Here is a 238,357-nt window from a genome sequence, read left to right as displayed (position 1 = left end):
CAGTGGTCTTGAAGGAAACCTGACATAGCTGACATCCTGCATTTCTTTGGTTTATGTCATTCTTTCCCCAACAGCTATTAAAATCTCTTACCAATACAGGTTGTCACAGGATAATCCTGTTTCATTACATGTTCTCTTGTTGGTACATGGGTCCAGATTTTCTAGTCCTTCTGTTGTGTGAGGTTATTGCTGCAGCTGAAAGCAGTGACAGTAGGCCAGTCCTGCAGCAGCCTCTGTTACTCTCATAAGGTGACATTGTCACTCATTGAGAAACCTTCAGCATGTGGCTGGTTCTCCTCATTCCCTCAGTTATTCTGCTTCTCTTTTGGATGCATCACCTTCAGCTTCCCTAGGTAAATTTCAGATCTTCTGATAGAAAAAGCTATACAAATACCAAATAATTACAGAATCAATCAGTTTGAAAAAGACCTCTGAGATCATTGAGTCCAACCTATGATCAAACACCACCATGTGAACTGGACTATGGCACTGAGTGCCACATCCAGTCTTTCCTTAAACGCTCTCAGGGGCAGTGACTACACCAGTCATGGTCTCAGAAGTGAACAGTAGCCTCTGTTACACACAGCAATTCACCCCTTCTTTGCTTGAATGGCTCCTTAACAACTCCCTTGGCCTGCCTGGTGTTAAAAGAGGCCCCAGCATGCACAAACTGCCCTTCAAAGTGGGTGGCATTGTTAAAAGAACAATACTGTAGTGTCTTCTAGAGGCAGCAGCAGGGTTCCTGAGTTTGCCATGCACTTTGAAGGAATGCACTGTGGTTTAATTACTGCCCAGATCAGGCCTGTGACATGCTCTAATTGGGTCTGTCACCTTTCTTTTTGAGGAATTAGGAAAGTGCCAAAGCCAGGAGCCCCTCTGTTGCCAAACTCAGATTCAGCCCACACGAGGGTAACGATCAATGTGAGCTAATAGGTCATGACAACTCCTTCAGAGCCTTTAGCATTCCAGGACTTCTCTTAGTCAGGAATTTACTTGACTATGTCAGTTGCCACTGACTAGCTGAATATTTGTCATCACTGTGAGCTCTGTCTCTTGGCTCCAAATTCAGCTGTTCAGCTGTGAGAGTCTTTTCTCAAGGAATGTTAGTGGTCACTATGATAGTTTTAACACTGGCTAGTTTTTTCACTGAATAGCATCCCAACATGAAAGTATCTGTACATATCAAATATCTTTCTAGCTGAAATACACATAACTCCAGTTCCATAGTAACTTCATGCTCATTAGCACAGCAGCATTAAAAGGGAACTAGCAGAATTCAGTTCTACCATGTCAGCAATTTTATTTTTTGTAGCAAGGAAATGTCTGCCTGAAAAAGGACTGATTTTTTTAAAGGATCCATATGGATATATAAAGTACTGGTGCCATTTGGTATAAATTGTAATCAGTTCCAGATTCTGCTGTACTCAGAAACTTGAATCATGGAACTGTACGTGGTGGTTTCTGTATTTTGAAGGCTCTCACCTAAACCGCAGCTCTTGTAACAACTAAAATGGCTACACCCATGGTGTCCAATCCCTTGTCTTAATCATGTTAAGAAAATGTTTGTTTAACTATGAATCAAAATTATATTCCTAAGCCCTGCAGCTTTTCAGGTGAAATGACAGAACCAGCCTCACTGTACTGGGGCAAAGTAGGTGGGCTCCAGAGGCTGAATTTCACTTAATTCCTCCAATTGTGGTTCCTTTGTCAAAGCATTTCTGAAGGCCTGGAGCCAGGCAACGTGGAATGCTAAGCACTGGGATGTAAGTGGGATTTAGGCTGCTTGGTCTGCCTTTGGCTCCCTGTGTGTTTTAAGGCATATTAGAGGTACAAAGAGGTGGAAGGGAAAGGCATGAGCACGCACAAAGTCTGCTGCCTGCTTCCACAGTGTCTGCGATTGATAGAAGTGTGTGGCTGTAATGAGCACATGGCTATTGAACCAGCAGAATGTTTCAAGCTTCATTCAGGGCTTGGGTCAACTGCTGCCCTCTTGAAGTAGGTAGGGGAAATGGAAGATGGCTGGACAAACCAAAATGTTTTTTGAGAACTGCTGCCAATAGAAACTGATAGGTAAAGAGATAGTTTAGGTTTGCTGGGGAATTTGTTTTCCATGGAACCAGAGCTAGCACAAGCCATCACTCTGAACCTACTGGTAGCTTTGAATGTTGTGATCAACTTCAACCATGTCTATAAGGCAAACTAGAGCAAAAGGCCAGCACAACCTGACGTCTGTGAACTTTGATGAACAGCTAGAGACAAATAAGCCAACTAATCCTCCCTGCTGAGAGCATGGACAACATTTCGTTTGGCATCTGCATCTGTCAGCCTGTCCTGGCACTCACACCTGCAAACGGGTGCTACCTGTGTATGGACTGATGGAGTACTCGGATGCTGAAAATCTGAGCCTGGAGTGAGAGCTGCAGTGGTGGCTTGGGGCCCCAGGCTGTCTTACAGAGATGAAAACAGCTGGGTACGGAAGCAGGAGGAGGTGGGAGTCAGGAGAGCACTGTCTTGTCTATGAATTTTCATGGTGGCTGAAAGCAGCCCAGAGCTCATCCTGAACCCAGTGGAAGGCTGTAACTGTGACCTTGCTCTTTATTGAGGATTAACCTCAAGCAGGACAACTAAGAGCTCTTTAGTTACAGCATTCACTAAAAAGACTAGACCTTCCTTCCTTCTTCCTTAACCACAGCAGGTAAGCAAGAATTATTTTTGTGAGTCTAATTATAGACCAGCTCTAGTGTTTGTGATCCACCTCTTTGACTAGAAGAGTAACTGACCCTCCACCCTCCCCTGCCTAATTCTAGAAAAGTAAAGAGAGTCTGGCACTTCAAAAGTGTCTCTTCCCTAAAGATCCCTCTTTCCAGAGTTTATTGAGAATGTTTTACTGCATTTTGACAGTATCTCCTCTAGTCCTAGTGTCAGGTTCCAGCAGACAGAGAGAAGCATCCTGGGAAGGACAGATGATACTGCACATGTACAGTCACATGGACTTTAGTAAGATCTACTGTAGTGTGCAGAACTGAAAGGGATGGAGCTTATGATATTTTTGGTTCTGTGGCTGACCTGAATATTGACTCACTTTAAAAAATCTCAAGTTATCCTTCTCCTTTAATGCAGGGCATGTCTAGAAGACACAGCAAAACATTTCATTCAAAAAATATGAAAAGGACCTATTTCAGGATTTCTGAAAGAAACTCTTTCACTCTGGAGAAGGTCAAAGTGAAACATCTGTCAGTCTCCTAATCTCTCTCTCCTTCCACTGAAAAATAAGAGCTGATGGGAAGGTACAGTTCATCAAGAAAAGGAAATTCTCCCCCTTCTCCTCAGTATTTCTGAAAACCAGGCCATCATACTGTAGAGTGTTATTTGCAGATTTAGTGGGAAACATGCCTAAACCAGGAAAGAAAAAAAAATTCCATGTGAATCAGCTTCCAAGTCAAACAGTTTCTGTAGGTCTGTGTTTGAAATCTTCCCCCTGGAAGCCTAACTTCAGGCATTAACTAATTCAAGTTCTGGTCTTGTTAAAACAGAATGAGAAGGAAAAACCAGCCAGACAACTCCCTAAGACTGTTCAAATGTAAATTAAATCTAGTACTGAAAGGCTGATTCTTGTAAACACCTGAGGGCCGATTTTTGTAAAACAAACACACAGAAAAAAAAAAAGGGGGAGGGAGGAAAGGAGCCAAAATTAGTAAATAGTACTTTTTTTTCTAAAAAAAGGTGATTTTATTGAGTTTTAATATACAGCTTTAATATGTTAGGGTAATCATACAAGATCTCTCTTGTGTTCAATTTACACATTACAATAGAGATGTGAGCTAAAATCTTTTGGTTTAATGTACAAAAGGAATCCAATGTTGTCCACTAGCAGCTTTGAACTTGGCAAGAAAGGTTCTAAAGACTTTAAGTGCAGTAACAACCATAGAGGATACAAAATGAATATAAGGACTTTTCGCCAAGGTATATAAACATTTGAAAACAAATGGTGCCTGCTCCACAGGGCAGACAACTAGCAAATTTAAAAAAAAGTCACTGACCAATGTTCCAGGGAAGGAGGAGCATCACCCTGTGTAACAGTTCTTATAAAATGGACTAAGAATATCTGTATCATAGAATTTGTACTGATCAGAAAAAAGGTCTGAAAAGAAACAGTAGGCAAGGAAATGAACAATCAAAAAAATGACTTAGTAATATAAAATATTTCCATCACTATTTAAATGCCAAATTAATCAAGCAATAGTAAAAAAAATCCAAAACAAAACAAAAAACATAAAACCAAAGCTCTTCTGTTTCAAATAACAGCACTGTTTTTGATTATTTTCAAAGATTTTTTTTTATGAACACACTATATACTTGTTTCTTTCATACAGAGCAATGTGTCCATTTGGTCTGTCACTTCAGTGAAGCTGATAACAACCAACCCATCACGTCTCACCTTTGATACATTTTAACCCTTTTCTCCCCTTCTGTTTGCTACTCTGGCGCCTTCTCTCCTCAAGTTAAATACTTTTCTTCCTTTTCTTTATACAGTGCAGAGTATATGGGCTTAGGATGTGGAGATTTTCCTCTACTCCAGTTCACTCTCTGGTTCTGAGTTCAGTGGTGTGCAGTAGTTTGGCTTGTCTGAAGGCACATACCCTGGGAGACACAAGCACTTGTAGGACCCTTCTGTGTTGATGCACTTGGCATTCTTGCAGAGGGACATCCTGTTGTTCAGCTCATTGCACTCATTCACATCTGCAAAAAGGAGACATCAAAAGACACATGTGCTTGAGTCTGGTGTGTAGTTAATACTCATTTAGTTCCAGCATTGTTAGGACCAGAACAATCTGCACAAATGCCCTGGGAGCTTTATTTTCAGTTCCGATTGGGTGGAATTAGGCTGGGCCAAAAGCCCTAAAAGATGAATTGGGAAGAGGTGGAAGTTATCATAGGAAATCAATAGGGTATTAAAGGGCCTTAAACTGTTAGACTACCAAGTCCAAATTCAGCCCAGCTGCACAACAAAATTAAGTAACCACATACATGTGTTTATCTGATGACTGAAAAGTGACTTTTAAGAAAGAATCTTGAAGTTCTCAGCATAACATCTGTACTTTACCAGCTGAATACTTTAGGAGCTGCTGGTGCTGTCAACTGAATCGTTGTGAGGACAAACTACCTGCACTCAACACCACACAGCTTAGGTCTGACATACACAGCAGCTTTTCTTGCTAAGGAGGCCAGCTTGCCATAAAACCCTGAAGATTACAAGGCTCATAGGCAGCTCCTCCTCATAGAGCTGGAAGATTTCAGCTGTGTGTCACAAAGCAAAATGCTAAACAAGGTTAGTGCAGACCTTAAACTGAAATAATCACACTGTTTGTACTAGGCTTCTACACCGAGGGGTGGTTTTGCTTCATCTTCTCACTGACATTTGGTGTTCCCATGTTTAGTTGTTTTAATTGAAGATATAGATGGTCTTGGTTGGTGAACATGCAGATTAACTAGTCTGAGAGTGAGAGAAATAGTTGAGTGTGTTGACTGTTGAAGCCTGTGAAAATCAGGGGCCAAACTTCAGCAGCTGGTTATATGCATATTTAAGCAATCACTCTGAATCCACTCTAAAAATCCACTCTTAAAATCACTCTTCTGCTCTAGATCCAGTTCCATCCTCCTAGCTTACTTGAAGCCTTTAAAAAACATTTGGTCTGTACATTAAAGTCTTGATATAAGTTTAAGCTTAATTCCAAAAATGTGTATCTGTTCGCTTCTACTCTCTTAACGGGACACAGCTGTAATGACCAAGATGCACTGAGAAACACCAAGACAATTTTGTAACAATAATTACTAGCCTTTGCAGTGAATAAAACAAAGCTTGGATCTTTAATACAAGTCAGGTGATCATCCTTAAATCCTTTGTTCAAGGCCTTCTAAGGGGAAGTGAGTAAGTAAACTGACAGACCACCAGGAGATAACAGGGGATATTACAGGTGATATGCTATCCTCACCAACACAGGTCATTTTGGCCATGTCCAGGTGATAACCATCAAAACAGTCACAGGTGTAGCCCTCCTGGACTCTCACACATCGGCCATTTTCACATCCATTCAGAATACCACATTCCTCCGCTTGTAGCTCCTCAAAGCTGTTCAGGAAACCTGGGAGGAAAAATAATTGCAAACAGGCAGGTTACAAAGATATTGAATCAGTATACCCAAATATATATTGGGAGACTGAAATTCTCTCAGAAGTTTACTGGAATGTGACTTGACTTTGCAGAAAATAGGTCAGCTCTAGCAGAGCTGCACCATCTGGAGTTTTAAATGTACCAGAAAAGTGCTGTGATATGTTTCAAGATGGAAACTGAATAACTTGGTTAACTCTTAAGTTTTATTTTGTGTTAAAAATCTGTGATTTTTTTTTTTTGTAGAATGGAAACTCCATAATTTCTTTGTTTATTTTTTAAAGGGTAAGTTAGTGTTATCTAAATAGCACCTTTTATTTCAATTGTTTTGTTTATCAGCCTTTAAGGAAACAAATGGTCACGCAATTTGGGAAAGTTTCTTAAAACAGGATTGTAGAAAAATAAGGTGTGTGTGTGTAGAGGGGTAAGAGATGCACTATAATTTATCCAGAAGAAAACATATTAAAAAAAAATCAATCCCAGCTGCCATAAGGAAAATAAGAAGAAATCAGAGACTGCTTTCCTGTTGTGGTTTTTTGTTAACAGCCCTTTGGCTTGTGCTTCAGTGACTGGTGCCAGTACAAATACCTATAATCTACCAATTCCTCCTTGTCATAATTCTAGATGGTGAGCAGTCAAAGCTCAAAGAGTTGAGCTTTTTTTTTTTTCACCTCTTATACAAAGAGTTGTCTTTGTATTCAGTGGTTTGTATAATGCTTTTTGTGCTCCCTGCCTTAGGGCTTTTGTGACAGTTATGCTTTTATATATAAGGAAGAATTTATACGTACAAAATTATTTTACATTTTTAAATGTTCAGAGATTGTCTCCAGGACTGAACAAGTTCCTCTAAGATTTTTTTCACTAGCTTTCTGCTCATGGAGCAGTGATGTAACAGGACTGCAGATGGCAGCCCATCACATGAAACAGACTTCTGTGGAAAAAGCTGAGAATGTTTGAGTCATAAGTTTAAGAGCACAATGAGTAGAGAGGGGAAATTGGAGCTGGAGTGGAATAGAGTAGGATATATCTCCCCATCTGTCCTGTAACAGGTAGTGGCTCCTCCAACAAGCCAGCAACTTATTGAAAAACTGTTTACTGATTCGTATTGCAACAGCTGTGATACAGTATTTGCTAAGCTACCTTGGAATATGAATTTCTCCCTTCCTTATGTTTTTTCTCTTGTCTTTTCTTATTTACTCCATCCTCTCTTGGTCCTTGAGGCCCTCTTTTCTACTGACCTGCTTTTTCCTCTCCTATTCTGCCCTTTCCATACCTTCTTCCATTTAACTTCCATACTGCCATTTCCACTCCACCTCTCTTGATTACAAGTACTGTTCCTATCCTGGATTTTCTAGCATGGTGGGCTTCTGAGTAAGGATCAAGCTGGTCAGTAATAGGCTGAGTGGATTCTGAAGACACTGAACACATAATGTGAAGAAAGTACTTGCTGACAGATGTCACATCTCAAGAACATATATAATACACAGGATGTATACAAGTGCACATTACATGGGAAACATTGAGGTCTTTTTCATGAGCCTTGTAAATCACTTCTCAGTGCAATAGTATTGAGGATATTGAGCACTGTCATGATGCAGGTAACCAAGTTTCATTACTTGCTGGAGTTCTCTGGCAGAGCTTGTAGAGAGCTCAAGAGAGACCTTTAAAGTAAAAACCTTTTCTAATTTAGAAAACAGTGCCAAGAAAGGCAAAGATGTCCTCCCAAATACACTTTTATTTTTAAAATAAAAAGGCCCTCATAATTTATTAGAAATATAGCTTATATGTAGGCATATAGGCATGTGCATAAACTTATGTACACACATATATATATTTTTTTTCTCTCCCTCTCTCTCTGTCATGAATTCAGTATGTTGTAATTTTAACTAGCTAAAACTAAAATATGTATCATTCACAGCAAGTTCTACTTCACAAAATATACTCTAGTTCAAAACAGCTCAATAGGACCTGTATTGTAATTCTGAGGTATGTATTTGCTTCTGTAGAAACTGATTGCACAATGACAAATACTGCACTGAAGTACATGGCCCTGCCATGGGATGGGATGTATTGTATTCCTCACACAGCCTGCAGCAGGATTGTGATCCTGAAGTCTCTGATGCCCCATCTGGTTCAGTGATAGGATGGGAGAAAGAGCCATGAGCTCTCAAGCCTCTGTCCCTAAGAGTTTGGAACTAGGTGATCTTTAAGGTCCCTTCCCACTGCAGCCATTCCATGGTCTCAGCTGTGGATTCAAAACTTTCCACAATTTATCGTATTTATTTACCACTAAATGTTATACCTTGTTTATACCTTGTGAAATGCTTCTTTCCAGATTAACAGTACATTAACATTGCTTAGCCAGTCATTGTTCTGGGTTTTCATGGTGTAATCAGTAGTTTTCAGCTGTGTGACATTTCAGTTACACATCAACACTCAGTAACAATGACTGGGGAAGAACAGAGTGGCAACTTGCAGGCCATACCTATGGTAAAGCATGAGAAATTACCAGCTCCTTCTGATACTTTCACTTTTCTTCTCTAAAACTGTGTTGAAGTAAATAATAAAAACTGTGTCTGGACCTGTACAGGACTGCCTGATTTTGAGAAAGATGCTGAAATCTGTAAGCATTTATCTCATACAAATGTTAAAAGTGAGCTGGGCCTGACCCAACATAAAGAGCCCTGATATTCCTCAGGTACAAACAAGATGCTGTGTGCAATCCCTCACACCCTGCTTGGCAGGCCAGAGCATCCAGCCTCAAGTCCATACATGTGGGTATTCTCTGATCACACTGTGCTGTACATGTTCTCTGTTGAGCAAGAATGACTTGCATGCTCTCATTTCACCCATACAAGTTCTGCTGGGAAATCATGGAAAGATGAAGAGTTTTTTTTTTTCTTCTAAATTTAACGCACTCTGGAGAAATCTGTCCCATGCTCCAAAGGAAAATCAATTTGTGAGAAGGAAAATTGGCAAGCCTTTTGACCTTGAGCTGTAAAACTGTTGGTAAACACAAATTTAGTACACTTGGCACAAACTGTTTCACTAGATTAAAAATGAATTGTACCCTGAGCCCAACTGGACTCTCATACAAACCTGGCTCTTGAACTGGAACACCTGACTGAAAGCTAGTGTCCTAGGAATAACTAAAGCATAAATAGGCCACACTACCCAGAAGCAAAGAGAAGAATGAAACTGGCTACAGGGAAAAAAAAACTGAAGTAAAAATCTCATTTTGAGTCTTTTACATAACAGAGACTCTTGCTTACGGTCTTCAACGAAGTATGGATTGGTTTCTGGAGTGTAGTGCTCCTCAAAGTCAACCAAAGCATCCTGTCCATATGGCCGGCGAGATCCTGGAACGGGAATGTTGCACAGCTGGGCGTAATCCTCTGAGGGGGGGAAAGAAAATAAGATACAAAAGTAAACACACTTGTAACACAGGCTGCATTACATTAGTCCCAGAGCTGTGGTTCATGTTTGCTGGAAATAAACCTTTCTTCCTAGAAACGCCATAAATCTGCAGGAAAGAAAATTTCCAGAAAGCATTCTCTCTTCAAGAAGGATGTCATTAACATGTTAATGAGCCAAATATATACTATTAAGTCATAATAGGGATAACACTAGGGATAGATTTGAGTCAATAACTGTACAAAAAGTTATAGGTCAGGTTCTTCTGCTCTGCATGAGAAGCAAGAGCTGAGGGATGCTGTGTATCCCACTGCTGATGCACTTCTCTCCAGGGCTATCTCTGTTTATACTCCTCGTTCTGTGGAACAAAGGCTATCCCAGACCATCATGGCTGCTAGCAGAAGCCTCCCCAAGGGAAGTAAACTGGGGCAGGTACAGCCAATATTTCTGGCACTATCAGCCAAGCTGCAGAAATCAGAGTGAAAATATTTCTAGAATAGCCCACACTTATCACAAACTGTATCTTAAACCCACAGGATTAAAAGTGTAAGTGCTGTTCAAAGTCTCCTTGGCTATGAAGCTCAGAGCACGGGGAAACACACAGGAGAAAGAGTTACATCTGATTTTGTGCCTGTCTCTAAAAGCTGAGCAACACAAGTTAAGACCAAAGCAACTTTTCATTTTAGGTGTCAGAGTCCATGTTTGAAATGCTTAAGCAAAGTTTGACTCTTATAAATCAAATAAAAATTGTGTCAACTCTGTTTCTACTACCCTTTACTAAAAGACAAACAATGGAATTTATTTGAAAACAGAAATATTGTTAGAATAGAGCAACTCAGGTGCTCCCTTACTGTTGCTACAGTCTATTCAGCTTCTGGTTCTGTGAAGATTGCCTGGTATTCTGAGAATCAGGCAGAGAAAGGACGGGAAAGAAAAACCACCAAAAGAGAGGGAGGAAAAAAAGCCCTAAGCAGATACAGAATCCAAGAATTGCAGATGGTTGCAGAGCCAGAAACCTCACACTGTGTAGAACCGTCCCAGACAGCAAATAGTTGGATAAGTCCAGACTGCCTCTAGACAGTACAGAGCACAGCCCTACTTGCTGTCCAGCACTGTAATTTTATTTTTACAGGTAGTATCTCCTCCACCTGGAACGATTTTATTTTGTACTGAAAACACCAAAGTGTTCAAATAGTCTTTTTGAATTCTGTGGTCAACAACTTGGCCCTTTGAGAGCACAAGACAGAGCAGTACAGGCAAAGCTTGTCTGTGCACACCCAGAGCTGCCATGGCTGGCAGTCCAAATCTGCAGCATGAACTCCCCAGAGAACTGAAAAATCATTGTAAATCCCACCACATTTGCTGCAAGAGCAAAGTGGTTTCCTTTGAGGTATGTCCTCCAGAATATATTTATATACAGTAATAATATCCAAACACCACTTTTCTCTCCCAGAGAACAAAGTACACTGCCCAAGAGCAACATCCCAGGGCACAGGAAACAAAGCCAGCATGGCAAAATAAACAACATATAGCAAAGGTTACTTACATCCCTGACTGCACAGCTTCCCACTGAGATACTGTGATAATGAGCACAGTTTTAAGAGTTGTTATAGGACCAGAAACACCCCATTCTTCCTTCCCCACATCTAACCCCAGATTAACCTTCTTGCATGGGGACAAGTTATCATCTCAGAATGATCCCTTCATTCATATGGAATGGACACACAGGAAAGCTATGCAGAATAGTAAAAGCACTTTCTCACAGATGCCCACAAATGTTCTTGGCAAAGGAAATCTGTGTTCTACCACAAAATACTAATTCATCTGGCTGGTGCGGAGGAAACCACGACATAAAAACAGTCAGTGAGAGGCAAAGGGACAAGACAAGCAGCTCTTAGGGATCACTGCCTCTTCCACATAAATGTGACCTGATGGGAAGGGCTGAGCAGAACCTGTATACTGGCTTCCCCGATTACCCAGGGCTAATTTTGCCATTAGCGATACTGGTAGTTATAAACAGTGTTTTAGTTCTGAAGAAAGCAGTTGGAACTTTTGAAAATCCATACAGCTGGAGCTCTCATGTACATGAGAGTTGTGTAGTTTGATGATTGTGCAAGACTATTTTATATTGCGTGTCTGCCAATGCAAAGTTGTTCAACATCTAAGGAAGAATTAAGAAATGTTGACAACAGAAACTTGTTTCCTGCCCCACTGGTCCCTCAAAAATCAAGTTCTGAATGTCTGCATTTTTAGGTCTTATACCTGTAATACTCTCTTAATACTGTATGTTCTGTTTAGCTGTCCAAGTAGTATAGACTAGATCTCTTGTCTTTTAAATTGTGTTGATTCGGTCACTAGGTGCTCAGGCAATAAACCCAGAGGGAGAAATAGCAACTCACCTAAGAAACCAACAGTAGAAATTCAGGACCAATAACAATGGTAAGTTATCTATTTCACCTTTCTCAGCTTGTCTTTTTTTTTCTTTTCTTTGTTTCTTTCTTTTTTTTTCCCCAGGGAAAAAAAGGGTGTGCAGAGAGGAGAGTTCAAAGACTGAAAGGTATACGGGGGGCCACATTCTGGAAAGGTCATGAGAACTGGTGTTTTGAAATAAGGTAGACTTGAGACTTGGATCCCTGACAGAAATGAACCCATCAGAGTGCCCCTGTGGAGGATAGAACAAGTTACAGCAATGACACTTTCTGTTGTTTTAAACTTTTCCCCTTGTTATGCTATGTTCTTAGAGCTCAAATTAAAAATAATGTATTTGGGGTCACTGTGATGTATGCTGGTCACAGTTTCCCAGGGAAGGGAACTGCATGAACGGAGTGCTGCAAGATTTGTGCGTGAAAGCATGACTGGTGCACAGAAACTTGCAGGCAAGTATTCAAATGGAAGAAGAGCATGACATTGCCCTAGGGAAATGACGACAGGAGACTGAGATCAAGAAGGTGGTGAGGGGGCAGAGACCAAGACAGAACATGTAACTATCCATGAATGACAGAAGCATTTTAGTTGTCACAGAAATTATTGCTCACTTTGAAATGAATCTTTCAAGTAAAGTTGAAAGAAAATACTCTATAATTCACAATAAATGAAGAAATCTTTTTTATATAGATTTTTTCTGTACACTCATCTCTTGGCTGTGATCAGGGACAATATAACTACAGTTCAAGAGAAAAAAAACCCCTTTGTTTTTAATATAGCTTAGTCTACATTGGTCCACGTGTTTCTAAGTTTTTCTCATAACTTGCAAATGAAGCATAGAGACAGCTTGTTGTATAACTTAGGGTGTCTATTATCAAAGGAAGCTGATGTATGCTTCCAAAAATGTAAAGGATTTTTTTAAAGTCAGAAGTATTGCCTATTAAACAAGTGTTAGGGGATTATATCTAGACACATATAGATTATATCTATATGTGTACTGGTACAGATGTCAGCTGTAATTGGTGATGAAAGCTTGGCTGACAGAGATGACACAATATAAATTGTATGGACCAACTGGCTTTTAGGTTCTTGTTAGCAGAAAGGCAGCTGTGCAAATGTGCATCTAATTTGCATATAGAGTTGTAACTGAGCAGGCTCTTGTGAGTCTTACTTGTACCCAGAGGCCTAAAATTCCTAATGTCAGAAACATTATTCCATATTTCATGTATTTAAAGCAAAATATTATATAAAAAGCTTTTCCTGACACAACCATGAAACAACTACTCCACAGCCAGTCCAGCTCCTGCCCATAAAGAAAGCTTTATTTCTGTTCCAGCTCCTCAGAATTGTCACCATCACACACACAGAAGAAGCCAAGACTAAGAAACCAAACCAGATCCTTCAAATTATTTAAGAATGGAACAGTTTCAGCAAAGGTTCTAGACATCACTCTAAACTGGTTAAGTTTATGCTGTCTCAAGACACTGCATCATATGAGAACTAAAGCTAATGGTATTTCTGCTCTATATTTAGATGTACTATTTGACAATTTTGAAAACTTCGTTGATGCTGCCCATGGATAGATGCTAAGGTTTGCAGTGAACAGCATTGATATCTATTCTACAGCACAAGAAAAAGGTAAGGGTGTCAGTCTTTAAGGTTATTTTTTATTAGTTAAGAAGGATGTTTATATTCTCTCATGAACACACTCTAAATGAAATACCTGAAAAAGATTCACAGTGGATGTAAAGCTCTTGCTAAGATGAAATAATTACCAAACTGATTGTCTCAAAACCTCTTGGTGGTGACCTTTTGTTCCACTACTAATGCTTTTTAAGTTTCCTAAAATGATCTTGTCATTCCTTTTGCTCCAAGTAGATAGTTAGAAGTTGTAGTAAAAGTCAGGTTGTTTCTGACACAACTTTGCACATGGCTTTCTGACTCCTTGCTGATTTCCATGAACACTTGGAATGTGAGGTTCCATGAGAAAGAACCTTTAGCCAAAGCTACTCTGCATGTCTCTCCTAACCTTCAGAAAAAGCACTGAAACGCTTCATCAACAGAAATTAAATCAGCCAAAAATCTGCACAACCAAACACAAGAATTTGAATATTCAAGGCCCAATCACTGCAATATTTTAAGCCCAGAGGACAGAATCCATTTGACCAGATTCCTTACCACAAAGGAAGGAGCCACAATGCCATCCTAAATGGAAAGATGAGCAATGATCTACAGAAATGAATCAAGTGCCTCTCTGCTAATCTTTACCATCCCAAAAGAGGAGAGATGAAAACTCATCCTTTACACACATTGGCTTTCCCTGTACTTGCAGATCTTCATGAGTGACACTAGCCAGAACTTAAAGAGAACACTATGTTCTCATAATATGGAAGCTCAGCCCAGAACTTACTCAATGTTTACAAAGGATACACAGAGTTCCTTTGCAACAAAAACGCAATCCAAACAATCTGTTCTGCCAGAAATGGGCAGAATTCAACTCCATGTAGGCATCTCTGAGGATCTGCATCTGAATTAGTTGTTCATTGTCCATTTTAATCCATGGAAAGAGAGAAACACTTCTAGGACAGCATCTCATTGTAAAGCACATGTCTAGAACAGATCAGGGGAATATATTGCTCAGGGTGCTGATTTATCTTTCCTGATGGAAGGAAAAAATGGCAGCACTGATGTGGGTTTCTGTATAAAAACCACAATAGGAAATTGTCCAAGAGAAATCCTACATTATACAACAGCCCAGGTGATCCACATTACCCACTACTCTCAGTGTTCTCCCAGCATGGGCTTTGCAAATGGTAAGGTGGAGATAAAGAGAAACTTCAAATACAGTATGAACTGCAGTTCTTTACGTGATTTCTAATCCCACAGAACATCTGAAACGTCTACTGACTGGAGATCTACCATTGTCTTTTCTGCAGATCTTCTAAACATAAAGTGGTTCCATAAAACCCCACAAAGTAATAGAATTCAAAGGTTAAAGAGTAGAAAAATTATTTCTAAGGATACACAAATAAGCAGGCTGATAAACGGAATGCTGGTGCCTCTTCCAGGTACTTTAGAATGTGTTCATGACATTATCTTAGTACTCAAACCAACAAAAAAGTCTAAGTTACAGATGTAGTAATGTACCCCCAATCTCAATAGTTATTAAAACATCTCCTAAAACTGCTGAGTCCCAGACCTACCTCACCCTGGTTTACTGTATGAAAGCTTCTCCAGGCTACAGCTACAGAAAAGAAATTACCTCCTTAACTGACTGACATCTCTTTGGTTCAGGGGCTCTTAATAACACCTTACAGCAACTTCAGGTGTTATTGAAGCAGAGGTGGTGCTGCACTGCAATAGCCTCAAAACTATCATTTTGCAAAAACAAAAATAGGCTGTCTCTGTAAATTAAATGCTGACCCCAGCACACCACATCACTCAACATTTTCTAGATGATAGTTCTGTCTCCTCTCTTCAAGTTTCCTGCAACCATATACCTTGCCTAAAATCCATCCCAGTCCCCTAAGGGTCTCGCAGGAATTTCTGGAGTCTCAGAACATTTACAGTTCAGGTCCTACAAAATCAAGTTAACTTGAGGTGTATATGGCTTTATTTTAGATTTCAGATTTTTTCAGTCTGGGCCCGTTGCTCTGTTTTCTGGCATGGAGGCTTTGACCCAGCTGCTAAACCTGTTGCTGCCTGTCTTGCTACCAGTTACTAGACCATGGACTCTGGATGGAGAGAGTTGGGCTGGTAGGCACTAACAGTAAATTGACCAAGGACGCAGAATTTCCAAAGGCCAGGCATCCAACATGTATTTTTTTGTGTAGGTGCAATGAAGAAAGGATGATTTGCTGTTGTTTTCTAAACCAAAAAGTATCAAATTTTCTAATTTTTGTCAACTGGTCAATTTCTACAGATTGCCAATGACAAACCTAAAATAACACAGAAGTGCTTTAAGAATAACTACAAAACTTCTATTACTGTTCTTTGGGCAAACACAGACTAATGGCACAGTGAGCTCAGAGAGAATACATTTCAGTAGTCAACATTTTGGTATTGATGAAATCTGTGAAAGTCTTTATCCGCAATGATGATATACTAAGATAATTGAAATAATTAATTACAAGATAATTGAATGTAATTGAAAACAACTTCTTTACTTCTCTTGTTTGCACAAGTCAGATGTACTCAACCACAGCAGTACAGCTCATGTTTGCAGTATTTTGATCAGGACTTTGAACCAATAATGTGAGTTTTTTCTCAATGTTGTCACCAAAATACTTACCAGTCTTACTGTTGTTAAGATGTTGCTGTTGATATTCGTTGCAATATCAAAAAATGCTACTTATTTTTGTCTCAGTCTCTGAATGTTTGGAGTGGAATTTGTTTAATTAAGCACTGCTTATTAGCTTTTAGAAACAGTAGCAACCATGTAAGTTCTGTTTTCAGGCTGATATAAGATTGTATTTCTTTTTGCTTAATATGGATAAATTCTTACAAGAGTGCTCTATCTTCTCACTGGTTTTATGCTGGATCCTACTCAAACAGCATATTTAAATCTTGTCATGAAAAAATGGAAGCACTTTAAAGACAAGTTGGGTTACAAAAGCTAGAGGTTATTTTTTAATAAAGCATTAATATCTTTAGAAGGGACTTGCAAAAGTACCACTTATGGTGATAGGCCTGTATTTCCTTCTTTCTAAGGGTGGTGACTAGATCTTCAAATACAATGGGACTATAAACAAGGTGAAAGGAAACCACAGATCTGTACTATGATCCAACTCCTTTCATGGTGGAAGTCTTGTGGTAATAATGCTTTTCACATCAGCATGTCTGCTTTAACATGTGTTAAAAATCTTCAGAATGCCCCTAAGTGGGGAAAGAAGCAAACACCTTCAGTAGTAAACCCAGCCAACACAATACCTAAGTATTTAAAAATGGAGAAATTCCAGGTTCCCCAGCCAGGACCTGAACCTGTGACCTGATGGCCTGGAGGTGTGAAAGCACTCTCCTGAGCCAATGATATCACTGTAAGGGCTACAGACTGAAGACATGTCAAATGAATCATTTATTCAGTTCAGTCAGCTTCAAATTTTTCTTGGTAAATGTTCCCGAACACAGAGAAAGGCTTCCAGGTTTCTGTGTGGGTGAGTGCACATGTGTGTGAGGACAAATGAGCACATACCATATCCACTAAAAATATGAGAGCTTGCATGTTTGTTCTGACATAATAAACATTAACTATGCTTTTCTTTTTAGCTATGTTCCAATCTATAGGGATAATTTAAAGTATTTGGGATCAAAGGGTATGCCTCAGTTTCAGTTAAAGCAGATACTTCTCAATGCAAATGAAACCACATAAAAGTTATCTTGCGTCCGGAGGGAGAAAGATTTTATTATCCAGCATAATGTTCTTCAGCTTTGACTAAGGATCATCCAACTGACGTTTAGGATGTTATCCATTGGGAACCTCCATGTAATTTTTAAAATGAATTTCTCAATTTCCTTCATAGAGCTATTGGGGATTTATACCCCACTGTTGGCACAGAATCCAAAATCCTGTGTTCCTAATGATCAAAATACATCTAGTATTTTCAGACTGAAATAGTTCCAATTTTTTTCCTGCACTTTTGTTTAAATTAAAAGCTTCTGGGAATCCTCCATGATTGTGCTCTAGAGGAGAGTCTTTGAATTTGCAGTCTTTGTTCTGCAGCTATGTTTGAAATTTTTCATCTTCCCTTGTGAGGCAGGTTCTCTTTGCCGGACCATGTTGGTGGTCCTTATCTCTTTTTTTTCAGATTTATCCTGCTTTAAATGTAACTAGGTAGAAATCTCCAGAAGTAAATCTTATACCTAATTTAACTCTCTCTAACAGGAACAGCTTTTCTTTGCTCCTTCAGGATTGCATGACACAGATGGGACACTTTCACCATGTGATGAACTTTGTAAGAAGAAAAACTCCTCTAATCTGCTCAATCTTTCCACTTGAGGAGTTCCAGGCCATAGTAATGATTCCTGCTATTAGCTGTTGCCCTGTATTTGTCTTTCAAATACAGGGCAACATTACATTTCTTTCCACTGCATTTGTTATTCTAGCAGGTATAGTAATTCGATGTCCTCATGTAAGATTTGTTCTGACAAAGACATTTCAAAGATTTCCAAATCTTATAAATCAAGTTGCTGTCGTGTCCATGTTTTTCTTCTTCAGTCTCTTCCTGGGGTAAGCATCAGCCAGCAGTTACTCCAGCCAACATCATCAAAATCAGATGCTTTTTTTTCAGTTGCTGCATTTCCAAAGCAAACTCAAACAAGTAAAGATATCTAAGAACAGGTTCAGGGACCTTGCAAGTAAATTATAAAAGCATACAACCCAAGCAGACAGAAACAGCCATATTAATGCTTCACTGAGCCTCTCTACGTAGTTTTTTAATTCCTGGGTTTTTCCTACAAGTAAAACATGTATTGCTTTAGCCACAACATTTACCATTAGAGTAACAAAGGCCCAAGTGAAAATCCAGGAATGTTCACAATAAAATGCTTTACCAGTGCAGGTTGGTATTCCTACATGGAAAGATATGTCACTGAAAGACACATTTATACAAAGAAAGCTGCATCCAAACTAGGCCTTGGAAAAGTTCATACTGGGGGGGGGGGGGGTAAGAAGTTTGTATCATGCCACCAGACTGTGTAACCAGGGCTGATGCATCTCAGGCAAAGCATGACATCTACCTATGCTGCTTCCACTAGCCCCTTCTCCAGAACCCAGAAGTAAATCTGTGTGTCGAAGACATGTCTCTCTGTATCCATTCAGCTTTTGTAGTCACCACAAGTAACACCTTCTACCTGAAACTACCTGAACTATCACAGAAGAGTATCTGATTTCCAAACACGTAAACAAAATATAGTCTTTTCAAAATACAACAGCCAGCTTTCTTTTTAACACTAAACGATTGTATTTGCCGGGATGCCCCAATGAAGGCAGGAATGATGCATCTGACTCCATGTTCTCAGAAGACTGATTTAATACTTTATTATACTATATTTTATTAAAGAATACTATACTATACTAAAGAATACAGAAAAGATACTTACTGAATGCTAAAAAGATAATAATGAAAATTCATGACTCGTGGAAAAATCTTTCCAGAGTTTTGACATGGTTTGGCCCCAATTGGCCAATGAGTCATAACAACTCACACCAGAATCCAATGAAACAATATCACCTGTGGGTAAACAATCTCCAAACACATTCCAGAAGAGCACAGCACAGGAGAAGCAAATGAGATAAGAATTGTTTTCCTTTTCCCTGAGGCCTCTCAGCTTCCCAGAAGAAAAATCCTGGGCGAAGGGATTTTTTTCAGAGAACATGAATGCCACACTAAACTATATTCTCTGGAAATTCTTCAGTCCTTATTGGTAACCCATTTCTCTTAACTAGAGGGGCTAGGGGTTTTTTGTTCTTTTTCATGTTACTGGTGCAGGTACAAATGCAAGGGATGAAAGCAATGGAGTGTTTCAAGCACTGTTGGAGCAGTGCTGTGTGTGTTTCCTTACCTGACTCCTTCATGGGACACAGGGCGCACTGCATGCCCCAGGCCTCCCCGTACAGGCAGCAGCACTCCGTGTACGTCGTCTGCTTTCCAACCAGCGGGCGACTACAGACGAAATCGTCACTTAGGTGCTGCCAGCAAAGGTCCTGGTAGACCTCAGCTTCTTCAGTTTGTTCTGATGGAGAAGACAGGATTAGGTCATTGTCACAGCACTGTTATTTAAATAAGCTGCTGGTATAATGATAAAATTTGTAAATTTAAATAAGAAAAATAACTCAGCTTTACAGACTTTGCTGAATACAAATTTAAGCTAAGAAGTCATGACCTTTTTTAAGGTCATGAGGTAGCTCATCCCTTGAATGTTCAGCTTTGGAAAAATCTTAAAATGTCCTGAGTTGTCACATTAGGCCAATTTAAAAGCACATTGTGTTGGATATCCAAAAACCAGATCTTTCTAAATCATAGTCATTGCTGAACACTTAACAGGGATTCAGCTCAGCTCCCATGGAAGTTAACAGAGCTTGACAAAAAACAGCATTGGGAGAGAGGTGAATGTTTGGGGAACTCCATCCACACAATAGATCTTTAAAAGTTGTTATTTTGCTTTTCTTATATTGCAATCAATGCATCTGAAAGAACTTTTACAACTAGGGCAGAGCTGAACAAAAATTTTACATGGTCTCCCTGGGAGACTGGACAAATACTTGGAAGACAGAGTCCCATTAACTAAACAGACAAACTACATCAGTCTCAGGAAATCCCCTGAGCTGAAAATAGCTGGAGGCTGAGAGAGTGCTGGGGAGGGTGAAGAGGAGTATTGTTTATCTGCCCTCCTGGTCTCCAATCATCCACTTACAGCTATTGTTAAAGACAGAACACTGCTGTGAACTACTGTCACATTCTTATGAACATTAACAAAAATCTGTATTTTTGTCAAGGCTGGAATATTTCAGAGGCATAATAGTTTTGACACAGATCTCAGAAGAAACCATTCCCAGTCCCAGCAAGTTCTGATCACTGCTGATCAGAAGGAGAGGAACTGTAAACTTAATCTTCCACTTGTAATGTAAAAACCTCAGCACAATAGTCTTGTGAAGACATCTGCAAGGTTTTGATTTTGTTCCAACACAGAGTGAAAAATAAGTGTTGTCACAAAGCAAGGTTCTGTTTTGTCTGTGCATATCCATTTACTGCATTTTTACATTATGCATGGCTGAGTACAGAACCGGAACCTCACTCAAGAGCAAAACAGAGCTCTGAAAGCATGAAGGTGATCACAGCTTAGATACGTATTCTACTAAGAGCTTGCCAGAATATGCAGTGAAAAGCAGCAGTGGGTCTCTGCAACTGACTCCAAATTCTGCTGGCAGCAAAAGAACCAGCCTGCCCCCTCCCTCTGTGTGTGAGGGGGACATTGCCAGTAGCGACACAAGGCTTGAGTGCTCTGTGCTGGCTGAGATGTTCACTGCTGTGTCAGCCAAATGTCTCATGACAGAAGACCCTTTGGGCTCTTGCATTCTCTTCACATCCTAGATGAACCCAAAGGACAATCCTGCTCTTGGTTTGTTTAACTGAAGATTGAACAATAGAAATGCTGTGGTTCTTTCACAGTTTCACGCAACAGGGCGACCGCATTACTCCTCAAAATCTCAGCCTTACAATTTGGAGTGACTAAAGCAGGCATTCAGTCTGTATTCCCATTTCCTTTTACAGAAGCATCTCAGGAAAATTCACTGCAAGTTGCAGGAACCAGAGGTCTGGATTTATGGCTATACAGTGCCAGCATTAAATCAAACCCATTGTAACACCTCTGTCGAAAATATGAGTGGCATAAACAAAGCTGTACAGACTGCATAATGCTCTGATTTCTGAGAGGTTTCCAAGAATCTCATAATATCTAACTTTTTTTTTCTGAAATAAGTGTCTATTGAAATTAAAAGCACACACAAAAATGTTACTTCAACACTGACGTTGAAGCCCACAGCTTGAAACTGTGAGCTCAATGTGCCTTCAAAGTCAATCAATTGAAAGCACACATACAATTTTAGCTATTTCCTCCTATATCCTGTCATTCCTGTTTTTATTTTACTTTGGTAGAACTGAATCTCGAGACTTAGCCTGCAGCCAAACCCCAGCCTTACTGAGACAGCAAGCAGGCTGTGCCTCATTACCTACAAGGCTGGACAAGGCAGACGCAGAGCTGTTGAACTGGCTGAAGACTCCTCAGCCCGAGCCTAATCTCACAATACTTCCAGCAATGTCCTGTCTGTATGGGCAAAGTGGAGCACTGTGGAGTCCTACATCATGGTGCCTTCTGGATCAACAGATGACGGTCCAAGCATTGCCTTCCAAAATCCTCCAGAAGAGCAGGCTCATCCAAGGATGACCCAGTCTAAGCTTAGACTTTGGGTCTGTAGCCATGTCAGCACCACCTCGTAGAGGTGTACTCACTTCAGTAATATGTATAATGGATCATACCACTTGAATCTGCTGGTCTGATGCATCGCTTTTCTGTTGCGTCCAAAACCATTGGGTGTGTACAGAAACAGTTGTAAGATCCTTCTGTGTTAATGCACTGGCCATCAATACAGCTGTTTGGGTCCTGACATTCATCCGTGTCTTTAAAATGGAAGGAAATGTATCAAGGAAAGCCAGCACAAAGTATTTGCATTGTGTTAATCTATGTTTTTATTTTCCTATATTAGGAGCAGACTTCCCTGCATGCCTTCTGTAAATTACCACAAATACCCATTGCTGGCAAAAAAATCCTGCCTGTGCCCATGGAGAAGGACAGACATCTGAAGGATGCTGACCTCTGATCCTCAAGTCTTATGGAGCTAGTACAGAGAAGTACTTGGGAGGATAAAGAGGCTTGTTGTAGGGGTTGCAGTGCCAGGAATACCCTGCACTCAGTATAGCTGCTACTGCTTCCCACATTCCTCTCCCTTTAGGAGAATACCAGCAGGCAGGTGGGCATACTCTTAGTGATTTCTTGTGAGCTTGTTAGAAGAAGAGATCACCTTACCTAGCCATGGTAGTTATTTTTCTTAGTTTGTCTTGGAAAGCAAAAGCTGAAATTTAGCTCAAAGGGAAGAGCAGGCCACTTCAGATAAATTACATGTAGTCAGCTAAAATCCCACCCTTTGTAAAGAATAATCATAGAATCCCAAGGTAAAAGGCTCTCTTATTGCAGTTGCAAAAACTTTCTTCCTTTCATTATGCCATTCTGCACATTATACATGGTTCTCTGCTTACAAAGCAAAAGCCAGGGTCATGGTCATAAGTAATTTTCAGTTGAATACCAGAACCAAAAGAGTACAAGGTTGTGCAGGCTAAAATGGTCTTATCAATGACCTCAACTGTAATTTCACATTGTATATTAACTCCTTGGGGAAAATAGCTGTCCTTGAAACAAAAAAAAAAAAAAGTCTGCATTAATTTGATTTAATAAAGTAAACCCAGAACACTTACCAAATGAAAGGTGAGCTTCAATATACAGGCTTTCACTGCTCACCTCAAATACAAAGAACAGAAGGCTAAACTGTCCCTTGGCACAGTGAAGCAGCAGTGTGCATGTAAGGAGGGAGCCCCCTCTGATCACTTTGTGCTGCCTGCATTAAGGCTGGCACCAGGTCTTGACTGTGCACTCAAAGGAGCACAAAAGGCTGTTCTGGAGATGAAAACTCCTGGGAGTAATTTGCTGAAAAAGAAGGCAAATAAAGCAAACCCTGCTCTACATGCTACAGCCATGTCATCCAGAATTGCTGCTCAGCCAAGCAGAAGGAAGGGAAATGACCCAATGCATCTTACAAAACTGCTACAGGAGTCCAGAGGCCCAGTGTTTCTCCCCTTACTGGAAATGCCACAGTTGTGATGGGAATCCTGCTATAGGAGTCTGCTTGTTTTGTCCATCTGCATACCATTATAGTGACAAGACCACTTTAAATAAACTTACCAAAGCACTGGAGCTTAACAGGGTCATAGTATGTGCCTTGTTTGCAGTAGCACTCATAACCTGGCTGCGTATTCAAACAGAAGCCGTTTTTACAGATTTCTTGGCCAAAGAGTTGGCATTCATCAGCATCTGGGGAGAAAACATAAAGGCTGTGTTACCATTGTTATTATGGTGACATGTAGACAAACAAGATGGAATAAATCCTATACACTTCTCTGTTCAAGCAAACTTCAGTTTAAACAGAAAATCCCAGGAGCACAGATATCCACAGAAAAAAACCCCTCAGACAACTGGTATGGAAGAGGCTATGTAGCCAGAATGGAAATGGAAAAATTGGTGGACTCTTACTTCTCTTTGTCAGAATTAAGTCCCATGGCACAGAGAGACTGGAATAATCTGCAGTTTCCCTTTCGTTCCTTTGGTACCACATTGCTCCTAACTCCAAGCAAAACAGATGAACAATATAGCCTGTATTTTCCCATATAATTTGCTTTACTGAAGGTGTTCCTACCATGGATGTAATTTAAGCACACCATCTGGTTACCAAACTAACTAATCAGTTATGCTTATGGATGGACTCTGTGACTACTCTTCCGTTTGCATAGAGTTTGGTGACTCTGCTGTGCACAGCAGGAAATCTTCCTATCTGCACTGCTCATGGTTTTGTTGCTTAAAGCACAACTTGAGTGCAGCCTTCCCCCTCACAGGACCAATTGTGTCTGTGGCTGAACACTGGGTGGCAATCACTACAGAACTAGTGATGGCTGAAAAAGAGAATCTACCATGCTTTCAAATGAGGCTAAACGTGTTCAAGGAGGTTTCATGGAAAATATATGCCAGCTCATATATTGCTTTTCACAGTTGTACACATTTTTTCCCAGTCTTATATTTATGTATTTGTTACTGTTGGAATTCCATTCACTTCCTTTTTTCCAGCCTACTTTTCATTTGCTAGACCGACTTAGAGCCAATCTGTTAAAGCAAGGTTTGCAGTGAAAATGGCAATAAAAGGCACAACTTAAAGTAGGTCATTCTTCTCTCAATACCAATTGTTTTAATCCACTGTCTTCTATATATTTACTCCCCATTTATATTCTGGGGCACCATAGATTTTATCCCAAAGCTATTATTTCCAGCTATACAGTAGTTTTAAAGGGAAATAATTCAAATGTTTCCTTTTCTCCAGAAGAACTGAAAGATCTAAAAAACTATTTATTTTTACATCCACTCTTCCAGCCACTAAGTGGCTACAAACATTAAATATTTTGACTGTTTAGCAGCAAGAATAATGCAAAGATTAATAAAAAATGTCATGTTCACATCTGTGGTTTTCCTGTGGAACACGAATTTGTGTCTGGAGAAAAATGGGAAATCCTGGAAGCAAAACCAAGGAAAGCTACCAGGCTATTCACTTCTGACAGATAATTCCAATAAGAAAACAGGAATTGCTCCTACAAGCAGAAGCTTGTGGACAAAAGCAACAATAACATTTTAGTTAGTGTAACAGAGAAAGATCACATTATGAAAAGAGCACATTAGTAAAAGTTATTTATCTGTTTAGTGTTTGTCCTTTGTGCCATTCCTAACACAAATTTACTGAAAAGGGAAAAAGTCTTATTATGACAGGGATTTGTGGAAGATATTTCCAGGTGGACTATTTCAGTATTTATTCAGTATACATTTCAGTATTTATAGCAGCTAGAGATATCACCAACCCTGAGGTAGCACAAAAACAACACAGATTTTATTTGAGACTAATTTGGATATGCTTCACACACAGCAAGTTCCAAATCCTCATTGTGAATATACACAGAAATCTTAGATCTCTAAAGATAAACAACCCCCTTAAACAATCCCTCAACAAAAATACTCTCAAAGACTTTAAGATGAGCTCTGTGACAGTCTTAAAAATTATTAATATTGATGGCTACTTCTCAAAACTGAAAAGAAATTTTGCTGATCTTACTTTTCCTTCTTGGTGATGCCAGCTCCCTCCCAACTTCTATCACTCTGATTTCTTTACTACCACTGGACTACCAACAGTAATTATTCTGTGAAGGTCTGTAATGAAAATATCGTTGCTGAACTTCTCTTCAGTTTTAATATTCATTCGCCCTTGCAGGTCAAATGTTCAACAGAATTCTCTCTCTTCCTGCTCCTCATACATATATTTACAAATTTAAACTGGCATTGTATTCCATATGTAAATAAGTATCTGTGGTTTGTGGTCACAGCACCTATTCTCACAGCATATAGCACTTAGTAGAAATTAAACCAGAATATTACAGAGACTGTGTAATTAACATTCTTAACAACCCGTAGAATGATTTTCAGCAATGTTTTGCACTACAAACTGTTTTTATCACCTAATAAAATTTGAATTAGTATGCTTACATTCCTGGCTCATATTTCTAGTCAATCAACTACCGGAACTTCTGAAATAATTAAACTTAATACAAGTCAGTACTGACCTTTGTAATTCTGAGCAAGAAGCCCATAAGATGATTCTCCAGAGGGAATGAAACCTTTTCCTTCAGGACACAAGTCAGTAAATTCAGCTGGGAGAGAAAGAAAAAAAATTATGTTGTTAAGAAGAAGGTATTCACATATGTAGTGTTACATGTATTTCAGGGTACTTTGAGATATTAGCCTTGTTTACATCTATCAGGCAATCATACACACCTTTAGTTTAATGGGGGATGTTAAATGCCACAGCCTGACTTGCCCTTGCTCTCAGTTTGCAGAGAAAAACCAAACCTCACTAGGGTGCCTACAGCATCACACAGCTCCAGGCAAACTCATTTCTCTTGCTTTTTGGCAGGAGAATGTGGTCCTTACTAGGTTTCATGGTGCACTGCAGTTATAACAATACCAGTAGCCAAATTACACTAATTAAAGCTAGCATGGGCCTCTCTGAGCTCGCTGCAAGCTGTAATCTAGGCATACTCCAACTGAGATACAAACCCCTGTCCACATTCTTCAGTCCTCACACAGGCAAAACACTAATTGACTGCAACAGGAGAACATGGTGTGCATTACAGAGAAAAATTATTTCAAGTGTCTTGGAGACTATACAGAATCAAACAAACCTATCCAAGCAGAGAGGCCCCTTTTTCATTTTGCTTTTCATTTCAATTTGACCAATTCTAAGGTATAGCTAAAACAGGAATTAAACATGATGATGCATTTCTGTGAAAAGTCATCTTTAGCATTTAATCCCAAGGTTTACGCATGTTCTCTCTTATGTGATTTTTTTCCCAGCTGGATTCTGAAATTCAGCCATCCCTGTTTATGTTTCAAGTACTCTTCAAAATTTGTGACAAATATCACATGGCTCTGTTTGTCTAATTTAACATTTCGAGGTTATACAATGGTCTGCAGAGAACATTATTAACTGATGTTCTGTAAGTTGCAAAATGTAAAACTAATGCCATACTATATATTGGTAAGCTCTCGTGCTGTAGAAACAGCACTACAAAGAATAGCTGCAGTCTCAAAAATATTATAATGGTTACCTTTGTTTTCCAGCTTGTGGAAAAAATCTAAAGTGTTACCATAGCATCTGGAAAAAGCTCTTGTGAGAATCCGTATTTGCCTAAAATCACTGTTCAGTAACAGGCTCTTTTAATCCCTAGGGCAAGAGCAGAGAAGCCAATGGATTTACACCAGGTACAAATTATTCTTATCACCCTTTCCTCTGTAGAGGGTTCCTATGGATAAGTCATGACTAAATACTAAAAAATATGGGATTTAATGGGCAAGCCTTCTCTAAAGGCAAAGCAAACTCTGTTAACATAAACACGATGCTTCAAAAGCTTGCAAAAGGACAGAAGGCCTCCTCTTACCAGTTCCAACGACAGGGCATGGGAAGATTTCACAGTTATCACCCCAGCCAGCACCCAAGGTACAGCAGCATTCCTGTTTGGTTACATTGGATGTCAGCACGTTGTCACAGAAATTGGCATCATTCAGATTGTAGTAGCACTCCTTCTTTCCATCTTCCTGTAGATCAGCCTCTACTGGCACTTCTAAGGTAGAAAAGAAAACATAAACCACACAAGATGACACATGAAATTAGTCACTTTTCCAGGAGGTCAAAAGAGCAGAGAAGAAAATGGTTAGGTACAAATTTTGGTTTAACTTTTTGACATTAGAAAGAATGATGGAAGTCGATGACTTTCCTTTGGCTTTTTCAGACCTGTTCTCCAACTTGACCATAAAAGGATTCCTCCACTTTGCACTTCCATCATTTTCAAGCAATGCATGAAGTACCTACTCTCATGTTCTGCTACTAATGGACATGGCCAGCTTTTGACATATGCTCTTCCCATACAGAGGTAAGCAAATATTACAGCCTCATTTTTTCAGATAAAGGAGTGAAGACATGAACTGAAAAGACTCAATTTTCAAAAGAATGAGTATTTACCACCCCTTTTAATTTCACTGTGAAAAAGCACACTCCACATTTGTATACAATGCCCTTTATGATTTTTGCAAAAGTAACTTACTGACTCCACGGTAAGCAGAGGAATATAATACAGATGTCAAGTTAACTGACTCTGTGTTTAACTTTAAAATAGCAATCCAGCCAAGAAAGCAGATTTATTGCCTTAAGCACTGACTGGGTCCTCTCACAATATTTATAAGGACCGAAGGCAAAATAGTCTGTCCCATAGATCCAATAAATACCCTATTACTATAATAGTCAAAGACCTTTCAAAGGCACTCCTAAAATACCCCAAGAAGCAATTTTGAAAGAACAACCTATTTAAAGCTTCTGTGTTTGCAGAACTCTGTTTACCTAACATTTCACTTCACAAAAATTATCATCAAGGGCTCAGAAGTGGAAACTACCACATAAAATTCTTATTCACTCTTGATCAATATGAAAAACTTTTCACAGGCCATCAGTAAAGTCATCGAGTTCTAAAATTTCATATGCTCACATTTATCAATCAAACCCAAAACTTTATTCAGGAATTTAGATAGATAAATCTTGAGGCGACTAGCTCATTTCCTTTTTATCCAGGGAAATTCTTTATGCTTAGTACTTAACAAATGTTTAAGTCACAAAAAACCTTTTAAAATTATTCCATGTTGGCTGATTTCTCACTCTTTGAGATTTCATTGTTTTTACCCAGGCTCATGTACAATAAGGTCAGCATGAGACATTTCTCAAGAAACACAGCTATTGAGACAGGAATCAGAACCTCTATTTTATAGAGTGGCAGTGCATTTCAAGATGCTACTGCAGCAAATGTTGGCTCCATGGTGCGGCAGGAAAATTGGAACAGAGCTGCTACCAGAGACATGGTGAGATGACTCGCACAACTAGGGCACTGCAATAAACAGCTGTAAACTCTTGAGAAGGGACAGGCAGGGAAAGAGAGGCTGTGGGGTAGCCCTGTGTGTTAGGGAGTGTCTCAGTTGTCTGGAGTTGAATGATGATGATGATGATAGGGTTGAGTGTTTATGGGTAAGAATCAGGGGAAAGGCCAACAAGGCAGGTATCGTGATGGGAGTCTGATGTAGACCACCCAGCCAGGATGGAGAGAAGAAATATTCTATAAGCAGCTGGGATAAGTCTTGCAATCCCTGGCCCTTATTGCTATGGCAGACTTCGGCATAGCAGATGTCTGATAGAAAATACAACACAGCAGAAAGGAAGCAGTCTAGGAGATTCCTGGAGTGTGTGGAAGAGAACTTCCTGACATATCTGCTGAGGAAGCCAACCAGGGGAGGTGCCCCAGAGGACTTGCTGTTTGTGAACAGAGAAGGACGGGCGGGTGATGTGATGGTCAGAGGCCATGGTGAGAAAAGCAATCAGGAAATGATAGTGATTATGACTCTTTGGAAGTGAGGAGGGGTGCTAGCAAATCTGCCACCTTGGACTTCCAGAGGGCAGACTTTCACCTCTTTAGGAGACTGGTTGAGAGACTCCCTAAGGCAGCAGTCCTGAAGGGCAAAAGAATCCAGGAAGGCTGGATGTACTTTAGGAAGAAAATCCTGAAGGAGCAGGAAATCCCCATGTGCCGAAAGATGGGACAGGAGGGAAGATGAACAGCCTGCCTGAACAGAGACCTTTGGCTGGAACTTGGGAAAAAAAAGTGAATCACCTTTGAAACAAGAGGCAAGCAGCTCTGGAGTGGGCTTTAAGATCTCACTTAAAAAGTGTTTTTGAGGTGGGAGCTTGAAGATAGTGATGTCTAACAAATGCTGAAGGAATTAAATGAACTTCAGCTCTTGCTGTTTCAATCCAATCACTGCCCACCCACATTTCCCAAAGCAGATGGAGCAAGGGAACTTTACTGGGCATGCAAATACTAGATCCATTTGGAGAAAAGCAGATTTAAAAATGCCAGCATGGGTTGCCTATTATTGCACTTCAATAGTATAAACATGTGTAATAGTTCTTTTGGTTTCTAATTAGACACAGACAATTGGATTTACTTCTATTTTCCTCAGAAAAGTGACTTCAATTTTGGGAGGCTAAGGGGTTGGCAGACACCTCCATTCAAATTTAGTATGATGTTGCCACCTACAAGGCTTTGCAGTTTTGCCAATATAACTAAATCATACATTAAAGGATACACCCAGCTGGCTGCTTATTTCAGCTTTGTTACTTTAGCCTGTGGTCAACCCTCATCTGATAATTACAATTTTCCATAATGTGTTGAATTTCATCGATTGAGGTGGTTTTGTGGTATCAGTTGCTATCGACTAGGAACTATATTAAGACTATCATGTCACAGAAATCCAGATGAACTAAATCTGTCATTCCAAGGTGAGAGAGCGGTACTTCAGTCACCAATTTATACATTTTCCTTGGCCATTTGCCATCTGCCTAACTGAATTAAAGCCAAATCTTCATTAGAAGAGAAAGCGTGGCTGTTTTCATGCTGCTTATCAGAGAAAGAACACCAGAAGCTGCCTTGGAAGGAAAGGGATATGGTCTCATCATGTCCTTGTTTATTCCCATTTTACATATCATGTGCTGGTTTCTCCTCCCATTATCTGTTCAGCAGCTTAAATGGCTGTTGTTTACACAGCTGTGAGTGAGGGTTAGTCAAGAAGGTGTCATGAATGTTTGGAAAGCAAATGAGACACAAACCTTTTTTTTCTTTTTAAACCAAGACCAGTCTATGTCTACAAGCTTTTAATTTCTCTGTCATAGATTATTAACCATTTAGTAAACAGGCTGTTTCTGAAAGTGATTTCACTAGGTATGTTGACAAAATATGACAGAAAAGGAATACTTATTTTTTTGTATCGTTGTTTCTGGTTTTTTTGGTTAGAAAATGTAAAATATCTCTATATCTAAGGCATGCTGGTAAAGGAAAATAATTTTACCCCATTTTTGATATAACTGTTCTATTAACAGCCTATGAGAGAAATTCTGTGTAGTTGCTGCTGGATTGTATTCTGAAGTATTTCTTAGAAATAGATTTATATACCTTAGCATAACCTTAATCCTACAATATCCTTAGTATATGTTTGATGCAAAAACATGCATCAGTAATATAGGATTCAGTGGATAATATGGATTAGCATATGCTTAGACTTCAGCATACACTGAAATATTTGCCTAAACAGTGTTCTGTTAACAACTGTGATCTGAAGAAACCAAAACATAAACAGGATCTCAAATACTGCAACTGTGTACCAACAATGCTTACAGATGCAATCAGAAAACTGGTTGCAAAAAAGAAAAATAGTCATTATAACTTCACGACTTCTAAAAATTCAGCAAATGATGACTCCAAGCAAACAGCTTGAGTAAGAATTTGAGTAACAATTCTCACTTTCAGAATCTGATTTTCAAGAAGACAGCAAAAGTATATTGGTATGTGCCTATTATCGGGGGGTACTTGTTTAGATTTCTCAGCTGACTCCACACATTACAAGCTAACACGTGCATGTACAATGCATATAAATATACCTACATATACACAATTCAGGGACAAGTGCAACTGATGCACACATAAAACTTACAGCTAAGACTTCGTCCACAGACAACTGAAATTCACTTAACAATAGGAAACCCCATAATGTTTAGGAATTTTAGAATCTATACTCATGCACCAAATTTCTAGCCTTAAGGAACCTTATGGATCAAATTTATTAACTGTTACTTGGCAGCCTCAAATTTTTTGTGCTGGTGGTTGGTTAGATTACAGGGGGGATTGATTTTGTTTCAATATTAATCAGTCTAGAAGGGACTTATGGTTTTGGACACCAAAACCATGATTTTGACTTATAAATCCCATCAATTACTGTTAAATATATTACCATAAATAACTGGTTGTATTTCATGTAGCCAGGAGAAAGCAACATCTAAATTAGCTGTAGGTACCTAAGTGGGCCCAGGTACCTTAGTGGAGATCTCCACGGTGATGCTGTCCCTGATGCCCCCCAGGACACGGTTGGCCCTCCTGGCTCCCAGACCACTGCTGAGTCTTGTTCAAATTGCCATCAACCAAGACCCCCAGGTCCCTTTCTGTGGCTCTGCTCTCCAGCATCTCATTCCCCAGCCAGTCCATACATCCAGGGTTGTCCCATCCCAGGTACAGAATCCGACGCTTTCCCTTGTTGAACTTCATCCCGTTGGTGATTGCCCAGCTCTCTGATTTGTCAAGGTCTCTCTGCAGGTTCTCTCTGCCCTCAAGGTACTCAACAGCTCCTCCCAGTTTTGTATCCTCCTTGAACTCGCTCTGTATCCCTTCCAGTCCTGTGTCCAAGTCATTTATGAAGATGTTGAAGAGCACAGGGCCAAGAATGGAGCCCTGTGGAACCCCCCTAGTGACAGGTCCCCAGTCTGATGTCACCCCATGCACTGTAACCCTTTGTGCCAGGCCCATGAGCCAGTTGCTCACCCATCCCATGATGTGTTTATCCAGCTGTGTGCTGGACATTTTGTCCAGAAAGATCCTGTGAGAGACAGTATCCAAACTTTACTGAGATGAAAAAGATTACATCAACTGGCTTCCCTTGATCAGCTAGGTGGGATATCTTGTCAGAAAAAGGAATCAGGTTTGATAAGCAAGACTTTCCCCTAATGAAGACATGCCAGCTGTGACCAATGACCATGTTGCTTTTCAGGTGTTTTTCAATAATTCCCAGATTGATCTTCTCCATAACTTTACCAGACACTGAAGTGAGACTGACAGACCTGTAGTTGGCAGGACCCCCCTTCTTGCCCTTTTTGAAAATTAGGACAATGTTTGCCATTTTCCAGTCAGCTGGGATCTCTCCATACTCCAAAGACTGCTCAAAAATGATTGAGAGAGGCCTCACAATGGTATAAGAGGCTCTTTGAGTATTCTTGGTTCAAACCCATTAGGTTGCAGAGGCTTACAGGGATCCAGATGGAGCAGCAGATCCTGCACAAGTTCAGGGTCAATTTATCATTCTCATACCATGGTCCTCCAGCTCAGATCAACAAGACCCCCTTAGCTTGTGCTGAAGACAGAAGCAAAGAATGCATTAAATGTCTCTACCTTGTGCTATGTCCCTGTTTGTGAGGTGACCATCCTCGTCCTGTAATGGGCCCATGTCATTTCTGTGCTGCCTTTCTCTATTAGTGTATTTGAACCCTTCTCCTTTTTATTGCCCCCCACAGTAATAGCCACCATCAACTCCAATTGAGCTTTGGCCACACAAATTTTCTCCCAACAGTGGTGAGCAGCATCTCTGTATTCTTCTCATGTTATCTGACCTTCCTTTCACTGGACATATACCTTCTTTTTTTGTCTTAGCTCCAAAAGAAGACCACTGCTCAGTCAAGCTGGTCTCACCTTCTTGACTTTCCATGTTTTGGAATTGCCAGTTCCTGTGCTCCTGGGCAGTGGAGCTTAAAAAGTAAGCAGCACCAAATGGACCCCCAACACCTCCAAGAGCATTTTCTCAGGGGACCTGGCTAACTAGCTCCCTGAGAAGCCTGAAGTCTGCTATTCTCATATCGTCAGAGCTGAAGCTGGCAGTTTCCTCTTGTCATGAGATTTTAAACCTGATTGCTTCGTCGTCTCTGTATGCAAGACAGACATCAATCACCACTTCAGTCACAAAACCCTCCTTGTTAATTAAGCAACAAGTCAAAAAGGGCATCCTTCCTAGCTGGCTCCCTTAGTACCTATACCATGAAGTTAGCATCCTGTTTGAGCAATCTTCTGAAACTGTGCCAGCTGTTTGATGTTCCTAGTTAACATCTGGCAAGTTGAAGTCCCCCAAAGGACAAGGGAAGTTGATTGGAGGTTTCCATTAGTTCCTCAAAGAAAAATTCATCATTGTCCTGGCTAGGTAGTTTAGAGTAAAGTCCTACGATGACATCCATGTTATTTGTTTGTCCCTTTATCCTTAACCGGAGACTTTAAACCATACCATTGCCAAACGTAAGCTCCACACATTCTAGCTACCTCACTGCCTCACCTGGCTTGCCTGAAGAGCCTGTAAACATCCAGTGTGGCACTCCAGGCATAGTTTCACCCTACCAGGTTTCTCTTATGCCAATGATGTTGTACCTCTGCAAGCACTGCTATTGAAACATTTCAAGTTTTGGCATGCCACCCCAAATCATACTTGTTATAATCCTCAGATATTCACTGTCCATTAGAGCTCCTGGATTCAATGTTATGAGACCTGTAAGTAGTATAATAGTCTATATGAGTAGTTCAAATGTGTACTACAACATGCCACAGTTAAAAACACAATTATGCTTGAACTTATTATTATTACTTATTACTATTATTGATTATAACTTGAAATGCATAGAGATTGGCAGTTGCTAGAAATTAATCACAAATAGCTTTATATAGTTTGTTAAAAGAATAAATGAGAACACTTTAATAGAAAGCATGCATTTTTTTCTCCCTTAGGTACAAAGATGTATAGAACAGTAGATTTTCATCTCCTACAGAATAAAGTTCTTTTTTCCTTTATCTTTTCTTATTTCTGAAACATTTCCTACATTCTATAAATGGTAGGGCAGAGAAGAGGGGAATGAGACAATCAAGCCTTGCACAATTTTTTTGTACTTTTTCGGGTTTTTTGACTGGAAAGTGACGATAGGGGCTTAAATTCCTGATGCATACACTGGGAGGATTGTTTCAAGGCACAGCTAACAACAGACAAATTTCCAGCAAGTGGAATCTAAATAAAAGGAAGTCTTGAGAGACCTAAGGGTAAGAAAAGCGTGAACAGCACTCTACAAATCTAATGGACTTTAACCACATGTAAGAAAAGTCCCAAATTAAAGTAACATTTGAAGAAATGTCACCTATTTGCACTTCATACAAGGGGAACAAACACTTCTTTATGCACAAAAATAAAGAATGAGAAATAAGCAGGAGCTGGGTGAGCCAGCCTGAACTATAGGTATCTGTAACAGGATAACACAGATTAAGTTCTTCCTTTCTGCCTTTTAAGTTGTGCCTTCCATAAGCATGGTGCACACTAATGCTGACAGATGATGTCCATATGCACCATGGGAGCTCTGGAAGCACCACGCCTGACTTGAGTATGTGGCTTGTCAAAGACAGAGAGGATGTGTGGCTATTCCAGCATTCTTTGCAGCAAGAATAGTTTATAAGAACTAATAACAGTCTTTTCTCCTTTTACTTTGGAAGAAAAGAGGAGAGTAAGAACTCTATTCCAAGCACTGCCATTTTGCCTAACTCTAGTCCAAGACCATGTGACGTAAAGTACCTCTCATTAGCTCCTTGTGGTTTCCTATGAGAGATCTTGATGACCTTATCAGAGAAGACACAAAGGCAAAGCATGTGTTTTGTTAGAGCCTGACAAAACTTGGAGGGGAAGGAAGAACAGTTACTTTCCAGACTGATCACAGCAAAGCTGTGCTCACTGCTGATAGCATCATGGAATTAGTACTGACAGTAGAGTATCCATCTGTTGAAAGCACAATCGGTCATGCTGTGTTCTTCATCCCCATCCTCCCCACAGTAATGTTAGGGTATGTCCTCAAATGTCCCTTGGATGTGAGTTCTTGTTACATGACTCAGGTCCTGTGCTAAGTTTTTAGTTCTGGTTTCATCAGCTAGCTGAACTCTCCTGAGTACTGCCTCCTCACAGGCCCAAAACATTCATCAATCAGCTGTTAATGATATTTCACAGGCACTTCTTGAGTGCTGCTGAGTGCTACATTCAGTCATCTAAATATTTGTGACAATTAGGTCATGGATATTTCAACCCTCTTTACAAGTCTGAAAGATCACGAGTGATAGGAGAAAACAGCCACAGCCTGGAAGCTGTAAAGAGAGCATCCTGGCCAAAAAGCCAGTTCCTCTAAGGCTTTCCAGAAGCTACATCAGCCTGCAGTGTAAGAAAACAAGGAAAAACCACCAAGATTTGCCTTCTGAAAAAAGCTATGCAAGTAAATCCTGTCATTTCTTATACTCTGTTCATCCTCCTGTGGGTTTGTTCCTTTCTCCAAACTGGATCAGTGTAGAAATGTGAAGGCAACTTTAAGAGTTCTAAACTAATTTTCAATTACTGTATTTCCAGTAGCATTTTCAACACCCAAAACACTTTATAAGAAAACCTAAAAATCCAGTACAATGGACTAGTAGGAAATGGACTAAAGGAGTAAAGCAGGCAAGGACACTTCAAGAGAGACTGACAACAGAGGTAGTTTGACACCAATGTAGTGGTTTGGGTTTTTGCTTTCCCAACAACCTTCTCTTAGGACTCATATTAAATCTAGATAACGTTAATAAGATTAAGACTATTGTGCTGATTTTGGCTGGTGCAGAGCTCTTCACAGTGGCCGGTATGGGTTTGGTTTTTGGATTTGTGCTGAGCACAGGGTTGATAATATAGGGTTCTTGTTATTGCTGAGCAGGGCTTACATAGAGCCAAAGTCTTTTCTGCTTTTTGTTCTGCCACACTGGTGATGAAGTTGGAGGTGCATGGGAGGTTGGGAGGAGACACAGCCAGGACAGGTGACCCAAACTGACCAAAAGGATATTCCAGACTGAATGACATCATGCTCAGGATATAAAATGAGGAGAAGGAGGAAGAGAGGGGATGTTTGGATTAATGGCTTTTGTCTTCTCACATCACTGCGACATGTGATAGGGCCCTGCTCTCCTGGAGATGGCTGAACACCTGCCGGCTCATGGGAAGCAGTCAATTAATTCCTTGATTTGCTTTGCTTGTGTGTGTGGCTTTTGCTTTCCCTATTAATCTGTCTTTATCTCAACCCGTGAGAGAGCTTTCTAGGGGAGTGAGTAAGTCGCTGCTTGGGGCTTGGTTGCCATCTAGGGTGAAACCACAACTAAATATAACTCCTGGTTTTAATAATATGCTCCCTTAAAAATTGTCCAAGCATACTAATGGGTGTTTATAGAAGTTTGGACAAAAACCAAAATCACTCAGGCCATAGACTTGATTCCATATCAGATTTCATTCATACAGTACAGTCAGCGAGACTATTTACTCTTACCTGTAGTAATTGCTCAATATTACTGCCAAGTCTGTTGATGTATAACATTTAAAAGGTGCTTCTGCTCTATTTTCCTTGCTAATGATTCACTGACAACATATTCTGTCCTAGAAAACCTCCTCTCATGCACACACTTTCAAGACAATTATGAAGTTTTCAATTTTTCTGCTGTAGTTAAAGCAACACCAATACTGCAGAGCCAGCTTTGCCTTTCCAATGGTTCAGCATGCAGTTGAAATCATGCCAAGCATGCAAGAATCCACTGGCAGTTTACCTGGTGAGGTGCGGAAGCGACACTGTCCGGTCATTGGATCGTACTCCTGGCTTTCATCGGAGCACAGACACAGGAAAGAACCATCAACATTTTCACAGAGGGCTTCGCCACATACTCCACTCAACATTTCACATTCATTCACATCTGGGGAAAAAATCCAAAACAGAAATCAATTGAGACCACCTACCGACTGATCTTTTATCTGCTGTATCTGTGCCAATACTGTCTGCCAGATTACAGATGTGATCTCTGGGGAAGGATTAAAAACTCACTAATACCTAAGTGGATTCATAAACAAGTAGTAAGTCCTTTGAAATAAAGACCCCTGAAAGTTTATAGACTATTCGTGTTGATTAGGCGCTGATTCTAGACCAGAACACAGTTTTTTTGATGTTTCTCATTGCTAAATACTTGCTTTTCTGTGTATTCTTTTATTGGGATTTAAGACTCAGAGTAATTAAATTTGTTTTCTTATCTTTGTTATCAAACTTTCACTAAACTCAAGGAGCAAAATGAACAGGCTTTGGTGAGATTCAGACTGCATATCAAAAAAGACAATTCATTTTCCTTCCCAAAATACCATTTTTCTTGTAAACAACCACCAAACAGAGAATTCCGCAGCCCGATTGCCACCATATGTCTACGCATGGACTCACAGGCTGCTCTGGGATCCACAGAAGTTGTGCCCAGGTCACCCAGGGACCCCCACTGAACACTGCAAAATTCCTCCCTCCAAAAATTCCACATATTTTTAACTTAGATTCCATATACCTGCTAACTAGCCAACCTGAAATTTTTTTTTGACTGATAGAATTGTCTGTTGTTTAAACAAGGACCAAATACTACCAAGATCATTTAACTTTATTTTCTTTTTAGTTGCTAACGTCGACATTTGAAAATCTACTTCTAATGCAAGAATCTCATTAGTAGATAGAAATTATGCTGATTAGTATCAGAAATAGTAATTTCTGTATCACAATTCAGAAATTCCTATAACTGAGTGTGGTCTAACTTGTGAAGCAGTATTTCTTCCTTTTTACCTCTTGCCTATCAAAATCTAGTTATCTGAATAAATGTTGATTTTTGTGTGTTTTTATATAAATATGAATTTTAACTTAGAGTTTGCTCGCCTTAAAAAAATGCATTCAGATTTTTCTTTATCTTTTTACTGGCTTCCTGTCATAGGAGATAAGTCTTCTTTGGAGAACATTGCCTAGTCAGGAACTAGTGACTTGATTTTCCCCTAAATTGTTTTGGATGATAACTGACTTCAAAATTTAAAAGAGTATTTTATACTATACAGTATTATACAAGAAAAAAAAAAAAACAAAAAACCAAGCAAATGCAGTATTTTGTGGTTCAGAATTATTTCAGTGGGAGCTCAAAATTAAATTTAGTTTCACACCATCCTTTACTTTCCCATTTTATTTTTTACTTTCTTTGCTTCATTTGTTTTCATCCATGAAAAGTCACTGTATGACAAAATATACCTTGCTATGCAGCAAAGTAAGTGTCAAATGGCATAAAGAATTTCGTAACAAAACTACTTAATATATTAGAAAATGCATACAAACACTCTGTAAAACTTCTAATTCCTCCTCTCTGTTACCAGTAAATGTGTTTCATCCCGAGTCTGGCTTGAAGAAATTGCTTAATGAATACCTCTCCTTGATCTGGTATTAATTTTATATTACAAACTTGGGCTGCCTCAATTCTCCAGCCATCACTATTAACAACAGATCTGGAAACCTATTAGTCACAAAAGAAATGCGCACAATTTACGCATCTACAAAAATCCCACATCATTTCAAGGTGATAGGTGTCTTTCCTGGAGCTGGAAGCTAATGTCAAAATCTGTTTAAACACCATATGCCTCGGGAGGTGCCATCTAATTCAGCCTGGCTGTGCCACATTCCAGATGTTATTTCCTGCAGGGGGTAGTGCAGGGTTCTGGTTACTCAGCTAAGAGACTAAACAGATGTGGCACTTAAATAGGCTAAGATATTAAATTCATGCTATTATATTTGTGAATGGTTCTGACAGGCACAAACAAGGAGGCTTCTTGGGTTTTTTAAAAGAAATAAAATAAGTGGTTCAGCTTATTTGCTGCTGCCTTCTGTTTGCCCTAATAAAAGGTATTCATTAAATAGATAAAAAGTAAAGTTTCCATCTGGCACAAAGTTCAGTGAGTAAAGAAGAGCTCAACCCTATTTTACTAGTAAGTGGCATAACTTTAATAAAAAAATGTCCTGAAAACAAAAATGTGAAATGTGTTTTGTTGGAATGCTGTTTTTGCTCCCTTGAACTTTGCAGCAGCGACTGCTAGCACCCATGAGCTCACCTGTACAGCCTTGCCCCTCCTGCATGTCCTGGTAGCCCTGGTAACAGAGGCAGCGGTAGGAGCCATCCATGTTCTCACAGAAGCCATGAGTGCCGCACACCGTGCCGTTCGTACACTCATCCACATCTGCAGGGAGAATTAATTGCAGCATCAGAGAGGCTGTGTGACAGCCAAAGGCACACATTGACTGAGTGCAGAACACCCACAGATGGGCCACTTTGTAAACAGATGCAGCTAGGCCTCGACACATTGGGAAGGAACACAAGGACAAGACACATAAATTAATGGAAGCACACAAACAATTTAAGACATTCTTTCAGTGTTAGCTTTGCAGTAAGTGTGTCAGCAATGGGCAGCTGCCTCCATCCATCTGTTTCACCAAACTTGCCAACCACAGCATGATGTTACATACTACAGGCTAAGGCATAGTTTAAATAATTTCTCTGACTGACTTATAGACTCTACCAGTGCCCTATTATACAGTCAACAACACGAGTGAAACAACTCACTGCGCCTACAAAAAAACTTCAAGGGTATAGCTACATGCCCTGTGCAGAAGTGTTGCACAGATTTCATTCTGGCTCTCAGCATAGATCACAGTTTCATAGTGTTAGTGGTAAATATCTGTGGACTGTGCCTTCTGTCTTAAGTCCTGTAAATCTACACATACAAGTCATCTTGCTCAGGTGCACAAAGTAATTCCAGTGCCAGAATGTTTTCTCTACTGGCCTTTTCATTTGTACTTCCAGTTTTTTTGCCTTACAAGTAAGTCACTTGCATGTGTAAGTCTGTTCTTTGACTCAGCTGCCCATCAAATTACAATGAAGCAGAGCTGCTTGTGGCAGACTGTGGTTTATTTTTGTAAGTGTGTTATAAGTGCTAGGAATGCATTATTTTTATCTCCACTCAAAGTAAGACCTAAACCCAAAGCCCTGGCCATATGTGGTCATCAAAGATGCCATGAGGTGCTTTTCAGGAGGAAGAACACTAGCTGTGAACCTGCCAGGATACGAGGATTTCTAAATTCCTTCTGCTTTCTATATTCCTCTGCAGTCTGAAGCAGAGAAAATGTTGCTGTATGTCTTTCCTAAAAAACATTAAGTAAAGCTGCTGCTTTCCTTCTGCACATTTCCTCAAGGGATAATTGCATTTTAAATGGGGAATAAAGTGATTTATCTGATGCTTGGTCCTATAATTAATTCTGCACATTTTGGTAGCCCTTCATGTGATGGAGCCTATCATGATTTTACCTCCAGTGAAGGCCTTTGGCACTCCCTGAACTAAAGAACTGTTGGGACTGAATCCTGCAGTGCCACAGAGAGAAGGCTTCTCCAAACAGGTGAGCAGCACCTGGTGCTTTTCTGTAAGGACGGAGTAGGGCTCAAATGTAGTCCTGCCTACTCCTCCAGCTCTCCACAGCTGTGTCAAACAAAAACCTAGAGAACTCAGCAAAGATGCACTGCAGTCTTATCCTGACAGTACTCACCGACCAAGGACTTTTTTACTTTTAAATTGTGATTTATGCTCAGCTGAAAGGGAAATCTTGGTCTTTGAACAGTGTGGTCAAAGCCCCCCAGGCTACCAAAATTTGAGCAGCATGTCGTTACCATCCACGCCTGTTAACTCTTCTGCTGCCCTCCTGCAACCCAATTCACCTGCACAAGCTTTGTGTGCCTCAGGGATTGGTGTTTTTGGGATCTTGAAAACCAGCTTTTCCTGTGTGCTGTGGTGGAGTCTGAACAGATCTCGAATCACATGTACACTTTTAAAAAGGCTAAAAAACCTGTGTGACAATTTCTGTACCAATGGAACTAACTGTTAAATTTTAACATTTTTCTCAGAAAGGCATGTAGTTTCATGTGAGGATGTTTAAGTGATTGAAAACTCACTTCTCCTACTGAACTGATTCATTGGTTAACAAACTTCAGCCCACATATGAAATGCAGGCAAAAACTACACATACTAAATACACCAAAATCTAGGAAACATGTATGAGTATAATTGATGGTTATAAAAAAGTACTTGCAGATGGAACTGGCAGAAAAATTTATTTGGTTTGTAAGTTTTGTAGTAAAGGTTTTAATGGTCTTTACATCATGATTTATTAAACAAAGAAAAAATATTCAAGGCATTTATTTTAGAAAGGGCTATTGTATTTGGCAAAGAATACAATAGCCAGTATGCTTATTCTCAAGGAATTGAATACAAAAATTTGGATGGTTTCTGGATATTGAACATATTGAAACCTACCACAAGTCTTTCCTAGTAGAATTAATTCAGCAACACAAATAAGCAACTTATCTGTGTTAAAGACTGTCAGAGGTGAAGGGTCAAGAACTACCTTTTATACCTTTTCCTTTTTAAGTCCCCACAGTGACAGAATTATAAAAATATGCATATGGAGTTACTGGGAGGAAGACAATGGAAATTTTTTACAGTTGTGTTTTTCTGGTCCCTTCTTCTTGCTGCTGTGCACTGTCCCTGCATAACATATTTGCTATTAATAGTCTCATGTGATCAGCAGAGTTTCACATATCTAGTAAAAAAAATCTGAATACTTAGTCTCTTAATCAGAAAGCTCTGTTAAGAAAAGGAATTCAAAATGAGTAAACAATGGTGACTTGACAGCCTGGAATTTCAGACAACAGACAATAACACAGTGTTTGTGTTTTCAGTGAACAACTATGGTTAAATAAGAAGTTCCTGAGCCATGGGACAGTTCCTGTTAAAAACCTATGCAGAAGAAACTACAACTGGAGATTTTAGAATTACCCAAATTACAGAACTCTTCTTACTTAAAACCTAAATGTTAAAGGAAACAGGGGAATGGTTCATGCAGCTGGATCTTCACAGGTAAAACAAGGTCATTGGCTAAAAAAGCCACAGAAACAAAACTTGTGATTGTAGCAAGTGTCCTAATTCAGTATATAATACAGCCACAGAAGACAGGTTTTTTTCTAAAAAGTACAGTCTGAACATCTTTCAGTGCATGGGATATTACAAGGAAGGTCCAAGCACCAAATATTTTTCCTTGTCTAGACAGTTCACTCAAAGGACTCTTTTTTACAGCCGGAAAGGACATTTGTTTCTTTAATCACCCCATAAAGAGTGAGGCTTGTAATCGGCAATTCTCTTGCTACATGGAAGCAAAGTCAGGGGAAAAACCTAAACATGAAACTAATATATCCTATGTCTATATAGTGACTAAAGCAGTTCTCTGTAATTAAAACTTATTTTGGAATCATTAATCAGTGCTGCCTGCTTTAATCAAAAGGCAAGATGTGTGCACTCACGCACACTTTTGTACAGTTCAACACTGTGCTCCTGTTTTCTGACAACCTGAACAAGATGAAGGCAACCTCCACCTCAAGCACAATATTTAAATCTCACTGAAATCTACTTACACGACAATATGTCTGGAAGAGGAACTAGTTTCTAAGACAGGCCTGCAAAGTGATTAGAGCAGCAGAGCTATGATTCTGAAACTTCCAGGGCTACCTATAACATGCATCCATAAAAAGGAAGAAGTAGAGGTGGGAGAGCTCTGGTGGGATGAGTAAGTTTTTTTGGACTGCCTGCTGCAGCAGTGAGAAGCCAATGAGAGACATATGGGATGGGACATGGAGACAGAAGAGATGCTTGAGGCAGAGAAGCTTAATCATCAGAGAACCTCTAACTTGAGGCTTTGTCAACATATTTGACTAGTAGCCAGCTGGGTAAAACACCATCTTTACATGAACCCCAGAGAGCTCAACAAGAAACTAAGGAGCACTCAGAGAGACTCCAGTTCAGAGAGCCCAGTGCAGTCAAATTTCTGAGCCTGGGGCCAGGCTGCAGTGGAATGTCACTGCTGCAACAAAAGTTTGTCTACACCTTGAAAGAAGACACAGTCTCCACAGCTGTTCAGTTTACTTTGGCCAATGGCCACAAAAACTCCATACCAGAACTAAACCACATGAGGATCTTAAATGTTTTGTGCTGTTGTTGTTTCAAACTTCAAAAAAACCCAAGTCAAACTCATACAAAAAAAGTCTGGAGATACGGAAAATCTGCTCCCCAGGTACAGAGAGGTGTGTGAATCCAGGAAACTTTTCTCAGGTTCTTCCTCTGATGGTATAAACAGTTATTCTCACTCACTTAACTAGAATTAAATTCACAAAGGCACTTAGTGTAAAGAACAGTAGCTCCTGCGGCTGGAAGCCACACGCTTTCTCAGTATGTCACACATTCCTTTTGTTTTGTTCTGCCTTTTTGCATGAAGCTGACACCACTACAAATATTGACACTGATGCCATCAGTGCTCCCTTAAAATGAGTTTTTTCAAAACTATGGAGTTTTTTTATTAAAATGACAGAATGGAGAAACTAATTGTGGTGGAAAAGGAGTGCTGCTGCTTCAGAGGCTAGAAGTACCTTTGCTTAGCCAAGTTATTAAAATACTTTTCCAAGTGCTGAATATAAAGTCTGATCTGTATTCCATACACAACACCAATTACTTGTGAAGCATGCTCAACTGGTTTTGTACTTGTTTTACTCTACATTAAAAAGTTCCAAAACTAGTCACAATCCTGGAAATAAGATCTTGTGATTTCATCTTTCTCTATTTAGTAGAAGTTTGGCTTTTTTGTTCTAATGGAGATTAACTTTGTATTACTTCATCATACATGATAGCAGCCTTTCCCTGGAAACTGCTATTTTATTAAATGTCAGAGCTGCAGAGGAGCTCATTGTTTCTGGTACAGCTCCTAACAGTAGATGCTAATGACTTCAGATTTCTTTTTTAAATTGTGTTCCTTTTCAGTTGTGCTTTTTTTAATTTCTGGGAGTTTGCTTTCACAAGGTTAATAAGCATTCTTCTAGCTTCATTTTGAAATAAAGTGTTTGCTTTCTACAAAGAGAAGGCTGTTTTCTTCTCTAGCCACTTTTCCCCCTTCTTTTATAGCTATGCTCAAGAGTGAGGCAAAACACCTGCTACTACTTTTCTTGCAGAGCAATTGAAGATATGTGGTCATATCCTTCCCAAATATTGGGTGAAATGTATACATACTGATGAAAGAATCCACGAACATGCTTTAGAATTATCCCCATTACTTCAAATCATAAAATACTGCCTCCTCCATGAATCAGTGGAGTTACTCAGATTCGCTTTCTCTAGCTTACTTGACCAGGCTTTTGTCTTGGCAGTAAGAGAATATTTCTTTCAACTAAGACCATGATTACAAAATGAAGTAAATGTTTAGAGAGAAAAAAGCACTAAAGAACACTGGAGAATTTTTTATAATTACCAATAATAACTAAAACACAAATGGTGTGTTTGATGTTATGCTATATCTAAATATACAGCACTTATTCCTTGACATCAAGCATAACAGTGTTCCTGCCAGCACAGTATTTCATTTCACGAGAGATCACATTACTAAATACATGGCAGGTTATATGCCAGCTTCAGTAATAAAGCTGTAAGGCTCGTTTTCCTCTGGTATAAGCAGGGAGATGGAACAGTCAGACACAAGTTTCAGTGTACTTCATCCACCAAAGGACAAATGTTTTCACTATAGTTCACCAAGTGAACTATGAGAAGAATTGGCCTGTGAAAACCAATCACATATGGATTTACTGGCCAATAATTTGGGAGAGAGAATGTTGCTTACTTTTTGGGTGCTTGAGAGCCCCTACCCATTGGTTCTAAGACTGAGCTATCTGCTCAGTGGTTCCCCTCAGCATGCATCCAGGTGAAATACTACCATATTATTTTTCCCCCTTCTGAACTTTTCCAACAAGCCTTACTGCCTTGAACACTCCTCTCAACCATAAGAATAGCCATTCTTAATCTAGTTAGGGGAGAGTTTATTTTCTATCAGCATCACTGACTTCACAAAGCCACATACCTTCTTGGTATCACTGGACACAAGTGTCCTGTTTTAAATTCAGTGCAGGAGAGCAGCTTCACTTGCAAACGTGTGTACACCATTAGCAACAGGACATATTTGCATGACATAGCAACAAAGAAAACATAGTTACCCTTAATTCCAGGCTCCTGGTTGATGTTTCTATAAAGATCTAATTACTACTATTTGCTCCATTTCTGCCTTTTCAAAATGCCTGAAGTTCTATAACAGAACTACTTGATTTCACTACAACTTCTCACTGGAGTTACTACTCCATTACTTAATCTGTATATTTTAAATAAAAGTTTGGACAAGCAAGGTTCTGCTGTCTTCCACACAGCAATGAGAACATTCAGGTAGCTCAGGCTTGCTGACAATGCACTTAAGCTTCAAATTAGATAATCCTGAATATTCATGCATGTCTTACCCACAGAAATTTAAGTGGCAGATTTCAGAGTTAATAGTGACTGACTGACTACTTTTTTCACCCTCCTAACAACAGCAAATCAATGGGAATGAATTATTGTAACTCGTCTCACCTTCACATGTTCTGCCATCTGCAGACACAGAAAAGCCCCGCTCACATATGCACTGGTAGGAACCATCCGTGTTTAGACACTCTCCATGTGGTGAACAGAGGTCAGATCTCTCACATTCATTGATATCTGAAAGCACAGAGACGTTTAGAGCTTTGCAAATCATCACAACCTTAACATTATGCCTAAATTCAATTAGTCTTAAAAGCAGCTTCAATTTCCACTGGCTATGTAAATAGCTCTGTGAACGGCTCATCTTCCAGAGTAACCAAATTTCCTGGGATCCTTCTTAAACTCTGCATGGATGTCAATATGTTCCGCTGCATCATACTCTTGCTACACCACTCTGTGATGAGGATAAGCAGAGAGTGACTGGTGGGAAATCAGCATAAGCACCACCCTAGCACACATTTCTTCTGTGTTACAGGTATTCTCAGCCCCATCTCAGTGCTGTTTCATGGCTGCACACCAGTCAACTTTGGTGTCTGACTCCACATGTTACTAGCAGGTTTGGAGCTGCATCTTTCCCAGAAGGCTGATTTTACATAATTTAAAGCCAAATGCTCTTTTTTGCTCATGGGGAGTGGGCATGATCCCAAAAGATTGCTATATAAGAGCTTATCAGTCTCTTTTGTTTCATTCTATTTTTAACTTAGGAAGCATTTTTCAGACTTGTGAGTCTGATAAACAAGTATTTCCTTTTGATTGATGTCTCATGTGAGCAACCAAATCTGCCCTCAGAACTTGAGGACTAATATTTCATTAAGTTACTACCACTTTTATATAAATGATCATTCATGTTGTGGTTGTACTTTTGTATTTTTTGCTTTACAAAAGCCCATTAAGAAGCATTCAGTATCATGCTGAAACCGAGCACAAATTTACAAACAAAACTGACTCATGAGGCTTATTCATCCCTTATCCAAACACTAGAATTTCTCATTCTTAACTGTACCTTTTTCTGCTTACAGCCATCCAGAATGTATCAAAGTAGCCAGCAATTTTGATATACTACAGAAATTATGATTTCAATATCACTGTCTCAAGACCATGATATCCACTACAGAATTTTCTCTAGCTGTAAACTGATTCTAGCCTGTGTGTAAACCTTCCAACCAATGTCCTGAAATCATGGCCATAAGAGGAAAGAAAAGAGGCAGGCAGCTCGGGGAAGTTGTATCCACATGAGGTGCCTAAGGAAAAGTAAGTGCACTGTGCTGAACACAACACCTACATGTACAAAGCTTTCTCTGAAATCATAGCAAATGCAAACCATCAACTACTTCCTGAAGCCCTCAGAAAGTTGGGAATGGTGGGAGATCAGCAATGACAAGGACAGTATTGTACCTTCTCATCCTGTACTCAAGATTTAGCTGTCTTAAAACTGCCAGAAAAATACTGGAAACCAAGCCAGCTGATTACACAAGGTAGAATGATGTATTAAAAGGCAGGAAAACAAAATTACCAGTGTTAGGGAAATTGAGTATAATACCTCTGAAAGAGCAAACAGCACTTTCTCAAGTTTTGGAGTCTTTTCAACTTTCTCCTTACCAAAACGCATATCCCCAACTTCTAGTCTAGTCTAGATTCAAATTGCAGACACTGCACTCTGTGATAAATTTGCCAGTTTAATTCAATAGCTCTCTGTTTGCACTGTCTGTCCCTTAGCTGGCTCATAAGTGCTTTCAGTTTTGTTATATTTATCCATTTAAAATATGAGGCATGTATCTACTACTTTAGAAGGATATCAAAGCTGCCACTGATTTCAGCTTGTGGTCAATTCACTTTTATCTGCTAAAGCAAGGTCTAATACAGCACTTCTGTATGCTGAATGCAGTATTTTCTGAATTAGAAAGCAGTCACATAGAATACCCAGAACTTTTACAGGGAATTTAGTTATGCTGCAGAAGATCTTCAATGTGGATGAGCTGGAATCCAGTTCCTCAGCTCAAGTCTAAACTGTGTATAAGTGAGCAGCCAAAGCAAAGTCCAGTGTTCTGGTCCTTCAGCCATTTAGAACATGAACATGTTATCACTTTACAGCTCTAATACCATAGTTTCTGTCTCACAAAAATGGTGGGCAAAAGTGATGAGGCATGCCTGGGTGTTGTGCCAACATGAAGATGGGATTGTTCAGAACGAAAACCTAGGAAGTGTTTTCCTGGGTTTGGCAATGCTGACTCAGTCTCAGATAACACATTTTCTTCATCCCCACCCATCCTCCACAAAGTACTGCAAGTGTTTTATAGAGGCAATATCTAATGTTACTTAATGCTAACAATGCAGCTCTTGTTGTTACAGCTCTGAATCACAGCACAATGTTCTGTCAAAATAAGTGTTTCCAGAATTTGGGAAAAAAAGCAGCACTGCATCTCTGTTAGTCCTAACACAGATTCTCTTTCAAGTTATGAAGGCTGAGACTTCAGCGTCTTGAAGTAATTTCTCCGCATATATTTACAGAGAGAAGAGAATGAATGAGAATAGAAAATAAGAAGAGTAAGAAAGTACTACAAATGATAAATGAGTTTCTCTTCCTTAGCACGGTCTGTGACTATCACAAGTTATACTTACAAACCTGCACATTTATAATAATGATCCAGGTATTTTTTACACCTACTTCATACCTTGACATCCCCTATTTGCTATCTGCTGGAAACCATCTGGACAAGTGCATTTGTAGGACCCTTCAGTATTTATGCAGCTTCCTCTTAGGCAAACATTGCTGTCTTGAAGGCATTCATCAACATCTGAAATAAAAAGGCAACTGAATTATTAGATGATGTCAAAATTGATGAAACTTTTAATAGTTTCAACATAACTTGAAGCAACTGTGTGCATACATGGAAATCAAGTTTACTACACTTTAGGATTCTTTGTTATTTTCCTTTCATTGTGTCATCGAACTTCTCATATTTCTAGAGGGCTTTGAAATTTGAGTTTGTATGTGATTTATTCCTAGCAAATATGACTCATCTGCCATCTGCATCTCTCACAAAAGCACATCATAACAGTAATGCAGTTAAAAAGAAATCCAAGCAGCTGCACATTTAGAAGATAGACACAAAAACTACCTACTAATGCAAATTTAAAATAGTCTTCTTTGGACATGTTTAAACCTCCACATAGAAATCCCTGAGCTGGAAGTGACCCGACTCAGGCATCCCCCTGGGAGTGGGCAGGCCCAAGCAGAGCTGGTGTGTCACAGCAGGCAGGACGTGCCTGGGGAGCCTGCTCACACCACAGCCACGTGGGACAGGACCACACTGTGGGCACTGCTGTGCTAACGGGCGGCTTTCCATGCAGCTCCTGAGATGCAACACAGCCATTTCACAGGCTTTAGCAGCTGGGTCATGCAGCTGCATGGCTGCTTTTGCACAGTGCTGCACCCCAGCCATAAATCCAGCTCCAGAGTCCAGGCACACAGGATCTTGCTTCCCAGCTCCTACATACCATGTTCAGGATCAAGCCTCAGGCCTGTACACTCTGCCCTAGTGTCTCAATATCCATGGGATAAACAGCTGACACACAGCAGGGAAAGTTTCAGGATACAAACTAGACACAAGATAATCAAGTATTTCAAGAACAGGACACTGGCACTGTCTCCACCTAAAGTCTTTTCTTCCCTTAGTCTTTCAAAGGGCTTAAAGGCAGCCCAGTGGAGGAACCAGAGTACAGCTACTCTGGGTACAGGATTAAGTCAGCAAGTGCAGACATTCCAGTGACATTATACAGCTTTGGTTTCACTACAGCTAAATATCACAAGGTATTTGGTGCCTGTGCCTCTAAGTTTTAAAAGCAAACAGAAAGTGACAGAGTTAAATTAAAAATACTGTCTCATAAGCAACTTCCCTCAGCCTCCACAGAGCCCTACCTAATCATCTACCCAGTCTATTGCTTGGATAATGTAGTTAGCGTCCTTTGAAAAACAGTAATCAAAGACTTTTCCCAGTACCTTTGATTATTCTGATTTCTTAAGTATGGATTTTAGCTGATTAGAATGGTAGCTTTTTCCTGTGCTGCAGGAATGAATAGCAATTGTAATTGAAAAGAGGACATGACCTCATTTCTACATTTATCTTTGGAAGCCCACACTATATCATTCTCCTTGGGATTTAATTTATTTAATAAAAGTAAGAAATAGGGATAGCTCTCTTACACAAATGAATGTTATTGAAGATAAAATTGCACTTAATGTTGACAAAGTTATGACCTTTAGATAACCACATGTTTTATAACCATTTTCAACTGCAAAATAAATTGTGGCTTATTTAAAAAGCAATTCATTTTGACTAAAGCATGAGAAAAATTAATTACTCCCTTGTGGTAAGTTAATGCCAAGTCTCACAACAAGAAGGTGCCTTCTGCCAAATTCAGTAAAATTGCATTATTTTCCATATAGGATGCAAACCTCCCTCTCTCTGATGCAACTCTTCATAGACCCTATGAGTGCTGCATGAGAATCCCCAGAAAAATCAGTGGCAGTAACTAATTCTTAAGGCATTCAGTGCTTTTTACCATCCTTTACACATGCATGTCTTGAACATTTTGGCTAGCAAAATCTCTGAAAGCTCTAGGAGAACAGCAGAGACTTAAGCTTCAGATTTTCTTGCAGTAACGCAGGTTCTTTGAGATGTACAGTCTGTATGTAAGTCCTGTTGGAGCATATTCCCCTCCCTTTTGGCTAAGACAAGGCCTCACAGGTGCCCTCACACTTTGTGCTCCCTCTTACTCAGGGCAACAATGAGCAGAAAGTCTCAATGTCACTTCATCTCAAGAACAAGTTGCTGAATGACAGACTAAGGCAGAAGATAAACACACGTGTGGGTGTGTATCTTGAAGATATACTGCATGTATAGTTGTATACATTGATGTACACCAGTTATTTTCCAATAACTTCTATTCTTACACAAGTAAAACACTGCACAAGGGCTTCCAGACAAAAACTTCAGCCAGGGAGTTGCAAAAAGCACAGCTGAAAATGAGCACAGCATAATTCTGCTGAATTCTGCAATACCCCTAGAAGTTTGCACAAGTTATAATGATCAAAGCAGCAAAATGCTTCTTGCATGCAACATCTTTAAGAAAACGCCTGCACCAGAAGAAAACCTAATTAAACAAACACATTTCTTGCAAGTGGTTTGCTAATCACATTTGTTTTACAGCATCACACATTTTTTGGGTATCCTCTGATGTGACAAATGTCCACACCTGGCTCTTCGAAAAACTGGACAAAATTTGAACCACTTTGTTCTTTCCAGACAATTGTGCTGTGCTATGCTCACAGTTTTTGTCATCTCTTTTCTGCTTTCTCTGTGAAGTGTTATAAAACATGGAGGTAAATAAGCTAATCCAAAAATCAGAGGCCATTATGTGGAGAAACACTGCATGTCTTCTTAAGGTGATTTTCTCTCTAGATTCCAAGGTGCAAAAAGTAGTCTATAATATCCTGTACTTCAGAAAATTTTGAAGGGATATAATGAAAGCACAGAAGAACTTCTTCCACTTCAAGAGATTAAGTATTTTTGCAGGACTTGCAATATTTACAGAAGTCTTCAGCGAACAAACCATGGCTACAGAAATTAACCATTCTGTCACTGGGCGGAGAAGCTGTAAATTTGGTTCCGGATTTTTAAATTAGACAAATATCCTGGGGTAAGGGAATGGTTTTACTCTTTTTCCTTGTTTGATACAACCCCTCTTTTTTGCCTTGACAATGTCTTAAACTATTTTGTCTTGAAAACTGTCTCTGAGCAGAAGTAAGAGTTAATGTATGGACCTATCGTGACAGGCAGGTGATGGAGAGCTGCAACAGCTACCATGAGTTCTTGGGCTGTTTGAAAAGCACCAAAGCAGTCGGAAGAGAAGTTTGAAATTTCATCTGAACTCTACTTAGAACAAGTTAGATTAGCAGTTGTCACAAATGATACCATATTATCTGTTCTGTCTTTGGGAGGCAGAAGGACCTGTGATCCATTACACCGCATTTTTCTTTGATTCTTGACAGGGTATCTCCACATCTGCAGCAATTCATGAAGATCTTGAAGCCAGATGAGAGCAAAATTATTTGATGCAAATTTCTAGTCCATTGCATCATCAGCCCACATTTCTTGAAGCTGATGCAAGAGATGCTGGTACTCAGCATGAATGATGAGAAGAGTGTGTTAAGTTCTTCCATGAACACGTTCTCCAAATAGCTCAGGACCAAAGAGTATCAGTGTGCTGAGGAGATTTTATAAGATATCCTAACTCTTTGTTGATGAGAAATTCAAGAGTTGCTGTCACTCATGGAATGTGGACAATCCAGTGTAATCAGTTAAGATAAAGTCTGTTACAAGTCTGTCTTGAGCAAACAGCATTTGGTTAGCCCAGGGGGAACTGCTCTTCTGCCTGCATCACTTGAAGAGGAGGATTCCTGACCTATTGCTGTGAGGGAGAAGGTGAGGACTGCCTTCCAAGTGCTGTGTGGAGGATAACCTAGCAGCAGAACACTGTTTGGTAGAACAGCTGTAAGAAGCTGTATCTTGCAAAGTATCAGCAGTTACAGAAAGCACACCAGAGACCAAAAAACTTTTATGAGCTAATGCCCCATGTACAGTGAGACCTTAACAAACGCTTCTTAGCTACTTCTCCCTGCTAGTGTGAGATAAGAAAGCAATTGAGATAGAATCTTTCCTGGAGCTTGCTGGTAAGTAATCTTGCATTCTCAAGGTGACCATGAGTAGTGCAGCAGATGTACCATATCAGATGGTAGCCAACAACAGAGAAGAGGGAGTAGCTTTGAAATGTTTCAATAGAAAAAAATATCAGCTTGCCAATTACTGGACAATTAAATTGTTTTACTTGAGAGATAAGAGACTTTTTTTTTTCTATAACACAGCATTTCTTGCTACATACATTGTACATCTTTCACTTCTTACTTTTGTTTTTGCAAGCTCAGTACCTAGACTGCATTTTGAGACAGTGCAAGCTGTGAGCTCCAATAGATCCTGCTGGAACTTGTCATCTACTAAATGCTTTTCTTTCATGTGCACTCTTGCCAGTGCACATGTGTGATTGTGGTGGCTGGCTGCAGGTTCCCAAAACCAGCTGGAGAAGAAGTTTTAACTAGCAGGCCCCCATGAGAATAGCATATACTGGCAGAAGCTTTTGTAATACAGAGCCTCTTGTCAGAACTTAAACAACAAGGTTTGGAAAGGCTGACTTGTTCTCAGTAATAATATCAACTGGTCTTCCAATCTTACTGTTGGAAGCACACGTCTGAACTTTTTGTATGTGGAAAGATGACAGGGACTATTTCGAAGAATCCATTAAATACGTGGCTGTGTTGGTGGGAACAAATGGTTGGCAGTGTAGAGAAAGAAAGAGAAGCAACATATATTTCTTCTCCATTCTTAAAAGAGTTCACTCCTATATCTGAAATACTCAAGATCTTATTGAATAAAATTAGTCAGTTGCTGAAGTCTCTAGGCTTACCTTCACACTGATCTCCAGTAGATGACAAGGAGTAGCCTTGGCTACAGATACATCTGAAAGATCCTTCTGTGTTCCTGCAGCGTCCATTTGTACAGACTGATCGCTGCTGGCATTCATTAATATCTGCAGAGACAGTGAAACTGTTACACATCTGAAAATACCAATTACTCATCAAATGGTACACAGACCAAGTCTGAACAAAACAGCAAAGCACAGTATCAGTATCCAGTACTGCTTAACTTGTTTGTGTTTATTAAATACAGACAATGTAATGCATAAAATGATATGAAACTGCAGACTGTGTGTTTTCCTTGAGATGACTGTGTTCAACATTCTCTCCTGTAACACCAATTTATCCCTCATGCACAATGGGGTACACACAGACTCACAAATATACACACATGCTGCCTGAGAGCTGCTTTTGTTTCTGTTATATCTGGCAGAGGTAACAAGTCAGCCGCTCCAGTGAATCAGCAAAACCCACAAAATACTTTCCAGCAGGATCACCACCTTTTAACAGGGTGTGGTTTTCAGATGCACACTGACAGGCTAATCCCCTATTAAGTTAAGGCTCCTTGAAATTCTTGCCTTGTAGCAGTATTAATCATCTAACTGTGTAGAAATGTCTCTTTGCTTCCACAACACTGCTAATCCCTCTGCGCTTCAGTTCTCATAAACTGGGGTCAGCCTGAGCTAACAGATGGATTTGAACATCAAACTTATATTTTCCTATGGAAAATTCAAAGTATTGGAGGCAAGTGGCACTTTGAATTCAGAACATAGCACATGCCTTGTCTGAGCTAGGAAGCCTATTTTTCCTCTGTTATTTGTAAAATATTCATTAAGAAGCAGTGTTTAAATTGACATGGTGAGTTCTTGGTCACTTCTAGCATTTTGGCACAGCTGAATGTCTTTTTGGAAATACACTTCAATTCAAACAGGAGAATGTTACTCAATGAGGTTTTTCAGGTCTGTGTTATGGCTGAACAGTCTGACCTCTTAAGTAACGGTTCCTTGCAACCACAGAAGTTTAGAATTTAAGGATCACTGAAATCTGTGAGGCTCCATGAAGCAGCTGGGCATGTGTACGGGTCCTTACTTAGAAGGGTGCACTTTAAGAAGAACAGGCTGCACATGCCAGCTCAGCTTGGCAAGGGCTCTTTTCCATGAAAGGCTCAGAGGAAGCAGTCAAATTTTGTCTACATATTTTCCCCAAGATCAGTCTGCTGTGTGTCCTGAAAAGCACATTTAACTCACTCAAGACACTTAACTTACACTGATGTTTTGTTTCAAACTTCCTGACAAATTTATATGAACGATCATTTAGTTTTACTGTATTATTTTTAGCACTCAGAAGTCTGAAAGTGTTTGGTGCTGTACAGAGACACTTAGGGAAGGCTGAGGGAAAGGAAAAAGAAGGAAATCCAACATCTGACAAGTAACATGTAGGTTTCTGTGCACTTCCGCAGCCTGGAGACACTGTCTCAGATTTTCATCATTAGGGAAAAGTTTCAAGTACCCTCTAGTTAAGGACAGGAATATTCATACCTCCTGTACATGCTCTAAGTTCTCCCTCAGACTACTTCACCCTAATTTCAGACCTAATTTTGTTCCACTGGAGCAGTCCTGATGGGAATTTTAGATGTGGAAGAAACGTGGAAACTGACACTTTGGAGGCACAGGAACTGTTCCTAGAAATACACCAGCAAGCTCTCTCTCTCTCAGTGTACTGCTGGAAATACAAAGACACCAGTGCAGGCAGGGTTAACTGCTCAGTGGTAACTGACACTGCTGGGCTCCAAAGGGCAGCAGCCTAGGTTTTTTGATTTCACTCACCCATATGGTAGGGAAAAAAAAAGTTAGAAAGAAAAGCAAAAGCCACTGTTCTTAAATCTCTGAAATGTCAGATATGACACAGATTTTGCAAAAATCCCAGTTTAGCAATATAAATATTACTACATGTTCTTGACTGGCTTGATAACACATCTCAAGATCTACAATGTGATCATAGAAACCATAAAATAGAAATACACATTCTTACATTTCTGTGTTTTCAGCATCAGTGTTATACATTTAAAAGCAAGATTAAAAAATATATTAAAAATATTATCTAAAAGGTAAATGCAACCTTATGAATTTTAATAATATCTTTCTTACCTTCACACTGATCCTTTGATGCAGAGAGTTTGAAACCCTGGGCACAAAAACACCTGAATGATCCCTCTGTATTTTCACAACGTCCATTTGTACAGTGACTGCCATACTGACATTCATTTATATCTGTGAAGAGAAAGGAAGTGCAAGAAATTAACTGGGGTACAACCACCTTTCAGTTGAGCTTGGGAATATATTCAATTCACATCATAAGCAGGATTCTTATTCCTGAGGAATTTATTTCAATGCGATTTTAGCACTTCATGCAGGTCCCTTTGTAAGGCTACTCTACATACTCATCAAGTAACTTAATTGGATTATGCAAAATCTCTCTCCTAGTCACAAACCATCCTTTCTTTAGAAGGACTTGAAAGCAGCTTTTATTTCCTATAAACTATCCCACAGACATCTACTTTAATCCTTCTCTGAAAGGTATTAGTTAGATGGGCCACTTTCTTCAGCCAACATGAAAATTGCTGTGTTGCTACTTAAGAGTATATTTCAAGAATTCCTTCTGAATGCAATTTGTATAAATCGACAAAGCAAAAAGCAAACATAAAAATAAAATAAGAAACATATTTTGCTATAAATCCAGCCAGAATTAATTCTGTATTCTAAAATAACAATTAGAAGTGGTTTTCACAGGAAAAAAAAAAAATTTCAAATTTTATTTTGTTCTTTCAGGGTTGCAGCAGTCAGAGCGTGTCCTTGTTTTACAGGAAAAATGCTGTATTTTTTTAATTTCACCGATGCAGGAAAAGAACTATCAATTATCCTGTCTTTTGCCACCACAAAGCACACAAAACCCATCAGCATAAAAAAGTGCTAATTATTTGAGGCACTGGAGCCATTTAGACAGCTGTAGCACAGGGAGAGCTGGAAGATTCGATATCTTTAAACCATCATCAGAACCCTTTTTAGCTATTGTGAATATGTGCAGTAACTATTTTCCTCACATGTATTTAGAGGCATGGCTCTTTGCAAGCTCCTGTACCACCTGCCTTTGACAAAGCCCATCTTTTCCCCAAACACAAGCAAAATCACCACTATCATCCACATTCCCAGTGACCTACAACTCTCAGTTCCTCACTTAAGCCTCTAGCTCTGTAAATAAGATGTCCTGCTGCAGCCTGGCCAAGCAGAAGGAGTGACAGACATCCTTGGAGATATGACAGCACAGATCCACAGGTGCTGTGCTATGGCATTCAGTGGTGCCGCTCCTCATTGCTTTCTCCAAGGCTTATTTCCCACTCACTAGTGCTGCAAAATGTGCTTGCTCTACAAAACACAATCTTTGCTCCCAATGTACATGATCAATGCTCTAACTGAAGAATCTGTTCAAACACAGAGAACCCAATTCAAGCACACAAATTTCCAACCAAACAACAAAACTGCTTCTTACAGATTCACTTTCATCTCCAAGCTGTTTGACAAAGAACCTGGAATACTATTTCTGATTTTTGGATGGGATTCAAAGATCAAGAGACTTCCACATAAAGCCAACAGAAAAGCCAGGAACAGAACTTAAATTTTCTGAGATGAAATCCAGAGTTATAACTGATTCTGTCGGTGCTCCCTACAGTAGGGCTAGAGGTATTTGGATTAGCTCTGCTTACCTCCGTATTAGTTTTGGTATCTTCTAATGGGATCCTTAAAACTGTACAATTTGAATATTGATAGTTAAATCATGCAGCTTCAAAATCCACCACAGTGATAGCCAGAAGGATGAAGTGATCTAGAAAGTTTTGTCAACCTACTTTTTAAATTTGTTCATTAATACACGGAAGTGTGCTCTAGATACATCATGATATCTGACTTTATTTGAACATGAAAATGTGCAGAGAGAAAAATACAAGAAAAATTAATCAGTGGTTGAAAGTAAACTTAAAAACCAATCAATTATTTCAAACAGTCTCTGTACAACACAAATGCACTGAGGGATCTGGAACAGTGACAATTTCAAGACAATGAAGAGTCAGGTGGTGCAAGTGTCCTTTTCCATTTCTTCCAACACGCACCAAACATTCCCACCTAAACTCCAGTTAAATGTAGTCTCCCTGAGTTTGAAGTGAACTGATGGACTTGGCCTAATGAAACAGAAGCGGCTATGTTCCTGGCTTTAAATCCTGCAAGATTACAATATAAATGGCATCAAAGACCTATCTGTAGGATTGTTACACTAGATTTTCTATGGCATAAAGTACAGGCAGAGCAGTGAAGTGAGGTAAAAAAATACTGAAAACAGCACTGTGGAAAAACAGAAGAGCTGCAACTGATCTAAACTAACAGGAGAAACAAATGAATTTATGGAACAATGGATTTAAATATCCTTCACAGATAACGGGAAATATTTTCCTTTTTGGTGTATTTAAGTGGTGCCATATTGCAGAACTAAAGATTTAAGAAAAAATGTCTGCATTACATTTTCTAAAATATGTATGGCTCATTTCCAACATGATGTAAGCCTAGGATAAACAAAAAACGGACTGATCACATCACTAATGAAGTGAGTAAGAATGCCTAGGCTTAGAACATTTCATAAGACAAAGGAAAAAAGGAAAGCTACATGAAGTAATACAAGGAAAAAAATTATCACTTTAAATCAAGACATATTCCTTACATGACTTAGTTCTGAGCAAAGAACTGACTTCTCTCATTTCCCTCTAACCTATCCTGGTTAACAAGAATGAAACAACTGAAAGTTTTGTCAGGGAATTTTCAACCAGGCTATTTCCATAAATAGGTACAGAAATAAAGCTTAATATTGGGAAAGAAGGCAAAATTAGGCCAACATTTTTGGCAAAAAAAAAAAAAAAAAGGAGTTAAGTAAGAGCACTCTAACAGAGTACATATGCCACATTCTTTGCAAGGGCACCAGGAATCCAGGCAGGTGGGCAGGAATGAAACAAAGATCAATGTGGAGTAATTAGTGCAAAAAGAAGCCCATTCATTTGTGGCAAACATTTTCTAGCTTGTTACAACTCCATTAAAATCCATGAAATTACCTGAGAAATACATTCCTCCACAGTAAGTCAAATGACAAGACCAAATATGCAGCTATGACATGGCAGATCAGACAGTATGACTTCTTCAGAAAATAGGGTAGTTGAAAACGCTGTAATCTGCACAGCAAAATTGATGGTGAGGTTCTGACAGCCACACCATTGGCTCAGTGCAACTTGGCTCTAATCTTGATCCATAGATCAGCACCACACCTGCAGCTGGAGCACAGCAGATCCCAGCCACCAGAGCTGCTTCAACCAAACACTGCTCTTGGACTGCTTTGTGAACTGAGCTGAACCACCTCACAGCACTGGGGGCCATTACAAAATAAGCCATGGAAGTACACTGACAATCACATGCAAACACCCTCTTGTAGGTTACTGTACACCTGTTTAGGCAACATGGTTATTCCAACGATCACAAATTATAGGGCATGTGATACATGGAGTGGGCAGGAATATTCGCAACAGATAGCAGATCCTTCACAACTGATGCTAAATTTAAGTTTCTGGTAGTGACCCAAAAAGTGGCACTCAAAACTGCAAAAAGATTATTTCCTTTTGCACAATGGATTAATTTGTTCTTTCTCACCTCTATTTCAAATAGTCAAAACTGATTTTGAAAAAAAAAAATTAATCTAACATTTAGAAACAAATCAACAAAAGTAAAATGTGCGAAATCTGTCCTAAACCCTAACCTAAAGTTAGACAAGGGACTTCAGGATATGCTAATGTTTTGCTAGAAGTACAGGTAATAAAGGAGTTTAATTAACATGCTCCGTGAGCAAACTCTCATATTCCACTGAAAAACCTGAGTTGCACTGATGTATTAGCACTCACTTGTCTTTCCATTTCCAAACAACAGCCTATTTATATTTCACTGACAGTACATCCCCTTTCTATTCCGTATTTTCTATTGCAAGAATTTTGTTTTGTAATGATATCATTTGTAGTCTAGATTCAGTGCTCATTTATCTACAGTAAAACAAGATTTCCTCTTACGTACTGTGTCTGAGAACATAAAGTAATTTCAAAAATCTCATCTTTTCAGTTATTCTTGCATGAAATGGGGACCCAGGGCACAGTGATGTCATCAGGTCGTAACACTGATTGAATATGAAACACAGCACCTCAGAACGAGGACTACAACCAGAGAGACAAAGAGCACTAAACATACCATGGCACTGTCCATTCCAGCCTCTGAACCCCACTCTGCAAGGAATGCACTGGTAAGAGCCAGGAGCATTAAGGCACTGTGCATCTGGACAGGTAGCTGGAGTCAGGCATTCATCAATGTCTTCAAAAGAGAAGATAAAAGGAAATACTGGTCAAAGCCACAGTATAACAATAATCTGGTTACTCTGACTCTCCTCCTGAGATACTAAAGCATTTAAATAATTGTGTAATTTATCTGGTAGAGGCACAGGAAAGAACAAGTTCACACATATTTGTACCAGCAAAGGGGCATCTCAGAAATAGAGTAGCTCATAATACATGCAACTGAATCTGAATTCTCTGTTATACTAAAAATCTTTGGTAGGTCTTCCAGAACATACAGCATATCAGATTTCTGGCTACCACAGGTAAAAATAACTTTCCTTTACTTTACATGTTACTCCTTATCATACTGAAGTGCCTGAGATTCTTTCTATGGTAAGACTTTGGAAGTTCATTGGAACAACAGTAAAACTGTAACTCTGGCTTCCAAAAGCAAACCACAATTTGGTATTTTCCAATGCTGTAGAGTTATTCAGCATGCAAGTGCTATTGGGACTAAAAACATAATTGTGTGAATGAGAATCAAAGAGGTTTACATGGAGTAAGGAGTTAATTTTGTCTGAAAGAAGGCACAAGCCTCATCACTGAGGTTGGCAATGTTTAGGGTGAGAGAGGGACTTTCTGCACCAGGCAAGGTTCTAGACTGCCCATGACAAGAAGAGATAGGTCCTGAAAAAGTCATGGAACTCATGTTCAGGCTCTGAGCCGGAACAACTTCTTATCTTGCCACAAGGAAACCCAGACATCCAACATAAGCAATCTAAAGGAGACTGCACACAGAAAACAACATTAAAAGACAAGTTGCTGTTAAGTGACCAATGATCAGAAGATTCTGGAATTAAAACTGTGTAGGCAGCCTCCTTGCAGTCTGCTCACATGTGTGAGATCATTTTATAATATGGTATTTAAGTACACAATAATTATAATCTTTCCCATGAAATACTTCCTTCATGCAGTGCACAGAACTAATTAAATTGTCAGTCACCTTTAAACTCAGGTTCCTAAGCTTCCATCCTCTTCCTGCCCCAGGCCTAGCAGTTTTGTCTTCTGCAATTAAAGACTGCTACTTGAGCACAATCATAGGGAGGGAATTCACTCCTAGTTTTGAGAACAAGCTCACAGAACTCAAGGAGCTCCCAACACTCATAATTTAACTGGACAATGCTCCAAGGTTGAGAAAATTGAATATTCCAGCTCCAAACAACTCACTGAATGTAGGCAAATCACAATTGTCCAGCTTAGAATACTTTCTCGTAAAAACACCAATAGGCTTCTTCAGCTGTTACAATGCACACCTGCAAAAGTTTCTCATTAAGCTCCTGTGGGAGTTTGTTGTTTTTTTTTTTTTTACTTAATTAACAAAGAAAATTACACTTCTGCTGTAATTTCTTCTCAGAACTGTCTGGACTGTGTCTGCCTTCAGAACATGAATGATGTACCTGGTTCAGAAATTTTTAGTCAAAATAAAGTCTAAAGGCAGCAAAGCATAAAAACAAATCGCAAGAAGATTCTATAAGAATTCTTCATCCTATGCAAGGATGTTCAGCTGTGACCACAACACTGTTCCACAGAAACAACAGAATTTACAAGAACATCTATGCACCCTTTACATTCCCCTGGCTAGGCCTGTGACAGAGCTTGTGTGAGTACAGCTTGAAGGCAGAATGAGATGGGGTGAGGAAGTGCAAGTGAGGCCTGAGTATTGTGTGCAGCTTGGAGGATTCTTGCCTTTGTTTTTGAATTGTGGAGGGGGTGGAAGGAAGTTTTTTGTGAAATTAGAAATCTGTCAGTAGAGGGATGACATGGTGCAATGATTCCCCAAATGGGTCATTTCCTTGGTTTGATGGATTAATGTAGGAGCATTTTCCCCTTAAGCAATCTTAAATAACTTTCAACAGAGAATTTGGTTTCAGAAATTACATTTTGTTAAGTTAAATTATAGAGGACTACCACCACGCTATTTAAAATACAAGTTAATAACAAATTTGATGTAGTGTAAGAGTCTGATTTCTAGCCTAACTGAATTACAGCTTCCCTAGTCACAGAAGATTTGCAAAGACTAGTTGTAAGAGTGGAGTTTGTGAAACATTTAAATAAATAAAAAAAATTGGAATAAGACTCTTTTAGCATTGCTCAGAGCAGCAAATATATCCATGGCAGCTTTAAGTTGCTTATTTTCCAGGCAACCTAACATGTGAGCAATTTTATTCTATCCTATGTAACTTAGACTAAAGCATAAACAAAATCATGTTTAAAATGAAATGATTTCTTGGGGTTTTTAGTTCACCATTCAAGTTGAAAACAAAAAATATACCAGGAAAATAGACCAAAATATCACACTAAAAAGAAATGTGAAGCTTTGAAGGTCAGATGTGCTAGGATCTCCTGCAACATGAAATATCTGCTTGATATGGATATTAAAAAGTAAACCTATCATTTGCTACCTGATATAATATAGGAAAAGTTAATTTCTTCTTTTAAACAAAAACTTGGCAAGCAGGTAAGGACTAACAATGAAGTTAGTGATTCCATGGCAAGAGATGATAAAATGGCTGTTCCAAGATGGCTCTGTACACAGTGGGGGAACTCCTTTACAGCATCTTAAATTCAAATAGCAGGAATTGAATTGCAGTTCCAGACACCAAATAATGACAAAGATTGAAGAGTACTCACAAAGGCTTCTTGTTTAAGATTGCACCCTCTGAGATTTGTCCCCTTGCAGCTCAAGCTGCAGTGCAAAGCCTCCCTTGAATAGAGGGAATGTTAATCATTCCAAACAGCAGTAGTTTGGCACTGGCTTTGTGCTATCAATAAATGGTGCAATGAAGTGCTATCAGTATCAATCATCATCACCACCAGGGAAGAGTCCAAACTTACCTTCACATTCCCCTCTCCTGTTCATTTGGTAGCCACTATCACAATATTCACATCTGTATGAGCCAAGAGTGTTTATACAAAAGCCTTCTCCACAAGTGTGAGGTCTTGAACATTCATCAAAATCTGCAGATGACAAAGAGAAGTTCAGAGAAGTTACTTCACCATCAAAGTATCGAATGCTTGCATCTCCTCAAAATTCTGCTTTAACTAAACACAAAGTAGTAAGTTTGGATTTTTGAAGCTGTTTGCAAGCCACCTCACTGCTTGTGATCAGAGAGACAGTGAGTTTGAGAAACAGCCAGCATATAGAAGGTGGCCTGGGAGCATCCCTATGGCTGCAAACACAATGTGTGTTGCTGCATCTATGCAGTGCCCAAGCCAGCACTATCCTAAAGCAGACCACAGCCTCTTCAGGCTGTGTTGCTTTGTGAAGTCTGTGGCTGTTTGCAGCTGTATTTAAAAATATGGTTTGTTTCAGCTTCTACTCATTGAAAGTGTTCAGTATTTGTATTTTATAAAGCAGGTGTTTTTACTTATTGGTAGTTTTCCTAAACAATAATATACTGAATAAATTCTTGTTTTTCAACAAACATTCTGAAAAGGAGTATCAGCTAAACAGGTGCTTTGCTCACCACAACATCTGGTGAGAGACAGTGAAATATACTTCCAGACATCAGTCCAGTACCACTGATATTGAGGAAAAAAGAGTTGAAAAGGGGACTTTAGGAGGGTTTAGCTACCTTCTTGAATAATTTTGATACTTTTATTTTCTATAAAGGGAACTAGTTATTACCAACGCAGTCAGTTCCATCTTCACTGGCCATGAATCCAGCTTGGCAAATACATAGGAAACTTCCTTCTGTATTTTCACAGCGTCCAAGGGAACAGAGATGTGGTGCCTGATCACACTCATTAATATCTGTAAAAGAAATGAAAACAGAAGACTACAGAATAATGTATATAGCTGTGATTCTTTTTTGTGCATTCTGTGCCATGCATTTGAAAAGACTGATCTTGTAATTATTTTAACTATTGGAAAAGGTATATATGTTTTCTCTCAGAGATGAAAAAAAGATGCATTAAATAGTTTTGGTTGGAGAAAAATGCTCTTATTGGCTTACACTGTAAGAAAAATGCTCTATTGGCCTGAAGAACGTGACATGATTACAGTTCAAATCACTACACTGTGTGCAACATGAGCACAAGCTGCAAGCATGGAATGTTAATAAAATTTGGACGAAATAAAGGGATTCTAAGTTGCCATTTGGCTGTGTTGCATAATTTATTTTTCAATACTGTAGTTGCACCTGACAGCATGTGTTACAGCGTGAAGCTGCTGAGCTTTGATGGCATGAACATTTTATAGCATATAATCTGTAGATACAATACACCCTTTCTGATCCAAGTTACAGAGGAACCAGTGTAGTCTGAATGAAGAAAAGATACCAATACAGCTGCTTCAAAATCTGAAACGGTTCATGTAGGACTCCTTTGTGCTCTGCCTTATGTTCATCAGAGAATAATCATCATCTAGAATTTACTAGCTTAAAAGGGGATGGAGACCTTACTTTGCAGATCTCTCACTGTGCTTCTGGGTTGTTTATGATATACTTTCTCTTCTCAGTAGCAGGCTGGAAGGAATGACCTAACAAAATGCCTGGACTTAGTCTCTCTGCAGAGCTGGTAGCTGGGTAAACCACTGCGAGAAACAGGCACAAATTCATTCTTTTTCCAAACACAAGTGTATTTCTTCCTAGTAGTCTGACTTTTAGGTACCTAATATACAGCTGAGAGGAGATGGTCTGCCTATTTCTTTTTCTCTCACATCACAATCGGAGACGTTTTCACTCCTTTTCATTAAATTCACACTAATCTTAGAGCAGCTAAAAGGCTGTATTAGAGACTACCTCACAAATTTTATTTGGCATAGGAAAAAAAATCCTTGTAGTCTGAAAGTATTCAACAGAGGAAAGAACGTCTGACTGCTCTGGAGAGATTTCCCCTAACCAGATTCTACCAGATTGCAAGCATTTCATAGCATGGTTATATCAGATTTTTGAAAGCATCATTTCATACCAATGCACTTTGTCTGCTGATCATTCAGTTTGTATCCCTTGTAGCAGATGCAAGTGTATCCCACAGGCAAATTAACACAGTGTCCTGCTCCACAGATATCAGGATTAACTGTACATTCGTTGATTTCTAAGCAAACAAAGAGAAATTTAATGTTAAACTTACATTGTTGAGTAAGTGCACAATATTCTGTAATCCAAGTAGAAAGCTCAGGCATGAAAACAACTGTAAATCAAGTTTGCAACTCCTGAATTTCTCTAATGGATACCTTATCTGGAAGAATCTAGAAACCATCTGCGCTTCTCCTAGTGACAATCTTATGTCCCATCCAAGATCTATAAATCAGTACATAAAATTTAAAGTAAAATGAAGTTAAAATAAAAAAGTATATATGGCTCAACCTTTGCATTGCACATTAAGAAAATAACTGCAGTGAGTTTCTGATTACAGTGGGTATCCTGATTTATAGAATACTTATCTACTAATGGCTTGTATGTATTTTGTAAGATAAGGAGATTCAGATATGGGCAGCATTGAATGCTAAATCCTTACAGTAGTTTTAGAAATTCCTGAAGTATATGCGTTACTTCAGAAAATACTAATGACTGTCTTCAGTTGCAACAAACTAAGGTTATACTGCAGTATGGAATTGTAATTCCCAAAAAAGAAGAACTTAACTGTAAAGAAGAATTGTTTATCTAGACTTTAGAAGCAGGTCACATCTAAATTTACCTAAATTTTAAAGTACAGAAATAAGGCACTCAAAAACTTCTCAGCTTAAATTGCAGTCAATTTTTAAATCCTGTTTAGGATTTTGTCCTACAAATCTTACAGCACTTTTACTTTATTATCTCTGAACAACATTTTGATTTATAGCACACAGCAATTTCTAGTTCTACTAATTTTCCTGAGGAAATAAAAAACAGAACATGGAAAATTATCATTTTCTTTTTACTAACTGATGCGAGCTCCCAGCAAGGTAACTTTCTCTCCTTGTAAAGAAGCTGGGAGCTGGCTGGTAGAAGGGGCACAGTCACAGAAGAGCTGACTTCCAAGTTCTACTGTGACGATCACAACTATTTGAACCTTTGTATGGGATTGATAAACTGTAATTATAGCAAACTGAAGGCAGCAGTTTGCTATAATTACTGTAAGCAGAATGCTTACAGACAGACAGAATACTTTCTCTACTCTTACAGTACATTCCGGAGGATTTAACTGCAGACAGAATCCTACAAACAACTGGGTGATTTAGACCCTGTGTACATTGCATCAACTCAAAAATCCATTCCTGCATGAAGGAAAGCCATTTTGAAGAGTTCATTTTTTAATAAAGTATGTGAAATTTCTCCCTCTGAATGGAAACCAGGAAACCTCTTTGTAGGCCTAAATATCTCTACAATATACAAGAATGCATCTTACAGTATTTACCAGGATATTGCAAACACTTCAAAGCACCTGTGTACATTCTAACCAATGTGAATTGCTCTCATGTATACAAATATGGTATGTTCACCTTTTGGCTTCTAAATGTATGGCAAGAGAAATTTTGATGTCTTTTGACACAGCTGTCATTTAGACAAATTTCAGCTATGGCAGGTGCATTACTTGCATTTCTGTTATTTTCACTTCTTGACACATAGATGTAGATGAGGCAACTCTAATACTTTAAAAAAGGATGAAGCACAAACATCAAAAGAACATTTCAAAACAGATCTTATAGTAATGTCTCACCTGCTTTTTCTAGAACATTCTGATCTACATCCCTTGAACTCTACATCCCTCAATGAGCATCATCATGTATACTTCATGAAAACACATGCAGACTGTCTAACAACCTGACTTGTATTCAAGAAGTATTTAGTTCTGGACTTGCCTTGCAGATCTGCAAAGAAAGTCCAGAAACGAATCTGAGGTGAATTATTAATTTTATCTTCTGTCCTTTACTTGTGGACTCAAAAATGGCAGGTACATCCTGGAGGACCTGTCCTGGCTTTCTTGATAGTAGAAAGCCTCATTGTTGTGCTGTTCTGCACTTTCTCCAGAATATTCCTTCTGTTCTACAACCATGTTCTCTTCACTATGGTAACTCAGCAACAGCACAGAACAATAGTGTCAGAAACTCAGCAATTTCTTAATTTATTGCAGTTCTAAAAGAGAAGTACAATACCTGTAACTTGAGTAGGTGCAATAACTTGACTTGCACTGGAAGTAGAGACTTCAGGAGCAACTTCAACAGGCAAAGGAGGGGATGTTTTCTCAATCACTACTGTGTGACATGGAATGGAAATCAATCACATCCAAAAAACCCACCTTAAAGCATTCGAAAACCACAACCCTTATAGAATTCACACATGAATAAGCTAAGCACTATGGAGATTTATGTTAATTCTGCTTTAACCTACAGTAGAAAAAAACCCATGTAATTGAGGTTTTCATCTTTCTATTGCTTGTGAAAAAATGCCACTGAGTTGCTAAAGAAAGCAAACACAGTTACAAAACTTTTGCAGCAAAAGTTATGCATAAATCTGCAAAGAGCCACCTAAGCATAGTTTCCTCTGGAAAGGAGTACAAGGCTTGACCTCTGCTGACAGTAAAATGCTCACGCACATAATCCAGGATACCACTTCTTCTTAAAATATGTCTTTATCTCCTAAACAAGTCACTAAACCAATGCAAACCCCTCTATTCCTCCTACTTCTGCTTCCATGATTTTTTTTGACCATGGAGAAATTGCTTTCGAAGCTCCAATCATTTTTTCATTAACTTCTGCTAGAATTGCTACCTTCCCATTCTTTAAGAACTGTAAGCACTCTTTAATACAGAAAGAAAAGATAAAATAAGTTACCTGGAAACTGTGGATGCAGGTTAATTGTTGAAATTCCAGGAGAAAGCTGAGGCTGCCCAGGCTCTAGATAAGGCTGCTTTTCTTGATCAATGGAAGCTAATTCCTAGAATGATAAAAAAATATAACATTCTGAAAACATTCTCTTAATTCATAGCTACCCACAAACTCCTGGCTTGAGACACTGCTAACATTCTCACATGAGTGGCTTTTGATAGTAGATCATTAATCACCACCAATTTAAAACTGAATGAACATGGAATGCTATGTTTATACAATAGAATAAAATTTAACTGATTTTACTTGAAGCAGCCATTTCCTAGAGCTTCTAATTGTATCTTTGGCTTTATCCCTCCATAATTCTCCCATTCTCTGGTCTTTAATTGCTTACAAATAGCATTTGAATGTAGTTCAGCATCACACAAAAGTATACAATCACATCTAGGTGTCTGACAACTGTGAAAGGTTCCTTCTTAGCTACTGAACCGATCATCTTATTTTCACAGAAATGTTATATGCTTGTATGTCTGTAAGAAAATTGAATGGAGCACAGCTGCAATTATTCACAACAAATCCCATTATCTCCAGCACAGAAAATCTGAAACCTCCAGAATGGGGGACTTCACAAAGATACACACTTACTCTTCTCCAATGAACACAGGACACTCTATACAATGAAATTAACTTAGGCACTAATACCAGCCTCATAAGCAGGTCTCACAAGTGCTTCTCAAAGCTTCATAGCGTTTCTCTCTGATTTGTTTTCTCTAGCTGTTAGTATCTGTGTCTTTTCTTCATACTCTCTGCATTTTTCAGTATCCTCTTTAAAACAGTCTCCAGAAGGGGACAGAGCAATATGTACCAGACCCTCCAGCAAATGTCTCTAAGAGAGGTTAAAGTAAAGTAATCTCTTTCCTGTACCTCACTACCTGCCTGTTGTTGTACATTATAAACAACACGAGCTCTTTTTGCCTCTGGGTTTGAGCAGTAAGTCCACAGTGACTTGTTTGTACATCATAAATTCTAAATCCTTTCAGTTATCTGTATCCCATCTCATGCATGGTCTGCATTCTAATTTCTACATAAATTACATCATGTTTTACCTGATCAGGAGCTGCAGTTGCCACTAAAATCAGAAAGAAAAAAAGAGAATTAATCAGTTTTCACAAAACATTTTATTACATATTTTGTCACATTTGGAAGTGGTTGTTGCCATCACACAAAAAATTCAGGCTCAAACCTCATTCCAAACTAGTAGAAACATGAGATCATGTTCCTGAAGCAAGTGTAAAAAACTAACCTGAAAAACAGAATAAGATTCTACACACCATCTAATGTTTATTTACTCAGTATTCAGCTCCCTTGTAGATTTCTCAATTGTTTACCTGCTTCCTCAGAAACAATTTGACAAGCACACAGGTTATTAACTCACTGATGAAACCTTTACAATACCTTCCAAGGGATATCAACATCTGTAAACACTTTAAAGGTAAATTAACGTCATAATGATATATATTTTGCCACTAACAAATTTGCAAGGATTTATTGCAAAAAAAAAAAAAATTTAAAATTTGTCTTTTCTTTAGACAAGTAAGAGTAGTTTGGGGTTTTTTGCTCCACAAATATGACTTTTTTCTGGGAAGGAGTGGTAGAAATTTCATATAAATTCTTATTTTCCATTGCAGCTTTACTTTCTAGAATTCATAAATATATATATATAAAATAAGTTTTTTAAGTCTTACAAAAAGACTTAAAAAATATGTACTATTTCTGATCATACAAATGATTGAGATTAAAGCAGTCTCGCTCTCTCTCCATGGTCTCAGCATCTGGCAGGACCTACCCACAGCCTGTGAGGAGTAAATCCCGTGATGCCACACTCTGGGCACCACGGAATGCTCTGCTGTGGGGAGCGGCGCCTCTCGGCCCTGCACTGTCCGCAGCTGCCACGCAAAGAAACAAACCATGGAAGACACATGCACAGAAACAGAGAAAGACTAAATTCCCCCACTCTCACCTTCTTGTACAGCCATCTCAGTCTCACTTTTCTGTGAGAAGGTCAGTGCCTCCACTGGCTCTTCCTTTGCTGGGAGAGGTGGAGGAGAAGTACCTTTAGCAACAGGTTGAGTAATCGGGGTCTTGCCAATGGCAGGTGGCTGTACTCTAACTGCAGGGTGATGATATAGCTTGTTTCTGTGAGGGCCAGAAACCGTATAACCCATTCCACCAGGGCAGATTTCCTTAAAAGCAGCTAGATTTGGGATGGGAAAATATTCCTTTTAGGAGTCTAAAAGTGCAATATGTTGACATAGTGGAAAATATAATGACTACCACTAAAAAATTTCATCTCATATTGTATATACATATTTACAAAAAACTTCTTAAAGAGAAGCTATGCATAGCATGCTAATACGATTGAGCATTCTCCCAAAAGCATGTTCTGGCTGTTTTTCCCAGGAGGTTTCCACTCCAGTTTACCATTTTTCTTTAGTTATGCTTATCTGTCAATATAGCAAGATTTCTTAAAATTAATCCCCTTCAAACAGTATATCCTTTCTGTGTAATAATTTAAATGTGCAAGTAGTTTTTATCATCTATATTGCATAATGAATGGAGATCACTACTGCTATCATTTTCTTTTTTTTAGAAATCAAAGGGAAAAAGCTCACCAGCCCTGTACTATAGGAGCAGAACACTACCAACCAGTATCAACACTGATCCACAGGATCCCACCTGACTACATCAGAGGCCTCATAACAGTCCAGATCCAAATTCCACTGAATTGAAAAAGGCTGGCTAAAAACAAGATGGGGATCATAAGAAGCCAAACCACTACTGGAAGAGAGGGGAAATAACCTTATTTATAAAGCTGCTACAGAAAAAGTTAATTAAAGTCAAGCTCTATCTTTACAGGTGCTCTATATGAGCATCATGTTTTGCAGTTCTACTGGAAGAGTAAAATGAGAAAGAAATGCCAGTCAGTCTTCCTCCCCATCAAAGAGAATAGTTATAATCCTGTCAGGGTCAGGAAACCTTTAGGAGTCTTGAGGGAGCAGTGCTTCATTGTCCTTATTGCTCTAGGTAAAGCCATGTTGGGATGAAACAAAAAAGATTTAGTCTCCTGTGTGGGAATTCTTATGGCAGCCTGAGGGATCTGCCAAGTGGGGCATTGGTATGTTCACAAATGCTATTTTGAACACATCAGGGTTTTAACATGAATTAGTATCTAAAATAAAAGCACAAAGTAGCTAAAAGCTCTCCAGAGATGAGTTAAACTATACATTAATCAGTATGCATTAACTGCACAATGTGTTCTGATAGTGTCTTAGTAATAGAAAATATGAAGGGTGAAACTAATTAAATTGAGTGGATTCAGAATAAGGAAATACTTTTTGCTGGGACATCTAATATCAAAACTTGCCATAATACCCAACTGAGGGTGGGAATTCTGGTCAAAAGAGTAAGACAGAAAATTTGATGTCTGTCCTTTCAGATGCATACTTAGGACATAGGAAATCTTGCTTCAGGTCATATTCTCTCAAATGAAAAATAGAAATGTGAGCCTTATGCTACTACAGCTCTGATAAGATCTCTCAACACCTGAGCATACAAATCTGGCCTCTCAGTGTCTCTTTAGGAGACTATTTACTTTGTACGAATATTTTAGAAGCTTTTTATTTCAGTCGCTTTTATACTAACATGGGATGCTGCAGTAAATACATTACCCCCTTCTGGAGGATCTCACTTTCACACATTTTTCATAGAAAACTCTGAAACATTATCAATTTAACCTGTTACAGAAAGGAACATGTTTTTAAATCATGCATGTAGTCATTAAATGGGAAAAGCTCATCAGAATTTTCTAAGAGATTACTAAAGTTTTTTTCATTGAGAAAAAAATCACTAAAAGAACCAATTCCATATGATACTCAATATATTTTTTGTGAATATATAGCAGTCATATAAGGATGTATTCTGTGCTCCACTATACACACTATTGGGCATAAAGCCTCATGCAATATTCTCACAGATGGGAAACACCTGCATTTAAATTGCAAGTCATCTCATAAGAATAGATTTTTTTCTCCATTAAAAAGCCATAGAAATATTATGTATCCAAAAGTGAACTGGATTTTCAATCCTGATCAATGATCTAGTGACCCAATGGTCATGCAGGAAACAGTGGCTTTAAAAATCTATTGAAATGCTCAAAACTGTTGGTCACTTTCACTTCTGTAAGTCAAACTTCAGAAAGTAAGGAATCTGCTCATCATATCTCATAATATCTCTGATAGTAGCTCTGGATTTCCCAAAGCTAGCTGGTTTGAAAATGTAAATCTTTACAAATACTTCAGAGAAACACATGACCTGCATCATGACAGTGACATCTGCAGCAGCAGCTTCAAATAAGCACAGTGGATTGTCGCTACAAATACCTGGGCTAAAATACTCAAGAGACTGGACATCATGTATATTACAACAAGCAATGATGCTTCTAAAACAGATGCTTCTAATTTGATATTACATTTGGGAAAAAAGGTAATATTAAATTGATTTTGATTGAAGACTCGATGGGCATTTCAGTTTTAAGCAACATCAGTGAATAAAAAGTACTTGAAAACAGTGATTGGTATGTGGTATCTTAATCTATAACCTGCCAAAGTGAGAGTGGTGACCAAACAGACTGATGTTTTTGAACTCTTTATATATTTAAATAACAGCAGAGCTCCAAGGGAACACTGATAATACAAGAGAGCTTTATGTATCAAGTAAGGAATAGCACATTCCTCAAAATGGATGGTAAAGATGTGAAGGAAGATGAGAAAGCCGAGACATTACCTTGCATATCCTACTAAGTGTAATACAAACTACATCCCATGTTGCTCTGTAACTGAATTCTCAAAAGCTGCCATCATTTCACCACAGCCTTTAACAACTGAAGAGTATTAACTACATTTTGGGTTACTTTTCCTCTATCTAAAGTATATACTCTGGTGGTTGTTTTGGTTTTTGTAGAAGCATGCATAACAAATTAGGGGGCAGGGGCCAAGAGGTTGTATTTTTAGTGGGAAGTGCTTACCTGTTCCTGGGAGTGGACACTTCTCACAGTGTGGGCCCCAGGCTTTGCCAACACTGCAACAGCAAAGCTGCTTGCTGAGCTGAACAGAAAGAGGATGCATGCATTGCTTTCCTGCACTAACAAACCGGTAGCAGGGTCCTTTCTCTTCAGCAACTACAGGGTTATCAGCTGCAATGAAAGTGGAAAAGAGGATGGTACTGTTCACATGAAAAGCAAAACAGAGAAACACCACTAGATTTCCAAAACCACTTAAACAGATTAATATTCTGTCAGAAGAAGTTTTATTTCAAACACCTATCTCAGATGAGAATCACAACATTAAAAATGCTTATTTTGCATCAAACGCTCCGAATTCCAGCTTACTCTAGATCAACGATAAGAAGTATTTGAAAGAAAAACAACAACAACAAGTAAATTCAAAACCAGCAGTTGCCAAGCTGCCACAATAAAGAGTGAGAATTGTCACTCTCACTTGCACACAGCTGCTGAAGATCAGGCACTGGCACTACACAGTTGTGTCAAGCTGTAAAGCCAAAGGAATGTCCACCTATAAGCAGGCTGTGTCAATAAGTCTGCAAAAGCTTTAAGTAGCATATATGAGGTTTTTTTTCATAAAAGAGACAATTACACATCAACATTTTGTTATGCTTAGTTTTAATATGGAAGAGCCAGAGACCACAAACTGTGATTAGTATAAGGTAACAGAAAGCTAAGGTCCATCCAGCTTTCTAATTTATGCATCCACATTAACATAAAATTAACACTTCTGGGTAACACGTTCACATAAATCAAAAAATACAGACATTTGATTTTCAACATGACATGCGGAAGCAAAACCAAAACCCAACAACCAACTCCTTTCTTCTGGTGTTCAACTGCAAAGCAGTATGAAGTTCTTCAAACTGCTGAGAAGCTCTCTCAGCAATGGAGTGTTATTAACTAGTAGCATAAGATAGTTAAGGTAGGGGAAAAAAAAAGCAAGAACTCACCTATGACTTGAGACTATATTTTATAAATGTAAAGATAGCTCAGAGAAAAAACTTAGGACTATAGCTATTTTTCACTTGTACATATTCTTCACAAAAAAAGTGAAAAAATTAGCTGTTCTTTACATTGTTTTTTCTTCTAGCAGAGGTCATTGACTGTAACCAAAGTAAAAGCTAACTAACAGAGGGAAATATTTGCATTCAGGTCATTCACAACTTTTTCTTTCTCCTAATTATCTCTTCATTTTTAATTCTTCTTAATAAAAAGGAAAATGTGCCAAAGACCATCCTGGGCTAAATCTTTATTAATGGAAACAACTGAGATCAAAGCTGCAGAGGTGGAAAGGGGAGAGCAGGACACAAAGATGATTTTGGCTGAAACTAGCAGAGAGGGGAGTGAAAAAAAAAGTGGAAACTCCAGGCTACTGAAAAATATACATGGGAGCTGGAGATGGCCTTGAAGATTTGGCGACAAGAAAATCAGGAAAAGATAGAAAGGATCCTGGGCAGCCACTGGTAGAGACCAAGGTTTCCAGGACAAAGAAACAGAAAAGAGGCAGGAGCACTGAGACTGAGTAAATAAAGCAAATAAACTGAGAACATGAGTTGGGGACAGAAAAAGAAAGCTGACAGATGAGAATAATTGGGCCCAGTCAAATAAATCTTCATCTGAAATGTAACTAAGTATCTAATTTGGTACTTTGATTAGCAGTATTACTTACGGATGCATCTTGAGAGGGTAGGATCTGGCACAAATCCCACTTTGCAGGTACATCTGTAGCTGCCCATGGTATTCAAGCACTCACCATTAGGGCATACTCCCTGTAACTGACACTCATTGATATCTGTGGGAAAATTGAAAAAAATCAGATGCTGAAACATGTACTAATATTTTTCTTTCTTCAGAAGTTCTTTTTTAAATATATGAAGGATAACTTACAAGTTAACACTCTAATCAACACTTTTCCCCATACTGACATGTGATTTATAACCCTTCAAAACACTGCTGAGAACATAACAGAAACAGTTATATTTATACATCATTCTTAAGTACTCTGAATTAGAAAAACAAATACACTTTGACCGGCTTATCGACCCTTCTTCTCCTGACTAGATGATTGCTTGCACAGCTCAACACAGCTCACAAGAACATTCAAAGAGATAAGGTTTCACCAATCTAGTATATTTTATAAAGGGTAGAACACTGCTTGCCACATTTAATACAGTTTTTATTAGTATTTATATTTAAGAGTGCTCAGTGGTTCATTATGCTGAAAGAAACACAATGCAAAAATATCTGTAGCCCAAAGGAACTTGATGGCAAGAACATGCTTCAGGGAGCACAGAACACACCTGGCATGGAAAGCATTGCAGCTGTGGCAACAGCAACACAACTTCTTAAGAATTATGTCGAACATGAGCCAGCAGTGCCCTGGCAGCCAGGAGGGCCAGCCCTGTCCTCGGGAGCATCAGGCACAGCATCACCAGCCAGGCAAGGGAGGGCATTGTCCTGCTCTGCTCTGAGCTGGGGCAGCCTCACCTCGAGCGCTGGGGGCAGTTTTGGGTGCCACAATGTAAAAAGGACATTGAACTGTTAGAGAGTGTCCAAAGGAGGGCAGAAAAGATGGTGAAGAGCCTTGAGGAGTAGTTGTATGAGGAGCAGCTGAGGTCACTTGGTCTGTTCAGCCTGGAGGAGACCAGAGGGCAGACCTCAGTGCAGTTACAGCTTCCTTGTGAGGGGAACAGGAGGGGCAGGCACTGATCTCTGCTCTGTGGTGAACCAGTGACAGGACCCAAGGGAATGGACTGAAGCTGTGTCGGGGATAAGTTGTTAAGTTGGATATTAGGAAAGATTCTTCACCCAGAGGGTGGTTTGGCACTGGAACAGGCTCCCCAGGGAAGTGGTCACAGCACCAGCTTTTCAGAATTCAAGAAGTGTCTGAAGAACACTCTTGGGCACCTGGTGTGATTCCTGGGGATGCTGCTGTGCAGGGCAGGAGCTTGACTCTATGATCCTTGTGGCTCCCTTCCATCTCTATGTGTTCTGTAATTCTGTGAACTGCTTTAATAAAGTTTGCTGTTACTAGGCCACCTGTGCAAGTGTTGCTTTCAGGGTCTGACTGAATAATCCTCCCATTCCCCAAGCATTCGGCCTCAGGTCTATATCACACTCATGGCTGCATTTGTAGTTTACTTACTCTTAAAACAGGACCTGTCTAATAATCATCTGGATACCATCTGGAACCATAAGTCAGCCAAACTAGGTTTTTATTTCAGGAGACAGCAACAACATAGTTTGCACTGATAATCCAAATGTCAAAACAGTAACAAAATTTTTAAAAATCCTCTAATTCACAATTATCTGTGTCATAAATGGCGATCTCTTCTTTCAAAAAAAACTGAGAGAGTAGATTGAAATAGACCTACCTTAAAATATTTACATCTATTATTTTTCCATCAGACTTTTACTCTCTATCCTCAAGGCTAGGAAAAAACACCTACCCTGCTGGGTAAACAAACTTCATGTGGAAGTCAGAAATTCCAGCAAGTTCTTTAAAAATAAGATATTAGTGATAATTTATCTAAAATATATAATATTTATTATATTTCCTTTTAGCTTTTATAATACCAACCTCATTATATTTGACCTCATTGTATGTTGCTTTGTAATTCAACACCATCACTCAGGGTAAGAGGTTGAATATACAAAATGTAACAGATGTGCCAAAGTTTGCATTTGGAAACCTACAGAAAGATTCTTTCTTCTTCATTTTTCTCCATAAGTCTGGCTACCTGTCCCATGACACAAGAGTGTATAGTACAGCAGACTGTGGCAGTTGCCATATCAGGCACATTTTTTTCCCAAATACTGTGCTGAGCTTATCCCTCAGCTCTTCCAGTGCTCTACCTAATATAATATCTTGACACCACCTGGATAAACTTCACTTCTATGCACTTAGCTACATGTGACAAGGAGTAATAATTTATATCCTAGGACTATGGATGAAATGTGATGGAAACCACATGAATTACAAAGGATCAGCTCTGCCTCAAAGGAATTTTCAAGTGAAATTCCCAGACTATATGGCTTTCTGACCTCAGAGGGAGTGGACTATTTAAAGAGGAGAATGCAATAAGAAAAGAGCAGAAAAAACAGCTGAAATATTTTTGTACAGTAGTCTACTTTTTGTCCTGTCCAATGTTTAAGCAGGATGACATCCCATATAAGAAAAGGAGGATCTTATTTGAGGATTGCATTAATGCAGAATATTTATCAACCTAGACATTTTCAGATGTACTTGAATTTCATGAAGTTTCTTCATCTGACTAGGTTCTTTCTTTTACCCTGAAATCTCAAAATATGATCGAAGGCATCTACACAGTCCCAACTGATCCCAGAAGAAAGATTATCACTATTATTATCACTACCTTTATAATTTGTGATTATTAAAGAAATTAACTTAAATCTTAACAGTTAGCAAACTAAAGATATTATTGAAACATCCCTAAATAGAAACACAGTGATGCTGCTGTAAAGTTGTTGGGAGCAAAGGACATATTACTAATGTGCTATTTTCCAAAATTAGGCTCAACTAGGACCGGATGGAACAAAATATTCTGAAATATCTAGAAGCTATTACAAAGAAAATACTGGAACACTCAAGAACCTTCTATTGAATTTTCTCTCTGTTTGCAATTTGGGTTGTCAGATCAGTCTTCAAATGCTAAACCACAAAATTATTCTACTTGCTTTGATAAAGCATTTTCTCTGATGTCAGAAATAAGCGAGAGGAAGAGATAGTATCCTTTACTCTGAGTACAGGAAAAATGTCATTATCTAGGTTCATTTCAAAATGAAAATCCTCAACACAATTACAAAATACATAAATTACACATACACTTATGAACAAAAACCACATACAGATTTTGGAGGAAGAGGAAAAACACAGGAGAAATTGATACACATAATGAAAATAATTTCTCTACTTCCTACATTGTAATACCCAGACAATTTCAAACAACTTTCTCCCTTTCCAAATTCTCATGATATGTTTTTCTTTACAGGAAAACTAACATATATGACTGGGGGAAAATGGAAGCTGTCTGCCAAGGAACATACATAATGTATCACTGTTTTGATGACTTTTTCTGGAATTAGAATTAGCATAAATGCTTTATCTCATGAAAACAGAATTTAAGTTTTACATCAGTAAGGAAGACAGCTTATTTTAAATAATGACAATTTGACTTAGTCTTTTTACTGAAAATAAGAACTGTAAAATCTAAGTCTCTTTGTTAACTGTTAAAATACATTGCTGTTCACATATATGTTAACATGAAATGGACGGCACTTTTTCTATCTAGGAGAATAATTCTACCCTTCTACATATTTTTAAGCAAGGTAAGTAATTACATGGCTTAACATAAGTGCATTTGTATTTTGAATGTTAAAAATGATTAATGATGCATTCTTCACTTATTAGATAATACAATTTACTCATATATATCCACCTTCCTTTTAAGGAATGTTTAAAAAATCTATATAGGGATAAACTTTATTATTTGAATATTAGAAGTATAAATGTTTCAAGGCATTATTTCCTGGAGTGGCTAATTTGTGGATACATGGGATCTTCCTATAATTCATGAATACACAGTCATCCTTCTTTCCAAATGATTCAACTATTCTGCAGGAAACATTCACAGATGCTGTCATTATGGCCTCAGCATTCAATCTCTTTACAGATGAACTGTTCTTGTATGTCTTGTACTAAAAACATAATTCTGCTATTGCTATTTAATGTGGACACTGCTACATTTAAGTACCAGCTTATATATATGTAAATATCAACTAAAATTTCTTCTAAGTTACTGATACAGATATTCCTTTTGCTAAATTTGTACAATTTTTAAAGTTAACTTCATCGTGCATGTGCCAGTGCCTCAGCATAACTTAATTATAGTGCATTTTAATGCCTCTTTTCCCGGTCATGTCTACTCAATGAGCTCATAGAATAACTGAGCTGATGCTCTATGCTAAATTACACAAGCTTGTCTAGGGATTCCACAGAAACAAGCCAGAAGCTGATGATAAAAAAAAAAAAACCAAACCTCAAATTTTCAAAAGAAACATACATACACATAGGAATAGTGTTGATTTAACACCTTGAGCTGAAAAAAAAAAATCCTCTTGGATTTACTATCCTTTTCAAACTGTGGTAAAAGGCCACCTATCCAAAATGTTTCCTACCACCTGTTGGCCTGCCCAGCTGTGCAAATTGCATTGGAATCAACTTGTTCAAGCAGCTTGAAAGGAAATCTGATTCAATATTAGCAGACTTTTTTTTTAGCCCTCTATTTCTTATATATTGACATTAAAAATATTTCAATTTTACATTAGCATAGGAATAAGAATTCATGTGCTCCATTGTAAAAACTAGAGAAAAATGTCTGAATAATGTCTTGTGCAGAAGTACAAACTCAAATTACTCCTCAAACATGATGGCACGCTTGAGGAGTAATTTGATCAAATGCCTCCATCTACACAGAGGAACTACTAAGGGGCTAGGTAGTAGTACTATAAAACTACACATATAACTTTCCAAAGACCAACTCAATATAGACTTTCAGTTTTTGAGAAAAAGAGAGCAAGAGAGCAATTCAGTTCCATTGGTAAAAAGCCTCTGTTCCAGTGATACAAAAAAAAGAGAATTTAAACCAGGAGATATTTCACACAGCATCTCACATAGCTCCATAAAGAACTCTCTCAGTAAGCACTGTCATTTATAATTTATACAGAACTGGTAAATAAATAATTGATTTTTTAACAGTTGGTGTTTGATAACATGAATGACTTGACCCTTTCTCAAAGGTAATAAATGGGTATAGCCCCAGAGGCATAAAAGAAGCATTGTCAATTCTGCACTGACTGACAGCCTGACTCTTTGCTGTTACCCTTTAGTATTATCCATGCCAAATATGTGGAACTGGTCCTTGGCACACTGTGTCCCTGGATTTAGTAGTCCATGCCCATGAAAGTCTGACTCATCCTTACCATCAGTTGAGATGGCAGTGGAAGCCAGATGCCATCCCAGCGGCCCTGTTGGTGACTGCTCTCACAAGGTCACCCAAATACACAGAAGCTTTGTCACAACCAAGGTCTTAACAGTGATGCTGCAGCACTGTACACTGTACACAGCACTGTACACACACAGCTGAGGCTGCTGTGGCTCAGCTCCTCCTATACCCTTTTCTAAGCACAGCTTGATATACTGGTGAGGTCAGCCACCATGCTCTCCAGAGCCACCACCATGCTCCCAGCTTCAAATAACCCAGACATTGTAACCAAACTGCTGCTAATCTGCCCCACTAAGGAGAATTTAAAACAGGCTCTCAACAACAACAACAGTTGGTGTTCGATACCTTCCCACACATTTTTATAGGTCTTCTGGGTGTTAGGTCAGCCTGCTCTCAGAAAATGCAATGTGTTAATGACTCACTGCCACTGAATTTCCTGGTGAAAAAAAGCAAGCTATAACAGCCATTTTCTAACTGCATGCCTGCCTGCTTATGTGGCGAGTACAACTATGAACACAGTACTATCTTCGTGAATTAAAAAAAAAAACCAAGAAGAAAAAAAAAGCCTCAGAACCATCCAAGCAAAGCAGGAAGGTGGGAACAATATAAGATGGTGTTCATTTAAACAAGTAAGCACACAGGTAACATTGAACTTGTTATAAACCATGATAATTATATAGCTTTAGTAAGTTCAAAAAGAGATTCACCTTCAAAGAACTTTACATCCATTATTAGAAGATAAAAGATGGAAATGAATGGATAAGCCAGATAAGAAAACAAAATTTTACTTTGATCATGTCTTTCCTGCTTGCTTTCTATGAATGTTCATAAAGAAATTTTATTTGGATTTTTGTCCAGTGTAAGGCAATCATCAAGGTTTCATACTAGAAATACCCCAAGGCACTTTACTAGAATCTTGGTCCACATATATTTAAAACAATCAGATGAAGAACTGCTTTTACTCATGACCACATATAGACATTTGCATGGGCTGAGTATCACAATACTAAACTAAATTTCGTTCAGTCTAAGTGCAGACAACAGTTAACATCACCTATATTTTTCTAATAACTGTGATTTAGAGAAGGACTAAATACTCCAGAAGAAATAAAAACTTGCAGGAAACTTCTGAAAAACAACCTGACCCTTATCTGTTACTTTTCTCTAAGCAGTTCTTGCTTGCCTAAAGACCAAAACCCCAGTGATTTTTCAACATCTCCACCTGTATTTCCTCAAGTATGGATGTACTTGTTCAGCTCTCTTACATACACTGCACGCTGGGGAATTGCGGTGACCAAAAAAGAAATGCATCAATCAAAACTTCAAATTCTGTCCTAAGGCACTTAAATTTCAGTGACAAATATTTTCACACCTAATGAAAGGTTTCCCTCTCACTGATGTAGAGATATTTACGTACAGAAAAGTACAATGTAGTAGAATCTCTTTCTCAACTGAATGACAATGCACAGAACTCTCTGCTGGAGGGGAAGATATGCTGCAGAGGGTCTTAACTTCCAATATTCTGCTTGCATTCTCCAATTCTACACTGGCTTTTAAATTAGATTAAAACAGTGTTTGTGACTGCACTAGCTGCTGTCCAACAGTACTTTGGTTCTTTACTGGAAACCTACAAGCAACTACAAGCACATTTCCTTGAGCAATGTTATACCTAATTCAATCACATCCAGGAAGTGAATCATTTCAGCTTTATTCCAGGATTAATGACATTTAACGCAGCCTGAGTAACCTCTATCCAAGAATAACAAACCATGCTAAGTGTAAACATCCAATCCTAGGAAAAATTCCTGTGCCTGCTTAAAATGAGATCTGTACCTGTCACTTACTGTTGAAAGAATATGCCTTGCTTGGTTACTGTAAAGCATGCCGGCTTATTTACTACACCATAAAGCTCCTTTAATTTCCCCTTTTACTGAAATAGCAAGCAAATATGGAAATGCCCCACAACCTGCTTCTGTTGTACACATTAACAGGCCAACACAACCTGAAGGTGATGGCTGCTACAGCCAAGCAAAGTGGTGCAGAAGGACTGATGATCAGCAGAGAGCTGCTCTGCTACAGAGCACCCTACAAAAGCTGATGGCTGGAGCATCAGCTCTGCAGCGTTTCCCTTTGGCAGCTTCCTAAGGCAATTTAGGAAGAGAAGTTCGCTGTGTTTTGGCTGTGTTAACCATTACAACAGCTTCTCAGACCACCCAGGCCCAGCTGGCCTAATGCAGAAATGCTGAGGTGGTGTAAAGCTGTCTTCTCTGCCTCCAGACTAGTAAGTCATCTGGACACACGGAGCAAGGCCACTGCCCACCCTTTTCGGATAGTGAGCAATGCCCATATTTGGTCACAGAATGCAGGAATTTGAAACATTCCTATAAAATTAAATTCATTCTTTCATTTCCAGGCTTAGCACATTGAATTTATGTGTATCAAAATCATTGCTGCTTGGAAACTTTAACCACATTTAAGTACTATCTTAAAATTCTACAACCAAACATACACGTTTATTATTGTGTTCTACAATCTTCTAATATTACATTATTTAAATCTATCTATTCATTTTAAAGAAAACATTTTTACTCAAGAAAAGCAGTCTGTGAATTAAAAAAGGTCAGGGGTTACTGCAAGACTTTTGAACAATGTAAATGCAAAAAAATTAGCCTTTTTTGAAAGAAACCACTGCTACTATTGATGTAAATAATGCAGTCAAATTTCTTTTCAGGAGAACTGACAGCTTGGAAATTATAGGTTCCACTATCAAAATGGGACCAGGGTTTGATTTTATTACTATTTAATGCTGGAGTAACTAAAAAAGGCATTTAAAATTTTCATAAACAAGGCTGAAGAATGTTAAGTGATTTAGTAAAAATTAAAAAAATAAACCCTCTTCTGAAACAATGTACCTCACTTGTATCATTGAGTTTGATATATTACTAATTTGGTAGGTAATTTTTTTTATTATATTAATTAATATGACTCAAAAAACAATGAACAAGTCCAATTTTCAGTCACATTACATGCACTAGAAGAAAGCAACATATAATTTCACAATTTTTAATACAACGCATAACAAGGCATGAAAAACTAAATACGCAACTGCTTTCAGCTAAGACAGTCATGATATGCAGAAGGTTCTTATAAAAATTGGACCAAGAATAGGAATGTCTAGAAGCAGGGATTTCTAGCCAGACCACCACAGCCCTGGTAACTTCACTGAACTATTCAGAATAAACTTGTGGCTAGAGATGCACTGCAGCCCATCTCATCCCCCCCCACCCTGTCCCAAGTGGCTGGTGCTGGAGGCCACAAGCAATCTCAGTTGCTGACTACAGGCCTAAGCACTGTGGAGAGAGAAATTTCTGAAGGGGGACTTCTACAGTTAGCTCTGAAATGCCACCTTGATGCTTATCAAAAACTGACTGACTTTGTTTAAATTACTAAGTAACAAAACCAAGTGGAAAAGATTTGTCCCCTTCTGATGCAAAGAGAACAACTTGCCTTTCAATAAGTACCATGCACCCTTAAAACATTCTGCTGCATTTAAACAAAGAAAGCTGTCTAGATCAATTATATACTAATTAGAATTTGCCAAACTATTTAGGCAACTTCTTAATTAAAAATGACCTAGTGGTCAGTCATTAAATGTTATTTAGTAATACCTGCCTAGATAGATGTTTTCATGCTGTAAGTGCTTTAATACGCATAATAAATCATGCTGTAAATTTAGACTGGAACATATAATTTATGTCAATTGTGAAAATTTGATACATTCTGTTAAGTTAAATCCTAGGCTTCACTGCGAGTGCCATCTGACTGATGGACCTCCAAATTGACTCAATATGCAGGCATCAGTTTTTATTCTCCTTATGAAATATCAATTACAATCAATTACCTATTAACACCTCAGAAAATACTGTTCAAATTGTTTCTGCTATAGCTACATTAACCACTATTAATATCACATAAGAAAAAATACAATATCCAGATTTTACTGCCTCCTTTATAGTTGATTGTTTCAATAATAACTTGATTAGCAAGAATGAGAGGTAAAAGAAACAAAAAACAAGGCTTTGTTGTTAAATAAACTATTGCAATGTTTTTTTAAAATCAGAGAAAAACCAGTTGCTTATTCTAAGAACTGACCCACTGATTTCTGTGAGCTAGCAGTATAGCAGCAGAAGAAATCAGCCCAACTCATTTTGTGCTTTTGCGTGGAATTTACCAGAACGCCAGTTTACAGAGCCACACTTCTCAAACACATAATCAGTGTCCAAACAGCAACCCAGCCCAGTTTCTGGAGATATATTTATTTCTCACTATGATCATCACAAAAGAACTTCTTTGAAAGATGATTGTTGACTTAGTGAGTAAGATTAAACAGCATTTCTTATTAATGAAGCTATTTTATTACTTAAAAGGAGTTAAATAAATATATAATATGCAGAGAAAACAAATTTCTTACTGTATTTTAGGGACAAATGTAGGAGGGAAGAATATACCTTCAAAATTTATCTTAAATCATGATGAAGGCAAGGGAAAAGTGCTTCAAGTCCCCTAAGCATGTGATTATAGGATTTGATCTATCAATATACAAGTACTAGTTTCTGCAAGCTCATAAACATTTAATTTTAATAATATAGGGACTTTCCAAGAACTTCCACGGACTTTTTACTTCATTGCAAAACAACAAGTGTTCAGGTATTTTTCCAGTTCTTCAAGATAAGATTTCTAAAGTGCTCTGTTGGCAATATATTAGTTTCCTGAAAAATGAATCCAACCTTTTCACCAGCTGTTTTTTCCATTCTATTTCAGTTTTCCAAGAAAACCATTAGCAGACTAAGGAAACATTAAGTATAACGTTAAGCAGGGAACCAGAAATTAGCATTGCATGTGGATTCTAACAAAGAAGTTGCAACACTGATAAGCTGTATTTTGGCTCTAATGACAGCCTTAGGGCATCCATGTGTGTACATGTAATAAATCACCCCATTGAAAAGATAATTACTGAGGGGGAAAAAAAAGATTTCTTGATAGTAATTACACTAAACTGCTTGAATTAACATACCCACAAGATGGTTCTTTGTGGTCCTACTTACACATTAGAGAGAAGAATGCTTGATTACATTAGTTCACTCACTTGAAAGGAAAAAAAATAATGATCTGGTAATTATTCACACTAATACTCCTTAGTTGATGAAGCCTATGCAGACTTTTGACTGCAAAACCAAAGTAGAACAAAAGGTTAATTAGGCTTTTGGGCCTGAGTTTTCAAAGGCAGTGAAAGTTGGACAACATCTAGGTGAAAAAACCAATCTCTTTTAGCTGCAGGCAGGGATTCAGAAATATATCCCCATTACTATTTGGTCTGGCAGCCGTGGCCCTTTCTGAGCATGGACACAGCATGCGTACTCTTTCAGCAGAGAATAATTTAATTAAAACTTACACTTGCATATGGACATGCTGTTCCACTCCCTTCCAATTTAATTGTAAGGATTCTTAAAGGAATATGAATACTCCCACGCCAGCAGCTCACACAGTTTTCTTCTGCCATCTGTGGCTGTCCGTGTTAGTGATATGGACAGCTCTTTCTTCATTAGCCCGGGCTTCTTCTCTTACAGAAAAGCATGTCTGCTTCAGATAAACAAACAGGACACTTCTGGCTGACCCATTGAGAAGCTCATGCTAATGACCATTTCAGGGCTGCAATGCACCCTGCCAGCAGCTTTCACATATGAAGCTAGCTTTCCTGAAGAACGTTCAAACAGAGGTCAAAATCCTGACCCTCTGAAAGAAAATGGTAATCTTATTGCTTATTTCAATAGGACTAAATACCATCATGGCTTTGTTTCACGGGGATTCCTTCTCCCTTTCATGTCTCCTTATAGGAATGTGTTAGTGAGCAAATTACACAGGAGCTATTTAAACCTCAGTAAAGCAATAAGGGGAACCTTCAACAGCCACTACAAAATTCCTCTCCAGAAAGTTAGGAGATTTTTCCCCATCCTAAATTCATCAACAGTCTGGTAAGGTAATCCTACTATCATATTATGATTAAACACTACATTATAGATTTCCATGTGTCAACTACAAGTTATATTTAGAATCTACAGCTCACTCTCTTCTGGGATAGTGACAGTAGTATAAAAACAAACTGTTTAAAGCCTCATATTTCTTACAATTTTAGTCATGTAGTACAAAAATGTGTCAGGGGAAGAACCATCAAAACCCAGTGCAAAACCCAGTGATCAGCCTACCAGGTACAGATCTATTTCCGTACACTACCGTGGCGGTACTAAGTTCCCTCTTATGCTCCCTCCCACAGACATATGTTCTCTCTCTATCAGCCTGTCACTGCTCAGTGAAACAACTTCCTGGCCTATTTCTGGCAGCCTTCACAAGCAGCAGACCATTTCTAACTGTCCATAACCCCAGAAAATGGATCTTCATTTCCATGAAATAAGGTTTGCCAACACCTAGGTTCAACCTCTTGAACCAAGCTGAATGCCCTACTCACCTTGAAATGCCTGCTGGGTTGCTGCTGTTTGAAACCATTGTGTATTCTGTGGGGTATACACACGACTACTGAAGATATCAAAAGCTCCTGCCTCACGTGGATCATGCTCAGAGGGTTGCACGAGGGCACTAATCATCATGGCATCTTCTAGACACTTTCTAGGGTCAAAGTTAGAAAACCTCTCTTTTGCAGACTTTGATAAACCTCATGACTGATATGTGGAACAAGACAATCTCTTTCAAAATAGCTGGGACTGTCTTGCTGAAATGCATCACCTGCATGTTTAATTTGAGGTATGAAAAGGCTGCCCATTTACATCTGACACTCAGTTCCTTCACCTTTTCACTTGGCAGTCCTCATTAGCAAATTGCCATCAACATCTCCCCATCCCTTTTACTTACTAAGAGGACTTTACAGTCTTCCACTGCAGAGCAGGGAACAAGCTCTTGAGATGCAATTGGCAGCTCCCCTCCATTTCCTTTTTTAGTGTTTTGACCCATCCATCCAGTCCTCCAAATGACCCTACCCTGCAAGCTGGTAAACCACTAGGTAGAGACCTGAGCAACAGATAGGCTCAGGTAGCTGCAGATAGCAGCTCACATCTCCCTCAGCAGTGAAACAACATGATGTTTGTGTTTATTGCTCTACAAACTTCATTATTTTGGTGGGCAAATAATTTCTTTATGCAACTGGCTATTGTACGATCCCTCATTAACATGCAAAGGGAAAATTTTCAGTTAAATAAGATTAAATTTATGTCCAAAATGCTTACAAATATCCTTTAACATCAACTGTTCTTTCATTTTATCCAGCTCTTCACCAGCACTACTATTTGTTTGGACCTCTTTATTGCTTGCAGTATCAACACTGATCAAGAGTGCTGGCCACAGCAGTATCAGCTTCACTTGAACTAATTTTTCTCTTTCTTCCCAAATCTCTCTCCAGAACACTGCTGCAAGATTGCTTACATTGTCTCAGAGCTCCTTGTTCTTGTGCTGTGCCAAACCAGTCAGACAAGCAATTAAGCTTTTTCCTACATCCTCACCTGGCACCTCTGTGCAGTGATCCAAGATACACAGACAGAATGAGCATTTGTCTGTGGTCATCTCTTCAGCTGGACAGATAGAGATGCTACAGACCAGGAGAATCCAAATGTCCCAAGCTTTGCTTTGTAGCTGCATGATCATGCAGACCCCACAACCCTGTATGTTTTGATAACTCCTATATTTGCCAGCAGGCAATAATAATCTCGGAGTAACACGACCAGCCTGTGTCTAATGCCACACATCCTCACCTGCACTATGCACATTCTGGAAACAGGGGGGTCACACTTTACATGGCAGCCACATACTCATTCTTTTCATCTCCACTTGCCAGGGATGTTGTCTGGCAAGTACTGTTGTGCCTATTCTCTTAAGTCCAAAAGAACTGTTCTCTGATTACTCTATACTTTCATGATAACAAAAATTGTTCTGTATTGCTAGTTTCATCTGACTTAACTGAATATGTCCACAGATTCACTCTTTAGCAAAAAAAAAAACAACTGACAAAACAATGTATTTCTACAGAAAAACAAAGTAAAAGAATCCTTATGAAGTCATCTTTATACATAATCAAAGAAAATGAGGGTATACATAAAAGTTTCAGAAGTTATTTTCCCTGAGGGAAAAAACTCACTCTTACAGAGCTGTCAATATTTAGAAAGCATCAAAAGTATACTCAACATTTTTTCCCAAATATAAATCAATGGACCAGAATAATTGATCTAAATCATCAATATCAAAGAAGCTGTCACAGAAAGCCAGTACTAAAACTAAACACAACCAATTTGGGTGCTATCATACCTTGACAAAATGTAGCATTGATCCTCTTGTAGCCTTGTGGGCATTCCATGATAGGACCGTATCCATGGTAAGCTGAAAAAAAAATACATCAGTTAAACACTGATCATTTATATGCTTACAGAGCCTGACAGCTAAATTATTATTTAAGTATATTTAAAAAATTGTAAGGTTTTGTGAAAAATGGTTAAGGAAAAAAGATAAAGACATGAAAATCCAAGATTGTACAGGCAACACTAATTCCATCTTTTTCAATATGTGCACCACTAAAATCTTCAGTTATCCAGCCAAATTTGTGTTAAAAACCAAAACAAATCTTTGAAAGCAGGATACCTTAATCCTATTTGTTCTGAAATTTCAAATAATTACTTTTGCAAACCAGCTACAAATATCACCTTTGGAAAAGATAAAGTTGAAGATTCATTATGGAAACATCTAGGATTTACCTAACAGAGCTGTTGCATTTTAGAATACTAAACTTCACTTCACTTACTGGCTGAACAGTGTAAACAGTCACAGACATAATAACACTGCAAAATAAATACTGAATTCAATTTTGCCAAACTAGAAAGTTTTCAGTTAACCAGCTTTTTATTTCTACTGATTGTTTCTTTCCTCCACTTAAGGCTGCTTCTCAGACTACAGAAAACCATTTATTGTTTCTTAAACATCAAAAATGCGAGCAGTAACTTTGTATAGTTATGCACTAAAAGCTAACTTCTTGGTAAAGCCCAGTACTTTATTAAACATATAGAAGTAAACTTTTGGCACTATGATCACATAAATGCTTTTAATAAGAGTCAAGAGAGTTTTTCATAATTTGAATGTTACAACAGAGATACCTTACATTTTGTCAGATCTTTTGCTTCATTTCAAAAGTGTTCCAATGTTCAACAGAAAAAACCCCCCCAGACCCACCAGATTAATTCTTTTCCATCTTTAGAGTATATAAACTGCCAAGACAGAACAACCCAAGTTGCCATTGATTGGCCTCCCTTAACATAATGCCTGAATTGCACACTTGGTTGACTGTAATGATGGGAAAAAAAAAAAGGATAATTGTTTTAGCTAGTTCTAAAGCTTTGCCTATTATTTGGAAAAAATTAAGTGATAATCTTGAGTAGCAGGCTTTGGACTGAGATAGTTTAATTTCAATATCAGTGAATTATTTAAAATAACTGCTTAAATAAAACATTGAGATTCTCCTTAGATGTTGCATAAAGTGTAAAATGGTTAAACATGCATAGTAAAAATACAGCAACATTACTACAGTTATGAACACATACTTTTCCATCTTTACACTGACTACAATCATTCTAACACCAACTACAACTTGAAAATTTTGTCTCTCTACTCAAGTGGCAGCTACACATTTAGTTTCCAAGGCAGATTTTTCAGTCTTTTCCTAATGTTAATATTAAAACTAGTTGAAATTTAAGGAGACTTCCAAAAGCACAATGCATTAGTCTACTTCTGGTCCCCAAAAGTGTCAATGAAACTCCTAGTACTCATGTTGGCACATTCAAACTCATAATTGCACTCATTATGTCCTAACTGATTTGTGCTTGCCATAACAGACCTGATTTAATCCACACTAAAACCAGGAGAGTCTCTGTAACTTTCTGTGGGCAGGAATGGTACCCTGCAGTGCAGCCTGCTGAATGAAAACAGCTTCCAGTTGTAGATGGAGACCAGCCCATAACCTATGCCAGGTCTTTTCCAGTGCTGCAGCACATTTTCCCTCCCAGGGTGACTCAGCTGCTCTAGGAAGTGCAGTGCTGGACTGAGGTCAGAGATTTTAACCTCTCCCTCCTTCCTCATCCTCCTACTCCCACAACAAACAGGAAACTGGCAGCTTACTAGCAGCTGTTTTCTTCCTTTCAACAAAGAGCGGAAATGTAAGCAAGTCACAGTAGAGAAGAAGCTTGTTCAGTGATGGCTGGTGATCCATGTGGGAGCTGGATGGAGTGCAACATTACTTACCCTTTATTCACCTAAACAACATGTTTGTAATTACTAAGTTAGCAAGAAGCCTGACCAATCCCAACACCCCCCATGTAACACAGAAAGACCCTTCTTCTTAAAAGCGGTCTTCTGTTAGAAGCCCTTAAAAGTGGAGATCTGTTCAAAAACTACTTTGGTTTTCAGTAATATTGAACAACCCATAAAATTACAGACATGGCAGCTATCTAAGGACAAGGCACTTAAATTTGCAACAAGTCAGGAGCTCTGACTGAGCAGTGGCTGTTACCCAAAATACTCAAGTCCTTACAAAGATGACAGAGCCCTCTGTAAGACCATGGGAACAAGCCATATGCAAACTGATGCATGTCTTTAAGTAGTTGATTGAAGAGAGAAGTACCTGCTAGTGACACTGGAGTATATGCTTAAATATTTTGCTGAAGTGGGTTAGGCAGAAGATCACAACCTGATTACATATTATTGTAAAAACATGTTCACTTTTAATGAAGTCTATGAGGCATAAAACCATAAAAGTAAAAGGAAGCCTGTTTGCTTCCAAAATATCTACAATAAAAAGGATAATACCAATTTAATGAAATATCAGAACAGGTCAGAATTATATGGGAAGAATATGGGACTAACTTAACCTGTAGGCACACCTATAGATATCACTTAACTGACAACTTACTATTTATTTACTTAACTCCCAAGTTTTCCCATCCAATATCATATAAATTTATGTATATAATATATGCATATTCTTTTTACCACTGAAGCATTCTCAGTGTTGTAAAAATAAAAACACTTGATGAATATAAATCCTTCAGCATCCACTCTAGACTTCCATTAAATCTTCTAACAAATTTACATTTATCTTTGGAAATTGTTTACTCTACAGAACCGTAACACTTCGATACTGTCATTAGGTTTAGTTTGACACCTATGCCCAAAAGATACTTGGACCCAGATCCAGAAGAGTTGTTCAGTTTTCAGGTTTTGTGCCGAAGCTCAAACTGAACACCTACAACATTTTAAGATGCTGTAAGATCAATTAAACACCTGCAACACACTAAATGTATCACCTTCAATTCTTAAGAATCTAAAAATTCACCATTTGCATCTATGTAGCATTGCCATAAGACGTGGCACGATTAAACAGCATCATGCTTAGAATCATTCCTAAATCAAATGTAATCTAGAGAAAATATATACACTGTTACAAAATCTTGACAGATTCAATGAATATTCTTGAAGCATACACGTACCAAATTACACTCTTGATATAATGACACTGTATTTTAATCTGAAAAAAATAGATAGCGCACCCTTCTCCTCCTCCCTTCTTAAAACACTAACATACAGTGAGAACTCCCACCTAGAAAGATGAGAAATGTGTCCTATTATGTCTAGGAGTCACAAATCCTTACTTTCCAGGAATGCTTTAATCAGAAGAAGAGGATTATTCCAAGTGGCACCATTCTCTGTCTCCTCCTGAAATCATACAGTTGCATTTAAAAAAACAATTCCAAATTGAGCCAGAAAGCAGGAGTGAGCATGACTCATACTGTGAGCAATTAAGGGCTCTGGGAAAGAGACTGGGTTCCCAGACCTGTTCCAAGAATTGTTTCTACATTTTATGGGTTAGGGCATCTCCTCATAGGTATAAAATGTAGATTAGAAATTATGGGAGATAAAGGAACTCTGAAGTGTCCCATCTGGAGCAAGCATGCTAGTCATTAAACTTTTTTATAACAAAAGGACATTGCTCATCTCATTAGCATTTAAAGAAATTATTCAGTGCTTTGAAAAAAGAGTGGTGGACTTCCCTTTAGGAGAGGTTTTTAGGTTGAGTTCAAGCACTTCTCTGTACCCACTTAGGAAGCACCTGTGGATCAGAAGTTTCTCACAGTTTCCCTGTTTGCTTGCTTTTAACACTGTGCTGGATTCCAGGCTGAGATAATGAATATTTTACCTGAACTGAGAAGAACTAGCAAGTGTGCTTCCTTTCAAATCAGGCACCAAAAATTTGTATTAGTAGCTCCAACCAATTTTTGGTTGAAACACATTTCAGGCTTTTGTGATTTTTCTCATCTCACACCTACATCCCAAATAAGCAACATTTCACTTGTCACTATGATTCTGATAAACTAGATTTCAGTCGTAGCTCAATTGCATTGCACAAACCCTTCTCGAACTCTGTCAGGCTGGTTCTCTGACCACTTCCCTGGGGAGCTGTTCCAGTGCCCAACCACCCTCTGGGTGATGAACCTTTTCCTAATATCCAACCTAAACCTCCCCTGACACAACTTCAGGCCATTCCCTTGGGTCGTGTCACTGGTCACCACAGAGCAGAGATCAGTGCCTGCCCCTCCTGTTCCCCTCACAAGGAAGCTGTAACTGCACTGAGGTCTGCCCTCAGTCTCCTCCAGGCTGAACAGACCCAGTGACCTCAGCTGTTCCTCATCCAGCTGCCCCTCAAGGCCCTCCACCATCCTCGTGGTTCTCCTTTGGACACTCTCTAACAATTCAATGTCTTTCTTATATTGTGGCACCCAAAACTGCCCCCAGCGCTCGAGGTGAGGCTGCCCCAGCTCAGAGCAGAGCAGGACAATGCCCTCCCATGCCTGGCTGGTGATGCTGTGCCTGATGTCCCCCAGGACAGGGCTGGCCCTCCTGGCTGCCAGGGCACTGCTGGCTCAGGTTCAACTTTCTGACCGGCACTGCTCTCCAGCCTCTCACTCTGTAGTCTGTACATACATCCGGGGCTGCCCAGGGCCAGGTGCAGCATCTGGCACTTGTCTTTGTTATTTTTTATACTGTTGGCATGTATGCTCCTTTTAGAAACTGTATTTACGTGCTACAGGAATAAAATAGATACCTGAGTCTTATTAACTATGACCTTCAAACACCCAAAGAGGCTCTCTTTCTAAAGCATGTCAGAAGATAGATATACTCAAACACACAAAATGTTTTAGGAACTAGCAAATCAGACTGAGTCACCATAAATTTATATCAGTCTCCTATGGAAGGAGGAGTCAGAGAAATAGGAGTAATAGCATATTTTCTGCTGAAATTGTATTTACATCCACATTAAGACTTTCAGAGAAACACATGCTTCCAAAAAAAAAAAATCAAACACTGAACATATTTCCAGCATTGCTATCTGAATAACAGGGTCCCTAGAAGAACTAGGTAAGAATGACTGCAGTTTAATGACCTATTTTTGGCCCAGTAAATGCAAGTCCACTCCATCTGCAAAACAGAGATCACATTATCTTTTCCCATCTTTCATTTAATGCTGAAAATATGACATGACACAGAAGTATTATTATTCCTGTGCAACAATAATAGAATTGACAAAAAGTTCAAGAGATTATCCTCACCAATCATGCAAATAATTCTAAATTCTTTTCTCATTATAATATGATGTCAAATCATAATAAAATGCTGAAGAAAGTCTTTGTCATTGTCTAATTATTGGGTAAGATATTTCAAAAGCAGAGGAAAAAAAAGCAACCAGCAATTTAGAGCCTGGAAGACCTTGGCTCCAAACATGAAATTTCATCCACAGTCCCGAGAGGTCACTGCATTCTCTCCAAGCAGAAACTGGCGCCTCTATAAGTCAAGATTTCTCTGCAAACTTAAAAAAAAGAAGAAGTCCAGCTGGAAAATCAATGTGATTACTCTTCCTGCACTGAGTAAATGCAACAGTCCATCACTAACTCAAAGGAGGAAGAAGCAGGGGAAAAAACCCTATGACATCAACTTTGCTGGCTGCACCAAGTGCCTGCATATTGTAACTCTGCTGGCATGCAAGGGAATTCCAGTTTCTACAACCTGTCCCTAATCAAATCATAGCACATTTTTTCTACTAGGTTCCTTTGGTATTTTTCCCCTCTGAAAAAAAGGAAAATACTACTTGAGGGGGAAAAGCCACGAGAATAACAATAAAATAGCACTTACATGGCTTCTTGGGACATTTCTGGCATTTGTGAAAACCCCAGGAAGTACCCACGGTTCCACAGCAGTCTTCTTGCTTGGAAAGGCCAGGAAGTGCTTTGCCACACTGAAACAGTCAGGTGAAGAATACTCTGGTTAGTGATACTGTACAACACTCACTTCCAGTACAATGTTCTTTTTCAGCCATTTTGAGTCAACCTCTTGCTGAGACACTGAAGATTCAATGGAGCTCCTAACTGAACTAAAATGGTGCTCACACATTGCAGAGGCTCTCTACACAGGCATGAATAAATTAAATGACATTATTATCTTCCCCCATGTTGCGTTAAAATGGAGAAAAAACCAGAAGAAAACAGTATGTCACAGGAATGAATGAGTATATTTCTAAGGTGGTAATTCACCCTTGGCAGCTATCGTTTTCATCATAAAAACATGCTTGTCCACTTTTTCAAAAGCTATATGAATTATCTCAAATACCTTATTATTTCTGAGGTCAATTTCCATTTCCCCACCAATCAATAACATACTTATTATTCTTTATAATGATAAGACTATTAACATTTGGAAGCTTACAACATACTAGTTATGTTCTTGACTTTTGCAATTTTCTTCCATTTTGCATGGTAAAGAAAGCTTAAATGTATTTCAGACCCCGCAGACATCTAAACCTGCTAATTTGGTATACAATGGAACACATAAAGCCCAGGAGAAGTCCACAACAGCTGCAGTTAGTAACACTTTCAAAGCAAATGTGATATAAATAGGCACTGCAGCAAACAATTCTAATGTGCTGAAGTGTGAATCCTCAGTATGGTGTGAATAGACTTTCCCTAATCTAACTCTGCTTTCAGACAGCCTGTAAGCCTCTGACCCAAATGTCCATTGCCACACAGCTTTCAGCTCAAGATAGCTGGCTCATCCTATGCCACAGGGTGTGGCCTTGTGGTTGGTCTCACTTAGCTGGTAACACAGTCATTCTGCAGTACACACACATGCTGAATGCACAGGCACTGACAGCTTCCTCCAGCTTTCCCAAAATGTTTCCAATGTGATCTTAATCATACTGTCATACATAAGCCAATGATATTTCTAAAGCAAAGTTACCCTGTGTAGCTTTACAGTGTGACTACTTACAGGATAGCAAGCTACTCTACAAGGGTTCTGACTCATCAGAGGGTCCCCTCTGCACGGGGAGGCCTAGCAAAGCATCATCCCAGCCATTTTCTCTCATAGATACTCCCCAGACACATCCTGAAGTATCACAACAAATTAAAAGCAGCACCAGTTCACCATTTAAACATCAGACAGCAGCTCAGCATGTGCAGCACATGAAGCTTAGATCTGTGTCAAGGGATATGTGAGAAGTTTGAACTGTCCTCCATCTCAGTGACAGCCAGCCACACATGTCCAAGATTTTAGCACCAGGGCAACTTGGCATGGCTATTGTGTGCCTCTGCCCACTACCCACATACGGGTTAGCACCACCTGTGCTTTGAGCCTCAGTTTGGCATGGCACATGAACAGCCAAAAGAACAGAGTGGCCAAACAGGTTCAAACAGACTGCTCAGTTATTGTGCAACTTTAGGAGTATATTTTCACATTACTGTCTGGAGTGGGTCTGATGACAAATTTTCCGATATTGCAAGGGATGGGAAATAGTCCTTGCCTGGATGGTATTTGGCTGTGTAAAAACAGTGGAGTATCTCAGCAAGTCCCACCTTTCAGATGTAGGCCCAGGTTTACCTCAGGTGAATGCATATCTTTCAGCTGTCTTGCACTCCTCTAGCTTAGGCACGGGTAGGGTTAATACAAGGCAGACCACTGACCATCTGACCATCAGTCAGAGTCCACTGAGTTCTGCTTCCATAAGCAACGCCCAGCCTGGTACTTCAGAAATATCATCAAGATGCATAAATGGGGAATTCTGTATAATTTCCTCTACCATAGCAGCTCTGCTGTTTTCAAAACTGAAATAAACTCTTCCAACTGCCCTAGCTAGAGGATACACAGATTGTGCTGCACATCCCAGAAGCTCAAAAAATCTTTCAACTGGAGAGTACTCATAATGCCTCCTCTATGTGGTTACCCTCAAACCTTATAGAGTTCAAGCTACATCTTTACACAATGCTGGTTTTCTCAACCTGCATCCCAGGCAGGCATGCTCCAGGAAGGACCATTTTACTTTATAACCACAGCTACCTTTGCTTTATAGTTACAGATGCTCCACCCCTTTTCTAGAGCTTCTTCAAAGACAGAGAAGCCACTTGCTAAAGTTGTACACTGTGGCTGCTATCAAGAGTCAGCTAAAGCATTTTGCACCCAGCTTTTCTCCCCACACTGTACCTCGGTTTTACAAGTCTGCAAAAAGAAATGGGAGGAATCAAGGCTGGGGTTGCATCTCCCCTTATGATCTCAGAAATGGAGCATTTGGGCAGTGAGGCACATTACCTAACACCCAGTGTTTCTCTTCAAGGTCAAAATCTCAAGGACACATCCCAGGAGCTTGCATGTGTCAAGGCAAGATTGCACTAACATGAGAGCCAACATGTCATCATGAACTGCTCCCCCCCCGCCTTTTTTTTCCCCTTTTCCCCAAAATAGAAAATGTGTCATCTAATTGTAACAAGCTAAAAGAGAAGAAGGGGAAATAAAGAGGAGGGGAGAAGGAGGAAGATGGACTAAAGCCCACTTATAATTTAGGTGTGGTGCTACAGTATTTGCACTCTACTGAAAATCATGATCTTTGTGGTCATAACTTTTTCGAATTTCCATATAAAAATCATGAGCAAAAATAAGGATGCCAAAGTCTGAGTCATCTGGCAACTGTGATTTGCAGTTCTGTCAGTAAAAGCTGGCAATGATTAAAGCTGCTGCTCCCACTGCCTCTATGGTGAATTAAAGCTTGAAGAATCAATGATAATTTGGTTAACATCCAGATCATTGTAGAAACTGGGCAACAAGGAAAAGCAACTCCCACATGGGGCTCCTATTGCCTTAAGATCTGTGTAATTTTGGAGATATGCATCACAAAACATGAGTGCTCTGCAAAGTCCTGATCCAAGCAGAAACAGAGTTCTTCTGTGGCTACTAAACCCTGATTTCTCTGGTGCATCTAGCAGTGCTTCAGATACTCTAAACACTCATGGTACTACACAAACTGTTCCTTAGCCAGCTATGTTTTCTTAAGATGCTCGCTCCTTTCAGCAGCCTTAAGCACATAGGAACTGAAGCTCTATTTCAACAGGTCTCAAAAATTTTATAGGTAATTCCTTTCCACTTTAAAAGTCTTAACAAACTTCCTACTACCAAGATGAACTCATTAGCTCTTCAGACAGTCTTTTTCAGTCTCTGACTCACAAGTGACTGGAAAAGTCACTTGGAGGAATCCATAACTATTTTTTAGTTTGTTTCACCATTCTACACAACTCCAACATACACTTATAGGCCTAAAATAAGCAGGAAAACTAAACACAGCCATGCTGGACTATGCATGAAGATAATGCCATTCTTTAAGCTTAGGTTTACACTTTTCTATCCATCATCTACACATATTTTAAACGAATCTAGTCTGTATTCCTGAGGGCTCCTGGAAAAGAGTACCGATTTTCATGAATGATATCTCTGTCATAAGTTTATGATTTGGAAATAAGTCTTACTGGTTCAGAAGGCAAAAAAGTCATGAAGGTTTGGTATAAAAGAGCTCAACTCTGCTGAAAGAGGCTCAGCAGTAGTAGCAGTATGATGCACACATGGTACTGCTATAAAACAAAGTTCTTCCTGGGTAAAGCACTCAGAGACACTGAAAGTATTGTTTCAAATCCACATATTTTTCCTCATGCGTGCCTGGGCTCCTATGCCAATATTTTATATAACTGAAGGAAGCACTGAATATTCCCACTGGAAGACTGAAATTCTGGCTGACCCTGTGCTGGTGCACAAACGCCACCCCAAGCCACATCACCTCTTTGTTACCCTGTCCAGACTCCAGCCTCTGCCCCATCTCCACAGTCCTAGAGCGCTAAGCTGTGTATTGCCACCAGCGCTGCATGTATTTCCAATGGCAGGGAAAAGGAAGGATTATATCCTTGCAACTCATCTGCTAAGGCAGTGGAGGAAATTTATTCAGCTCCCTGTAAAGTGCAGTAGGGAGCCCAGTCTGGCAATTACTCTCAGGGCAGCCGCAGAGGATTCTGGCCAAGGGACCACAAGGTTTCCTGGGACTCCCGCTCCTGCGTGACCCATCTACAAATCCCTGTCACAAGCTGTTAGTTAACACCACAATACAGACATAAATAAAGGAGTGTCACATGATTAGCTATGATTGAAATTGATAGGTGCTTTGCCTGAGCTAATAGCTAATGACTCTGGGATTCAGCTCAAAAGACTGCACTTCACATACCACAATAGCAGAAGTGAATGGATACACTGTTTAACTTTCTGCAAACTATTCAACAGGCACAGACCTTGGATTGTTGCTTCTTTTTTTTTTCCTATAGGAACGACAAACAGAGCAAGAAACCTCAAACTCAATACACTGTATTACTGAAACAATTAACAGACATACTTAATTAGCTTACTGACCAGCTGAATGACAGGTTGTTACAAATGAAGAGTGTGATCCCATGTAGCACTGGCTCACTAACAGGCATTGTCTCATAAGCAGAGGAAAGAAACTTAAATACTTCCAGACTTTCCAGAAGAACTGGTAAAGAATTTGTTTTGGCTTAAGCAGAACATTCTTCATAAGCAAGTAAAAATTATCCAGCTTTCTTCTATTTGAGTAATTAAAACAATGTTTGGTGCTTTTGGTATCTGATACATGTTTAATCTTCTGATATTTCAGAGTATTGATCTTGCAAAGAAACTACTGCAAATGAAACATTAATCCTGCAAATGAATCCACACCAATTTCTGACAGTCTATTTGTTTAAGAACTTCAGAAGCCAAACCATGAGCTTCAAGGAATTCCAGACAGTTATTTTATTTTATGAGATGGTATTTTTAAGACTATTCTAAAGAAAAGAGGTTTTAAAAGTGCTCTAAGAGAACAAGTACCCAGTACAAAGGACAAAATTGTATCACTTCTCCTTCCTAAAGAAGATAAATACCAAAATTCATTTCGTATAGCTGTCAAAAAAAGAAAATACCTGAAATTTACCTCCCCAGGAAATGTTTTCTTAAATCTGAACTTCAACAGGGATGCTTATACAGTTGAATGAATAACTTCAACAGGCATATCACTGCTGTCATCACTTCCACACTACACTATGATTTTATTGCACACAGTAGCATCAGTATGTTGGGTTAGGCTTTAAGGGCTACCAACATATTTTGCTGTTCTGATTTCTAACTCAAAAACTTTGATGTCTTTGTTTAATATTTCCCATCATGAAAAACCCATCAACTATCTAAGCCCAGTTTTTAAAAACTGTACGCATATTCTCAAAGTTAAGTACCCAGTCAGTGTATGCCATGATTTGCAGTCAGAATCTTGACCATGATACAATGTTGATAATTTCTGACCTTTTCCAACTGCCACCTATCATTTGGCTTTATTTTGTATTCTGTTAAGTCTGACAGCAGACAGAAATGTGTTGCTCAAACCAAAACAAACTTTTACAGGAAAAGACATTGCTGAAACAAAGTATTAAATAAACTGTCTCCACAGAAATTTATCCCACTTAAGATGTTGGTTAACTAATATCTGTTGATCAGACATAATAAGCAGCATTTGAAACACATTTGAATGCATATGTGAGTGTTTTGATTGCACTGAAAAATGGACAATCCTTATAATTTTCAGAAGTCTTTCCTAGTGTTCATCATTAATGTTATTTATTAAACCATTTAAATAATTAAAACCAATTAATTAAACCCATTAATTTATCAAAATACGCATCTTTTGTCTGCTATAGATGCTATATTGTGATTTTCTTTAAGGTGATTTTTCAAAGTATCACTATAATCCACTAAACTTCACTTCATGATACCAAGACAACTCTAATTCAGGTGTCCTTTTGAACAGAGCTGTAACAAATATGGACCTTTTCTGCAACACCTTTTAAAGCACTCTGCAAGGGAAACACAAAGCATCGTGCAGCAAACCACTAGAAAGTGAGGAATGGAACATATACCCCACCATAGCAACCTGGAATGGACTTGAATTTGAAGTACCACAACAAGAAGGGGGGATCAGAAGACAGTATTTCTGAAATTCTTGCAGGGATCATTTCAGGGAGCAGTCCAGCTCCTCTCAGCAGTTACATGAGGAGGAATGAACAAGCATAGGAAGACATGACTTCATAGCCAGCTTCTCTTCTGGACATTTTGCCATGTGTTCCTTTCATCAAGGTAAACAACTTCAGTATCTGTCTCTCTAGAATAACAACGGTTTTTAATTTTGTTTTTAAACTACAGATGCTGGGATCACTAGAAGTCTCTTTCTCTAAACCTAATACCCAAAAATATCTGTGGAAGAGCACAGCATTACATGTGAATTTAGACAGACAGAGCCTGATTTGGATGAATTTTTTGTGGTACCAGCTTCTCCAATTTCTTGCCCTTTTGAAATTTTTTTACATTGAAGCAATGAAGAGACCCAAACAACTTTGAGGAAAAACCCCATTTTTTAGTGATGATAATACTGCAATGCAGTAACCATAGGAAAATGGAAAACACATGAATATACTTAGTAAACACTTCAAAGTGATCTTAAGGGGTGAAAAAAGTAGTGCTCAATTATCTTTATATGGATTTTCATGGACAGTAGGCAAGCACATTCTTTTCTTGATTTAAATTCAAAGAAATTATATGCAAAATTAACAGGACTCAAGAATATCAACACAGCCTTTACTAGGTGCACTACTGACACTGTAGAAGGATTTTGGGAAATAAGATATCCTGTGTCATAATAAAGGCATTTTTTATTAGAATTAAAATTAAAATAATCTGAAGAGGAGGAATTAAAGAGAAACAAAATCTTCCTTATCTGCTTGCTGTCTAAATAGGACTTAGTGAATCAGGGTCTAAGATGACCAACTCCTTGGATTTCAGAAATAAAGGACTACGTGGATATAAAAAATTTTGCAGGACACTACACCCAGTCTCCAGCTTTTGAAGGCGCCATTATAGAGTGCTCTCCAAAAATTTACTGCTCTCCATCTTAATTGGGATTTTTGTCCTACTGATTCCATTATGTCTGTTTCCCAACTTCAAGTCTCTATTTCCTCTACATCAACAATAAGCAAGTTTAGGTATAGGTTTGTTTCCTATATCTTTATGTCAGCAGCAAGTTTATGGGCTACAGTTTAACATGCTTTATGATATACCCTGCAAAAATCTTTGATGAGCCACAACTTTTTTGTGAGACATATCATTGTGGGCTACCATGTAACATGATAAGTTATCCTGGAGCAATCACTATTAACATCTCCCAGAGGAGAAATAAATGCTGAGTGCTCCACTCAGAGAAAAGAGAGGCAGCCAGGAAAAGTGAATTGACTTGAGAACAAAACAGAACCATCCAAAACACTATTTGCTTCCTATAATACCTTTTGAAAATTGAAATAGTAATGATCCTTTCTAGTTTTCTTTCCACTTTACTTCACAATGCTGAGGACGCTTCAGAGAACAATCACAGTTAAGCAACACATACACACGTGTGTACATGTATTTACAAAAATGTATGTCTTTATTTATCTATTCTTATTAAATTGGGAAATTTCATTTCTCTTGTCCCTCTACTCTCCCTGTCCTTCTGAGCTGGTAGACTGACATCTTTTCATTCACCTTTTACTAGCTTGTTCTCATGGTTGCTGTCTTTGGTTACAGTCACTTATGATGCTACAGTCAGCTAAGGAAAGAGAAGGTCTGAAAGAATTCCTGTGTCATTAATGAAAAGTGATTGTAGGCCTGGCAATATGACCAGATTTCCAACTGTCTGTGCCATAATGTCCTCTGAACTTCAGTTCAAGGTGGCTCCAGTTGCTAACTGTAACAGTATGCACTTGCTTGGAAGTTCACTGCAGAAAATGCACTCTCTCTGTCTTGGAAATTGAATATCCTACTGGTTTTGAATGAGGTACATTGAGGGAATTTAACTAAGGTGGGGCAAGGAAGAATGTGCTGGGAGATGAAAAATATTCCACTGAGATTATGAAAAAAACCTCAGAGCACTAAAATCAAAGGACCTGTAACTGAAGAGCAGCTGAAATTCAAAGAAAAAGAAGGAGAGAACAAGGGATGGGGAGAAACAGAATGGTAGAAGATACACATGCACACAAAACCACAAAAGAGATCCTGATACAGTTTTAATCCTGTGCTTTTAGTGTGGACCAAGAGTAAGTTCAGCAAAGCCCTAATCAACTTAGTTGACTTGTCTACAAGAGGCCACACACAAATCCTTCAACCAATCTGCTCTACAGACAGTAAAGTCGTCTCAGGATCCCAGGATATTTAATAAAACATTTCTGAAGCCAAATACACAATCCACCCTGCAAAAAAATGTATAAACACTGATGATTGTTGAACTAAGTATGGGTATCGAAATCATCCAGCATCAACTCCAGAAAGGACTTGCAACACATGGCTACTAATAGGGAAAGCTCATTTTAGTATTGCATCTGAATAAACAGAGAGAACCCACAGACGCAGCAAAGCAAATATGAAAGAAACTGAAAACCTAATTCTTTAAGAGTAGGTCTATTAAGCACTTGAAAAAAAAGCTGCCTTTCCCAGTTCAAGGCATATTTAACATAAATAATAAGCATTGACTGGCTGCAAGAAAAACAATAACATTTCATATGCAAAATTGAAAGGTAAATGAGTCACATAGATCTATATTTATGGCAAGGTCTTGAATGAATGTTCTACAAAATGCCATTCTACAACTCCAATTCTAAATTGAACCATCACTGTAAGAGAATGCCTCTGAAATCCTTACTATGCTCTTCTTCAATATTGACACTGATCAATGAAATCTGTAAAAACTGAGAACATGCACTGTTCTAAACTAGGAGGCACTACCCTTTCTTGAGTATTTCCAAGGAAATACTGAAAAAAAAGTTATAAAAATTGATGACTAAGCATTTAGTAAGATTGCAAGTCAGACATTAGGGTAATGCAAGCTTATTTTCCCTTTTCTTCCCCTTTAAAAGGAGATAGGAGATAAAACAGCACCCACTGCAAAGTGTAAGACCAAGGAAGTAACTTTGTATTCCTTTATCTATGAGTACAAAGAGAACTATCAAAAAACAATAAACAACTATTAATTATCACACTTATTTCCAGATTTTTAGGATTGCACATTATGATGCCATGCTTCTTAGATTGACCATTTTAGGAAACAGAGATAAATGGTTGTAAACACAGGTCCTGTTCTATTTTTTCATGTAAAATCCATGAACTTTCATTTCAAAGTTCATGTGCTTTAACACTTGTTGAAAAAGAAAAATGAAGATTTTAATATGCTTGAAACAGACAATCATGAAGAACTCACCAGTGTAAATTAAAACTGCAGATCCCAAACCAATCATTTGAAAATTAGTGAAGTCTAGCCTTTAATGTTCCATATGCAAACTTAACTCTGGTCTTTTAAAAAACTCTTTGTATGCAACAACCAAATTAAATTTAAATTAACTTCTTCCATTGCATTTTGCAGAATGGATTACTTTTAAGCATCCTCATGTCAACTTGTTAGAGATGGCAGGAGACTGAGACTAAGGAGCGGTGATTTCAAGTTCAACATTCTGCCCATAGCAGGTGGAGTTCAGTACCTTAGGGCCTGACAACTATGTCACTTTCACCCTGCTTCTGACTGCATCCTACTCCTGCTCCTGTCTCTGCCCCATTGCTGATCCTCTCCAAACTCCTTGCCCATCTGTGAGTAAGGGACTGAGGTCTCTTCCCTCTTTTTCCTGTGGGGTGAAGGCAGGGGTTTTACACAACTTAAGAGCCTTTAAAAAAATTCACTCTCAGCTGGAAGAAACAGCCAGAAGAAACACTTGTAAAGGGCATTTTGCTCCAGTCTTCCATCTCAGGAGCGATGGGTGATGGCCATTTGAGTGGAAGGCATGCTCTGTGCCAGTGAATTCTTTGGAAAATTTTGCTGCCAATATCTAACAAGCATTTGTGAAATATACTGGAAATACATACAATATTTGATGCCTGAAAATTGGCTAACTTTAGGTGCATATTACTGGAAGGACCAAAAGCAAAGCAACCTCACACCTCCAATGATAGAGTCATAAAGTATTTTTTAGCCTGAAAAATAACGTACTTATTCTCTAACATGACGTCCCAAAACGAGCGATTTTTTCTGAAACCTCACACATTATTGCAGTCTGAGGCATGCATTCACCTTAAAGACATTTGATCTGAAAAGCCACATTTCAGAAAGGTAATAAGCAATAAATAACAGGATTTTACTGACTTCTCAATCATCTTTTCACATATCTTTATAATCTCAATATATATATATTCAAATATATATGCAAATATAAAACCATGTGTTGCTATTAAAATGCTTTCAGGAGTGAAAGAAGATACACAATTTTGAATAGTCATATGAAAAACATTATGTGAACATAGTATTTTTAAGTGAACTAAGCTTTTAATGTTCTAGTGAACAATCAGTTGGCTTTCATGATTTTTCTACCCCATTCAATGGTCACATTTCAATAGACTCCAAACATTAGTCTAAAATACTGTAAAACATATAAAGTTGCGGAATAGGAATTTCCATGAGAAAAAGAAAAAGCTATGGGAAAAATAATTGAAATCAAAATGGCAGGGAAAGTCAAGAGACAATAAAAGACATTATCTTGAAGGTGAAAAAGGTTCAGAAAAATGTTACTTAATAAAAATGTTACATTCTCAATATAATTTTCTTGCAGAAAAGAATGTCAAATGTGTCCTTTCCCTCCAATTGTTGGATTTTTTTTTCATTCCTTTATAATAGAGTTTTAAAGCTACCTGTCTCAGCAAGCCTTAGCAAACATTTCTTACCTGTGTCCCAACAGTCTCCTGAAAGCAGCGCCCAAGCTGAGTTTTAACTGAAACAGGAAACATATGAGGAATGGGTTGTTGATTTGTGTAAGTTGTATGTCCTTTCTGGGTCTTCTGATATGGAAGACCTTGGTAAGAGACCTGTGGATGTACTGGCTGAGGTACTTTCGCTTTTTGTCCTGTTGATGTGCTGTCAATCCTTGACACTTGATGGATCTGAACTGAGGCTTCAGGGGGATGTTTCACATGGATATTCACTATGTTAGGAGGGAACTTCACTAAAATAATTGAAGGAAAAACACATAAGAGAAATTTGTAATAAAATATGTGAAAAAGACATCTTAGGCACCTCTAAGACATTTCTTTTTTGTAAATCAGAATTTTTACAGAGTGCCTTGAAGTGACTGAAATATAAATGAAGCCCAAATTTGGGGGTTAGAGGGAAGGCTAAAGAACACATTGAGTCTCATTAACAAAGCAAGAAAACGAAAAATCTTCATGACAGAAAGAACAACATTATAGAATTGTAAAGACTGCTAGATAAACATGGATGTCCAAATTGGCTGGTATGACATTAATATTTGTGGTCATACTGTGTAATAAGAATCCCATTCAAAGTTCCAGAATTCATACTCTACTAGGTTATTTTTGGATATATAGTAAGCTTTATTTTCATTTTCAGATCCATCATCTTTCTCTGGAACACAGAAAAAGCTTCAGATTTCATCCCTTCATCTTTATATACCTGCCAAGTCCCAAGTTCGCCCCTGAAAGGGCTGCCAGCATCTCAACCATCTAAAATCACCACTCCTTTGTTGAACTTTGAATTCAGGGTTTGGCACATAAAGGTGGAGGAAATGATTTTCAGACACTTCCGTTTAAATATGGTTGCAGTTTTAAGTCTGGGTATGTAGACTGAGACCCTCCAGTCAATGCAACCTGCACAGAACTGCTTGTGACCCTTAAGCCTCTTTTCACTGGAACACAAAATGCCCTTTAAAGTAAATCAAATTGTTATTGGGGTGGGCAGGGAGGAGAGGTGTGTAACAAGCCATGTAGTTTGTAAAGCTGCATAACTAAGTTAGCATTTCCTGTGTCTGGCTGGGCCTCTCTTGTCAGTGAGTACTGCACAGGCTGCTTGAGGCCACACAATCCAACAGAGGCAGCACCCCTTCCAAACATCAAGAACCAAAAAATACCATTTGACACAGCTTTCTCTATGATGCACACTGCATTGTTCAGTCTTCTGGATTATCTCCTTGTCTCCTGAAGTTTGAACTGTTCTTTAGAACTTGATTAGGTAATTTCAGCTCTACTCCTCAGGAGGCATATGTCATTAATTGGAGCTACTTTAAAATTATAATATTTTGGAGAAAGTGCTTTTGGTTTTTGACATTATTTTCATTTCTCTAGGCACATAATCAGGATTAATTGGTCTCACACAAGACTTCCTTAAAAGAAACAGACTTATTTTTACACTGACTGCATTGTTTCATTTATGAAAATTGTCAATGTACTCAGACAGAAACATCAGGAAGAAGATGGTAGAAAGTCAGCAAAATATGGTTGCAGGGTAAAGATCTTGCCTGTAGCTGAAAACAACCCATGAGCAAAATGTATACCTACATGAGGTCTGCCAGAGTCAAACCCCCAGGGAAAAGCTTCAGTGTTACAAGCAGAAGCAGTGAGGTCCTTTTCAGGCTGTTAGACTGGGTTTGGAGGGCAAGACAAGACAGCCTAGTCTGTCTGTAAAAAGAACAAAACTAACAAAACTCACCCCAATATTTTTATGTATGAAGAGGGATCCCTTCAACTAGTTTCTCTAGCTGCTAAATCTAAAAAATATAGTGATTCAAAAGAAACAGTGATTCAAAAATATAGTTTCTCAAAAGAAATCACTGAATTTCTCTGCTTTAGTTTCTCAATCCATCCAGATGTTCAGATGCTGAAAACATCAAATTTAGTCTGGGTTCTCCCATGCAGTATTATTGTCACAATCCTCTCCAGGCCTTGGATCACTGCCTAGATGTGCTCATTTTTATTTTTGCCAGCCATTTCAGGATGAATTGCTTTATTCCTTCCTTTAAAGAAATAAAATATTCATCTCTCAACAATCCAACATCCTCATTTGGACACGTAAAGAGAAGAAAAGGCATTGTGACTGCTAATGATTCCTATGAGGATTTGAAGGTCGGGAAAAAATATTCAAGAGGCCAGACTCTTTAGCAATGAGAAACCTATTGTGCATTTTAGGAGAGAATCTGAAGAATAACTATGTATTAAAATTTTGGGGGTTGTCCACGGTATTGTCTAAAATTATTTCATCTGGAATTACATAGGCAGAGAAATAAACTGATGTTTTGCTAAATGTTTTGGTAATTATATTCTCTTCTTCAGATGGAGGAGGTACTCAAAAGTACTTATAAAAGATTGCCATTTCCAGGACACTGTCAACAGTTCCTTCACAGCTCTGTCCTTTTCTGAATACAGAATTACTACATTAGATTATATTTATCATAAGTATCTTTTAGCAAAGTTATTCAGAAACTATTTTCCACTAACTGAACCTCCTCATGTCTTTACCTATATATTTTCTTTTTATTCAGAAATACCAACCTTGAAGAACTAATTTTAAAATGACCCTTGACCAAAAATCAATCTGGCAATTCAAACAAGCAAACAAAATTCACATTAGGTCCTCGGCTGAGAATCTGAGTTGCAGGGGAAGGCATGCTCTGTGCTCTCTGTGCTGGTGAATTCTTTGGATAATTTTGCTGCCAACATCTAACAAGCATTTGTGAAATATACAGGAAATACATACAATATTTGATGCTTGAAAATCAGTTTATGTGGACAAGATTGCACCCAGATAAAATACTACCTAGACCCATGGGACACATAAGAAATAAATCCAACACTTCTCTTCAAAGTAATCAGAAGTTTTCACCTCACAACAAAAGTATGAGAGGAAACAGTAATCTGAAGCTGAATGAACTTTCACGCTTCAGACTTTCAGACTTATTGCATTTCAGACTTAAATGCTGTCTTCTTCACAGCATTAGCAGCAGGAAAACCCCACTTTTTAAAAAAAAATTTAATGATATTGTTATTTGACCCGGAAGGAATGTTCTATTTAAGTGAATCATATCATGGCCTATCTACACTAAATAGTTCACCACAAAACTCACTTATAAGACTCTACTAAGTCTTGCAAGATAAATACAGCTTGTATCTTTAATTTTATATTAGATTTAAGATTTTTTTATGTTGAAAAGCATGGTCTCTTCCCTCCATTAGTAACCATGGAATCACTTGCAACTCTCTGTCTAGGTACACTGCAATTTACTCTGCTCAGCCACCATCACTGTCTTTTTAAACAGGTCTACACTTCTGGAAGAAACCTCCTGCATTTTCTCTTTACTCTGCAATTTGCAGTAAATTGTGCCATAAAGCAAAGTAAATTTACCTACAACCTCTTTTCAATAACAGTTATTTCTTATTATTTCAGTCATTGAGGAAAACATGTTCACATTCTGGTGAGCTCATGATTCAAGCTGTGTTGTCAATATTTGATATGTGTAGATGCAGCACTATTGTTACTGGTTGAATACTCAAAATAATTCATTAAAACCAACAAGTTAAAAATACCTATTAAGAAAGAAGTTACCTTTTACACCTTGCTGTCCAGACATTGTCAGTGGTAAAGTATGAGTAGAGTGGACAACTTGTGATCCTACAGCCTTGTTCACCTGTTGCGGGTGATGGTAGAGTTTTGGAGAACTGGCAGTCTGCACCGGAATCTGACAAAGTTTACCAGTGTAATTAGGAGGGCACTGGCATTTATCTCTAGAACTACACTGGCCTCCATTCATGCATGGAAGATGGCAAATAACTGAAATGAAAACAGAAATAAAAATGTTGTTAATGACTTTAGCTTTAGTATTATCTGACCACATATCATGCCCAAGCTGAAGAAGAAAGGAATAGGGTTGGAGAGCTTTGTTCTTCATTCAGACATCTGAGGAGGGACTATCCATCTGACATGCACTTCTAAGTGCCTTGTGGTAGAACCACTTCCCTTCCCCTCCTTGTGATCTCTGACCTATGCCTTGTTCGCATCTTCTCTCCATGACAAACAGAAAGCAATTCTTTCCTTAGATATCCAAGCTAATTTTTAATTTCATGATGCTATTAAGACAGACACTAAACTAATATGGTGTCTGGCTACATCTCTTACTCACACTTCGGTGCAGATACTCTTATTTGTCAGCCACCTGTTTCTGAAAATCCTGGACTACTTACCCTTTCCTGGAAGTCTGTGAAAAAACTCACCCAAGAATAAAAAGTACTGGGGACAAATTTTCCATTTTGACTTTTAAGTCTTGGCTGTTCTCTAGAAAACTATTTCTTGCAGAGGATCTAGATTTGTGCTTAACATTTATTTTTCAGATAAAAGAAGCTAATTTTTATCCACCCATAAAGATCATAAAAATATCAAGAGATTCAACTGAAATGATTTCATAGACAAACTCCTAAGCATTAAAACCTTGTAACTCCAATACAAAGACAAGGGTAATTATTTCTGTACTAGCTAGCACTTGCATATTTACAGCAATATAAATTATCAGATGAAACATGAAAAATGTCAACATCAAATGAAAAATACTTCTCAATGCAGAGATACAGGCAGTAATAGGCATTGTTCAGCACTTTCTGAAAATATAATGTGGGATGCTATAATCAATCACAATGTAAACGAGCTGTCAGAATTTCCAAGTACTAAATGATGTGAAAACAACAGTAAAAATACCATAAGTTTTTGTTCAAGACAAACAAAGGTCATTTTTGTCAGTAATTGAACAGTATTTGAGAAATAGAGTTCAGTATCCATTTGTCAGATTTAAGATGTTTTTGACTTTAAAAAATAAGAATCTTTACAGAAATCATGGCATTTTGCTGGATTGGTTTTGCTTGGTCTGTAATGAATTACAATAAAAATAACAAACTGTAGATAATTCAAGGTAATTTAGAACCTAGTGTTCATTATTCCAATTGCTGTGACCTCTGGACAATCACAGGGTATTACTATTACGAATACCATAGAAGGCCAGTGTTGGAAAAGGAACCTGTGTGTTGTGTGCTGCAAGAAGACAAAACATTTACAGCAAAAAAAAAACAAACCAAAACCCCAAAAACCACTCAGCAGCCCAAGGAGTTCTAAGCCAGCTGTGTAATTCCCTTGGCCCAGGAAATGCTCAAGAAACACCCACTCAGCCAGGCTCATCACAGAGCAGCCTCACATTGCCTGGACAGGGTCTGGAACGCCAGTGCCCAATTGCCAGATAGGTCCACCACAATGCAAACTGCCAGAACTGTTTTTTCGCTGTGCTCTGCCAAAGTGTATTTAATATTTTTCTTGTCTTATCTTATATTTGCATTTAATATAAACTGACTGAAAGTACTTCAAGCTGTAGCATTGTGCTAATGGTACTAAGTCAACCTTGGAAGGCTACCCATGACAGCAGAAGCCTTACTTTTCTGGGTCCCAGCCCTTTTTGGGACTTCATCTGAGTGTATAAAAGACATCCTTACAGACCTGCTGTTACTTCAGAGCAAAGTGAAGGAGGGTTGACCACAGCAGTGACTAAAGCATGACAGACACCTCTCTCCCTCTGGTACCATTTCTTCCTGAGCAGCCACAAACAAGCGGCTGCACTGTAATAGACACAACATACAAAGAATTCTAGTGCTTTTAAAGATGTGCCTGAATGAGGTTGAACACCAAGGTGGTTTGCATGCAAAGTAAAATCACACAATGAAACAATATGAAATAGCATTAAGGGGGGAGCAGTTTGGTGTTTGAAGGAAGTACAGTGAAATAAAGGTTAACAAAAGTAGTTTCACTGTGGAATTCCTTGAGAGCAAGAGGTCTGCCCTACAGATTTTCTTCCCCCTCACTCCAGCATTGAGGCAACAAGGTAACATGCAAAATCCACCTTTTAAACAACATAAATATGTCCAGAATTTCTACCCAAATTAATTAATTTCTTCTGTGCTACTGTTCATGTAAAGCAATTGACATCTAGAAGGCCAAATTGTGTGGGTATCTCTACACCACTAGGCACTCTTCACATGTTCCTCTCCTGCAGGAATCTGGTGGTAATGAATGAATAGGCACATGAAAAACTTTGTTTCTGAGCAATAAGTTTGTGCTAAAAGTATTGGGAAGGAAGATGCCAACAGAAAATAGTTGGTTCATACTCCTTCTCATATCTATTTGCTTCGGATATCCACCCAAATAATTTGTGCAAACAAATGACACTAAAAGGTCTAGTATGATGCAAATAATTAACAATATTTAATGCCTCAGTATTTAAACATAACAGGAGATAAAAATTCCAAACTTCCAACACTATCATGTGGTGTAAATCACTCTGTTAACTGATACTGATTTACATCTCTCGCCTTATGTATGACGAAGGTATTTTTAGTGAGAATACATGAAATCTATTCTGACAATATAAAGTTTTGTAATAAAAATTCTAAATTCTGAAATATACAATTGTAAGTTCAAGTCAGCCACGCAAAAACAAATGGGATGTACTCTCCAGGCTAAATTGAAAACTTGACAATCTCAAATGGCAAATATTTTGAGAACTTAAAAAAAAAATCAACCTCAGAACAAAAGACCAAATAAAAAATAAAAAACCCACACAGCACTGAAATAAAATTTCTAATTATTTTAAATAGATGTAAGCCTACACTCTTGTTGCATGATTTCTTCAGGTAGTTTATGGCCAGGAGAAAGGGTTGCATTTGATTATTACACTGGTGCTGGAAATCACAGGCACATAACTTCACTAGAAGTGGAATATACACACAGACCATTTGAGAAAAGTGAGCCAGAGGAGCATAAACCTTCAAAAAGGCAGAGGAAGGAACCACTGCTTTTCCTTAACAAGGCTCTGGGAATCTCTGTTTAACAAAGACCAAAGAACCCCAGGGAAAGGACCACTTAAGATAGAAACAGGACACAAAGCCAGGGTATGTTTGAACAGCTCAACCTCTCCTGTAAGTTTTTTGCTTTGTTTTGTCTTGTCATTGAGGCTAAAAAACCTAAACAGAATGGCAGAATACTGCCAGAGGCATAGGGGACATTCCTGACAAAAAACAGACCCATGCTTTTTGGGAGAGACCATTTGAAGATGCTGGATTTGCACGTAAATTCTCAACTGACGTTTAGGAAAAGGGTACACTGAAGCCTGATTCTCATTGGGCTGTAACAATTTCCTCTGAAAAGAAGAAAATAGAAGAAATAAAAATATCCATTATAGAGTGAAACCCTCTTGCTCAGACCTTGATAAAAATGTGAAGATAGGTCTGCATAGGATAAGAAGAAACTTCAGTTCACACGTGGGTATCTTACAAACTAAGCGAAGGAAGTATTAATGGATCTAAGAAAGGGAACAATTTCCTCACTCAGGTCTACTGTAAGCTAAATCTCTCAATGGTCTCTTAAGGACCAGCCAACAAGCTGATTGAACAAGCTGACATTTTTTTACTATAAATGAGCACACATCCTTTAGAAATGTGAAGACGGGTTTAAGAAAACACAAACTCTTTTAAGTATTCTTCCCATCCTTGGGCATTTAATTGGTAATAGCAAGCTTTGATTCCTTTGGCATCCAAAAGCCTTAACTCTTCCCAGTCTGGCACAGCTTGCTGAGTATCACTGTTCAAAATGAGCAGGCAGAGAAGGTGCATCAAGAGGCCCCCACAGGGAGTCTCTGAACAGCTCAATGCATAGAGAAAGAACATTTGCAAGATGAATTCCAACAAAGCTGCCACAGCTATGGGTTGGAAACACTAGTACAGGGCATGAAATCATCAACAAAGCAGCTAGGAAACCACTGATAAATACAGTTTGTTCATGTAATTACATAATCTAATTTGTTTTCGATACTCAAACAACCTCATACAGCTCCAGATAAAGTAATTTAATCAAGTCCAAATGTTTTCGCTTAATCAAAACAATGTGTAACAAAACAAATTCCACCTAAAGCCCCCTAATCCTTAAAAAATAGCCCATGCTTACCCAAACAAGCCCTTAGGATGGAAGGAAACTCCCTTCCTGTAACCAGTGTTAGAGAAAATGAAGATGGGTTTTGAAATGTTCCTCATCAGACTCTCCAAATTCCTTTTCTTTTACACCTCAGGGAACATATGAGTTTCCCTCACCACTCTTTGCCTTTTCTACTTACATGCTATCAACAATTCAAGCGTAAGCACTATTCAATCACACCACTAGGCTTGCCAAGGAAAACCTTGAACTGCTCATGTAGATTACAATATTTCCACTGGATGCATCACAAAGAGCAGATTAATTTTGTCTCTGAGTACTGCAGTTATCCAGCATTACTACATGCCCCCCAGCTGTTTGGGCATCTTTCATCCACCCTGTTACTAAGCACACAGAAAGTACAGGGACTCCTACGCAGACCTACTGAGTACAAATGGTCACACTGCCACATGCAACATTCTTAAAACACAGTGCTCTGAAACACCACAAGCTTTAGGTAAAAGTTCAAGCCCAGAGGTGCCACAGAGGGATCTGCACAATTCCTCTAAACTTATTTCTGCTTTCTAATTGCAACAACTCCTACAGTAACTCACAAAACGCACAGAGGTGTGAACTACAGCAGTGATGCTATCTCTCTGGTTTAGACTCTTCCCTACCTTTTTTCCCTTTTTTTCTTAACTTGTGGTATCCCACCTTTCTAACTAATCAATCCTAAACTCTTTTCTCTTCAGATTTCTGGTTGTAATTCAGAGGTATTATGTAAAGAAGTTGCAAGTTAAAAAATAAATAAATAATTTCATTACTTTAGTAGGACTCAGATACTCTTGATATCACAAACTTGTGCTTGGGCATGCAAAGGGAGAAAAGAAAATCTTTAAGTGGCCTTAAAACTATAATACATCTGCATTCACTTCTCAATTTATCCTAATGTTTGTATTTTACCTTTTAATATAAACATTCCATTGCACCAAGGAAAAGCAATTTTAAAAAGTAGATCTGATAGGGAGAGCTCCAGCACCAGATATAAGTATGACTTTTTCTGCTCCTAAAACACTGAAACACCTCTGTAACAACACTATAAACAGTGAAGTGATGCCCTGCTCGCATGACTGGCCTAGTTACATGACCATGATACTGAAGGCACTTGAGATGTTTCTTCTGGAGAGGTAAAATCTGCAACATTGCAGGGAAAAACTTTGAACAGGAAGTTCGAAGCTCAAACATAATTGTATGATAAAAAAATACACAGCTCCTAAACTGGGTTCTCAGCTATTGCAAATTAACACAGCTACTGACTTCACTAGAATCTGCCTTATTTTTAAACTAATGTTACCAAGAGATCTTAAAAAAAGTAATGCACCCCCTCTTGGGAATGGGATCATAAATACTGCTATTTAAGCAGATAAGCAAACCAAATTACTGTCAAAATATGCAAGCTTTGTGGTGCTATCCCAGTCTGGATAGTGCATGGTTTTTGGAGCTAATGGAGGCTACACTGTCAACTGTGGAACATCCTGATACTGAAATTTGGGGAGCAAGTTCAGATCATAAAGGACAAGGCTGCAATATGTTATAGAGATACTTTTGAGTGAGCATCATGATCAGCAAAAAATCCAGAATGAACATGCACTAGATAATTTCACTGTACTACTTATCTGTGTTCCTCCACTTTAAACTCACTGCTTTAAAACAACTCAGGAAGAAAAGCTGGATGTACATCTTCAAGTGTACAACTTGAAGATGTGTACACAAAAATTCAACCAAGAGACATCCAAATGTCCCCAGGTATTTCATTCATCTCTCATTGTGGGTCCCAATGGGATGGGAGTCTCATTGGCCCTGTATCACATCTTTCCAAACTCATGTGATAAGCCAACTATCCTCAGATGTGTCCTACACCTGTTGTGTAGGTGCCTGACATGATCACCATCTGACCAACAGCTTCCAATAAAACTCTAATTGTTACAGTCTGGAAAGAACAGGATGGATGAAAAACAGTCTTAGAATATTCAAATACTACCAGAAAAATTCAATGCATGCTGTGGCACAGAAAATGGCCTAAAGCTGTGCTTACTTAATACAGAAAGCAGTATAGCAAAAGTTATGGTAGTTGCAAAATGATTGACAGGAGGATTCCTACTAACAGGCATGATGCTTAGTCAATCCTTGCTAACTCTGCTTCTAATATTCTCAATATCTGAGATGATTCAGACACTGTTTTGGGATGAAAGGAGACACTGCTGAGGAGTCATATTTGTCACTCCTACACTAATCATAGGTGGCAAATTTATTGACTTTATTGGACATCACCCTGATGTACTGAGTATATCACAACAGTTAGGCTTAGACTCATACTAAGAAAAACAAAAACCCCCACCAGTTGCTGTTTATCAGGAATTAATGCCTTACAAACGGCCAGGGTCAGACCTTTGAGAATGATGCTAACACATATAAAAAGCTATTCCAGACACTTTTTTTGATTTCTAGTGTATTGATATTTATTTTCCTCAGAAATAAAATAACTAGGAAAAGCTGGCTTTGAAAGGGTAACAAGTTTGCACCCTTGCTTAAAACAAGCATGCTGCAGTATAAAAACTTTATAGGTATCAATTTAAGCAGTCCTGAGTAACTTCTTAGTTGCCATCATCAAAGTAGGAATACTGACATCAAGTACATGGTGTCAGATGAAACCCACCCTTCCTACATTCCCAGGGTTTTTAAGGCTTACCCTTCTGTATAGTGTTTCATGTGCCTGAGCATGTGTAATACCAATACGTATTAGTTAATGCTGTTGAAACATACCCATTTTCAATAGAACAAGAATTCAAGAGAAGGACAGGGTAAAAACAAACAACAAGCATCTTTATTGCTACAGGATCCTTCCAGACTATATTCTTCCCTTCAGGTGCCAGCTGAGCAACCCTACCCACCTTTAAGGACAACAGGATTAATGAGTAATTTGACCATAATGACACTGGGCTGTCATTGCTCATGCACTGTTACAATCTGAAGACATCAGTGAACTGATTTCTCTGCTCTGACACCTATTGTCCTATTAGGCTATTTCCAAAAAGCAGACTAGACTCTCACATGGAGTAACAGCCAGTAGCAAAAGGCAGAGAAAAGAGCTCCTCCTAGACATCTGACTAGTTGATTATCATCAGACAAAACAGCAACACCTTCTGAGAAACACTGGCCATGCCTCTGTTATGCAAAGGCTCTGAAGACCACAGTAGTAGTAAAGCTGACACTGGCTAGGGACATCAGCATCCTTACAATTTCTGGCATCTGAATAATAGATATTTAAGCTGATGTGCTGGCTTCAGCTGGGGTAGAGTTAATTTTCTTCACAGTGTCTGGTATGGGGTTGTGGTTTGGGTTTGTGCTGACCATAGTGTTGATAATGTAGAGATAGTTATTGCTGAGCAGAGCTTACACAGAGCCAAGGCCTTTTCTTCTTTGCGCACTTCCACATAGGCCAAGAGGCTGGGGCTGCACAGGAAACTGAGAGGAGACACAGCCAGGACTGGTGACCCCAAATGTCCAGAGCGATATTCTGGACCATATAACATCATGCTCAGTGTAAAAAGCTGGGGAGAAGAAGGAGGAAGGGAGGGACATTCAGGATGATGGTATTTGTCTTCTTAAGTCACTGTTACAACATGTGATGAAGTCCTGCTCTCTTGGGAGTGACTGAACACCTGCCTGCCCATGGGAAGCAGTGAATTAATTCCTAGTTTTACATTGCTTGCATGCATGGCTTTCTGCTTTCTCTATTAAAGTCCTCCATCTCAACCCAAGAGTTTTCCAGCTTTTACCCTCCTGATTCTCTCCCCAGTCCCACTGATGAGGAAGTGAGTGGCTGTGTGGTTACTGGTTGCTGGCTGGGCTTAAACCACAACAGCTGAGATTGATTCCTATTTAACCTTTTGTGCCTTCTTGAGCCACACAAGTTAGGAGTGCTGTTATCTGAGGTTTCCTGGTCTGACAGTGAAGACAGGCTGACCCAGCAGGCCATTAAGGACATCCAAAAGCCAACTTGCCATACAGGTGCATCTCATCACCCACTCACAACTAGGCTCTTCACTGAGCTAGCTTGGTATGGTTTGGTGAGCCAGATGAACCCCCAAACTTAGACCCAAATGGTCTATGAACACTGATCCACTGCATCACACCATACCACAAGACATCCTCCAATAACAAAATTAGGTTTAAAATAGAAAAAGAAAAGCCACAGAAACCGTAGTCATTACAAAAATTTCCAAACATCAAGAGACTGGTCTCTGTAGCATTACCACAGTGCTCATTTTGGTGTAAAAACATCTACAAGAAGAATAAAATAAGAACAGACTCTTTAAAGTGGATATTCATTAGCATACAAATAGCAGCTCACAATCCAGGCATTCATGGAAGAGTTAAAAAACATGAAAAACAGGCTATGATTTTCTGGCACTGGCTACATCACAAGAAATTGGAAAGTTTTCTAGGGAGTTGACCTTGCGGTGGTGACACAATGTGAGAATGGGATGGATATTGTTCAGAGTTTGAGTCATAAATTAGGTCATCGGAGACCAGTGAAAAGCTAGAGACTCAAATCCTGGAATTCTGAGACAGGAAAGGAGAAAAGTCACTGCTAGTGAATAGGAAGGATAAAGGTTACTCAGCAGAGAATGTACAGTTGGAAATTCATTTTAAAAAACTACAACTTCACAACCATTGTGGTTCTCATAACCAAAATAGATGTATAAATTGTTGCACAAGTTGTGCAAACCTAAAAACACAATCAATTCTGGTCATGTCCAGTTCTAAGCAACTTAACCATGCACAAAATTCCCCTGAGCTGTGTACAACCTCATTGAGAAGCTTCACACCACAATGTTGTACCCAACCCTGTGCGCTGAAATGAGTACAAGTACAAAAAAAATCCTTTTTCCCCTTGTCATAAAAGGCTTTCTGTGTAACTCTGGTTTGACAGAAGATGTTCTAGCACCTACATTCATAGTATCTAACATAACAGACTGAATTTAATACATTCAAACAATAAATAAGAGAGGTACAATGGACACATTCACCGCAGAAAGGTAGTATTACAGCTTATGTTATGAAGCTGGTCTCCCCTGTTTAACTATGCCAGCAGTTTCCAAAGCAGGGTGTGCTCATCCCACACAGTGTGCCAGAAAATGCACTGGGATGCTGTAAGGAACTATGTTTTGTGCCATTAATAAATAAAACGAATTCTCAAAAAAGTTCACTTAGTCTTTTTCTCATCCATTTTTACTTCCTATTTTGTCTATGGTTTAAAATGGAAAAATAAATGATATATACAATAGTAGGTGTATATAATTCAAAAATAAATACATATTGGAGAGAGTGTTCAAAAATATTTTACTGATAGGAATGTACAATCATTTGGGGACCACTGCCATATACATCATATGGACAGAGGAAGTCCTTCTAAGGGAGAATTCAAAGAACTCATTTCTAAGTTATGGGATGAACAGCTGCTAAGAGTTCCCCTAAACTTGAAATACCTGAGTAATATCAAAACATTTGATTTAATCTTAACATCTTTAAATTAAACTGAAAATACAACCAAAATGAGAAATCAACAAATTGTTTGGATTAATAAAATATAGATTAGAAATCCTCTGCTTGTGCAATCAGAAAATATCCAATTTTCTTTCTTTTCATTGACTAGCATCCCTCAAGACTTTGTAAGAGATTAGTGGGAAAAAAAAAAAGTTTGCATCTCCCATAGACTTCAACTTGATTCACATTCACAAATCCCTAGCAGAAAGTTCATGGTCCACCCTCTTAACAGGTTTTTATGGATATATAGAAAACTCACTGAATTCAAGTGTGTACATAATGAAGATAAAGTTCATGTTCCAAAAGAAAAATCCAGGAATCCCAGCGCCTCTACAAAACAGGACTCTCAATTACAGTGATACTCAAATCTAAGGTGGAATTACAGGTGGAATGGATAGATGTACACTATACAGACTACACAGGCACAGAGATGAGAATTATCTGGAACAGAATAACAAACCAGAACAAGCAGTAGAAAGGCTGAATGGGGAAAGACTGATCAGAGCAGTGATAGCTGCTTGCTTCCTTCTGACTGTGCTAAGCCCAGAAGGACACATTAAATACAAACCCTTTTGCTAAGAAACCTATTAATGATAAATGCCTATTTTAACATGTAGAGAAAATTTTCAGACTCTTTCTTCTGTACTTGCTTTTTTTAGCCAAAGTTGGCATATACTTGATCTTCAGTGAGGTGTGTGCAAAGACATTTAGTTTAGTAATAATGTAGTTATAGCTGTACTAGGTAGTGTGTCTATATGAATATGCAACAATGTAATCATTCAAATAAATGCACTCGGTTCTCTTTTTACAATACTTCAAGTCAGATGTACATAAAATAATCTCTATAAATTAAAACCAGATACAGTAAAATAAAACATTATGCATTTTAACTTTGTGTTCTGTTTTGCTTTAACTTTGAGGGAAACATACTCCACATGTTTTTGAATGGCTGCAAGTGTGGATTTTGTACCATTTCCATTTGTGGTTTTTCCTATGACTGCACATCCAAAACTGTGTTCTCTGTAATAGACAGTTTGGGGAGTACTCTGAGAGCAGATGGACTTTTGCATCATGGTGATGGTCTGAAGTCTTTCAGGTGAGCAAGGGAGCAGAAACAAATTGCTAACAGACCTGTATGAGTTCAAACTCATTAAAATCATCTGACTGAACAACCTCTTTTCTATCAATTAGCATCTGGCCTCCACTGGAATCTGAGGTAAAGATGTCAATTTTGAATAATTATTTTAAGATTATGAAGAAAGACCTCACAGATGCTGTAAGTTCTATGGCAGAAACCAGAACTACTTCTTGATGACAAGTTCTGATAAATACATGGGGGAAAGAAATAATTCTTTTTGTACAGATGTGGATATCAAAACCAGCAAAATCGTTGAAATACAATTTTTCTTAGTAACTTGAGCAGTGGAGGCCTATAATTGAAAATGCATTAAAACCCTCAGCTTTGCTCAGCCTATAGGATGGTACACTTACATTACAGGATAGAATTGTAGTGCACCAGTATCTCAGATTAGAAAAGCCTACACTATATTACCTGGACTGTAAGTAAATTAATTCATTCTGCTGTGAGGTCAGATTTATTTGTAGAACAAAGGGAGACTGGAAAAAAAAAAAAGTCTTTTGAATTCATGGTCATAATTGGTTCCTCCCAAATAATTTTGCAGTGGCTCTTCAGGCTAGGAAATACCTTTTTTCTACTATCTTCCATAAGGCATAGAATAATTTATAATAATAATAATCTCACCATTGTCATTATTTTACCTACTCAGTTCATTGTCTGAGGAAAAATACTTGGCCTTCATTTTGCTACAGCTATTACAATCTTGCTGCAAGAATATTTCCAGCATAGTCATCATTTGTACAGATTGAATTTCAAATTACCAGATAAAGCAGTGGATAAATCCTAATGTCCTTTTCATATTTTTTTTCCTGAGACACATACACAGGCAGATTGATCAACTTCTTTGACTACTGTTGAAGAAAGTTAAAAAAGTAATTCTTTTAGCAAAGTTGTCCAAGAATTCAGAAGTTTTCATGTGCATATTAAAGGAAATAGCATTTCATCTGGCAGTAAAAAAAGCCAACAAAGCCTGATGAGGCACAAATTTTAATTGCTTTTACCAAATAAGGCTACAAGGTAGCTACCAGAGAGAGTAAAAGGACAAAACTGATAATACTAAAGGAATAATAAAGTTCTGGCATCACAACTTCTTCATATTTGCAAGTTCAAGTACAAAACTCAAGGATATTTCAAAGTAACACTTCACTCTTGTGTGAAGAATATTTACTAAAGAGAATATTTACTTAAAAAAAACCCTGAATTACATCATATGCTGTTCTTGAGCTATGTAGTTATTCCAGAAATAAGCTTCTCTTCAATTAGGTTGTCTGACGGAACATATAAAGTTGAAAATAAAAGAATTTTTAAAAATTGAAATAAAATCACTTCTCACTTATGTTAACAAAAGAAATTTTAAAAATCTCTGCATGACATGTTTGCAATTATTTTAAGTCCTCCATGTGTTTATCTGCTATGTCTCAGATGAAGCCACAGGAACAGTGTTTTGCTGGGGCAGAGGTACATAGGTCAGACATGATGAGTTAGCCTCACAGGCTGACATCACTCGCCAAATAGCAAACATCACTTCAAAACGGAGAAGAAAGTGTCTCTTCTAACATGTTACCTTTCTAGCAACTCTTACTAAACCCAGCAAAACCAAAGAGCAAAATGTGATGGGTAAAAAACTTAACAGTGTGTACCTCACAAATTGCCAGAAGAGACTGTGAGGGTAAATTCCAATAAATCTACACAAACACTTCCACAAGATGTTGTCTTTTATATGCCTTTACATGTCATCAAATTAGCTTTCCAATAGTATTTAAAATATTCCTTTTTACCAAAAGGATACTAGAAAATCCTGCTCAAGTCTTACAGTTCCTCTTCAGTGTAGTAGGACATCTGCAGTATGTATCATAAGGAGCAAAGAATTGACAACTTTAATACCAAATGGTGGCAAGAAAACACCAATCAGTTCTCTTGGACTTTCTCTCATGTGTAAAGTACAGATAAAGGCAGTTGGCTGGCTTGCCAAAGGGGTGCCTTGCTTGCATGCAATTGCAATTTTTAAGAAACACTACTCTTCAATAATGCCTGAAGTGCTTGAAGAAAAAGCAATGCTAACTCCTACAGCACTAACAATAATTCATGATCACATAGGTCTGAACAAAATTCAGGAATTCTGTCAACATTCTGTAAAATAACTGCTTTAAATTTTAAATTCTAAATAATTATGCTTACGAAACTCTTTCCTAGATAGGAAATTCTGCTAGAATAATAATTACATAGTGGGTCTTCTTACTAAATTTTCTTTGAATAACCTATTGTTTTAAAATATATTGGTCAAAATTTCTTTCACTGCTTTCAACAGAAGACCAAATAAAATTTGAGCAAAATGCTTCTGCTGCTTCTTGGAAGTTTCGGTCTATACGTAATTTGAAACTTCTGGACAATCTCCATTATCTGAAAACATTTACACAGAGTCAACACAGTAAAGCTGGAAAATTTTTTGATAGAAAATTATAATAGGAAAAGTGCCAAAATTCAAGAGGCAACATAATTTGAGCATTATTGTAGTAGAGTATGGAATATCCAGGTCACTGTGATCCATGCTGAATGAAGTTTCAGAATTTATTATTAAATATGAAGGACCAGACACATTTTTACTTAAGACACCACATTCACCTGGAAAAGGCTTCAAGGTGACCTCATAGCAACCTTCCAGCATCTAAAGGGGCCTACAAGAGAGGTGGAGAGGGACTTTTTTTACATGGGCATGGACAGGGCAAGGGGGAGTGGCTTTAAATTGAAAGAGGGTAGATTTAGATTAGACAGGGGAAGAAATTTTTTACTGTGAGGGTGGTGAGGCCCTGGTACATGTAGCCCAGAGAAGCTGTGGATGTCCCATCCCTGGAAATGTTCAAGGCCAAGTTGGATGGGGCTTTGGGCAACCTGGTCTAGTGGAAGGAGTCCCTGCCCATGGCTGGGGCTGGAACTCTAAGATTTTAAAGGTCCCTTCCAACCTAAACCCTTCTATAATTCTATGATTCTGTTTCCCTATTTGACAGAGATACTGCCAAGTGCTCAGAGACAAAATTTTTACAGAAAGATATGGACTTTCACTGGCAAGCATGCAACTTCAACTTCTCATTTATACCAGTTTGAATGAATAGCTTCAAATGAGATGCAGGGCTGCAAACAAACAGTGAATATGAATCTAAGTATTAAATGACTGCTTCCTTTACTAAGTTCTGTCATTCCTTCATTCATGTTCAATGAATGAAGCACAGATCCTCTAGGAAAAAATAGAATGTAAACCTATAATTAAATAAATATACACAACGGGGGGGGGGGGGGGGGGGAAGGCATGAAAATATTAAATCGGGCATTTACTAATTCCTTATTGCTTCATTTAACAGTTACAAATTAGTCATTGTCCTCCCACTCCTTACAGGAAGAGAACTCATTTCAAAATTGGAATGTGGAATAATTTTGAGTAGAAACAGGACACCTCACTGAGTAACTTCAACACTGAGAGAGACAGAAAAACTCATGTGCTACTCTATTCCCATCCTTGCCTGTGCACACATATCAACTCTGTTTTACAAGCCTCAGTAGATATGTCAGGACTGAAATACCATACAAACTGCACATGCATCAATCCAACAGAATAATAAGATTCATCTATTCAGCAGAAGTTTCCACTCAGATTAGATGCTTTCATTCTCCAAGCCAATGAAATACTGGAGGTTGGTTAGTTTAATTGTAACATATCCCATTCACAAAATGAAACTGCAAAAAACCCCAAAGTTTCTCTGCTGCTGCCTGGCAATCAAAGAGGTCATTCCTTTTAAATTCCAAGCTTTCATCACCTTAAATTGCTGTGCTAGGAGCTATTCTTCACCACAGCCAAAAATCTCAGCTACCTGAAAAGCAGCAATCCCCTCAGTCCATCCCTTGTTGTGGGTTTTTGTTTTTAATGGCTTATCCATATTGTATAAAATTTTCAGGAAACAGGACCTGTTCCTTGTCTGGGCTCTCTGCTGCCAAACTTCAGCCGAACTGAAAAACTGAGCACATTTTAAGAATCTGAAATAATCCATGACAAAGCTTGAGTAGCTGTAGTACAGGTATTGCAACTTATTCTCTCTGAAAATGCCGTGCTTACAAAGTTCAGCACAAAGTTGAAAAGAAACAAAAAATTTTACTCTGGCTCATTATTAGAAATAATTTATTATTAAGAACAAAGCAAACTGATGTCTAACTAGTCTGTCATCTGAGAACCTGAGCTCAGCCTTGTGGACTAGAATGCTGCTCCTGCTACAGAAATGTATTTTAAACTTTTCCAAAGAGAGCATGTGACTATTTTCTCTGGTTTTAGGAAGAAGAAATATTTTTAAAAAAGCAAACTGAAAAAGTGCTGTTCACTGCTTTAAATATGTATTTCCTAACATGACATTCTGTTTCATGGTTGCATTTTTAAATACCAAGTATTCTAAATAAGAATTTCCACACGTTTTTGGATTAACAGCAAGTAAAGAAGTTTAGAACAGGGACTTTAAAGCAAAATTATAAATTTTAAACAAGTTAAACATAATTCAGCTGCTAAAAATATAACCCAAGTTAATGATCTTGGAAGACACAAATTACTTCTGCTTTATGTGTCAGGAGATATCAGGACAAGCCTAAGCTAGTGAGAGGCACTAGTTAGAGAACAGATATGAAAAATTATTTCAGTAGTATGTATTTTAAAATCTGATTCAAAAGCTTCTGAAAACTGTGACTGGTGAAAGAATTCAATCTACAGGTATAGGATTCCTCTTCTCTAGTTATTAAGAAGTTCATGCAGCATTTTTATTTTTATTTGGAGAGCCTTTAAGTGCTAGTTCAGACCTTCTTATTCTTCTGGGAAAATGACAATAGGTAGAGCTGCACTAAACACTTCTTGTCTTTTAAATGTATTAGGGAAGCTAGCTAACAGGCAAGCTAAAAATCCTTATCCATGTGTAGCAACTTGCTTTTATACATTTTTCAACAGAAGATTCCCTTATCTTTCCATCGAGTACTACAATAGGCTGCTTTTGTTGAATGTTTCTAGCAGCCCATTGTACCCAATGCACCAGAGGTGCGTGGCCTGAGGCCAGGAAGGAAGGTGTGGAACACGTCTTCACAGGTCAATTTCCACTCTCCAAGTTTTCAAGTATTTGAGAGAAGGTCATGTTACAGCACAGATTTACATAGCAGACAAATGACATGACTGCGTGTTCTCAGCATTTCATAATTTCAATAGAAAAATTAGGTCAAATGAAAGAGAGGAAGAATAACCCTATCCTTTCATGCTAGTCAGAAAATTAAACAAAAAACTTATTTAGCTGGGGTTCTTGCCAAAACCTTGGTAAAATTCTGCACTGGCAGTAAATACAAATTAAAAGTATAAGATTTACTATTCCTTTTACAAAATACTTTTTCTTTTTTTGTGCCTCCAAACGACCACAAACCAACCCCAAAATTTGCTCTATTCTTGTTTTAAAACACTGGTTTTACTATTAGTCCAAAACACATGTATTTTTACAAATATGCATACTATTAAGGAACAAGTTTGTAACTTCAAGGGCTTTCCCCCACAGCCTGACAGTCTAGTAGAAGTGTTAAAAGAGGGACCTGCTCTTTGTATCATCTGTCCAGAAGAAAAGAATAATAATTACAAATGGCTTTCCCCCCCACCCTCAGAGCATGAAATACACTGCACTTGAAAAACGGCAATATTGGCCAGCCTCAGCACTGCCTGAACTCTATGTTTATTCTAGACAGAGACTAAAATTACAGTGTTCATATTTGGCATTCTTTGACTAGAAATTCTCAATTTTTTCCCGGAAAACAACACTATGATATTTTCAGGATACAACAAAATTACTTTCCACGAGCAGCTCAGGGTAACATAATGTGAAATGACAAATTTGAAGTGTTTAGGTATGTACCCACATATCTGTATATCTTAACTTACAAGGTAAATAATTGCACACCAATACCTATTTAGTATACAGTTAAAATATGCTAATCATTATCCTGGGTAGCTTGCAGGATTTGTTTCAACAGAGTCAAGAGTTGTAGGGTTTAGTCTGGCATTCTGTTGATACTTTTACTGAGAAAGCAGAAAGGATAAACATTAACAAAGAAATTACTGGCTTCAATAACTTTAATTAGGCTTAACATTATTTCAGTTTCTAAAAATGCCAAATATGAAACCCGACTTACTGTCAGCAGTAAGAAAAGCTTTAAGCTACTGCATGTTTAAGAAGGGCTGTAGTTTTAAGGAACTGCTGAGCAAATTTTTGAAGACAGAGTCACTGTTAGCTGTTCACTAGGTTTTATGTGCATTTGATACATATTAAACATGTAAAAAAGAGGAAACACAACCTTATGTGTAATCTGTCATTTTCCCTATTTACTAACACAAACTCTGAGGGAGGAATTTTACCAAAAGTTTCAGCTTAGCATGTTGCATCCCTACAGCTGAAAATTCAGATGAAAAACATGGGAGCTTTTTTTCTCAGACACAAAAGGAACTTTTGGGAACATTTCTGAAGGACACCAGAAAGCTTGTCTAGCATACAATGGTTCCTACTCAGCAGAGCCCTCCAAACAAAGAGCAACAGATGCACAAGTGGTATTAATAACAAAACATCTCCTCCCTCTGTTAGTCAAGAGAGGACAGCTAAGGACAAACAGAGTTTCAGGGTACTTACCTACTCGGAAGTTGGTGGCTGTTAGAGTGTCAGCAGCATGGCCGTTTTCACTGATCAGGGTGGTTGTATTTCCCTTCTCACAGTTGTTCTGACAGTTGCCTTTGATACAAGTCACTTTACAGATGCTGGGTGTAAAGACCACCTTGATGCGACCAGTGTGATTTCCCACTGTCAGCGGAGGCAAAGAAAAAAAGAAAAATAAACAGATCACTTTGGTATCCATTGATTTCCTTCAAAAAGTTTTTGGGAAAAAAAAAGGCACGGGGGGGGGAAGGCGACAGGTCTACAGGAGGAGGGCAGTCTGCAGTGCTCTCTCTCATAGATCTCCAGTGGTGTCTCTGAAACAGGAGTAGGAAGCTTAGCAAACAGAACTCCGGGATCTGCTCCAAAACCACATTTAAAGTCAAGTCACTGGAGTGGGATTAGTAATCACAATGCTGCACTTTATTCACTGGCAGACAAAGAGCAATACCAAGGGCATGACAGCTTAAATAGCCGACCCTGACAGGCAGATGTAATGTAAAGAGCTGGCTCTGCACCTAGAGGTGAATAAACTCTTGTGTACTCCTACATACTTTTCCTGTTTCTGCACTTATTAAGCCACTATTTGTAGCTCAATCCCTGGAAACGTTTTAGGCATGCGGCATGTCTGAAAACATCTGTCTCAAATCTCCTGGCACCCCAGCCTGAAGTGGTCAAACCTTGTGACGCAGCTGCCTGGACCCATTTTTTCTTCACAGTTTTTTGGCACTGTTTTTCCACAAGAATTTGCATATTATAGACTGAGCTCTACTGTCAGCCTTTGTTTTAGTAATAAATAGCTCAGAGAAAAGAGTGAGAAGTATCAGTACTTTAAAGTACTGAGATCAAAGATAAAAAATAGCTAGATTCTTCTTTTTTATATACTTCCCTATAGTAATTTTAAAAAACTTGAATGTAATAAAGACTGCACAAGCACTAATTTGTTATTAAGCTAGTTATAAGAATTTCTTGTTACAGAATTATATGTAAAACCAGATGTATTTGATCCTACATCTAACAGCTGAAGACAAAAACTGTATTAAAACTAATTATTAGGAAAATGATGAAAAGAACAGATTCCATTTGCAATTATTTAAAAAGAAAACATTTTGTCCTCTGCATACTACTAATAAATTCAGCAAGTTCTTGAAAATATATCATAGCATCTTTGTGGAAACTATTAAAAAGTACTTTCATATCAAACCTAAGAATGCCAAGGTATGACGCACAGAAAGAGAAGAATCTCCTTCTTCCTAATGTCATAGAAATAAAAAAGTGTCTGGATAGTTGCCTAACCTATTTCATGAAATACTTTCCAGACAAACACTTTTTTGAAAATATTAAGAAAATCTTACAAATCTTTCTATTTCGAAAGAATATACAACCTCCTTATTTCTGGCTCTTCATAAACAAATAAATTTAAGCAATTGTGCTGATTGTTTTGTCTACACTAAAGGCATTGCTCTATTTGAACAGCAGCTGTAGTACAGATGCTCCCACCTTTTTCTCCTTAAACAAGGCTTAGAAAAGGATGCTGCTCCCTGACAGATACAAGAATAAAATACTTTGAGCAAAAGCTAATACTGTGATTTAGATGATGTCTTGGATTCTAAGATGCCACACATTTCTTACAAAAATGAATACACCTTAAACAGATATAAGGGACCTATGAACTGCTGAGGGTAGAAATTTGAAGCTTTGCTTTTTAAAAGCATAGCTTCAAAAGCAAGATTGCCATCTTTGTATTTTACTTGCATAGTTTTATATATATATATATTTCCCTAGAAAACGGTCGATTTTATGTATTATACTTTCAGACGTTTTAGCAAGACTTTTCCCTTAGGATGTGATCTAATTAAGAAAACAGGGATAGTTGAGTCAGAAAAGTCAGTCCTGCCTACACTGTAGAAACCAGTATTGGGGGACCCAGATAAGATTTCTGGCTTAGCTGAAAAAAAATAAAATAACTCAGCTTTGTCAGTGCTGGAAGGGCAGAAAATGCAGAGCTCAAGATGAGATGGAGAGAAAGCACTGAAACTGAATGGTCACATGGTTTGTGTTGCTACAGCATGGGAGAAAAATGGAGTCCATGAGGGTCAGATTCTTCTACCTGACACCCAGAGAAGTACACTTCCTACTGAGAAATATTCTGTACAACGTGTCCACAAAGAACAGAAGGTTTGACCATAGTCCCACCACAGCACCTGGCACAACTGTGGTTAGTGAGTTATAAGAAATATGCCATTTTCTGTCTACCCAGGAGATGAGAATTCAACATGAAATTCTGCAGGGACAGACTGACAGGTTTGTTGTCCTCACCCCCCCCAGAGGGACACCTTTCAGTAAGTCTTGTCCCCTGAGCTCTGCTGAGTGTTGGCTTGGAACACAAAGCTCATGAAGACAATAGTGTTGTTAGTGCTAAATACACCTACTCTGCACTTAATGCATTGGCACCAGTGGTCCAGAGGAAACATCCATATGTGTTGCATTCAATAAAATGTGCTATTCATGAACTCAAGTAGCTCTTATGAATGTGACCCAACTTAAAGTGCAATAGATTGTCTGCACGCCCATATGTTTTTGAAATATTAAAGATGACATTAACTCATCATTTAATTCTCCTTCACAGTATTCTGTACTATTTTGTTGAGTGCTGAGCTATAGTAAGAACACTTGGGCATAGTGTTCCCAGCAACAAAAATTTTAAAATAATTTTTATCACCTAGTATAGATTTTACCAGAAAATCCTGTAGCACAATTATTCTAGTAAAAGAGATGTCTTCATGCGAGAGTCAACAGAAATTGTAATATTTGCTTTTCAATGCTTTTGGATGAGAAAATAGTAGTATCTAAGTTTGGGAGTACTAGTAGTCAAACAGTACTTTCAAAAACACAGATCAATACCTAGAGAGGTAAAGAGTAAAACAATGTTTAAATGGAGTTTTTCAGGAAGAAGTCTTCAAAACAACATGATGGAAGCTCTAGCCCCTACAAATACTCAAATGATTATTCAGCAAAGTTTTTCATAGAATCTTCTGAGTTAGAAGGTACTTACACAGAGTCCAGTTCCTGGCCCTGCACAGGACCAACCCATGAGTCACAACAGGTGCCTGAGAGCTTTGTCCAAACGCTTCTCGAACTCTGTCAGGCTGCTGCTGTGACCACGTCCCTGGGGAGCTGTTCCAGTGTCCACCCACCCTCTGGGTGAAGAACCTTTTCCTGATATCCAGCCTAAACCTCCCCTGACACAACTCCAGGCCATTCCCTTGGGTCCTGTCACTGGTCACCACAGAGCAGAGATCAGTGCCTGCCCCTCCTGTTCCCCTCATGAGGAAGCTGTAACCGCACTGAGGTCTGCCCTCAGTCTCCTCCAGGCTGAACAGACCCAGTGACCTCAGCTGCTCCCCTTATGGCTTCTCCTCAAGGCCCTTCCTGTTTTCTTGGCCCTTCTTTGGAGACTGACCAACTGCTTTATAGGCTTCTTATATTGTGGCACCCAAAACTGCATTGAAGAGCACTGACCCTAAAATGTAGCCTTATAGACACCCAGTAGTCACCAGTGACCAGCCTGATGTAACCCCATTTACTACAACCCTTTGTGCTTGACCTGCCAGCTGGTTGGTGAACCATCACATGATGTATTTATCTAGCTGTCTGCTAGTTATTCTGCTATAAAGCAAATTGTCAGATATTCCTGTTTTGATAGTTGCAAAGAGACAGAAATAAGACACTTTCATATTCTTTAGACATGGGAAGATTTTCTTCATCTTTCTTAGATTTATGAAGACTGTAAAAACCCATAGGTTGTTCTCCCTCCGTAGCAGACCACAGCTTTTAACTTCAATTCTTTTGAAGACATTTAGGACGGATACAAAGCTAATTACAGCCTCTGAGCTTAAAAACCGATCAGCATTTGAAGAGGTGATTCCAGGCAGAGATGTCACTACCATTCTTTTCTGCAGTTACAGAGAAGTAAACAGTACTATCCTCACAGATTCTGAGGCTTAGGGACCTTAACAGTGAGCTTAATACAGGCAGATTCAACTTGAAAAAAAGATCACAAGCTCTTCTCCTGAAAGGAAACTTTTAGCATAAACTTCAAGTTTAGGCTCTTGGACTTCCTTGAATCTCCTCTTCTGTATTTCCCCCCCCCCACCTCTTCTCCAAAGAGGAAAATTCAATTCTAAACGAGAAACTATCCTTCAATATCTGTTAGCTGACTTTGCAGTATTAATGCTAAACCCCACAATTTCACTAGGAAGGGACTGGTACTGCTACAGCCTTGACTTCTTCTCACTTTGGACTAGCTCCTTTTAAAGGACAGTATATTTTTAAGGAAGCATGCAGAGAATTTTCTTGAAACTCCAGAACCTCCACTGATGATGCCACTGTGACACAGGCATAACAAAACCTGCAACTTAGAGTACCTCAAATCCATTTTTGGAAAAAAAAAGGATAGTGCTACAACAACACACCCGGAATAATTTTTTTATATATATATATATATAGACAGATGTAAATCCAACTCTTCTAGACCAATTTTAAACATGTGGAAATGAAACACCTCACTATGCTCCTAAGTATAACAGCAGACTGAAGAAATAGAAATATGAGACCAGATAAACAAACAAGCCTAATGAAAAAAAACAAAAGTAGAAGATGCAAACACCAAATAAATAGCAAAAATACTGAAGCAAATGGCCAAACTAGAGACAGATTGTTGGTTTAATAAAGACAGGTCAATCAAGATGACTAATAGTGGACAAAACTTCATCCGTCAGCTAGACAGCAAACTCACAATGAGATTCAGCCAACAGCGCCATCATCCTGCCTCCTAGTCCAGGCTCACTTATACTTCAGAGCTCTGTGATACATTTGTCAAAAGAGATCAGTGGAAGAATGTACCCATAATTTCCAAAATCTGTAAACCTCTTGAGCCAGATTAAAAAAAAAAAAAAAAAAGAAGAAGGATGTCTGGGTGAAGTGCTGAGATTTCAGTTCAAAGTTGGCATGATATGTATGAGATTTTTTTTCCATCTCCGTAAGTCACTATGATATAATATCATGAACACAGCAAACCCCTGCTGTGAAAAATTTATGATTTAGCAACAACTGCAGGAGAACTGGAAAATGCAAGCAAAACGATTTCTTAATAGAATCCTTTCGGCCCCCACTATCCATTATGACAAGTTTTTCCCCCCTGCATTAGCAAAAAAGGTGAAGTAGCTAAGACAGGGCAGGTGTCAGGTTTTATGTTCAGGTGGCCACAACAGCTTACACAGCCATGCCTGGCAAGATTTGTGTCAGGGGAAGGATTCCTCCTCAACCTCCTGAGTAGCTGCGTAATGCAACTCAGACTTTGTTTCTTCCTAGAAGAATTTCTATAAACACTTCTTTTCCTTGGGTTTATGGCTGCTCTCACAGCTCCAACATTCTGACAGTGTTCAATAGCTGCAGTGGAGCTCAGATGACTTGTGGTATGACCCTGTTTTGCAGGAAAACAATAAGCTAGCAACACTAGTGAAAGCAGGACAGGTATTCAGTTAAATAGATAACTGCACAGGTCAAGGGGGCAAAGAGAATAAAATCTTTTAACGTGTCAAAAATATTGATGTTATTTGTGTGACTGTTTTGTGCTTCACGGTTATCTAACCAAAAGGATTCACAATTAAAAAAAAAAAAAATCACAAGTAGTGGCTTCTACCAGCTGAATACACAGGTACATACCTTCACTTATGACAAATATCCTGAGATAAATCTCCTAAGGAAACAGAACTAGCAGAAAAATAGACATTCCATCAGTGTCTCCAGTAATGATATACATTACTCTCTTTTCATGACATTCTACTTCTGCACTGATCCCAGTATGTTTTCATATGTTTATCTACACAGTGTGTCATCAGACCTGAAGACTCTAATTTTAAAATTACATTCTCTTCACAATAACAATAGATTATTTCAGGCTATTTTACATCTTCAAATTATAATCATGATGCATGAGGAGAGCATTTAAAATTGAATCTTCCAAAATCAAACCAAATTAGCTTTTAAGCAGCTAATACATTCAGCATTTTAAATTGTTAGATGACCAACGCCCTCTCTTTTTTCTTAGCTAAATGCTGACACAAAAACCAAAAACAAACAAAAAGCACCAAAAGAAGCAGAAGGAAATTACTTATTTCCTAAAAAAGGTGTCTCCCAGTTATTTCACCAATCCACCTGGTTTAGTCCTTACACTAAACATGCTTGTTCAGCTAAAAGGAAAGATGACATTGTATAAAAATCAATGACACAAATAAGATAGTTAAGCTCTTAGAACTACTGTCAAATGACCTTTTTACGCTTTTGACAATATATGAGGAAGTTCTGTCTTGTCACCACTTAGTCATCAATTTAAAATAAAATTAAAAAACCTAAACAACCAATAAAAACCTAGTTTCCAGAGATCAGAACAAGTTGAACTTAGCTGTCATACAACTTAGAAATGGAATCATCTAGAAGATTTATAATGCTAGGAGCTAAAGAAACAACAACAACAACAAAAAAAACCAAACAAAAAAACCCCCCAAAAAAACAACAGAAAGAGAAAAAATAAAAAGACAGACACACTAGATTGACGTATAGACCAGAGGCAGATCTTCCCTAAGTTTTTTATTACACATTGAGAGAAATACAGGCTTTAAAAGGCACAGAAAGTGCTGTAAGAGATTCTGAGAGCTCACTTAATCTCCCCATCTGCATTTTCCCAGGATAAAACAGCAACATTAAACAAAAGGTTTGTCCAGACAGACTATCCTCAAACCCCTTCTATTATGCAGATTCCACAGCCTCCCCCCAAAGAATTTATTCCAGCACTTCAGCCTCTCCTATTGTAAAGGTATTCCTAATACCTAACCCACGTTTCCGCTGTAGCAACTCAAACTATTGCCCTGCTTCATCTACAGCAAACTTTACCAAAACATTATTCCTCTGTGGATCATTTTCTAACAAACTTGAAGACCACTGCCATCAATCTCCCTCAGTCTCATTTTGACCACACCAAAACCCTCTAAACATTCAGTTTAACAGCCTGTATTTTGCAGATTTACATCTTTTTTGTTTTGCTTTTGATACGAGTCACTGGGTCCTCATCTTTCTTCACAAACCCGGTCCAAAACCACACTTTACTGCAGCTGAGGTCTCATCAGTGGTGGGGAGACCAGCAGAATTACTTAACAAAGCTTTACATAAAATGCTTCTATGATTTCAATTTACTTTTGTCTCCCAACAATGCACTGATACTTCATACTCAGAACCAATCTGCAGGCTAGGCCAAAGAGGCACACATCTCCCAAATCCCTTTCTGATCTGTTGATACAGATATCATCCCAGTAAAACAAATATAGAACATCCTTTTGCAAATATAGAACAACCTTAGCAGGACCAAACTCAACCGTTAGTCTGCTCTGAGCACTGGAGTAAAATCTCCTGCATTCAAATCTTGCCCATCTAAAAATCATGCAGAATATAAGTCTTAATCTTTCTGTAACAGTCACAAGCACAAACAAGTCTGAAAACTACATGGATTAAATAAAGGAAAGATACAGCTGTTGAGTAATTTGATTTTTGGCTTCAATATACAATGCCTACCTTTGCTCTTTGCAGAAACTTGGTTACTGTTCCCTAGGTCACCTCACAGCCAGTTCCCTTTTCATAAGCATTGGGAGAAATTAGACATGTCAGTGAAATTAAAAATAAGATGATCCAGATTTATTTAATCCAAGATCCAATGCCTTCTCTAATGCTTAAGAGTACACCCCCAGTTCTGCATGAGGTGAGGTGTATGTGTGCACATCCACCCAGTCAAACATTTTGAACAAGATGACAGCGTGGCAAGCTGTACTTAACATGTCTAGACAGCTGTAGGAACACATTATTGAAATGTAATTAGTTTAGCATTCCTACTTTTTGTTATTTCTGTACTTCATATTTTTGCTGCATTTGTATTATGTTATTCATGTATTTCACTAGTTAATACAACTTAACCTTGATATTTCATCACTTTTCAAGTACTCAGTTCTATTGTCTTGATGCAAACTGAAAGGCTTCCAAAAAAAAGCAAAACATGATCCAACTATTTAATATGACAGTAACTGAAGAGAGATATGCACTGATATTTTTGTTGCCATTCTTATTGCCACTGTTGTTATTACACACACTTCTCTAGATACCTATTTCTGACTAGCCATGTCTCTACATCTTCACATCACTTCCTTTTGTCTTGCTCAGAAGCTCCTACCACAATCTTCTCCCTGCAGTCAGAATTGAGCTCTCAGACTTCCTGCTTCTATCTCACCCTTGTTTCTCTACCCTCTTTTTAAGCCCCGCTTGCTTCTTCAGCATGCTTGACAAACAGGAAAAGAAATAATTTCAAAAGAAAGTTTGATGCTTCCAGGAAGGAAGAAGGTAATTGAAAAGAAAATAACTGGGAAAGTCTTTTCCCCTTCTTGATGGTATCCCTGTGATAATCTCTTCCTTGCTCCCTGTCAAGGAATAGAGCAGAGAATTCTACTGTCTTCCTCATCACCACCTCCACCACCCTCCAAAACATTTTAAAAATTTTAGTAGTGTATTCTAGGAGAGGCAAATAACCCACTCTTCGATTATCTTAATCTCAGTTTGAAATAGAGTGTGAACAGTGTACTGTTTGAAGTCATTTACTACAGCAACACTTGTTTCGTTCAAGTAGGTTTCCTCTATTAATTTGACAAATTCCAAAAGATCTCCACTACCTGCAACACAGATTTTTTGTGTTTTGTATGGATGGCTTCACTTAAAAGTACCAAAGGAGCATATGCAGGCACAAGTGCTGAATTGTTTAGAAAGACCTAACTGTGTTTACATGCCACAAGCCCTTTGCTGATAAATTCTCTCACTGACACAGCCTTTTAGAGCAAGAGAGGAAATCACAGAAATTACATTCAATTTTGTCCTCTGGAAACCCATAATGTACAAATCATGCATAGATTTGAAATCTGAGGTTTCTGCCAGCTGGTTTTATCAATCACCTTTGGTCTTCCTTGTCTTTTTGACCACTACAAGGATTCTTTATATACAATCCTCAGGCAATGAACATCCTATCCTTAACTACAGCCATTCTTCCTGGTAATGAGATACATGACTATAATTCCCATTCACATAGTTGAGAGTGATCCAGAAAAAGGTACCAACCCAAAGAAAGCATGCAGTGTGGTTTGATGTCTGATGGAACGGCTTCAACTCATTTCAATAAACTTATTGGCCAATAATTCTTTTAATCTGCACTGCATTTATTTTGTTTAAATCAATTATATTTAACTAGATCCACAAATGGTTATGATGATAAAGAGCTAAATTTTAGCCTCAAGTTATACCACTTACCAGTCCTAGGTCTCTTTTCCAAGGGATGAAAGAAATTGAATGCATGGAGCAAGCAGAACATTGAACAGGACTGTGCCCAACCCATTCAGAAGTAAATGCTGATGACCTAAGACTGCTTAGTTCAAGACTGCTTAGTTGAGGGCTCAGACACTTTTCTCTGAAGAACTCTGTGACTTCACTACAGCTGGATTCCAGATACCACTATGACTGCTATAGCAGTCCTTGGGGAACCTAATCCTGCAGGAGAGTTCAGCTGAGTGTACTTCTAAGGATAGGCAGGCAGTCAAGTGCTTCAGCTGCAATTTCAAATATTAATTTCACAAAATAATAGCACCCAGATGGCCTGTCTTTCCCAAAGTGCAGTACTTGTCTTGAAACAGAACTTCAAGCTCTTCAAGAGACTCATGCTGGAGTTCATATCAGTGCTTCAGGTTTGGGGTTGGATACTACTCCAGCTGTAAGCATAGCTTTCAGGTGAACAAGCCTTTTTAAGCTTCCATTCAAATTATCCAGCTTCTTAGGTACTTAAGCACACCTGGCCACAAAAGGCTTTCACTTAAGTAACAAAGGCCCAAAAGCCACATTTAGACACAGACATCATCTAAGGCACAGAGTTAGGGTTAGGGTTACAATCCTCATCTCAGCTGTAATAAAGCAGCAGTAACTTTACAGCCCAACACAAGCAATTTTCCACTGATGAAAGCTGCTGCAACACACACTCTGATAATGAAGTCAACATCTTTACACACAAACTTACAACCATACAGGAGCTTTAATAATACCAGCTAAATACTATGCCATTGTCCACTTTATCAACAGGACTCTTTCACAAGGTGGTCTGAATTTGGTCTTAGACACTGAGAATGAGACTCACTGACACCTGAAATTATGTCACTCATCTCAAATTATGCCTTTTGCCTAAGGTCATTACTTAGGCTTCTTTCACAACAATAATACAAATATTAGACAATAGTATTACAAGTCTCAAGCTGGAAGAGCACTTCTCAAGAAAATAAATAACTTGCCAAGAAAATAAATTCTGGAGATAGAGTTTCCCCCTCCCAACATACACAATATTCCCTCAAATGAGAAAAAAGTCTCAATTGCAAGAGTCAATGTTCATCATTTCTAGGAAGAATAGGGAATAATATTAATTAATGAATAAATATTAAATTAATATTACCTTACTAAAGTATATCCACTTGACATTTCATTTCCTGAAGGGAAACAAAAAGCACTAGGGAAGTCAACAAACTGTAAACAGTGACAAAGGACAGGACATAATGGAATTAAGTTATAAATTAATACAGCCGCCTCTGCATGCTGAATCACCATTAAAAATCTTCTCTCTCAGCAGTACATGAAGCCAAGATATTTTTTTTCCCCCTAATTTTCTGAACAGGGGAAAAAATGACAATAGACATAAGGATGTCACTGATTCTGAAATCTCAGCTTCACAGGGTATGAACATTCGTACAGTGATTTTTTTGTCAACATTTGTTCATTCCTTCTAGCATAGGCAATGGCACTGACAGAAGAGCACTTTCATGTCTCCTATGAAGAAAACCAGACTCAGCTACTTGAAACAATCAGAATCAATTCTTGATATCAAAGACTTGTATTACAGCAACTCTGGAGTAGACAGGCTAAGGGACTTTTAATGTTTAATTGTGTGGGTTCAATAGGTCTCTATATCCACCTAAATTAACATTTTTTAAACATCATAAAGGCTTTCCCCTACAGAATTTTCTGGAAAATCTCCTCTTATCTTCTTGAGAAATTTTTGCTTTGGGAGCCAATACTCTTTGATCTCAGAAGTTGAGATGCATTTGTCTCAGTCTGTGTTTTCCCCCAGCAATTACACACTTTGAACTGATTTTAATTCTGTTTGCCAGATCACCATGTTTTTCCAACATTCTTCTTCATTCTGCTGTATATCAGTCTCTGTATTTTAAAGCATGGAGATGGGAATTCATTTTTGGGTGAATGCAACATTTAAAATAGTTTCTATAAAGGCACCAGCAGCCTTTGCCTGTCAGGCAGACATTTAATTTCTAGTGAGCTCAGGGCCATAAAATCTTTTCAGAGTCCAGAGAGAAAAATACAGTACGTTTGGGGGAGTGCTGATTTTCTGGCCTCCTCAATTGTGAGCCCTTTATAGACACACAACAATCATGAAGACAGCTTAGCAAGAGCATTGTTAGAATGCCTACAGCAACAGTATACTGAGTGAAATAGCTTGTATTTATACAGAGCTATTCTGTCTCCAAGGTTTTCAAAGAACTCCATAGTCTTTTATAATTGCTAAATAAACTGCATTCATTTGTTAGTTATTTCTTCAGAATTTGTCACTCTATTTTTTGAAGAAAAAGCAAAGTAAATGTCTGCTTGGTTTGCTAGAGTTAGCTGTATTAATGTGAATCCACATAACTCAATTTATACCTAGAATTTAGCCTATTGTTTCCAAGTCTTGCTGGAATCAAAAGTAAACTTTAACTGGCTGTTACGAATCACCATACTGTTCAACAGCAGGAAGAATAATGCTCTGAAATGGCAGAGAGGAAAAGAATGCTTCACACTAAAATTGTTCTTTGAAAAGCCTCAGTGCTCTTTGACCCTGATGCTGACAGGAACAAAATTTTATCTTAAACTTTTTAGCTTGTCTCTTAAAAATCCCTTCTGCTCTGGAATAAGAGCACCGACTTTGAACACACGTGCATTTGAGAAAATGAAACAAAAAAGTCCCCAACATTATACACTTAGCCCATTCCCTTGCAACTGACTATGTACAATTTTAGGAGCAATACATGAATGTCAGTTGCCATGAGTGACTGAAGCAAATTTGACTCTACATTCCCTCCAAACAGACTATGTTGCACTCGCTCAGTTGTTCCTTAATGTTAGTCTTCTAAGTGTTCATTCTGGTTTCACTCACCTCATTCTGCTGGCTGTACCTTGTTCAGAGTGTAGCCTTGAGATCCTCCCTCATCTCCAAATTTCCCAAAACTTCTAGTTGGGAACATTACCACTGTTTAACTCTAATATCCATAAATACATTGATAAGCACAAATTACAAGGATCACAATGCAATGATCTAGTTAAGACAAGCCAGAGAGAGAATTATTTTGCTGTTTATGAAGAGCAGTTCCACAAAGCAGAATGGTGGAAAGAGTATCTGACCCAGTGAAGATCAGAGGGAGTTTTTCCTCCAAAGTCTGAACTTGGGTAGAACGTCAAATCATACAGATGTATTTATATGCAACACATATCATAGCTCTGTGTGCACTTTTTTAAGCAGTAAAATATTTATGCCTTTTGCAGCTGTTTACCCATACTTCCTGGCAGGGAAATACTATTATTATGAAGTAAGTGTCACTTCATTAAGTCAGAATGGTGCAGTTCCACAAAAATAGTTTAAATTGGAATTTCAAAGTGACACCTGGGATTTGCTCAAATCAACCTCTGAAGTCATCAGTGAAGCCAGCACATGTAATTACATATAAACTTACAGAGGAGCTTCACCAAGTTACCAATGTATTGTGCTGCCAGTGGGGGAAAGCTCTTGTTATTGCCAAATTTGGAACAGGGTATTCTGTTCAGCCCATCACAACTATAAGTGCTGGGACATTTTCTCCCACATTAAGCTTATTTCATGTGTATAAACTTATGTAAAATATGATGTAATATAATGTAGCCACAGTTAGAGGAGTTACACAACTTTCATATTGTTTCAGCTTCATCCTTACACAAGAATTTAAGAGTTGTCCACAGAACCATGAGCAGATCCTAAGAGTCCAAAAGCCATACAGGCATATTTGTCCAACTTCCAGCCACAACACATACAACTAAGACACAGTAGGGTGCTGCAAGCCCAAGTTCACTAAACCTTATGTAACCTTTACTACTTAAATTCAAGACATGTTTTCATTTACTACCTAAAGTAGAGACAACTTCTCTTTAATGAATTTTATAAAGAATTTTGGTGAAGACCAAAACAACCCAATCTACCTAGAAGAAAGTAGTTTTCCATAGTACTTAATTTTAGCAACTTAACATGTAACTTCAATTGCAAAATTCACATACTTCTCACATTGTCTTCCTGAATAGAGAGATTAGTCTCGTTTTCTTTCTTATCCTCTTTTCTTCCATGGGATAACTTCATTATACAAACCCATGTCTGATTTACTTCACATAATACAATTCCAGTTGTAGGTGAAGTACTCTTGAGTTTTTCTTCAGCTCTCAGTGCATTCTGTGGTTGCCTCAGTCACTAATTAATACATTTTCTCAATGTGCCTCTAAAACAGGGAAGTAGTGGTATCCTCATTGTGCTTATGAGGAACCGTACCCTGGTGAGAGGGTGTACAAAATTGTCTTCAACATGCAGGCAACACCAGACAATTGATTTCAGAAGCAGAAAATTCACTCTTTTCAGCTCAATGGGCAAAATGCACAGTGCCACTAAACACTAGCCCACAGACATCTCAGGCTGGAAAATGAAGCGTGTATTTAAATGCATTTTCTGAAGAACCATACAGCAACCAGAGTGGATAGAGTGAAACTGAAAACTTCCTAGCCTCTTCCAGCTGCAATAAGAAGTTCTTACAATAGCTAAGTTGAAAGGAATTCCAAAAAGACTACATTTAGAATCTATTCACTATCATATACATTTTAGGCCAATAGAAGCCATACAAAATTCCTTTAACAAATTTTCTTCAGCCCTGCATTTATAAATCCAGGAATACAAGCACTGATATATTTAGAGGATTCATGCTCAGATGACTAGTGGTTACTATTTAACAGTGCCATTAAGGAACTAGTGGGAACTGTCTGAGGTAGATGTACCTGAATTACTAAAAAAAAAACTTCCTAGTGTTTCATGGACTATCAGGTTGCAAATAGAATTTTATAGCTGAAATTTCTGTGCTGCTACCATTGCTACTAGTAGAGAATTTTTCACTCTGAGGTTCCAAATATTTAGGCAGATTACAGGAGAAGTGTGACAGTACATTTAAACAAATAATACATCCCTTGAGAATTACTCAGAGTTTGTATCCCACAGGACAGAAGTTCAAAATGCTTGACAGTAGAAATGCTACCCGCTACTGGCAGGTAACTCAATTTCACATCCCAGGGTGACTTTAAATGCTAAAATTGCAACCCCTGTGGCTTGCTGAATTTTCAAGGCTCTGTTGATATGATACATAACCTTACAGTAAAATTCAGCTTAAAAGCCAAAAGAATAAACTATTCCCTGTTTTTAATAAGAGTACTATACTGCATGTTCTGAGCATTATCAGAAGTGAAACTGCTTACAAATGCACCAGAGCAAAAATTCCAGAAAGCATCTCGAATGAATTTTAATTGAAAAATGTTTAATGTGACATAACTTTAATGTTTTTTACCCCAGCATATCCAAAAGTTCATCTGACAACACTGTGATCGGGCATTTAAACATGACTGACTTCCTATAAATCAGAAGACGCTCAGAAGCACTTGGTCATGTTTGGCAGTTTTCTTCCCAGTGTACCAGTACCCCACATCTCATTTGTTTCTAGCAGGACAGACCTGTCCCTAAAGGTAACAAAAGACTGACACTTGTTCCAGGTTCAAGACTACCCATTTTATATCACTGGATTGAAACAATCTATAGAAGTCCAGAAAAATCAAAACCAACTGCAGCTACAGCTAGAGAAGTAAATTTACTCTATGGGGTACATTTTTCACAATTGCCAGTCTCTGGCACAGTGTTAATATTTTGAAGTAAAATGCATAGAAATGCTCATAAAAACCCAACAGAATGAGCAGCTTTGCACTCCATGTTTATTGATAGCCTTGAACTCTTAGGCATTGCTACCAAGTATTACCTGGCTACTCTTCTCATCTCTAAAGAAATTTTATTTAATATTACCATAAAAAAAAGTTGTGAAGCATTTGGTACTTACTTTCTGGCCTCTGCTTTTTAATAAAATTATTACATTTTCCCCCTCTTCCTTTTCAAGTATCTCCATATCACCATTACCAATTCCTCTGCTCAATGAAGTAAGAGTCTGTCCCATTAAATAAGATTATACATTTAAGAGCAATTACAAAACACCATGAGATCATCTGCCACACTCATAAATTAGCGAGACAATGAACATCAACCATAAGTATGAACTAATTCACACAGTCCATCTCTGGTCAAAACAGGACTAAGAACTGCATATTCATGGTTATCACAGGACACCTGACATGAGGTTTCAGATCCTAATCTTAGCTCACCATAGTTAATTGAAACATCCCTAACATTAAAATACTGACAGCTGAAATTTTAACTCAATTTTTATGAAAACAAGCAGTCTTCTAATCTTCAAGTTCATCCCAGTACCTCCAGAAACCAGAAAACCCAAACAGATATGGCAGGCCAAGTTCTAGGTCTCCTGTTCAGGCTAGCAGTACATAATCCTAGACTCCAACAACATACAGCTCAAACTGCACTCTGTACTAGCAGATATCTGAACTGCTTCATCAGAAATTGCTGTCACCAAATCCCACCACACAGATGTAGAAAACAGGTGAAAAAGGTAATGAGACTAGTTTTTAGGCTGACAGAGAGCTCAGAAATTTGAGCTCAAAATCACAAATTTTGACAAAATCCAAATAGCTTGCATTTTACCTCTGAGTCAACACTTAAGTCATGGCTGATCTTATCAGGCCATAGAAACTCTTTTTAATACTTGTCCTCTGGCTGTTTTAGGATTCACAAGCTTTTCAATAAGGGTAGAATGTTTTACTAATGCACTGCTCAATAAGGGGCTTATTAGAATTTGATAAAAACCAGTCCAGTCTTCAGCTCTTGGTTTTCCTTCTCCTAGTCATGTCCCTCAGAGCACTGTAAGTAACAGTGGACTCAAATAAGCTAGAAAGAGCTAGAAGAACTGGCTCCCTCATCTTACAGCTGCATAGTCTTCTCCTTACGCTACCACAGAAGGAAAAAAACCAACTCACAGAATCCATCCATTTAGCAGCAGTTTGATACTTGTGAGTACCACTGAGTGTATTGAATGTAGAATGACTTAAACAGCCTGAAAAATGGAGCCAATAGGAAAGATGATTTTTTTTTTTTTTTTGGTCAGAATCCAGCCTGGAACAGTCACACCAAATACTGGAGAACTATAAAACCTGGAATTTGTAAACATTTGACTAATAAGAGTCATGAGAGATGGTCACAATCCAATCCCAGTGGCCATTAATATTTTATTTGAAAGAAAACAACTGCTGACTGGAAAAAAAGCAGTATTATCTTATTTATAAAAGAGACTACTGCTTGATGTTGACAGTGTGACTAAAAAAATATAAATTTTTCTGAAACTTCTAAGAAAGGGAGATAGTGCTTTGCTAGAAGTATACTTCACCACTCTGAAAATGTTAATTGAAAGACCTCCAGCTGCCCACTGTTCTTCCCATTAGAGCCAATAGTCTCATTTACCATCAACAAACTTACATTTGAAGAAAAGGAAGCAGGGAGTTGCATTGAAGTGTAAATGGACAGACCATAAAGATGAGCAATGCAGAAATGCAAATATACACAAAGGAATTCTAGGTAAAGCTTTAGAAGGAAAGTCTCTTCTCTAAAACCTCAGCAGAACATAATTCTTTGTGCTACAGCAAAGGAAGTCTGTCAGGAGACTGCAAGTACCTAAAGGTCTCAATGTTAATCAGTCCATTATTCAGCTGCAGGAACTTTTCTCCAAATCAAGCCAGCAGACGTTCTGTAATACCTAACCCATAATTCATCAAGCTCTTAATCTTCTAAGCCAAAACTTGTCCTCAAGCTCTGCACACAATGGGGCATGAGCCAAGGCCACAAGCTGGGCACCTACACAATCTTTTTTTTATAAATATGAAGCAGAAACTCTCAGACAGCTCCATACTGTGCAGAAGTTCATAAACACGTAATAAATTAAATATAGAGAAAAATAGTCACCAATGAGACCACAGTCCTGAACTCCAGCTTTCCAAAAAGGTATCCATCATACTGACACTGACTACACTCATAGATGTGCCTATTCTAGCAAAGCATTCACAAAGCACCCTTTTCTGAAGAAAAAACTATTATCTAGAAACAACATGATAAATTTTCAACAGCAAATCAGATTCAATTGTTTTTCTCATCCAGGAAATCTGTTTTGTTTCTGCACAAAATGCAGAAATTGGAAATTTGGAGCATTTGCTAACCTAAGAAATCTCACATAGAGTTGTTCTAACCTTTCTCTGTCTTCAAGTGTTACTGCAGAAAATTTCAAGATCTTAAAAAAGCAGGGAGCGGGGGCTTTGTGGGGGGAGAGAAGGGAATATGCTTTTTTTGTACTCACATCGCAAAGGGGATGCAGGTTGATCCTGGCCCAGCCTCAGTGGTAATGAGCCCTCAGTGGACTGCTCTCCTGAAATCACTTTTTTTACTGGATAGTATTTGGGCTTAATCACATATTCCTGTGTTTGGCCATGATGAAGATTCATCATTAATGTCTGAGATGAAAGGGGTATCATCCTGTTTTGGAAAGAGATAGAAAAGACAAAACAATGTAAGAATTAATAAATTAGACTTAGAAACTACTTGTAAAAAAATTGAAGACACATTCAACTGTACTCCAAATTCTCAAAATACAGTTTGGGAAACCTACTACCTTAGAAGTAAGCACCTAATTTTCCAAGCATTTAGCACCCTCATTGTCTTGTCAGCTCAAACTCCTAAGAAAGAAAGACTGCAGGGATTATATAACTTTCTTTTTAACATGGCAAGAGAAATATCATGACAGCTCAGAAAACAGAAGGAACAGGGAAAAGCCCTGATCAAAATGAGTTGCAGCTCAAATTTGTTAACACTGAGCTTTCCAAATAGGGCAGAGAAGCAATAATGCATTCAAACCTTATTCCATTTTTTACAACTCTCATTCCACAGAAGGTATATTAAGTAGAACCTAAACCCATCTGGCTTTCCCCTTCTGTTCCCAGAAATCATTACCTTCTTCAGCATATCCCTCTAGTCAAAGGGCAAAGCACTGCTCCTCTTCCCCTTTTTCAGATGTTTCTCACCTAATCACAAGGTTTGTGTCCCAGAGTCACATTACTTTGCCCATCCACTTTCTCTTTGCCTGCACTATTGAACATCTCTGACAAATGTCCCATAGCCACAAATGTCCCATAACCACATGGCCTCCCTAAACAGCAAAACCATTTTCCTTCCTGTTAAACAAGAAGATTCCTTCAAGCTCAGGATTCTCTCACTGCTAATCCTGACTCACATGTTTAGATTCCTCCCTATGACCTCAGCTTTTCACTGCACAAGGCCATACCAACTTACAATAACAATTCGCTCCTCTCCCTATCAAAAAGTCCTTGGTTATTTAGCAACCATCAGCAGTAGGAATAATTTCTTCACTAACAAACTGGCCTTCACTCTTCCAGCAATTTATAAGGCAGCAGACTGGCCAGCTCTTAGCTACATGCAATGAAACTGCAAGCTGCTTTGCAACCCCAAGGCTGAAGAATCCCACCATCTAGCAAGTAACAAATCTACTAATAACACACCTTCAAGCAGTCATAGCTGGTGCAGACCAGATTGCAATGACACACACACCTTGGAGAGTAGAATCAATTACTAACCTAATAACAGTGGCTATCAGGACTGCATCATCCTTTGATCAAATGAAGGCATACAGAGTGGGATGCTGTAAGCCTCCTTTACTGCATTCTCAGCTGAGAGTCTGTAACTAGTTCGGTCTTCAAAAATGGAAAAATGGGAAAAAAATTATGGTATTTGAAACAATCATCCCTCAGAGCCACAGTTCTGCAGGGTAAATAACTGTCCTCTGAGAATAAGTCATGAACCCTATGTTATAAAGGACAGCTGAACAGCACTTCCCCACAGAGGTGAGACTGCAGAGTTTCAGCTAAGAACTTAGATGACTACTGAATTGTTTTCTAACATGTGGAGCCTGAGCCAGCCCCTATCTCCAAAGCAATGCCTAACTCCTTGGTCATGTTATTCAAGATGCTTAGTAACTGCTGTAGCCAATGGATTTGTGGTTAGAACAAACAATGGGGTTTTGTCCTACACAGATGCTCTTTTTCTCAAACTGATCCAAGTCAACAAGAGCATTCATTAATAGTGACATTCTAAGCCTCCTATGTAGAACAGAAACATAACTGCTCAGGCTGTCTCCAAGTCAATGTTTCTAATACAGTACTTACACAGTCTCATTACATTCAGTACAAGTCCTTTTGCCAGACTAAGAGAAAATACTGTATTTTCTATGTTGTCTTTAGGGTTCCTATCAGAAGATCAAAAGACAGCCTTCACTGGTATTGGAGGTCAGGCTTGGAATATAACACAGTCTGATAAAGTATGACCAGGAAACCCTCAGCTTGAGATAAAACTGAAGTTGTTGCCTTCAGTACTGCTTACATATGAATTTAATTTCTTTGAAGAATCACTGCAATCACTCCTGCACAAGCTAGTTTTTTCTAATGGACCCCATTTGATGCCTACACATAAGGACATCCATTTCTGGTTTTGAACATAAAAGTGTCTATGCTGAATGTAGAAGCAGGACTTGACAGCAGAGATCAAAATACTAGATACAGATGCTGCCATTTAAGTGGCTGAGTGTTTTCTGTTAAGGTCAAAATCAATTGTAAAGCATTACAGAATCCCAGAATGGTTGAGGTTGGAAGGGACCACTGTTGGGGTCAAACTCTGCTCAAGCAGGGTCTTCCTAATGATCTCTGATTAGCAGTCCCCTAATTACCTTTGCCGCCCTCTGTTCAAACCCACTCTAGGGGCTCCATGTCTCTCTTGTCCTGAGGAGCCAGGACTGGACTCAGCAGTGCAGATGTGCCTCAGCAGGGCTGGGCAGAGGGGCAGGATCAGCTCCCTTGACCTGCTGGCACTGCCCTTCCTAATGCACCCCAGGATTCCATCGGCCTTCCTGGCCCCAAGGGCACATTGCTGGCTCATGGATGGCTTGTTGTCCACCAGGACACCCAGTTCCCTGTCTGCAGAGCTGCTATCCAGCAGATCAGACCCCAGCCTGTACTGGTACAGGACCCTTCATTTGCCTTTGAACTTCAGACAGTTCTTCTCTGCCCATCGTCCAGCTTGTCAGGATCCTTCTGCACAGCACCCTGTGGTATAGGCCAGAGATATCTTCCCAGTTTTGTGTCATCAGTGAACTTGCTGAGGAGGCATCTACCCCTTCATCCAGGTCATTGATGAATGAGTGAACAATATGGGACCTGGTCAAATGTTCTGTCATTCAGACAGTTCTCAAACCACCTCACTGTCCACTCCTCCAGCCAGCACCTCCCAGGTTTGCCTACGAGGGTGTTGTGAGAGACAGTGTTGACGAGCTTGGTGAAGTCCAAGTAGAAAATGTTCACTCCTCTCCTCTCATCCACCCAGGCAGTTTTGTCACTGTAGAAGACAATTGGGTTGGTCAAGCATGATTTACCTTTAGTGAATCCATGCCGACTACTCCTGGTCACTTTCTGGTCTTCCACACACTTAAAGATGGCCTCCAGAACAAGGCACTCCATTATATTTCCAGAGATTGAGGTGAGGCAGTAGTTGCCTGGGGACTCCTTTTTGCCCTTCTTGAAGGCTGGAGTGACATTTGTTTTCCTCTAGTACTCAAGCACCACTTATGACTGCCATGACCTTTCAAAGATGACTATGAGTGGCCTAGCTGTGATGTCTGCCATCTCTCTCAGCCCTCATAGATGCACCCCATCGTGGCCCATGGACTTCTGGATGTCAAGCTGGCCTAGGTGATCTCTAAACCAATCCTCCTCGACAAAGTGAAGTCTTCCTTCCACCACTCCTTTTCCCTGGTGTCCCAGGTCAGAGATTCATAAGGGCTGGTCTTGTCAGTGAAGACTGATGGACAGAAGGCATTCAGTAATTCTGCCTTTTTTGTATTCTCTGTTACCAGAGTTCCCACTTTGTTTAAAAACAGGCCCACATTTTCCTTAATTTCCTATTTGTTACTGATGTATTTGCTTCCTGTACTCAATATCCTTGGTCAGGTTTTTAATTCCAGATGGGCCTTAGCCTTCCTTGTTGCATTTCTGCATACTCTGACACCACCTCTATTTATGTTTTAAGTGGTCTGTCCCTGCTTACTTCTCCTGTGTATCTCTCACTTGTGCTTGGGTACTGACAGGAGTTCTATGTTCATCCATACAGGTCTCTTGCCCACTTTTCTCAATTTCTTTCTCATCAGGATACACAATTTTTGAGCCCGAAAAAAATAAAGCTTGAATACTGACCAGGTGTCTTGGATCCCTCTTCCCTGAAGGTACGTTCCAAAGATATTTGTCAAAACAAGTCCCTGAATAGGCTAAAGTTAACTCTCTGGAAGTCCAGGGTTGCAATCTTAATTGCTGTCCCTCTTCCTTCATGTAAGATATTGAGTTCCACAATGTCCTGGTCACTGTAGCCAAGGCTGCCCCAATCTTCACATGTTCAAACAAGACCTTCCTTGTTTGTTTGTATTAGGTCCTTTTATTTTTATTTACCCTTTATCTTGCCACCTATCCAGCCACACTGAAGCGCAACCGTGAGCCTACAAAAGTCCATTCATAACACTTGAAATTATAAAAATATTTTTTAAAAATCATGTAAAAAACCCAACAACACACCATGCCACACCAAAACCATGAACGCCCTATGTTGGAGGCTAAAATCTTAGCCACTATAATTTACAAAAGTTTCCTTTTCCATCCTTCTCAGGTATTATAATTTTCTTCCTTAATTTAGTTTGCATTAAATATGAATGTTAATAAATCACTGGCAGCTTTGTTTTCCAACAGTGGCTTACTCAGTACAACACAGGAAAGCTGTAAACTTTATCAATCCAATTCTTTAAAAGGAAACATCTCCACATGATGTGCAAGTTGTTAATTTTTGTTTCAATGCAGACTAAACCACCTAATCTAAATCACCAAGTTATCTGCTTACAATAATCACACAAAGCCAAAGTTAATACTTGTCTAGACCATTTTTCTTAAATACTTCTGCTCAGTTTGGATGAACTTGGTATATAACTGACATTAACTTAATAAACTTGACAAAAACTCCATTCCTGAAGTGTACGCCAGGCAGATAAACAAATGTCTAACTGCACCTTCAACAAACAAACAATAAGATAAATACTAATAAGGTTGCAAGAGCACTGCAGAGGAAGAAGAAACATTTTCAGCTATCATGCAAAAGAAAGCTCTCTTGCTTGATAAACCAGAGAAAGAATGTAATGTATTAGAATAACTCTGGCAAGCAGAAATAAGATCGACAACATTTGGCATGAAAAGTACTGTCTAGACTAGACTAATACAAATCTCACTCCGGTTGCTTTCTTTCTTTTATTTACTCTAAGCCTGACGCTCCCATGCCTGGCTCCTAGCTAGCAACATTTCAGAAAATATGAATTGTTAACACTACTGCTTCACGTAAACAAACTAATTAATTCCTTCTTCATTACCTCCTCCCAAAGCCACAATGAAAAATCAAAAGGAGAAGAAAACCAGTATTTTCTAAAACTATGAGATAGTAAAGAAAATATGCAGGCCAGTTCAAAAGGCATGGAAATAGAACCACCCCCCCCCCCCCCCCGTAAATTGTTAAAATTCAACTGCTAGTTCAGCCTGACCTTTGCCAGCTGTTTCCTCCTTACACTGCTTCTCTGATATATCTATTTTTTTTTTTAAGATACACGAAAAAGTTTCACTTCCCAGCTGATGATGAACAGATGGGATTTCTCAAAAGCCCTTTCCAATATCATACCCATCACATACCCATCATCAATCAAGGATGGCTATTTCATAAGGTCCTACCAGTAACCAAAGATGAAAGAGAGAAGCATTCAGCTTTCCTTTATTTTTACCATTGCAAAAGATCTGCAAAAAATTGATTTTATGTGCAAACATGTATTTTTTGTGCATATTTAAAAGTCCTGTCCCTGAAATACAGTACAAACACTGCAAAACAAGCACTAAGACCTGACCTGCCTGTCTTACAATAACAACACTACAATGTTGCATTAATATATTTTTTATAAAACCGCTTTGATTTATATCTCTGCAATACATTTTTTCCCCAGGCAAAATTTTGCAAAGACAGTAGTTTGGATATGATTAAATAGTTTTCAAATAATACCATCAAGTTATTAATTCCTACTTTTTTTACCACCTAAAGAGTTAGAATATTATTTACAATATTAAAAATATCTTCTTCAATTATCATCAAATTGATTTGGTTTGTAAATGAGGTAGTACAACAAATATAACAAATTTTAATAGAGATAATTAATCTACACCAAGATATAAAGGGTAAAAAGGAATTCAAAGTTGTTTATAAAGGTTCACACAGAAATATGAAACATTAACTTTTATCCACAAGTACCAGTTTTGCCCCTCTTATATGTAATTTCTGTGGTAAAAGCCTTGTCCAAGACACTTTCAGGGATTATCTAACTCCTCAGTGTTTGCTCATAAAGCTAGCCCTGTATTTGCAGGCTCAACTGAATTGTTCATTGGTTGGATCCCATTTGCCAGCATAACCTGGTGTAAGAGCTGAACTAAAGGTCTGTGAAACAAAATTCTCTGAAAAGAGCCCAACTATGACTCTGTTGATGCACCTCATTTTTCACATACAACACAAACTGAAATGTGTAGATTATCAACATTCTTCCAGGTCTCTAAAGAAATACACTGAGTTTTCCAGAATCACAAGCAATGATTTGTTTCCTAGATGTCAAAAAGCAGAAAGAGCTCTTAAGGTAGGAGAAATGTATCTCTTGGTTAAATATTCAGAAGCAGAGCAACACTACAGATGCTCAGTCACACAAGCTGAAGGAAGCTACAGTTCTTGCACGTTATGCAGCAGCAGGCAAGCATTCCTCACGTAATGCAGCATTCAAAGATTAAATTTGAAGAATATTCCTTCTGTAATTTGAAGAATATTCCTTCTGTAAAAACTTAAACTATAAATGGTAATTCTATCAGTAAAATAAAGGCAATGTTTGCCTATTGCGTCTTTGCATTAAAAGAGACATAAAAAGTTTGCCTCACCGTACTCCCAAAGTGCCATCAAGATACAAGTGACGCCAATTAAAAAAAAAAATCTTATAGCATTAAGTCTTAAGTACCCTAAACCAGCATCAAAGAAAGACTATGCATGAAGGCTAGAGAAGTCTGAGACAATGATGAACAGAAAACAGCTGAGTCTAAATCTCACAGTAACAGCAATTCACAAACTTTTCATTTCACCACACACCAAATGAACAACTAGAAGCCACAAATTATTTGTTACCTCATGCATACTTTCACTAACACTTAACCAATGGAGCTCTTCACAAATCCAGACGAATTAATTTGACATCTGGATTGTTCTATATAGATTGCCAGCCATACACATATCTTCAACTTTCCACACAGCTCTTACCAGTAAAGTTCAAGGAGGCAAAAAAAGCAAAACCCCCACAACAGAAAACCTACATGCATTGCTGACTTGTTCTCGTTCCTCTGCTTTTATTGGTTAACTCTTCATTTTGGGGTTTTTTGTTGCTGTTTTCCAGGATGCTACATTGATAATCCTACAGTCAGGTAAGATATTTTGTCATTATCAAATCCAGCTTTTAAAAGAGTGGCTGCTAATGTCACCAACACCTGTAGTAAGAAATTGCCCTCCAAGCATCCACTATGTTGCAGCACTGAGTCAAGATGAAATTCGCTAGCAGCAGATTTACTTAACCACAGCACTGTGTCAGTTCAATATACTGTCTTCAGTAAATTCATGAATGTTTTTCCCTTTCCTGTTTTACACTATCTTTTCTACAGAAAATTTGGTTTTGTTTCCATACTACTAGTGGCATGTCACACTGACACGGTGTCATAAAAAAAATTACTTGGATCAAGACATATTAACTAGTGATAATTTCTAATCTGTCAACTCATGAGACAGACTTTGGTATTAGAAAAGCATGTTGAAATGACAACTAAAAATGGAAACAAACTCCCACAATGGATGTTATACGATAAAGGCAAGTGAGCACAGCTGCTGCGAAGCAAAACCATGCATTACTAATCTACTCAAATTCTTGAGCACGCTAAACAAGAGACAAAGAGCCCAGTAGGTTGATGTAATTTATTTGAAATTTGAAAAGAACTTTGAAGATTTATATTACAAGAGATTACTAAGAAATCTTAGATTATTAAACAGTGCTGTAAGCTTAAACTGGGGAAATATACAGAACATAACAGATTCATTTTCTTGAATATATATTAATTATAATATATCCTTTTGAAGTCTATTAACATATATATGGTTCGATAATACCTCCATTCAGGTTATTAAGTAACTTAAAACTATAAGTTTTGTTACAGTAGTTCAGAAAACCCTCCATTATTATTTTGTCTTCCAGATTAGCAATTATATTCACACAAGATAAATGCTCTCTGGGAATACACTTACATCCTTGTCTGAATTAAGCAGAAACCTGTCATTTAGGAATATAATACCTAAATAAAAGTAAAAATGCTAGTAAAGAACTGAAAACCTTGGCCTATATTTGATATTCTGACAGGTTAATTCATGACTACGAAAAACATAAATGCAAAGAGCAAGTAACTACCCCATCAAGTTTTTGCAAAGATGCAGATGGATTAGCAATAAATGTTTTCTCACTACTGCTTGTTATGTCTAGAAAATGTTTTACAAGTATGATATTGCTGGTATAAACCAAGTTTCTCAGAAGGAGTCAGATATAAAAAAATACCTCATCGGTTTATAACCTTTTTATAAATTAGACCTATGTACAAGTAGGAAAATATACAAACCCTCAAGACAATTAATGGTGGCTAGACAAGGAGAGACAAAGACTCTGAGTACCTGGACTGCAGAGGAAATTGGGCACTGATGAACATGACAGTGTGCATCAGAAGCAACCAGCACGTGTCACACACATATGTGATGTCTATGATGACTACAGCCAAACAACCAAGAGACTCTCACATCACCCCAGCCAAAGTCTCCAGCCTACAAAATTGGATCAAAAGATAAAACTCAAAGCATTACTGAGGTGCAAAGAGCTGAGGCAAAATAATAAGGAAAGCTTTTAAAGGCATTGATATTCACAAGGCTAAGAGTGTCCAGAAAGTGCACAGGCAGGGAAAAGCCCAACTGATTCCAGAGAAAACTCTTTAGGGAATACATGGGAGAAAGACACAAAATTAAAATTTAAATTGAAAATTAATTGAAAATTACTGCAGTAAGTTTTAGACTAAAAAAAAGAAATACTTTTCCACATAATCAGAACTATGACAATATATAATTGATCATTATTGCTTTCAGGAATGCCAGTGTAATGGTTGATGAGAAAACCTCAAATTTGATTAAGATCACAGGGAAAAAAAGTCAGAAATCCTTATGCTTAAGGCTATCAGTTTCCTAACATCATAAAAAATGTAAATAGACCTTACTTTTCTCCTGCTAAAGAAGTGCCAGGTGTGCAAGTTGGAGCACTTCATCCCTCTGTAATACATTCTGATTTCTTACATAAGCAACTACTAGCAGATGTATACAATACTGACTGTGCCCAAGTACTACACAGAAGAAGTGCTCACAGGAGAACAAATTATGTCTTTGTGTTTGAGTGGGAAAATGGTTGTTGCACATTAAGAATCTTAACCACATTTACTGAAGGCTTTCTAAATTTACTTGACAAGAAGCATAATTTATGATGAGCAAGCCTTGAAAATTTCAAGATTAAATCCAGACTCCATCTTCAGTATGTGTATTCATCAGCAGAAGCTTTTTCTGGTATATGAAATCAGCAGTAAGAAGCTCTGACAGACTGTACTGGCTACAGGATACGCTCCCTGAAACACCATAGGGGATGCTCTTCCTAAGCTACAACACAAAATTTAGCAATCCTAAAGATGGAGGGTCAGAAAAACCCCAAAACCCAAAGTTTACCAAGTCCTCCACAGCAGTCACCTAAATTCAAGTGATGAAACAATGGCAAGCTTCCTACCACATCTGGGAAGTCTGGAAATGATGCACGACAAGAACAGAAGTACACGTTGTGCTGTACCCCAGAGGGTGAAAAGATTAGTGGTGAAAAGTTTTGGACACAGAAAAAATATTTGCATTAAGCCAAGAGTACTTTTAACATCTAAGTTTTTAAATGCATAATTACTTTCTTAGCTGAACTAGATAAACAACTCATATGATCTATTTCTTCATACCACAAAATTGAGCAATAAAGACTGTCCTTCATATTAAGTCACCACCAAAATGGAATGTTTCCAACTGTGAGCAGAACCAGAGAAAGGGGGGACAGCAGCAAGCAGTTACACTTACTTGAAACCTAATTTTGGGGTAAAGAAGCTTCCAAAACCTTGAGACATATATACACAAATAGTCTGAACATAACATCACAAAGAAAAAGATTTTCTAATTAACCAAGATAGTAAACTTACGCAGGATCAGAGGGCAGCAATTTCAAAAAATGTTAGTGAATTGTAGTTTGTTGAAATTCAGCTAAATAACATGTTGTTCACTAAAAATACATATATATGAGTGCATTATAAATATGTGTTCATCATCATGTATATTCATAAAAATAACATCCAAAGAAATAGCATGGTTTTGCCTACATCCTTTTTGTGTCAGTACAAGATCCTTGATGTAAAAGGGTCACTTCAGTAGAGCTAAAGAACAGACTAAAGCTAACAGAACTGATAAAGTATTTATTCACTGCCATGACCTAAGAAATTTCTCTGCAGAGAGAACCTTGACAACAGATTAACAAAAATCAGCATGCTTTATTTATACTTCTACTAGAGATACCATAAAAAATAATCAAACACCACCACAATGCTATTTATCAGCTTATCAAGCTTGTTTCATAATGGAGACCAGCTATGGTAAATTTTAGCTACATGACTAATCACTTTAAGGCTTAATAAGAGCACTTTAGGAGCATTTCTGTATTGGTTTAGTGTCCCAGCATCAGGAGAGAAACAACATATTCCTTTTCATTCCAGACATTAAAGAAAGAAAAAATAAGTTTAGTACATCAACAGTAGCTGTTGGCGTATATAGATCACTGCAACATTTCGTACAGCTAGCAAATCTAAAAACAGCATGCAAGGAATCTAGATTTAAAAATAGGCTGGTTTTCCTAATTTGCTTGCTTAATTTAATACTGCCATAAAAAGACTGGTTGCTTGAAAACTGTCTTAAAATAATTATTCAGAAAACAAACCTAGATAATATAAAGACAGTAATATTTTTGTCTGAGAAATGTTCATTATTTTCAGCAAAAAATTACAGGGCTGAAAGTGAGTGTAGATTTCAACTCAGTAGTACCTCACCCCCCCCACTGCTCATGAGCCCAACAAATCCTATAATTATAATTACTATCATAATTATGCCCTAGCTTTATTTCTAAAATAATTAGGTAAAAGGTAAGATTTTCTAGCGCATTGAGGTCAAGGACAAAGGTTAAACTGTATGAAATTCACATTTTTCCTACCAATAGTGCTCTACTGAGCCATAAATATGCTGCAGAGACAGAGAAGTTTGCATAGAATTGGCACACATTTTTTCTTTTTCACTTCCCTATCTGTAAAACAAAGATCTACATCACCATTTAATAAGAGACTGCAAAGATTTTAACACTGAAAGGTTGGTGCACTGCTTGGTCCATATAAGCAAAAGAAAACCAAACAGTTAAACTGGTTTTCAAACAAGCTGTTTTCCCAGACACTAGCATAAAATCCTAATTTCACTGAAGTCAACAGCAGAACTCTCATTTATTTCATTGCTGGCCATGATTTCATCCCAGGACTTTGTTGCTTGTCAAACACAGCTTTGCATCCTTGGGCTTTAAACCCACAGATGCTACATTCAGCGCTCCTTACCCTGCCTTGGAATGCCAAAGCAGAGATGCCTCGTGCTTCCTAGCTCTAGTTCCTGAAACCCACATTTGTCACCCTGGAAGGCAGTGAAATGCAAACAAACTTAAAGAACACTGTATCCCTGACTTCAGCCCATGATCAACACAGGGATAAAGGATGTGAAAGCAATCTAATTCATTATTACAAAAATAAGTCCACCTACAGTTCAAATTCAGCTTGCAAGAAAGCAGCTATGAAGCATTTCTAACACACGGCTGAACCTAAAATGTCTGGAGGAACTTGGATCTCCTATTCCAAACCACTCTGCCTCCTTTAAAAAAAAATACCGTGACCAAAAGCCCAGACTGCATTCCAGAGGTCTAGGAATAGCTTGTTTTCCTATTTGCAGTTGGTAAATTCGAAGTCTGTGAGGCATTCCTCTGGTTTTTAAGGATGTCTCTGATTTCTCCTCAAAAATTCACTTTGCTTCTTTCTCTACATGTAAAATTTTGATCTCCTTTAGAACTACAGGTTTTGTTATATGAAATATTTTTCAGAATGACTTTTGAGAAAATGTAACTCAATACATTCTTTCTTTCTGATACTGTCCCAGTCCTTAGTTTTGGTGAAATATACCAAATATGTATACACAATACCAGGCATTTATTATAAGTTGCTGAAGCTTGTGACTTACAGGCTCATGTTATACACAGCCATAACAGTAAACCACATTTCACAATACTTATTTCTTTTTCTCCCTGTTGCATAAGGGATGGTTTTTAAACATCAGCTGAAATGCTGTCATTCCAACAAGTCTAAACTATAAAAAGGACATGTTATAAAGTGTTTGAAATTACATCCTTAGGGCTCAATTTAAAATCTTCTCCTCACATTCTTTTGATTTGTGTGCTTCATTATTGAAATTGTCTGCTAGAGTTCTTTTTTCTATCCTCCTTAATGAGTTCAAAGAAATACATGCTTGAACTCCTAAATATATTAAACTTAATTTAAATTATCTTGAAACATCCAGCGACTGCTCAGCAAACCAGAAAAAGCACACTGCACTTCTGGAAATAGTACACTATTTAGCTAGGGAACTGCAAGCATAATGAATCACAAAATAAACACATCTAATTAAAGAATACCATCAATAAATATTTAATAGAATTTCAATATTTTAAAGCTGGTTATTCATCACAGTAACAAAGAAACATAAAAATAAATTTAAAAACTGAAAGTAACTATTTCTTTTTTTTTAATGTTTTCATGAAATACTATTTATGCTTTTTATTTTCTGGGGGGAAAATAAAAAAAAAGCAAACAATTATGCACCTTTCACAAAGAAACAATGTCGGATGTACAATTCACCTCTAGAAACTTATTTGTTTATGGTATAATTTGAAAGAGCACGTCTTACAACTAAGTTTATTAACTTGAAAAAATTAAGTACAGCATTACCCTCTAGAATTCTATTACAGAATTCTGAAAATTAAAACATGGTTTCAACAGAACTGAAAAACCATCGTTTATTTGGCCATATTTTGGGCTCCATAGAAAAGGATAAAATTATTCTGTTACTAAAAGAGGCATCTTAATTATAAAGCATGTCAGAATTTGTATTTTCAAATAGAATGATTGACAAAGACAGCTTCCTGCGAAAACAAACAGATAATTTACTGTTCACAATGTTTGCACAGTCTAATACATGTGGAATCATAAAACTGATCAAACAACCTTATGAACATACTAAAACAGACAACCTGCAATCAAAATCTACTAAGATGGTAGCAATATAAATAAAATAGTACCATCTCAGGATCACTGATAATAGGCTGTATTTTGGAAACATTCTGTGGTGCCAGCTGGTTTGTGAATTACACAACCTCAGCAGCCTGGCTGAACTTGTTCTTCTGAACTTTTGGAAACTGGCATTCCTGCCAAAGAGAATTGTTGGTTCTGCCTGAGGCAAATTCACCTCTACCTTGGTAAAGCAACCAGGATGTCAGAAAAATCTGGATAATTCTATGAAACCGACATTACACATTCACAGGCCACTTCACTAATCTGAATCACGATGATACTGAGCACATTCTTCCTGTTTCCAGCACTTGAATGTTCCTGTAATTGGCTAGTATTTCTCAACACTTTGAGTTTTTTGGCAGGACTTACTGCTCAGTGCTATTTTTGGAAACTCCAGCAATAAATTCCATAGTTACCTACTCTTATACATAATTTAATGATGAAAAGTAGTAGCTGTTTAGAATCCCTGTGCTTAACACACTACTTTTGAACAAAGAGTCAAAGATGGAAGGGTTGCTACTCATCTCCAGTACTTTGAACACTACTTTAGGACTCAGCTTGTTCAAATGCCTTCCTTCTCCCAGCTGATCACATCCATGACCAAAGAGCAAACACTCTCAGCTCCACTGTGCACAGCCAGAGACAAGAGGCTGGGTGGAAGAAGGCCCTGGCTCTGCCCTTCCAGCTGACCAGAAGTGACTCAAGTCCTGCTCTCCCTCCTGCAGCCTGTCACATGGAGATTGGCTCTGTTTGGAGCTGGGACATGGCTGAATCACCCAGAGGCACTTAAACCCACAGCCTGCCTTCCAGGGGAGATGCCCAGAAATGGATTGGTGCAAGACCCCACTTCCTTCCAGTCACAGGGAGATACCAGGAGCATCCTGCACAGAGAGATCCTGCACACAGAGATGGCTTGTCCAATTACCCTGCTCAGGATAATGATAGGCAACTACTGATACTGTTAGGTAGGCAGATAGCAGCCCCCTGCTGCCAGTATCAGCCCACAACAGAACAAACTGGTACTGAGGGCTGGAAAAGAAACACGAGGTTGGGAGTGGGGAAAAAAGTAAAAAGCTCCACACAAGAGCCACAATATACCTATGTTATTTGGCTTTGGATGTTCATAAGCAGAGCTGACTTGCTGACCTTTTGGAATCCTTACAGCCTGCTGCTTCTTAGCTGATAACAAGTTTTACCTCATACACAGAGTTCTACATACATGGAAATAGAAACTGTTATAGTAGAGTCTTGTTTTCACAATGAAAGCAACCTAGTTACAGCAAAATATCTCCTGTGCATGCTTGTTATCAAAGAGTAGCTTTTTTTAGTTCAGCTTGACTCTTGATACAGCACAAATATACTTAACAATTAGCCAAGAAATATCCCAACTATCTTCCTTGACAGAAATGAAGATAAAATGCACCAAGCACCTAAAAAAATATTCGATTTCAAACTACAGGACACAAAGCAATTTCCTACTATAATTAATCAGCTGGATGCTGAGAGTATTTTTATTTTCAAAGTACCCTTTAATTTGTTCATGCTCTCTGTTCTGTAGCTGTAATTCTTACAAGTTGCTCTTGTTCTGTACTATATGAAGCTCTGCATTTTCCCAGTTCTGAGTGCTATATTAATAGCTGTGAAATAACACACAGCAGTAAAGAGAACAGTATTTTATAACAACATACCAAAGGGTAAAATTTGGGCTGTACTTCCAGCCATAACTACTTTTCCTGCCTAGTGTAGTTAAGAACTTCAGTTCTTAACTACAGCTTCTGTGAATGCCAAAACATTCTGTATGAGTCTGACACACAGAGTACTGCATGCAAACTACAATAATTTAATTTCACTAAATTATAAAACAATTTAAAAAAATAATTACAATAAACATAGCACACAACAACTGCAACTGATTTAAACTATGTAGGATATTGGGGTTTTCTGATTTCATTTTGGTTTTTCCCCCAATAACATAAGAGGGGATGGGAGAAAGAGAAGCAGAAAGGATCAGAAAAGCCAAGAGCTGACATTTGAATGTTACAATAGAGGCACATATTACTACTTCAATTCTCTGTAACAAGTTTGACAATTAAAATTAAATGTTTTCAGAAGACAACCACTGTAATTCATAGTTTAACTGAATCTAAAACTATTTATGTGAGTTTCGTAGCCCCAGCCAAAAGCAGCTATGGTTCCTCATAGCACGTGTTTAAGAGCAGAGCACAAATAATAATAGTTCTGGAAGCTTGTGTCAAGCATGCTAAAAGTTGACAAATAAGCCTTTTCTAGCAAGCATTACTATGTCAAAAAGATTTTAAGAGCACATGCATACTGTTTTCTATACAGCTAGGAAAGCCAATAAATCTGTTTTGAATGACTTTAACTGCATTATACTCTGTGTACCTGGGAGGATGTTGAATCAGAACAGCAATGACTTCCAATGTGAGTCACTGGTATTTTAGAACTTCACAAATACATTCAAGAGACAAACGTAGGAGAGCCACACCAAATTCAACATGTCAAGGAACTTGACAACAAGTATGCTCAGAGCTTATAATCTACCCCTCTCAGCATCAAGAATTAACGCCAGCTTTGAAGGAAACTTGTAGAAATAGAAACATTGAATGAGCTTTCAGCTTTCCCAAGGTATTTTGTATCTAGAACTGTGCAGCCACCACAGACTTAACAGAAAGAAATGTGTGGCAATCAGCAGCTTTTATTGTCTCTGGTTTCATTCTTTTAAACTGGAAGACTCTCCCCCCCCACCCCGTTTAATGAGAAAATAGCTACTCAAGTATTTTTTAAAATGTCATTATCTAAGTAAAATGGTACTGTTTAACCACTTGTGTTAGACATGCAGTGTAAATAATGTAATCTAAGAAACTGGAAGTTATGCCCACTAAACTCTGAACCTTCAAGTCTAGGTACACAACTCCTGTAGCCTTCAGGACATGTTTTGTAACATATATGAGACAAGTATTTTGTCCTAAATGACTTAAAGCTGTAATTTGCCACTCTTGGTCTTGTTTCAAGAGGAAAAGTTTCTTTACCAGATATTTGCAGCTTGGAAGAGAAAAAAGATTCTATTTCTGACTTAAAAAAAAAACAAACAGAAAACTAAGCAAACAGTTGTCCTATGTTTTAAAACTCTATCTTCATCAGGATGAATATTTTGCCCATCTAAAGAAAATTAAATTAATTAGAAATGTTGTAGAGTGCCTGTGAAGCATGTCAGTTTCAAGAAGGGAGCATAGCCAATGAAAGCAATGAATGTTCATATTAAATTGACAATCATCTAGTTTCCATAGCTACTTTTTAAACAATTGCATGCTCTTATCATTTCTTAGAACAACCTTGTTTACTATGAATAACATTAAAAAGGCTGTTCTCAGAAAGAGCTACTTAAAAGCATTTAGAAAAAAGTACAATCATCAGCAGCAGCTGCTGCTTTAAACTTTTAAAGAAGACTAATAGTGTTAAAATACAAAAGAACAGTAGATAATGCATTTGCCTTTTCCATAAATTTACTTGTAATAAAGTATAAGCCTTAGGCATCTCAACCTGGATTCCAATCTTGCCATGAGAAACACTCCAGAAGCACCCAGAAGTGTAGAAATTACAGTGCAAGGATCATACAGGCCACATGGTCACTACAACAAGTGGGAATTAAAGAGGAGAAGTTCCAAGAGCATAACAAACATCTCAAAGTGAAAATTTGTCACCAGAGCTCCCTCAGGTAATTTCTGTAAGTGTTTGCTTCATTTTCAACACAACACAAGGAAATATCAATTAAGCAGATGGCAGCTATGAAGTCTCATCCTGGTATGAATAAACTATGCATCATGTAGAAAAAGCAACATGGTACAAGACTACACACAACAATGTGTGCCCTGCTGCTCTGTACAGAGCAACCCTGAGAGTGTGTAACTTCACAGAACTCAGGGTTTCCATCGACTTCTATTCACCTCAGGGACAGTAAGTCTGGGTGGGACTTTCCATTCACTTGGCTGGATAGAAGTCTGTGTGTCTCCCTCTGCTTCAAGGAGAACCTGAAAATCTATGTGATGCCACCCCTTCAAGGAGACTGTAATAAAAAGGACTGACTACTCTGGAATAACCCCAAAATTATCTCCTTTACAAGGAGCACATAGAATTATCCTTTACTCTTTCAATTATAGTAGAAATTGGCAAAGACTGAGAAGAAGGGAAGGAGGGAAACGGAAAAAAATTAAGTAATTACATTGCTGAATTTATACACCTCTTTTTCCTTTTACAGTCTGAAGTTCTTCAGTCTTCATCACCTGAATTCCCATTAGAAATGTTCTGACAGTACAGCTGTGGGTTATATTTATTTCTAATATCACTACCAGAAGCACATCAAAAGACAATCCAATTTAGGAATTCACTGGATTTCTAAATAGAACATTGGAACAAAAAAAATTTATAGATACAGCCCTCCAGGGTACAACAGAAGGAAAACTCTTCAGGATTCAAAGTGTACTCTACAGTGAAAAGCCGCTATAAGCCACTGGAATAGCAAAAGGGGGAATGGGGGGAGTTGGCTTCTTAAGGATCTGCATGTGTGCAACAGCTGGAATACCCAAACAGGCATTACATAATAACAACAGAAGCTGTTCGAAGCAGTAAGGAGGCACAGCTGGGACTCAAGTGACCAGTTGACCTTCAGTTCAGAGGTCTGAGGTTCCAGTTCAGGAAGAAAGACAGACACCAGAGCTTTTGCTCCAGTACATAAATGTATATATGTATTTCTGCTTCACCATCATTATTAATTTGGCACTGGCATCGATTCTACAACTATCCTTGTCCATCATGCAGAAACCAGAACAGCATCCATTTTATAGTAGTATTTAAGATCAGATTATACATCAATTGAACACAGTTTAACTCTGTTTGCTACCTTTTCCAGAAGCACATAGAGGTTATAAAATACAAAATGGTCTTAGGAAAGAGCTCACCCAGTGTAAAACCCATAAAAGTTAAGAATTTTAAGCTACCCAAAACTGTCATGTTCTAAAAGTACTTTAAAAAGTGCTTCAAGCTAAAGGGATTCTAGACTCAGATACTGCTACCCAGAGGCAATTACTGAAGATCACTGAAGTATTAGCTTTGCTCCAAAGCAATCTGGGAGTGCAGTTCAGAAAACAGTTGAGCAGTATCCTGTTGGGAATGTGTGTGTTGGGAATCACAGTGAAATTTTAAAAAAAGTAAATGTATTAAGACTATAAATTTTATAACTAGGAAGCTGATGTAAGAACAGAAGCACTGTTCCCCCTACCACAACTTTAGACTACTTCTTAAGAAATTGATATTTGTAACATAATGTGCTATTAAATATTTTGGAATTGTGTATAAAGGCATTTACTTCTTATGTGTTATATTGAAAGGGCAGGGGGCAACTAAACTGAGACAGGGACATAAAGAAAACATTTTACAATGAGGGTGGTAAGGCAGCATACCTGCTTGCCCAGAAAAGTTGTGGATGCCCCATTCCTAGAAGAGTTCAAGGCAGATGAGGCTTTGGGCAACCTGTTCTAGTGAAAGGCTCCCTGTCTATGACAGGGAAGTTGGAACAAGATGGTCTTTAAAGGCCCCTTGCAAACCAAGCCACTCTGGGATTATGGGGAAGTGCCAAATGACAGCACATTTGTCCCATGTACTAAAAATTTAACACTTTTTGTTAAGTCTGAACAAACAAGGTTCCAGAGAGGTTGACAGTTTTGCTGCATGGCTCACAAAATGGTAAAAACATAGGGGATACTTCAGAATTGTCAGAAACTGGAACAGAATGCTGCTCTATGGAAGAAAAAATTCCGCTTAAAGCTTGATGGAAACTACAAGTACCACAGAATTTTAAAGCCAAAAACTGGGAAAGAAAGTATACAGCTCTGAATAATGCAGTCATGACTTTTATCAAGTCAGCACACTCAAGTAAAGAACAAAGCAAGAGTTGGTAACAAACAGGTAACAGTGAGAAATGGAAAATTAAACAGTGTGGTTTTAAACAGGGGAGGTAACTGAATCAGATGTGTCTGTGCCACTCCATGAAGCATTATAACTTCAAGAATTAGCACCAAGAAAGAATGACCAGACTTTCCAGGAAGGAATCACTCCTGTCTTAGGAAAGTAAAACTAACAGGATGGGAAAAGTCCATGTATTATCCTGGATATGAAACAGATCACCTGGTGAAGGAGTGATGCTACTTCTCTAAGAGTAGCCTGTCAAATTAGATCAGCAAGTTAACCGTACCAGTCGCTAACAGAACGTCTCTGTAATCTGTAATTTCAATAAAAAGGAGAGAAAATAGACCATTAGGACTATGTTACTAGCTGCCTAAGACAGGTGACAGCAACTGCAGTGCTATCACAGATAGCTCTATGGTGCCAGCTCTCTACCTCATTGAAGGCAGAGAGTCAGGAACAATGGTAGTATGAAATTTCAGTTACCCCCCAAAGAACAGCACAACACTAAACCAGAATTTTTAGATGTAATTAACATCATCTTCAGGGATCAGCTCATTCAGGAATGCAGAAGAAAATAGTAAAATTTTGGTTTGCCCTAACCCATGTACAGGATCCAGTTCAGGTATTACCACTGAAGAGATGCTTCAAGAGTAATCAAAACAGAGTTAACAATGTTGAAGGGGAAAAAAGCCAAAGATTCTCTACAGCACTTCATAGTTCCAAAACAGAATGAACATAAAATGGAAGCTAGTTCAAAACATTTAATGAACTGAAAAACTGTCCAAAAGTCTTTCGATCCAATTAAGAAATCTATTAAAGAAACACATGCAGAAGACCAAAGAAGACAGGCCCAATTAGTTCTTCTCATGTAAGTTCACAAATGCACTTAGAAAGGTTCCTAAACCTTTCTTTCTGAGGGATTCTCAGGATTTGTTTCAGATTGAAGCACAAGAGAAGGTGGCTGAACAGACAGGCAACACTAATAAATCATTAGACCAGAAAATTCTCATATAAAACTTGTGGAAGTTAAACAAGATTCTACCTATCCTCTCTATTTTGTAGTACTCTGGGAAAGACAAAACCCAACAAAGAAGAATACAGTAACTTTCAACAACAGCAAAAAACCCCACACCAAAATTAGACGGGCTTTAGCTTTCCTTAGTGTTCATGTGCAACACAGGTTTTTCGTATAGATTGTTACAATTCATGCACAATGCCTGGAGAGGTTAATCAAACACAGCAAGCTCTTAAGAGACTGACTGGAATCTCAACAGAGCTGTTTTCTCTCTCTTACTGTAATGAAGCTTGTCTGTGTTGGCTTCCTGACAGAAGAGTCATGAATGACAGGGGAAGGAGTGGAGGATTCTCCTACAAGCATTTAGATGATCCTTCCCTCAGACTCAAGATGAAATTAGTAGTGGAAATTGTTCTACAGCATAGGCAGGAAACAGTTTCCCTCTTAGTACTCCAACACTGACCCCCCTTTTCTTGCACCAAAACTTTACTCAGGGCAGTGATGTCACACAGACACAAAAAATCATTAAACAACTGGCTGCTGCCACGACACAGAATAGCTTTCTTCTCTTGTCTGGAATAAGCTCTGGCTGGCTTAAGATCTCTGTTGGCTCCCAATAATTTAAGTCTCTGTATCAAGAAGATTTTATTTCTGAGAATGCTTTTCCTGTCAAAGATACTAATGAAAAGACTGAATACCCTCTAACAGCTGTTTGTGAGATGTTCACTTAACTAGAGGATAGCTAAAGTGTGGATAAAACAAGACATTCTTGCAAAGGCAGGCTATGTCATCTCAGGAACAACAATAGTTTGAAGTATAGGACTGCAGCTGCATCCTCTGAGTGCCTCGCATGCTGCTGCAGTACTGATACCTTATGTTTTCAACATTCTTTCCAAGATACCTCTGCTTTTCTGGTGGACACAAGTTCACTGCACAGTACCTGACATGGCCAGATGCTATCTGGGTCCAGTCCATTGAAAAGAATCTGTGTGGAACTCTCAACAGAAGTGGATACTTGAAGCCTCAAAGATTTCAACCCAAACACTTGAAGAAATCTGAAGAAACAGTGATAGATATCACGAATGTTCACATTCAAAAGGCCTTATAAACCAGTCATTAGAACAGACTGGACTTGGTCCACTAAAACACTAAAGGCTTCCTCAAGGCCCTTTGCCATAATGACCTGCCCACTTCTCACACCACTATGAGCTAACAAGACCTATCAAATTATTAGCCCATTTTGTAATAGTCACAGGGGCTTTTGCCTTTCACACCACACTTAAGGCCATAGCGTTTAGACCCAAGTCTACTACAACCCAATTAACAGAAAGTAGTCAGTCCAACAGAGGTAGCAACAAATTATCTGTTAGTTTAATGGATTAGCACTAAAATGTGCACTAGCAGTGTTCATAAAGGACACCAAGACAAGACTGACATTATTGTCATCAAAAAATCATCTCCACGTTCTCTGCCAACACGAATGATCCCAGTCCTGGGAGAGACTAGCTATTTGAACTGAACAGTGATTTCAGCTCCTGCAGCCCGCTGACTACATTTCCCTAGAATGATGAATGGAGGTGCTCTTGAGGGCTGACTCAGTGCCTGGCAGCACAAAGAGATGAGTAACTACCTTTGAACCAGTTTTTGTTCTAGCACACATAGATCATAGCACTGCCAAAGACTACAGAAGCGAGAGTTAACCACAGTATCAGGATCTCAAAACACTGGTCTCAATTTACCAATAGTGGATGCCAAAGATCCTTTTAGCCCAGTGCTCCTGCAGCAATGGAATTAACCATGGCCTCAACGGACAGCTCAGGTCTGCATTACCAGTCCCCAAACAGTTCTGATCTTCATTAGGAATTGTCCTCCTTCATGAGGACAGAAAGCTTCAGCACTGAAAACGTATATTCATATGGAACCTCTATGTACATGAGAAAACCTCTCCTTGCAGAATGCCCTACCATAATAAGAAGAAAACGTTAATTACTGTTTTAGAATTTCTAGAATGGCATAATTTGATGACTATGTTGATGTTTGGGATCAAGGATATCCAAAGAAGCTGATCTTCCTCAGAGCAATTATTATAAAGTGCACCTAGGATGAAGTGACTGAGAAAGAGAGGCATGTAAATTTTTTACTCCAGAACAAACTTCCCCAAAACTTCAATAGCAAAGCAAGAAGAACTCTAGCTCATTCATTATGAGGAAACTCAAACAATTAACTTGGCTATGAGTAAAAATTGTTCTAGAGACCAGCTTAGAAAGTCTAATTTGGAAAACAACTGAGATGAATGGCATAGGAGCACAGGTTCTACATCCCTGGTATCCTTGGTAAAGATACAGAGGCTGATCACTAATTCATCAGCTGCCAGGCCAGTTGCTCTAGGCAAGAAGTCTGAGCAGATAAAGGCTACAGACAGCCACCCCCAAGAGAAGTTCCTAAACACAAGCACTCCAGCATTGCCCTTTCCACACAGCCTTAGCTTTAGCTGGACAGTTTGCTGCTGCTGTTTTATTGCCCCCATGCTGAATCCAACACATCAGCAGAGCAGGCTGAGTTTGTGAGGACAGCTACAGCAATTCAGGGGGAATGGAAGGGAGGGTGTGAGCACACAGACCAGAACAGGACATGACACATCATAAGAAAGACAAATAAATATTCTATTATTATTTCTTTAGATTAACTAGTTACAGCGATAGAATACAGGAAAATATTGTACTAAAAGTGGCTGTTGTTCCCCCTTGCCCCTAGCTGTACTGCAGTCCACAACAGAATTGGACAGGAAGATCCCAAATAATTTCAGATTGACTGTGACTTCACCTCATTTGTATAATGTCTATTAGTAATCTGCCCACAGAAGTCATGAGACAATACAACAGAGCTCACATTTCTTGATTTGCATCCATCATTGGAAAAGAGGCTTTCCTTCAGTATTCAATAGCAAGACAATTATCCACAATGAACAAAAGAGATTGTTAAAGAAATGTGCTGCCAATAAATGACATCATCCAGTGAATTTAAACCACTCCTCTAAAAATTTAGGCATTCTGCAACATGAAAATAAACCTTAAGTAGAAGGAAAAGCAAAGCTTGCCACCTACTGCCCAATGACATAATAGTATGTACTAATACTATCTCCTTTTAACAAAATCTCTTTTCTTGACACAGAACATACAGAACTGTATCTTCAGTTTCTTTAATGAAACAAAAAATACAAAAGCAGCACATGGAATATCCAAAAGCAGTCTTTTCTATAAAACCACTTAATCCCTGACAAGACTGAAACACAATTTCTCACAGCATCCAAGCTGACAAAGAATTCCTGTTAATACCCTCCAGTGGTGCTAGAGGCTTTAATAAAGTCTGTTCCCCAGGTGCATGGTAGGTTTTAAAGACAGTACTTTAAACTTAAAAAAAAATTACAATAGATAAAGTCTATCAGAAAAGATTTTTTTTCTGTACACATCTGAAGGAGATATTTTCAAATCTATAGACTACACTAGTAAAAAACAGGGCTGTAGCAAACACTGGCTTATTGCAGATACTTTATTTGTTCTACAAACTTCATGTCTCAGCATCAGAAATGATGCTTTGTTATGTTTTCAAGTACAGAGAAATTCTCTTCAGTAACTACAATGCTTTGTTAAGCTATTACTCCAAAGGTATTAATTTTCCTAGTATATCACATAGAAAAAGTAATTTCTGAGCAACAATAGGTTCTTTGCTTAGTGTAGGAAGTTGCTTAACTCAGTGTCAAGTAGTCATAATTCAGCTGCCTACAAAACTTCTGGGCACAACTGCAGACTTATCCTCAGAAACAGCACTGTGCTGCACACTGAAATTAGCCTACAGTTCACATTCTGGCCCTCCAGCACAGCTCTCGGGGATAATTCAGGGAAAATGAGATCAATGGGAAACAAATAAGGATCTACTGCAGAGTTGCTCTAATAGACTGCTGGCTGGTTACAGAGTGTCAATGTGTACTTGAACAATAACACCAGGAGAAGAGCCCACTTGCTCCATCTGCCTAGCGCTCTTCACCAGTTACACAAAAAGATATACCAGTCTCAACAGGTACTGATGAACAGTAACCCCCAAACTTCAGCACAAGATGACATGAGCAATAAACCCCTTAGAAGTGGTTAGATTAGCAACTGATTAAACTTTGTATAAAACAGTAATTTTGGATTCCTGGGGAAAATTGATCAAAGTACATGGCACAGGTACGCTTTATGGAGCTTAGGTAAAGTAGAAACTGCTTCACAGTGAAGTACTTGGACTAGCACTGAAGAAAATAAGTTCACTGGAGATGAAATACGTGTCTCTCAGGGTTCCTAAATCACGAGCAGAGCAGACTATTCACAACAATGAAATCAATGAGGCATTTGTAATTAATCAGACAGACTGATTAGGATACTGTCTGATACATGTGCCTGAAGATACATCGGCCTTTGTCTAAGGCCAGTCTCCATCATCTTAATGAAGATTGTTAATCCATTTGGTGAGCATTTTGCTAGTGTAGCAGATAAGACTAAGTAAAACCCCTCAAGAGGGCTTCTTTGTGTCTTTGTCATCTACTTAATAAGGTCATTAACTGAGTCTCAATAGTGACTGGAAGTTAAAACAATACCAAAAGTTATATTGATACATAAGACCTATAAATCAGCTAATAGGAGCAGCTAATAATTGGAAAGGCTAATAACTTAAAGGGCTTTAGATGAAATATTAAGCAAGATTTATGACTGAAGATATCTACAAACATTTTCAAGTTCAAAATACCTGAAACAGAGGAAAATGTCCCTGGTTCAGTGATCATTTGATCATTATTCTCACATTGTTTTTCTTCCTTTGCAAGTTAAAGGTACAGATGTGTATTCACAGGAGACAGTTTTCCAAATCAAGCTACTGAACTCTATTCACAGCTCTAAAGAAGGGAATGAAATATCACATGAAAACTATTCCCATTTGCTGCAGGGAAAATGGCTATTTGCAGCGTTAATTTTACTTGAGCCAGACCCCATAACCGTTGCTGCAGCACAGTCATTTGCTTAGAGTAACCTGAATGGGTTACTTTTATCTGTTTGGCTAAACAGTGTCAGTTAGGTATAAAATTGTTGCATAATTGTTTTACAATCAAACACACTTGCTAACAGAGAGACCTTATTAACACCAAAGGTACCAAATGCCACAATGTTGTGAATGACACAACAGCAATATATCAAACCAAACTTTAACAATACAAATATATTTTGTGAAACAAAACACACTGTCATCCTTTCCAAGAAAAGCTGTGCTCCTTCAGCCTCACCAAGTCCCTGGAAAGAAGTTCTTCTGATAGTTTCCCAACATCTCCTGAAATAATTGTTTGATGATAAATAGTATAAGTTCCAATAGTTACCAAAAAAAAAAAAAAAAAAGGCAAAACAAACCAAAAAGCCAAACCACAACCTGAAAAAGCCACTTTGGAAGAAAACAGACCATATTGCAATATAGTAACAAGTAACATTAAGAGCCCCTCATTAAAGCCCTCCTCACCTATGCATTCAAACACTGAATGGTCAGGGACATATGTTTTTAAACTAGAAAAAAAAAATTAAAAATGCTACGGCTTGAAATGGTGGCTTACTGTCTGCCTTTCAACTGAGCTGACAGCACCCGTACAGCTTAGAGGCAATTTTTTTCCTGAAAAGCAGTGCCTTGAAAGTGAGACAATGATCTCCACACACATGGAATTTGCCTAAATCACTGTCTCTTTTTGCTGTATTGACAGAGAGGAGCATAAACATATTCCAGCAGCATTCCAAAAAACCCCAAGATTTAATGACAAGTTAATTAAAAGTTAACTTTACCTCATGGAGTGTGTTCAAGTTGCTGGGATTGTGAGAGGGAAGTGTACACTGATATTCTCAAAAGGAATGTGTCTTACAGGATAATACGGATAACTGATCTGCATAAACTCTTTACAAGTCTTACAAAATTTACAAACTCTCTACAAATGCTTTACAATTTGGAAGAACATGAATAAGTTGATGGCTAATAGGGTACACTGTGCTTTCCTGCAGCAAGTCTCTTATTGAAAACACTGTGCAAAAGGCATCTCAGAATCCACCCCAAAGAGCTCACAATGTAAAAGTTACTTTCCTGATTGTCCCAGGAGCCACCTTGTGCTAGCAATCCTAAGACAAGCACAGCACGAGTTCATTACATGTTAGAAGTCTATACTGAAGGGATGCAGTCATCAGCATAACCTGCAGACAGAACACCAGTTTTTCATCTCCCTGACACAAAGCAGTGAGCTCAAGAACTGCTGGGAAAATCTCACCTCCGACCACTACAGCTAAACTTTCAGTCTGTAAATAGTAACACACGATGCTAATACAAACTCAAACAGCTCTGTCACTGGGCTCTAGGAGGGCAGAACCAGAAGCCCACGACTTACAGACCAAAGCTCTGAAGCACCAGGTGGCAATCCATGGTTGTATCTCTGCACAAGATTTGGCACCAAAATAGCTGGAAAGCAGCCCTACAAAAAAGTGGGGGTCCTGGTGGATGAGTTAAACAGGTGTCAGCAGCATATCCTCACATGAAGAATGCCAATCTCATACTGGGCAGCAGCACAGTCACACAGGTCAAGGGAGTGATTACTGCCTCCATCACGCACTCGTGAAATCGCATCTGAAATACTGTGACCAGTTTTGGACTCCCCAAACCAAGACAGCAGCACAGAGGAGTAAGGCCAGTAGAGGGCCACCAAGACTGTCAGAGACTGGACTCACTACATAAGAGGAGAAAGATTTCTCAGTTCTTGAAAAAAAGAATAGCTCAAGGGGATGATACTGAGATCTACAACTGCCTCTTGAGAATCTGTAGAGGAGGCTGAGCCAGACTTCTTGGAGGAATACAGCAAAAAGACACAGATAATAAATGTGCAACAATGGAAACTTCAACTATAAAAGGAGAAGACTTTTTTCTCCTGAGGGTAGTCAAACACTGCAACAGAAGCCTGCAAATATTGGAGATCTCCAACCCTGCAATCTTGAAAGCATTCAAAGCTCAACCACACAAAGCCCAGAGCAACCTCTTGTAAGTCATCCTGCTATAAGCAAAAGGTTGGATCTGATTGCTTCATACTTCCAACCTAAGGTTTATCCCTGCTGTTCTTAAAAAAGTTTCCTTAAAAAAATGAAAGTCAAGGTCTTTTTGGACAGAAGTTCAATATTATCAAGAGCTTCCATAAATTATTTTCAAACAGACTCCACACTTAAGTTCAAGTGCAGGGCTCTTGTAAATAAAGAGTTTTTCTTGCTCTGTACAAGAAGAGTACAGAGTACTCTTTAGTACAAAAACTATCATAATGGTGGTGAAAAAGGATGTCCTCCAGATGCTACTTTCACACTAGCTTCAAAAAGCCTGTCTATAATCTTTTTTAGACCATCACCTGATATGTCATCATATTAACCAATCTTGAGAACCAGAAGTTCTAAAAAATAAATTACATGCAGTCAAACATACAAAAAAAGAACGGGTATACAAGAGAGGAAATAGCCAAAAGAGCAGTCTCTTATACTTTACAGTGATTCTCAGACTACAGGAGTTTGCACAACAGAAAGTCAATAAACTCTACAGATTTTTAATATATTCGTAAACATTTAACTTACAATTATATATTATACCAAGTAGGTATTCGATTTTCTGTTATGACTGTCCTATGTTGTTGATTTCAGTAGGGTCACAACAGTATTCCCAGTTCTTCTTTCAGGCATGTTTTTTCCAATCTAAATTCACACTGATTTTCGATCAACTAGTTAAAATTGGGAAAAATAGTTTAAACTGGAAAAAAATACTACATCTTGGAACAGAAGTCAAAAAACAGCTTTACAACATCAGTTGATAGGCTGACTAAAATTAGCAGGCAATACATCTGCCTGTCATAGCATGGGACTAGAGCCACTGACCCAGGAACACAGGTTTGGAAGGGACCTCTCAGCAGAGATTTCAGCATATAAGGCACACCAGTAAGTCCAAATCTGTCACCTGGAGTCTGTGTGCTCACCATTCCTTTGATGAGCTTTGCTTTGTCCAACATTAAAGCAGATTTTCACATTTCGTCACCACCTGCCTCCAAAGGAGGCTGAAGGAGCAATGCTGTGACACCTCAGTGTGTTACTGAGCTCCAGTTGGTTGATGCTGTACTCTTTCTGGTGATCATTTCCAAAACTGTACTAGAAAGATCCCTTAATAAAAAAAGTTCTGCTCACACAGATGGTAAATGCACAAAATCAAGCTGTTGGAGCTATCCTGTTGCCAACAAGTGAGAACATGAGATGTGAAAGGAACACCCAGAGTTACTGGAGAGCTATCACAGGAATTCAGGCCCACAAAGCACGCCTGTTACTGAGATCAGAATTCCCTACAGGTTCCAATAAGAAGCAGATTTTTGTTTCTGAAACACCACTTGTTTTCAATTACAGCCATCTATACCTTCTGCTAACATTTTTCTGAGATGAGACCTTGTACCTGACAGTATATCCATCTTCAGAGCATAGCTATGACAGACTTGCTGAACCCAGGATATTCCAGGAAATTAATCTCTCTCCAGCTTTCCTTCTGTTCAGCACCTTATTCTTCAAAAAAGGCTATCTGCAAAGAAATAAATGAATTCCCTGCTTTCCTAAATATCACTGCCACCATGATCCTTAAGAAAGCATGCACGAAGACATATTGATGACTGAAGCTGGAAAAGTTGCATTGCTATATAAAACAGGAAAAAATTGACAGAGAATGGCAAAACAGAAGCTCTGTAGAGGAAAGCCTCTTTTAGGAGCTAATTTAGGTGTTCCAGGTTGGGTTCTGCCCTGGCTCTCACCAGTCCAGTCCTTGACTGCACAGCAGCAGTGTCCAGATCAGCACACCCACCTACACTGCCTGTGTGGATGACTCCACTTTCCAGAGTGGGAACAGGAAAAGCCATTCCAAAAGATTTTGGGCAGCCTCACACAACATACAACATCACAACATATCCAAAAAGCAATAGAAACAGGAACTAGCCTGTCTGTCCCTCTCAGTGTTAAGAGACCTGACCTCAGAAGAATCTTTCAGCCCTGTAAATTGTCCTAATAGTCATCCATGGGAACTATCACTGGCACTCGTTTCAACAGCTGTATCTAAGCATCCACCTTCTGCTGCACTTGATATAACAGCTTTGGTTTGTGCAGTCCTTTTCCTCTCCATCTCCAGTTCCAACACTTTCAGCCAAGGTTGTAGGCTGGCATTCTCAGGACTCCAGAGACTCAATTTCCCATTTTCCCATGCCAATATTAAGTTGACTGAAAGAGATTCATCTTCATGTGATCTCAAAGAATAACAGTTCTACCTGAAAAAGTCTCTCTACAGCTAGGAGAAAATCCTAGGCTGAGAAGGCTCACATGAACAACAAAGCCCACTGCACATGGGAGCATGCAGAGGCTCTTTGGATAGCAGGTAACAGGTGACTGGTTTTGTCAGTCTGAAGTTGCTTGCTCTACATCTGTGATGATGTCTCATGCAAGCAGGTAAAGAGATTTCAGTGAAGCATAAAATGCTATAGGTATTCTCTAGAAATACTTTGAGCATCACAGCCCAACAACTATCATAGTAGCACAGAAAAACAACAACTTATCTTTTTTTTTTTTTTACAAGAAGAACCTTTTATCTCTGACATTATCCCAGGAAAGTAAGCCTTCTCTACAGGCTACCACAAACCTTCCGAGTACAGTTTTAAAGTGCTTAAAAGATGACAATTCTTTTTTTCAGGCAAGAACAAATTACATTATTTTCTCTTTCTTCCCCCCCTCCTTATTTTTTTAAGTATATTTTACTACCCAATTTGGACAACCGGCCTTTATAGCAACAGAAAGAAAAATTCTTGAGAATATTTTTGTGTAGAGGGAGGGAGAAAAAAGTACATTCTACAGGAATCAGTACTGATAAGACAGCAATTGTCTGGCCTTTTGTACTGATCTGTTGCACAGCTCTTTATGGGGCCAAGCAGAGACACCAGGTGATGAGTCCAGCTGGTCTAGAGAGAAAGGAACAGGAAAAAAGCCTGATGATTTTACTGGAAATTTCCCCTTCATATTAGTCACTTCAATAAACCTTGCTTCACCGGTAGGAACAGAACTGGACCCAAAGTACGAGGAAATACTAAAACTGGGTGGTAATTTCTCTGTTTTTCAGCACTGTATGTATTTGTTCCTAAAGCCCTCAGTGTGCTACCTTCTCAAAGAAGACACTGGCTTATGGCTTAGAGCTCCAAAGGAATTAATGTAAATTTCTCTTATTACAGAAGACATGTAGGAACCTAGTTGAGCTTCTAGATCCACAGTTAGTACAAAGGATTAGAAGGTTTAGGAGGGAAAAAAACCTTATAAGGGGTTATGAGACAACAAATAACACTGGGAGTGTCCAATGATCTTCGCTCTCAGATGTAGCTTTGGAAAGGAAGTGGCACTTTGTTGTCAGGAGCCTATGATGACTCAGGTGCAGAACTCTATAATCACACACCACCCTTCCACATTCATTTTTACAGTTTTGAAAATGGAAAACACAGGAAAATACAATTTATTTCCTAGTCCTGATTATCTTGCTCTGGAGACTAGAAGCAAGACAGACTACACCTTCCTTAAAAGCAAAAGCAACCTCTCCAAAAGCAACACGTCTTACAGGACAGAAACACCTTTTGTCACTGTCTTCACCTGAAAGTGGAAGGACAGCAGCAGTTTTAGGTGAAAACACCTAAAACTGCTCACATTCCACTTGATTACCACCCTCCTGTGATCCTTCCTCCCCCCATATCAAATGGGGTCTTGAAATAAATTAAGGTTGCACACATCAATAAAAACAACAGTACAATTAGAGAAATTTCAGACTCACATTAAGTATTTAAAGCTCAGAGAAACAATATCAAAGGCTGGCTAAGTCACCGGCTACTAAAGAGGCAGAGAAAAAACTGTCTAACAAGATGGGTGTTTCCTCGCGGTTTATGGCAGTCAGATACAATCCTGAACTTCAAACACAAGCAAGCAGAAATATTCATTGTAGCACAGACACACACACTTCTAATTAAAAGACAAAACATAATGCAAATAGAAGAAACCCGAACAGAAGCACCAAATCTTACTCTCCTCAGTTACACAATGTGTCATAACTCCATGTCAGACTTTGTTCTAGGATAAATTCAAAAGGTCATTGGTGTAAATTAGGAATAATTCCTCCAAAACTAGTACAGCAGTATCATTCTAAGGAAAACAGAAGCTGACTGATATCATGGGACTGATATCATATTCTCTTCAGGTAAGGAAATCTGGCTCATGAGTAATAACAGTCTAAACATCCACTGAAATCTTACAGTTAAAACAAGAAGCTGTTTTAAAAAATCTGTGACAGTTTCAAGTATGATTTTTTGAAAACATTTGCAAGGAACAACGTTTTATAAATCTGAGATATTGAACTTATTTGAAAGCAAAGAAAACACTTACTGTGGTTGCATTTGCTGAGTTAACCCAACAGGTGGTTTCTGCTTGATTGTGAATGCCATCTGAGCCATGGGGCCAACCTTGGGTGGGACCTGCACCTTCTGGGAGAAGGTCTGCTGGGCAGCCTGCTGGGGTATGGGCCACGGGGGAACAACAGGGCTCCGGCCTCCAGGGGAAGACGTGTCTTGCACACCTGTATCCTCACAGGAGTTCCCTTTTGTTCCTGGTTTGCACACACAAAGCTGAGGTCGCAGGCACATCCCTCCATTTTGGCACGGTGGTGCACAGTTCGCTGAGGAAAGACATTTTAAAAAGTACCTGTGAAACAAAGCAGGAAGGAGAATGCAAACCCTCCCCACAATAAAAAAAGGCATTAATTGTTAATGTTAACTGGAGTAGGAGAGAGCAATATTGCTAAGCTCCACAAAATATAATATACAAGTTGGTACAGCTTTACTGATTTCTAGCACAACAGACATGCACAGCATTTTAACAACTTCAAAGAGTAAAATGCTGGATCTAAAAAATAGGAAATGCGCTACTTAAATAATGAAATACAGCATTATTTCAAATCTTCCTCCTTTCTGCTCAGCATCCCTTGTCCTCATACTTTAAAAACCCAAACTGCATCTGATGAAACAATACTACACAGGTACACAATTCTACTACTGATCCAGGCTGGGATTTATTTTACTACTATTTTAAAATCAGATGCTGCATAGGTACCTAGAATGAATCCCTACAGCCACATTATAGATCACAAAAACATTGTAGAGAAGCGTGAAGCAATTCAACCCTTCCCTCTGTAAAACCCAAATGACGTTCCCTGCAGTAACCCACCCCACTGTAACAACACAGGAGATGCGAGCTGCTGCTACCAAGACATTGCCACACCTAGGAAGAAACAGACAGGTGCTTGTGATTATCCCAGACCAGCTTCTATCGATTCTTTGTGCCATCAGTGAAAAGGGATCAGATTCTTTAAAACACACTTGGCCTTCAGAGAGGATTGATTACGCTGCTTTGCCTTGCTCTGACTAGTGACTACAGAGGGCGTCTGAATAACCAGCCTAGTCTCAACACACCGCTTGTACACCCAGAAAATGCAATACCAACTCCACTCTGAATGAACAAGAAACTTGGAGGAGCAGCAAATCCCACCCAAAAAAATGGAGGGAGGGAGGAAGAAAAGCAAAAGCAACTGCTGACTATAAATAAACATAATACTGCAAAGGCATGTCTACCTTGAGGATTTATTTTGGATACTGAAATTTGCATCACATAAAGATGGCAAAACAAATTAATTATCTTATCTAAAGGACACAAAATTAAAGCAAAAAAAAAGTTTGATTATTCACATTAAAGATGGTATACAATGAAGCATGTGTAAGAAAAAAACATGGCTGAGCTACTTTGTTCCTACAAACTAAGCAAATTTTTAATAGTGTTAATGATCTTTTAACATCAACAAAAGTATATGCCAGGTGATAATTTTTTAACTTGAATAGGTAAGATAATATCTTGAACTATAACATGGGATTCTGCATCATATTCAGATACATCCAACTGAACAAAAATCAGTCGACAACCCTGGCCCAAATAGAGTATTTGACACTTCAATCAAGTTCTAATACATTCTTCTATATGTAAAAATAAATTAAATGCACAAGAATATCTATTAATTAACTCATTAGGATGGGACTGCGTAAGTTTGGAGGCCTATTTTATCCACTGGCAAATGTATCATATATACCAACTGCACATGGCACTAGAATTGCCTTGCAACTTAAACCTGAGTTCTGCATGGGTTTTTGTCACATACACTTTCCCCTCCATGTGAAAGTTCTCCTTTCTCATATATTTAGCTAGGCTACCTTAACTGCATATTATACACCTCCCTGGCAACACAAAAGTATCATTTGCTCATTTCTATTGGTTTATTTTTGAGACTCTGTCTTGTCTCTGCTGGAAGACTGAAGATAATTTTCACTGTAAACTTGAGAAGGGATTTGCAACAAGCATATGCTGTAATAGACAAGCCAAGTCTTCCCTGTGCCTTATTTTAAACTTAGACTTTGCTAGAAACAGTGAAAATTTAATTATACGCACATGACTGAAATAAATCGTATAGTGGAAAATAAATTCAGGAGCCTGAAATTCTAATTAAATTTCACTGGCTTTGGAGAGACTCTTAAGACCAGAAGAGTGACCCCATCGCCTGGGTCATCTGTGTGAAATGTGCAAAAATCACAGTAAAGACTTTGGGCCCAGTTGAGAGCGCTTTAGAAAAAATCTGAAAAAATTCTTTTAAAAAAGTAAGACTTTCAAAAGTCCTATTTTTACATTAAGAAAGCATTCATATATTTGTGGAGATTTGTGGACACGTGCCTATATTATCCTCTAAGTTTCTCAAGAAATTATTTAAAAACTAATGACTTAACACAGAAGTAAGCTAAGAAGACCACACCAAAAGTCAGTATGAAAAAATACCCACTCTGCTAGGACACTGATTATGGCCTATCTCCCCTCAAAAGTGAAGTAACAATGTATACGTACACAAAAGACAACCCTGGAAAGACTGCAACTCTTTTTCCTGTAGTTAAGAACCAAAGTTGTGCTTCAGAAGCCTACAAAACCTTGAGTTTCTACTGATTAAAGTGAATTTAAAACTATAAAGCTAAAAACAGAACCTGTTTTGAAATTACCTCATCTTTTTTGCCCACACAGACTCGAACATTCTTACTTCACTGACAGTAAAGTAAACCCTGAAACACATTACATGTACATGAAGCAAATGCTCTGCAGGACAAACTGCATTACTCTAACTGGCCTTTAACAAAAGAACCATCGGGAGATCCAGCAACTATGTTGTAAGACCAGTGACAACAAGTTGAAAACCCCACCCATTAAATCTTCACAGCAATGAACATTTTGACTGAAGTCCTTCATTAATGTTGCATAATAGAAGATCACAAAACTGGATAAAAGATCATTTTTTTAGGAAAGAATTAAAATGAACATTTTAATTGACATAATACAGCCGTTTAGTTTCTAAAATGTTCAAGACAGCTGTAGTGTGCCAAATGAATGACCTAATTATTTTGTTTGAAGACAACAATAATGGCCCATAAAACTGAAAACACCAGTATTTTCCATAAAGTTAGGCTTCCAAAACCTGCAGTGTAGAAGTATTAAGTTCAAAACTGAAAAGCAGGCCAATATACTGCTGTTAAAGGCAATTGGCTTCATCCTATTCAATTCAAGGAGGTCATGACTGGAAATTCAAAATGGAGCTTGGCAAAGATGCAAATAATGAGACTAAGCTTAGTTGGTCAAATTAAAGATCCACTTAAGTGGAGTGTTCTCCCTCCATTACTAAGGTGGATGCTTAAGGACAGGGTGAGACACAATAAAAGGTTATACCACTACAGCTTTTATGAATTAGAGGCTCAGCAACTTCCTGAGCAAGAGTGCTGGTTTTGGGTTTAATAAGTCTCCATAGATTTTTCTGTCAGAGGTTGACTGATCTGCTCTTTGAGCTACTTCGCTGCAACATCCAAAACTTGCTGTGCCATGGAAGTTGGCCACATTGAAAAGCCAGGCATAGAAAATATAGCCAAACTTCCCTCACTTTCCAGAAGTATGGTTTGTGGTGAGGTTGACCTGGGCTGGATGCCAGGTGTCCACTAAGCTGCTCTATCAGTCCCCAGCTAGACAGGGGAAAGAAAATAAGATCAAAAACAACTCATAGGTTGAGATAAGGCAGTTTACTAAAGAAAAATTGTGTGTGCACACAAGTAAAGAGGAAAAAAAAAACAGGTTTATTCTTTACTTCCCATCAGCAAGTGATGTTCGGCCACTTCCCATGAAGCAGGTCTTCAGCAGTTGCAGGTGTTGCATCAGAAGGCAAGCTTTGTAAATAACAAATGCTCTCTGTTTCTTCACCTTTCCTTAGCTTTTCTATCTGAGCTGATGTCATATGGTATGCAATTTCCCCTTGGTCAGTTTGGGTCAGCTGTCCCAGCTGTGTGTCCTCCCAGGATCTTGCCCACCCCCAGCCTATTGATGGGGGGAAGGGAATGTTGAGAAACATTGCTGGTGCTGTGCCAGGGCTGCTCAGCAGTAGCCAAAACCCTGGAGTATTACCAACACCTTCCTAGGTACCAATGCAAAGCACAGCCCCAGCTCAGCCAGACCCAATACAGTGGGGAAGGAACAAGGATTGCCTTGGGTTGGTTTATGTTTTAAGACCACATAATCTGTATCTACTAAAAATAAAGTCAAGTGACACATTTGCTTTGGAAGTACCTAAGTTACAAAAAGCCCAAAACTGTATCACAAAATGCTCATCCTTGTTATACATCTTTCCCTAATCAACTACTGCTCACCACTCTCTCAGACAGACTACTACCAGCTTTGACAAATGCATATCAGGCCCAGCATGGTTGTATTTGGGACATTCTTTCAGAATACCAAGGGTAAAATAACATTAACATTAGGTTTATACACACCCCTTCCAAAACATCTTATGTTGGTTTGGGACTGATCTATACATATACACTTTTCAGTCCATGTGCTCATGTCATTACAGTTAAAGTGTATATAAATATTTGCAGAAGCAAGACCTAAAATAAAAATTTATAATCATTTCAAACCACATAAATATTTTAAAACTTGTCCATATACAGAATGTAATTTGTTTCAATACATTCCAAATTAAGTATAATTTATTATCTGGAATCAGTAAGCATAAAATGCTGTCATTTATAGAAGGAGTTTAGATAAAAATTTATATTTTTCCCTTCAAATGAATCAAAATACAAGTATAACTGACTCCACTTGTCCTAAAAATGTTTGTATTAAAGTAATATTAAACTAACACTAATTCTTACATTAAGATCATTACAATCTCATTCCTATGCAAATCACTTCTTTTAACCTTCTCAAAAGTAACAACACATTTACAAGTTTATTTCCCTGTGGAGAACAGAAAACCACAAAAATATATTTTTCGGTGAGAAACTCACAATAAACAAATTTAAATATGCCAGAAGTTTTCTGCACCCAAGTTTCTAGCCTTTTAGCCTCAGCTCCACCTTCACCTATTTCCTTTAACAAGCAGCTGCTGTTGGTTTGTACTTAAATGTCCACAAACATTTTTCAATGTCATTCCTGAACTTCTAATACTTCAACACAATTGCTGTAACAGTGTTGTGAGTCTTATGCTATTTCTAATGCACCCATCTACCATGTTTCTTTTTTCTTCCACATGAAATTTACCTTTTTTTTTCTCCTCTTGAGCACACACAGTAGTTCAGCAGCAGTTTAAACAAATTTCATCACCGTGCACATTGGCACGGTATGCATCAACTTCTCCCACAGGAGTGTGTAAATCCTGTCAGGCACAATACATACCAGAGGGCAAATAATAGAAAATACAGCAATTGGAAAAAGGATTTTAAGCATAGAGCTGTTTCAGATTCCAGCACAAAATGGTTGAGAAATGATGCACGCATTAAGTTCACAGAAAGGGGAAAAACCAACACTATGACATAGATACGTCTGTGCTGAGGGCAGAGTTTTCGAGTTTCTTTACATGCAACATAGGAACACTGTTAAAGGCATAACAAATCCTGCCTTCTTGCATGAATGCAAGATTTTTATTCCTCAAACACACAAGGAAACCAAACCAAAGCTCATCCTGGTTGAGTGCACATCCTAAACAAAAAGCTGTGATACAAAGGCACCTTTAACTCCTGCTGGGTTGAAAGACAGAGTGATGATCCCCCAGCGATTCCAGAAGAAAAGCAGTGAAGTGCTTTCCTTGGAACGCAAAAAGTTGTGGGTTCTGAAAGCAAAGAGGCATATTTCAGTTTGCCTCAGAAAAATCTGAATGTGGTGCTGACATCCTGAAGAAGAGCAATGTTTTTTTAGAATTTCCTGTTCTCTGAACTACCCTGCTGCTTAGCTCACCACTTAATTATTTGCTTTTACTCTGGATACCCTTTTAAGTATCAAGTCATTGTCAGGACTGAGGATGCAACTGGCGTCTAGAAACCCAAAAGTTCACTGAAGCTAATGCTTTTCTGGGGATCTAGTTCTCTATCTGGGCATCTCACACAAAAGAGGTTTCCAAAATTGAAAAGTTTACCAGAAATATATCCAATAATTCTAAACATTCATTGAGAATGAAGGAGAGAGGAATTAGCAACCAAGGCTCATACAAGCTTGTTGTAAAACCATGTTATTAAAAAAAAAAAAAGCTTAAATTACTTTTATACAATCCTAAGAAATTACATTAACTGCAGAAAACCTGTGTGACCTCTACACTACTAATGGAGGTAGTATTGCAACCATCTGTGTCTTTCTACACAGGAACTTGTTTTTATCATAACTATATGGTATTAAGGAATTCTTTCCCTAAATATATTTCAAATGAAAGCACGTGTTGGAATTCTTTGCTGTCCACTTCAAACCATCAGATTCATTCCCACAATGGCATGTAAACATGACCTCCAGGAAGGGAGGGAAACAAAAAACAATGCTTTTAGCATACATATTTCTTTTAAAACAAACACACAAAAGACCAGTTTCTCTCTTAACCTAATGGCAATATAATGTACTCTACTAATATTATATTCTATGTATCTCCATAGTATAATCTCTGAATGTCAAGACTCAGCAGAATTGAATAGCAACTCTATTCAAATACTTCAAAAGCTTAACTTCAGCAAAAGGATGCATTATTCTATCAGCAAAAGAATATAACACACTGTTTTCATACTTGGCATTTTCATTCATGTTGTGTTTACTGGAGTTTATATAAATATTTAAGACTGTACAATCTGAGAGGCATTTTAAAGTATTTAATTATAGGAGATCATAACTATGCATATTCTGACAAGACAAACATTGCACATGCTACAAATCCCTTTATCATTCCAGTGCCCACAAATAAAAATGAAAATTATTCATTACAGAATGGACTAAGCCAAGGAAACCAGCAGATTCACATGTTACACGCTGTTTTTGCTGCGTGAGTGGTTTACACTCCAGTATGCAATCCTTTTTAATTCTCTTCACATTTCTCAGTACAGCAATTACTTATTTTGTTACAAAATCCTTCATCATAAATTTGCAAGAAACTGAACAAACTAAGACAAGGTCAGTAAAAAAAGCAACTGGAAGTATTTAACTGGATGCAGGATTTAGACAACTGAAGTGTTACAAAAAAGAGAAAGACTAGAGAAAAAATTATTAATTACAGCAGAGTAGCAAACCAGTAAGTACAAGGAAGTTTTCCCTAAATTCAACCAATTCTCAATAAGAGTGCACAATTCGGTTGAACTTCTCTGAAATACCAGGCCTCAACTGCCATCTAGGGATAATAAAAACCTGACCTCAATTATAAAAAAAACCAAATCTTGCCATAAAACACAAAACAATTTCCCACATGCAGGGATTACTATCTGCACTTCACAAAAAAAAAAAAAAAAAAGAACATGCCCAAGCAGACCTATTTTTAGCTCTGTATTTAAATGAACATCTTGCCCTTACTAAATGTAAAATGCTTCTTCCCCCTGTGTGTGCAGTCACGGATGTGGAGAAACGCTAAAGATTTGCTTGCTTTCTTTAGTCAATGCACAAGGTCTATTTTCTAGGAATAAATTAGGATACACAAGTACTGCTGCTTTTAAAGGCAGAACAAAAAGCCAACTAAAGAAAGAAACCTCAAACCCAGCCCAACATCAGTCCAACAACTAACATATCAGTTACAGAGCATGGACTGATTTGGCCACCCAAACCATCAATAACCTGTTAACACACACTGCTCCAGAGTTTGAACAGGGAGACAGTTTAGGGAGGTGTGTGCCCCTTTTCATCTACCCTCTACAAATCCTAAAGCTCCCAGGCAATCCAAACATCCTTTAAGGCAGGATCAGTTGGCACAAGCAGCCCTTAGTGGTCAAGGCTGCATTTTCTCCAGGCCTCACAGAGAGCAGAACCCCATACCTCACTACAGCCCTGCTTTTCCCAAGGTTGGGAGGCTCACTGATCCCAAACACAAAGCCACTTTGCAGGACAGGAAGGAGATGGGAGCATGCTCCCTTCCAGCTCTTCCCTTCTCCATGCTCAGGAAGAGTGGCTGTAAGGAGAGAGCTGTAAGACTACTACTGTGAGTATCAAAGCATCACTTCTCTGTCAATATATCATTTTGTTCCTACACACGTGCAGAACCAGGCAGTGCGCAACTGAGGGATGAAACATGGCTTTCCCTGGCTCATACACAGCTTTCTGCTCCACTTCCAAGTTACACACTGAAAACAAACAGCCAACAAACTGAAAGGGAGGGAAACAAAATAAAACAAAACCACCTCTGTTTTCTGTGTTCCTCCTGATTCTCTATTAAGAAGGGAAGTGTTCAGGAATTTTAATCCACTGTAGATTTACCACAATTTTACTGCAGGTCCTGCTTCTTTTGTTAATGATAACTGCTGCAATGAGCTGAACAAGTTCACTATCAATCTGCCATCTGCTCCAGTGTGAGAGCACAACATCTTGACAAGTTTATTTTAAGGTTCTCTTTTTTTTTTTTTGTTCTGTCTTAATTCTGCACACACTTGTAGTATTTGTATGAAACAGACCATGTACATTATGAGCTTGTTTCCAGTAAAGTCCCCGGTGTCTCACAAAGAGAAGGCTGGGTAGGTTTCACTTCATACAAATTGTGGACTTAAGTTTCCTCACCAAAATGAGGGAATGGCACCATGGCATGGTCATGTGTAGAGCAGGCAGCAGCTAATAGCTCCCCCATTTCTCACAGCTCTTTTACAGCCTGGTCTCACAGGCAGGAGGTTGGCTGCCAACCATGGCCAGGAGACAGAGACTGTGCTCAAAGTCTGCATTACTGCTGGTTTGGGTCAGCCTCTCCTGAAGCTGTCATACCAACTGCACTTAGAGAGGTTTGGTTTGTGTTGTGGGAACATCTACAGGTGTGTGCACTCTATTTCTTTTAAGATGCAAAGAAAAAAATATGTCTAAATAATAAAAAGCAAAACTCAAACATGAGCACTCCAAGAATGCACCTAATGTATTTCAGCCTCATACTGGTGTTCATTCCACAAGACTGGACTACACCTTGCCCAAAATAAAACACTAAGCCCTGAAACACACATGCCCTGGGCCTCAGGTCATCAAATCCAAAGGGTTTTGTCTATAGATCAGCTCCATGCTGCTTGCTAATGCTAATGTACAAAGACTACCAGAATTTGGACCCTGTCATTCTATCCCCTTCCCAAGGGCAGTAAGTGAAAAATAAAGCAGAGAAGAATTACTACCAAGGCCTAACAAGCACTTTCCCACTATGAAAGCCCATTTCCTGTACATGAAATTCAAAAGTTTTATTTACATATTACAGTAGCAAGCACACAAAGGCAAAACAAGCTTCTCAAACTTTCAGTTTTTCAACTCTGAATTGCTTAAAAACCACATCAAAGGATAGATAGATCAAAAAGGACTAATGTATAGGTCAGTCACATGGGTCAAAGTAGCTTATCTCTTTAAAACTCAGATATTAAATTTTGATTTAGACATAATTTGAAGGAGATTGATATTGCTTTTACTGAGATGATGGTCTTAGAATGAGAAGAAACAACATTTTGGGACAGTATGTTATAGTTAGGCTTTGTATACACAATGTAAATAAACAGAACTTGGTAAAACTCAAAGCCACAAAACTGATTAAGCACAAGCCTCAGGAACCGGTTGTGACCAGAAAACCACCAAGAAGCACAGCTGCAAACATTTGAAGTACTTGGTTCCTTTGATGAAAAGTACAGCTCTCCTGGATACCCCTTTCTAAGAGCTGAACTGAAGGCAGAAAAAGAGATTCCAAGCAACTCATACTAAAATGTTTAGTGATCCAGAGTTTTACATCTAAACTGGAGGACTCACGTATATTTCTAAGTTTCCAGGCCTGGATCCTAACCCTATTCCAGGACAAGACCTAAGCATGCAATCTTTCCCTCGCCTTCCCCAAGAAATTCAGAAGCACAAGCTGGAAGCAACTTAGGGCACACTCCATCCAGGTGATCTGGAGCCCCTGGTCACACTGTCAGGTGCCATGTCCTGAAGGAGATACAAAGCTGGAGCATGCTTACTCAGCCACAGCTAGAACTGCAGCTCTGGAACTTCAGGGAGGAGGTGGCTCAAATTGAACAGCAGTGCACAGGCAGAGGCCAAGCAGATTCAGAAACTGAACAAAGGGGACCCCTCCTCAGGGCAAGTATTCACACAGCTTTCTAGTCTCCTGCCTCTACAGCAGCAAGTATCTACAGTTGTGTATTTTCTTATTCTGAAAAATAAACCTGTGTAAGTCTTTATTCAACATTGAGTCAGGCAGTCTTCCTTAAAAGAGAATTTTCAAGATAATCTTGTAATACAAAGAAAAAGCCAACAGACTGCTTTCTTATTTTCTGATAACCTTCCCAAAGTGCCCAAGCACAGACAGCTCATGATCAAACTCATAGAATTCAGTCCAGTTCCAACACCAAAGTACTAGCCCTATGCATGGAACATATGCATGCAAACACAACACCTTCAGCTAAGAAAGACTTAATACCCTTTTAATCTTAATTGACAGTGATGGCACACCTGGGTTCTACATAGACAGCAATTTATCTCTCTATAGGAAATTTATTCTGAATGTGTTCCTCCAAAACCCACTTCCTCACCTCTTGCCCTATGAGCCTTTCTTACACCATTGCAGTAAGGAACTCATACCATTGAACACTGCAGGCTCTCCCCATTTTTTTAAACATCCAGTTTACATTGAGATCACTCAAAAACAACTGCTATTAATACTCCAGACAAAACACATTATACATTTTACAACTACAAGGTGGTACTTCTCATTTATCTTTTTAAGATATCAGATTCTCCATACAATATGCAATTTTCTCTTACATTCCCAACATGAAAAACAGCTCCTTGTACCATTAAGCAAACAAAACCAGAACAAGCAGAAGAGCAAATTTTGTAGTTTTAACTAAGAGAAGTTTAGTAGTAAGTAGCGAAGTCGGAGACAACAGATTTCTACAGGATAAACACCCATTTGGGTGGTGGGAACTCCTGATTTCCAGCACAGGCCTTCCTGGCAGTTGTTATAACTTGTCTAAGACCACATTTAACCTATGGTTTAATTTCCATAAATGAAATAATAAAACCCCCACTCTCTAAGCTTTACTTGCCTTAGAGACATGTTACAGAGCTAATTAATGTTTCTAAAAAGCTCTGTTATGCAACAAGTACTAACAAAACATGGTGTCTCCAAGCCTCAGTGGTATCTCATTACTGCACTTGCACAGATTATAACCTATGATAACCATGACTGGAAGACAATCCTTGTCCTAAACCCTTTCACGTGCTTCTGACTTTCCAAGATGCTTACTGTTGTGGTTCAGTTTTTCCCACCTTTGTCTTTACCCAAAGGTAGATGTTCTGAAAGCTTCAAAAAGGTTGGTTTTGATTGTTAGGCATCATACGCCCAGCGTAAAGCAATTCTGAATACTTCTAACGCTGAGTGTTATCATCTCATCTTTTTAATTAGAATGATGCAGCTCTTCATAATTTAAGTCACTCTGAGTTTGAAAAAAGTTCTTAACACTTTACAACATAAAACTGAAATATTAGGGACAGAGGGGGGAAAACCCTAAATGTCTAAATTGGATATGGTAGGCACTCTCATACAGTTCACAGAAAGACAGAAGTTCACCTTCTGAGGACTGTCAGGCTTCCAAGAGAACATGAACAAATGTAAACACAACAGGCAGTTTAGCTTCAGACTAAAGTTTAAATAAAAGTACTTACAAAGTTCCCTTGCCTCCTCCATCCAGATGCTGCCCTCTGACCTGCACAGAGACATTTCAAACACCTCCTGTTGCTGCTACTGAGGAAAAGGGACGTGGCTGCCACTGCTCCCAGCCAGACTGCGGGGACAGAAGTCACCCAAAGGGAACGGCAGCCAGAGCCTCCCGCATAAGAAAGCAGGGCTGGCAAACACCACCCAGCAAGGCAAAGGGAAGGGAAGGCAGCCTGGCTGCAAGAGCAGACCTCTGCCCTTCACCCCCTCTTTCTGAGGGTTCCAGGCAGGCTTATTCACACAGGTGCAGCAGAGCAGAAACACATGCTGCTTGTTCCAGCCTGGGATTACACCTGAGCTAATAAACCTCACTGATCAGAGCTGGCTCTCAGCACTCTGGTTCTGGAAGCACGATGCAGACAAATGGAAGTTGGCTCTGGAAAGAGCCAGTATGGGTCTGGGGTTTATTAACTCAGGCTTTGCAGCATGCAAAAGAATAAAATCTGGCCCTAGAGACTAAATAGCTTATTAAAGTGATACTGAGCCTGAACTAATAAACCCTGACAGAATCAAACCAACTTTGCATCAAGTCAGCTCAGGTGTACCAGCATCTGTGGCACAGTTAATCCACTGCTACAATAAGCACTCAAAACCAAGAGAGCCTGCTATCTGAATTTTAAAAACACACTCATAATTTTGCAGGAAACAAAGGGGTTAACTGTTGTTCAGTTATAGATTTTCTTTTCTTCTGAGAGGAACATCAGGAGCTTCCAGAAAAGGTGATATCTAGCTTTTATGACTGTGAGCTGAATCAAGTCAATGCTATCTCATGGTTTGCCTAAGTTACAAAACAGACAACTTGAGTACATTCAGTGCTTCCCTTGGCCTGCCAAGAGAGGGGTGAAACTGAGAAAATCCAAGCCAAGTGTATTATACCACTGCTAGGAGGAATTAGAGAAGCATCAGAGCAAGGAATAAAGATATTTAATGCTAAGGAGAACCTAATATCAGAGGCACAAAATGAGAAAATACCCCCACCTTTCTTTCTTTTAACTTTGTTACTACATTTCTCCAGTAACTGTAAGAACTAGCCAAGATAATGGATTTAATTAATCTACACAGCTATCACATAAAAATCCAATTGTCTGACTTGGTCCTTACTGAAGACTCTAAAATTAAAAGGCAATAAAAAAGAAAAGATAAGTGATAAACAGAGAAGTGAAAAAGACAAAGCATAAAGGACAAAAAGCAAAGAAAATGACCTAATGTACAAACAAAAAATTGCCTGGAAATGAAAGTTACTAGAAGAAGAGAAAGACATTAAGAAAAAAACTAAAACATTCTTTGAGTTTTGTTCAAAATAGTGAAAATAAAATTGGTTGACAATAGCACAGCTAAAATACATTTTTCACTTAATGTCCTGAAATTACTAAGAGGTTTGGTTTTTTTTATTAGTCTTTAAGATAAGGTAGGTTTTTATTAAGCTCTGCAGTTAGCCTCAAAATACCACTGTAAGCTGAAGGAAAACATTCTAGTACTTGTAAGGTGTTAAGCAAATGTGACTAACCTAACACAGCAGCATGTGTTTGAAAATGTTAATTTAGAAGCATATCTGAAATACATGTCTAAATTAGTAGGGAAATGGTGAAGTTTTGTCTTTAACTACTGTCATAAAGTCTTTGCTTCTTAGCAACAGGTCCATGCAGGTCAAAGGTACTTGACCTTAGTCAGGATTACAAAAGTGATTGCTCCCTATTGTGAAAAATCCCACACAGGGACAAAAGCCTTTGGGGAAAAAAAAAAAAAAGGCAGTGTTTACTCCAGCTCTTTCAGGGACAGCAATCTGTCCTGCTGAACTACAGCAATACTGCCAGATCTGCCCAATCTCACTGATACTCACAGGAGTTTCCTGAAGACTTATGCCCTTCCAGTCTTTCCTGACCTCATGACATCACTCCAGTTTAGCCATTTGCAATCATTCTGAGTCTTGCCTAAAGTAGCAGAAATTCTCCTGCTTTCCCCTTAGAAAGAACAACAGGAGCATAGCAGGATTGGCTCAATCAGTGTTATTTTATGCACCTATTTTGTGTTTCTAGTTATCCCAGTAAAGTACATCACTCTACTGTCACCAAACCCATTTCTTTCACATTGTTCAGTGCTTCAAAAATTCCGTGTGGTAAGCATAGGATCATTCATGTGTCACACTGGTGAAGGGACAGGGTGGGTAGATGGCAATTCCTTGCTCCCCACCTGTGCTCCTCTGGTATATTCTTTACCATCTTAAGCCCCCCCATTCTAAAGACTCCTAAAAAACAAGAACTGATAGGGAGGGGATGCTCACATATACAAAGCCTCCACAAAGGTCTCTCCAAAAATGTCACTGTGCTACAAATAAACGCAAGAGACACCCACTATTCACCCTTCAGCAAAGGTGAAGGTTAGGAAGGAGGGATTTCAGGATGGAAAGAGTGTTAGATCTGTCCCGTGGGTTCTGTAGCTCAGCCAGCACCTCTTTGCCCACAGACGATCCCAGCACCCACCACCTCGCCAGGTGCCAGCCTGGGCCCCTCGAGTCCCACCACATCTCCTACCCCACGCCCCTCCCCGACCGCACGGCTACTCACGTTTGATGCAGCGCTGGGAGCCCGTGGCCTTGCTCCAGCCGTGGCAGCACTGCCCCCCGCACACATTGACCCTGCGGGAACAGCAAACAAGGACCAGTGTCCGGCGGGGCAGCCCCCGTGCCGAGCCGGGCCGCGGGGCGGGCGCTGGGCCGGGGAGACAAAAGGCGGGAAGAATGAACCCTCCCGACTGAACTCGACGCCTCACGCCGGGCCGGGGCGGCCGCGGATTCCCGGGATAAGGGAGCCGGCCCCACGTGCCGCGGGTGTTCCGGGGCCGGGCAGGTAACACCGCGTTGCCCCCGGACCCGGGACAGCCCCCCGCCCTCTCCCCCCTCCCGAGGGGGCGACAGCGGCCGCGACGGGGATGCCGGCGGTGCTCGGGAGCTGCGGTGCTGGAGCGGGGGACATGCGGGACAGGAGGGCGCCTTACCCCGGCAGCGGCGGCAGCTGGTGCTTCTGGCGGAGGGGCAGGGCGGCGCTGCTGTTGCCGTGGGGGCCCGGCGGCGCCTTGAGCCGCGGGCTGAAGCGGGCCGGCTTGGCGAAGGAGGAGGCGTGAGCGGCGGAGTTGGGGTGGACCTGGCCGGCGGGGCCCAAGCGGAGCTGGACGGCGGCGCTGCCCGGCTTGCTCATCCGCCGGCTCCGCTCCGGAGGGCCGCCGCCGCCGCCGTAGCGCGTGTTCAGCTGCACATTGAACGTGCGCTGCTGCTGCTGCTCCCCCCCGAGGAGGGTCGGGCGCTGCTGCCGGCTGCCAGAGGAGCTCCCCCGGCCGGGCTGCAGGACGTACGTGATCCTCCTTAGCCTGCCCTTTTCGGAAGCTGCGAGCCCTGGTGACAAAAGCGCCCAGGCAGCGAGGAGGAGGAGGAAGCCCCATCTGATCCGACCCATTTCCACAGCGGGAATCCCTACAGCCGGCGAACTTCGCGGAGCCGTAGCGCAAGGGTTTCCTCTCCTCCAAAGAACGCGGGGGTGTGTGCGACCTGCGCCCGCGGGCGGATCCCTCCCTCCGCTCGCTGCCCCCCAACCTGCTCCGGGCGGGGCGGAGGAGGAAAAAAGCCTCAGGATCCTCCCGCCCGCCCCCCAAACTGTTGGGAAAGTTCAGCAAACACTTCGCCCCGTAGAGCAGGAAAACATCGTTGGAAGAAAGGAAGCGGCGGGTGCAAGCCGAGCTGCGAGCCGGAGCGGGAAGGGAGGAGGAGCAGCAGGGGAAGGGTGTTTGCTGGAGGGGGGTGGTCGCAGTGGAGAGCAGATGTCTCGGTGCCGGAGCTGCCAGGGGTCTGCCTGCGTGTGTAAGGAACGGCCCCGGAGCCGGTGCGGGCTGATCCCAAGCCCCTCTTTAAGAGTTTCTCGGCGAGTGAGCGTGTGCGGAGGGGAGGGGGCGGGCGGAGGGAGCCCCTGCCCCGGTGCCGGCCCCGCGCAGCCAATCTGGGCCCGCCCTGACGTCAGGGGCGCTCCCGGGCCGGGAGGGGGCCCGGCCGGGCCAGGTGACCGCGGGCAGGACAGGGCAGGGGGCGGCCCGGGGTCCGGAGCTCCGGGGGGGGGGGTGCGCCGCTAAGCCAGCCTCGGAAATACCTGCTGGGACCCGCGAGTGCCGAGCTGCCCTCTGCCCGGGACCGACCCGCACGGCCGCCCGTACCTGGGCTCCGGCAACAGCTGAACCTTTCTGCTGTATTTCAATGGAGGTGAGGCTTAGAGCCCCAAAAGCGTAATATACGTGCTTCACTCGGTAGGTGGGGACTCGATAAAAGCGCTTACACACGTTTAAGGTAAGCACATCCCTCCATCTCAGCCTGATGAGAGCCAGAGGTTGCTCTTAGCAGAAATCTTAGCAGGATTAGGAGGGACTGTATTGTTCCTTGTTTTTCTTTATGTTCGTAAGGCAGTATGTATTAGTAAAGAATGAAATACAAACCACAATCGTATACTCATAATTAATGTATAAGCAAAACTGCCCACGTTTTTCTCCAGCGTGTCTTCACTAATCTCACCCTTTAGCAGTGTAAACAAAACAAAACAAAAAAAAAAAAAAAAACAAAGCTCACAAAATAACCCGAAGGTACATCTTTTAAAATACTCAGAAGCTGATGTGTCCCAGTTCTTTCCAAGAAACTTTGTAGAGAATCAGTTTGCAAATCCAACAGCTTGGAATTCAGGTCCTCCTCCCAGGGCTCTCCTCTGCTCTTTTCCAAAGCTTTAAGGACACTGACCCCGGCTCCAAACTGACGAGATTTTGCTCTTAAATGCTCTTGGCACAGCTACACAGCCGGAGAGGGGAGCAGGAGGGTTTTACGTGTACTCAATTCTAGGCAAAAGCCAGTGTTGAGAGCAAAACGGTCCCTTCCTCTTTAGTTCTCATCTATTTAAAACTACTCAAAAATAAATAGATGTTTTAAATAGATGAGAGTTTGGAGCTTGCTATAGTCACAGTGTAAGGGATCCACATCAATGTTAAAGGCCTCTGCTCCTGTGCCTCCAATGGTCTGAATTGAAACGCAGTGTTTGAAAAGAAAATGCCACAAGAACTTGGGTATTCTAAATCCACAGTGGATTAAATGAGAATGAAACTCTGTGGTGCTTCAGAGAAAAACTGAGATAAAGACTAAAAGTTTCCAAGCCCCAGGTTGAAGTTACCTGGGAAGATAACTGTGAGACCACTGCCTCTTCTCGTAGTGAACATATACATCTATTGTCTTTTTAACTTGGAAGACATTCCCAGCAAGTGAACTGTTCAGCCTTCCAAAAGCTAATTACTGTAAATCACAACTATGCTAACTGTTTTTGCACTATTTAGGGAACAGAAAAACACCTTGAAACCAGTGTGGGGAGGTGAGGACTGAGTAAGTGGTGAGAAACTGATGTGGTACTCAGGATTGTTGCTCTGCACAAGGCCACTGTCCTTCAGAAGTTTTCCAGAATGAGATCACAACTCTGTGTGTGGCTGGGTTTGTTGAACAGAGGGCAAAAACTGCATCATTCCACAGCAAAAGCCAGTTGCTTTTAAGAAATGTGAGGTTTAAGTCATGTCAAGCAGGGGGCAAATGTGGTGTATTACTGGCTACTGTACAGCAAATGGTAAGAAACCTCAAGGGAGATATAGCCACAAAGGTGGATGCCTTGCATAGAATCACTGAGGTATAAAACCATTCTTGAAAAAACATTTAGTATTATCTGAAATTAATTGCTAGAGGTCAAGCACTCCTCACAAATTTACATGGCAGATCTGATTTTCAGTGTTCTCTTTTTTTTTTTCCCCTCTAGCAAGGAAATCCACACTTTTCCATTTGTCTGCTATCTGGTTTTGCTTCCTCCCTCCCTCCCCCTCCTTCTTCTCCTCAAGGTCTTGGATGTCAGGTTTGGCTGCAGTAACACATCAGGTTGGCTGCATAAGTTTTAACAGCTAAAAGAGGATTTCAGTGAACCACCACTGGAGACTAAATCTCAGCTCAAAATTTTTTCACATGTAGAAGTTTCTGCTTCCAAAGGACAAGAAGTTCATCCAGCACAGATCAGCATCAGCCAGATGCTGGCCTTTTAAAATCAACCCAGGTGACTACTTAAGTCCTGAGGATTCTTCAGTAAATGGTGTCACTCCTTGTGGGAAACCTGCCCTGGCTGCCTCCCCAGCTCCTGTGGAAAAGCCACTGACTTGAGTAAGCAGTGACAAACAGGAATTAGTATCTCACACCACCTTTCAGGAACAGCCCTCTTTTTGAAGAAGGGTTGGGAAAGCAGTTTGCACTGTTTCTGTTCTTGTCCCCTGTGGTTTGTGACTAAAGGGTGGACATAAGGAACATAAAGTTCCTTAGTCTGTACACCACCCACCAGAGGGGCAGACCTCTGGATGCTCTGCTGAAAGGGTGAGGCTGAGACTGAGAAGGGCAGAGCTGGCTGGAAGACTGGGAGCAGGAAGCAGAAGTGCCCTGATGAGATAGCATGACTGCTTCAAGGTTTAAAGGCTTAATGGACAGAAGAGAAGCCAGTTTGAGAGTGTGAGTATCTATAAGAAGGACCAAAATAGCATTATTCAAACCAAAATAAAAGGAAGAACTATATATGTATATATGCCATATATGTTTTTGCTCAAGTCTCATGACTTTGGGGTCAGTCCCATGAGTTGAATGAGGAAGGACAATAGTTTTGAGCTGTCAAAGCTGGCAGCACTCACCTCTACTGTTCTTTTCATCAAACAGCTGTTGCCCTGTCTCCTGGAGGATGTGTTTGGTGCATTGGCTCACAGGGCAATGCAGGGACCTTGCAGGATGCTTCAGTGAGGATGTGCTCTGTGTTCTGCTGGGGGTGAAGCCATCTGAGCACAGGTGATCGCCATAAGCACCACAGTGCCACCACATCTCCCTGTGACTCCATGTCCACATTAGCCAGGCTGTAAGCTGAATGATCAGCAATGCCTCATGTGTCCAGCTAGGGGGTCAGTAAATGACCCTGCTGATCTCGTAGGTCCACCAGGCAGCAAGTCGTGGCTTGTAAGGAGAACTGGGTTGGAAGCTCACATTTAACATTAGAGTTTGACAAGGCTAAATGCTGTATTTAGCTTCAATTTTGGCTATTTAAGAAAACTTTTACAGTACTGTAGCTCCATTAGCTTCAGCAATATTACTTCAAACTTCTTTTGAGCTAAAGGAGGAAAAGCAGTCTATAATTTCTTGTAAGCTGAGAATCAGCTGGAGACCTGTATTGGCTCTTTTCCTTTTCTGTACTATACAATTATCTGAAAAAAAAGTCCTGTATTTTGCAGTCTAAATTACACTTTAGCCATAGCTCTGTACAGGTAACATGACTCTAATGTGGAGAGTATTTCTTTTGAACAAAAGAAAACAGCTTAGTCTAACTGTCATCAGAGCAGGAAAAAGAAGTAATTGGTGTTTATTATGTCACTAAATTAAGTCACATGTGACTCTGAATGCATATGTAATTTTCAGAGTAAGACCATGTAGATATAAGTATCATTTCTGCATGCTATGTTTCAAACAGAACACTACCTTCCAACCTGTATTGTTGTTTGTTCCTTCAGGCAGAAACTGCAATTACTCTACAGTTTGTACTAATATTCTGAGGCCTCAACTGTTCCTGAGTATTACCACAGTATAAATATCATTAATAAAGTTTCAGAAAAGAAGTCCTGCTCACTCTATTCATGTAGGCACTTACACCCACTTCCAAGGAACTCAGTCAGACTAGGCCTGGATGGACGTGTGGGCTTTGGAAGGAAGCAGCTGAGCTTTGCTGTACCCATTCACTACTGGTGACCTTCCTTGTGATTTGGAGGTCTCTAATGACCATACCTGGCACATCCCAGTAATTCCAGACTAACTGTACATTACCTTGGTAACTAACCTTTTGGCTCCCCCTTGTTGGATTTGCTGAATCCAAGATGCATGAATGTGCCTTCCCAAACACCTTCTCTGAAAGAACTCATCATCTCCCAAGGCCACACTCCCCCTGGCACTGCAATCAGGGACTGCTGCAATAGGCACTGTACACACAGCCCAGGTGACAAATCCTGCTGGCTCTTCTGACTGCAGCCACAGGGTCCTGAAGCAGACCAGCTCTTCAGGGGCCAAGGAACTTTTATGATGAACTTGGTCCATGATATGAATTCACACCTTGGAGCAGTACAGATCCTGTGTGGCACTCAGTTTCTGAAGCAGACAGATTAGTATGCAGATATTCCAGAGCCACAAATCTGGATGGGAAAAGAAAACAAAGTCATGGTAGTGGGGCTAGGGGGTCATCATTCCCACTCTGACTACTACCAAAAGAGATTGCAAGAGGGACTTTTTTTTTTCTTGCATTAAGTCACACTGAAAGTTCGATCCTTTTTGCAAAAATCTGTCAGTGCCAGTCTGTCTCCACTGACCACCACCATATCCAACAAAACATACACTGAGGCAAGTAGGAGTAGGCTTCTCTGTAAGTTACTGATAATAGCTGTATTGAAAGAAGTTGTGTGAATTTGTAAAGTCTTAAATTCCATTTTACCAAACTACCAGAAATCCCTTCTAGAATATTTGGCAATTTCACAGTCATCCTCACATATGGAAAATAACTGATTCAAAAATACAAGATTTTTTTCAAGATATGAAAATATCCACACTGTGCTGCTGCTGCAATTATTCTTCCCCTCAAAGGAATAAATACATCTTGTCTACAAAACAATTAAAATATCTCTAGAACTTTTCTATTACACTATTCCTTACAATTAATTGTTTGGTTTTTTGTACAATCCCATGTACACTGTAAATAAATAAACTGCAGAGGAAATTAGGTGGAAAGGACCACAAAAATAAGAAAATACATACAATTATTTCACTTTACCTTAGGAGAAGATGTGTTTAAACTAACATATTATTCACAAAAGCAAGGTAAATATTATAACTAATATTTGAGAACTCTCACAGCGTGACTATGTCGTATGCCAAGAATACTAATCTCTACAAAAATAAACTTCAGCAATGGACCATGATTTTTCAGTGTTGCACCGTGTGCTGCTCAGACTTTTGAAAGCTGAAGGAAAAAGAGTCTGTATAAAATAAAGCTGCTTCTGACTGCAATTAGCATTGAAGAAGAATGTCTTAAACTTTTCATAATTTTACATAATCTAGGCAGAGCAGCAAATCAATGGAAGTGGGAGTGAAGCAGACAGAAGCAGTCTGAAACTATGGAAAGAGGAGCCGTGGCTCGTGGGAACACCAGCCATGCTTACCCCTGCAGCAGCTGCTGAATAACCTGAAAGGTGATGTTTTCACAGCTTGTCTGGTTGGTCTCCTGCTCTGACAGCCTGGGATGAAGTTGGATGGACAGCTTGGGTATCTACTGTCCAGTTTAACCTTGCTTTGCGTGTCACAGAGACAGGAACCCAGCCCCTGTTTAGTACCTGAGCTTGACTGTCAGGGTAAAAAATTGTTTAAAAACCAGCTGGGCACACAGAGCAGCAGATCCTGCCTCCCTGAATTAAAAAAAGGGCAGAATACTACTTCTCATGATGCACTTGGAGCAGCTCCCAGAACACCAATGTTAGAGGCTGGGAGACTGTGTATAGGTTCTCTGTCTGCTGCTCCTTCAAGGTTTGTGGTGGAAGATGACGAAACAAAAATTACAAGCTTCTTTTTTTTTCCCCCATTTTTAAAAGTAGGTAGGTAATAAAATGCTGCTTTAAATGTAAAATAAATGCTTTCATTTCCACCACTTTTCCTCCAATAGCAAAACGTGTCTGCAGAGATGTTTAATATCAGACTGTAGCGTGTCTATGTTTTGCATCAGCATGCTTGAACGCTGACCCTGGTCTGAGCAGGAGGACCTTTGAGGGTCCCCTCCACCCTCAATTACCATTAGCATTTGTGATGAGGTGTGGCATCATGCCTAACAAGCAGCCTCAGGTGGAAACAGGCACAGCTGCCGCCGATTTTGGTCAGAAACCAGTTTCAAGAAGCAAGCCTGCAGGGTAATACAACTTCCTGCTGTAGGCTACAGGTGAGAAGGAGATTGAGGACTGGAAGAGCTAGGATGGGATGAGCAGACCTCAGGAAAAGGCTCAACACCTGGGCTTACAGATGATGCCAGGCACAGTCTGAACTGCTCTTGCCACCAGGCAGGTTGTAACATAACAGTACTGTAGAGAGACACACCAGCCCAGCATCTGCATTGAGAAAATACAAATTCAGTCTGCTTATAGCAAAGAGGCTTAGCCAAGGAGGTAGGGGCTGAGTGCACCAGATAATCCAAACATGGTCTCTAATTAGCCAGATCAAAGTGATGTGAGTGACTACTCAACTACAATCCTTCTCAGGTTATAGTCAGTTTTGCAGTGTTCACCTGAGCCTAAGAAAAAAAGAAAGACGCTATTATGAAAATCATATTTTTTTATCCTCCCTTAACAGCTGTATTTAAAACAAGTCTCTATGGCCGTCAGATTGTTTCAAACCTGCCATTTTAAGTCACCACGCTCCCCTAAAGCAGCAGCAGCAGATACATCCAAACAGCAGAGGGCTTGTGCTCCGTGCCCAGCACGGCCACGCCACCGTGCCGCTGGCAGACAGACACCGCCGTGTCCGTGAGTCACGAACCGCAGCTCCTCTGCGGGCACCGGAGCCACCCGAGGGGCAGCCCGAGCCTCCATCCCTCCCTCCCTCCTCCCGCCGGGGCTCCGTGTCCCGGCAGAGCCCTCGGCGATGCACACAAACACCGGGCCCCACAGCTGCACATCTGCTTTGTCAGAGCGCGCACATCTGCGGGCAACAGAGCATCACACGAGCAGCAGGCAGAGAGGCTTTCAGCTCTGCACATCAGCGTTCCGAGCAGGAAAAAAAAAGTCCGAAGGATGTGCCTGTCTGGGAGTGAGATTCTTGAGTCACATGTAGGTGGGCTGTAAAGAGAAGAACAATTATCTGTCCAGAACAGGGTCATCCAGGAAAGCAGGCATTTGTAGTGTGAAGTTTCAGCTCATACAGCCTCTTTTTCTCATTTTGGTTGAGTTGACTTTTAGCCAGCAGCAGACAAAAAATTCAAATTCTCTAGATTCAGGGTCCTAGTGTTTTGTTCATATTACAGTTTAAAATTTTATGAAAAAAAGACAAAAAGAAAAGGAAGCAGATTCCTGTCCTTTTCTTCCAAAAGAAGTGTAGAATTTTCAAGGACCACAGTTTTGACCTATCAGTGAACATACAATCTTGAACTGAAAAGAAGTAATCTGAGGACAAAAGGAATGATCTACCTCTGCACAGACGCTTCTCATCTGTTCCTGTTCAAAGCACATTGATGTCCATCTCTGAGCTAAAATCAAGTAGTACCTTTATTCCTTCAGAGCTGAACTAACCTTCATTGCCCCTCATCTTCTGTAGAGTTGTAGCCATACCTGACAAGGATCAGGATTCTGCTCCAGGACTGTAAGTTTGATGATTTCCAGAGTTGATTTAAAGGCAACTGCAATTATGAAAATCAGAAATTATGACTGCCAACAATTTAAATTGAGAGAAAGCCTCTCCAGTCAAGAAAACCTGAACGAAGGCCATATGTAAGTTCTTAGCGCTGACTGGCAAAACCTCCAGTGGTTTTTCTGAGTGCTTGCCTGTTTTGTGAAAGATACAATACATAGCATTTTTAGGGTCTGCAGGAATCTCTTGTGATTCTTTACAGTTCAAATCATCAAGTACTATGACATTTTCATCTTCAGTGTTTCAGCATTTAAAGCAGCTTTTCCAAGCCAAAATTGTACAGCTCTTCAGTCTTCTCTTGTCATCTACTATCATGTATTTTCAAAGACTAGAATAGATTTATACTAATTGATTTAGGCTCTTCTCAAAAATTGGGCTAGTAAATGGAACTTTCACACCTGCTACCTTTTCTTAGTCTTATAATGAGGTGGGCCTTTTCCCTCTGAAAGAACTTAGGATTCATTTTTATTGCAGAGAGAATCTCAGCTACTTGACAATACAATTCAGTAGAACAAAGTCTTTTTAAAAACAGTTTTGCTAAACAAAATATTAACAAAAGCAGCTTCAGTATTTCGTCACAATTTGATGTAGGGTTTGTAAAGAAAAAAAGAGGATCCATAGTTATAACTCACCTACAAAAAGTGTTTGTTTTGACTCTGCATCCAAATCTCATCTTGTCTCTATGATCTCCAACTTTTCAGGCAGGCTGTGCTGGAGGATTAAGTTCTACCCTGTTCTGGAAAAACTGGGGAGTTTTCATAACTTATGCATGTTTTAGGTTGCTATTAACAGCTCTGATCAGCACATCAGAGAAGTGGGAGGGTTTTCTCCTTTCTTTTAAAACTTGTTGTACAGATGAGCTGAGGCTGAATTTGCCTTTAAACTAATCAAACCTCTTTAGCAAGTAATTTTCTTGCATGTAACCCTTTCCAAATTCTTCCACAGCTAATTTTTTTCAAGTACCCATAATGATGTCACCAGACAGGTAGCTTATTATTCACATTACAAATAAAAATCATAAAATACTTTTGAGTGAATTCTCTAAGGAGCATTTTGGGAAGGAGAATATGGGCATCATGTTGTTGAAAGAGCTCTTGGGGATCCTCAAAGCAGGGAGAGAATTTCTCCTTCTTTTTCGTTAAGTGTGCCTGCTGAAAAGAAATGTTTGATGGTTTGTCTTGTGTATTGAATGAAAAAGAGTTAATGTGACCATCTAGTTAGGTATATGTGTTGAATACTTCATTAGCTAATTTTCACAGCTAAAAATCCCCATGCTTTAAAGCATCTTTTTCCTCTCAGGCTGTGCAATAATCTTCAGTACATGTTAGCCTGTATCATGAAAGCTTATCTTCTCAGCAAATGAGTCTTCAAGTTCTCTCTCACTGGTAAAGTAGTTTAGCTCTATGCCAAGCTGGAAAACTTCACCCTCCCCCAGGGGTAAATAAAATCCCTATAAGCAAGAGTTCAAGTTGAGCAAGTTCTTCACCAGCTACTCTTTCCATGAGTCACACACTTCTCTTCTGCAGAATCTCTCCAGCTCCTTGTCTCAGTGATATAAGATCAGCACAATCTAAATTACCCTTCATAGCTAAAAACAATACTAAACCCTAAAACTAATGAGAATAAAAGCCCTCTGCAGCAACAACTGAAAATTTCTTCTCCTTCCCTTCTGCAGTTTTCTTCACTCTCTTATTCTTGCTGTTTTTCCTAGGTCTGGCTCTCTAATCAAAACAACATGCTTACCTTCACACATTGATTACTTCTAAAGCAGCCACTAATCTTCTTAATGTTTTACAGTCAGAGAGGTGCTCTTCTTTTCTTATACTTTCTGATTGTGTCTCCATCAGGAAATTATGTCGTTGGCATGTGGTCATTCCTCACAGCACTCCAGTGTACAAGGCTTAGACACAAACCACAGCAGTGTGTGGGAGGACACAGAACCTGGTTTCAAGGGCTAGCACTGCCTCTTAAAGTTCATTTCTAGTCTGAATAAAGGTTCTTATATTGGGGAAAACCTAATGCTCTGAGTGTACTGTCTGATCCTGTAATCAACTAGTCTTGCACAGACTTAACAATCGTCTTAAAAATTATACACAACCATTGTTTCCACAGCTCAATTCCAGCAAGAACTACAAATAAGAAAATGTTTTTCCTTTTGTGACTTACTAAACCAGAAACACTGAGTTGGAGAATAACCTGCTTCATCCAAAGAGGGATGTACAGTACAGTGATTAGCATCTTCCAGGCCTAGGTGTTATTTTAGGAGGCTACATGAGAAACCTTTCTTCAAAAGTAAGAAAATAACATTCAAAGTAACAGAGAATGATTAAACTGAAAATGTGGGTGAGAAACCATGAATTAGTTTTCATTGTAGTGCTGAATCCTCCTATTGCCAGCCCATCTGAAATACTGGGCACAGCAAGCAGAGCAGTCTCAAGGGGGCGTTTTGATTTTTATTGTGTATTATGGTGATACATGCACAAAGGTTTGTGTGTTATCAAGAGAATCTTGTCAAAGATAATAATCCCACTGAACTGCTTGGGATGTTCTCACAGTTTCACTTTCCAGGATATCCCCCAAAGTGTAGCTGGTGATCTACAGGCATTGTGGAAGATGAATGATATTTTCCTGACCTTCAGTAGTAGGTTAAGCCACTAGGTAGCCTGTTGAGTCCAAAAGGAGTTACACCAATATTCTGGCTGCAAAAACCTGTAATTTAAAGATGTTTGAAGTCACGGGATTATGAGCATACTGAAGTAACAGAAACTATGGAACAAAACACTTTCAACTGCAGGCAATTAATTATTCTCTGTTTGTCTCTTTGTTTTACTAGGTCTTTTTTCTACCTATATGTTTTATGGTATACAAGAATAAATTCATTAGGATTTTTATATAAGACATGCTAATGTACTTAGAGGAAAATCAAAGCCCTATAACAGGTTTTGCTTTGTTGTAAAATTACAGTGGTGTGAAAGCCAAGGACATGGTGTAGGTTCCCTTTTATTGCTTTAGAGTGCTGTCTGGCTTTTCCAAATCATATACATAAATATGACTGGATAACCTGGAGATAGGAAAGCACTCATTTAAACATGTGCATGCCCACAGCACCACAATTTACAGAAACAGAGCTGCCACCGTGTTCTAACACAGAAATTTAGGGTTGCACCACACTTACTGAACAATTGCTCTAATGTTTGAAATACAATGGCTACACTGTTTTGTTTCCAAGTTCTTTAGGAAAAATCACTACAAATTTTTTTTGGTACCATAGTACCTCTCCAGATACTATAGAAAAGTATTCAGTGTATTATTTCTCAATTAGCTGTTACTTAGTATACTCTAAAAAAATCTTGAAATTAAAGCTTAGGTACATTAACTGGCACTTAGGGAAAAATCTTTGAAATTCCATAGAAATGCTTTAGTAGCCTGTGGATTCAGAAGTGGCAGGTGGAACACAAACAAATAAAAAAGGCTAAGAAAAATCTCTAAGTTACATATACCAGTTTCATTGTTACAAGCCAGCGAGTCAACCAAGCACTTTGTTTTATGAGGTGTTACAGAGTCAGAGGAAAAGGGGTTAGGGGACTGTACCAAAAAGCAGCGGTGCAAGGTAATGGAGAAAAACCCCCACATTTGTCCCTGTCAGAAGCCAGCTCCCTGTGCTGGTTGCAGTTGTGATATACTGTGATATACACTGTATAAACACAGCCTGGTGCTCCTCAGCCCAGAGAAGCTGACTTGGAAAACCCCACATTTTCCCAGCTTGGCCTCACAGTTTTGCCCTCCACAACTCTACACGGATCACAGTCTGGTCACTTCTGCACATGGCCACTCTCAGTGAGCAGCTCTGAAACAGAAAGGTTTTGGTGCATTTTGGTTCATTCCAAGCCTATTTCTTGATGGCAAATCATACTTCTGCTTTGTTGGTATCCAAAACTGATTTTGTCATCCTGACTCAAGGAAAGCACCTGTGTGGGACTAAGGCACTGAGCACACAGCTGCCAGAGAGTATGACAGGATGTACTAACCTATCAGGAAATCTCTGTAAGGCTCTAAGAGACAGAAAAGATCCTTAGCTGTTCAAAATTAATTTTTTTTAAAGAGACAGTGAAAAAATGTGAGCCAAAAAGTGATATTTTCAGCCTTGGTATCTGCTGCACTTGACTCAGATAGACAGAAGTTTTGATGGAGTTACAGGGATACTACAGCAATTGTTTTTTCTTTTACTTTAGCAGTTCTCAGAAAAAAATGTCAATTTATCTGGGTTTAAGCTGACACTGCTGTGGCTCATTGTATCAGGTTAATTTGTAACACTGTCTATTTCTATTAAGCAGCTTATAATACTCACACCTAAGCAATGCTTTTCATTTATAGACTTCAACACACGTGGCACAGCTGTACCCCCATTTTACACAGGGGACAAGTCAAGGAAAGCAAGGCCAACACTGGACTTTCTAACACACACAGCAGTTTGGGTGGCAAAAGGATGTCGGATATTACTTGGTTTTTTCCCTGGTGTGCTGGAAAATGATTTAATTAGGCACAGTGGCCTTCAAGTGTGCAGCCATTTATGGGGCTGAAGGCTCAGCAGGGTTCCTGTGTCTCGCAGGCACAGCTGGTTGTGTTTTGGGGGCAGGGGCTCAGCCTGAAGTGTGAAAAGTCCCCACTGCCACAGCCGCGGGCACAGCACATCTGCTGCACCCAAACACTGCCTGCTCCCACCTTACAAGGACAGGCACAGACACAGAGGGGAGAGACACAGCCTCAGGAACGTTGGTGGCATGGGATCAGAGGAAATGTGAAGGGGAGACTGTGAAAAGAGAAGGGGAAAGAGCAAAAACTTCCAGGACAGCATGAGAAAATGCATTCAGGGAAGAAGAGGTGACACATGCTGCACCTCCTACATGAAAGTTTTGATCCAGCAAAGAACATAAGCATTGCTTAGGCGTCCTTTTAAATTTGAGGAGCTGGAATACAAAGATGCCCGAGCTTTGCAGTCTTAACACTTTTCCACTCACATGTCTGTCTCTTTTCTTGCCCTGTGCTGGAAGCATTCGCAGAATTATAGTCCAGTTCTCCTGAGTACCATGCCCAGGTAAATGGAAGCACAACAGGACAGGAAGCCAGCCCCTTTCATTACAGAAGAACAAGAAGGATCATAAAGCAAGATCCCAGGGTGAGACTGCCAGCAGTGCAGTCCTTATTGTCAGGAGCAACCCAATCAGCCCTGGGGCACAGGCATACCAATGTCATTTTCATAGCCTCATTTTCACTGCCCCAGCACTTCTTTGTGAGGCTGACACTCTTTTAATTTCCAGCCTCCATTTATGCTCCACCACTTTATACCCTCTCCCTGCTTTCTGTGTGAGAATTTTCTTTCCAGCTTAGCAAAGTTCAGGCTTTTCCTGAGTGGATAACATGTAAGTCAAGTTATCTGCAAGTCTATTAGCACTTCACTTACAGATTAATAACAATTTCTATGTTTATACAGGACTTTATATCCAGTGTACTTCCTAGTACCTTGTAGTTGTTAATATAAATTTCTTTTACAGAGGTGTAGACAATGGTCTTGTCTTAAATCAGTAAAGAAGGTGTGATGTTTAAGAATTATTAACTAGACTAATAGATTCATCAGTTAAACAACTAAGCTTTTGCCTTAAAAAATACTTAAATGACGTAGCCTTAACATTAAGACTTTTAAAATTAGATATATTAGAGAAAACACACTTCAATAACATTTTAGAAAACACCAAATATTCGAATGTTTAGTCTGACAGTAAAGCTTATCAGTTTAAGAACTCATGAAATATTGGCATACAGTTACTTGACAATTAATCACATCCTGGCTCATGTACTGAACATGAAATTCACACTGGACCCCTCTATTGAAAACAAAATACTTTTTATGTGGTCTAAGTTTTAAGGGATTCATACATTTACCAGTTAAACTGCTAGGTAAAAAACAAAAATAACGATGAGCAGCAGTATACTCTAAGAATAAGCTATCAGGTATCCAAATACTCAAAAAAATAATAATCTGACTCTTTCTAAAACAGTTCAAGAAAAGTCACAGCAGCTGTTAGGTTCTGATTTCCTTTCAAAATTAGATTATTAATTTAGATACAACTAGAAGGTAAATTTGGCTATACCAGTTTAAGTATCAGTCTTCATATAATGTTATTGTTCCCTATTTTGCAACAATTCCCTAATTACAAAGAAATTCTAAGTTGCTGGAAAGCTGTGCCATCAGACAGCTGGCTCAGCCAATCAAAACTAGGATTTTCTTTCTAAAGTTAATATTGCCATTCATGGCCGTGGGCTGCGTGCGGCTCTAACCCAGCTGTTCAGGATAACAAGGGAGCAGACAAAGGCACATTTCACCCTTTCAAACCTTGCTGCACTGCTTCTGCTTAGCTTTTGATCTGGGAAAAGATGGGAGGGCACAGGCTTTTGGCTGGGACACAGCCCTGGGAGCTGGATGAGGGGACACCCCAGGCTGGAGCAGGCACCTCCAAGGGCTCCCCTCCTTGCCAGGGTTGCTGCCCCCTGAACACTCACTTAACCCATTCTAAGCAGAAAGCAAATTTCTGCCTACTGGTTGGAAAGGAGAAAATGAAAACCAGGCCCCTGCAGCAGTTTGAATCCTTGGCCATGTCTGAGTGAGTGATGGTACAGAAGTGCTGTGATACCTCTCTGTGCATGGGAGGTACACACAAAACCCTAAAAATACGGGACTGTGAATGTACTGCAGAGTCAACAGTAAGTGAAATGTTTTCAGAAAATCCTAAAGGGAAGAATGGAAAAAAAAGCAGACCAGCCCTCTGGGAACTCTGCTTTCCTAAGTCATAAAACCCTCAGTTTTCCCTGTCTGGAAAAGCTGTCCACAATGCTCAGAACAATATGCTTTTATTTTTAGCCTTTTATACCAAATAGCCATGAGGAAAATAATACCCTGTGTCAAATGTTGTGAGTGGGCAAAAGTACCATCTTGTAGTTAAGACAGATATGTTTTTAAAAGCTGGAGTTTGAGACATGAAATTGAAATTGTTCAACAAAGTTTACAAGTAAATTTAATATTTCAGGAACATGTTTGTGTCTTTAACTAAAGCATGTTTTCAAACTGCTTTAGTTTTTTTATGCGATGTGTAAAAAATATTTCATGTTCTTCACTTTGAAATTCACAAAAAATTCGGAATCTTAAAAAAGTTCTGAAAAGGGACATGCCAAATGTGTTGTTAATAAACCAAAAACATTATTTTATTGAGTAAAATGGCTTGAAATCAAGCCAAACTTCCAAAATGGAAAGGAAGATACATTTTTTCTTCTTTTTCTGAAGGCATCCAACAGTGCAGGAATGCTTTGTTGAAAATCTAAAGATGGACAAAAAATATCAAAAACTTGGTGGAGCAGCAGACTGTATTAATTAAACCACAATTAACTTTGCGGCCCTATTTGGTTTTGCATGGTCACGCAGTATATTCATGCATACTGTATCTAATCCTGCTATCACCAGATAGACAAAACTCCAGACACCAGGAATTTGGTTTGGCTAAGTCAAGCACAGTGACTTATTTCAGATGCTGATCTGTTTCTTAAAAAGAAGCATTGTTACTTTTCCCTGTACATTCTACAGCCCAGCTCAGCTGAGGCTCAGTTGCGTGGGCGTGCTCAAGACAAACCTTCAGACAACACCCAGCTCTTGCAGAAATTTATAAAGATGGTAATGAGGCTTTGCCTGGGTGTGTTGCTGTATCTACAGCTGAACTGGGTCAGAGACTGAAGCTGCTGGGCACCCTCCCAGCTGCTCACTATTGCTTCTTGTTTTTTTCACTGCCAGAGGTCACCCTCTTTTGAGATCTGCCTCTGTCACTGCATGCTTAGGTTGGCACTGTGAAATGACATAATTGTCACTGCCATGCTTTATCATTGGTAGCTCTCAGTAGGCACTCACATTACAGACAGGGAAGAAGAGAGTGAACTGACTTGGCCAGAGGGCTGGCTAACCTGCACCCACTGGTGTGGCCCAGGCTGCTGCAGGAGTTCAGAGTTTACAGCAGCACAAAGTCATGGGAGGCACCTCTCACCTTGAGGGGCTGGCAAACCCCTCTGGGTACAGGAGCCCCTCTCTGCACCTTTCCTGAGAGATGGAGACCTCTGCTCCAGCTCACTGGGCTAGTCTGTATTCTCAACCTCTGCTCTGCCATAAATGCAGACCCTCTCAGATGCCAATCAAAGGCAACCTTTTAATTTAGCACAGCACAGGATAGGTGTTTAGGATCAGACATAGACAGGGTTTCACTGCATTAACACCTGTGGCAGTGTTTCCCAGGAATCTAACAGACTGTAAGGGGAAGAGGTGATAAGAGGCAGGGTAGTTTTGGCAGCCTGCCACCACAAACTGGTGGATGCTGAATTTATGTCACATGCAAGTCCTGTGCAAAGGTCACAGCAAGCTAAACATTAAAAATCCTAAAAGGTCCTTGCACAATTAATATTTTTAAAATAATGTATATTATATAAACTGCTGTGATTAAAAGAGGCCAGGAACAGGGAAAGGTAGCCTGCAGCCAGGATTGTGCTAATTAAAGTATACAATAGAAATATTAATCAAGTGAACTTAAGGGTGGGAAGCAGGCAGGAGAAACGGGGAAGTCATGACATAATCCCCTTAGTACCATGTGATATTCCAGGGTCCTGAAAAACGGCACAGGCAGGCAGAAAGAGAGCAGTCTTGCCATCCTGGCTGGAAAAAGCTGTCTCTACCAAGGCAGGGGTTCTGCCTGGGCTGAAGAGCCACAGGCAACGTCTCTGAGTGCCCACACTGCACACCACAGCTGGGGTACTGCAGCCTGCAGCATCCTGAGCCCATGAAGGCCTTGAAGAGGATGTTTTCCAAATGTAGCTCTAATAGGGAGTTTTGTTTTACTTTTTCCTACCTTGGTATTACAGACTGATGGTCTGAAGTAAGCCCTGTCTTTAAGGGAAAATCTCACTTGAATAACCTCACACAGTAAAGCTCTCTGCTCCTGCAAGCATGGCAATGTTTAAAGCTCTTCATGTAACCACTGTTCCTATGTACATTTTTCAGGATACCCTAATGATAATATAGTCATCCCCCTCTTAGTCACAAGGCTGTTTGGGAGATGGTATCTCTGGGTCTGAGGTGGGGGAGCATCTGCCAGCAGATTGCTTTAGCCAGGAAAATCCTCTGGCATAGAGGGTGAGTCGGGAGCCTGCCAAGTACAGAGCACTACAAGGGAGTTTATAAAGAAGCAATGAAGCCTGTGCATGCTTCTGCCTTCCTTTGCTTGCTGCTATGGAGGATCATCCTTATGTTAGAGCCCAGCTCCTGGCTTGTTTTGTTTAGATCTACCAGCTCAACTCAGCTTCCTTTTCTCTCCCCAGCTGATCTTGCTGGTAAGCTGGGCACTTTTACTGAAAAATCCTTTTTGTCTCTATTCCCTCTTCCTCAGCACCAGCCTCGTGTGTGGCTGTGAAATTCCTTACTTAATTCTTTCTGTCCCTTGATCGTGACCTGACATCTTTATCAGCCTCTGATGTTCAGTTTCTGGGCATGAAGCACACAGCACCTTGGGGCTGGATTTCCCTGGCAGGAGCCTGGGGAGCTGCCAACAGCAGTAATGAGGAAGAAGGATGGAGAATTTTAGCCAGATTCTGTCACATGAATACACTATCTTACAGTAACTAGGAACACCACAGCAGCTTGGATATACATGCCCTTCACACTCTGCTCACTACTTACTGTATTTTTCTTAGCATTTTTTTCACTGATCTTTTGAACAGTATTTTCAGCAGCTTTCAGTACCAGCAGTAGGATAAATAGGGTAGTCCTGTTCAACTTTAATTAGTAGTTTGCAGCAAGGATAGAATTCAAATACCAGCTCTTACTATCAAAATTACATAAACTTTCTTGCATGCAAGCACCCAGTCAAAGGAATGCATATGCCCATACCAAAAGTTCTTTCAATACCTTTGCTGGCATCTGTTATAGATTGCCTGAACAAAGAAAGAGAATGGATCTTTTCAACCATATAGCCATTCATACCTAAGGCCTTTGTTTCTGGGTCACAGGAATGAAGCCAGTCCCCAGAAAAAAAAAAAAAAAAAAAAAAAAAGAAAAAGGTTAAAAAGACCTCAATGTAATCTTGTTTCCCTTCATTATTAACTGAAGTTGGGAAAAAAAGGGATCTCTTTCATCAGCCTTAGGTTGCTGGAGATATATTGGAGTCATGCTGCTCTGTCAGCTGAACAGGAGCTCCCAGTGTGACATGCTGCTAAGAGAGACAATGCTGCTCTGGGATACATGAGCAGATACCCAGGGCTTGTATCCAGCAGGATGGCTATAGGATGTCTGCATGCAGTCCTGAGCAAATACTGCTGGGATACTGTCCTGGCCTAGTGCCTGCAGTTCAAAAGGGATGCTGATAAATTATAGTAACTTCAGAGAAAAGCCACAGGAGTGTTTAACGTGGACGTGACCAATCTTCCTTGTCCTATAATCTCCGTACCAAAATCATTGTTTGAACAAAAGCCAGCAAAGGGGAATTCCAGGAATAATCAGAAGAAGACAAAATTGGTGCCCTAGGAATGTCACTGCTCACTGCATGGAAGATGAAACAAGGCCATGATAGAAGATGGGTTGGGCACTCACCTCTTCCATACCCATGCCACACGGCATGAGCTGCACCTTAACACTTCCATTTCATGCAGCTGGAGCACTGCTGATCAGTTACCTGGAAGATAAACATCATCTATGAGAACGCCCATTAATTACAACTATTTCGCTCATCAAAAGGAGCTTAAGGACTGAGTTCAGAGTCTGATACATAAAAAAGACTTTGATAATAACTGTTTCAATTCAGTAAAGGAGAAGGACTCTGAAGGTTGACTATGAATAGTGTCTTCATTTCTTAAGGTGAAAAAACTATTTTTGAACGTAATATAGCATTTGAAATTTTGAAAAAGAAAGTTCCGTAAAAGCAGCCATAATCTCATTTCCATCTTCTTTCTTAAAGCTCTCCACAACCCAGTGAGCAAGCATTGCTTATTCACATGGTAAATGGCTGTAGCTGTGTAACTAAAATAATTTCATTTAAAATATTCTTTCTTAATCCTACATTGGAAAGAACAAATAAAATTTGTCATGCCTATTTCTAATAGAAATTAATTAAACTGGAATAAAACCCCCATACCCTAAACTCTAAGCAGTCCAGCTATTCTGGCAGCTTGTCTCTTTTCTGATGGCAGCACACAGTTACTGACAGTAGAAACCTACCAGCAAATTGTGCAGGGCCTTCAGACTTATTACAGAAAAAAACCCCAACCATTCAGAAGCCTTTGGCCAGGATGACCCCTGCTAGCAGTTTTAAAATGTCACAGTGGATTAAGGCACAGAGTGATTTTTTTTGCAGTCCAGAGGTATACAGAAGAGCTACTAGGAGATGAAGAAAAGTAGGCAATTCTGGGAAGCCAACACTTGCATTACAAACTTTTAAATAACATTAAATGTATTTTTACGAAACAGCACAATCCCTCTTCCTTGGCTTCCTTGAGAGGAGGCTAATAGGAATCACATGACAATGGTAAGTGCTTCAGCAACCATTACTGTGGCTAGTGGGGTTTTAAAACAACAACAGAATTATTGTATGTTCCTATTAAATCCTCTTTGTCACCCTTGATAGAATTGATCGAGTGCTCTTCAGCGAATAAACACATTGGTGAATGACTCTTTTTCTTGGTCAGCTGTTGTGTTGACAGGACTCTTTTATCCTTTGAGTGGCAGATGGTATGTGTGGCTGCTGGGAGGCAGCAGACAGAAAGTCAAGGCCAGGGCTTAGGGAACAGGCTAAGAAATGCCAGTGGAAGCTTGTGCAATGTGCGAGAATCAGCCAGATTGAGAAGGGAAGGAGAAGCCCTGTCTAGTGTCTGCTGAGACTGATTTGGGATAGCCATTGGGATTATCTTCCTCATGACACACTTGCTTTTAAAGATGCCATAGTGATTTCAAATGTTTGATTTCCCCAGCAGTTTCAGAAACTGTCTCAGCCTCCTGGAAATCAGATGCTGCTAAAATATCTTGCCACAGAGGACAACACCAACACAACAGCAAAGGGAAATGCCACTTTATCACATGCAAACCTATTAGAGGAAAAGTGATTAGAAGAATCTTCCTCTAAATTAAAATGTTGCATATCATAACCCTCTTGTAAGTCCAAATGTTTGGGTATTTTTAACACCACTCTACCAAATTAAGAGGAGCCACTGAAACCAGTAAATCAACCTATGCTTGCTTTCTACCTCACCATGCCACATCCAGTATGCCTGTGGTTTCCAGTGACCAGAGAAGGAGCAGCCTGTGAAATTAAACAGGTATTTTTTCCTCAGCAGTAGCCTTTTGTTTCCCATTTCTCCCTAGGGCACCATCCTGCCTCCAGCAGGGGACCCAGCCCTAGCGTTTCAGCACCATCCCTGCTCTCCAGCGCCAGCTGGGCAGGGAGAGTTGGTGCAATGAATTTTGCAGCTACTCTGTGTGCACCCGTCAGTGCCACTGACCACATTCCTGGGACCTGACACACACTGGAACACCTCTCCTACGCATTCTTCTCCTCCAGTTTTGGCTCATTCCAGTGCTTTTCTTAGAAAAACGAACAAACTATGGTTGCATTACTTTAAAACGTAACACAGACATTTTGGCCCCTCAGCAAAACATCTTTAGTATCAGATACTGTAGAAATGCACAGAAGATATTTTCACCACCAGAGGGGGCCTGTATTGTCCCAAATTTAAAGTAAAACCAGAAAAGCATGTTTTAGGAGAGAAAGAAAACAGCAAGTATGTGTTTGTACCAGGGTAGTACCTACAGGCATGAATGAATGATGCATTCATTCCCTGAGATGAAGGGAAAACAAGTTTGTGTGGGGTGAGCAGAGAGTGCTATCTGGTACCCACTCCATCAGCTGTGCTCAGAGGTATCCTACATAGGAAATTCCTGAGGAATAACACGAGTTTTTCTGTGAATCTGTATGTTAAATAAAAAGATTATTTTGGCTGCTGCTTTTAACTGCTGCCTCCTCCATGAACATTTCAGTACAAACAATGCTGTAGATGCAAGTCAAGCTTTCAAGGCTCTTATCATATGTCACAGTATTAATAGCTCTGTCTTAACTTCAAATGGGACATTTTTAAAACATCAATATTTTATCAATATTTTGCATAGATATAAGACAGGGTTTGGGATTCCAGTCAAAGTACAAAGAACAGACTTCAGAAATACAGTTTCCAGTGAATACTTCTAATTATAGTGAGAAATCCTAGCACAAAATTTAACATGTAAGATTGGAAAAGCCTAAAAGGTTTTTTTCACCCTAAGAAAATGAACTGATCTACAACTGAGAGATACCACTTTCCAGTACCTACTTAGTTATTGAACTGTATATCTCAAAAGTACTTGTTTTCCCTTTGTCTCCATTTTGCTTTTTTTATCTGTGTAGAATGAATTCAAACCATGTGTAATGCCATACCCCATGCTTGCAGTCTAAAGCAACTTTCAAAACTCATTCATATATCATCATACTAATAACTAGACAGCAGAAATTCAAATCCAGCATTTAATGCAAATAATCCTGTTTATGTTCTGTGAATTTTACAGCAGACCATCTATACAAAACAATGGGATTAACACTACCACAAAAAATTCAAAAAGATGGGAAAGTTACTGCTGTTTGAATAGGAATTGATAATCTTGCATGTTCTTGCTTGGAAACATTGTTCAAAGGAAACAAATCTTCCAGCTGAAAGCCTCATTCCTAGAGTCATCCAATAACACATAAATAGGACCACTTAGACACAGCATTTGTCCCACACTCTAACTTATTCATCTATTTGTAGCGGATATGAGACCTTGTGGGTGGCCTGACATGGTCCTCATTCAATTTTATTTAATTACTCACTTGATTTCACTTGAAAGAACTATTAAAATGGCATCTTAATTGCTCAGTATTATCCAGAATCTTTTTCAAAGCCCATAAACTGTCAGGGATTAAAAATGATGTCACCTTTCTGAATTTCCTATTCAGAGGGGAAAAGAAAAAAAATCTCCATCCAAGCCAAAATAAATACATAAAAATACACAGCCCTTGAGGAGGGGGCCTCTTTCCCTCCCCCAATGCTGCACTTCTGCTGTGAGCAGGATTTGGGGAAAGCAGATGAAGCACTACAGCCATAAAGATTTAGGCAGGAGAGGAAAGTCACATTTGGGATCATCAGATCCTGGATGATGGGGTTTCACAGGCACAACCCACTCCACCCCCCAGACACAGAACACTGCCACCCCAGGGTAGATGAAAGGTCCATCCAGCCCAATATCCTGCCTTAGACAGCAGACAAAGGCAGATGCTTAGGAGAAGCATATAAGAACAGGGTGCATTCAGAGTGATTCCCTCTCCACACACCCCCGTCTCTTAATATCCTCTGTGTTTCTGACAATCAGGAGTTTAGGGATTTCCTGAGCCAGATGTTGCATCTGGACCACTGTTTTTAATAATCAAATAGAAATAGAGACCCTCTTCTGCAGGGGCTTGGCTGTAACTGCAGACAGCCCAACACAGTAGCAGCCACAGTGAGTGGCTGTACTATTCCCTGAATCTATAGAACATTTCCTTTTTCTGACCTTCAAATATAAAAATTCTATAGATTCAGGATTAGCCCTAAGAAGAATTCATAGCCATTGGACTTCATAAAGATAGATTATCCCATCAGCAGTCTTATTAAGAAATCCATTAGTTGAGTGGAAAGCCCTGTTTTTACATGCACAAACACATGAGCTACATCTGCAAGTAGATGTTAACTGCAAGACATATGGAATCTATCCTTTAAATGTCTTGCATATCAGAAAAGTTTGGTTAGATATTTGATTCAAGTGTACTTCAATGTATCTGGGAACTGGAAAACTAGAAAAAAATAAAATAGATAAATGTTGGTATAGAAGCATGGGGCACCAGTGCATTGGGCCACTACTTCCCTTGAAGCGCTGCAGATTCCTTGTACAGCAGACATCACATAATGGGTATGAGAACCAGCTCTCATGGATCCAGAAATTAGATTAATTTTTATCTTTGGAGAAGGGAGGAAGGCAACAGAGAATACCACCTTCTTTTTTGTGCTTGATGTCTATGCACAGCTTTGCTTTTTCTTTGTTTAATTAACCAATTTGAAAGAAAAAGTGTCCTTTATTTCTGCTTTAAATAAAATCATCTCCCTTTCTTCTCCTGATCAAATGCCACACACTTAAAAAAAAATTATTTTTATAGAGTTAACTCAAAAATAACTGAACTCTAGAACCTGGCATGTAAATAGTTCTAATCTTAGGGTACACACATGTTCAAGCTTGAAAACAAACTGTGTAAGATAAAAATAAAGGTGTTGGTAATTCTGAATATGGCTTCTTGGCATCTGCTAAGACCTTTAGAATGTCCTGATTTAACTCCCCCATATTTTGTGACTTGACACAGATACACCTGCCTGATCTCCATGCTCAGAAGGCTCTGCAGAGGCAGTGGACTATGGAGGACAGCAATGTCTCACAGTTATCCCAGCAGAACCTTGAAGATAGTGAGGGAAGTAAAAGAAGAAATTGCCTAAGCACAGACACACTGGAGAGTGCTTTCTTTCAAGAACTGCAGCCCCCAAATACTTTTGTTGCATTTTGCTACTTTAGGCTCTAGCTGACTCTTTGGACTTTAAGCAGTTCCAGTACCTCAGTGTATCACACTATACATCGTACAGGTCACACCACATTCCATTCCAGTGAAACAAGAGCATCACTGACTAATTTTATGATAATTCAGCTCCTGATTCATCAGTGTTTAGTTACATGTTCACCTTCAAGAAAGAAGGATCTCATTTACATACTCAAGTGGCTTACTTCGTTGGAGTTTAGTCTGGAGTTTACCTGCTCCAAAACCCAAAAGCCATAAACCCTAATGCCCCTCAACTGGAGTTTCCAGTATTCTGAAGCTGCTTAAGGGAGACTCAAAACTGAGACATTCCCCCAACATCAGGGTCAGACATTCCATTAGGTAAGGATGTGCACTTCCTCTCTATTTCTCCCTTTCTTTCTCAGCAGCCTTCAAAGAAGTCAAATATCTTCAAGGAGCTGGGATCCTCTCAAAACTCTTGCTGTCTCATGGAAGATTGTAGGCAGTGGAAATAATGCTCACTACCTATCAATCTCCACCCCTTCTTCTTTTGCTCTTCTGCCCAAACTTTTCTGCACTTCCCCCCACAATCACCAGTTCTGCCATCCCTGTGCAGCAAGAGAGTCTGTCTGCAGGGCAGGAAAGGGAAGACAATGCACATGGGGAAACCAAAATCATCCTCTTCCGTGGACCCCCTTCAGTTAACAATGCAAGAAACATCTTGCCCATCACTTTTAGCAAGCTTATTACTTTGAAATGCTACTAACTGAGCTCCACATTGCCAGTAATTTTTTTTAAAGTCATGAGAAAGTAGTGCTATATAAAGAGAAATTGTCACAGACTTTACACACTGATACAGAGAGTCAGGATTGCCAGAAATACCCACCTGCACATCCCAGGCAGTGACTCCTGCTGGAGTCAGTGTGCTACCTCACAGAGGGGTGTGCATAGCACTCAGGAAGCGACCAGCCCAAGTCCTGCTAGACTCATGCTGGGCTTAAAGTTAAACATTCAGTCACTGAAAAGAAGAGAATGGGCAGTTCTGGGTACCAAGGAGACACACACATGTTAAGTAAAATAGGTACTGACAATCTTCAGAGCTCCTGAGATGCAATGAATCACCCACCTGGAAAGTCTTTTTTATCACATGAGAAAGTGCACGTAAACAATATCTTAATTTTCTGAGCATGAAGCCTGGACAACTTCTCTCAAAAAGATACAAATATTGAAAAATTTCAAAGCATGTTTTAACTCTAAGTTGGATTTGTCATAAAGAAACATGTCTGGTTTATAAATTAGAATTCGTCTTTTTCTTAGGCAGGAGTCAAAACCAAAAGAAATGGATCAGTTTCTGTGTTTAGTCTGTGTATACATGGACACACCTACATGCAAGACCAACAGCCATAACACATGTTTTATCATTTAAAAAGCATCCTTCTCTGGGAAAATAACGGCAAAAATGGCCTTTCTCATTTAATTAATTAGAACTCAAATGGTTTCCAGTTTTGACATAGCTCTCAAGAAATAAGTGTTTCTGCCTGTGACTTACCTGATTCACATTCTGTCACTTGAAATTCAAGGAGTCATTCATCTTTGCATCACCTACTGGCACGTGCTGACTGCAGACACAGTCCTGCAAACTTGCACCACTCCCATCAGTCTCAAGAACTGCTGCATTTTCCAAAATGCAGCAATAACAATTCATTTCAAACAAGACAGCCCAGCAGTTGGACTTGCACTGTAACCAGAACTGTCAGTGGAAGCAGCATATTTTCTGGCTAAGAAATTGCTGATCACTTCAGGCCTATACAAAATAAGGGGGAAAAACAACCCCAGCTAATTAAAAACTTGCCTTGCAGTATTATGGTAAAGACTTTTTTTTTTTAAACTGAGGGGTTTTTTCCCCATTTGTTGCTTGCCAGATGTTAACTGGATTGCAGCACGTTTGCACAGCTCATGGAGATTTTTGACTGTAAGGTTTACAAGAGGCATATAAAATGCATCTCCTAGCCTCTGACACAATTTATTTTTAACTAGCCCAAGTGAAAGCACTAAAATTCCCTGCTCAGCACTTGAGGAATGAGTATCTGACAAGGAATGCAGCACAATTGCCCCCAAATAACTTTGCCCTGACCCACCAAACACAAGGATAAAACAAATGAGATGGTTCTTGCCCCTCCTCCTTTTCTGAGAAGTCAGCATTCTCCACTGAAAATAAACCAGTGTCAGTAAGTGACAATTCTGGAATTCTCCTTGGGAGTTAAGTCCCAGCTGAGACACTAAATCACTTCATGAGAATGTGTCCTATTGCAAAACATTTGTATCAGGGTCCCATTGCAGTATCCTTGGGTGCATTCCTTTTTTAATAAAATTGACATTTTATTCCACTTAGGCACATCATAAAATTGCCACCAAATAATACTTCATGTGGTAGTTCTGTAATAATCAAAGAGACACTCCAGGCACTTTATTCTAAATGTTAGTCCTAATCCTCCAGGCAAATACTAACGGATTGTAGCAATTTGGGTAGTCACTGGAGCATAAAAAAATGAACTTTTTAAAATACCTAACGCTTAAAAAGCAAACAAACAAACAAACACAATAGTTTTCTTGTCAGAACACAAACTTCCCCACAAAACATCTGAGAAAGAACGAAAAGGCAGAAGTTTGGAGAAATCCAGTTTAGTCATTGTGTGCGAGTCTCTGCCTGCAGTAGGAAGTTTTGGTGCTTTCCTCTTTTTTACTGACATGACTGCTGCTGCATCAAAGGATCAACAAAGCAAGCAGTAATGTATACAGGAGGAGACAGATTCAGCAAACTGAAAAGCATTTCCTGTTTTCCTGCTCCAGGATAGAGGATACCATAGCTGTCAGTAGATGGGTTAAACCAAAACTACTGAGAAACCAAAGCTAGTGAAAAGCAATTGTAGAGACAAACATTGGGTATGTGACAAGGCAAACACAGACACACAGCTGAGTTCCCCAGGTGAATGGCCCCATCTGCACTAGAGAAATGATGACACTGTGCTGTGTGTGTTAACTTACCTTGTAGGAGGCAGAACCCTCCCATTTCAGTCACAGCCACACGGGTACAACTCGAATTTTACTCGTCACCTGAACTTTTCCAAACTTCCCCTGAACACAGAAGAATACATTGTCTTGGAATCATTAAACAATTTTAATGTGTCCTTTTCTAATTAAGTGGTTGAAACAACAAGCAGACTGACCCACACATGCAACAAGACTCTAATTTCCCCAGTTTTCATTACATTCCCTTTCTTCCCTACTTTCAGATGATGAAACTGCACCATTTGATCTTTCCTTTTTGGAATGGAATGCTTGACCACATTTAGACCCTGGACAGCAAGATATCCCAGCTAACATATCCTGGGAGTCACTGCTGAGGTCCAGGCAGTGACCAGAGCTGCCCTATGGACTGGCCTGCTAGGACAGCTGTCAAGCCCAGCATGACCTGACCTGGTCTCTTCAGAGCCACGTGTCCCATAGCATCCTGCAGCTATCCTGGCTCCCAGAGGCTTTTACCCATGAACCTGGGGGAACAGGACATCAGATGCCCGTGGAGTGCTGCACTGATACACACCTCTTGCCAGGTTTCCACTGGGAGCACTGGCCAAGGAGGCCAGACACAAGCTCAGGCTTTTCCTCAGGAAGAGCAGGACAGAGCTTACCTGTGTCTAAGTGGTCAGGGCAGTCATTTGGGAGGAGAGTTCTGGTCTTGGTATCTGTGCCAGAGATCACTTGTAGCTTCTTTTTAATAAACAACAGATACATGCATATATACATACCCACACAGATACCCACTTAACTGCCTGAGCTTTGGTCTAATATCTGCTGAGGGTGGGTACCCTCAGCTTAATGTGAGAAGTGGCACATGGTCCCAAATGAGCACCATTTGAGGGAGTCAAATCCACGTCTGCATTGGCCTGATCCAACTGGATTCGTGGTAAAGGTGCTCAGCTTGCTGACTGCACTGGGCCCTTCTGAGGGCTGCAGGACCATGCCAAGCACTGTCAGAAAAGCAAGTGCTTCTGAGGCTCCAATCAGAGGTGCGCTGAATAGGAATCCAGACACCTCAAAAAGACTTGATGACTATAGGACAGGGAGGAGCAAAGTGTTCCTCTTTTGTGGCTTTGTATTTTGGTATTTCCAGTTTGAACATCTATGCCCTTCATGGGGCTGAACCTGAAGCTCAAAGCTCACAGTAAATCTTGCATGTGTTACCAGACAGGAAGCACACCATGTAAATTAAAATGGCAAAGTACTAAAGACTAATCAATTGGAGGCTTCACAGGGAAAATATTAATGAATTCTGCATGACCAAAGTTTTTAAGTGCAGTATTTGAAGATCATTGATGTCCTCTGATATCCTGAGCTTCAAAATCAAAATGTCACTATAACTATTTCTTGAATACTTTTCTGCCTTTTCCCTCTTTCTAGATGGAGAATTTTCATCAAAAATTTGTTGCTTACCTAAGACTTCATATTTATGCTGACTCTGTGTGCTAGAAAGGAGATGAGAGATATCAAGCATATTTTTCAAAACATATTTTCAACCATGTAAGATAAAGAATCACATTAGTTACCTTTATAACCCCAACAAAAATGTCAGATCATGTTTCTGGCTATAGAAGTGACCAGACATACTTGGTTTCTGTCAGCTCTCTCAGCTCTGGAAAGAGACAAACAGTTGAACCACTGTTTTCTCTCTCCTTAGATGTAGTTCTCATGTGTCAGTGTGGTGGCTATGTTAAATCACAGTCTCTCATAGGATATTATCATTAAGAAGAGGCACATGGGAAACCAGTAATTGGTACTAAAACTTGATCTGTCACTTCTCTTGCTGGTAACTCAACAGATCCCCCATTTCTGGGCTTCATGAGATACTTCAGCCTTTGGACAATGTTCATGCACTCTGAGTTTGTGACACACATTTTGGTGTTAATCTCATTTTGCTGAGCTCATATCCTCACCTAAGCACAGGCACTGGTGTTCACATTATAAAGGCAGATGCTTTAATGCTGGACATAATGACATTACAAGATGCCATGGCTATGAAAGAAATTTAGATAAGTTCAAATTGTAAGGCATGCATATTTCTACTGTGAGGAAATGAAGCATTTACTTCAAGTTTGTGTCAATACTGAATTTTTTCACACCTGGCTCAAATGTTCTAGGCACAAACCAAGAACTGCAGGGTGAAATTCTATAGGTTTGTCCTATAAGGAAAGCTGAAAGAGATGAATATTTATAACCTCTCCTGGCTTTATAATCTACCAGTTCTTTGACTTGTGATCAGACTGCCAGCAAGTTTTTTGGAAGAGTTCTCCAATCTTTTGTTTTCAGACTATTAAAATTTTCTAATTTTGAAAACATGCGCCTGTTTTTTAGTGTTTGCTCCACTTTTCCTTTCCTTCTTTTTTTTTTTTTTTTTGAGGGGGGCAGTGGGGGTTGGGGAGGGGCAGGGAAGAGGGAAGGACTTGAAATGAAATTAAAAAACCCCAACTTTCCCCAAAAGATCTGCTTAAAATACTACCTTACTTTGTCTACTTGGATGCAGCCCTGGGTTTTACACATTCATTACAAGATAGTACAAAGAATTTCTTACCATTGCTTAACTTTGATTTTGTTCTGAAAGGCAATTGAGTATCTTGTTTCATCGATATTTAGGTGACTTATTTCAGCATATAAAAGATACTTCAAGGGGAGCATCTGCTAAACATCTCTGCAGGCATTGCTTACTGTGTTAAGGATTTACTCAGTATTTGAAAAAGTAGACTCCTATTCTGCTTTTTACTTTTTTTATTCTTAATTTTACAAATAGTGAATCAGCTCCCTCTGACATGGGACATATAACATTCTGTATATAATGTTCAAAGTAGAAAAACCATCTGAACTAATTTCCCCTTTGACTTCGTATAATCTAAAGAAGTAAATGCATATCTTTGACTTCCTATAATCTAAAGAAGTAAATGCATATCTTTTTCATCACCTGTCCTTCATATGGGGAAGAGCAGAAGGTAAAGATCTGTCCTACGAAGGAATCTGCAGACAATTGACTTTACAGCGAACCCCTAAAATGCATAATTCATTTTCCAAACAAGATCCTGCCAAACCTGGAGAGTTTGTATCTAAAAACATCCTGATGTGATTTTATCCAGCAAACTCATACCGTTATTATTCTTGGCCTAGTTTCCTAAGATATTGAAAAAGAGTAATCATTGCATGTGTCTTCCCCTAATAACTTCTGTGGACACAGCCAACTTCAATCACCCTTTAAGAGGAACAGAGATGTCAGATGCATTCAGTTCCACAAGGCTGTTAAACTGAAATGAGGAGAAACTCCAGTAGAAAATGGCAACAGTTTTAGACATCAGTAAACATGAAATATTGTGGGAATCCTAGGTCTGGGACAGGTTTCGTTGGCCTTTGCAGTGTAGATCAGATGAGATCTACCCATAAGATAGAAAGCTATGGATTGGACCTCAGTAATGTTGCTGCCCATAAAACTGTTTTCTGTAGAGTGACTGATACATTTTTACATTCTTTTTTAAGACAAAAGTGTTTGAGCAGTCCCAATCTGCTGCACACCAAATGGCTGCCTGTATCTGCCATCCAGGCTGCCTGCTAATTCCATAGAAAATATTGCCTCTGCCTCCTGAGAATCACTGCAGAATTCCCTCTCCCCTGCTTATTAAGGAGAGGACCAGGAGTTCTACTACTGTGAGGCACTTCAACCCAGAAGCCATGGGTTGAAATTTCTATCCCTATGTCATGTTCTGTGAGCAGATCCCACAGCTGGTCTCCAGCCCTGCCTCCTAAAAACAGCTGGACAGCTAATCACATGAGCCATAAAATCTCATGCAGTAATTTCATCACAATTATATTTGCACTATTTCATGACATTGTTATAGCTTTGGTTTGCTGTACGAATTCTGTGTCTCTACCTTCTTTTCTTGTAAGTGAAGTTCTCATCTGCCTGCTAAACAACATACAATTATGCTCTCTCTATAAGAACTATAAAGCCACTAAAAACACACTGAATTGAAAAACAACACAGTCTCTCTGTCAAGATTTTTCCTGGAACTGATAAATACTAGATAGACTGCAAGAGAAATTGAAAATAAACTTTAAAATGGCTCTAAGAGCAAAACAATTTGGACAGTCTTATGGAAACTTAGAAAATCAAGTTCAAGCCACAGAGATTTAAAATAAAAAGGCAGAAAGAGCAGATCCTTAGATTCTGTAAACACATAGAACATAATATTTGTTTTGACTGAAAGATTTCCCATTATATTTTTAAAAATATGTTAACTTACATAATACAAAATTGTACGTACAAAGAATAACGTACATTTTCTACCCTGATATCAACCATCCCATCTCTCAGATGAAAACCAATTGCACTATATGCCTTAAATATTTTGTCACTGGAAGTTTAGCTAGAAAAACAAATGCCTAACAATTTTATTGGTCAGCTCTTGAAAGAATTCTGGTTTTCATTACAGCAAAGAAGGTTATAAAAGCTGCATTTCAAAGACTGTGTATGGTACCACAGACTGACATTAGGTACCTGAATGAAGCCCATGGTGAGAGTAAATCATGGCATATTTCCATCAATAGTCACTGCATATTTGCTATCAATTGCTATGGAATTAAAGTCTCTAATAGCATCTAGAGCACAGACAGTCAAAGCATTAATCATTCCATCACTTTCCTTTCGTTCTTAATTAGTTAAGATGACACAGAAAAAGTAATCTCTGGCATTGTGAAGGCCTATACATGTTGCCAAGCCACAGCTTCTGTGATTCTGAGCAGGTCATACCAGAAAAAGCCCAGTATATCAAGAGGTGGGCACTAGCCATGCAGCACCAAACATCCCACAAATCTCATCTGTGTCCTATCAAAAACAAAGTTGGGCATGAGAAGAGAGATGGAAGAGATTGGGCATGCGTTCTGTGATCCGAGGTGCCTCCCTCCACAAGCAGCAGGCAAACGGGATACTTCAGCTAGAAAGGGCAAAGCAGAGCAGGGAAAGGGAGTGATGGGAACCAGGCATGCTCAATAGTTATTTATTTCTACAGCTGTACAGGAAATTTCAGCTGTTGGCAGCCTGCCTTGGCAAGCCACACCTTGTCACCCTTTCTGAGCAGACAGAAAAGAAAGAAGGGGAGGCAAGTGAGATCCCTCTGTGGGTTCAGCCACCAATCCACCTGGAGCCAGCAGTATCTGAAATGTGATGTTTAAGTACCTGCTTTGCTTTGCTTATAGGTAAGAGATTTCTGCTTCACCCTCAAATTGGGGAATAGTTGTTGGCCTAAGTGCTGAAATCACAAATGCTGGTAGGACTGTGAAACACATAGAAAGGTTAGATGCTTTCCTTTCTCAGCATGGGAAAGAACTCAGCTGAAGTACTCTGCCCCATTTGGACTCCACACTTCACAGATGGAGCCAAATGGAGATAGCTCTGAGGGGAGTGATGGAAACTAATCTGAGGTTCAGAAAACCTGACATACAGGGAAAGAGAATAAACAAGTTGTTTACAGAAAAAGGCTGAGAAGATACTTGAGAACAATCTTTGGTGTATAAGGTTGCAAAAAGAAAAGGAGAGGAACAAGCTATTTTCCAGGTCCAGTGTAGACAGGATAAGAAGCAATATGCTTCATTTGCAGTACAAGAAATCTGGGGAAAGGAGTCCTCTAACAAAAAAGAAAACCAAACACTGGCGAGTTTGTCTGGAGAGCTCATTATGGGCGGTATTTAGGAACAGAGCAGACAGATCTGTATGACAAAGTGATGTTGGTTTAACGGATCCTTCCTTGGGACAGGGAGTGGACTTCACAACTTTTCTGAGATCATAGCTTGAGAAAACTCTAAATGAGGTAAACTGTGTGTCATGGTCACACTACAGACCCTGAGACATCATGCGTGAATGCAAGTCAGCAAGGACTGTGCTATGCAAGGACCAAAAGGCCAAATGGATTCCTTGGCACTTCAGCAGAGGATTGTGGGTACTTCTTTTGGCCACATTCTTCTAACCTGTGTGAAACATTACCTACATTAGCTTACTCCCTTTCCTTTTGCAATTTCCAAGTGATTTCTGCTTATCTGGGAGCTGATTCAGAGGACAGTCTTTGTTAGGTCACTGTTGTCACTGTTAGGGCCTCACTTGGCCTCCTTTCCCAGGAGGGAGGCAATGGTCTGGGAAAAAAAAGTCATATCCTCACAATAGTTGTTAGAAAAAACAGCTTTTTTGGAGGGTCAAGAAAAATCTCTTAAATCTGCTTCCAAATTTAGATTAACAGGGACACCAAGCATGTCTACAATATGCAGAGACCTGGGATGAGAAATAGACTATTTCTTAGATAAGTTAAAAAAAGAGGACTAAAGAGAGCCATATGACACATACCTCCTGTATTTGTAAAGGGGTCAGGAGCCTTCTGGCCGCTCCCAGCTCAGGTGAATCCCCTTTTTCAATCAACCCCACACCAGCAGGAATCCTTCCAGGAAGGGCTGCCATGCTTTTCTGCCTGCTGGTGGGACAATGTCCTTGCCCTCATTCAGCTCTGCAGGAAGCACATTTTGGTGAGTGCTGCAGTTTAAGGAATGTAGGAATGTTAATTATTAGAGCTTCAAAAGATACAAGTTCCAGTGGGCTGGATTCCAGAGCTCTGAATGAAATAAAAACTTCATCTTGATCTCTCCTGGCCCACAGTTTGGGTTGTAAGTGGAAAAAAAGGATTGAGTACACACACAAGAGGGCTTACCAGCACAAAACACCAGTACACAGCTTTAGGACTTGGGGACATGTTAAAGTAGGAGCTGTTGTTGGGAAATGTTCCTTATATAGACTTACCCTTCACTACTGTTAAGAAAATTCCACTGGAAGATTTCAGTGTTATGTTTACAGTGCTCTCCTTTAAAACAGATGTAAACAGATCCCCTCCTTCCCTACTGTTTGTTTGGAGTTCACATTTCAGTTCCTATGCTGTGACTGTGTTATATAAGGGGTGCCACTGGCATTCTGAATGCCATAAGCAAAAAAGAATCACTTAAAAATATATCAGAACTGCGTTTCTCTGTCTGGGGCTTCTCACCAAGTCCCACTATATTTTCTTGCTGTTCCTCCCCTTTTGAAGAAGAATATTAAAGCTGTTATTTTGCCTACCTCTCTGTTTGAGGAAGCCTGTGAGAGAAGCAAAAAAAAAAAAAGCTATGAGCTATGTTCATCCTCTGGTTGATGAAAAGCTGTGACTTGAGGCACTGGATGTAGGAAGAAGAGCACAAATACTTCTCCAACTCTGGTTACACAGGTAAGACAGCACAATCCAGGGCAAAAGTTCAAAATTTGGTCTGTTATGCCCAGGCTCCTACTGTGGTACACACGGACAAAACTAGCTTGTTTAGGTTATGATTAAGATGATGAGATGGCTCATCTAGTAAAATATGAGACCAGACAGTATTTAAAGGAATATGAGGTGTCTGCACAGAAGGAAAGGAAGGGTAATTCATTCTCCCATGAGAGCTTCCATCACTGCTGAACACAGAAGAAAACAGTACAACCACATTCTGTACCCTCAAAAGCATTTTGTCATTGAGTGAGAGAAAAAAATCACAGGAAGATGGACCCAGCCATGGACACATGCCTCCTCCTAACAGAGGCAGACACATGAGTTTGTCCTTGCCAGCACACTGGTGCAAGCTGTCTGAATTTCAGAAGGTGCCAATCTCCAGCTCTTTCTACTCTTCAGACAGTCTGTTTTATGAACCACAGAGGTGAAGTGGTTCTCATTTCTGAAGGTCAAAATCTCTGGTATTCACTGCTAGCATGTGAAATGTCTTCTCTCCTGATGGCTGCAGCATGTGTCTGAATGGATGTGGCACAAGGTAGAATGATGAGCCCCTAACTCTTGTTCTTTTTCTTACTTGCTGGATGGTCTGGGGCAAGTGACTTCAATCTTCTGTGGCTCAAGTTCCCCATATGTGAACTGATGCTACTAATGCATCTCCAAAATCTCTGGAAATGGATAACTGAAAAGTTCTAGATACTGTAAGCAGTTTATTTCCCCAGCAGTTCTTAAAAATTGCATGGGATACTCTCACAAAATACAAGTAATTTAAAAGAATTTAGGAAACTTCCAGCAGTTCAGACTCTAAGGAGAAGGAGTAAAGTCCAAACCTAAGAATCTGCCTAGTGAGAATCAGGAGTTTCTCATTTAATTAAAATATAGACAGCTAGCTCAAACTCCACTTCTTACCTCACTGCCTGTGACTAATTCACAAGGATTCACTAGGACCCAAACAAGGGAGGATTTTCTGTGAGTAGGTAAAAGAAAAGTTTGAGGGAGGTCTCTCTGGGATCTATAAAACCCACGCATTTTACACTCTCAACAAGTTCCAAAAACATCAAGATTGAAAAATTGCATTTCAATACAGCCAAGAGTTCAAGTACTATAAAAGCACCATTAAAATGTACATTTGTATTGCATCACTGAGGCAGAGCATCAAAGGATACAAATTAGAATTTTACTTCACTGGCTTTAATATAGGCATTGCTATATCCTGGCTGCACTAGGACTATCTCTTTATGACTTTGCCTTTACCATCCAAATACATACATGAAGTGCTAGAAGTTGTTTCAGTGGACTGCACTGAAGAACATTCTTAAAAAAATAATAGTGCATACTTTGCATTTGACTGGATAATTAGCTATGCAATTATGAATGAGTGTGCAATTATGAAAACTAAAAGATTAGACTTAACATTTGCCAGTACAGGCTTTTGTAGTAGGGCTGAAATGAAAATTTTCTGTTCTGAGGTGAAAAACTATGAAATCTGGATTAAAGGGCATTGCTATTCAACTGCTGATGGGGGTAGATCTATGGTCTCACCAAAAGAAAAAATGAAAGCACTATTTTGGGGGCACATTACACATCTGCTGTTTTGCACACAACACTGAAAACCTGAAAATAAATTATCAGATCTGCTTTCTCTTATGGGAGAAGTTTGAACCAGAGTTTTCAAGCACACAAAATCTCTGATAGCAATACTGCATCCTGTTATGTCCTGTTATTTTCTCTAGAATTTCCTACAAAATTGGAGCCTATATGATCATTCATTTTGTGTTCACCTGTGTATCCATTCCATCAATTTCTCAATGATATTTCCAACCAGCTTCTAACACTGGTAGACTTGTGAAAGATAGCCAAATTCCTCCTTTTTCTTCCTGAAAATAGACAGATGCATAGAGATGCTATCAGAGTCCTGGCTCTGAGAAAACTTGCAGTTGTGAGTTCAAGATATGAGAGAGGCCTCATGGGAGAAATCCCTTATATAAACAACCCACTGATGGGAAAAGCTTTGCCTGGGGCTCACATCCTCTTAGATAGTGAAAGTCAATCACCCATGAGACAAAAAACTATAGGAAACCAGGCTTCATTAGTTCTGCTGCCACAAAATTTACTTGTTAAACAAAATGGCTATTCCAGGATTTCTGAAGAATAGCACTGTACTGTAGGCATGTGCAAGTCTGTATTTTTATTCCTTTTTCACTAAGTACTTCTGTTTCATAAGCTGCAAGTTGTGTGCCTAACTCACCACAATGTACAGTCTCACTGCCATCCGTAGCAAGACAAACTGGTGCCCTATGAAACACACCAGAGTTGAGCAAAGGTTTGCACAAACAAACCATGACACAAATCTCCTGAGAACAACAAAGAATGAACAATTTAAACTGCTTGCCTACTTTGCCAACACATGATTCCTGATTTTTAACAAGTAAATCTTTAGCAGAAAATAGAGGGGAAAAAAATAACAAAAAAAGCCTGAAAGCAAACTGTTCAGAATTTTCTTTTCAGCAGACTATAGTGTCCTAAATTTTCAGCAATGGTTTTGCATGCCAAAAGATCTGAAACAAGATTAATTATCAGAGAGCAAACTTTGAAAACATAAAGAAAAACCCCCAAGCCTATTTTGATGTCTCATAGCTGATCAACTCAGAAATGTGGTATACAAAATCTTTAACTTTTATTTCTAATCAAGTATTGTGAGTATACTTTTTTACTTCTTGGAATTCCCACTTTGTTTGGGAGAGAAGGAAATTTAGTCACAAAAGGTCCCTCTGTGCTCTTGATGACTGGCATTCTTCAAACACTAAAGCAAGTTACAAAACTGTAATAATCTCTCCTTCAAATTCTGGATTTCACACATACACACACAAAATACCCTCAACATCCTGGAAAGCTTCTGCTATTGTGATTGCACCAACATTCACAAAAACAGCCTGGAGACTTGGGCCAGGGTCAAAGAATTGGATCTTTTCTGCTCTTCAGTATAACCAGTCTGAAAAAGTAAGGCTCAGCAGCCTTCTTCCCTGGTGGTCTGTTAGTATGGATATATACTGGTTTACATTTTTTAGGTCTGTTTCAGGAAGCAGGCTACAGACTTTAAAGAAAAACAACCCAAATTCACCTCAAACCTAGTGGACAACCACCATAAACCTCACCAGACTCTAGCTCAAAATCCTCAGAAAACAGAGAGGGTGAATGTGACCACAGTCCCACATATGAAATATTCACATTGGTCGGACAGAGATCCATTCACTGGGTCTGGTGAGCAGAAAGATTTACTAATTGTCCCATGCCTCTTATTTTTTCATCCTTTTCTTATATTTTTTTCATTTTTCTTCAAAAAGAAAGTACAGTCTGTGAAGGTCTGCAATCACACAACTCAAAAGTTCCTCAGTTTAGTCCCTAGTCTATATTGTTCCCACTTAGTAGGTTGACATGAACACACTTCATGGCTGTAGCCAGATTAATACTGCTGTAGATTAATATTTTCCTTACCCTTCTTAAGCCTCGCTTAAACCAAATCTTTATCTTTACTCTTTTAAATCCTCTTTGTTTCTCCTAGCCCTTTTAAGGTAAAATCCCCATGATCTCTCTCTTTGCACCTTAAAAGTTGATTCAGTTTGCTACCTCCACCATTTCCAGTTTATTTCCTTACCATGAGAACTGATTTATGTCTTCTCACAACTTCTCCATGTCCAATTTTCAGTTCTCTCCACCCAGGTTTTAAGTGACTGGAGGAACAACAGAATGCAGGAGGTAACAGAGGACCAGATGAGCTACAAGAAACACTGATAGTGGGAAAACACAGAGAATTCTCTAATGAAAGAAATACCTGCTGATTTTGTCTAGCTTGGCATGCCATAACTACTCTCTGCCTTACAGAATGCTCTGCCCCATAAGCAAGTTTCCATGTCCTGTGCAGAGCTGACTGGTATTGCTTCAATTAAATGCAATTTTCCATTGAATGGAGATGTTCAGATAAGGGATTTTACCATGGGTCTCTTGAATCCCAGATAATTACAGATTCTTAGATGATATATACATGCCTCTCTTCAGTGTTTACAGATTATTCATCAAGCCATTTTGCAATTTCTTTTTTAGCATTGTTTCCTTTTTTTCAGTACCTTTGGTGAATTGCATTGATATATTCCCTAATCAATCTTTGTCTGTAACTCAGTGGGTGAGTCACCAGCCCTGGAGATATTTAATAGATGTGTAGACAGGGCATTTATTAAGGCCATGATTTAGTGGTGGACTTGGCAGTGCTGGGTTAATGGTTGGATTTGATCATTTTAAGGGTCTTTTTGAGCCTAAATGCTTCCGTGCTTGTAAATGGTTAACTAACACCAGAACCCTCACCTCCTAAACTCTGTGGCACTTAAGCATCACTATTTTAAGTCCCTTCACCATTTTTAAAATCACATTGATTCATACATTCAAGCTGATTTCAGAATTTGTACACTGCATATTCCATGGTCCTCTACTGATTTAATTGTTATGTAAAAATAGCACAGTCAAATGTGATGAGGTCTGTTAGTGACATAAACAAGGGCTATGACTGGAATGGCAATAAGCTATATGTAGGCATATGCTGATTGAAAAGAGAACTGATCCACAAGAGTCCGGCATCCTGTGAAACACAAATTAAGGCAGTAAGTGCTCCAATGCAGACATCTGATCCTGCACATTCCAGCCTATCTGGGACCTTGATCCTCTGATTCCTCCCTCTCCTCCCATCTCTGTAAATAACATTTCTTATTATGAACTACCCCACATCTGGCACAGGATTGCTTATACCAAGCTGAACTACACCCTTCCCCTGGGGAATAAGGTCAGGAATCGTGATAAACACAGCAGTATAGGAATTTAACACCTTATAAAATTTTTGTTTACAAGTAATAGCAGTGATTACTCTAAAAATCTCAGAAAAAAAAGATGAAAAAAGTTAATCAGATATGTAGACACAGTAATTAGGTTGTAGCCACTACCAGTTATCAATTTACCCAGCAGTCTGTGTCTTTATTCTTCTGCTGCTTTTTCTCTAAGAAAGCAAATCCCCTGCAGTCCTAACTGAGAGGAGAAATATCATTTAAATACCCTGCCCATGCAGCACAGAGCCCTGATTCAGATCCTTTCCTTACTCCCTAGAAAGAAAAAAATCAAGAGGGTGCCTTCTGGAATATATTTATTTTGCTTACTAGGTTGAGACTATTTGGAGACTATCCAAACTATCCACTCTTGTAGCCTTCCCTTAACGCCAATCTCTCCATGCATAATCCCACTGGGAGCAGGCTGCCGGAAGACATTCAGCACTTGTGAGCTTCTGCATCCTTTCTATGTGTGGCATGGCTGGCCAACCACACAGGAGCACCAGAGACACCATCTGGGAAGAGGTGAAGAGCAGCTTCCTCAGCCTGGCTGTTCTAGATGAGCAGAGATCCAGGGCAGGTGCCCAGTGGCACACACAGCCACGGCAGAGAAGTACCTGCTTGGTCACACTTCCAGCATGGAGGTGACACTTCTCAGCTGAGATGGAAGGACCCTGGTGCCACCAAAAAACCTGCTGCAGTGTCCCCAGCCTACAGTGTGTTTCTCTCCACTCCACATTATTTGCAAGTATCCCACACTTAAAGTGGGAAGTTGACTGTTTTCTATCTTCCCATAGAGGTACTCTCCCCTAGTGCACGGCCACAAACAACACACACACAAACTCCCTGAGGCCCTGGAAGCCAGAGTGCACCACACCTGAGTTACCGTGATCCTTGCAGGGTGCCATCAGCTGCACAAGGCTGGACAGGAAAGGTTTGACATGCCTAAAAACCAATCTCTTTCTCTCACTCAGAGTTCTGGCAACAAAGACTACTTCATGGCTCATGCTTTCTACATTTAGAAAACTCTCTCCCAAGCTGAAAACATCACTCAGGGACTTTCCAGACCCTTCAAAGATATTGGAAATGGCAACACCATGTGTCCTCCTCCACTCTCATCAGAGAGTTATTTAGGAGTTAGTTCCTCTGGGTTCATCTTAAAAATACTCAGAGCACAAAAATAAGTCATGCTTGAAGGTCAATTAAATTGAAATCTTCCAAACGGTGTTAAAAGTGTCCCACTAGATGCAGCTAAGAGTAAGGGCTGGGATTTATTTCCCAACACCTTTCATATAGCTCAGTCAGTACTATGCCAGTGTCAAGGGGGAGACAGGAAAATATTCCAGAGGGTCAGATCTTGCATCTCTCCTCCTTTCTGTGTAGACATGTGGACAGACTGACAGGAATGGTGGCAGTGTGTCCATCACAAGGTTGTGCTCCATGACCAGAGACACATAAAATGGGGTTACAGAAGACAACAGCTACGCCTTCCTTTGCCAGTCAGCCATAGGATGAGTTCATCTGCTGTCAAATTTACAGGTTCTTTACAAAGCAGACAGCTATGGCCTGGCTGTCCCACCAGTGCTGTCAGCTGTAGCTGGAATATAGCACATGGGGGACTGCAGGCATGCATGAATTTTGGATTTCTATTTCTTCCTACAAATTAAACCCTTTTACAGTTATATTTCTCTAAAGATATTTGAGCCATTAATATATGTTCTGTGCTGCTGCATATATATGCATATTCTTTGACTGTATATAGAAGTTACATCTGCTGTTTTGTCAGAAAAGTGTAGTTTATAAAAAAAACATTAAGGTGGAGGTAGGAGCTGACTAAATGAATGCAGAAGATTAAAATCCTTCTTCAGGGCAGAAGAAAGTAGCTAATTTTAGTGGTTACTATTCACTAGTAAGTTTGATTACTTTATGGCTCCCATCTCTTTACCCTTTCCTGTTTAATTATTCTCCCTTATCATTCATTTGAAGACTAAAACCTTCAAGCCTGGCTTCATTCAGTCTTGTCCTCTTTTATGTTTTCTTGTCAAGACTGCTGTTATCTACTACTTCTTCCATCTGTGGCTTATTTTTCTGTCAGGGCAACAAGCTTCTCTTTGTCAGCTCCCCAAGGTCACTTCTGGGACATCTTCCATATGTATAACTCCATGTAAAACCAGTGGGTCTAAGGTCACCTGCAAAGCCTTACCTCATATCTCCTGCAGCTGCTCACGGGAGTTCACAGTAATTTGTACATAAAATTTGTACTAGAAACTGACGTTTCCTCTGCCTATTTGTCAATCCTTGGGCTGTGGTTCTCCTGAAGAAGGAACTGTATCCTTCAGCTACGTCTAGACTGGTCAAACTAACAGTGTCTGAGCACAGACCCACTCCAGTCACCCACCCAGCTCAATTTGGAGAACGGCCTCTGGCATGGTTTTGGCTGAGGCCAGCTAACTCTCTTCCAAGCATTACGTGGGCACAGTTCAAGTTTGGACATTAAGATGGGCCATGGACCATTCCCAGCTGAGTCCCATGCCTGGAGGAGGAAGTGTTTCTCTGTGTGGACGTGAGCTCTGCCACGCCATGCCAGAGCAGGCTGACATCCTACCAGACGTTCCTGCAATTCCCAGCTCCTGCAACAGGGACTGCTTAGGATGTGTGCAGTGCCCATGCCTGGGGAATTTCAGCCATGACTGAGATCCCAGCTTGCTGTCTGAACCTCAGTGACTAAACAACAGCTTTATTTTTCCATTCCTAAGGTTTTATGAGTGCATAAGAAAATATCTGCCTTTTTCCTCCCTCACATTACTTGAGTATCCCTTTCTTAAGGCACAGAGGCACTTCACTTAACACTTGAATGAGAAAACCCAATTCCAATCTTCCTTTCATTTGAGAGAAGCTAAGAAAAAGGATCAGAAGTCTCTGCACTCCCATTCTCCTCCTTGAACCATGTGCATTACCTCTGTTGACTCAAGGGTTAACAGGGACTTTCTGTCCAAACTCTGCCTGTGAAACCTGTGGGTTCCTCTTTAGGGACTACACTGGAACACTGGGACCTGGAGGGATTTGCCAGTTTCCCTGATTCCAGAAGAGCTGTGCTGCAGGGGAAAGGAGGGTTCTGGGGAGGTACATAGCCTCTCAAAGAACACCCTGAAAACAAGACAGCTGTTAATGAGTTGCACCAGAGAAGGCTAATGTGTGAGGTGGTGATTGAAGGCAAGGAAGATGCAACAAAAGCAGCAGCTGCAAAATTTGCGCTATTCAGAGGGTGTTCCCATGATGCTGGGGGGAGCAGGGTGTCAAAGATCCCCTTCACATCACTGCAGATAAAAGCTGTTATTCCTTCCTATAAGGCCCCTCTCAGAGCCCAGGGAAGAGAAGGAAAGATAAATAGGAAACTGGGAGGTCATTATCTGTCTCTTATGGGTCCTTAGAAAGAATCTGGTGGCAAAAGCCACAAGTAAGAAAGGAGAAAAGAAAAGCAAGAATGGCTGTGCATGTCCTCTGCTGTCAACAACAAAAACTTATATCTCAATGCCTTTCTTGGGCATCAGAGTGCTGGAAGGCAAAGGAAAAGACTGATGCCTGGAAAATTGGGCATCTTGTTCCTTGCATGGTTCTGACAATAGCTCATGGAGGCTTTCCTGCTACTGTGCCTTAGAGGCAAAAAAAGAAAATAGGGACAAGGAGACTGTGTGCATATTCTTATCTAGATTTTGTTCATAAATGAGAAAAGTCTGAAGATTAATTCAAATCTCTTTTAACTGGGATTCCTAGTGAGAGCATTGCTACATCATCCTTTCCAACCACAGGCACAGAGCTGAGCCCTGAGATTTTCCAACCCCCATCTCCTAAACCCTCCCACCCCATGGCTACACTGCAGTCAATATTTACGAGTGAGACTTACAAAACAATTTTATATCCATGCCCTCATTCTGCCACAATTAAGCACCATCTCCAGAGCTGTTCTGAGATCACTGATGGTATCAAGAGCAAATGGGACAGTAATTTGTAAAGACATGTTAGCATTGTTCGCCTTTAAAAGGCACAAACCCACACACTTACATGCCCTCACACACACACAATTTTGCCAAGCATTACAACCAATGTTATTTTTAAGCTTCTGTCAAATAGATGCATGACTGCTGTGGGGATTTTACATGTTTAAAATTATTTCAGATATTTTCCTCTTAAATCTCCACTTTAAAAAAAAAATATTTTTCCAAACAGGTTTTGAAATACTCACAAAGCCTAAACACATTTAAGCTTGCAGAAAGGCACATTTAAGGTCTGACAAGACTATGTTTAGGTAAGTTTGAAGGATCACTACTTTTTCAAGGATACTGTTCTTACTATAGTGCTGGATTTTGGCCTGATAAATCTACACACACACAGAGGTAACTTTTCTCTCTGCATCCAATGAGAATATGCAAACAAATCAGGCTCGCATGCAGAACAAGTTATGAGAGCTACTGTTTTAAACTGCGAGGCCTCAGTTTTAGGAAGCATTCTTTACACTACAAATCCTCAAGTGAACAGAAAGGCTGTTTCACCGAGTTTCTCAGGGGAAGTTCATGGCCTCTGCATTTGACAGATCAAAATAACACTGCTGCTCCATTCCTGAAGTGGTGATGCAATATTTTCACTAGAACTCTCAGAGAGAAAGTCCGAAGAAAAAACCAAAACACCCTAGATTAAATTTCAGTGACTATAAATCAAGGCACAAATGCTTGAAACAACTCAAATGCAATTGCTTGTCTGCACAGATACTACCTTGCCATCCCATAATACAAACCCCATTTGTTTTCACTGATGAGAACCTTGTTATAGAAATGTCATTACAGCAAGAAGCAGCATAAGGGAGGATATCAGGTTTTCCTTTGGATTTATGCCTTGGAAGGTAAGTGTATCTGCACTACATCCAAAACACGTGCAGGCAGGATATGACAACATATCCCAGTTGTGTTCACTGTTGTCACAGTAAGCTACCTTCACTGCTTTCTCAATACTTTCACAAGAAGTGGACTTGTATAAAAAATAAACATCATTTGACATGTGCAAAATAACTTCTAGTACAAATGTATAAGAAAATATCCAGAAAAGATACCTTCATACCTTCTGAAGTTTTTTTGGCCCAGCTGCCCAAGCTTCTACATGTAGCATCAAACTGATCACTCAGCTAAAGGCATTGCCAGCAAAACAAACTGCTTAAAAAAAAATAAACTGCAAAACTTTCCTTTTAGAAACCAAACCAACAAACAAATCATCCCACCATGGTATTCACAAAATGGTATATTTTCCACTCAGTTAAACCTCATGGAAATAATAAAACCTTAACCAGAAACTCTAAAATTTAGCCTCAGGCAGAATGCTTGAAAGAGCATAAATCAAAAGCTCCCATGATATCTACCAGAGACTTGGTTATAGCCAGTGATATTATGCAGCAGGCACTCAAACACTGCAGTAGCAGGTGGGAGCATTCACATGCAGGAATGATAAACTAGGAAAAAAACCCAGTTTCAGACATGTCACCTTGTGAAGCAGAACATTCTAGATTGCTTTGCTTTGCCTCGAGGTGGAGGGAGGATCACTACAAACAAGAGACGTGTGCTTGTGTGTTGTAAGAGTGGTCTGCAATATCTGCAGATATTGTTAGGCAGTTGGTGTAACACAATCAAAGCAGAAAACTCTTGGTTTTATCCAAGAGCATGACACATTTAAGAGTATAATAGACAGAAGGTACTGAGGAAAAAGGACAAGCAAAGGTTTAACCTCAGACTCAATCTTCATCCAAGATATTCAGGAAACATAGAAAAATCCTCAGCGCCAATCTTCCTGATTAAGAGCTTGCCAGAAGTTTGCTACAGTTCTGATTTGGAACATATCAGAATCTGTATCTGACAACTGTATCTGTAGTGAAACAGCATGTGCAGGCAGCAGCGAGCATCTCACTGCCTGTGCCACCTCTGAATGGTGTCCTTGGTACTATCACTGCTTCATTTCATTTTATGGACTTCACTGCTCATGCTATTTCCACGGCCAGTTACTTTTTTCTCCTTCCTCCATTAATTTATAAATTAGACAGGACTCAATTTAAAGTTCTGTTTGGAACTGTGTAAGTTATTCTACATCAATTCTTTACAACTGGTTTTATCCACCTATCAGCTTTCTTAGAGGTAAAAAAGGGCAGTAAAAGCCCTTGTGAAGTACAGACCAAATGCAAGACATACTTCAGCTACAAAAAACCATTCTCTGCCTAGCTAGACAATAAATCAAGACTACAAAAATTATCTGATTTAGTAGTTTGCCAAGCTTATGAATTACTTGCCTGTTTTTGACTTGCAAACAGAAGATGCAAGTATCTGACAACTGTATCTGTAGTGAAACAGCATGTGCAGGCAGCAGCGAGCATCTCACTGCCTGTGCCACCTCTGAATGGTGTCCTTGGTACTATCACTGCTTCATTTCATTTTATGGACTTCACTGCTCATGCTATTTCCACGGCCAGTTACTTTTTTCTCCTTCCTCCATTAATTTATAAATTAGACAGGACTCAATTTAAAGTTCTGTTTGGAACTGTGTAAGTTATTCTACATCAATTCTTTACAACTGGTTTTATCCACCTATCAGCTTTCTTAGAGGTAAAAAAGGGCAGTAAAAGCCCTTGTGAAGTACAGACCAAATGCAAGACATACTTCAGCTACAAAAAACCATTCTCTGCCTAGCTAGACAATAAATCAAGACTACAAAAATTATCTGATTTAGTAGTTTGCCAAGCTTATGAATTACTTGCCTGTTTTTGACTTGCAAACAGAAGATGCACACTGATTGACACTGTGTTTACTATGCCTGGCTTTGGAACTGCATAGAATTTACAGTCAAATTAAAAATCTCTCTAACAGGAGGTGATAGCATTGACAGTAGCAAAACCAAGGAAGATGGACTGCTACAAATAAAACAAGTAAAAAAGTTGCAGGTACCTCTGGAGCATTCCCTGACAGGCAATCCCTCAAGGCACATGGGCTGTTCCAAGTCCTGCAGTACGCTGGTGCTTGTGCCTGAAGTTGGTTCTTTTAACTTCGGGCTATTGCCAAACTGTGACTGACTTTTCTCTCCAGCTGCATTGGTTACTTCAGGTTGGTCTGCCATCTGCCTCTGGCAGTGTAGGGTCTGCTTATTCACTGCTCCAACTTTCACTAAGGAAAGACTTGTGCTTTCCTGTCTGATAAAGAGTGCTAATCTTTTTTTCCTTGTTTCAGCAGTTCTACAGGGACCACCATCACCATCTCTGGGCTGCTGTTCTTCCTCCACAGTCTGAGTTTTCTGGCAAACACTGATGGTGCTCTTAACTTCCCTAAAACATAGAGGTCCTTGCCCTCTGTCTCATCCCCAAGGGGCTCAACTAAGACAGAGGGGGAAAATGCCCTTTTCCCCACTCCTTCAAGTAACTCTCACTTCACTACAAATTAAATTTTTTATGCTGCTGCCAGCTACTCTCTACAATAATTGCAATCTTAGGGTCCTTGCTATCATCTTTCCTATGAAGACCTCATAGACAAATGTTAAAGAAGCAGGGAAGAGCTCTTACAGGGAGGGGATGGTGAGATAGTACTGCTGGAAAGGGACAAAATGAAATTGCTGTGAGGCAGAAGCACATGAAGACCT

At 39.2% G+C, this 238,357-nt stretch overlaps 1 protein-coding gene across 4 annotated transcripts; it reads right to left on the bottom strand.

Annotated features, from left to right (window-relative positions):
* Positions 1-3,702: 3,702 nt before the first annotated feature.
* Positions 3,703-192,114, bottom strand: LTBP1 (latent transforming growth factor beta binding protein 1). 4 transcript variants are annotated; one of them, XM_036381048.1, is made up of 33 exons: positions 191,230-192,114; positions 190,800-190,870; positions 176,319-176,607; positions 144,416-144,591; positions 126,639-126,806; positions 108,816-109,040; positions 105,149-105,426; positions 94,148-94,250; positions 88,226-88,297; positions 74,503-74,625; positions 72,795-72,962; positions 69,732-69,965; positions 68,818-68,840; positions 67,718-67,820; positions 67,040-67,138; positions 64,873-64,998; positions 63,590-63,715; positions 62,797-62,919; positions 59,819-59,938; positions 55,643-55,765; positions 53,486-53,608; positions 48,637-48,759; positions 46,016-46,141; positions 39,590-39,715; positions 37,249-37,392; positions 27,364-27,546; positions 25,990-26,076; positions 23,519-23,647; positions 22,042-22,182; positions 19,568-19,738; positions 9,442-9,564; positions 5,994-6,143; positions 3,703-4,740 (listed from the first exon to the last, which is right to left on the bottom strand). In XM_036381048.1, exons 1-33 carry the CDS (start codon positions 191,682-191,684, stop codon positions 4,571-4,573), a joined length of 5,001 nt encoding a protein of 1,666 aa, XP_036236941.1. In that variant the 5' UTR covers positions 191,685-192,114; the 3' UTR covers positions 3,703-4,570. The 4 variants fall into 4 exon arrangements, with proteins under 4 accessions (XP_036236941.1, XP_054370360.1, XP_036236942.1 ...); XM_054514385.1 differs by lacking the exons at positions 144,416-144,591; positions 176,319-176,607; positions 190,800-190,870; positions 191,230-192,114 and having other exon boundaries at positions 67,040-67,135; positions 126,639-126,907; XM_036381049.2 differs by lacking the exons at positions 144,416-144,591; positions 176,319-176,607; positions 190,800-190,870; positions 191,230-192,114 and having other exon boundaries at positions 69,732-69,800; positions 126,639-126,907.
* Positions 192,115-238,357: the final 46,243 nt, after the last annotated feature.

The sequence above is a fragment of the Molothrus ater genome, chromosome 3 (assembly GCF_012460135.2).
Source record: "Molothrus ater isolate BHLD 08-10-18 breed brown headed cowbird chromosome 3, BPBGC_Mater_1.1, whole genome shotgun sequence".
Classification (NCBI taxonomy): domain Eukaryota; kingdom Metazoa; phylum Chordata; class Aves; order Passeriformes; family Icteridae; genus Molothrus; species Molothrus ater.
Note: the sequence above shows the minus strand (reverse complement) of the source record. Positions and strands in the feature narration are given on the sequence as shown.

Bases quoted from the DNA above. Each gene is read 5' to 3' on its own strand.
- LTBP1 (XM_036381048.1), bottom strand. From the start codon at position 191,684: ATGGGTCGGATCAGATGGGGCTTCCTCCTCCTCCTCGCTGCCTGGGCG. The intron at 37,393-39,589 runs GTGAGCTCATGG...TTTTTTCCCCAG, and splicing joins GGAGGGGCAAGGCTGTACAG to ATGTGAATGAATGTGAAATG. The intron at 4,741-5,993 runs GTGAGGATAGCA...TCCTTTTTGCAG, and splicing joins GGCCAAAATGACCTGTGTTG to ATGTGAATGAGTGCAATGAG.